Below are 288,358 nucleotides of genomic sequence, written 5' to 3'. Positions count from 1 at the left end.
ATACAATTTTTTTTTTGTTGTTGTTGTTTATAATGGTGTTGGAGCCATTTGGCCTAATTCTTCTGTTCACAGTCAAATGAAACCGTTTACTGGGAAGATAAATCCTCTCCCTCCCTCCCTCTTTGCCTCTGCATTTGCTCGCTTTCTGTGGGTTTTTGGGTTTATTAGAGTTGCCTGCGTCACACAAGCCATCTGTGTCTCTGTCTCGGAGATGGTCACAGCCTGTGCTTCTCTGCAAAACACACACAGGAACATATACAGAACAGATATCACCATAAGTCATTCTTAGGCACCAGATCTATTAAAAAGTGATCTAAACGCATTACATTGAGACATTCTGTTCCCTGTGATGGAGAAACATTTGTGTCAGTAAGTGTGTGGGCTGTAGGTTCTTGGGTTTTTCTTTTAGCAGAAATTTAAACACATATTTTTTTCTTTGGGAATATTTTCATCATAGTCTTTTATGTTGAAACTGAGAACAATAAGACACAAAAATGTAACTAAAAGAGAGTTAAAAGAAACAAAGCTCACTTTCATCTCTTTATTTGTCTTCGTGCTTCCCCCTTATGTCCATACAGAGCTTCTGCAAAGGGAGCAGGCGGAGATGGCTCAGCAGCTGGCTAACCTGCAGACAGATGTGAGGGTGAGCTATGGCAACGATGCACTGATGCCCGACCAGGAGATTGGAGATGGCCAGACCGACCTTTTGCCACAGGAAGACACAGTGGGCATGGGAGGAGTGGGCTTCATCCACCCTGAGAGCTTCAACCAGCCTAACACTGAGAACCAGGGTATTTTCTGATACCCAACACAGACAAAGCATCTGAATACATCAGTGTTGCAGTATTTTGTTACATACACTTAGAACTAAAAAGTAGTCCATGATTTGCAAATGCTTTATCCTTACCTAACTTATCCTTCTGATAGTGCTCTGTGCTACAGTATTATATGAGAATGGCATTTCTCTCTCCCTGTAGTGGAACCAGTGGATTCTGGCCCTAGTCTTGAGAGAGGCATCCCAACACGTCCAGGTTGGCACTGTTGTTCAAAAAGTTCCTCCGATACTGTGATTTCATGTATTTAGAGAGATAAAGCTTAGGGCCTGTTGTTGACTTGATTATGTCCTGCCCTCTGATTGATGGGCCATTAAATCTTTCAAGTACCTTATTTTGACCAATTTTAACTATGAATGCTTTGTGAGGGTGGCTTCCAGGATAAAATAAACAAAAAAGGTTTTGATGTTTGTTCAGTTTATTGTACTGAAAATTGCCAGATTGTTTGAAGGCACAATTTAAAATAGTAGCCATTTCACTATTTGCACACAGCCATCTGCACTTGACCTGCATTAAGTCACCAGCTGTGGTTGTAATGAGATTTATGATCCAGCTGCAGGGTCTATGCATATGGTATATGCTGTGCTAGACGTGCTCTATTCAAGTCACACTGCTACATCCAACATTCTGCTGTCCGTCCTGCTTGAGCAGATCACTTTGATTTCAGTGAGAGAGAAAGTGTGTGTGTGTGTGTGTCTGTGTCTGTGTGTGTGTTTGAGAGAGAGGGAGAACGAAAAAGAGGCTGAGTGTCACCATCCATAATACATAATACTTTTTCTTCCCTTGCCAGTGACTGGAATGAAGATGGAAGCTATTCCTCAGCTGCGGATGGAGACAGAGGACAGACAGGGCACTGAATATGAAGTTCACCACCAGAAACTGGTAAACACACAAGCTGGCCCTATCACAAAGAATGCAGATACACAGATTCATTTAAAATTCACTGATTTTTATATAAATATGCAGATGAAACCGAGAAATAGACACGTGTGCACACACTCAGAAAATATGCATTTACTGATGCATGCAAGTTTGCATCCCCTTCTTGCTCCTTATAGCCCACAAGTACACACACACACACACACACACACACACACACACACACACACACACACACACACACACACACACGCGCGCGCGCGCACGCACATATATATATATATATACACACACACACAACCTCACAGTCATATCTGTGTCTCTAGTTTGTCCTCCTGGTAAACTCCCAAGGTTGTCACCATGGAAACAGGTGTCCATGGAGACTACAGCGATAATGACCAACATTCTTACCTGCTCTTCTCTAAAATCCATTGTCCTTTGATTAGAGATCAGTTTTTTGTTGTTTATACCCGTCAGTGTTACCCTGGTCAGTCACAAGTTATTGTACTGAACATAATAAGTCTCCATCCCAGCTCTGCATTCATTCATTATTCTCATTCTTTAGTGTAATACCAGCACAAAAGCCTCAATCTATCCTTAAATCCAAATCCATGTACGTATTCCTCTCACCTAAAGGCCCTAATCCCTTAATCCCTACATTTTATGACAGATCACATTTCTTGCATTTACTATAAGCAGTCAGTGTGTCAAGCTGCCTCCCCAAATTTTAATTTGATATTTAGTGTAACCCTGGTCAGTGTTCTGCTCAGGATTATTCTGAAGAAGTCCAACCGTCACTGCAGTGTTTGACACGAAGTGTTGAGATTTTAGAATGTATTTTTTGTTTAATTATCTGCAGTTCATTTATTTATTTTAAAGTTTGTTCAAGTTGTTTAGGTTTTAGGCTCATTTCTGCTGGTATCAGCATACATGAATTTATCAGGACTTGTTTTTCCCCCTGCTGAAGAAGCCATTTGCTTCTATTTAATTGTGTATTGTATTAAATGAGCTCCACAGAGCAGCATAATCCATCACAGGTAGATGAAGCCTTAATTTTGGTTTTCAGGACCTTTTTAAAAATTGTGTGATAGCATTTGTGTTGTGTTGGACCTGAGTCATACTGCATAGCTATTACCTTGTTATGCTCTGATTCCTGTAAATCACCTGACAGCCACAGGAATTTCAAGCCTCCACCAGGAAATTATTTCCTGAAGAATACAAATGGCCTTACATTGTTCTTCACACATTGTTTCTTATGTGTTGTCTTTGTTTTCTTGACAGCAGTTATTTTCTAGCTACACTTGACAATGTAATGATTTTATACACAGGAAATGTAAATAGTCACGCACTGCGAAAACGACTTGGGTAAATCAAAACTGGAAACAAACAAAAGTAAATGAGCTGTTGGTAGTAGCAGCTAGAAGAGATTGTTGGCACCCTGAGGGAAGTGACATCAGAACTATTTCTAAACACAGTTAACTTGCTGCATGTTGGGATGCAAACTCAAACAACACTTATTACTCCGCAGTGTCACAAACACACAATGTCACATCATTTTTATGCCCAGAGAAAAGTGCTGAGTAAAATAAAAATTTGCTCATTAAAATTGTCAGATTTGAAATCTTTTGCAGACAGACAGTGTCATAACAGATGTGACAGATTAACTGGACTTGTGTAGACAAATCTGACCCCTGGATTAACTGTCCTCTTTCTGCTCTTGGACTCCAACAGGTCTTCTTTGCAGAGGATGTGGGCTCTAACAAGGGTGCCATCATTGGCCTGATGGTTGGAGGAGTCGTCATAGCAACTGTGATTGTCATAACATTGGTGATGTTGAGGAAGAAGCAGTATACCTCCATCCACCATGGAGTTATAGAGGTGAGAAACAGCTGACTTGTGTGTGTGTTTGTCTGTGTGTGTACATAAGTTGCAGTTACCAGCAGGGGATCTGGTGTGTGAAGGTGTTGGTGTTTTTCAGTATAGTATGGGTCGATTTACTGCATGGGTATATGTAGGAAGTCTGCAGGAAGTGTTTTTTTTTTACAAAATAACAATTTCCTGCTTTACTTTTCTAATTATCCTCATATCCTCAGCCTGGTTACTATATTTTTGTCAATTATCCTTAGTATTAATAATATGTGTGTAAATGTTATACTGCTGTAAGTGTGTAACATTCCCCTCCCCTCTCTGGCTCGCCTCCAGGTGGATGCTGCAGTCACCCCTGAGGAGCGCCACCTGTCTAAGATGCAGCAGAACGGTTACGAGAACCCAACCTACAAGTTCTTTGAGCAGATGCAGAACTGAGGAGCACACTCACACATGAATAAACACACAAACATCTCCTCCCACACATCAAGCACCTCCTCCTCCTCCTTCCCCTCCGAACCCCTCCTACCCCTTCCCTCATCCTCCCCATCTGACTAGTCCCACATCTCCAAAAAAGGCAGTGTGACTTAGACAATTGAGCAACTGAAATAGTCAATAACAAGAATACAATAGCGTCTTTAGCCAGGGTTTTCTTTCATTCTTGCCTGGGCGGACTTTGTGGCCAAATTGGGCTGCACCATGATTGTTCACTTTATGGGAGCAGGACGCTATTTAATTGAAATGAAGGGAGTTTTATATGTTGCCTCACCTGGGCCTGTTAATGTGTAGGAAAAGGCCCCGTCCAGTGCAGCGAAAGTAAACTCACTTGTAGGGGATAAAAGCGTGTTCTCTTCACACTGATTCGGGGCTGAAGTGTAGTCGGGTTTCTTTAGTTGGGAAAAGTTTTAAGGTCTGGACTTGTGTAGACAAATCTGGCCCCTGATCAGTAGGATAAGAAGCGCAGGCAGACTGGGGCCTCATTTACAAAAAAATCACTTGCTCACATACGTATCAATCAATCATTTCAAATTCAGTGCCACGTGTGGACATATTAATTTGTTCTGTCATAGTCTTTGTAATGAAATATAGGTTTAAATCAAGCAACATTATTTTTGTAAATGAAGGCCACCTACTGCATCATTACTCCACTCACAACAGTCTACACTGGAGTCTAAGTAAGCCTCCCCTCTCTCCCCTCCTCCTCCTTCATCCCTCCCTTCATCCACATTTCTTTGCGCATTCTTAGGACAGCTGGGCTGTGTTAAGTCACACAAAGGCTCTAATGGATATCTGAAGATGCTGATGAAAATGACTTTGTTGATGATGGTAGTAATTATGTATTTTGAATGAGCTGTTTTTATTTTAAGGTTTTTCTCTATGGTTTCCAGTTCTGTTTTTCAAAAAAAAAAAAAAAAAAAGAGAAAAAAGTAATCCGATGTAAAGTCCTTTTTTTAAATAATTGCGTGTAATGTTACTGAAGTAATGCTAAAGTCTTAGCTGTTCCTATGTGTAGTGCATGACAATGACAACAGGATTTGGGAAAAACAAAAAACAAGATCTTAACGCTGCTCTCTTCAGATCTCATATAGATTGTCATTCTAGCAAGATTGTACATTTAGTATCTTCTCGTGTTCACGTGACTTCAACCTAATGAAAATATATATATATGAATCTCTAGATGAACAGGCTCTGCTTTGATATCAAAATTACACATTTAAGAGAGATCTGTGATTTTGGAATTACAGGTGTGTAACACTGATAGGCGTGTAGAGTGTTATTTTATTTTATTTTTAACCTTCCTGAACCTACGGGGGGAGCTGGCTTTATATTTGTTGTATATTAATTTCTTTAACTGAATTATTTTATGGCAAATATTGTATGTGTAAGGTCTGAGAAATGACCCCCCCCTCCCCCACCCTTGAATTAATACTTTTGTGTTTGATCCAGGTTCCTATATTTTTTTTTGAAAGGGCATTTTAAGGGGGTTTATGGGGAGTTTGGAAGGAGGGGGAGGGGAAACAGAACAATTTGAGAAATCCAGCATGGTGGATCTGTTTGGATTATCTCTGTGTGTACATGTGTGTGTCATTTATTTCAGTCTGGTGTTAAGCTGTTGCTGTCTCTTTTTTTTTTTTTTTTTTTTTTGCTCGTTCTGCTCATAAAAACAGGTGAAGTGCTGAGGGGAGGAGGAAGAAGGAGGAGAGGTATAGAGGAAATGACTTGCAGTTCCAGATAGATAGCCAGCCAGGCAGGTAGTCTGTATATAATGGATTTTCACTTCCCCCAGCACCTCCCTTCCTCTCCCTTCCACCCTCCTGTCTTCCTTTTCCTTCAGGCATGCTGCTCACCTCTCTGCCATCAACACTCACTTGACTTCTCAGAGGAGGAACACTGTAATCTGTACATAGATGATAGGCGATCACCATCAAGACAGCTGAAGGGCTGAGGGTTTGAAAGCAGGGATCCATTTATAGTTTGAGGTAAATTTTTGGTATTGCAGCCAAGAATCCTCTATTGATCTTCATATAGTCAGCTCATGGTAAACATTTGTCACCATCTCAACATTACTTTGAAAGGAATACAGTGTGAACTCTGACTCTGTTAATAATGGCGAGTTGGATCTGTGAGGATGTGGTGAGTTAAATGTACATTTGGAGGCTGCAGTGGGGTGGGTCCTTGGTTTCCACAGGGTGCTTATTGGTTGCCCAACAGAGGGCGGTAGAGTAGAAGAGAAAACAGGATTTTCTTTCTTTTTTCTGTGGGTTAGATTTTGGTTTACTTTCCACTGTGTAATATTTTGCAGGCCATTTGCATTGACTGGAAAAAGGCTTTCTACACTGTATTCCATAATAAAGTTTTGAATGTATATTTTTGGTATGTATCTTTTTTTCACATTACAGAATTAAAAATATGGTTCCTTCATGCATCCTGTTTTATTCCAATAAATCTGTTTCTGTTTGGTCTTAAAGTAATTATAGACTTTTTCCTTGATGGAAACTCTAAGACAAAAAATGGAAGCTGACAACAGTGTGATGTAAAGGCCTAATCAAAGGGCTGAAACAGATGAACTCAGGTCCTCTAGTAAAGGTTATATACATTTTAATTACACTTAAACCAAGTCCAGAAAGATCACATTCATGTAACAATTATTGCATTGCTTTATCCAAAGACACCTCCACATTATGGAAGCATGTTTTAATGGTGTGTAATTACTGAGAATTTTAGCTGCATTTTACAAAGTTACCATATTTTCTGGTAATAAGAGGAAATGAATATAAGGTAACGTGCCTGGGAACAAAAACAAATTATAACCTGGCTCCTGTTTTAAAAAGCAAACGGTTCTAGCATAATGTTCTGTTTTGCACCGTTGCGCATTTGAAGCAACACTTTGATGACCGCGAACGTCTCCTCCTTAATATCACATTCCCATAATCCACCGCGGTCCTCCACATTTGGATTCTGTGCTGAGTGTCAAATCCAAGGTTAGTAGTGACTTGTAAAAGAGTGTTTTCAAACGTTTAACGTTAACATTGACTTCAGTTATTGTGTGTTTTTATAAATGAATGTCCAGTGAAACGCTAGCAATGCAAAACTGTAGTAAAAGCGTGATTTTTGAAGGCTTTTTCGCGTCCGCCAAAGCTATCTTAGCATTTCAGTATTAGCAGGTTTGTAAGGTGACATTTAACAAGAAGCCAGAATTTAACATCTTGTATAATGTTGTGAGACTAAAAATATAAGTCTATAATTAAATTTAACATTTGGTATCCCATTTGTTTATAGTGCAAGTTAGCACAGTTATTACATATGCGCTGCTGTAAACTAGCAAACCAGTGCTAATGTAGCATCGTGCTAGTTGTTAGCGTCAATCAGCTCCAGCCGTGCAGTACTTCAGTTCAGTGACGGAGCTTTTCAAGGTGAAATATACTTAACAACACATGAAGCATTTATAAACAATTTGTTCAAGTGTAGCTGCTATTTCACATCCTGTTTTTGCCAAACGTAACTGTCGCTCTGATTTTATACATTTGTTCAGGACTGTCTTTCTTGTTTTGTCCATAATACGAGCTACAAGTTATTCTGCACTTTATTTCAGGTGGTGGAATGCAAACAGTACACAGTCAAACTGTGTAGCTGAGAATACCTTCCGATATTTTATAAATTGTTTTTGATTAAGCTGCTCAAAAAAAACAACAACAGTGTTGGGCAGATTAAGTTATTCATTTCCGCTCCACTTTTGTATAATCAACCTCATACAGAAGCAGAACCATGCTGTCTTTATCAAATTTAACAACCTAACTTGGTTCTTTTTGTTCCTCAGATGGCACTTCACCGGTTATTTCAGCTGTCCTCTATGCTGCGCTCCACTGTGAGCCTGACACTGCGGAGGAACATCGGAATCTCTGCTATCCTCTTCAACCGGGCCAAGGAGCTCGACCCAATCCAGAAACTGTTTTTGGACAAGATCCGTGACTACAACGTCAAGAGCAAGTCAGTTGATTGTACACAACTTCTCTCATAGTTGCATGAAAAATGTCTAAACATGATGCTCAGATTACCTATCCAAAGTTCAGATAGATTCACCAAGTAGACTTGAACCAATGAAATAATAGGTTGACAATTGGAGAAAGTTATTTTTCATAAAATAGTGTCCTTTATTTGAGTTGTATTCAATGGCCATCTCCTTTGCTAAATGCCGCCAAGCTCACCTGTATTTCTGCATTTGCAGTATTGTATTGTATTTTATGGATCGAACAATTTGATGCCTTCGCTTTCTCAGGACTTCTGGTGGTATTGTGGACGGAGGACCTGCTTACCAGAAGAACCTTTCTGAGGAGGTAGCCAAACTACAGAGGCTATATGGTGGTGGAGACTTTACTAAGTTCCCCGACTTCAAATTCTCAGGTTTTTGGGTCTTATTTTTATTTTTTTTACATTGTCTACTGACTCGAGTGTATATTTTTTTGCAAGGTATTGTCAGTTAAAAAGGCAAATGTTTTAAACTGCTACATTCACTATCTCATTAATTTGTGAAAGACTGTAATCTCTTTTTAAAGTCTTTCCCTGGAGTTTAAATCTAATAAGTAAAGGTTTGAACACTCACCTTGGCTTACTAGTGTACATAGGAGTTTTAAAGGACAAATTAACTCAGTGCAACTATTCATCGTTTTAATCCACACTGATTTGCGCAGATGCCTGAAAGATTCATAGTCATTTATGGCATAGAGAAATAATTTTTTTTTTAAATGGCTATTAGTTGTGCCTATTGTGGTATGACTTTTTAAATGACAATTTATTTATTTATTTTTTAACTTTCACCTGAAATAAGTTTTCCCTGATCAGTATGTAGTTCTTTGCCACAGGAATGATTCATTGTGACATGAGGCTTTATGCACTATTTATAGATACAAATAAATAGAAATGGTGACAGTTATCAAAGTAAATTATTGTCCTTTTTAAATTTGTTCAAGAGACCTATATTTTTGAGCTTCATGGTATTTTGACGAAGCTATAACTAAAGTGTTCCTGTATATTCCTGTAGTAATATTGTCTGGTACTATAGCTACAGTTTGTTTCGTTTCACACACAGCATCTACATCTAATGATTTATTTTTTTCTTTGTTTACAGAGCCCAAGCTTGATGAAGGGGCCAAGTGAATGCTGTCCATGCCCATGTATATCTTCTACATCTCACAAATATGTTGTATTTAATAAAAAGGATGGATTGAAGAATGATGTGTGATTAGCTCTATCAGTTTAAAACATTGAGCAGAAACAAATATTCAGATGTGCACCATCATTTGATGTCTTTATTAAATGTGTAACATTATACATTTCATATCTGAAGGAATCATTTGATCAAGCATTTTATTGTCTAATAATTCTGACAAATCTGTTCTGTAGACTTAGTCTTTACAGTTAATACTGGTTCTGAAAATCACAATTAACAGCCCACAGTGGATTGGTTCAGACCTTTCATGCAAACCATGTGTTGGTAGATTTGTTTTAATATTAGACTGAAATACATAAGCAAATACAAGATGAACTATGCCAAAACGGTATCAGTTTCTTCCCTATCTGGCACTCGGCATCTTATGAGACTGAATTTCTTTTGGTACTTTGCTACCAGTTTTTTTTTTCTGCTTGGCTTTGCGTTGTGCCCCACTTGTAGGTTGTCTGCTAAAGACCTCCATGTAATTAGATGGTTGTAATGTCTGTAGGTGTGTGAATATGCTGCATTATGTTCTAGATATTTTCACAATGGGCTGAATTATGGAAAATGTTGCATTGATTTGCCTCATTTTCTGCTCAGGTTCTTCGATGTGTGAGTAATTTATGTTTTAAGGCATTTAAGGTTTTTATGATTAGATTTGCATTTCTATTTTTTTAAATCAGTTAAAATTTTCTTCTTTTAGCTCAATACACAAGTGTGTGACATCAGAGAAGGTGAGTGTTTATGTGCAGATAGAAAAGAGTTTCTGGTATAAGGCAATAATTACTAAAGTGGTCACAAAAAACCCCAATCAAGCTGATTTAATGTGATTTGCTTAGTTATTTTAATGAGATTAACGTGACCATCAGCAGGGAGAGTGTTGGAAGCCACATCCGTTTCAGATGCAGTGTTGGGGATCTCACCATAACAAAGCTACTCTAGTGAGAAATCTAGTGTGGTTAAGTAAAATGACGGCAGAAAGATGCCTCTTGATTTGAATTTGTTAAAAAATAAAGTGCAAATTGTTTGCATGTTAAAAAGCCAACTTCTCACTGTTTGAGGATATCTAAGGAATATCAGCTTTAATGTACAGTGTAAATCACTGCAATGTGTACCTTTGTAGAAACTTATTGAAAACAAATGTTACAGCCTTTATTTTCCTTTTTAAGGCTCAGCTGACAATTCAAGCTTCCCAGAATACTGCTTAGAACTAAAATCTGCTTACTTTTGTGGTCTAAAATAGTTTCACTTATTAAGGTCACAAAAGTTTCTAAAATGTAATAACTTATCTGTAAAAATAACTACAATTTGTAGTAGCTTGCAGATAACTACCACAACTTCCCAACACCTACTGTATATGAGGTGGAAGAACTTCTAAAGTGGTAATTTCAGTCTATAATTACTGTTACAGGTCCAGAACTCACAATTGTATTTAAATAAAATACTTTAAAAGTAATGGTGTAGATTGTACCCTGTAATAGATAACTGATTAATGAAATTAGTACAACATTTATCTCCATTGTAGATTACATCAAACTGGGTATTAGCCACTACTGTGTAAATTGATCATAATACCACAGTATAGTTTTGAATAGAAAAACTTTACTTATACACCATTCAAATAAAACAATCCATTCAGTCTAACACCAGACACACCATGTTGATATACATTGATAAACAGTGGCACAAAATATAAAGACAGAAAAAGTAAGGCAAGTTTTTTACAAAAAACTGTGATCCATAGATAAATATGACAGACAAATTAAAAAGGCACAAGTTATATATTTATAGAAAAAGACCATGCAGGCACATTAGGATGGAATGGGGTTGGTCTCAATCTGGAGTGGCTTCCTGTTCTCTAACTGGCCAAATCAGGTTTCATGTTGTTACTAAGATGGTCAAGCTTTATTGTGGCCCACTGTGGCCCTTACAAAGCCTGAGCCCCAGTGTCACAGAAGACAAAAATTGGCTGAGGTAAACTGTATTCATGTTTGACTATGTTGAAAACAATTTAAATGCTTTCTCTATGGCTTTATAGGAGAAATCCCTTGTGAATATATCTTTAAGCAGAAAAAAAACACTCAGTCTTTGGTATAAAAAAACAAAACAATAAGGTAGTTAAAATGATTGGCCTGCAGAGGGAAGACAAGTGTAGAAAGATTTTAGTCCCTGGTTTAGTGAAAAGATCAACTGGAGTATCAACATGTGACCACCAGGGGGGAGCAGAGTGCCACACAACCGACTTAGTCCCACACCAGCAGAAAACATTGATAAATGTGAAACCACACAGCAAGAGAGAGTAAGACACCTTGCAAATCTGCTGGACACAATCCATCCAAAGGAGTGGTACAGGAGGAAGATTGCTAATAGCATGTAATGGAAGATCAAGAGCTCATTTAGAGTCCAGGGGGAGGGGAAAAAAAACAGAATCCAGTGTTGGCACCTTTTTCATGAGAGAAGTATTGTCAAAGGAAGGCCAGCTTCTCAGAGCATGAATGACTGGGTATGTCTGAAATCCTGGGGCTGAGGGAGACAGAAAAAAAATGTGAAATAAAAACATTTTTTGCACTACTTTCATTAGGTTAAGTGTGCACTAAACCGGTCACTACAAAAGGTCAAACATGGAAGGGAGATGCAGGGAAGAAGAAGCCAAAAAAAAAAAAAAAAAACTTACTTCTTGGGGTGGAGGGATGTAGTTGACATTGGACCTGAAAGACATAGGCATGGTAAGAACATTGGACACTCTGACACAGTCACTGAGAAGAGAAGAAAGTCGAGGCAGACAGCTGTATCCTGAGTCATATCTTGCCCTGCATAAATAATGCACATCATACATGGCAAACCTCCCAAGGGGTAAAAAGGAAAGTCTGACTCTGAACTTTTGACTGAGCTGGACTGAGCAGTGTGTATGGAAAGTGTAGTTCAGTGTTTGAGACACATGGTTTAATAAACCTGACAGTCATCGTTCTTAATTTGAACACAAAATGAATCCGTATCTACAGAAGCAAAAAGTGCTCAACCTTATATGAAACTTAAAAACACCAGTAAATGTTCCCACTACTGAATATGTAAAGAAATAGTGTAATATCTAGAGAAACACTCAAGGCCACCATCCTGTCAGGCAGTCAGACGTCTCACTCAAAAGATTGTTTGGCAGATGTTCATTCTCACTTTGTCAGTTTGTGCAGGTTAAATAAACCTGGACTGAGCCAATCAAATCTGCTCATCAAACTTAATTACATAAATGCACTGTATTCATGTAATTACATAAATACACTGTATTTATAGCAGTGAAATATTTTAATCTGAAAACCATATTAAATTTGACATTTGTAAAAAACAAATGTGCACAAAACTGTTCATATGTGTAAGGCAAAGTGCCCAACGTCAAAGAAAACAATTTTGAAATTCAGACACTAAAGTTCAATTTAAAAATGTAAACACTGAACTACCATGAGCTACTGAGCCTAATGGATTAAGACCTTTACTTTATTCAATGAATCCAAATCCTAATCAGTGAAAACTAATAGCTAGATTAAAACTTTCTGAAGGGCACCTTTAACCTCAGGCGAAGCTGTATTAGTTGAATCAACATCTGGAGCCAAAAGTGACTACACAGTCAGAAAGCGAGCAGCAGCCTTTCAAACCCGCCCTGAGTGTGTTTTTAATGTAGAGATTGTTACTCATTCTTTGCTAGACACAACTTTTGCTGACTAGAGCTGAACACATTCAGTATGTGTCATGAAACTGTTTTTTTTATCGCTGCGTCATCAAGTTCACATATTGATCTTCTGATGCTGTGGTCACTTGATGCCCGATTGTGCTTTGGATTCAACTGATAGTTCCCCTCAGTGTTTGTGTCATTCACTGCCCCTTTAGAAACCATCACTACAGCTATGGTTTGATGCTAATAAAGTCCCTCTTTGCTTAGAATAACTGATTTCATACTTTAATATAGTACTGATCATAATTATTAGAATTTTAGCCTCACTGTGGAGCAAACAAAATTCCATAAAGCAAGGCATGTTTTCAGACCATCACTTTTTTATAGTTCAAAATCAATTAGAAATTTTGTTTGAACTTCAATAATGTTGGAATCGACGCAAAACTCACAGATGGAAGTAAAGATTAAACAATAACCTTACTTATTGGTAAAATTCAGATCTAACGCCCTAAAGTAAATGGCTATTCGAAAAAACAAGACAAGCTATAAATTAAAACTAATGTAAATATTTAAACTTCAGATAGAAAATAAAGCTTTTTTTTTTAAATGCTAAAGATTTTCTCATTGCACCAACTAAATGAAGTTCACAGAGAGGAAGTAAAAATCAGAAATTGTTTTGGAAGTTAGCTATGTAAGTGCAGTGGTCTTTTAGTTAATATTTAATAAGCACGGCTGTTTTTGTTCATATATGTTAAATATGTTTGCTTAATGTAAAGAATGGAGAGGGAACGACCTCTTTGTCCAAAGGTTTAAAAAAATAAAATAAAAAAATTCACCACATACCTTAAACTCACTAATGCCCTCCATCTTGTTATGTTTAATCTATGCAACTGCATGGGTCGTGGCCGTGCAGGACAGTAGGTCATGCATACACTGATCAGGCATAACATTAGGACCACGTGTGCAATCCAATACAGTGGTCCTGTCATAAGCTTTATTCTGGAGTCACCTCATTCATTTTAAATAGGGTGGCCAAAACATTAGAACCCCTTCTTATAATGCACTCCAATACAACTCCACTACTCACTTTGACCTCAATAATAAACAAACAGTAGAATTATCACCGGACAGTTTCAATCTGACAAATCATAACCTTGTAAAAGTAGAATTCATGTCAGAAGCACTGTATTGGATTGCATTAAATTGCACAGGTGGTCATAATGTTATACCTGTTCGGTGTATCCCTCTCCCTAACTATCCCTAATGTTGTAGAGTGGTTACACTGGACAAATGCTTTCAGCTGCACAAGATTCTCATTATTTTGGCTTTTAATTGCTTCCTTATCTGTCTGTGCCGTGGGCCTAAGCGTTAACTCACGTGTCCTCTGTTCTGTGCAGGGTTTGGCTGCTGATGTGGGCTGCACCGTGACACTGGGAGATCCAAAATGACCTGTAAGGGCCAGTGTGTTGGTAAGCAAGTGGAGGGGTCATTTTGGACTCTCACTGCACACCATGCTTTTATGGAGTGGGGGAATATTAGTAAGAAATATGAAATCAGTCAATTTTATTGATTAATTTAACTTGCTCCTTTTGGTTCTAGTTTGTAAAGTACAATTAAACATCCGGTATTAAACATATTTTAACATAAAGCAAGGAAGAAGTATGTCTTTGCAGGGGGGTTTTAAAATGGGAAAAGCAGAGGGAAGTTTAATACCATTTTTATATAGTACATGTTCTCCCAAAACTAGAATCTTAAGAAGCAAGTTGAACTTGTAGGTTATTTCTGTAGTTAGTTTGCACAGAAAAACAGGTTTATCATTGTAATGCTACTTTTGTAAATATATTCATTTGATAACTGGGTTTCTGTTAGCAAATGGTCCAGATTCAGGCCTTCACACTTATGTATAGAAGGTGTTGCGCATTTTTTCTCCAACTGAATGCACAAGAACATTTGACAGGTTTAATGTGAGAACGTTTGGTTCACACAGTTCGACAACTAGGTTGCAAGTGGTGAAATGAACACAGCTGGCTGAAGAACAGTTTAAGTTAATTCTTAGCTAACGTTGCAGCTCAGCCACTGTCAACAGTTTTGCCTTACTTATAGACAAACTGGTTCATTGTATAGTCCGTTGATTTACCACTGGCTGTGCTGGCCTGGAATAATACACTATTATTCAGATCGAGTAATACAAACCTATTGGACAGCAGCTGAGCTGGGAGCGTGTCAATTCCAATGGTTTCATCTTTTGTCACAGATCATTTACAAAAGATTAGCACACAGACTCAAAAGGGTTGAAGGCATAGTTGTAAAGTTGTTTACAACAGCAAGTCTTAATATTCAGACTATACAGATGCTACAAACTGTTGCTTGTTTGTCGGTGCCATAGATCCCTGTTGTTGTCCAAAAACTATTAACACATCAGCCTGACACACCCGGCCACTGATGATCCACATATTTTTGAAGTTGAGTGCGTCATACTGTAGAAGACTGACATGTGTTTAATAGTTTTTGGACAACAATGGAGGTCTATGGCATCAGTAGAAAACATTCAACATTGCCTTTCTTGTCTGTGATTATGGACAATACAAAATGTTGAAGACCAAATCAACATTACAGCAGAAGTTTAGGGCTGATTAAAATGAGCAACAGTGGTGTAGAGACATGCAGTCAGGGTTCAGCCAACACATGCAGGAATCCAATGTGTTAATTCTGTGTCGTGTTATACTGAGCAATAAAACAGAACTGATGAAACTGATTTGACCCTTTTTTTCTAAAAGGCAGAGCTCTGTTGCTACTCTGTTAGCTTGTCCCTATTATTGGTGCATCAGAAATCATGTCACATTGTCTTGGACTCTTTGTGAAGAGTCCTGTTCTATATTTAGGAAGTTGACACTGACAGCTCCAGTTAGATCAGCGAGATAAGCATCAGACTTTAACCTAGACAAAGAATCTTCGCATCAGCTTGAAGGAGCGCTCTGCACAATGACTTTCCCCTAAATGCTGAGCAGTAACAAGCCAGTAATCAAATAACAAAGTCAAGCGAGTTAGGCCACTCACATGAGGACATGCAATTTATGTCTCAAGGGTTTCTGGCTCAGTCAGGCATCAAAACATCCACTCTCGTGTGTTTGCAGGACAAGGACTGTAATGCCACCATCTCATTCTTCAATCAATAAATCCTTTCAAATTACAAATCCGGTTTAATTGCCTGCAATTCACTCTACTGCCAATATTTCCGTCCTTGCTGATTAACAGTACTTATTTCATAATTACTGTGTTCTCTAATTATTTCTCCTACTTTATCTGCATTTTGAGATCATCTGCCTGGAAGAAGCTATCAAAAAACAGGTTTTTACATCTGTTCCCATCAATCACTGGTTGAGTTAAAACACAGCTGTCATTCTTTACAGTCCTGACTCAGCACATACAGTACACACAGTTTGAGTGCAACAACACCCCCCCACCCCTCCAAATCTTCAGTGTGTAAGACATTAGCCTGCGTTCACTCACATCAATGTTAATGCAATCACATAGCTCTTACCTTCCTCTGTGCCCTGCTGATGGATGAGTCAGAAGACATGGAAGAGAAAACAGAGTGTGCGTCACTTTTTTTGAAAGATCGTAAAAACATCTTGCAGATGAAGTGGTTATAAATGAAGACAAACTTACGACTGAAGAAGCCATTGCGATGTAAAAAGAGGCCCCCACAGCCACAGACTACAATGAGCAGTAAGACCACCACCGACGCTACCACTATTGCTTTAATGTTGACGTCCTCTGAAAATGGGAGGGAGAGAAATGGAAAAAGAGACTGAGTTATGATTCATTTCGTATATCAAGCTGTAAATATTCAATAAACACTCCAAATAATGGCAACCGTAAAGTCTCCAAGCATCAACGTAAGCAGGAAGGCCATATTTGATGCAATTCAGTCTAATGTGTTTTCCTGCACTCTGGTGAATTTCCTATAATTTATTAAGTGCTCAAAATGGTTGCTTACATTAACTTAGAGTACATTATATAATTTATTAGCAGGCTGAAGACGTTTTCGTAAATAAAAGGATCACTACGTAAAGTGTCACTCTTGATGTCAGCTTGAAAAGGTGTTTCACATTTTAGATGCAGAGTGGAAGATGTTTAGTGGGTATTTCCTCCCCACCGCATCCCATGATTTTCTCCACTTTTGAAAGGTGTGGGGAAAGAGACAGGAAGTGTAGAAACACCCTTACCTATGTTCAAGTGCTTGCCCTCACACATCTTGGGGCTTCCCACCCCATTCTTTGCCTGGCAGGTGTACCGTCCAGCGTCCTCTTTGGCTACTGCTATGAATTCCTGCAGAAAAAATGACCGTTTTAGAAAGACAACACTTAGAATAGTGTGGGTTAAAGTCTTTGAACCATACTCAGAAACACTACCTACTGTCAAACCAAAAAACTAAACTCAAGAGAAGCTGTCTTTGTTTCTTTAAATAGCATGTTTCTGCAAGGAAGCCAAGTCAGATATTTTCCATGTAACACTCCATTCTGCCCTTATCTCACACACTCACTCACCAGTATTCCTGTCTGAAAGTTGATTTTGTAGGTAGCGTTGGCATGTTGAGGCTGTCCGATTAGCTGGTTGTTCTTGAACCATGAGTATGTTGCAGGTGGTATGCTCTGCTGCTCCCTACAGCGGAGCTGCACCAAAGAACCCGTCACTGCGGAACTGGGGATGTCACAGGACGGCGTGTGGGGGGGCACTGAGGGTGAGGACAAGAAATGAATCAGGGAAAAGCTAATTTACTTTAATCTTTCAGCAGGGTTTTTTTTTGTTGTTGTTGTTGTACCGAGCACTTTGAGGGTCACGTTGGTCTCGCCCAGGTTCACTGAGTCATTAGGTGCACTGATTTCGCAACGGTACTCCCCAGCGTCCTCCTGAGTCACCCTGCGCAGTGTCACTGTGGCCCCTTCAATGGTCGCTCGGCCCTCAAAAGGACCTGAAAGAAAGAACAAAAGGTCAAAAGGAAGATCACAAAGAGGAAATGTCTTCCCTGGCTGAAGGCTAAAGCCACAGTGCATACAATGTTACGTGATGAATGCTTTTATTGTCTGAGGAAAAGACCAGTGCAACCTAGTGCACTCAGTGTAAAATTCTCTGGCAAGCTTTTGTCTAAAATTTACCTTACTGCTGACATCATGTAACAATTAAAACTGCTGTGTACAGAGGATCTTTTCCGCATCCAGCAATTGTAACTGATATAAACCACTGATAATGAGAAACAGTTGTATCTTATTATGAAGCAGCTGTAGAATGTGCAGTGACTAAGACACCATCAACTGGTTACAACAAGTCACCTTTCCAAGAAAAGAAGAGTAAATTAGCGCAGAGTGGGTTTGTATCAGACATTGTAAAGGCAGTAACATAAGTAAGTGTCAGGTACATTTCAGAGCCTTCACATATTTGAGAAATTTGTCCTGCTAACTGCATCATTTATAAAAGAGACTGCCTGGATGAAAGCTGTTAAATGATTTATTATTTATTTTACCCATTAAATTTACAAACTAAACCGCAGAGGCCAATGATCAAGGACAAGAGACACAGCAGGTTTTATGCCTTGACACCACTGACACTGCTAAACTCTTACACTTGAACCACCATCCTGTCTCAACATATGTGGATGGTGGTTTTTTTCTCACCCTGTGTGGCCAACACCTTCCAGCTGGCAATTCAAGCTGATTAAAATAAATGCCTTGTTTGGAAGCAAAGGGATAAAGAGCGACAGGCTGCTTTCTCACCTCTGAAGTGTCCTTCAAAGTACACAAAGGACACATCTTTGCCTTTCTTCTTCCATTCGATGCGTGGGTTCTGGTCTTTCTCGGTCCGGAACATGCAGGACAGCACTGCATCTAAAAAGCAGTGATCAGTGAGATATTTATAGAAGTGAACAGTGAAGACTTCAGACATTTTTTACTGCTTGGTCTATTTATAGCTTTATTGTTTGTTCTGTCAGACACACGGTAAGGAAGTGACTCGAAAATGAGATGAGGCAGCCCAGAGATGAGCGGCACATTACCTGAGAATTCGTGCACCTCCACCTTGTGAGAGTTGGTCGATACAGTAACAAGGGCACAGGGGGAACCTGGCAGTGGTGGAAAAGAAAAGGGCAGGGAGAGTGGGAGATTAAAGGGGGGGGGAAAGGGGGGGGAGAGAAAGCAGGTTAGAACACAACATTGCTTGTCATCTATTAGGGGTCAAGGTGAATTGGGTAAAGTGGTCAATTTCTCGCCAACTGCAAGAGGAGTATGCTTAATGTCCATCTCTGTTGCTCTACTGTCTGAGTCAAACAGCAGTTTCCAGCGGGCTGAGACTTTCTCCAGGAGATCTGAAGTAAGGGCAGGATTATGTCATCCTTCACTTTAATCCTGCAGGGTTAAGGAGCTGCCCGCCATATGTTTGTTTAAGCGCAGGTTAGCACAACGCCAACAAGCATCCCACCAGCAGCTTGTCCAGATTAACCTGATGTATAAGGGGCAATTGCACGAAGTTTACGGCACACTGTCCGGGTTGGTTTCCTCCACTGTCTGTCATTGGTTCCCTGCATACAAACAGGAAGGGGAAGCAGCAGCTGCCTTTCCTTTGCACTGATTGGTTTAGGACGTAGATTAGGAGATAGGTGCCTTGTTGTTAACGGCGGGTTAAATATGGGTGAAGGTTACCCGAAAGAGGAAAACGCACACACCAAAAGCAGAGCACATTCTCAACATGAAAGCCCAACATCTCCCTAAAGGGTGTGAGTTAAGAAAATTAGAAAGTTTTAGACTGAGGGCCATGCATTTTTGAAATTACATAATAAATGTTGAATGGACCTCAGGGAATCTTACTCAGAACATTAAGGGCTATGAAAAACGTCTAATTTGGCGTAATGAAGAGGGTCACCTTCGCATAATCTTAAAAGCAAAAAGCTCACTACATTAACTTGCTCCAGCACACACACACACACACACACACACACACACACACACACACACACACACACACACACACACACACTTCCTGTCATTGTCTCTGCATGTTACAACACATGCATACAGATTAAGAAACTAAACTTAAAAACACATTCTTTGAAATTGCAGTCAGCTCTACAGTTTCCAGTTTATCAGTAACTTCCTGCATAGCCCTATTGTCACTGGATGACAAGCTGAGACAAAGGGCAGGAAGTGTGGAAAAGAACAGGAAGGTGCCTATGTTACATAGAAAAAGGGCACAGTGACTATATGCATACCCCAGAGAGTGTCTCACTCTTATTTCCATGACAACAGATATTTTTAATTTGGCTTTCAAATAAAAGGAACAGCCTATACAATAATAATGTCATCTGCCAAATGCAGCATAAAACATACTCAAGTTCTTTTTTTAGAAAGCTTTTCCGGAAGTTGGCTCAATTTACACCAGTCTCACACGGTCAAACTTTGAACTAAGTGAATTAAAACTGCACACTCTCCCTCCAGACGCTCGCTCGTCCCCACGCCTCGCCCCGTGTTGACTTGCAGCAGTGTAACAGGATTATCGTCATAGCCTTGGCTTGCGTACCTCCCTCTGAGAAGCATCGTCTTACTGAGGGATGAACAAGACGAGGGAGGGAGATACAATGAGATTAAAAAGGGACGAGAATCAGCGACAAAGGAGAGATGAGCGGGACTAAGAATAGAATCCAAATGAAGAGGAGTGGAAGAGAGTGAGGCGGACGGAGGGCTGGGTGAAGGGGGGGGACAAGAGACCTGCAGAAGCATGAATAAAAGAGAGAGTGGGATTGAAGGCGAGGGAGATCTTCACAGACAGTAGGGCTGTGAATAGGAGAACCTCTTGTCACATAGAGTGAGACCAGGCCTGCCACCACCTTGAAGGGTGTCTCTTTGAGAAAAAGGAAACGTAACAGGGCTGACATGTCCACATATTATTGCTGCACTGACTCACACACGCACAAAAATGAGCAAGGGGTTCTCTATGTGTGTAGTCCCGCTGCCCCTGCTTCACTGTGTGTTCAACTACTATGAACACTGTCAGCTGCAGTGGCCTCAATTAACTACAAAGGCGTCCAGTCCGACAACGAACACATGGCCTGTTCCATCCTTTCACAACCGCATGGCGGGTAATGTTTACACCGTGTAGCTTTCTAAGTGCCCAAAATGTCAACGAGAGATGTTCTTCATGTTCAGAGACAAACGTCTAGTAGCATGCAAAGCTCGGCCCATGGGCCACTGGATGTCACTTCAGTGCTGTCCCTCTCTTGTTGCTCACACATCGCTGACAATGCAGCTAACAGCTGTTAGCACCAAATTAAATATGGAAGACATCCAATGTAAAATGCAATGCTACAAGATGTATGCTCTAAGGCTGGATAATGGCTTTCCACTGACACACACAAACGTCACGGTGGGCCAGGGCACAGAAATGTGTTGTGGAGAAATGGAGGAGCCGACAGGAACATGCCACAAACCTCAACAACTGTGTGGACCTGAATGTCAAACAAGTTGGCCAATTCGTCTAAAGAACGGTGAGCAGTTGGTAAAAGAACGGCCAAGTCATTAAAGAAGCAACTTTTGAAAGCACTTTGAGGACCTCAAGGGTAATTTAACCTTTAACTTATCCTCCAGACTAAATAGACGAAACAGACATAGGAAAAAGCCTAGATATTTACCAAATGCAGAATATGAACACAAATGAGCAAATAGTTCACTGGTTTGCACTAAAATTAAAAAGTACAACTAATTTCGTAACACAGAGCTATTTTAGCTTGTGTTACCTTCTGGCCAGTTGATTTAGTGCAATTGCTGCCGTGACAATGAGCCAGATCTGGCCTGTGTGTGGCTGCCAGATTTAATTAAACAAGATTTGGACCAGTGTTGGGAAAAAAAACTTAAGACTCTTCCGTTAACCATCAGGACTGTGTCCAGCTTTCTTGCCAGATCTGGGCTTTGGTTGAACCTGGCACTTATAAGTACCAAGTTAAATTTAAATGTAATTTATATACAGTGAGCTACTTAAATAGCCGTCCAAACAGCCTAATCGGGTTGTATACAGTTACACTAAATTTACCAGATTTAGAAAATTTCTCTTAATGTCTGTCAGAAAAATGACATTGCTTTAAAAAAAAAAAAAAAATTGGCACCAGACATGGCCACCTAACTATGATCAAAGAAATGCATCTGCACAGGGCCTTTTGTGCCTCAGACAAATAGAAAACCCAACAAATGCATCAACACAGACCAAACACACACACACAAACACAACTTGTGTGTGGTATTAACAACCAAACAGACAATTTCAATTCAGATGCACAGCCACCCTCTTGTCGGAGTAAAAATAGAAAGATGGCAGGCACGCTCCTTGGCACGCAGCTTTTACTCTCATTACGTGGTCCGTACAGAGTGTTAGAGAGACTGGGATGGGTGTTGCCGGGGCTGTGCCGAGGTCAAAATCACAGTGCAGTAATAATTAAAGGCACTTATTCAAATTAACAAGGAACGAATGAAAGAGGAAGAAAGATGGAGGAATAGGAAACGTCCTTTCTGGAAGTATATAGATAACGTGAATGTGGACAGCCCACACGTTTCAAGGCTGTGGGGGTACAGAGATAAACAGGGCGAGGACAGAGTGTGTGTGTGTGTGTGTGTCCTCCGAACAAAGCCTCTGTGTGCGAGTACAACTCTGTGAGCAACAGCTGTCTCAGTCAGACACTGTGTGTGTGTGTGTGTGTGTGTGTGTGTGTGTGTGTGTGTGTGTGTGTGTGTGTGTGTGTGTGTGTGTAAGTGAGAGAGAGAACAATTTCAGGATGGGGGATGTTTGTTCTCGTCCCACAGAGTCCCACCCAAAAATTCCTGTCCTTTTAAACACTATAAAGTCTACAGACATGTAGCAGAACACATTTGATTTTGCTCTGCTAAACTGTTGATATTGATCAGCAAACCATGAGTGATTTCTGTCAGTCCACAGCAGGACTGAATACACACAAACACACACACCCTCTGAACGTGTGACCTGGTGGCCTGACAGGGGGCAAAATGTGGGCAACAGTAAAATCAACATCACTTTCACTACCTCATCTGATGACACTTAAACTTTCCTTAGACGACAATCACAAAGTCTGATTCTTTTGTCCTTTGTGGTTTGTGTTTCTGTTGTGGTCCTCACCCTTCAGACTCCTGATAAAGTCCCCTCTATAAAAACATTTTGTCACGATGAGAAACAGTTTGAAGTTTCTGGTGCCAATCCAACTGCTGACCTCACCAATCTGCCAAAACGGGTGACCACCTGCTACCACAGTGCTGCCTACACCCTTAGGTGGCACCCTGCCAACTACAACTTCAGGGCCAAACTTTTAGGAACCCAGACTGGGTGAACTGTCACCACAAGAGAGGGGCTTTAAACTGCACAACAAAAACAAGACCTGAAAGACTCATTTTTATTCTTAATTTAATAAGTCTTTGATTCTATTATGAAACATTCTAATGCTCATTTGTTTTGTGATTAGTTTTTTTTTTAGAATCCGTTGAGGGGCGGAAAATAAAATTAAAGACAAATTCACACAACGTAAATAGTTTTCTGACAATTAAGTTAATCTTCACTTTGAAAGGAGTTAAGATTTTAAGTCTACGGTCCGAAACAAATTACTTGTTACTAGAGAACTGATCCCTGGAAATCCAGGGACTGTTACTGCAAAAAGAAATTAAAAGTAATGTGAGCAGTTAAAAGACGTAAAAGCTGCTATCCGGTCTTCTATAATGTACATAGAACATGTTTGTTCTTCTGAATGAATACTTTCCATTTTCCACTTACATTGCATCAGTAAAATAACAATAGGAAGATACAGCGACGTCCCCTCCATTATCGTCCACAACTCTGGCTGAGTCTCGTCTTCCCTGGACGTAGCGAGGAGGCAGATCCTCAGCTTTCTTCTTACACTTCTTCCCAACTGTCCAATTATTCATCCAGCTTCCAGGGAATAAAGTGTTCTCTGCTGTAAAGCGACCGGACCTGCACGGCGCGGAGCTGCTGGCAGGCGAGCTGATGAGCCGGACGGTCCTCCGGGACCGATCGGTTACAGACACCGGTGTGTTACACCTGTGAAGTCTGGCGGGGAACGGCGTGTTTTAGTTACAATCAAAGAAGCGGACTAGGATGCTCTCTCCTCGCGTGTTGTGCGGTTTCGGCGCTGGCTGAGATGGAGGTGTACTGTAGATGGAGGTGGAGGGAGGGCGGAGTGAGCTTTCAAACGAACAGAGCGGCGGAGCGCCGAGAGCGCAGCGCCGTGTCCAGGACGCGCACTGCACTGCCAAGTGGACACAACGGGAGTCAACTGAGTTTGGCAACAAGGTGTGGCAGTATACCTTCCACAGTGGGACCCAGTTTAACCTCAAGTTTTTGTTTTTTTAAATACTTGAAGGCGGATTATGCCTCTTATTTAAAGGTCAAGTAAATCCATTAATAAACAGTGTAGGCTTTAAAAAAAGAATTTCACCCAAACAGGCCTCTAACATCCAAAACAACATCCTGCCCCCACTAAATTTCCAACTCCTAGGTCTTTAAAAGAGGATGAAGCTGAAAATGTAAGATGCTTAAAACAACAATTTTTCAAAGTGCAGCTTGGAAGTATTAAAGGCTTGTGTGACCAGGGCCACAATGAGAAAAGTTGTTTTTAGTACCTGATCCGTCTCAGTAACACTAACTATTTTGTAAGGTATCATATAAAAATGAGATGCTCCTGGTCAATTAGCAAAGTAATTATTAAATCCTGCACAGAACTAGTCAACATTTTACTGCTTTCTGATGGTTCTTCAAGGATTTTTAAAAAAGGAAAGTGGGTCACCCTGTTGGCCCTGTGGTGTGAAATGTCTTCAGCATAAAATGGAGAACAGAAATAGAAATTCATTTCTGTGATGCATTATTCCAGAGTGGTTTAGTAGCAATTCAAATTTAACAATGTTTGAGCAGCAGCGTCACAGGCGCAGCAGTCATTCCTAAACATCTCTTTAGCAGGAACCAATCTAAACTTCCTTGGTTCTGCTGGTGTGAGTGAGTTTGAGGCATATGTCCTTGGGTGTGTCTCACACACTGTCAGTGTGTGCTGGTGTGGGGGTGGTAGTGGAGGGTAGCAGGATGCTTGAGCAACAGCTGCACAGTGACCAACTTTTCTGGCCTGGGGGTTTGCTCAGTTTTCAATCATCTGCTGATGGTGACTGATACAAATGACTGATTAAATGCATGAAAAATGCAAATACATTTCAGGATAATCTGAAGAGAAAGGGCCTAATTTTTATTTTTTATTTTTGCAGTCTGATGCTACCTTTCATCACTGTTCATGTTTGTAGAAAGACAGAGGGGCTCTAATGTCAAAAGGAGATCTGTAGAATACAAATGGGGTTGAGGTGAAAAGGGTTGAGGGTCTGTGGGAGCTGCTCAGTTGTCTTTTTGGTGGTTATTAAACGTTAGCAGCTGTCTGTAACCACCTGTAAGATACATTCACTGTAACAATACCAACTATTGGTAATATTTCCTTATTATGCTTTACTGGTCTCTAACGCTTTATAATAAGGTTATACAAATAGTTTAACATCTTGAGAAATGCAATCATTTGGCTTCTTGCTGTGAGTCGGATGACAAGATGTTTACCACTCTAACCTGGGTATTTACTTAGCAAAGAAATAGGAGGTAAACAGCTAACTTGACAGAGAAAAAAAATAACCAAGGGCACCTCTAATGCTCAATAATTAACATGATATATTGAATTTGAAGGGAAACAAATGTAAAACTTCCAATTGTACAATTTAAGGATATATATATATATATATATATATATATATATATATATATATATATATATATATATATATATATATATATATATATATATATATATATATATATATATATATATATATATACATACACACACACACACTTGTCTAATTCATTATCAGATACTTACTATTAATCTTATTTTACAGATAGTTTGGTCTATAAAATGTCAACACTAACATTTCAAGGCAATATCTTCAAATGTATTGATTTGCACAACTAAGAGACCAAAATGCAAAGACATTCCCCTTCCTGTTAAGTCAAAGAACATCCTCACAACTCCAAAAACTATAAACTGACATTGTTTTGGCATTTTGCCTAAAAAGATAAATAAAATTAACTGATCAACCCCCCCAGCTGACTTATTTAGGCCAAAGTCAGCACTTTTCTACTATATAAGCAGAACATTACAGAACAAAGCACAGACACAGATCCACGTTTCTTATAAATCTCCATTAAGTGATTCATAAATAATAATCAGCAATGGAAATTATTAATTAAAAGCTTTTATAAAAGGCAACTTATTCATACAAACTAATTGACATTGTATAGTTGCAAGGAGATGCGGTCGGATGTGGTCATTCTATCAGAAACCAGGAGTGTTACAAGAATTGTGAGCAAGAGACTGGCTCATGAATCCCATCATCAGGCTTGCTCACACTTGCCTCTGAACACACTCCTGAGGATTGAGAGCCACCTGTTCGACAACAGCAGCTGCACTGCTTTCGACCTTCAGCCATCATACAGAACACACACACTCCACTTTTGTTGTTAAGCAAATTGCTGAGACACACACAGCTGCATTTCCATTTTCACTCTTCTTAGGGGTGTGTAGGAGTGATACACGACTGTTAAAACATGTTCAAAATACATGAGTGTGTGTGTTGTGTTTTGGATGATGATGATACCACAAGTTCCAAAGAATTTGTAATGATTCCCAGAAGAAAGAGAGAAATGAAAGTGATTTGTCACATATTTTTGCACATTTATTGAACAAATAGTACTGATACAGGTGTGTGTGTGTGTGTGTGTGTGTGTGTGTGTGTGTTTTGAAGGTTACAAAGTGTTGTTACTGGCTGGTCAAGGTAAAGATGTACAAGTAGGTGAGGGTGGAGTCACTTCTTCATGTCTTGGCATTTCCACCTGTACAAAAAAAAAATAAATAAAAGCCATATATTAATGTGTTTACTGATATTTTTTCCTCTATAATTTATTTCCGTTGAACATTTGATAAAGTAGAAATAGCCTAAAAACAAATCTTTAAAACACTTCCACAGAGAGGGGGTGTGGGGCCGTGATGTGCCCTACAGGGGAAAATATGGGACAGTCTGTTTGCAGCGTGGGTGGTTGTGTTTTGAGCGCCAGCTGGAGGCAAACGAGGGACATGCTTCCCTATGGCCTGTGGCGGGCTCACAATGCACCCACCCACGCCTCGCTGCTTTTATTAACCTGATTCTGGTGAGTTCATCAGTGGCTCAAACAGGAGGTGGACAAAACAACATCACAAAATATTAGAACATCACATTCTTAAAAATATAAAATGGAATCAAGAGGTCTCAAAACAACATACGACTGAACAGCTATGCATTAGACTAAAAAGTGTATTTTTTGTCGGGCACCCACAAAGACTGGTAAACATGACAGAGTTTGGGGAAGTAACGGTGTTTCAATGTTTTAAACACCCTTTGTCTCAAGTCTCTAATAAGTTTAGAGAACCAAGGCAAACTGTAAAATCATACCCATTTACAGAGTGATTGCCTGGTTTTTCCTTTGACTTCCGCAGTACACACTCTATGTAGTTTAGCACATTGCTCATTCACTTGTAATGACTGAACCTCTACAGTAACAAATAAAATGGTTTAGACTGTTTCTTGATATTAGAACAGTTTTAAAAACCTTTGTTAAATTATCTGCTCACACAGGATTAGCTCGCTGATGTCCTCCTTTTGCACACAATGGACCAATAAAATACTTACCCATAATAATATGGGTAAGTGTCAAGTTTTACATTATCGTTGCCCACTCGCCCTGTCAGTCTTTACCGCTTACATGTTAAAGTAGGTCTGGAGTCCATTAATACTGCTCTGTGGAATGAGGGCTGAGGAGCAATAACTGAGGATACATGAGATTATCCTTCATGCAAATCTTTAAGATGAAGACTTTAATTATCATCTGTGCTTTTAATGAAATTATGCCAAATGTACAAGACCCTAAATGTAAATAAACTGGAAACTCACTTAATGTTTAATAGTTCTTAAATGAAATACAGCAATCTGTGTTTTAAATTGAAGTCTTGTCCTTATTTAGTGTTGACTGTGCATCTTGGGGGCTCTCATAGGTTTGGAAGTTTTTCCACATAAAAAGGAGAGTGGGAGATTTATCTGCAAACACTGAATGTGACAAGACAAGCCAGCTTGTTGTGGGTTTATAGAAAAAAAATTAAGACATTCATGTGAATTTAAATGATCTTTCCCCATCACTGTGAGCTGCTTTGCATGCTTGGCTTGCCTACAATTTAGTGTAAATACTGCAGTATAAATGGTTCCTTACTGCTTAGTGGTAATGATGTTTTCTTAACACATGGGATAAGAAGGAGAAGCTGCCCTCTATGCACATCACATGCACACAAAAACAGCAAACAGTGGGAATAATGCTTACTTGTAAAAATGCCATATAGATGTAATTTAAATATCTTCACTTTTAATGTTGGTCCAATACTGACAATTATGCTTTTGTCTTTAATCAAGTGCCATTTAAATTCCCTTGACAACCAAATTTCAAAATAAAATGTAGGCCACAGAGCGCAGTATGTCATCAGTTGCCAATCAAGTGCGTCTATTAATGACTACATCTTTTTTCTTCATTACGCAATCACTGATGCACAGAGAATGCCAAAAAGGCCACAGCAAAATACATATTTTGCCTAGATGGTTCCATCCAAAATTAACTCATAGCCTAGATAGAATTTTTGTTTCTCTTTCAGTGTCTGAGTCAAACTAGGATATGCTCAAATACACAGTAGATTCAACTTGCATCAATCTGAGTGTCACAATGTGCAAAATCTAGAACAGGAGCCTTGTACCTGAAACATTTTAAAAATACTCTTTTTCTCTTTAGTGAGCAATTCTTTGATGTTGAGCTCAGAAAACAGCAGTTTGTCTTTCATGAGGAGGATAAGAGCTGTTTTTTTTTCCTGAATACTGCAGCCCACACTTCTTCTTCTTTCTCTGATTTAGCCATACATTAAAAGCAAAGCAATAAAAATAAAAACTCTTGCCATTTTGTGAAATCTGAAATGGCTGCATCCAGGTAACAGGGTCAGCAAATGTGGAACAGGTAGTAATTTGGACAACTTTTCACCACCTAAAACAGACCAATGCCCCAAAAACCTAATAGCCCCCCCCTTCTGTGACTTGGCCTCAGTGCTTCATCTTTGAAGTCAGTGCTGTTGGATGAGAGCGTGAGGCAGAAAGTGGAGATATTTGTTGTTCTTACCAGTTTCTCTGCCCGCTGTCTCAGTTTCCTCCAGACTGTGTGGTGAGCCTGCCGAGAGAAGAAACCGTGACTTGCATGTAGAAACCAGTAAAATATACTTACTTCACCACGTTACTCTGTTAGATTATACACAACATGCTTAGATATAGGACAACTAAATTATTTGTTTAATTTTTAAACCCAGATGAAAAAACTACCACACACACATTTTCTTTCTGGTGTTATTACACACACGAACTTTCGGGTTGCCATCAGTGATTTTATGTCATATTTCAGTGTTCATACCTGCAGCTGCAAAGGAAGGGAGAGGCCCTGTGCACGGCGATGAAGGCCCCAGGCTCCCTGCCCCAGGATGTGGACGGCTGTGACCTCGTACTGGGAGCACAAACCTGTTCTGGCCACCAGAGGGCCCCCACTCAGCAGCACATGGTCACCACACCTTCAAAAAAAGTTAAGTTAGTACATGAAGATGTCCACTTGTGTGAGCATATATAAATGTAACATGAAACTGCCAAAAAACAAATCAGGATTTTAAAAAAGTCTCTATGATAGGTCACCTGTAAAGCATCACTGTGCCTTTGGGATTTTGTGCAGCCTTCTGTTCCACTTCTTCCTGTTTACACCTGAAGGAAACAAAAAGAAACAACACTTAGGTTTAGAATATACTAGGAAGAGAAAAACAAAATGTTGATAAATAACTGACAGAAATATAAAGTAAGAAAAAGAACTACATTAAAAAGTGATGAAACGAGCAATGAAAATGTATCACTGAGCAAGATGAGGAGTCAAGTAACCTGCTGTGTGAGAAGATCTCCAGTGCCACAGAAGGGGCAACCTCCAAAGGTTCCCAAATCAGGTCCTGTTGCACCAGCTGCTGGGCCCCTCGGGTTAAAGAACGCAATGACTCCTGGGGAGAAAAACAGCCATGCTGTTTTACAAAGCCAACTCAAACACTGCCACAGGATCAGATACAGATATGATCTGCACCAACAAAGATCAAGTTTATTCCACTCTATTCTGCTACATTTATCAAGAACAAGTTGTCCTGGCCAAAGCTTTCGTTGATAAAGGAGAAACTACACTTTTTTCAAGTCACGCTTGAAGTCTTAACATTTAATATTAGACATTCAATATCACTCAACAGCAAAATAAACCAGAGATGCAATGGCTTTCTGCTGAACGTTACTCTTAAAAGGTAAAATGAATCTGACAATCTGCATCTAACAATAATAGACATGACTGCAGATGCTGACTGAGTTTTGCAACACACACACACACACCGCAGATGGAGTCCACGAATCCAGCTGAGGGTCAAGCACCACATCACAGCAGAAGGCTCCTGTAGTGACTGCATGGAAATACATTAAATTTAAACAATTTAACAGAACACAACTGACACCTAGGACTTGTCAGAGTACAACACTTACATTTTAATAATAGCAATGAAACTCAATAAATAAAAGGCAACAGTAAGCATATAGCTATGTCTAAGCTGTAAAAAGGTAAACAGAGCACACTATCTATGGCCTTTAGTTCTGTATAAAAAAAGTCAGAGGTACCTGGCACCTCTGGTGTAGAGAGCAGCTCCACAGTAAAGTCGTCTTTGAAGGCACTTTCCAGCACCTGACCCAGAAGGGCAGAACATGAACGCCAATAAGCCTGCGAGAATAAGACAACACAATTTCACTTTTTTTTGTCCACATAGACTAATCTTGATTATATCCACTGATTGACTTTATATTTCTATTTGCAAAGAGAGACAAGAGCAAATCATTTACATGTGAAATGAGCACAAATGGGCTCAAAGGAAGTATTTAATAGATTTGTGTGTAAGACATAAGGAGCACTGCAGAGCTCCCTTGTGTGTTTCCACCCACACATCATTTCATGACAACATATCAGACATAAGAACTGGGAACTGGCAGAATAAAGTGTGATCTTACAAGTCTTTCCAAAAATCCTCAATTATATAAAATCTGCATAAATGTGCTTTTGATTATTATGGGCGACCTTTTGTGACTTGGTCAATGACAAGAAAATAATTTTATGTGTCTCTGGCAATGTAACCAAAGTCGCTATCAAAATTGATTCATAGGTAATATGTTTGTCATACCCAATCTGATTATGATAATGGTTCAAGCTAAGGCTAGTTACCAATGATACACAACATTATTAACAGTTGTCAGAAATGTATAACACTAAACCTAACAACAGATCAATAAATTATAAAACGCACATTTAAATGACACATGAGAGGGTCAATACCACCATGAAATCACCATGGGCAACTGAAAGTGAAGTCACCTTCCAAAAACTATTATTTTATATTCTCTCACTTTAACTGACAGATGGAAAATCAACATGCTAAGAGGTTACTCAGTTTCTGCAGCAGATGAAATACTGTATACAAGCTTTACCTTAGTTTAATTAAATGTTTTGCATATGGTATCTTAATAGGATAACCTTGGTCATTTTTATAATTTAATTGTATCATCTACAATTACCATACAGATGCGTAAGCCAACACTGAATCTTTTCTACTCACATTTGATTAGCCTTGCTCCTACTGAAAATCCTCAAATATATTGTCCACACTCTTTGGAATCTCTTTATTCCACCTTAAATACTGAGCATCCGCAGTTCACCAGCCAAAATACAATGAAGTGCCTAGCATATGGTGGGACATCTAGTAAGTAAAAGGGGCAGTTTTGTAAAAGGAGAGATCTATGGCAGCAACAGATAAGTGCCCAGACTGCAGGCTGACAACCAACAAAAGTGAGAAGAGTCAGTGTTGGCTTAAGTACGGTAATTGTGAACAATACAAGTGATTTAGAAAATAACCAAAATGATCCTTAAACACCTTTTTGCACCTTATCATACACGATTGTATACTGGACAACCAAAGAGCACTGACATTCACCTCCTTTAAAGGAGTTGAATGTCAGTGCTCTTTGGTTATACAATTGTCTATTATACAAAGTTATACAAACAATTTGGTATACAATAAAAAAAACTATAGCTTTTTCAAAACTTTCTATTAGTAAAACCAAGCACACCATAAAATAACATTTCCCTACAGTAAATTATCATCATACAATCTGTAAAAGCAGCAACATGTATTGATGTAGCATGTTGAATAGACTCATAATTATGCATCTCTCAAATTCCTTCATACTGGTTCCTAACTCTCTAGAATCTGAAGAAACAAATGTTAACATCAACCAGAATTAAACAAGAGGTTGAGTAGTGAAATTAGGAATACGTATTACATTACATAGCAATTTTACCTGGTTCACCCTTGTTGGATCACTGTCTTTAAACGTGAGGAGACTAAGTGTGCAGGAATGGGTGAGGGGCTGATGGAGAGGCCACAGTTCCCCATCCACCAAGGCCAGAGCTGAGTTGGCCACATGATAGTCTGTCAGGTCTGAAAAGGGTGAAAAAGAGGAGTTCATCAAAGTGCAAAATAAGTATTTATAGTTTCAGTAAAACACTATTCTACATAATGTATTAATACATGCAAGTAAGAATCAGATCTTATCAGCAGACCTGGTGTTAGAAATGGATACGGCAAGTACCGTCAAATCAGTATAAGGTTCAGAGAGTAATCGCAACTCTCCCTTTCACTCACGTCTCGCACAGCTCAGTGGAGTGGACATCCCTCTGTTCATGATGAGCAGGGTACCATCCAGCCCAGGACCTTGTATGGACACTTCAATCTTCTCAATGCGAGGGTATAGAGCTCTCTGCCGGGCCAGCTCTCTGGAGAAGATGGCATTGCGATGGCTGCGGACCTTGGCAGCTGATGTGCGCACAGCCGCTGCAGCAGATGCAAAATCTGAGAAGGATTCAATCAGAAGAATACAATAAAATTAAGAAGAAGTAAAAGGACAGTAGGAGTCTTACCTACCTAAACTTTACCTATTAGTGTGGAGTCAAAAGAAACTCACTCATTTGACACCAATCTAATTCAATAAAGTAAGCTAAATAAATGAAAAACCACTTTGTGTAATGCAAGAGTTCACCTGCATAACAATTACATATTCAGTGATCATTGAAACAACACGTCTCTAAAACAGTTTGAACAAAAGCTTAGCCATACCTTCACAAAGTGAGAATTTCTTTTTTCTAAATTGGATTGGATTGAATGGATGCTAGATTTACCTGAGTGTAGATTTTTATTAAATATCTCATTCGTTACAGTACACGCTCTGTTATCATTTACTGGCTTACTTGAAAGGGACCATCATGTTAAAGTCTTTATAGACTGTCACACATGAGCAGTCACGTCAAAGGTTAAGGCTTGGAGCCAACCAATGTCATTGTAATTGAGCCTATAACCCAGAATTTATATAACAGTTAAAAGACATCTTACAACTTGAACAAACATCTACAATACTTGTGATGGATTAAATCTTTAGCAAACCTTTTCCACGGCGGACATGTTAACATGGCTCAGCTGCAACATCACAGGTGCATTTCATAACAATAATTAAGGAATAATACTTCTGGTATTAAGTATGCATATATATATATATATATATATATATATATATATATATATATATATGTGTGTGTGTGTGTGTGTGTGCGCTAGTTCACCGTAAGAGCACATATAACAGTTGCTGAGTAAACAGGGATTTTAGACATTATTCAAACTTGTGTATATACGGCTCACAACATGTCATTACAACCTAAGTAGCTAAGGTTAGCTCTAAAAAAAATGTTACCCGGTAGTTAACAGTTACTTACGGCGTTTAAGAACTTGACACAAGGTCCTGGTCGCCATTTTAACGAATATTTCTACAGTTACAATTAAAAAACACACTCAAGTGGATACAGAAAGACAAATAAATAAACGTCTGTTACAAACGCCAAGGACTGAAGGACGCCATGCCTACTTCGTGTGTAACGTACATGTAGGTCCGGGCAGAAACTACAGTTAGCTTCTGTAGTGTTCCACGTGACCTACAAAATAGACTGAGGTTCTAGTTCCCAACAGCAGGCGTCGCTATTGGACGTAATTTCATTTTGGCGCATTTATATGTAATCCCGAACAAAAATACAGTTCTGTGTAGAGGTAAAATAAATCATTATCTGCACCAGCACTATTTTCATGAAGTGAGTTCCATACAACATCATGTAAATCTAAATAATAACATTATTTCAATATTTTCTTGTACTATGGCCGCCCTTCTGCAGTGTATCAATGAGTTACCTCAGTGTATCATCCATAGTTGTTGAAAGATTGTTGCTCTTATGCTGATCTTGGCTCCAAAGTCTCACATGTCCCTAATTTCATCTTTTAATGGACTGTAATGGCACTAAGAATTTGATGAATGCATGTTGGATTTTTCAGGACAAAAATCAGCACTAAGTGTTGGCACTAATGGCAGAAGCAGAAGCGACAGTAAGCTGGGCCAGGAAACACAGCCACAGGACCAAAACATAATGATATAATAAATCATCTCGCCACAGGCTGCAGTTGCAGCCAGATAGCTGCTAAATAGCTAAAGTGAGAAGCTGTTTTCAGAATGAGTGCAAAACTGACCTCTGAAGGTAAAGTGAAAGGCCAGAGATGACTCCAAAGTTGTTAATGACATTGCTTTTACAAAAAACTTCATCGGCAATAAAAAGCAAGTACACATTTGTGCATAAAGATTTATTTTTTTGTTGAAAATAAGTGTTTCTGACATTGAACCACTAACAGATGTGATTTATGATAAATTAACTACACACTGAGGCTGATGTTCATTTCATACAATGTAACAAGGCATTTGTATTGTCTGTAAGGTGTAAAGACAAGTGTTTGTACATTTTAATGACTGAATGACTGATCGAATAATTGATCGATGCTGTCTCTTTTGGTGAGATGGATTGTACTCAGTGTCAGTGTGACAGTACAACTTCATGCACACATCATCCACAGTATGTCAACATTTATGTTCTTATGAATACATTTACCCACTTTATAGACATTCGTTCATATGTTCATTCATTTATAGTTACATAGGCCTGTTGTATTATGAACTTCCAGTGTGGCTCCTTCACAGTGGTGTTGCTTGACATCCCTTCAGATACTTGGTGACTGGTCTTGCTCTGAAAACATCATAAAAGTGCACAAAGAAATACACAAGCAGAAGAAAACAGGCCCAATAAAACAGCTGAGCACACTGCCATCTCTGCTTGCACCTATGGCTGGTTTGCCAGAGGCATTTAGCACTATGATCCTCTTTGTCGATGGCTTTTAAGTTGGTTTTGGCATCTTGCTGCTTTTGGGAAGCCCCCAAAAATTCCATCTTGTTAATCAAGAGGATGATGATAGATACAGGAGGTCAAGTGTTGTTTTCATCTTTCAAGGGAAAATCCACCCTGTGTCCGAGGAGCAATAAACCTTGAATTTTAATTTCCCTTAATCTGCTTAGTCTACGTCTGCTACATGATTTTCTAAATTTATTTGAATGTCTCTAAACTAGAGCACCAGCCTGAACCACTAGATTCAGAAGGCAGGTAGAAAGAGTGAAAGCAAGAGTGGATTTTTTACTCTAAACCCCTCTATCCTCAGTATATATTGAATTAATTTGCATTCTAATTTCTCTTCTTGTCCCATCCATCACTCCACTAGAAGACTGATTGGCTGCTACTGTATGCTGCAGGCAGGGCAACAGGCCTCCCTCCGGTCTGGCAGAGGGCAGAAGTCCATCTGCCTGACAATCTCAGCAAAAAGCTCATCCACCATGGTCTTACTCTTGGCCGACGTCTCCATAAAGGGGCAGCCCCAGTCCTCAGCCAGTGCCTGGCCCTCACTGGGAGACACTTCCCTCTCCTCCTCCAGGTCCACTTTGTTACCCACCAGCACCACTGGCACCTGTTGATACCTTTAAATAAGAGAGGACAGGATCATTGTAATAGTACACATCCAGAAATTCACTGACTTCTCCCCTGCTGAGTGTGTTTTGTCACATAGTGAGACTACAGGAGGCCTAAGGGAGAAATGAGAGGGAAAAACTAAGCAAGAGCCTGTGTGTGTGTACATGTGTGTGTGTGTGTGCGTGTTTGTGTGCATATTGTTGGCCTACATACTGTATTTGTTAGATGCTGAAACAATAAGAAATTTGAACAATGCACAATGACGAGAGAGGAGAGGGATAAATACAGCAACCTTCAGTTCCAGCATCCCAGGAGGGCTCCATCACGCCTCCCATGTCTTAGATCAGTGGGTGGACCCGTTAGAAAACTGTCATCTCCCCCAAACGATTCCTGTCTTTTTTGAAAGCTGTAATTCTCTATTTATTCCTGGATATATGATACATGTTTTAGCATGGAAGTTGTACATTTGCAATCCTTAACTGTGCACTTTGCATCATTTCCATCATGTGGCAAGCAAGTCTTAACGGATCAAAAGCTTTCTTCGCATGTGGCTGTTGATCCCAGTCCTCTTCCCTCTGAGTCATCAATACAAGGAAACCAGGTTGGGCAGAGTAATGGAATGGGTTATTGAATAATTGAATAAAGCTAATGTGCTGCTCTCACATGTAGGGGCATGAACATGGGTATCATACTTTGGAAACAACTGTTTTCTACATAAAATCAGTTGTTGTGTGACATTAACTCTACAGCATATTAATTATCACAAGAATAGTGCAGTGAAAACCCATGGTATGCTACATGTCTACCTACACACAGTTAGTGTTTAGGTTAGTAACTGGCCGGTGACCACAGAGGTGACGTTTTTTGGGAACTACAGAGTGAAAGAATAAATAATGTACTAGATCAAATCAGGTGACCTTAAACATGACTTCAAATAAACGCAAATCCTGCCAAATGACTGCTTGATGTGAAAAAAGGCAGATATTTGCTAACTTATCAATCTAAAAATGAATAAATAGACAGCGTTTAGATCACAGCCTGCTTCCACTGTTTCCAAATTGGAAAAAAAAGTTAACTTTGTCGCTTTCAAAATGTCTCGTATTGAGCACAATCCCACAGTCATAATACAATGATAAAACCAACACTAAATCTTCTCTACTCACCTCTTGTTGCTTGTTAGTCTGCAGCCTAGATTTAATGACTGTATGGTAATTTAGGTTATTATTATGAATATATTAGGTTATTATTTTGAATATATTGACCAGCATCAGTCAGGTTTTAAAATCCTGTTTCCAGAAGAATGAAGGCAGTGGAGTATAGTCACATGGTTTTTGAGTGAGTTGACAAATTTGGTGTCCACATACTTTTATTTATGTGTATATTTGTGCTTTGGTTGTAATGGCCCTTTAAAAAAATGTAACACTAACACAATAGTATACAAAGGTTGTTACACTACAGTATTAGTAGTATATCTAACAATGACACTACAGTAAATCCAGATTCCACTTTGTTCAAGTCCAACATATTTCATTTCATTTGAATGCCCTTCATGTTTTCGCTGATTAAATAATTACAGCATGTCAGTTACAGAGGGTATATTTTCTCACAACAGGTAATGGCACAGAGCACCTAATAGCCTCCACCATCAGTCATCCCTAAGTGCATTCCGAGCCCGGCTTATTGATTTGGTGGTGCTATTGAGAAATGGGCTCTTATCTACAAATTGGTGGCCTGTTTCCATACTGCTTAGAAGAGGGGGAGAGCTGAGGCGTGGAAAGGAGTTGGCAAATGTCTCGGGTCAGAGTTGGAGGAGATGAGTGCAGGTAGCAGAGAGGTGGAGAAATGAGCACAGAGAAGGTCTAAGAGCTGTTTTGTCACCGATCAAAACACTGTGGCCTTTAAGTTTTCAAGGTGCTGCTCATTGTTTCAGCTTGACCTCTGACCCCTCTCTGAGGAAATGCTTCCCAGAAAGTGCAAATTATAGCACAATACATTACCAATATCTGTTCTAATTGGTCAATAAGTGTGTTTTAGACTCTCAAGCAGGGAAAAATTGCTCACAAAGGCTCAAATGCTAATGACTTACCCAGTGGCATTTTCAGCCACATCCACTGGACTTTACAGTACACACACACATATACACACAAACAGCAGCTGAGCTCAGCAGGAGCAGCATCTCACATGGCTTGTGTGTTTGGAAAGCTGGAGTCTAAAGGGTGTGAAGTGAACAGGGGCAGCAACGTGCAGACAAAAACAATCTGACAGCCTTGCAGGAGAAACTCTGTCTCTATATATATATCTCCAAAGACACAGGGAGAGCCAGCTTTCTCTAGGGTGGGGTGGAGTAGGTGTGGAGTTTGCAGATAAGGATTGTTTGTCGCAGCATCAATCTACCACTCCCCCCCCACCAAATGAGGAGAAACTAAAACTGCTCTAAACCGCATGAAGAAAATTTGCCCCATGGGATTAATAGGCGGATATCATGTAATATCGCAGAATATGTCAGTCAGTTTGTAATTTGGAGTACATCACAGTATTCAATAAATATCCCTACCTAGAGTATAGTATAATGTTCAACTATGTGCACACTATGGTGACCGACTGAAATGTTCACTTGATTTTTTATTTTCTGACACTTTATACGTCTATTTTACTCCATCTCAGAGCCAAATGTTGTGATTTTCACTCAGTGTTAATGTAATGTACACATTCAACTTTTTTAATGTCCTTAGAATGAACAAACAACGCTCCATCTCAGCCAGCTACATTATTAAAATGCAGTTCACATGGTAATGTGTCAGAAAGCCAGACTGACAGAGACCACATTTGTCTTAATTTGTTTTAATTTTAAAATTGTAAAGCTACACATGCCAACCTTTTATGGTACAAAAAGATACAAAAAAATCAACATGTGTAATAAGTTGTTGCTCATTCTGACAAACCGACAGCAAATAACCACCTTTAAGATGTGTCCCTTTAGCCTCTTTCAGCTCCATGTTTTGGTTTTATGGTCTACAACTTTGAGTCTTTGGTTGAGTCTACAAGCTCTCATAAGCTTCACTCTCTGCAACAGCAAACATTATTATACACCAAAATTGAACAAATTAGCCAGTTAGGTGATTAATATTTTTTCTGAAAATTGACAGAAAGCAAAAATAAAAATCTTATATATTAAATGTCAGCATTATTATCGATCCAGCACAAGAGTAGATAGTCATGCATCATGGGAATTAATGACATTTTTGGAAATAAATGTGTCTTGAATATGCATTTTATTTGCTTGTCATTTCCAAAATGCAGTGGGGGAGATGTTGTGTTGCATTTATGGAACAGTCAACAACAGGATATCCAAATCCCTATTAATTTCTCAAATAAAGCTGTTAAAAACTCTTTCAGAATGACACACCGAGATACTGACAAAGATCATGTGCTCAGCTGCAAATTGGTAGGCACCGTTTTTTTATTTTTAACCAGCAGGAGCTATTGATGATGTGCAAAAGCCACATGTTAAAAATGCTGCTCCCTCATTATGTGAGTGGAATCTTTTGCAGATGTAGATTTGTGAGCACACAAAACCTGGTTGCTGCCATTTGACTCTGCGGGGTGTTAATCCAGCTTCTGGGAAACAAATTCCACCCACACACAGAGAATCAGGGTGTATAACTTATAAAAGATGGACTCTGCATTTTCCACATAGCCTCAAGGTACAACAGCCTTATTAAAGCTACCTGCTGTGTTAAACAGCCACAGTGATCTCACTTACACGATTCCACAATCCCCACAGTTCCAACAAACACACAATACAAAAGAACAGTCAGGGAACTACAAAATGAAGCCCTCCAAGCCTGCAGCTGCCTTTTTGCTTTCTGCATCTGCTGTTAATTAGCAGTTGCAGTGGGCACACTGACAGTCGGCCTAAAACATGTATCTGTGTTTGGAGGCGACAGAACAATCCTAGAACCTATAGTGCCTACATTGTCTTTACTTCCCACAGGGTGTTCCTGCTGAAGAACAAGGTTTCTACAGTTGTTTCTGCAGCGCCTTGGCATCCTGGCTACATGAAAGAGGCAAGAAACGAAAGAAAAACACCAAACCGCAAACATTCCTGTGATAAACAGACAAAGAGAGGGGCTGCACAGCAGATGGAGAAGGTCTTCAGAGGCTTTTTTGTAATGATGAAACTCCAAGCTTCATATCCATCCTGAATGCTCCACAACAAATAGCATCTCTTTTTAATTTCAGTTCTCATGCAAACAGGAAGAACAGCAGTTAGCACACAAGTCCTCATTAGTTTTATTAATTCCCACTGCTCAGTGCAGTTAAATGAAGAGAATAGTCAGTGTGAGGAATAAAGAGGTGAGTGCTGATTTTCCTTCTTCTGTCATCATTTTACCCCCCACTACTGTACATGGAAAGATTTGACAGACAAGTGCAATTTAGGTTTAATTTCACTATTCAGTCTGTTGTGTTCATGTCAGAAAAACCTCTGACAGCTGTTTTATCTCATCCTAACCAATCAGTAGCCAGAACCATATTTATCCCACTAAAGTTATTTTCAAACTGCAGCAGTTCCTACAAAATCCAGCCCCTTCAGTTGTCTGTACTCTTTCAACTTCCTGTTATACTAAAACATGTACTTACTCATGTATCTGATTCATCAAATGTTCCCTTAGGATCTGAAATCTAAATGGGATAATCATGTGGGAAATCCCAGATACAGATGAAAGCCAAGTGCTTTTTCCCAAGGGCTGGTAAGATGATTAACAATACAGGATATAAGAAAAAAAATCTCTTTTTTTATGTCACTATTGAGACTGCAAAATGTTGGGAATGATTTTGCACAGTTTATATAAGATTGGACTGAACACATATGTTTTCAGATATTTGCTGAACAGCTATAAGTCATTTCTGTACATGATTAATGATGGAGTATGAGGAGAACAATTCCACAAGTATAGTGAAGTAATATCTTAAGTCCAAGCACTTTACACATACCAACGATGAGCACTTTGGTCTTGATTCTCGTTAGCTCACATTTTAAAGCAAGCTGGCTGCTTTAACAAGACTCTCTTTCCTGATGATAAACACTAAAAGCCTGAGGTCAGGAAGTTGTTTTCTACCGACACCAAAGTGCCCTCTGGGTAACATAGTTTTGGTCTCTCCACCCTATTCTCACTCAGCGACGCGTGATGTTCACCTCATGCTATTAGACACAGCATCAGTGCAGCGTAAAGTGCTTTGAACGCGCTGCCAGAACTGTAAACCTTTACGTGCATGTAAGCTAATTAGATTTGAGCATGCTTCCACCCAGATGTTGTTCTCACTGACTGCAGCTGAGATGGTGCACGGTGCAGATACTCACTTCTAAGAGCATTTTGAGCGAGGCTCACCCTATTGACCAATCACAGAACAGCAAGGATTTTCGCTTGATTGGTGAGTTTTGTAGCTTGTTATTTATTGTAATCTGATAACTAGGACTAACTGAAGGGCTGTGCAGAGTGTAAAGAGTAAAGTAAAGCAGTATCAGGGCAGAGAGGACTGAATGTGAGTCTCATGTTAAGGTTAAATGCTGTGAAGTTAAATTAAATAAACCAAGATACTATAAGAGCTTAGATTACCAGATGTGGCAATGCATCTCAGATTGTGTTACAGAGTAACACAAAAGTAATGTAACAGTAATGAATGTAGTGCACTAATTCATACAAAGATTAATAAATGTAAATAAGTAGGCATTACTTTAAAAAAGTAATGTGTAATTCATTACTTTTTTAAAGAAACAACCACCACTGATTTGAACAGTGAACTTTGCAGATGTATGCTATCTTAACTGCTTGACTCTGAGACCCTTGTGGGATTTTTCTTTTCTTCTTTTCAGCTCTGTGATTGGAGATTCAATCCAACATGAGACATGATTAAGTGTGATTAAGATATCCATCTTCTCATATATCTCAGCAAGAAAGTGAGGAGCATATTTAAAATGGTGAACTAAGCTCTGTACATACTCATTCATCTGCATCACCACTTACAACATAGTAACATATGATCTCAGTTCTTCCCCCACCAAGAGCCCTGCATAAGCATTCAGGGTTATAGGATTCCTTAATGGAGCCCTGATGTCTTCTTGGCTTCCAACCCAACACAATCCTGTTAATTTCTGATGAGTGAGCACACACTGTATCTCTGGGTGGTGTTTGCTGCTGGCTCAGCAGGGGTTTGGGAGGAGGGAGGTTGATTTCATGGAGAAAGTGGCTGATTGTTTTGGTGGGTTCATTAAAACTCAACAACCCATAAATGTAGTCTGCTTGTGTTTAAATGACCAACTGGGCCTATTCTTACCATACTCAAGTAACCTCATATTTATATTAAATGCATGCGGCTTTGTGTATTTATTCTTTTTACATAAAGAGTGAAAATACAATTTGTAATAACAATATAACCCTAAGAGTACTGTTTGATAATGTACAGCAATAGCAAAACAGGGGCAATTTAAGACAAAATTTCCAAACAACAATTTCACTTTAATAGGAATCAGAGAATTAAGCCAAAGTGTCAATTTACCACTGAAGTAAAAGGGATGAATGGAGATGAAGAATCACCTAAAGGCAACTGAAGGAGCAGCCAAAGCATGAATGGTAAATTGAGCTGGAACTGTCATGAAAGATGAAAGAAAAGAGTGCCACTTGAAGTGTGTATCATTTAAGGGAAAGTTGGGTTTGAAATGTGGCCACTGAAGCAGTTAGAGTGAGTTATGTTTAAACAGTGGACATTTAGGGAGTTAGAAGAGTTAATCTGTTCCCTTTATTTATGGTACTGTAAATACTTGTCCTTTATTATTGCAAATGAAACAAACAAATTATTGAAAATGAGCAATTTTGTTCATCTAATACATCTTTTTTAATATTATTTCTCCATGTTTCCATTAAAGATGGAGTCTGTTGTGTGACAAGGCTGACTCATTCATCCCTCTAGAGTTCACAAAGCAAGAAATTTGAGAGTTGTCCAATGAATGAGTGAGAGAGGTTATTGTTGTGCGGTTGCGTGGACAATAGAAAACAGCAAGGATAAACTCACTGAGCACTGATTCAATTTACACAAATTCAACACATTTTTTCATGATCATTTCTCAACAATTTATTTCTCTTATATGCTCAAAATGTCGCATTACACGCTGACATACGAGACACAAATGCTGTAAAATGCTCCAACCAATTTTTAATCCCCCCAATGGCAGAGTTTGTCCAATAGTCCAAAGACATTTGGTTTATGAATATATACATTATTAAGAGAAAAGAAGCCAGCCTCACATTTGGGAAGCAAATGCTTTAGTGTTGTGTTTCTTATTTGCATTTAAGGTTATTTGGCTTATTTACTGTTTTGCACATGCAGAAAGAATCCCTCCTTCAAAGCCAGAGCACTGTGAAATAAAAGTGTAAATTATTAATGATATACACTTGAGGACAGGGGTGGCCGGTTGGGTGTAGGCATCTGGTTTGGGTGGCGGCTGGCTAGAAGAGGAACAGCACAGTTTTATCTATTATTATATTATTAATTTCAGAGGAGTTCCCTCATGTGCTCGCTCCTGCTGTGCACCATCAGCTGTGACGCTCTCCTGCTTCCTCTCAGCCTGTGACGTCTGTGCTACAGGAGCATTCAGTTCACTCCAGGGAGGGAGGGGAAAAGCAATGCACCAAACTATGGGGCCAACCATTTTACTTTGAAAGCCAAAGTCCTGTGCAACCACGGTACTATCTATTCTACAGCACTAATTCAGTACTTTGTTTATCTGGTTGTGAAAAATACTGCAGGACCAGCAAAACCATTTTGTGGTCCCATGTCTCAAGATAGTTACCCCTGTTTACTCTTCACTGTAGTGGCTGGAGACAAATACTATACTGTAGTGACCAGTGATGGCAACTGAAATGTCAGTGTTCATGCGCTACACTTTATAATGACTGCATTTAGTATTTTTAAGTATTTTATCCCTTTATTTTGGAAAACAAAGGAAATAGATGGGTAGACAAGAGGGATGAGATGCAACAAGTTTCACAAGCTGGAAACATATTATTTCAACTGTTTATTCCTTGAATTACAACTTTACAATCTCTAATCATATGTGAAGGATAAATTACTGACATACCACATATTTCATCAAAGGTGATTTAGTATGAAGCAAATTTACCTTTTCATTTGTGTGACCTCATCAGATTTCTTTATGTATAATCTATTCAAGCCTTCATAAAAGTAAGCTTTTGTCAACTCAAGCCCAAAAAGGATTCTTCTTGTGCAGCCTGCAGCCTCACAGTCAGTGTTATCTTACAAAATAGCAAAAACAGCAACATAGGCCAAAAAAGGCAAGATCACTGCTTTTCTTCCACTCTCTAGTTCTCTCTATTCCAGCTATCAGATGAGCTCAGTGGATTTGCTGAGTAATAGACTTAATTGATCAAAGCCACCCAGAGTTAGTCATGTGGCAGAGAATAAAGAGCATGAAGCCCAGTGAGAGTTCAGTGGGTTGATGTGTGACAGGTGAGCTGCAGCTGGGCTCCTCATGAAGAACACATGAGGTGGCTGCAGCATCTCACAAAACACTGGAGAAGAGCAAGAAATGATGGAGGTGTGAAGTGATCATCGGGCCTGTAGTGTCTGTAAGATAATACCACTGTGGTGCTTCAAAAGTATGCTTCACTTTGAATTTATAATTTCAGTGACTCTTGAGTGGTTCCAGGGGGGACCTCAGTGAGACCAATAAGAGATGAAAGAGACTGTTTTACCAAACATTATTTGGAATGACTGCGTAATGTTGCCTTCAGGTGTAACTGCCGCATGTGTTGCTCTCAGACACAAATGGATGGTTTAGACAATAAAGGGACAGTATCTCACCGTTTGACCCGGATGATCTGGTCTCTCATGGGTTTGATGTCCTGAAAACTTTGCTGGTTCACCAGACTGTAGACCAGGATGAAGCCTTGGCCGTTCCTGATGTACAGATCCCTCATTGAAGCGAACTGCTCGGTGCCGGCTGTGTCCAGGATCTCCAGCACAGACGGAGAGGAGTCCACCTCGATCTCCTTCCTGTAGAAATCTTCAATGGTCGGATCGTACTTCTCTATAAATGTCCCGGTGACAAACTGGACCGTCAACGCGGACTTCCCCACCCCGCCACTGCCCAGCACCACGACCTTATACTCTCTCATGGCGCTCCTGTGGACCTAAATCCGGCATGCAGAGAAGACAGTGTCCAGCAGCGGGTACGGGAAACGCATCCCTACACGATGGAGCCAGAAATCGGTAAAAGAGATGCTCTTGCAGCTGCAGAGATGATGCAGGAGCATTTAGCCACAGCCTCTACTGAAATATTCCCACGCTATCTCGAAGGGACACCATTCCAGAGGCATCCATAATGCAATAAGGCGTCGGTGCTACATAGGCTATTATTAGCAACAACTACACGACACATCTTTTTGTGTGCCGACAACACACAAGGCTAGCACCGCATTTCTACTGTAGACGTAAGGGCAAAGAGCCTATTTATGCTGGGAATCCACGCCTCTGGAGTCGGTGCATCCAACGCATGTTGGCGTTTCCTGAAATATATGGGGGGTGATTAGTGCCACAGGAGGACAACGGGAGCACAGGCATTAGTATGGAGATGGCATGAATGTGGGGTAAAAAAAACATAAAACCATCTTCATTTATTACCTCAACTATCTACAAGAGCATTTTAGTCAATAATAAAAGTGTTAAATAGTGTAGACACCAGATTAATTAGTAAACTAATAATAAAGGTTGCTACCTGTAAATTACAAGTTGAAACACATACAAATTAAACAACACAATTGTCTGTGGATGCTGCGCTTTGCAGGACAACATTGTTCATCTGCAATGGTTAACATTTGGTTGGGATAATAAGACAACTTGGTTACAGGAAGATCGTGTTTGAGTTAGAATAATGGCTTGGTTAGGGTTAGTGAGTGATGTGCATTTGTGCACTATTTCCATAATAGACACAGAGGTAATGACTTCCACTTCCTGCTATGGAAAGTGCTTATTTCAGATGTCTCATGATTGTAGGGTTAGTGATTTGGGAATGTTGATCTTCCAACCCCGCAAATGTTTTACTACAATTACCTGCTTGTAATTTGTAAGCTTTATCCTTTCAGGATATTCCTCAGTATTTCTAGCTCCTATATGAACATAAATAAGAAACTAGAGCTGCTACTAAATTGTTAAGATGATAGTGTTTAAAATAGGAACATGAATAAAAAATGCATTGTGGAAGCAGTTATAAGCAACATGACTTTTCCCATCTATCCACTACTGTGTACAGGGTCTTACAGTTTCATGTAAAGTTATTAGAGTTTAGGTCTGTGGTATTAATGGTCTGTCATATATTTTTTGAAACTTACTTCAATGCAGAAAGAAGAAATGACATAAAGGTTTGTTCGAGTTCCAAATATACATAATGGATCCTTCCATAATATTGCAATTAATTGTTTTTTTTCTAAGCCCATATAACATGAATAAGAGACTAAGGCAGAAGATTCCTTTGATTTTCTTTATTTCTTTCTTTCAATAGGTTTTACACTATCTTGCTTGAACCAAAGAAACACCTGACTAATAGAAACATAAAATAGCACAAAATATATGCAAAAAATGAATACATTTAAAATGATTACATTGAAACTATAAATCCTTTGAGGGTCTTCTTATCAATTTCTGTCTTTACTTTGTTGGTAGGGTACACTGCAACAATGATGGCACAGACAGCCACAGCTCCTAACCTGGAGCCTCCAATGTAGTGCCCTCTGCTGGCTACAGCTCTGAAGTACAAAGTCCAAACAGGTCCACTGTAAGGCAATGGGACAAAAACAACTCACTGCAGATTTGGGAGACCAGAAGTTAAGATCAGTGACCGTTCCCTCTGTTGCAGTCACCTCTTTTGGCTTTGTGATGCGTGCATTAAAATCGAAATAAAATGAGTTTACATGTAAAGATATTTATTTGAAATGAAACTGAGAAGGGGTTTCAGAAGAGACACGTTCAAGTCTCGAAAAAATTTAAAAAAGAGCTCTGAAAACATAAAACCTTAAGCACGATGGACTCAAGATAAGGCAAAGTGTTTGGATAAGCTGAGTCTGCTCAGTTGACCAACTGCTCAGAAAGTGCTTACATTTTTCTTTTTACCATCAGTTAATCATTGCCAACACATTTAATAAAAAAACAAAAAACAAAACAAAAAACATAACATCTGAAGAGTCCATACACGAGCGTGATGTTGGTCACGAAATTAGTTGTGTATAGACAATATTTTTTTGTTTTGTTTTCACTAGAAACATTCAGTACATTATCGTTTCGTAAGCAAAGATGTTTTTCATGTTTTTCCATGCAACATGTTTAATTAAAGTTATTTACCAGTAGTATCTGCTTTTGATTGATAAACAGATTTATTGGACTAACAGAGTGCTGAAACCTTTAAAAGGAAATGAAAAACAGATCACATCTTTAAATATATAAATATGAAAAGTGCAACCTTTAACTCTAGTGATACATATGCCTCGAATAAAATGTCTCCATGTGGAACCTAAAGGTCCTTTGACAGGGGAAGAGTTGTACATCTGAACTTATTAATTTATAGATGATCTTGTACTTATATATTTATATATTCATTTATTTATATAATCTATGTAACATTGATGACTTGAATTCTATTTAGTGTTACACTCACAGCACTATAGAGGCTGTTATTTGCTAATGAAAATATTAGGTCATTGTCATAATCTCAGTGAAGAATAGGAAATGTTCATATCTTCTTAACAATCTACCTTGTGTAGTGTTCTAGCAAAAAGGAACAAAAATCAACTTAACAATGTCATTTACAAAAATACCGAACTTTAGTAATTGCAACATTTGGTTGCCACAGCAACAACTTAATATTGTTATGAAATACTATTATACTAGATTGAAAAGTACATCTTTTTTGAAATTTTCTTCTCTTTTTTTGGTAAAATGTCATCTATACAATAAACATTTTTTCCCAACAACACAAGCAACTCTATGACTATGCTCATTACTGCAACATTGTGATCCTTTTATCATGAGAAGGCAAGAAAGATCCAGAAACTTTCTACTGATGGGTTGACTTTTAAAACCCAACCCTCAGACGTGTGCGGCTTCTCATTCAACCTGACAGGTTAGACCTTGAATTGACCAACCGTGCAGAATGTAGCACAGCTCAATAAATTACATTCATTTCAAAATAGAATAGTTTACAACATTGTTTTTCGACTAAAATTTGACCAAGAATAACATAAGATAAATTACAACAAAATAGAAATTTTACCACCTTCCACAAAGATTACATACAATCTGAATGCATGTGAAGATAATGTGAATAAAATTAAATAGTGAAACCAGAATGAAGCACTCTTGTTCCAAAGGTATGATTGTGTGGATTGTCAATGTTAATCAAGCACCATGGAATTACATTAGAATTTTTGAAAAATGAAAAGATTTAGTATCTTGGGTTAAAACAAACCATGTATGTAAAATGCAAACATGTTGGTCTACAATAGTAACAAAAGTAAAACAATGTTCTACAACATTGGCTAAAAAAACAACCAACCAACGAACAAATGAGTGTTCCAGGAAGTGGAGGTGGGTTTAGAGGGAATTTAAACATACCTTGATAATAGACACAACACAAATTTTAAATAACTTTGAATACATTTCTAGAACCATGAATATAAACTCTCAAAATAAGAGACACTACGTACATTACACAGTTTACAATACATTTTTTTCTCACTCACGTTCCTCATGTAAACTACGCAAACCATGGTAAGAAACAATGGTACACCATGAAAGTCACCAAACATTCTACAAAGCTATTTTTCATTTGTTGTTTCTTGTCTGTTTTTTTTTTTTTAAAGTCACTTGTGATGTTGATGAACTGTTACTGGAAAAGTGGTTCCAGTTGCCACTTGCAAAAAATTTATGTCTTTCCCGAAAAGTCCATGGAGCTTCTGACAGCCAGTGTCTTGTGTCTGTGACTTCTAGTGATACACACTGGATGCATGTGTTGTTGATGAGCATTTTTAGGCACTTCTACAGTTTTCTAAAATGGAACAGGATTATCAGTGATAGTAGGGTTGGACAGGACAACCGACGGTCACAGATAGCCCTCCAGTCGAAGTTCAAGTCATCTATTTGCTTGACGAGCGTCGTCAAATGCACCGTTTTTTTTTTTTGTTTGTTTGTTTGTTTGTTTAGTTTTAGCACTTAAATCCCCCACCCACCCACCCCGGGAAAATTCTCCTACCAGGCCTGATGTTGTCATTACCTGCTAGACCTCGCTTCAAGTCCCAGTCTGCCGGCAGACCATCAGTCAGGTATGAACATGCACGCATGCGCACACACACACACACACACACACACACACACACACACACACACACATACACACACGGCTCGGTATGTCTGGAACAAACCCTCAAGCTTTGTTAAGCCCTTGGCACAGACCCGAACTTTTAGGCTTTTCGGTAATGGCCACAACTACCTTCTGTCAACACTGGGAACTGTCTTCCCCTGTCCCAACTGCATGCAAAAATCCGTGCACAAACCATCCCTCCACTCCTCCCAAACAAAGAACAGAACCCAGCATCAAAACACATAAAGGGTGCTTTCAGAGCAGCTTTCGCAATGGCAAATGATACTAAATTACAAAAAAATTCATTAGGTTATTAAAATGTGGCTTTGCTTTCTGGCAGGTTGATTCCACCGACCTCTTTCAAGCCGCAACTTTGGCAAGCTGTTTCCAGAGATGAAAAATTGGCAGGGGGAAGAGGGATCAGCCTTATCATGGCATTTTAACAGCATCTGGGGCAGTTGAGGGTCACAGAGGAACCCTCACAGGGACAGTGTCACATTAAGAAAACATGAGCCCCAATGACATTCAACGTTGTTGAAGAGAAAAAAGCAAAGACCACGAGACAGGAACCCTCTTGAAAGCGCCAGGTGCGTTGGTGTGGTTGTGCATGAATTTGCTGTGACTCTTTTTTTCCCACTTCAACATTAAGCACTATATTTCTCATATAGTGCAAATCAAGCATCTTTGTTTTCACTAACCAAAGGGATGAACATTGTGCAGCGGTTTTTCAGAATAGAAATGAAAGAGGGGGGTTTCCACAGTACTTTGGGAGAACAATTGTTAAATGACCTCTATAGTGTGTCTGCTATGTATGTAATATTATACATAAGAATATTTTTCGACTTTTTCATGTTAATCATTTTTTTCTAGCAATACATACAGTATATATTTTTTTGTGTGTGTTACACCGGCACTGCAGTTCTTACGGTTAAATTGAAGTGTTACACTCTTAGCATGCAGGTTGCTGGACCTCTATAGGAGAGGCAAGATAGTATTTACACAGAGGGTGTTTTGGGTTTCCTAGTGCAGCTTCATGACACTCCATTCCCTTCCTAACGCTTACTTCAGGATAATCTAGAGAAGAGAGACAGAGAGAGAGAGATAGAAACAAGAAATGGAAGAAGAGCAAACAAGAAGAGACAAAGTTAGTTAACCTGTAAGAGAAACTCGCATTAATTTACCCACAGCCCATTGTGGTCACAAGTGTATGCAATGTAGTAATATATTGGATGGATACAAAATCCACATTGCAATAGTGAAATTTAACCTTGATTTTGAAGGATTAGCATACAAGAATACACATTAGAAACATAAGTAGATAAGTATTCCGCTAGTTTAGTTTGCTTGGTTTTGCCCTAAAATCTGGGTCAAACAGTATTTGCCATTTTTCCTGCATTCTGAACAATGGCCAAATATTTGCAATCATTTTTGCAACTTTTTAAACCAATTCAACCCCCCCACCCACTTTATGATGTTTTATGCAGAAAAGACTAAAAATCTTAATTAAATGCAAACAGCATTTGACCCAAGACTGGTAACCTTTCTGTGTGTATTCTCCCTCTTGAAGATAAAGACTAATCCATTGCACAACAAAGTGAGAGAAAGAAAAGAAGAACAACAAAAGAGAGAGAGTCTGTCTACAGAGGGAAAGACAGGCAGATGAGATGCTAGCTGCCATCATATGTTGCCACTGGCTGCAAGCCAATGTAGAACAAAGCCGCATGGTGCTTGTAAAGAGACAATTGACAGCCAACAGAGGACAGAAGCCACTGGTCACATTACGCGTCACTGAAGGTCATTACAGGTGAGAGTGTGTGATGTGCACAGGATAAGAAGCCTTGCTCTAGAGTACACTATGGAAATATTACAGGGTGCCAGATGGGTGGGATCAACCACATAGAATGGTACACTTCACTCGTATGGTCTTACAGCTGTGTAAAAACAAATGCCAAGAACTGTCTATTTTTGATTTGTTGCAGTGATAAGAGCAGCATGTTTCAGCCCAGAACAAGTCATGAGTAAAGTAGATGGCAGATGATAAAGTGACTAGATAAATAATTAAATGTGATAGTGTGTGTGTGTTACAGAAGTTAGTACTGCTCTATCTTTTTATTACACCTTAATATCAGAATATTAGTCTAATTGCACTGGATCTCAGTGACCTAGTGTGTTAATTTAAATAACTGTGAAAAGAATAATCGCATGTTCTCCACAAAGGGAGGTGACAGCATTAAGACATGGTCCTCCAGCTCGAGCTATAAAGACCTCTAATTCTACTTTAACATTTTTACATCAGGCAGAATGATCACATACTATACAACTGGTCAAGAATGTAATGTCCTTCCATAAGTTGACAGTAGAGGGCGCTGTAAGTCCATCTCCATCAAAAGCAGTGACGTTACCAGAGACCCCAGCACATGGTCAATATGAGCTGGAACATGGAATAATGTGATTGGTTAAAAGCTGGTCATGTCACAGTGACAGTGGTCATGCGTTGACCAGGCTCTGAACCCGTCAACATGTCAGAAACATTCTGTCCTTCAACAGGTGTGTATCACCCCCCAGTTACATAATTTTATCAAAAAACAAAGGTGCCTTCCACTCTGGGTTTTTGGCTTAAAATTCAACAAATGTTTATTTGGGATTTGCACCTTAGAGTTCAGATCTGAGGAGGTGTTTTTGTTTGTTTTTTTGTTTGTTTCATAAAAATGGCGATGTTTGCACCATGCACCCTTAAATTTCAATTTTAAAAAAGAACAAAATCCTAGTCTGCTTATATTTTCCAAAAAATATTACTGGGGTGGCTGTAGTATAGCTGTGTTAAATGTGTCCTACCTGGAGGAATGTGTATGCAGGTTGGGGGGGAAAGAGTGAAAGAGGGGGACAGACAGAGACAGACAGCAAAGGCTGACGTCAGTGTTTCTCCAGCTCCTTGTCCCACATGCATCTTTAAAGAGCAGCTCTGCTTCCTGTTGCTACTGCTGCTGCATGCCAATTACAGGAAGAGACGGTGACTCACAGGAAGTGCACACGTTGTTGGCCTATAAGTGCAACAAAGCACAAGGTACTGGGCTGGGCCTTGGTTAATGATCGGCACTGGGCTCTTGGGGAAATTATAAATTTTAGTATTTCTTTGATTAATTCTAATATTTTTTTTGAAAAAACTGAAAGCTTCTATTCCCATTTTCTTCAGTGTTAAAAAACTCAATCTCTAGCTAATTTCTGTGGGCAAAAGAGAAGAAATGCCAAAAGTGGAAGGAGATGATGGTCCCTAATGTTACTAGTTGTCAGTAATAACAATAAGAATATATTATATTTATTTACACTTTAAAAAGATACTCCTCATTTAAGCACATGCCCTGATGTGTATCGTTTTCTATTTGTTGACATAATTGTGTACCAGATACATTTCTACCTGTTGAACACATCTCATCTGTGTGTCCTGAAGGCACCTCAGTGCAGAATTACCAGTAAATGATTTCCAGCTGTGTGAGGCCAGAATGCCAGCATTGTGCTGAAATTTCCAGGTTTAAAATGGGGCACACATGCGTCACTCTGGCATTCAAATCTGGCCCTGAGTCCCGGGCTCCTGCTGACATGCAGAAAGAGGAGAGCTACTGATCAGAGGCCATTTTTAGACAGCTTCTGTGATCATCTTTTCTCTGTGTGTGTGCCTTTCTCTCCCTGACAACCATGGCCTGTAACACATATTCTACACATAATTTATTCTCCCTTTGATCCTACAACTAGAAAAAGGTAAAGCGGTGAAACTGGGAAAAGTAGAAATGGGGAAAAGATCCCACATCACAGCTATTCATAAGCAGCTGAAAGGTCTGCAGAAACTGCTTGAATGTGTTGGCTAAAATGTGTGTGTGTTTGCATAGCACACAAGCTGTACAGATGATGCCCCTACTGCAGATGGAGAGGATTGTTCGACAACAACGAGAGAAGTGGAAAATAAAACTTAAAACAGAACATGCAAAACAAAACAAGGAAGTAGTGCACACAACACAACTACTACTTTGCAAATGTGGGAGCTCTGAAGAAGTGCTGATTTGAGCACGTAAAAGGCTGTACACAACATTTTATGAGAAATGCAATATACTTGACTGGCACTGGTTTGCTAGGGTAGCCCCTTCCTGGAAAACACCCACTCAAAGCTTTTTATGCCAGTGTAAGTTTATTCAGTGCAGGCAGATGGATAGATGGGGAGGCGCTCAGCCGCAGGTATTGCAGCTCACTATTAGATGGCAGCACTTATTCAGAGCTTTGGGGACTGATGAAAGAAAGCTTTAAAAGGAGCAAACCTGATTGGCTGGTGCTGTTGCTGCGTAGGGGACACTTGTGGCAGGAGTTGTTGCTGCAGAGACAGTAGCAGGCGTAGCACTGTACATCATTGGGACTTTGTTTTGAGGTTGGGAAAGGGGAGGTGGGGGGAGGGCAGAGGGAGGAGGAGGAATGAGGGAGGAGGTGGCAGCAATGGACAGGTAGGTGGAGCATTATGGTAACCATGGCAACAGTTGCGGTGTGTGGGTGTGTGCGTCGACGGTGTCAGTTGTTGTTGTTGTTGATGGTGGTGATGGCAGATGTTACAAAGAGCCAGCAAGCCATCGTTAGGGTTACACCGGAAGATGGCATGCAACCATTCACAATGCAAAGCAAGGAGGACAGAAAGAAAGAAAGACAGAAAGAAAAAGGCAGCATGGGAGAAAAAAAAAACAAGAGGAGAAAAGCTGATTACAATCACAAATAAGGAAATTTATATGGAAAATCAGTTTGCTGTTTTTCCCAGAGAAGTTAAGGGGCACAGGACACCAACTGCAGTGAATCAATGACAGTTTGGCAGCAGGGATGGGAATTTAGTTTTTTTAATTCATGTGGGTTGACAAGCTGAACAGCAGGAAGAAGCCAAAATCCCAGGCAGCTACTTCATCTGGCATGCCAAACATTTAGATTTTTGTAATATTACATAAAATAATAATTATTCTCAGTCACCACTTAACCAGTGTACAACCAACTGGTTAGCCACAGGGCTGTTTAGCGATTCCCATCCCTTTTTTCGCAACATAAAATGCTCCACTTATATAGAATTTCTCTGGGAAACTGATTTAAATTTCCTGATCAACACAGCACAGCAAACAGACAGTAGCTATCTACTGCTAAGGAACAGATCATTCTACACTTTTCCACACTGACATTTTAATAATAAACAGTCATTAGCAAGAAAGTCAGCAGGGAAACAAGAACTGAAAGTCACAACTCTTCAGGTGATACAAAAAGTGTGTTTCATAGCATTTTGTGGCCTAAAGGAATAGACAGGTAAATAATAAATGTCCTACAGCACCTTTTTAAAAGTTTCATCACTGCCACAGGATATGATGCAGTGAAGCGATGACCTTTTGCCTCACCTGCAAGAGCTGCAGATATTGCCCACTCATCCCACTTCAACCCACCAACTCCCCACATACATAAAACACTGCGTGTGAGAGAGCAAAGGAAAGGTGAGGACCTACCAAGACTGCTAGCAGGAGTCATGCACAAGACTGACCCTGTTGTGTTCATGCAGAAAAAGACAGAGAGAAAGAGACAGAAAGAGAGAGAGAGAGGAGGCAGGGAGAGAGGATGAAATAAATGGGTTAATTGAGAGGGAGGAGAACAACAAGGTTAGACAAGACAAAAATGCTTCACTCAGCTCAGATGCTACTGATATAGTGGTGCTGCCAGCCAGTAAAGAATGCAGTAAACAATAGCAAGCAAAGAAACTTCCTTCATTGGTTATGGTATTAGTAAAAGAAAAAAAAATATGTACAGCTCCAGCTTAATTAAACATAAAGCAAACTTATGTAAGATAAGAAACTGCAGCCAGGTCTAGAATGTTGCAAAGCTGGACTTTATTGGCTACCCAACCCATCTCAAATTCAGCAATTACTTAAAAAAAAAAAAAGGTTTGCAAACAAGATTGTGACCCTACTTCCCACACACAGATCTGGGGGGGTCTCACAACACAGGGAATCAAAATGAGCAGATAGAAAGAAGAATGATGGGTAGGAGTGTCATGAGTGTGGTTACAGGCTACTTTTTTTTAACTTTATTAGCTGCAGTTAACTTGTTTAGTGGCTGACTCAAGGGGGCTTGAGTCACTGATTCTTTGTGAGGACTGTACAGAGAAAGTGTTTTGTTTAGGGTGGAATGTGAGCACAAACCTGAATTAATTTGGAGAGATATTCTTTGTTAAAATGTGATGTTTTTCCCTCAATATTTATCTCTGCCAAGAGAGACAAACTTAACCACCTGAGCTTGTTTTGGTCTTTTGTGTGCTTGAGCGTTGGAGTGACAGGTGTATCATACTCAGGTGGTAATATCCACCTGGCAGCAACGTGTTTTCACCAAAAGGCACGACATCAAAGTTTGATCTCAAATTGCTAGAATGATAGCACGCTAACGTGGCACAGCTCTTAATATGTTTACTATTTGGTCTTTTCATTTAAAGTAATTTAATAGTAATAATAATAAAGTAATAATTTTGAACTAAGTAGATGTAACAGATCATAAGCAAATCTCTTTGTTACTTGTATGTGTGCTGTGTATACTGATTGGTAGTTCTTACCTGTGGGAAAAAAAGCAGGTTGCTGGAGCTGTGCGTTGGCCAGCGCCTGCTGGTAGTGCAAAACACTGGGGTTGAACAGGGAGCTTGCTCCGTTGCTCTTCTCAAGTGCTTGTCTCTTTGGTAGGGGTTGGAGGACACCGTGGGGGAATGCCTAGCCACAAAAAACACACAGACAATAGAAGCACAGCAGATTTAACCTGTATACATTGGCAAATCAACACTGCCATTTTCTAAGTCCTGTCTATGCACAGCAAAACAAGGCAAAAATGGAAACTTGCTGTAAATATCACAAGGACAATGAGAAACTACATGATAGCAAGGCAATCATTAACACATTAAAGAAAATAGTGAGATACAGTAACTGGTATTATTTTAACATTACGCTGGAGTTATTCATTGAGTAAATGAATAAGTAAAGTCTGGAATTACCACTGTTGATCATAAATAATACATATTTGTACTTATGTGTTTTAAAGGGTTTCACAAAAACAAAAGAGCCAACTTAAACTTTGTGAGTGGCTACAGTACAATTAAAGAAGCTACATGCAAAGCAAAAGGTGAAAGGTCAAAGTACCAGGTCTACAGTTGCCTCGAGGGGTCGCTTCATTGCTTTGGCAGTCGACTGAGTCTTTAATTAGCAGGCAGCGAGCACATGATGGCAGTGGGCCAATGGGATTCAAGCGTATTAACATACAGGTAACAGCAAGCAGAGGTGCGTCATGGGGGACAGCATTGCATTGTGGATAGGTGAGAAGGAAAAAAACAAAAATAATCTGAATGCAAGTATACCACATACAAAACAATAGGCATGCACATAAACAAAAAACTGTTTTGTTTACTTTAAAGAAACATTGCTACTTTTGAATTAGTACAAAAGTAAAAAAAAAGCATCTACCTTGAACTTTGGTTAAAAGGCAATATCCTATGATGTACTTCAATACTACCAGTAAAAGAAATTGTAGTAATTTCAACTTTTTCTAAACAAGTACATCAATGTTTTAATAGCTACGCAAGAACAATATGCAGTAGACTAAATACAACTGGTTCAGACTAAATACTGGGCTGAAACTTAGTGTGAGATCTGAACAGAGGTTTTCTACTGATTTTTAAAAAAGGATAATATAGTCCTAAACACACATTGTACTTTATCTGACCATGTGACGTGTGTTTGGACCTGATGTCTAAAACACCCACAAAGTGAGTGAACTCTGATTAAAAGCTCGTCAAATAATTTTCCTCTGCCTTCACAACATGCAGCAAGAACTGGAAATGTTCATGTAGGGAGATTTTAAACTACAGATAAATACTATCAATGTTGAAGAGAGGTAAGGTGCAATCCTAGCAACAAAAAATTCAACAATCACATCCTTTTCTGCAGTGTTGTCAATTCACATCTAGTGCTTGAAATAGAAGTCAAATTAAATCTGCATCATAAGGGCATGTGGCTTGTTAGTGTGCGATAGATAATGTGAGGCAAAGTTATAGTTCATAGTATATAGGTTTAGTTCAATCACAGAATGTGGAGCTCTGTTTATTTTTACTTTTCTCTTAAATAAAACCAGGTATCTTAACATCTAGAAGCAGTTCAGTCACAAATGGTTGCAAATTTATTATCAGTTTGGAGCAAACCTAACAAGGTAAAAATGATATACACACTTTAATTCATATATTGCTTTAATTGTTTTAAAAGTGACCTTCAATTTGAAGTCACTTCTGATAGATAAAAAAAATAAAAAATAAAAGATGACGTGGATGTGATGAGCACAGCACTTAAGGGGTCCATGCACAAGCCTCTTGCTTCATGTATGTGGATTTTCTAACAGTATCTACGGTATATAAATATCAGAGCGACAATGCATTACTGATGCACTGTGGCATTAACAGACTTCAACAATGTGGTTAGTTCAAATGAAAGATGGGTCTATTAAAGTGACGTTAAAAGCAAAGGTGATTGCATTTGACTTGCAATGAGGAAGAAGATTATAGCATGGCAAGCAACATATAATGTGGCACAGTAAAACAACATAATCTTTATAACAGGATCTTCTTACTGTAACTGTATCAGTTAATGTGTTATCGTATCTACAGGACACTTTAGCCTATTTGCTTTAGATTTTAAAAAAGTGAGTTATGGATAATGATATTATCTATTTACAGGAGTCCAACAATACAGGTTTTATGGGTCTCTGCTTCAATAAAAGTGCTTCAGCTTAGGGCTAAAAGAAAATTGAATTTAAGGTGCTGACTAAACAACTGATTTTCCTAAGGTTAACCCCACTCACCTCTAGTCCAGCTTGTAACTGCTCATGGTAAATTGGGAATTGGGTCATAAAGTTGATAAACTAGGGCATATGAGGAGACTCAGGAACAGTGTAAAACATACGACCGTAAGGTAAATACATTAACCACCTAAATTAAATGTTGCTGTTTGACAAACCATTGTATCATATACATTTTTGAAAACAGTGTTGACGGGCCAACCTCAGGGGTCTTAGGCTCTCTTTTATTTATACACATTTTAATTCCTTGTTTCCTACTTCCATGCAGCTGCTACTCTGTGTGCAAACAAAACTAAACTGCACACATGGTTGCTTTATCATTTGCACTGACTTATGGAGGAAGGACAGGGAGAGCAAGAAGCAGTGGAGCCAGCCAATGACAGAGGTATGTGTAACGCATAAAGCATGCCCATGCCATGGAGGAAACAGGTCAGTCAGCACACTGGCGCAGTACAAGGTGTACAAGTGAAGCAGCCAAAGGACCATTCAAAAGAAACCACTCAGAGCCTGGAGGATGGGTGGGGCACAGCCAAAAACACACTGCCAACCATTTCTCACTGTCTGTCTGCCTGCATTTCCATCTGTCTACGTTTTAGCTTCTTCCTGGGCCTGTTAAGGGATTTTTCCAACTAAAGGAAAAGGAGGGTAAACCCCTCATCCATGACGCTACCTCCTCATCCAACCCTGATTCAATTTGCACTGATCTGCAGAGAGCTGCACTTATCATTGAGAGCAGGGGTGGGTAGGATGAGGGGTGAGCCAGCGCACTCTGTATGAACCAAGGGCACTGGAAAATAAAAGTGGACTGCAGTGAGATTGGACAGATTGTTCTTGCAGCATTATACTGATGCTTTAGGTCTCACTAAGCCCTGCTTATTGTATACAATGGCCTCACTTTGGGATGACTATTGTTAGTGAATTGTACACTGGAGTCCTCTAGAATAAACCAGCAGAGGTGGGGATGTTTTATACAGTAATAAAGCAGTGCTCCACATTTTATGTTACTGTGGGTGTCATCATCAACAGCATGTGTTAACATATTGAGTACCCCAAGATAATTTGTGTTGATGTCTATGTATTTTAACTGGTACAAAGGTGCTATAAGATCACTAAAACTAGTAATTACAAAACACAGATCTTAGTATTACAGTGTACCATAGTAGAGTTACTGTACATATTTCAGATCAAACAACAATCTCTCTGCAACTATAAACCAACGAGCTCTCAGAAGGTTCAAGTTATATAGGTGGTACTAAATGTCTATATTTTACAACTTCTCGCTCTGTAAGTACTCTAAATAAGTAGAAACCTTGCTAGATTTGTTTAGTTACTACAAGGACAAGAGTGTGTATGTGTTTTGTTTTCTGCTCTACCACTGTGGCGCTGTGCTCTCACCATAGCTGCAGCTGTGGCGGCAGCTTGCGCAGCCACAGCTGTCTGGCTGGCCTGATGTTGGGCGGCTTTAATCTTGGCCTGCAGGTGGGCCGGGGGGTGGAAGTACTTGCACTTCTCGCGGGAACAGCGACTCTTGATGTAGTCCATACAAACGGTGACCGTGTTGTCGCTGGTGTCAATCATGGGGCTGTCGCTTGGATGAGCAAAGCGGCAGTCAGTCTCACCACGAGCGCAGTTCCCCCGCTGGAACTCGCGGCAAACCTGGTAGCAGTAGAGTCAAGTAGACGGACAAATAGATCCATGGGCACACATATGTGGACAGACACATAGATATATGCACGCAAAATGGAAAAAAAAACAAGAAATACACAAAGACATAAAAAGAGACAAAAATGGTGAGTGCTTGGGCATTCAGTACATGAATTTATCTAGTCTCAGTCTTGTTCTATTTATTTCCTGTCATCTTTGTTCCACATTATCAATGTAGTAGAACAGTAATGAAAATAGGAATCAAAAATCTTGATCAAACTATATTTCATTATTTGATTTGAGATTTTGTACACATATTTAACGCACGGCTTAAGGCCTTTTGACACCAAGTCAGATATTTTGGTAAAAACCGTTTAAGGATAAAAATATAAAAGATTAAGTCTAGATTGATTTATATATCTTAAAAGGTCATGCCAGTTTGCTTTATCCAATGATTAAATAAAAATTTCACTAATAGATAAATTACATAAAATCAAGGATAATCTGCAAAACACTGCATCTACATTTTGGTAAATTATCAATCTCTGTTTATTCTTAATCTACTCTCCTAAAACGCAACTTAATTCTATAATTCGGCATTTCATTAAAAATAATACATATAATGGTATACAAGTGCATCCACAGCGCACTGTAGAATGATGTATATTTCAAGATTTCACTTCACACTACTGAAAATATTTTCTAGAAAAAAAGACTAATGATACATGTTCACTTGCTTAAATTGGGGTTTTAATTTTCAAACAGACTATAGATAACTTTAGAAGTCAGTTTGAAAGGCCTTAACATAAAGACTGAAATGTGTGTCAAACAAACACATGGTGGAATCACTGAACCAGTCAGCATTCAACTGTTCAGAGGCCTAGGTGTAATGACTGGGGGATATGATAGTACATACATACAGAAGCACACATACGTACACATTTCCATAAATTCAAATGCAACACTCAAGCACACTGACATACAGTAACGTACACGTGCACACACACATGCTGACTTTGTGTGGGAGTGTGTGTGTCTCAGAGGGATACTGTTTCATTAGAGCCAACTTCACTCAGTTGCTAAGTGATAGCACTGGCATAGAAAAACACATACAGGCACAAACCTACGCATCACCTCCAGGTCTTAGGGAGATTATTGTTTATCTTTAAAAATGTAGTGGAAAAAAACTCCCCCTTGTGCACTCTTTTCAAAATCACCAAGCTATTCTCAATCAGAGCTGTTTACTGGGGGCAGATTGGGATAGTTAAAGTAGCTGTCCCAGTCTAACTGTGACTGTCAAGCAAGAACTAGTATGTGCTCAGCAAATTCTAATTTAAAATCTCACAATTATTTTTGCATCATGTTTCTGATAGAAGCTTTAATTATTTCTGTAAGGGATAATCCAACAAGACGTCCGTTGACTTATACTCAAGGGCAATGCAGACATAAAGAGCTATTTGGTAAGGATCCTGTTTCCTTCTCTATTCTGAAAATACAATGAGGTTAGCATGCAATTGGCATGATATGAGTTTCTTTATGTACAGTAAAAATGTTTCAGGTGATGATGGAAATCACGCTTTTTATGACCTCAACTGCTAATTTGGGCTTATTCCAAGGCAGCAATGAAGTAATTATTCTTATTCTATACTTGCTTATAACAGAACCCCAAATGTTTAACCAAACATTGCTAAACTTTTCATGTCATTGTCTAAAGTAATTTATACAACAAATAGTTACAGTCAAAAATATAATTTAAAATTTAAAGATGTGAGAAAAAAAGATCCATATAGCAGTATTTTATTTGTTGCTAACCCACCTACTGTAGTTACCAAGGAGATATTTGGTATATAATGTACTTCAATAATACATTATACACATTTATATAATATTATATAAAAAACATAAATAATAAACATAATAAAGTTGTCTTGTAAATGAGTAATACTATTTATCACAATAAATCTATTGCATATTTCAAATGCATAATCACAGTGAGATGTGGGCATAAATATACTTCACAACCTGAACAAGCACATTGGCATGATTAGCTGCCATGCTTGACTGACAAAGAGGGAATGTTGTGATTGGGTGGGTCACCTCCAGTTTGTCGGTACGAAGCAGTTTCTGGCTGGAGGAAGATCCAGTCGTCACGGAGACAGGTGGGCTTCCGGGGACAATAACCGAAGTGGTGGGCAGGATGTCTGTGGGCACCAGGCCCATGCTGTGGGACATAGGAGTCAGGTAGGGTGTGTAGCTCAAACCTGTGGTGGAGCCCAGGCCCTGGCTGACTTGAAATGTCTGCTGTAAACAGAAATTAAAGGTAGTTTACCGAGATTTATTTTAACACCTGATTCAATGTTGCCATAACTGGTCTTTAACATATTCTATTATTTTTCTTTAGTTATTTAGGTTATTTTTTATTCCTGGATGGTAAAGAGGGTGGAGACAAGAAGAAATTGTCACAAATGGGCCCAAATGTAAAATAATGGATGTGACGACAGTGTAAAGTGGGTAGAGGGTATAGGAACGGAAAAGGGAAAAAAAGAAGGGAAAAAAAGAAACCAGAGACAAAAAAAACCCAGAGTGCACAGCTGTGCAGAGTGGTGGGTGAGAAAGATGAGCAGAGAGGTGGGGAGAGAGGGTGACAGAGAAAGTCGAGGGTATTAAGAGAAATGGGTTTGGGAGACAAAATGGAAAGAGAGGGAAGTGGGGGTAGAAACAAGAGTTTTTTTAACCTCTATGTATCCTAGGAAGATTTTGCTGAGCATGCATGTTCTTTTCCAGCTTACTGCCTTACACTGATGCAGTTAAACACATTCACACCTGGCAGCTGCCCAGTGCAACTGCAGTCTACCGCTGACTGCCGAGCTACACCTAGAACACTAAGGGAGATTTTAGCTTTGCTCAAGGGCATCTTGACAATAACCATGAGTGAAAATTCATGATCTTCTTAGCCTGCATCAGGCGATTTAATCCAAGAACAGGGTGATTGGAGAGGATGGATAACAGAAAAGTCTCCATTAGAGCCGGTATGAATGTAACAGACATCTCATATATCCTCAGTGAATCGTGCCCTGCTTATTGATGAAAGCTTGTGCCAAGACCATGAGACTAAAAGAAATTATTATGCTATTAATTTAATTTCAGTCAAACTTTTTACACTGTAGTGCAACAAGCTTTCTACACTGTAGTGCAACAACATTACTATTTTCATAGTGACTCATGCTGCACTGCCTGTTGGCACTGCAGCAAGGCCAGGACTAACCATAGGCTGCATCGTGGTGCCAGGGATCATGAACTGCATCTGTTGAGCCAACATGGCGGCTGCTGTCTTCTGCTGGATCAGGTTATTTCGCCCGTTGATCTCCAGCTGGGTCTTCAGGTGAGCAGGTGGGTGAAGGTATTTGCAGTTCTCTCGCGTGCAACGGCCCTGAGTGATGAACATAAGGGAGGGGGGGAAAAAGAGAAACAAAATAGATCATTAATGGCCTTGTCTAAAAATTTTGAGTCTCTAAACAACACAGAAAAATGAAAAACAGCTATTTTTTATAATAAACCTGACTATGAACAGGTTGTTTGTCTGCGTAAGGATGAGGCAGATACGTGGGCACTGATTTCAACAGACTCCAAAACATCAAGTGCTTGAAGGCAGCATAATATTTATACTTAGACTGTATCAAACATAGAATTATGAGAGCTAGGCATTGAGGAATGCTTGTTCTTATCCTGTGAGGGTTGCAGATAGCTCTCATTAGAAATATTGTTATGAATGATGATTACCAGTTTCTTGCTAGCTTGTTAACTCTGGAAGGTCTTGGTCCTGCCTGCTCCATGGACACATTGACACACTCCTGTATTCAGTGCAGATATGGAAATTAGGATGGCAATAGGCTAGGGCACTAGGTCTAAATCCATCTATCTAGCCATCACAAAAAAAATCTCTGTAGGTTTTTGATTGATGTGTCATCCAGTAGTCTTTGTGGAAATGCAAATGCCAGCTTGGTTGGGTCAGGCTTACACACACCCTGGTGGATGACGGCAATTACACTGTCAACCCGGAGGCTAATGGCAAACACAATAATCCAATATGGATCCTCACTGAAATGTTTACTGTGAGGAGAGTGGATGGAAGAGAGGAGAGCTGTCAGGAGGGAGCGACAAAGTAAAGGGTAGACAAGACTAGTGGAAAAAGAGACTGTAGGGAAGATGGAAAGATGAGGAGAGGAGCGGAAAAAATGTGGGCAGGAGGTGGAAAAAATGTGGGCAGAGTAAAGTAATATAGATTAGTACTTAATATAAAGGGAAGACAATGCCAGAAAAACAAGAATACAGGACGGGAAGACACAAAATACCTTGGGTGACATCTTTGTGAGGACAGAAAAAAATGAAGCTGAATTAGAACCAATGTACCACAAGGAGGGTCTAAACTTTGGCCTGATTAGCAGTGTCGTGGAGTCTTATCTCCAATTTAATAATTCCACTCAACCCAACCGGTCATGGCAAATGGCTGCTCACCCTGAGCCTGGTTCTGCAGGAGGTTTCTTCCATTAAAAGGAGTTTTTCCTCTCCACTGTTGCCTAGGGCTTACTCAAGGGGGAATTTTTGGGTTCTCTCTATACATCTTTATAGTCTTGACTTTATTCTGTAAAGTGCCTTGAGATTACTTTGTTGTGAATTTGCTCTTTATATATAAAGTTGCATTGAATTGAAAAGTTGAATTTACTCTTTTAAGAAAATATGACAGCTCTGCCTAGTTTTCATACTATCGCTGACTTTATTTACTCAGTCCAAACATATCAAGTCTTATATCAAAAAAACTGAATGTGTATATGTCACATGTATTTACCAGTCTAGTGGGTCCAGTGACCTGTATTATATTTGACAGGTATACTGATTTGAGATACTGGCAATGAAGAGTCAAGCAGAGCTTGAGGATATATTAAAAATATATAAATATCCTGTCATTTTTTTTACCAAACAACTTGTTAATAAAAAGGAAGCAGTCAGTGACTTTGCCTTCTGCTATATACTCCCTGCTGATCTTAAATGTGCCTGACTGTTTTCTTTCATACCACATAACCTGGTGTTACTGATAACCTTAATATTGGCTGTATTCACTTTAGGTGGGTTATGCTATACAATTCATCTTTCCTTGCCCTACCTTGTACAATAGCACCTTATTACATGGAAAAGCCCAAACTATTATTAATTATTAAGTTCAAATGTGTTTCAATATATTGGAGGAGCAGACAAAAAGTCATCCCTAAGATGATTAATAAATAAATTATTCTTATTTTGTCAATATCACCAGCTGAGCCAAAGCCCTGGAAGCAGTGGGAAAGGAAATCAAGGAAATATATTATTCTTATACTATTCTTAGAGAAGCACATAACTGGAACACATCCCAAGGGTCATGATGCAAATGAACAAATGCATGATGAAATGGATTATTTCTGTTACACAAAGGCTTGAAAGACCAGAGTGTCATTGACTGAGCTACAGGGAAGTGAAGTACTTACTCAACATGTCCAAATCTATGTAGCCACACCAAGAGCTTTGCTACAAGAGGTGGGCAGGCAAACAGAAAAGCAGAGCTAAAGGTATAAGCCTGGCTTTTTGTGTAAATAACCAATAATCTTCAAGTCTCATCAAATAAAAAAACTAATAACACCTGACTATCCTGGCATCAAACACACTGCTGGAATTTTTGCTTGTCTGGAATTGAAGTTCTGACACAAAAGATATTGAGTTGAGAAATATTACAAATATTCTCTGTAATTGTTGTTTTAGCATTAGTAAACACAGAAAGACATGAATTAGGCTGTTTTTCTTTTAAGATGTGCACAACGACCTGGAACAGCTCGGAACCTGGAACAGCTATACCAGCTATACCACCTGACCACCTCATCATGATACAGCAAGCCACTGATCTCCCCTCTTTTATAGATCACAAAATGCCTGCCAACATATGCCAAAGTCATGTGCAGTAAATCACACACTAACATCAGGTATCACCTAAAACACCAGCACAGGCAAGCGTAACTGGTGCACACATAACACATACATTCAGGTTCATTGCTGCCCATAGCAGATGAATATTGTCAGAACCAAACTCCACAACAAAAAACTAATTGGAGCTTTACACGTCGCCACCGACAGTGTCTCTTGTGTGTCGCGTCCATGAGAGAGAATGCGTAGGCAGGTGTAACCGCATGTGTGTGCGTGAGAAACTGTATGGGCGGGTGTGAGTGTGTTTGTGTGTGTTTGTGTGTGTGTGTGCGTGTGCGTGTGTGTGAGAGAGAGCGAGAGTGTGACAGAGGGAGCTGGTGCTGAAGCTGAGCTCTGGACGGCATCCCAAACTAAGTCTGCAGGGAAGCACAGCTTCACCATTGTGCCCCACAGAGATCACAGACACAAGCAAACACACAAATAAAGAAGGGTGCACATGGCAACACATACACATCACCAGCCCTATTCGCTCACTTTGTCAGTTATGGGATTTATTTAGCTCATTGAATATATAGCCTTTTTGCAAATTCCCATCACCGTTTAAAAGACGAAAGGAGTGGTGGTGAAACTACTTTTTAGAGTGTTTCATATTATGCCATTGCGTTTGCTTTAAGTGCAGGACTTGGATTCATAAAACTGTCTCCTTTCACTCTTTGAGGATTTTTGTATAAGGACCCAAGTGAGAAGACAGCGAGAGGAGGTATGATGGCAACTGGGATTTATTGCAATGATGTGGAAAGGTACAGAAACAACAGAAAGTCACTCCTAAAATGGAGGACAGACAGAGCACACTACAGAGAACCCACAAACTGCACAAAAAAAAATTAATAAGGACATTAGCGCTAAGACTAGCGCTAAGAAAACAGATATAATATAGAGTTGGGGAACCTAGATAATGGTAAATGCAGGTGTGAGGGGTGCACACATACGAGGGCCAAATCAGAACTGACAACAAACAGTAAACCAAAAATGTGCAAGAGTAGAGAGGGATCAGAAGTAGGAATAACAAAGAACCAAACGGTGTGAATATACAGATGCCAGTAGGCAGGAATAATATGATATAAACAGATATATACGGATAATATAAACACGGATGAACAGATAACCGAACTTCGAATAACCAAACAATCCAATACTTAACAGAGACCAACAGACAGAGATAAACAAAGACAAAGCCTCAGAGCAAAAAGTGAGAATCCACAAAGAGAGGTCAGGCAGAGTAGAGCAGGCCGGAGTCCAAACTGGAAAACACAGTGTCCAGGAGCATATGGAATGCAAAGAGACAATCTGGCAGGGGACTGTGGGGATTAAATAAGCAAGGGAACAGGTGAAAACAGGGTTGATGATGAGTGGTGAAGTAGCTGAAATTACTAGACAGGAAGTAGAACAGATGGATTACAAAATAAATCCTGGGAAACAGGAAGCAGGGCTATGGAAAACAGGGTGAGAGGGGAAACGAGTGAAGGGCAGAGAATAATGGGAATAAAGGAAGAGACAGAGAAGGAGGGCAGAGAGGGGGATTGCAGGTATTAGAATCCACAAAGGGCAGGGTTTGTGATTGGGTAATACTCACCTTCACCTTCCGTGAAAAGAAGGCCAAAAGGTCAAGGTGAGTAGAGTCCAGTGTCAGATCCATGACACTGTCCAACTTTGTTCGAGAGCGCTATCGTAATGATGAATTTATGAGCTATCACATCATTGTGCCTGGTCTTTGTGTAAATTTTTATTTGTCTTCGGGCAGAAATCTATTTTTTGCACTAAAAAATTAAAAGAAGTCAAAGTCAGTTATATATAATTAAATTTTTGCCGGTAACATGAATTAATTTGGCAACATGGACTCACTTTTAACATGCAGAAATTACCGAAGTTACATTCTGTACTTATTCAGAGTCCTTTTTAATAGCTTGGACCTCTTTAAGTCACCATGCCCAACAATAAAGAGGATAGAATAGGCTATAAATATGACATACTGTACATCTACATGGCTGAGATCATTAGGGGATGTTAAAACAGCACACAATAGAAGAGCTCAGTTCATTTAGAATAATTTTAGTTGAATTCAGTGTGAAAATATGAGATCAGGTAGTCCAAGGCTATATTCTGGGTTAATCCTACCCTGGAAAAGATGTCCTGGCATTGACAGCTGTCAACAAGTAATATTTCTGAAAAAAAGTCAATCGCCCCACGCACACATAAAATGATGCATTTATTAAACTAATGGAGGTGTTCATTTATTGGTACTGCACAGCAGTTAAAAAGCTTTCACCCACGTCATGTCCTTCTGATTAGCTCTAAGTAAGGGTGAAAATCTAACATCTGCTTAATGACAGAAGTAATTTTTGCTTTATTAAAACACGGTAATGGCAAATGCAAGAGCTCCATAGTGATGGCTATACATACAAATTACAGTACATTTGGAGCGTGCGATTATAAATCACATTCAGGGTCCAGGCTGCAGTTTGAGATACCACACTTGGGATTCAAAGCACATAAGATGAGGTAAGCTTTGTTGGAATGCAGCACTGCATCACGTATCAAAGATGAGTGCTTATGGCTCATGGTTTAAGCAGTGAGGTGGTCCACTGACACGATGACGATGCTTCTAAAAAGTAGCATGTGTGGCTGATGACAATGCTGTCCTATTCTCTGGTTTCAGACCTTTATCTTTTTGAGAGGGTGGCAGACAAATGCAAACACACAAAAACACCCACACAGAAAGACACACACACTGAGTGAGTGCACTGTGCCTTCTGTCTAAGCCACCCACTAGGAGCAGAGCAGAAATCCATTCATTGTGGGCACTGCCTGCAAGCAGCCATCTATGAAAAGGATCTTTGAAGGTACCAAGGCACCTCTGTGATTCACACGCCAGCTGCCAGTGTGTAGCCATAGCTACACTGTCACAGCACCAGCTCCTCTACCTCCTTGTCTCCCTCCTTTTCCCCCGTTCCCCTTTTTGTTCCCGTGTGTGTGGCAGTGTGGGTGCATGTGTGTTTGTCTGTGTGTATAAGCATGCCCGGAGCTGCTGCGGCGGACACACCTGACCTCAATCGCCTACCTTGATGACAGCTGCTCATATACCGGTCTCCTGCACTCCACAAGTCGCCAGATCATCTCAGTAAACCTCACAGTAGCAGAGAACTCTAGCTTTTGAAACTGATTCGCTTTGAACCAAACTTGTTCCTAATCGTCTTGTCTCCCTATTCCAGAATCTCCAGCCACCCTACTTCACTCCACTCGTCTATCTGGTTCCTCGTCTCTCTTCCCCCCCGGCATCGGCCCGCCTCCCCCCGGCAACTCTCTGCTCCATCGCTCCCCCTGCATCAGGATTCCAAGCCCCTCCAGCCACTCACTTGTCTCTCCCCCCATGGAATTTCCCTAACTCCTGTAATCCTCTCCTGTGCAGTGCCTTAAACTGCCTTGGTACGATTTCAACTGCTCTGTTCTGTCTCTTACTCTGGGTCCATTTAAAACTACTACACTCTGGAAGTGTGAAAGAACAATCTGGCCATTCAAATGGACCCAGGGGAGTGAACCACTTGTAACGAGTGATCACTAGTCAGGGCACACTACTGGGCAACCTAGTGCCCCCTGAAGCCCCAGCAGAGCCAAGGGTTTGAATAGGCCTCTCCTCTTCTGATGCAGGCGAGGGAGTGCATCTACTGCAGCTCAGCCAGACACTTCATAGCTGAGTGTCCCCTTTGGCCAAAAATATGAGCTCGTGGGGAAAATTCTTGTAACAATTTCTGTGTACTCGCAGCCCTATTTCCCGTTCACCACCCATCGTCTGAAAACAGTGCGCCAAAAACTGACTTGTCTCTCATTCCACCAGTTTACCATGACATAGCTGATTGGAGAGGGAGAAGTAAGGGTGGACCCTGAAAAGTGCTGTCATAGAGTGGCCCAGACCGGAGACAAGAAAACAATTACAGCACTTCCTAGGCTTTGCCAATTTCTACCGTTGATTTATCAAAAACTACAGCACTGTTGCCACAGTTGTAACATCCCGTGTCACTGGACCCTGCAAGCAGAGGGCCCTGTCCCACCTGAAGAAGATGTTCACCTCCCCACCGATCCTGTGTCAGCCTGACACCTCTTGTCAGATAATTGTCTAGGTGGACATTGCAGAGGTCGGTGTGGGCCCAGTCCTCTCCCAACACAGCCAATCTGACCAAAAGCTGTGACCTTGCACCTTCTTCTACCGTTGGAGACTCGGTGGGCGATTGCGAGCTGCGGCCGGTGAAACTGGCACTGGAGGAATGGCGTCATTGGTTAGAGTGGGTGTTGCAACCTTTTATTGTTTGGACTGATCACAGGAACCTAGCCCACATAAAGTAAGTTAGAAACCTCAACTCCTGCCGAGCCTGATTGTCCCTCTTTTTTGACCAATTCACGTTTTCCCTCATCTATGGCCCTGGATCTAGGAACCTCAAGCCTGATGCCCGGTCCCGTCTCCATGCCCGGAAACTTCTTCCAATGACCCAGAGCACATTCTCTGATGGGAACCCTCACGTGGGAGATTGAAAATGGTGCGCACAGCCCAGCAGAGGGAACCTGTGTGCGTGTCTGTGTTTGTCTGTGTGTATAAACATACCTGAAGCTGCTCCTGCGGCAGTCACACCTGAACTCAATTACCTACCTTGATGACAGCTGCTCATATACCATTCTCCTGCACTCCACAAGTCGCCAGATTGTCTCAGTAAACCTCACAGTAGCAGAGAACTCTAGCTTATGAAAATGAATTGCATTGAACCAAACTTGTTCCCAACCATCTTGTCTTGTTCCAGAATCTCTGTCCGCCCTGCTTCACTCCCCTCATCTGTCCAACTCCTTTTCTCCTCAGCTCTCTTCCAACCAGGCATCGGCCGCCTCCATCGCCACCACCACCGCCCCACTGCATTGGCCCCTACAGCCACTCACCTGTCTCTCCCCCTGTGGACATTCTCTCACTTCAGTACTCCTCTCCTGCATTACTTCACAATATACTGCCTTTGTAGCATCTCATCTGCTCTGATCGGTCTCTTACTATGGGTTCACTTAAAACTACTACACTCTGGAAGTGTGACATACACAATGATATTATACCTTTCAGGGTTGCTCACATGACAACCTCTTGTTGTATGCTGCACCAGTGTCCTTGTGTTTATGAAATGTTATGATCCATGCTTTGGGAGCCAGTAATAACTGCTTTGATTCAGATTGGATAATTACTGTATGTTCTTGCACCGTTGTGAAAAACAAAACAACAATGAAGGAGAGATCAAGGATAAATTATGGGTAGTGTTCACTTGACAGATTCTCTGTCCAAGAGCTTGCAAACAGAGACATTACTGCTGGCACATTCTTTAAATCTTCATGGACAACGGCAACAAGATTCCACTAACTGTTTCAATACAGTAGTAGCGTTATTAAAATGTGTTCCACATTAGGGCTGATCCAGGGGGAAGGGGATAAAGGCAGCTAATTTCATAAACAGATTAGGATTACACTCATTTAACACAATGAGACTCTTTCAGTTGGTTTTAGTATTTGTAATTATGGCTGATTAATTACTACCGGTAATACATTCTGGCAGAAAAAGTCAATGGTGCAAATGTTTCTGTAAGTATTGACACTGTCCAGAGGCTTTTATTTTGGCATGTAGGTATCTTGTTGTTAGCCGCTAACATGAATTTTACGTTTTTAAGCTGCTTTTTGTCAATTTGGATGATAACAGCTGATTAGCCCAATTTTATTCTATTTGTCACTAGTTTTCCACATTCATAGACTAAAGAATGAATGTGTTAACTGAAAAAATGATGTACAAATTCTACCATTAATAATAAAAATATTTGCTTTGTGCAGCACAAAACCTTTTATCCTTGTTGTCAAGAATGGCATGTAAAGTTACATTTTTTTAGCATTCTACCAAACATTCTCCAAAGTCAGACAGGAGAACACAATGCTCAGTTAAAAAACCTTCAGCAAAGGGAGACAGAAAGAAAAAACAAGACAAACACTTGCCACAGTAAAGACACAGGCATGAGAACACAAAACACCCAATTCAGCCAAACAAAGTGACAGAATGCTGAAGAGAGTACAGCATTTCTCTTGCCCAACTGCAACACTCCATGACACAAAAAGGAGAGGCCGGGCTAAACACTTCAATGAAAACCCTTCTGACAAAATTCTTCACTTTAATATTCTTGTTGTTTAGTGTCTGTTTTAGATGTCTTTCCACTGTGAACCGTCAGCGTGGCAACCAGACACAGATGGGGAGAGGACTATGAGTCAGCTGTACTTTGAGTCCCTGATTCGGTGCAAATGTTAATTTACTACCCCCCACCACACACACACACAGCTGTGATAAATCCCTTACAGCAATTAGGTATGACTGAAAGGAATACCAAAAGCAGTTTTTCCTGTAATTTCTACAGAAAGTACTACTGCAGTTGCAACAAGACAACAACATCCTTGCAACAACACCCTGGAACATTCTCATACTGGGTATGAGAAACACAATAACCCCCAGAATATAATACATTTACAGGAAACACTGGCCCAAATGGTTTATGTATGACTGGCATTATCATCCCCTGCCTGAGCTTTACCCTGCTATCTTCATCAGTGGTAGCAACCCTTTCCCCCATCCCCCCCTCTGCTTCATCAGCCAGGCTGATTGGTCAGAATGATGACTGTTGTGTGTCTGTGGGTGGCACTGACACAGAGGACCGCTCTTCTACCCCCGCGGCAGAATAGTGCTTCAGCTGTGGGCCCCTCCGTTCAACCACTGTAACATTTGCATTTTGTCCTCAATGGGTGCTCTATCCTCTGGCCTGCTGGAGATAGGCTGCCCATAGGCTGCTGCCAACAGAAAAGCTGTAAATGTCGTAAAGGCGTAAATGGCGACTGAAAACTTGTTTTAAAATTACTCCATTGTGGTTCCTATCGAACTTAATAGGCAAATGCACTAACTTGCCTATTAAGTGCTGGTGCTTATCCAAGATGTAGACATTGCACAGCCATTCCAACATACAGTCATGGCCAAAAATATCGGCCTATCAAAAAATACAACCTTTCTATCAGAAAATTGTTCCAATTGCAAATGTTTTGGTGTTCATGTGCTTTTGGTGTTCATTGTTTGTGTTTGCAATGGAACAACACAAAAAATCAGAGAAAAAAACTCTAATCTGATACAATTCCATGCCGAAGCCAAAAAATGCACTGGACAAAATTATTGGCATTTGGTAGCACCCCCTTTGGAAAATTTTTTTTAAAATCATTCACGTTCTATAACCATGAATGATTTTCTACTGGAATTTTGAACCACTCTTCTTTTGCAAACTGCTCCAGGTCATTCAGATTTGAAGGATGCCTTCTCCCAACTGCTCTTTTGAGATCTCTCCACAGGTGTTCTAAGGGATTCAGATCTGGACTCATTGCTGGCCAATGTCTCCAGCGCTTTGTTTGTAACCATTTCTGGTGCTTTTTGAAGTGTGTTTCAGGTCATTGTCCTGCTGGAAAACCCATGACCTCTGGTGGACACGCAGCTTTCTGACATTGGCCACTATGCTGCGCCCCAAAATTCTTTGGTAATCATCAGATTTCATGATACCATTCACGCAGTCAAGGCATCCAGTGCCAGAAGCAGCTAAGCAACCCCAAAACATCTTTGAACCTCCACAATGTTTAACTGTAGGGACTATGCTCTTTTCTTTGAAGGCCTCATTTCTTTTTCTGTAAACAGTGCCATGATGTCCTTTACAAAATAGCTCTACTTTTGTCTCTGTCTGTCCACAGCACGTTCTCCCAGAAGGATTGTAGTATTGTCACATAAGTTTTGGCAAACTCCAGTCTTGCTTTTTTTTTTTTTTTGCCTTTGTGTCAGCAGTTGTGTCCTCCTGCGTCTCCTACCATTTTATTCAGATGGCGACGGACAGTGTTCTACTGTTGTACCCTGTGTCTGCACATCAGGTGGATCAGCCTTCATTGTAATTTTTGCTCTTCCGTTCATGTCCATTTTAACTGGTTGCAGGTGTGATTGCTATATTGCCCACACCTGTTACTTGCCACAGGTGTGTCTAAATACAAATTACAGGAGCATCGCATGCTTGAAAAGCAATTATTTCTTACAATTTTAACAAAGTTCCAATAGTTTTGTCCAGACCATTTTTGAGTTCTGAGTGAATTTTTATCAAGTTTTTATCAACGTTTCTTCTCTGTTTTTTTGTATTGTTCCAGTGCAAACAAAAACAATAAGGACACGAATACCAATACATTTGCAATTGGAACAATTTTCTGAGAGAAGGGTTGCATTTTCTGACAGAATTGCACGGGTGCCGATATTTTTGGCCATGACTGTATATACTGTATCAACACTTCAGGGCAGCAGTGGCTCAGTTGGTAGAGTGGCCATCTCCCAACCATAGGGTTGGAGGTTCGTGCCCCGACCACATGTCGAAGTGTCCCTGGGAAAGACACTGATCCCCCAACAGCCCATCCTCATCCCCAACCACGCTGTGCTGTTCCCAAGCCCAGTAAAAGTTGGGGAGGGTTGCGTGAGGAATGGCATCTGGCGTAAAAACTGTGCCAAATCAACATCCAGAGAAATGATTCGCTGTGGCAGCCCTGAACTCATGGGATAAGCCGAAAGGAAAAAAACAAAACAAAACAAAAAAAACAAAAAACAACACATCAACACTTCAGTACAAGACACGATATTGATATATTACATAGTGTCAAATCTGGGAAATGTATGGACACCCATTACTTTATTATGTCTCCTTTCCTTCAGCAGCAGAGAGAAGCTAAGTATGCTCTACATATCTGAGCACTCATGATGTCTTTCAGATGCCTGCACAGCATTTAATTACGTGATCAATGGCAATGTGACTGGCAATATAAGCAGAGAGAAACCAGGATGCCAATGAGGGAGGAGGGTCACAGGGAAAACAGCTACACCAATGGAGAGTCAGCACTAAACAGACAGGTACTTGTGATGGTTGAATGTATCATTAAGGCTTTGGAGACACTGGAACCATAAAGGGCAAAAGAATAGCAACGGTTTCAATATGTGTTGCTTATAAAAATTATGCGTATTTCAGTAATTAACACAGCTCTAATATCCAATTAACAGTGAAATACCCACTTCATGTCTCATTTGTAGTGCTGGAACACTTTTTTACAAAGCAGTTACAGAGAAACTGTGACAAAGTCTTCTTACGCTGTTATCCTACTGTCCTTCTCACTGAGTGAGGTAGGCAGCTGTGAGAAATTGACACTAATTTTTCTGACATGAAGCCTGTGATAGTATGTGTAATCCCCTTAGAGCACAGCCGCAGAACCTGTTGAATCCCCACTGACCAGCAAAGATGGATGTGGGTTGGACAGGCACTCACACTTTCTGCTAATCTATCAATGTGACCTCACGTCTTTGTATTCTTAGTGTACTGCCTTGACCTCATAGTGTGACATTTATATCTTTCCAAAATTTTAGATAATTATCATAGTTTAGCAATATGCATGCTTTATCAATGTCTTGGGTATTTTGTTTACAGCATTTGAAGTTATTAATATCCAAATGAGAGCATATTTGCCACCAACACCTACTAGAAATGATCCTGGAATTGCCTGTGAGTTATGCCTTGTATCTGAATTTCTCACAGGCGAAATATAAAGACTGGCTTTCCTTTTTTCTTCCTTTTTCTCTTTTCTTTCACTATTTATAAAGACTGCCTTTTTGTTTATAATATGTCTTTTTTTTTCTCCTTCCTCAGTTTGCTAAGATAGGGTTTCTTTTCTAAGGGCACTAACAGGTGGTTATGGGTCAGTCTGTAACAGGTCACAAGGAAACCATTTGGTGAAAGCCCCCAGCTATGAGATGCCAACAGAACAGGTACTCCGGTGCTCAGGAGACAGGAAAAAGGTAGACTCAGTGATCCAAGCACCTAGTCAAGTAGTGAGGCACTGGATGCACATGGACAGGGCTTCTCTTCATCCTCAAACATGGTCCCTCTTAAGGATCCTGTTTTGGTTTTGTGCTTTAATGGCCTAATGGATCTGTTTAAAGTGGGTGAGGCTCCATGACACCAGGAAACACTGAAAACCCATTATAAAATGATAGCTAAAGGCTTTTTGCTTTCATTTGAGAACAGGAATCAATGCTAGCATGAACAATGGGTAAGACCAAGTCATTTCAATGTAAAATTGTTGAGGTGCAACTACCAGCTTCTCTTCAGATCTGTTTATTTACCGATCTGGTATATTTGCACTTGCTATTCGACTAAACTATATTTAAAGACAATGGAAGTGAGTATAAACAATAAAATACCCTTATTGCAAAAAACAGAGACCAAATAATATGGAAACAAGCATCTAATTCCTTTTTTAAAATATAATAGGCACACACATATACAGACACACATAAGACTCTGTTGCCTTCATCAGTAATTAAGTGTCTTTGTTTCACCAGCTGTAATCCCACAGATGGAGGAGTAGTACTGCTGTTGCTGACACGCCTGAGATTACCCAAGGAGAGAGAGAGAGAGAGGAAGAGAGCTAGGAAAATATACACATAGACAGGGAGAGAAGAATAAAGGTGAGATAAGAAAAAAATTTAATTTTAAAATCTTTCTTGTTTGTCCTGGGATATTTGGATCACAGCAATCTGTCTCCCACGCCTTCACGTACCATGTGTAATAAAGGCTGTGTCTTTGCTGTTTTTGTGTCCACACCCTTTGGTGTGAATGTGTCCATTCATATATCATGTCAGTTTAACATTTCATCAGTCTTTCCTTTGGCTCACATTGTTTCCTTGAAAGTCAGTACGATGACATTTTGGAATAGCTGAATCTGTATGAAATAGAAAATCACATGCTAGTGTTGTCAATATGCAGCACTGGACTGCAGCTATAGTCATCAGTTATCTGATAATTAAAACAGTACTATTCTAACACTAAGGCTATGGTGTTGGCAGTTATACTGAATACATGGCTGATTGTATGTGGAAGAAGAGAAAAAAGGAGAGAACTTGATGTTAGGAGATTTAATAATAAGTCCAATACAAACAATAAAGGAGAACCTAAATGTCTACAAGGTATAGACAATCTTATTTTAATAGTTGTGATATATACTTTATAAAATTTTGTTTTGTAAAAAATTTTAACAAAAGACCTTCTGTGTAGTTTTGCAGTAAAAAATTGATAAAGGCTAATTATGATTCAGATTATCAGCATACAGGCAACAAATTTCTATGATGTGTGCATTTTGTTGTTGTAACTGTTGTTTGGCAAAATGATGGGCAGTAGCACTATAAGGAGGCACCTGCAGAGTCCAGGTGCTAATCCAGTTGGAGGCTAGAGCCCAGCTTCAGTTAATCTGATCATCTGTGATCTGCTGAGACATGAAACCCACCCTCCAGAGCTCCTCTAATCTGTACTTCCACACACACACACACACACACACATCCACAAACACAACAAACATGCATCCACAGAAATGTGTAGGGGAACACAGATATGTATTTCAATGGTATACACTCATATTAGCATGCTCTCACTCACTGAGGCTACTTCTTCATGTTCCCACACAGAGACACTACTAGAGCTCAAAAGAAAGGCTTAGCTATGACAGTGCTACCTCTCAGGCTGTTGCTATGGGAGATACAGCTATAAGACTGGGGCATTACACTTCTTTTGCTTAGATCAACTAGCCAATAAGTAAAAGACTACATAGGAATAGGAATATGGTGTTAACCATGCCACATCACCAAGAGCAAACAGCAGAAAGCCAGTAGCCCTAATTTCAGTTTCCTGTGTTTGCATTTATTCACAGATACCTCAATTTCAATTATTCTGTGGAGATCAAAGTTGCCACCACTCAGCTGCACACTAAAAATAACACAAATTCACCACAGATGCTGCTGAGAGAAATTAAACAAAAAATTAATAAATATTTTAAAAAAGCAAGCCTACATCTTCTTTACCTGCTCTGACATTATCGACCGCATGTCAGAGTGTGTAGAGGAGTTGTGTAAATCCATAAAACAGATAAAGGAGGATAATGAGATGGAAGGAAGAGAACAGATCTATTCATCAAAGCCTCTTTCTAACACAGTCAGCAGATAGGCCAGAAATGTTTCATGGCTGCTTACTCTCCAGTTTGGGGATTAAAGCTTTGGTTGCTGACAACTAACTATAGAGAAATTAAATTTCCAAGCACATTAGTATAGAATTAAAAAACACTACTGAATTCAGATGAATTACAGACAGATCAAATGCAAAACTATGGTGTTGATGTCACAATAAACATGCTGGTTTCTGGCATTTTAGCTCTTCATGTTGAAAATATTTGTTTATAACTGGGAAATCACAAATTCACTAATGTCTACAACATTTTCCAACAGAGGCTGTTGCAATTTCAATTTTGCTTTAAGTAACCAAATGGAAATAAAGTGCATACTCTGGATCAGCATGTTGTTTGTTGGTTATGATGATGAGGCCTCTGAGGATGCTCTCTCTGTGGGCTGAGAACAATCTAAGCCCAAATGGAGATGATGAAAGCAGCCCTCATAAAGCTGAGAACTATGAGACAGAAAGGGCTGAACATGCTTATACTTGGTTAAAGTATTAAGTGCCCTTTGGTCAAAGGGATGGGATCAATAAACCAGGGCACAGAGACTTAAACAGTCTTTGAGCTGCAGGGAGTGTTTTATCTTAAAATTGTTGGACGCAGGTAAACATATTGATCACACTTTTCCCTCATGTCATCACCCTGCTCTTTTCCTGTTTTCTCTGAGGTGAGCCATGGCTCTGTGGAGTGATTTAGTCAAAAAGAATGTGAGGCACAGATACAACCCAGGCAGAGCTATAGAAATGCAAACTGAATGGGCTCAGAGAGCACTTTTCAGAGGCAACATCTGTTTGTTTATCAACCATGAAATGCCTTTTTTTCTAAAAGGAAAGCAGGAATAAATAGCTACTAGTACTGTTTTCCTGAACCATGCAATCACCTGATGGTCTTACCAATGCAAATGTTTTCATGTTGGCAGCAGCAAATGTGGTGCCAATATTTGCCCCCCACTGGTAGCACTTCTCTTCTTCCTCTCCCTTCTTCTTTCCTTCACCCACCATGGGTTCACACTACTCTGTGGCAATGCGTGCTGCCAATTAGTGTCCTGCACCTGTCGCTGTGGGGTCACGGGTGCAGGCATCTGCTGGGTGTGAAATTGGCCATCTCCATGAACTCTGCATGGACCCCGTGTTGGCCCAAACACACACACATAAACGTATGGAGGCACAGATACCCTGCTATGACCTAAATTTACAATGTAAATAAAACTTCCATCTTGCAATGTGTATAAATAAATCTCTACTGGGCTTGTTTTGGGAGTAAAGATATTTGAAAGCAAAACCTATATAAATGGTCTGCACTTGTATAGCACTTTTCTACCTATTGGCACTCAAAGCACTTTACAGTGCTTCTTATTCACCCATTCACACTCCCAATCACACACACACTCATACACCAATGTGGGAGCCAACACTCAAGGACGCTTTGACAGGTGACTGGAGGAGATGGGGATTGAACCAACAACTGTGAGATTGGTGGACAATTGCTCTACTTTCCTGCGCAACAGTCGCCCATATCTGAATTAGCATGTATATATATATATAAGAAAATATTAACTATAATTTTTTACTTTACAGTTGTAAGCACTTTCAATCACTAATATGAAAGCAATTTAAGGGTCCCAGAATCTTATTAAGCATTCTGTTCATCAGCCCAAATTTGAGCAACTACACTAGAGCCACCAAGACTGATGTCTGGAAGGGAAAGTTAGATTGGCCTTGAACACACTGTCTATTTTAACAACCTGGCACTGGCAAAGTAGTGTTTTAGGTAATCAACAAGCACTAGGGCAAAAAAAGGCAAACCTATACTGTATTAGCGGAGGGCTTAAGCATTTAAAGTTAGCATGCAGGAAGGAAGGCACAGCCTTTTCACTGTTTTTTGAGAAGTATGGTGGTCTCCCTTCAGCTTATCAGTATCTGCAACACAGTGGACTGCCAAGGGAGCATTTCACAAAAAACTATGACCGGTTCCAGTTTTTATGCGCAGTCCATCACTGCCGCTGGTCAAGCCCGAATAGGATATGAGTCAGAACACTTCTAGAAGAAAGAAAGAGTTTGCACAGCTCACACTCTATTGTCACTTTCACATGCTTTTATGAGGCAAAACCATGTCAGTCACCACCAATGGAGCTTACAGTTCTGACTTTAATAGTTGAATAATTTTGATAGTGACATGTAGGCTCTGACATTATAAGCATTGACATGTCTTCACATGGGATTGGGATGTCATGCTAAGCCTGGTTAACAGGAGCCCGTTTGACACAGACCAATAGTCATTTAGACAAAAATGTGGAGGGAACTCATTCTAGTGTAGGGCCCCTAAAGATTGCATTTCTGTTGCCTCATTAGATGGAGCCAATTAAAAAGATCTCTGTCTCATTATAAAAGCTGGCCTCTGGGAGACTGCTGGGCCTGTCTGTCTTACTGTTTGTAGCTCCCTAGGTATGTGTGTGTTTGTGTGTGAGCTGGGGTGGGCAGAGTGGGAATTGTGGGGTGTCTTGAGCTCTGTGCCTTTGTACATTTGTACAGTTCATAATCAGAGGATAATTAAAAGAGACTTTTGGGGGGTGGGGGGCAATGAACACATTTCCTGAGCAACAATTTCTTTCAATGTTTAAAATAGGCCACAGCGTATGCCATGTGCTTCACTATGGTAGCAAATCAAGAAACATACCGTGTAGTGGTTGAAATTTCTGGCCTTTACAGGAAGAAATACAGCAAGATGATGATTTTCCAAATCGGATATACATTGTAAATGAAATCATGTAACATGGGATTTGACTGAATAAAAAAAATAAATAAATGCTGCTCTTAGAAATTAGATTAGGATAACATGAGTCTATCTGCTGAGTGACAAAACTACATAATTAATGAAACCTACACTAAGTCAAGCACACAGCGAAATGGTTGCCTGACTTTCTATAGATCTGCCTTCAGCGGTGCTGCAGAGATGCTCACAACAGCAATGACTTCTGCAGTAGTAAGGGAGCGGGAGTCCAGCTGGCTTTTAAATCATCAAATGTGGGGATGGCATTGATTCTGCAGTGCTGATTTAAGTTGCTGTTTTTTCTTCTTCTTCTTTCTCTTTTTTAGAGAGAGATAAATGCACATAATCTACTACTTCATCAGCACTGTGGGCAGGAAAGAGAGATGGAAAAAAAGAGGATGACTCAGATGTGGTGGGTGGATTGAGACCAGGTGAGACACTGGTACAGCAGATGGGCAGATTTTCAATGCTCAGTTTCTCCATCATGTTGCAGGCGGCTCACTGGGCAACAAACACCTACTATTAAATCGGACACTAAACACCAGTGGTGTCATACATTTTCTGTTTATTAAATACATAAAAAATATAATGAAGTTTATGTTAAAAAAGATACAATCTCGAACCTCTTTAAATTATATAACAAAGCCTGAGTAGTAAAAAGAGTCAGCAGGCTGCCCTACATACAACAAGATACATATATAGTGTAATTTTCTTTTTATTATATTATTGATGTATTTCCCAATTAAAGTCCTTTTCAACTGCAGCTTAACATGGACACTCAAGCTTGTAGCTTAATAAAGATGTCTTTCTGATGTCTGGAATATTCTAACTTTAGACAAAAAGATGCCTTCACATTTAACTTATCTTTTAATCTGGCTGCCCACATAGCAAAACTGTTAACCAAACTTCTTCCTGCAATTCTAAGATCAGTTACCAAATTGGACTTTTTAACACTAAAAAACAGCAGCACCAAAAGTTGTCCCGAGTGAATAAAAGACTAGTGATTATACACAATCTCTGTAATCACTAATTGGGAAAATTAGGAAGTAAGAAACCGACTTTATAGAGTTAAAAATGCAGTATTACGTGAGCACTGTGTTTTACAGTGTTTTGTCATATCTGAATATTAGCATCGGGTTTACAATTGGTTTTGTCCACTTCTGCAGCAAAACCCAGAGGGGGAGAGTCAAATGTGGGGATCACTGTCAGTCTCTCTCTCTCTCTCTCTCTCTCTCTCTCTCTCTAACACAGACACACACACGTACACACACACAGATGTGGGTCAGAGCAGTGGCCCATTTAAAATGCCAACATGTGCCCTACTGTTAAGTCTTCTCTGATGAGCAAAAGCACAGTCCATTACAGTAAGTCTGCAGTAAAATCAACAATGAGCTAATGAATATTTAAGTTAATACATTTATACAAAATGACAACACTAACGTACAAATATATCACATAACATATAAACAACAATCATTTCTAGAGATGTGTTTAAATCAATAGTGCACCACCACACCACATACACAATCATAATATAATACATGACCTGTCAATTTGATAAAACATGTAATATGAAAATTAAAGTTTAAAAAAAGCAGGAAAAGGAGCCCCAACAGGGAACTGCACTGTAAAGCACAACTTTTATGGCTGGTATCATACATGACCAATGACCCTTTCAATACATATAATTGACTGACTAACTGGGCCAGGATTATGAGACCTCAACAGTGAGTTGACCTGACTTCCTCCTTCTCACTTATCTCTTCATGTCCTTGGAATTTTTTAAAATGAACAAGATTGGGGTTGTGGTTGTGTAGGGAGTAAAGTCCTGGATCAAATGAAATTTGTTAGGGTTTGAAATAGGAAGACAGCAAGTGTGTGTGCATCTTTTTTAAGAAAGCCTGTTAAAGGAACAGTAGTGAAGGGGGATATCCGAGGGGCACATAAAAGCATGCCGCATCCACCGCAGCCGTACATTAGGCCCAAGTCAGTCCCTCACTGTGTTTGTGTGAATGACCCTGGGGAAACACCAACTCCTGCTACGCTACATTCCCCTCCACATGTTTGGTTTACTAGGGGTGTGGCCCATTTTGAGAGGATTACACTGAGGAATGCAGCTGAGCCCATCTTTTAAAACAAGAGAGGAGAGGGGGCTGAGGCCATGGGCATTAAGTTCGTGTTCACTGAAGCTTTGTAAAAATCCAAAAAGAAAAAGAAATGCAAATGCAATAAGCTGAGAGGGAGGAGGTCACAGTTAAGACAGAGGATTTGCTGAACTTATATGCAGCCTTTGGTTACGGTTAGTGTTTTACATTTCACAGTCTGGTTTCTATCTGGACATTTGTCTCTGGAGTATCAGATTCACTCAAGGTTGCTGGCACTTTGCCACTGATTGCTAATTCAATTTTGGATAATTGGCTTCAAAATGTTGCACTGACTTGCTGCTTGGCTAGACCTGTCACCTGCAGACAGGGAAGCCCTCTTTCTCCCACCCTTATGACTTTACTTCTCTAGTTGAATCACTTGTTTTCCCACATTTCATTATTCTTTTTCCCACTTAAATGTTGTTCCCTCGCTTCTTTATTTACCAGGATCATTCATCCCACGCCCCCAAAAACACTTACGCTCTCTTGAAGCTGAGTCCGGATTAAGATGTTCTTACCAAGTGAGAACACCTTAGAGGGAAACCAGGGCACCGCACCCCCAGGGGGAATGTAGTGCAAGTCTGTGATACAAATGAGAAAACACTCCAGACACCTGAAAATAGCCTCTATTGTTTTTCCTGCTACACCACTTTTCTTTTTGACAATTTGACGAAATACGATGCCAGGATACACCAGATGATCCCCCCATCTGTCTATTAAAGCTCAGTCAGGTGTGGAGGTCACCTGGTATAATCTCACCAGGGAAGAAAATCAAAACCGGCAATGTTATGAATTACATGATTTTCTCTTTAAAACACTGAAAACCTTCTGTTTTCATAAAAGATACATTGACATATGTGTGTTAAAAAACTAGTATATATGTATAAAATACATTTTCTGCAGTGCAGTAAAAATTTAGATTTTATTTATTTAAAAGAAAGCTTTTTCTGCTTTCTTCACAATTTGCCTACATTATGTCATATTTGTAAAATGACAGACAACCATAAACGTAAATTAAGGCAAGTGGTCTGGAAATGAACATTGTTTTGCTGCAGAAGCAAGAAATACAGCCCAGTCAGCCTAAAGCACAAAGTACGCAAAAAAACTTATAGCAAATGGCTTCAACCACTATACATCATCTGTCAAACTGACAGAGATGTAGATGCTGTCTGTATTGAGTTTATTGTAAGTTCAAAATAATCAGCAGAAGCTGCAAAAAATAATGGTTAATGCTGAGCTATACATATGCCTTCAAAGACCTAGAACTGTGTTTATTGATCAAACTTGCTCTGCAAGCATTACCAAAAGGTAGTATCTTTTGTTTATTTAACTACACATTTTAACCTTTTGTCTCTGTAGTGATAAGCTGTGGTTGGCACACTGTTTGAACAACAGCAACTTCCAGGCTATTGAGACATTTAAATGCAATATAGTGCCTGGCAGCTGTTTAGTCCACAAATTCAAAAGATAAAGTAAATTAATAAATTAAATCTACAGGAAAATATATACCAACACAACAGAACTGCACTCTGCAAGAATAATGGAAATCTAACATGGCTCATTAAAAAAAAAAGTTCCCAACTAATTATGAATACAGTTTTAGTTAGACAGCGATGAAGCAGCTTGTCCCATTTTGAGAGATGACAAATTTAGCATAGGAAGACTATTTCTAAAACCTACAGTTTAGAGACATGGGGACAAAAATAATCTTTTAGACACTGCACTGTAGATGTGCTGAGCGCAATGTTGTGGAGTCAGGATGCTGCAAGCTTTACGATTGAGAAAGCAATTGCAAACTGAGCTGGAATGATTCCTCACTGTCATTCATCCTGCGAAACACATTCTAACAGAAAATGAAAAAAAAAAGGTATTTTGGTCACTGTTATTGTCCAAAGTCATTCCTCCAAAAGCTTGTCCCAGTGACCAAAGTTGGCTCCACAAACCTCCAATACAACCAGCCATGTCAGAGCCACGTGTCTGCCTACTGTTGACTTAAACCGTCAGAAATTCAAAAGGCCTAGTTGTTCTTGAAGTCACATCAACATGAGTGGCCAGCCTACAATAACAGCATGCGCACGCATTCGCACATATATACTCACAGACTCTCACACACACACATGAGCAATAACTGAATTATGCTCTTAAATGTACTTTATAACCTGAAATATACTGTATGAGTTACTTATCTCTTCTTCACTTACTCTCACAGGTAATAACAGCAGCCTTTCTGTGTAGTCTCTCTGCATTGTGTTTAAAATTAATAACACCTTTTTAAGCTGCACAGCAGAAGATGATTGCCAAGAGCCAGACACCTGTAATTTACATAATATAAACTAAAAGATTTTTCTCTGTGCATCCCAAACAGTCAATAAATCATAGGTTAAAAATTATGTCACACATGATTATATGGCCCAGCTTACATGATTAGATGTTGGTGTGAAAAGACAAAAATACATTATTTCATTTTGGCTAAGGCCAGCAAAGTTTGAGATTTGGGAGTTCAACAATGTTTCACTATAATCACAAGAGTATATTACCAACTCAGTCTAAAAACAAAAAGAATAGTCATACTCTCCACTTACTTAGCATGCTTACCTACCACTGCCTGACAAATGCAACAACAGAGTTACACCCCCTACTCTACTCCTATCCCGAGCCTTACTTTTCACATGTTTATTAAAAGGACCCTTCTGATCATTGGCCAATTCAGGGCTGGCAGCACACAACTCTGGCATGATCACCTTATTAGATGAGAAGACCCTGGAAGACGATAGGGGCGTAATGGGGTGGAAATCAGCCTGCCATGGAGCGAAAAACATTTCCTAATGAATAATAAAGCATTCATTCTCTTAGCTGTCACGATTAAAGTCTTTGTGAAGGGGGGGGTGTGGAGTTAAAAGTACAGAGAATCCTGTATTCTCATTTTGTCAGAGTAAAAAACAGAAAGAGAAACAGAGAGAGAGAGAGAGAGAGAGAGAGAGAGAGAGAGAGAGAGAGAGAGAGTGGGAGAGATTGGGGTAATGAGAGAAAAAGACTAAGTTTCAATTACAGCTACCTCTGTACACACTTATGTATGCATTAGGCTGTAGCTCAGTTGGCAAGGCAGTTGTCCATGGACCACAGGGTCGGTGGTTCGATCCCGGCTATATGTCGAAGTGTATCTGGCCTAGACACTGAACCCCTAACACCCCATTCCCCTCCCCAGCTGTGCAGTGCTGGTCCAACCCCAATGTTTTTGTATGACATACAGATAAGTAGGATAAAACTTCCACACAAGAGCAAAATTGTCAAGTACTGTCTAGCTATCATGACACTTGTATCGAGGCTAAACTGGGTCTCTAGCTTAGAGAAATCTGTAGCTCAAATATATTAAGCCAATTGATGTTGTCATGTTGATGCCCGGGGAGATAAGATTCTTTTTAAATGCTCCAAAATACTTTCAAAATACCTTCTTTCAGATAAGGAAGACTGCCCTTTCAGCAATCATGGTCAAGAGTCCCTTGAAGAGACATGCTGAATTTAATGAGAACAGTTGAACAGACCTATAGCCCCCAGCATGAAATCTGGCAACCGTTTTATCTTGCTGTAATTTTTAAGATAGCAACTAATGATAGGAGTAATGATATAAAGGCTTTTGGTAAAATAATGAAAGATTCCTCAGAGTGAAAAGTCTATCTCATGCTATCAGAGAACAGAGGTTACATGATAGGTAAATTAAAGATCTTCTAAGCAATGCAGCAGCCTTCTTGTATGCCCACTGCTGGTATTGGTTTATCCTTCATCCTGGACATTAAGACACTGAACTGTCCCTACTATCAAAAACATCCAAATGAAAGGTGGCACCAGTATGAAGTTTAGTGCTTTGAAGATTTAGTTTCTTAAGTTAAACACAACTGGTTGTAGTTTTTTAGGAACACTATAATCATGTTATTTAATGAGCACCCACGTCAGGTCTTCCATCACATGATGCAACAACAAATTAACCCGAACTGGAGTCAGCTGTTTGCTCATTAAACCATAAAATAACAGCTCACAAAATCTGGCAGCTGGGAAGGAATGTTACTCTATAGCTGACTAAAAGCAATAACTCAGCAAGCCTTACTATTCTTACTCTTAGCCAAAAAAAAAAAGAGCTGAAAGCACCATAAACACAGCTTTTCTTCACAATGTCAACTTGAGCAACTTGTAATGAAAACGCCTTTTACAAACTCTGGAAAGCTTGCCATGTGCTTCAGGAAAGATAGAGTCAAAATGCAGCGTTGTCATCAGCAAATCACCACTTTTACAATATGGCCAAATGTGTCATCACAAAGAACGGTTTTTTTCATCATGGGAAAATGGTTTTTGTCATTGACCTTGTAAAAACCTTGAAAAAAACTTAATAAACACTTCCCCACATGCTGCACTGGTGTACATGTGATATGTGGTTACAGTGCATACTTAAAAAAGACAAAGTCCTTATAGTTCCAGTGTCCTGCTCTAGTTTCTTTGGCTATTCATCATTGTCACTGCTGTTTCTTTTGTTTTTTTGTAATCGGTCTAAAATAATAGGCTGCTCTTAGATGCAGTCATCTTATTTGCAGCATATACTGTAGAGGATTGTTTAAAGCGATCTTGTTATAATTGGCGAGTCTTTCAAAATCTTAAGCTAATTTAAGATATTTTACCACTATGAAAAAGTAAAAACTGTTCAATAATAAGTACGTATTGAATACAACAAGAATACCACTGACATATCTTCTGTTAACATGGACCAATTGAAGAAATACATTCTTCAAACTGGGCTGTAAGGCTTCTTATCAAATCAAGTCAATAACATTTGGATCCATCTAAAAAGTGAGATTCAAAGAGTGACCACATTTTAAAGGTACCTATAACTCTTCTTAGATCACTGATAATTAAAAAATAATAACTTCTAACATTTTTTTGTCATTTGTTGGGTGTGTGTGTTCCAGCTGACATACACACAGGAATAGAAACTTGCTGATCCGATGCATGACAAGTACAGATGATGGACAAGGCATAGTAATGTTAGAATAACTTAACATATGAAAACCAAACACACACATATACACACACACACACACACAATTATGGTAACAGTAAACGTGACAACATACCTCTCTGGCCTTTAGCTTTGTAGGTCAGCAGGCCTGACATGCATGCAAATTTGAGCAGACAACCTACACCCACACTACTAACATAAAAGATGCAATATTTTATGTCAGATTCCGTACTAGTAATACAGAAATGTAATGCAAATACTGATGTTTAAATGCATTTGTTTAAAAAGAACCAGTAGGAGCCAGTAGGAGCATGGAAAAATAATGCTGCGCTACTTGTATGATTGGAATTTATTAAAAAAGTCTAAATTAGGTGTATATTTTGTAATTAATCTCTATTTAATCTTGAATTGAGGACAGACCACAATAATAACATGCTAATGGAACAAAGCACTAATTTAAAAAAAATATCCTTACCTTTAACGAGTCAAAACAGGCAATCACCCTCCCATTTTCCACCTGGCAGCTTTTGGGTGGGTGGGCAAATTTGCATTCCTCATCACTGCGTGAACAAGTTCCTCTCTGAAATTGTCGGCACACTTCCAGGGTCAGCCATTTTGTGTCCCGTATCGAGGCAATGTTTAGAGCCATGTCAGCAGCACTGGCTGTGGAGTTGGGTTGGTGTAGAGCCACTAAGTTGAAGGAGGAAGCTATCCTCTGAGGAGCTGTTTCAGAGTCTACCAGTACAAACTGAGCACAACTAAAGCTGAACTAAAGCTAATGGAACATATAGCTCAAAATGATATGCTTCAGTCAGTGGGTCAGGTTTGTCCTTGTGGACACACAAGCGGAGGTAATGAACTGGCAAAGCCTCTGTGACCAGATCATGGGACTGGAGTGCTGTCAAAATGTCTTTTAATAAAGCAGATACTTGTTCATCAATACATTTCAGGTGCAAACCTCTGATAAGGCAGAGGGGGCATGCTCAAAAACAAAGTCTACTGGTTTTACCAATGTCTCCAAAATGACCTTTGTATGAATGATGATATCTGTGCAACAGTGGATTTTGGGGAGCAACACTGGTGTGACAGCACAGTTTAGGACAACACGTTCTATTGTTTAAGTCTTCAGTGACTCCTTCTTGAGCTTTGTCACCTTGGCCAGCAGTGCTGTGGGTCCACGTCTTTAACCAGAATTTCTTCAAACTTCGCAAAGATAAAGACAAACCAATGGGCAAAAGGGTGTTTTCTGAGCTATATCCTGTCACGACTGCAGAGGAAAAATTGGGATACTTTCAGGAATACCCAGGGATCTTCAAGTAGGGGCGTTGTCTCACAAGGCACTTTCTGTCCGTGATCTGAAATGGAGATGATAAAAAAAAGAGAGACATGAAACAGAGTGAGGCTGCATTCAAAGTGAGAAACTGGCTTGGTAAATATAGCAATTTACCAAACTTCAGCAGGTGTTAACACAGTTTGCATGCCAATTTAAATTTGATTGTATACTGCCCTCGAGGAGTGCTTGGCTAGAAGGACACAGGGCTGACTAACCAGAGAAATGGCAGTTCTGAGGTTTTTCAGAAGCCACTTGAGTTTAAGTTTAGCAATCACTACTGTGTGACAATATACAGGGTGACTACAAGCCCTCTGGCTCTCTAACATATTGCATACAAAGCAGTGGATGGCAAAAGCCTCTGTGCCATGAGACAGTGGACAAGAGCATCAAGTCAGATCAGAGATCAAAAAAGCCCCAGGGTCCAGCCCACCTTGTAGAGCCATGCACAGCGGGCTGGTGCAGCCAATAGAAAACCGCGCAACACAGCACTATTCCAGGCAGCCATCCAAAAGCCAGAGAGAGACCGAGACAGATGCATATGCCAGTGCCAGACATGATTATGACGCTGCCCTGTGTCCTGCAATATTCACTGGTGTCCCACTGTCCAAATTAGATACCGGCTCATTGGCAGCAGGCTGTCAATTTACATCAATGGGCAGAATGTGTGTATGTGCGCTTAGTATGTTCTGTAAAAGCACTGGTCTCTGTGTCAGGTTGTTGTCTAGTAAAAAAGGGGGAGACAACTGGTGGAGCAACAATCTGAGGATGTGACCTTTAGCTTAATCGTACAAAATCCAATACTAAGCTACTGCAAAGGAGCTCTTTTCTTGCACATCTGGAATTGTTTTTTCTGGTAAATGGGGGAGGGAAAAGGGGTTTAAGGACACCAAACTGAGGGAGGAAAAAGAGAACAGTTGTAATTTACTCATTGCTGCTGTGTTTTAAACATATACATCTATGAAAAACAAGCTACACCAGGAGTAAACACTAAAAAAAAGGTTACATGTGAGAACCATATATTGAACAACATCTAAAGGCATTTGACACGCTCCACTTGGTGTTAACGGAGGCAAGTTGAGACTTGTGCTTGAAACACCTATGATCCTGTGAAGGGAAGATCAAATCCCATTACAGATTCCTTTTAAAACTAGAAAACCTTGGAAACTTGACACAGGTGTAATGTTGTTCAGGCTAAGGGCATTATTTTTGTCCTGCTATCCTGTCAAGCTAAATATCATCCTTCCTTATGGTCTGTTAGTTTAACTTGGACTGTTTAATTAAAGCCCAATGAATTTTGTTTGTAGTTTAATTCTAAGCACTTTATAGGTAAAGGAACAATTTGAGAAACAGGATAAGGATTAAAGCATGTACTCAAAATGATAAATGCCCACATTCCTTCAAATTGTTTTTTTTTGTGTGTGTTGAGGTAAACTTTCCTTAAATAACGGGTAACAAAAAAATGCTTCTCCTTGAAATTACCTAGCAACACTATACTGTCCCAAGCCTATTAATCAAGGCCATTGTCTAGCTAATCATATTGTCCCACATTAGTGCTGATGATGTGAAACGAGATGAGAAGCTTCCTAGCCTGATCATACTGATGCCTGCGCCACTTTCTGAGGCAGGATTTAATTTCACACCATCTCCCTAGGGAGAAAGTCAATTGGTGCAGAAGAGACAGTCAGGTAAGAATCATGACAAATCTGACCTTTAACAATTAATCCCTTCTTATTTTTAGAAGCCATAAGAAGTCTGTGATCAAGCTAACCTACATTGTCAGAATGTGTGAAGGGCCGATGGCTCCAAAGTGATGTAGTCAGTTGTGCAAAAATAGTTTGGGAACACAGCCATTGGTCTTTTTTTTTAAGTCATTTTACAAATTTACAGAAATTTGTAAATAAAGTAAAGAATGTAAAGAAATTTACAGTATTGAAAGCTTTGATCATTTTAAGTAGCCTGCCAGTGTAGATAAGTGTTAGTTGAGGTCGTCTAAAAACCTCATAGAGTGACTCAACAGGCAACATCCCAACAATGTTTGTTATGGAAGATATTCAAAGCAAATATTGAAGGCTAAAGATCAGATGGACCCTCATGTGGGTGATGATATGATAAAAATCATGTAGGAACATGACCGCATGTCTGTTTGCAAACTGTATAGATGACTATACATATACCATATGCTGCTAGACAAATCTGACAGAAATACATTAGAAGTTTCAGGTAAGAAACAAAAGTGGGCCATGGCAGTAGATTCAAAAGCTAAATGGTTTATAAACAAATACAAATAGAAATAAAGTTACAGCCTGATCACTTAAAGTTTGTTGCATGTTTGTTGTTTATCAAACTCATTAAATACATACATTACGTGCATTTGTCAAACAACTGTAAGATGTTAGCTCCTTAGCAAAGACAACTGAGCCCATTTACAATTTAGAAGCATGCCCCAACCCCTGCTGGAAGACAAACTGCCATCCTGGGGAGAAAAGTGTTACCTCTGTTACCTCTAATATAATTTTATCCCAACAGCATGATACACTCAAACACACAGTGGAAGAAATTTGCTCTGCAATTATGACTGCTTTGCAAAACTCCAACTGAGGTTAGAGGCAGTGCATAGTTTCTGCGTGTCCTTAGATGGCATAGCTGGAGTTAGGCTAGCTTAGCTTCTGCTGGTGCAGTACAACTACATGCAACCTGGCTTAATTTACAGTAAGCTTTGCAGTTGTGCTTCGAGTACAATGCTACTGATATAAAAGGACAGATAGACAGATGGTAGGCAGGTAGGAAGGGACCAAACATGCCCAATATTTGACCTGAGAGATTAGCTGTCCCGCACGCCCTCATCACTAAACCAAAATCTATTTCTGCAGTTTTGAGTCCTTCATGAGAAAAAATGTGACGATTAGCTAAACAAAATACAGCCTGAGTGAAGGACTACAAATATAGTACTGTGGTGTCCTGAGCGTGTCCTGAGGTGTCCTGAGCATGTGGATATTTCACAACTAAATCTTCAATCATCATATTATCTTTTTTGCTTATGGTTAGATCAAAAAAGGACTGCATTTTAAATAAAGCCTGAAGAGCCAAATCCAGCACATAAGTGTATATCTCATTTAACTTTAATTCCCACATTCCTGCAAGAAACCTTTGTCCCTTCTATGTCTTTAGTACAAACAATGGACATACAGGATGACCAGATAAAGAAGGGATGTGAAAAAAAGCACCACAGAGCTAGACTTTAGGAAATAATGACACTTATTAAGGCCAGCTGGCAGGGGCATTATCATGGTCAGTCTCCTTAACTAAATGAGAGTCAGCAGGACTGGAGGCGTCTCGAGTGAAAGTCATTGGCTTGACCTCTGAATACCACGTATGTAACCCATTAGTCTGGTATCTGTGCAGTCTGGCTGTGCAGTGCAGTTTATCTCAGCTGCTTGTATTTGTTCAGCAGAGATGATAAGCTACCTGGTTTCCACTGGTCATAAGCCCTGTGACAATGTTTATTTTGCTTACTGCATCTGCCAGTTGTTGCTAGCAATATGAAGTAGAAATGCAAATGACTACGACAGAAGAACCCATAACCAGGGTACCTGAGTTGCTGTATTTCCATTTATTACCATTTTATGCAGGCAAACCACAGTCGGATGGTCATTTGCATGGGTAAGAGGAACAAGTGGTCAATGTTTTTCAGGGTTGTGGAGAGAGGGCCTCATTGTAGAGTTGAAATAGGAAAATGTTCAGTTTCCAGTGAGTAATGGAAAATAAGTAAGCCTTATAATGCAGGTTTTATCAAACTATCCTCCATCACAAACCTAACCTGTCTATAGGTGTGACAACAACAGCTTGTTCGCTTGCAAAATGTTGCTTTGCATCTTCCACAGAGCATCAGAGTGGGGCTATACTCTGCTGGTTAATTCGTATTTAATACGATGGACGCTATGATGCATATGCAATTAGCGATAAGGACGGCTGAGTGAGCTTAGCAGAGGCTATACCAGGACTTAGCTAATGTTCAGAGGCAACAGAGGAAGTATATAGTCAGCAGATAGGTGTGCCCCCTATTATAATAGCCTTAAATAAACCTCGGTGACCTGAATGCCCAAGCTCATGACATGAGACTAGACTTTCCTCGCCAGACTGTATCACATTACCATAGGAGGAACTTTTTCTATAATTTGCATATTTTTATGAACGCTTGACAGGAAACAGGGAGTTTCAGTATCTTTGATTGATATTAACCCCTGTACAGAATAAACGCACTTGTTTTCCTATGCAAGTGCTCTTGTCTACTGCCTGCTAAGCTACAAAACTCAGACGAGTCATGAGCTAATTACAGTACAGTTTTCAGAGGTGAATAGTGGTGTTCAGATAAACACAATGATTAACCCAAGCTTGCTGAATGTCTGAGGAGAACATTTTAGAAGAACTGTCCCTACTGTAACTGTTATGATATGTATGTTCCGCTGACACTTTAGAATGTATATCCTATAATCAGGAATAGAAAATACCAGATGCTAGATTAGATTAAAAGTGATGTGAATTTAGACATTAAGTATAACATTTTAATTGAATGGAATGAATAAAATCTTAAGCCTTCAAATAAAAGCACTTGAGAACACAAGAGCTGAATGATTCAGCAAACTCACCCTCATGCTACAGAGCAAACCCAGACATCTTCTTTAATACAGAAGATGACTGAAAAACCTATCAACCACTAAATCCTTTTAATACCATCTTGAGGTACAATTTGCATTAGAGTCAATTTCAGAGAAGGGGGATTTTTGGTTGTCAGGGCTTTGCAGTAAGGTTTCTGGCGCATGTCAAAGACTTGTTCTATTCTTTCCTTAACAGGAAGGGCTGAACTGATGTTCCTTTTTAGAAAACACCCACTTCCCCTTGATCCACAGCCAGACGTGTGACACCATACTGGCCGTTTCCATCCAGGCAATGGTGTCTACTGCATGACTATGCCAGGCTCAGAGTCTAGCACAAAGCTAAATCTAGTCAGACAGCGGAAAGCTAAGGAAACCATAACAATGCACGATCTAACTCAAAAGGTTAATTATGATGTGGTCCTAACAGAACTGTGCAGTTCTAGCTTATTCAGGCCATCAGCTGTGTGTGTCGGGAAACCTGACAAACACCATGCCATGCTCAGCCCTTGTTATATACGAATATTTGCACACCAAATGTTACAAGGAAAAAGTTTGTGACAACAACACAAAGAAGGCAGTGACAGGGCAGATGCCACAGAAGTTTTTCTTCAGAGAGGGAAAAACTTTGTCCATGTGACAAAAAGAGCTTATTAGATCAACTGCTGTGTTAATGCCTGTACCCTAGAAGCTGACAGAGAAAGTCCATTACAGTGTGGGAGTCTGCACCATGGAGTGTGTGGATGCAAGCCCTCCACAACTCCTGCGTATTTATCCCACTCTAACTATATGTTCTTCCTTTCCTTCCTTCGTTTTTAGCCAGACACTTGCCCTCGCACTGATAAAATATTCACTCATCTCCCTCCCCTCCCTGACTGGTATGCAGCACACTGCAGTAAATCTACAAAAAAAAAAGTTTTTTTTAAATGAAAAGACAAAACAGCCAATATGACGGTTCTTTCCCACCTCATTTCAAAGAGTCCTGTAGCTCTGCGTTATGCATGTCTGTCTGCTGATTCGAACGGAGGAGGCACCCGGTGCTACTGTAACGCTGAGCTACAGCACAGCTCTCCCTTCAGCCTCAGCGACTGGAGTTAATGACCATGTGAACTGTTGTCATTCCTCACGAGCTGCCGAGTGCTGCAGCCAGAGGTCCGTGCCTAGACAGGGATTTTCTTTCTATGTTTCTCTCTCTCTCTCTCTTTCAGCCACGGAGCAAGCAAGCGCGGCAGGCAGGAAGCAGAAGAGTGTCTACTCCAACTATCTGGCTGAAACATTTCCAGCCAGCCCTCCCCACACACATCTAAAACCAGCCCCTTCCTGCCCACCAGCCTGTAGCCCTGCCCCTTAACAACTTCAGCCAATAGAAAGACAGCTATTCTGTATCAAAGCTCTCTATTGGAACAGTGTGGACTAAATGATGGGGCGAAAACTGCGCTTACAGTGACATTCTCTGAATACTGATCTTAAAGGGTATTTCCCCAATTTCATGCCCCATTAAACTAGCTTCTACTATATTTTTTGGACCATCCTCTTCCTGGTCATCTTGATTATATTTACATTCAACTGAAAACCTAATTAAATGGTTACTAAAAGGAAACAAGCTCAAAAAAATTAAGTTTACATATATTTGTTAACAATAAAGGAATAATCAAAGAGCTGCAGTCACAGATCAGCCCTGTCCTTGTCTATGTTTTTTATCCCATTGAGCCCCATCCCCCAGAAAACAAGAGCACTGCACCTCCATTCTCCTCTACCTCACCTCAGCATCCATCCACTAAACTCATCTCATCCACCATCCAGACATCCCAATCGTCCCTTCTCTACCATTTATTTTCTTCCCACAATTTCTTAATATCCCTCATGTTTTATCTGTATTGCTGTGAGCGATCATTAAAGATCTATTTCAATCTATGTCATTCCTTAGTTTACTGAAGTGAAAAACTGCACAGTAGTGAACATTTCAGTTATTGCACCAGAATCAGTAAAAAGACTAGCTGTGTCTGGGATTTCGAAGTCTTGGTCCTCCCCCACCCATTCCCTCTCCTCTCCACTCAGCTGATGACATGCCGTTTGGATCATATGAGCCGTGAAACTGGAGCGTCACAGAACTGATGAGTCAGAGATCCAGCTTCATGACTTTTCGATCCAGATTCAATAGAACAGCTGTACTGTCTGTCTCTCTATGTCTGTGGCTATCTCTCTTTATCGCTCTCTCTCTCTCTATCTCTCTCTCTTGTTGCCTCTATCTCATACAAAGGCTGTGAATGATTCTGCAGCCTGGTTGTTTCGTTGACATCAATGAGGCTAAACATGCTTTACAGTTCCATGACAAACACACCTATTTACTGTTTATTTATGCTTTGGTAATCTGATGATTCACAGGCAAAAGATTTTCCAAATGTTGTGGATCATCTTTCCTGTATTAAAACTGCCAACCTCATCAAATGACAATGTCGTCATCTTAGGCATCCGGTCACTTGTAAAGAAATGACACAGACAGCCATAGACAACATGACAGCCATTACATTAAGCATGATCAAGCAGGTTGGCGACACTGGCCTTTGTCAAAAGCAAATGTGTCAGTATTACAGGTTGGCCTGCTTCATTACTGTGAAGGGGTGAAGCGTATTATTCTCTTTTACCTTTAACCAACTTCTCAATAACAACATTACAAATTAACTGTCAATAAGTTTATGACAGCCTGCTTGTAGCTAATTTCCACCAGTGGACCACAGATAGCCTACCTCCTAAATACATTTGTTGACAGGAAAACAAACAAAAGCCTGGCAGACAAACAAGCTGAGCGACTTCCTTCCCACATGATATCCCCTCCCCTCCTATTATCCCTGTCTTGTATGACCCCGGACAGCTTGGCTCACTCACACACAACCAGGTTTAGTATTCTGCGGCCTGGCTTCACCTTTAAACATAAAGGGAGAAACTTGAAAAAATTTACATTAGATTGTAACATTACAGCCTGCAGTGAAGATTATTGTATTAAAGCTATGTTTGCTCCCCAGCACAGACTGTTTTGTCTATTCTGTGTTATTTAGACAGGATAGTTTAACATATCCAAGGAAAAAAGGATTCAGAAATGGGGCACTGAAGACAGATCAATGAAAAGGCAGCTGTCTTTTTCTATTATTAGCAGTAATCAAATATGAAGCGGCACAGGGTTGTGTTTCCTTCCGCTTGAAACCTATTCTGGTAAGCCTCTCACACACTATGTCCACACGATGACTGAGAATAAACAAACAGCTCATCAATTAGTACATAGACAACCATTAACCAGTGTGTTGTGCAGCAAGTCCAAGGTTGTGCACTGAGATTGTTTGCAAAAAGATAAAATAAAGGCCATGCAGTTAATCACATTCTATTTACTGTAGAATAATCTGATGCTAAATTATAAAAATCTCTCCAACTCATACAAATCTATTTATAATAGTGACAGAGTGCTGTGGATTTTTTTTAAGCAAATGAATCTAACAATCCATTAATCAAAGTGTTATTACAGTTTGTGTCGAAGGACAATGTAAAAACCTAAGTTAAGTCTTAGTCTAACGTATTGTCAAAGAGAAACCTATTTATTCTGAGACTCAATGAGATCGCGATTGTGACTTTAATCTAAAGGGTTGGGGAACAGTTACTTTAGCGTTATCCAAAAAATTTCGTCATTGCCCACTTCGCTAATAGCAAACATCATGTCAAACAAATAATTTCAGTGAACTGTGCAGGAGAGACACACAGGCACCGCGACATCGTAATGCATCACGTTACTGATCGTATCTGTTTTAAGAAGCTGCTTTTACTTGTTTTCATTAGCTCAGTGTGCAGTGATTAGGAGCTAGCATAGCACACCACCAATCAGCGAATAATATTTGAGAGAGTGAAATAGCAAGGTTTAGTATATTTTAGCCTCCTCTCCTTTCTAAAGAGCTGCTTTGTTTCCTTACGCCGTAACAAGTGTTTAAAAAAATGCCGAAGTCAAAGGGTGCTAGCTGCTAAGCTAACTACCTGCAGCTTACCTGATGACGAACCTGTCACATCCAGCTGCACTTCAGCCGCCACACCGCTTCTCGAGAGCGCTGTTTCGTATAGAGTGGGACCCACGGTTCGGAGCAGGACGGCAAAAAATTGGGACTAGGACTACTCACTATTTCTTTCCAGGAGCAGGGTTCCGCTTTCGAAAAATATTTAAGGTATAGCTGAAGTAAGGTTAGACTATCTACACGCTTGTTGGCTAACTACTTCTAAGCTGGGGTAGGAAGCAACAAGCGATTTTGACAGTTCGAGGAAATGTTGAGTGAGGGGGTAGTACTAAGGTATAAACATTAATAGCGTCTTTATTATTAACATTTTAAGCTAATATGAGATGAAAGTAAGCGATAAATGGTTTGGAAATAATGATTTGATGGCACACGTCGTTCAGTTTTAAAACAACAATATACTTGTATTTGATAAACAACACATATCTCACCCTAAAGTTATTGTGGTACAGTCCAGAGAAATTAACAGTACAGGGAGGGGGTTGCTTGTTACCTAGGAAACTACAGTGAATCTCCCTGGGGGAAAGATGTGTCCACTGATATATGAAGTGTCTGCCTCGCTGTCTGTTTGTCTGTCAAAGTAGTCTCACATCGACAAGATGAAAACATTAATGATATTGGACAAAACCTACTGCAGTCTATTTTGTAAGATACTTTATTAACAACTCTAAAAATTAACACTAATCATATGCAGAAATATTGAAAATGTATGTATGTATTTTTATTAGTTTAATCTAATGGAATTGATTCAGGATTGATTTTATTGCTTTCCCCATCTAAATCACCTATTATTGGTTACAAATTATCTGTCTTAATTTTTATAATCATCATAATATAGATTGCATGGTAGGGTATTGGCTAATGTATGGACTCTCATAAATCTATCAAAAAAAGTTCCAATTGAGAAAAAATGAGTACAAAGGTATTCCATCTGATATTTCACCCGATCACAGTCTCTAAATTAGCACATCACCACCACTTGATGCTTTGCAGAGCAGCATGCACATCCCCAGCATTTTGCAGCCTAATTGCATACAGCTGGCTGACACAGAGGCCCGTTGTCAGCAAGGAGCACAACGAGTCAACAAGGAACAAGTCACAAATATCCCCGGAATGAGCAGAGAGGCACAAATTTAGCCCCACTGACTGCTGCCCACGCCATGTGCTGCCTATTGAGCGCATGAACAATGAACATAGCCATCACAGGCTGCTCTGTCAGGGCCAAGGCCTGCTTCAGTGGAATGCTACTGGGAATGAAGGCATCGCAGTTTGTTAGCAGGCCTGTGGCAGTTTCAGGGATGGAGATGTTATTAGTCTGCGATGGTTTGATGTTAACTTATCAAGCACAACAGTTTCATAAGGCACATCAATGTATGGGTTCCATTTAATATTGATCATGTTGAAATTCAAAGCTAGAGAATTAACCTGAGGTCAGACTGGTGAAGGAAACTGCTGGCATATGTTACTGTAATTCAATTACCTTGTGTCAGCCTCAGTCATTGCCTAATTCATCATCATGTGACATTTGATACAAACCATAGTGATGACAAGTTTAGATTCACTAAGCACAATCACAGGCAGACCAACTGTCTTAAAGAGATATTACTCTTTATCTTTTCAGTTTTCAACCTTTATCCTTGATTGTTAACACCTAAACATATATACAAAGCTTTACCTATCCCACCTTGGAAATTCCAAACTACATATCAATCCCAGCATATACACAACCCATGAAACTTCCCAGATTAATCCAAAAACTGGCTGATGGACAACTGCATTGAGGAGGTCTGATCTGCATTGCAATACTGAGAATGCAACAGGCCTGTCCCACTTCCGAAAAACAAACAGTTCAGTAAGGATGATATTCACTAATGTTAGCTCTGCCTTCATCATGATCATTCAACCACAACAGCTCACTAAAAACCTGAGCTAGCTAGGCCTGAACATCTTGGACATGGACCTACAGCAAGCTTTCCATAAACCTAGCAAAAAGGAGACATGATCCACTTGAGAAAGATACATAATAAGGACCCGTCCTCCTCCTCCACAAAGTGATGCTGCTCTCCAATCTGTGAGCAACAAAACTTAAACTTAAACTTGAGGCCTTTCCTCTGAATATAGCAAGCTCCAGCATGCCGCAAAACAGTATTTTTTAGATATAAGTGATTATGAAAAAGTGCTCACACAGGTCAAACTCACCCCCCCAACACCAAGGGCCTAATGTATTGATTCAAATGCAGAGGAGGCATTTGTAAAAATGCTGCTGCTGCTGGCATACTTCTCCAAAACCACCCACACGCTTCCAAACAAACACACAAGTACACGACGCACTCACAAAGACATGCTGCTTTAAAAATATAAATTTAACAAGACAGTTTCTTTATTTGACTTATTTGAAATGAGGTTTTGAGGAAGAAAAAATGAAGTAGGCGTAGGGTTGAAACATTTGTGATATTTTTTTTATTCGAGACAAAGTAAGTTAGAAAGAAGATGGAGCTTTGAGTATGATCTGCATATTGGATCTTATTTAAAAAGTTTATATGGAAACAAGCAGCATTGTCTTAAAGGCAAACAAATGGTTTTTAATGTGCATAGTCAGTGCTTTCATAACAAGTCTTAAAATGTGGTGATTTGCATTTAAAATAAATAGAATCGTCTCACCTCTAGGGCAAAGTTGTTTTTTTAACGTGAAAAGGAAACTTTAATATTGATGGAGTGATGTGTATGTGAGATCCTTAAATGCACATTCAAGCACAAAATGCATTTCAAACATACCGGAAACACACGGGCAAAGCAAAAAACAAACAACCAAAGCAGATGTATGTGTATATGTTGTGCTCATTAATGAGCTTCGACCTAACATTCGTTGCAATACGCCAGTCTGTGGAATGGACCTTGGGATCAGCTGAGTGGGCGTCAGGCAGAAAAACAGCCACGTTATCTAAAGAACACCACTGTTTCTTTGAAACACAGAAAGGAGGTATCAGAGTGGGCAACAACATGCCTCCGCAGACAGAAGACAGTAAACAGACACTCAAATTAACAAATGCACAACACATACTCTTGAGCCCCTTTTTTACACACACATTAACACACACTCATACACATATACACACTGTTGGCAAAACTCCCACATCAAGGGCAGTATTGATCTTAGAAATCTCTGTATACTAAATGAGAACACACCTGATTATGAAAGCTTTTAACCAAAATGCTTTATGCAGCGCAGGTTTAATGGAAAGAGCTTACAGCTGACACAAAGCTCACTAGAGAGAGTGTGTAAGCATGTGCATGTGTGTGTGTGTACATGCACTTTCTCTGCAGTTCAGTCAATTTGATTGATTGCAGGGAGATCACCTGGGCATTTTACTCCCACCATGACTTTGATGAGCATTTTACTAATCACAAAGCCTAAGTAATGAAGGACTGAAGATGGTCCCACTGTCATTAAACAAACTGATCCCCAAATGTGTGGGCACTGCAAAATCCTCAGAGAATCCATTTTGAGGCAGATTCATTTGTCCACTGATAGGACACTAGTTATGCATTCTCATGAATCATCCTCTGCAGCCATTTGTTCATCCATTTCTTCAGAATCCATTTTAGCGTAAAGGAACTATAAACCACACTAAACCACATAAGTCTGTTCAAAAGAAACGTCTGTTTCAGTGCTATGGTGCATCTGTTCAATAATTTAGTTGTTGTTCAGATATAACTGCACTGTTTTTAAAGGTAGTGTGCGCTGGGTTTCAGTTGCCTGCTGCAGCCAAAATGCACTGACAGAACAGTGAGAGTGAACCAAAATAAGGAAGTTGCAGTAAAGTTGGGGAGAACTGCAGAATTGGATTTTCTCTGCAAGTTTGTTATTTGACCCAGTGGTATTGTAAAACTTTTTGTTGTTTTGTTTGCTTTTAAGTACAACCCCAATTAAAGAAAAGTTGGGATGATGTGTAAAACGTAAATAAAAACAGAATGCAATGATTTACATTAACAACATATCAGATGTTGAAACTGAGACATTTTCCCATTTCATGGAAAATATTAGCTCCAGAAATTACCTTCTTTGAAAACAGTTCGCTGTACAATCCACAAATTGTTAAAGCTGTATCATGCAAAGAAGAAGCCATATATGAACATGATTCAGAAACGCTGCTGTGTTCTCTGGGCCAAACCTGATTTAAAAAAGGTTTAAGGCAAAGTAGAAAACTGTTCTGTGGTCAGATGAGAGTCTGGGTGCTGAACAGTCCAGACCTTTCACCAACAGAAAACATTTGGCAGATCATATGACAAAAAAATCAGACAACAAAGCCCCAGGACTGTTGCACAGCTAAAATCCTGCATCATACAAGAATAGGACAACATTCCTTTATCAAACTCCAGCAACTGGTCTCACTTCAAAGATGTTTACAGACAGTTGTTAAAAGAGGAGGGGGTGCTACACAATGGTAAACATCGCCCTGTCCCAACTATCTTGAGATGTGTAATGGTAAAATTTCTCAGTTACAACATCTGATATGTTGTTTATGTTCTATTGTGAATAAAATATGGGTTGATGAGATTTGCAAATTATTGCATTCTGTTTTGATTTACTTTTTATGCATCCTCCCTAATTTTTTAAACTTGGGGTTGTATTTGATTTTTTAATTTTGGAATTTTTGTGTCTATTTTTGATCATTTTATGTTATTTTGTGTCACCATCTATATAGTTTCATGTAGTTGTTTATCATTTGTAAGTTGTTAATATGAAGCTGGGAATATGAACAGAAATGTAGTAAGCTTGTTCAGTAATCCCTCCTTGGCTGATATTGTGTGAATTTTATAATCAAATATAGTGCACATGTTAGTTTCTCAGAAATATGTGTTCCAATGTGCAAAAACAGACTCTGTATTTTATGCCTTATACTTTCAATATTGTAGTTTTTAACCTGTTGGATGCAAGTGTGAGAAATTAAATATAATCTTGAGTTCACCATTATTAATAAGTGTTTTGCAATTTTTAGATCTCAATCCATAACACAGTAAATTAAATAATTACTAGTGGTATTTCAGAAAAGAAAACATACTGGCAGTAATTGTGAACGCTGAAAAACTTTGGAAATGTCAGAGAAATGGCATATTACCATGACAACCCAGCTATTGTCTTGTCAAAGTTGCAACACGTACACTGGTTCAGCAGCAATGAAACCAGGCCCTGACTGTTGTTCCTTTTCTGAAATAATCATTGCAATAAATCTTCTATTTTCTATGGGGCCATTAAATTGAATTGACTTGTTCCCTGAAATTGCACAACCAAAAATCAATGTGGCATCATCAGCTTCCTCCACTATAGCCCAAAGTGCTTCCAAATACAGTAGAGGAATTTAGATTATTCATGAGCTACAGGTTCACACAAGGACAGCAGCTCAGCCAGACTCTTTAATGGCTGAACCTCCCTTCATCACAGCCAAGCCTGCCCTGTGATCCTGACAAGGCAGTCACTTAGCCCAAAGGATTGAGACTCCTTTGAAATATTCAATAATGCATTAAGGATCAGAGAGAAGTCAGCTAATTGTGTTCACAGACACACACACACACACTCACACACACACACACACACACAAACACTATCTTTCTGTTTACACACAGTGAAGTTAGAGGTAGTAATTAGCTATTTTGCACTGACAAGCTGTAATGATGGTGGGATTTTTGTGAATGAAAAATAAATAACAAAACGAGTGTTTGAGTTTTCATCCATGCCATGATCCTGTGTTATTCTAAGTTGTTGTCTCGCAGTGTCTTTTTCAAGGCTGATGGCTGTAATACTCAGACTACAAAAGGTTGTGTGTATGTTTTTCCCTCGGTGGAAGAGAAAATAATGACCTATCTCAAGGCAACCCATCAGCTTGAAATATTGATGCTTCTGCTGCAAGGCTGCTGGATGGTGGAGGAGGTAACAAGGACTTCCTCATGGAAGAGCATGTGGCCCCTTCCATTAGCAAAGAGGTGCTGACCTCCCACACTGTTTAACAAACTATGGACGTCCTTGTCTGTAGGTCACTGCATGATTCTGTCTGGTAGCCTGCTTGGATATTCTTTTCGTTTAGGCTGTTGACTTTCAGGGGTCGCCACAGCGAATCATGTGTTTCCATCTAACCCTGTCCTCTGCATCCTTTTCTCTCACACCACCTAACTTCATGTCTTGTCTCCATAAATATCCTCTTTGGTCTTCCTTTAGACCTCCTGCCTGGCAACTCTAACCTCAGCATCCTTCTACTGATATATTCACAGTCTCTCTTCTGAACATGTCCAAACCACGTGCCTCTCTGACTTTAACTCCAAAACATCTAACATGAGCTGTCCCTCTGATGTACTCATACCTGATCCTGTCCATCCTCATCACTTCCAAAAAGAACCTCAACATCTTTGCTACCTCCAGCTCTGCCTCGTGCCTTTTCTTCAGTGCCACTGTCTCTAAGCCGAACAACATCGCTGGTCTCATCACCGTCTTGAACACCTTTCCTTTCATTCTCGCTGATACTCTTTTATCACACAACACACCTGACACTTTTCTCCACCCGTTCCAACCTGCTTGCACTCGCCTGTTCACCTCTTTTCCACACTCTCCGTTGCTCTGAGCCGTTGACCCTAATTAAAGTCCTGGACCTTCTTCACCTCTGCTCCCTGTAACCTCACTATTCCACCTGCGTCCCTCTCATTGACCCAGATGTATTCTGTCTCGCTGCAGCTAACCTTCATTCATCTGTTTTCCAGAGCAGACCTCCACCTCTCTAGATTTTCCTCCACCTGCTCCCTGATCTCGCTACAGATTGCAATGTCATCTGCAAACATAATAGTCCATGGCGATTCCTTTCTAACCTCATCTGTCAGCCTGTCCATCACCAGAGCAAACAAGAAGGGGCTCAGAGCTGATCCTTGATGCAGACCCACCTCCACCTTGAACTCCTCTGTCACACCTACAGCACACCTCACCAAGGTCTTACAGCTCTCATACATGTCCTGCACCACACTAACATACTTCTCTGCCACTACACACTTCCTCATACAATACCACAGCTCCTCTCTCGGCAATGTGTCATACGCTTTCTCTAAATCTACGAAGTCACAATACAACTCCCTATGACCTTTTCTGTGCTTCTCCATCAGCATCCTCAAAGCAAATACTGCATCTGTTGTTCTCTTTCTAGGCATGAAACCATATTGCTGCTCACAAATGCTCACCTCTGCCCTTAGCCCAGCTTCCACTACTCTTCCTACAACTTCACTGTATAGCTCATCAGTTTTATTCCTCTGTAGTTATCACAGCTCTGCACATCTCCCTTGTTCTTAAAAATTGGCACCAGTACACTTCTCCTCCAGTCCTCAGGCATCATCTCACTCTCCAAGATTTTGTTAAACAAACTAGTCAGAAACTCTACTGCCACCTCTCCTAGACACTTCCATACCTCCACAGGTATGTCATCAGGACCAACTGCCTTTCCACACTTCATCCTCTTAAACTTCCTCCTCACTTCACACTTACTAATCTTTGCTACTTCCTGCTCCACACCAGTCACCTCTTCTACTCTGTGTTCCCTTTCATTTTCCTCATTCATCAACTCTTCAAAGTACCTCTTCCATCTTCCCATCACACTCCTGACACCTGTCAATACATTCCCATCCTTATTTTTTATCACCCTAACCTGCTGCACATCCTTTCCATCTATATCTCTCTGCCTCGATAAGCAGTACAAATCCACCTCTCCCTCCTTACTGTCCAACCTAGCATACAAGTCTTCATATGCGCTTTGTTTGGCCTTTGCCACCTCTACCTTCACCTTCCGATGCATCTCCCCCTACTCCTGTCTACTCTTTTCAGTCCTCTCAGTGATGACTTCTTCATAGCTAACCTCTTTCCCTGTACTGTATAGTGTATACAAGGAACTACTATCTGAACTTCCTCTTTCCACCACTAAGTCTCCTTATCCACTTTCCCGATGACACAAAGTATCCTCCAGCCTGTCTCCCTGATCACATTAGTGGTAGCCTGCTTGGATATGGAAGTTAAATGTGACTAAAGTTAATAGTTTTTAACTGTCAATATACAGGCCAAATATGAAGTGAGGTGTTGTTCAAAAGACTGGAAAATTTCATTAGCTGTTATCTGAAATTCAAAATCTGAATATTTCTACTACTACAAATGCTTTATTGCTCACACATGTTGAGAGTTTGTTTGAATCACCTGTCAGGGTTTATCACAGGGTTTGCTCTGATGATGCACTGACATCAGAGCCAATGACATCAGAGGGCAGAAATGAGATGTGCGATACTATTTAATTTCCAGTTTTGTCATATTCTCTGCTTACTGTGAACGTATTCGCTTTTATAAATAAAATGTATTTATAAATGTCTAAATTTATTAATGTACGTTATACTAACTGCCTCATTAGGCAGTAGTGCAGGTGTTGTGTATAATAAATGAATGTAAGCTATGATGAGTGTTAGAGGTGCAGACAGCAACACATTTCCAAAAAATTAGGGAATCAAAAAGTGATTGCCCCACATAAAACCTGCTACCTGATGGTCTGGAGCCCAGGGGCAGACTGCTTTGTCCGGCTGATGATTCAGCTTTAACTATTATGGTGAGAAAGTAGAAAAGCCAGAAGTGACAATTAAATCCTGATTTGTCTAGTTTCACTTCTATGCATGGAACTGTAAACTGCAGTGTGTCTCAGATTCACTGTAAATAACATTTTTTACAAAGCAATTCAGTGATTGAAGTGACACTCCACTCTTATATCCTGAAATTCACATCTTCTCACTCTGTTTTCTTTGCTTCATGCAGCTCAGTGGATCAAACACGCAGTTAAACATTCATTCTCCTGCTAAGGGAATTGCATGCACCATATTTTATCTGTAATTATCGATTTCTAAGTGGCCTTGCAAGCATCATCGGTCAGAAGCTCCTTCAAGTACGCCAATTATTACATTACTGTAACCATGGTGATTTATTTGCTGTGTGATTTGCAGTGGAAATGTATTTATGGATGAGAGTGGGTGGAGATGAGCAAGCATGTTTGTGTGTGAGTGGTGTGCCAGGGGCTAAATCAATTAAATGCCTTGCCAACATAAGTTAAAGTAGTTGAAGTACGGTTAAATATGGCCTGCCTACGCTCAATATTCAATATGCTGCAATTATATGATTGCTATTTTCAGATGTATTTATTGGGAAGTAATGCTTCAGTGTGTTCTTTTCGCCAATAAAAGCTGCTCTGTGTATTCAGATATAGACAAGTAGGCAGGTATTAATATGCTCTGACTTTTTAGTCAGATAAAGTATCTGTTTTTATTCAGTTTAATATTCTGCACGGCACAGAAGCTGTCTTCTTCTTTGATGGGATGACTGCTCCATCTAGAGGCAGTGGCTGGTGGAATAGACACCTTGCCAAAGCACACACAACTGCCTTAAACAAATGAGAACAAGCATAAATTCATGTTTTCACAGCTAACAAGTAAAACTTATATTTACTCCAGTAACTTTAGAGATACCAAGTAAGAGTTTTTTCCATTATACTGCCATAAGTCATCCCATCCTTGAAGAAGCTGCTTCACTACCTTTCAACCTTTTGCAGGACCAAAGCAAAAATACCTGACTAGTGAAACCAGCAAGCAGTTTAATCAAAAATTCTATTTTTTCACAGAAAGTACCTTTCTCAATTTTACACTCGAACAAATTAAAAATAACATGCTTTGAAGACTATACACACCATATGTCTCTATAGACATATGGTCTAGAATTTATATTCTATTCATATTACAACTGACAGGATGTTGAGTGGTTCTTTAAATTGAGTGTTATGTGTTGTGCAGACTGTGAATCTCAGGCAATTTTGAGATTTCTGATTTTGGACTATTCACACTTAATCTAAATGGTAAATACCATATAGCATTTTTATCCAAACTGCTTTATGCTGCAATGTTGCTTCTCATTTGCCCATTCACACACACTCACACACTGATGGCCGTGGCTACCATGAAAGGTGCTCAACTGACCCACAGGGAGCAACTTGGGGTTCAGTGTCTTCCCCAAGGACACATTGACAAGTAGCCAGGAGGGAACCACTGACCCTTTGGTCCATGGACATCTGCCTTACCAAGCTACAGCCACACCTAAAGAAAATACATACAGTCCTTTTAGTCAAGAGGCTAAATGGAAGCAACAGAGACCAAGAAATCCAAACTTTTAGTCTCTAGCATGCCCCCAATTCCAACAAGAATGCATTCTTCAATTCCCATAATGCAACTCAGTAGCATAATTTGTAATACTAACAACATCATAAAGGGTAACATTTGAAACAGGAGAACTCCTTCTACAGGAGAAAATATTATTGCTAGCGGAAGCATACTGAACCTCCTGTCCTATTAAGAGGCTTTCCTATAATCTGAATCTTAATTTTAATTGTCTTTTTAAAAACACTCTCCAGCAAACACTCTGTTGTTTAAATGAAGCTGGCAGGTTCACATGCTTTCCATATGTCCAAGCTTAACAAAAAACAGTTTTAATAAATTAGTATTAGTATTTTGATAAACAGAAGTGTAGGACTTCTGTTTATTAAAATACAAAACCCTTAATGGCTGACACATGCCATGTGTGAGTTCTACCATAAACTGCCACCTGAGTGCAGCATAGTGTAGGGAATGATTTCCATCTCCCCCAGTTACATTGGGAAAAAATCTAAAAGTAATATATTGGACTGTACTCTAATATGATATGATTAGTTATTTGAACCATTTTGACAGGTAACACTATGGTGATATTAATAGCTCTATATCAATAACCTATATTTTATAAAAGCCATAGAAACCAATTTCTCTACGTGGGGACATTAATGTGTTTTGATGCTTTAATTCCAATAATTATCATTAAATGTGCACAGGTAAAAACTATTTCCATATTGGGACTACTGCACATGATATGACAAGTTAAAAAACAGTGAAATGGAATAAATATTAGTTTTTAGGTTGCACTTTCCATAAGAGCAAATGAAACAAAGTTTTCTGTCTTATAGCACAGACTTTCTGATGACATCCACTGTCAACAAAATGTAGAATTAATATAAAGGTGTTGTCATTTATAAAAGCATACATGCTCAGCAAATGTGTTTTGACCATTATCTCAAAGAAACCCCCCTGTCTGTTACATTGAACATGCCCGATAACCCATGTGGATGCCCCTTTATGTAGTCTATAGATATTTGTTGGCTGCAGGTGGCAATATTGTTCCGCAATAAGTCCGCACAATATGCTTTGGAACCACCCTTTTTAGAGCTTTTTTTGGTGTGTGTGTGTGTGTGTGTGTGTGTGTGTGTGGGGGGGGGGGGGTTCTTTTCTTTGTTCTTTTGATAAATTGGAAAACCTTTATAAAAGAGACTTTATGGAGGAACATTTAATGAAAGGCTAATAGTGATTATTCCTGAGAAATTGGTCTTGGTGTGTAGACTGGAAATCATGTCAGTGGAATAGCAGTTATTATGTAGGATGTAGGACATTAAAAACACAGCAAAATGTATGATGGTGCATTTCTAAGTCTGAAACTGGGTTTCAAATCAAACTAGCCCCCCCCCCCCCCCCCCCCCCCCCCCCCATTCACAGCAGCTACAGGTGTCAAAACAGACAAAAGCACATGGATATGACATAATGAATGAAGCTGTGTAGAGAAACGTAATGGCAAATATATATCTCACAAACAGGTTTAAGGGCTGACAATGTGGAAATCCTATTTTCTTTCTTCCTTACCTGGACATTTCTGCAGCGGTGTGGGTTTATTAACTGCTGAAGGATACAGACCCAGCACCAGAGATAAGCAGGAAAGAGGATCATGTATGGATTGTGTGGGGAGGACAAATACGTCTCACGCACATCGAGGGGAACGACTCTCCGTAGACTGAAAACCAGGTGGATGGATTGGAGAAGAAAACACAGGATCCTGTCTCTGTATGAGGCATAGTCAAACCAAAATAGAGGTGCTGACAGCTTCCTCCATCCAGACCCGGTGGGAGCGCTTATCCAGTTTTGCGTTGTGAGATAAGAAGCGGATTTATTTATTCAGGTTGATAGCTCTGGCACACTTTGAATTATAAAGGAGTGTGTTTGTGTGTGCTGTGTGTTCATCCACTTTCTGCATGCCTGTCAGGATTAAAGGTCACGGTCTACGGAACGAATATGTGTATATTAGAATCCATAAATGAGAGTTGTGAGTTTCTTAATTTTCCTTATCCCTTTGTCTGCAGCCTTGTTCCTCTTCTATGCACCTGAGAGTTGTGATCAAACGTTGTTCAGCACATTCCCATTAAAGCTTGTGAAAAACAGCAGACAAAAAAAAAGTCTACATCAAACATGAAGGCCAGAATATTTTCATCCATTGTCTACCGAAAAATCCCACATCTAAAGCAGGAATAGGCGGAAGGAGGGCTTTTGTTGTGGTTATCCTCCTGGTGGTTTAAAGGAAGGTGTTGTGTTCTCTATGGGATGGACCTGATGTTATTTCAGTCCAAAAAAGACATCTGGTCTGCAGTAAGTCATATCCGTGTTAACTTCCCTGGTGCAGATGCTTCGCAGCATGGTGATTTATTTGTCTCGTATGGTGGGTGTTTGGGCCGGAGAGGTTCTCCATGGTGCTGTTGGCACAGCTGATGAGAAGCCACGGGAGCACAGGCCTCCAAGAAACACTTTATTTTCATATTGGGAGCTATTGCATTTGGCTCGTGTGACACATCTACATATGGTTAAGAAGGATGAAGTTTTGGATCATAACTTAGGAGAAGGGGAACTGAGACTTTAAGAGAAGGATGCAGTGAATAAATCCCTCCTGAGCTCTTTCTATTTTGGAATCTTTAACTCTGAAAGGTCGTCCAGAGGTAGAACTTGACTGAATCGTGACATCCTAAGTGTCTTTTTGAATCACGTTCTACATTAGGCACAAGTGTATATTAGTGTTCTTGGTCCAGTTTCACGCAAACTGCAAATGCATCAAATGTAACACAAATGCTTTCTGAGTCAGTGAAATAACATTTTTATTTAAGAAAAGTTTAACTCATCACAATATGCTTAATAACTGGCCATTATAATTCAATTAATAACTAATTGAATTATAATGGCCAACTCTACTAGATGGATGGCTGTTACCAACACTTTCTTGATTCATTCTCTGTCATTAGTGAGTTAACTCAACAATCTTGCTGTCCGCCTCAAAAAAAAGAAAAAAAAAGAAGGAAGCTGGGAGCGGAACAAAAGTATGTGTCTGTCAGCTCCATAGGTGGCCACATGAGACCCTCAGAACATGGATGAAAAACAAATCGCAAAATAGCAATAACTGGAAAACAGTTGAGATCAGAGGGAGCCGTACAGCCCCCATCAGGGATGTTTGGGGCTGCAGTATCAGGGAGGGAGACGAGTGTAATGGAGGAGGTGGGGGTGAAGGTGGGGCTCTGTAGGTCATACCACTGCTTTCCTCTGTCGTCCTCTGGGAGGGACCCCAGTGTCTCTTACAACAGGAAAAGACTGAAGGTCAAAGCACAGACCTATGTTCTTCCTGCCTGTGTGACAGACGCCTGTCGCTCTTCCTACTGTCTCTGCCTGAAAACATACATTCACACCTCATCATGGAGAATGAAAGAAGCAAGTAGACAGATGCATTACAAGTTAATTGATATAAAAAGATTAAACTGTACCTTTTTGGATTTTTGATACTTTGACCGAGGTAGAGGTAGTCGTAGCTATAGGGCAAAAGTAAAGGAACATATAAAAAATAAATAGGAAGTATAAAAAATAAATAATGGGCTATTAAACAGCAACTTTCTGTGTTATAAATTTCACTTAAGACCAAGACTTAATTTCCAAATTTTACTTGAAAATGAAATAATAACACAACAGTTTGTAATATTACCATTATGACTTTTGCATCAGTCAATCAGTAACTGTTTCGAGCTACAGATTTGATGGGTTTTTCAAAGATGTCTCTGCATGAGACAGAAACAGAGATGGACAAATGAGTCAATGTTCTACAGGGCTACAGGAACTTATTTGACTGATGACCAGCAGAGGTTGGTTGCAGACACATTTACAGTCCCATAGTCACCCTCACTCCTCAGTCTATTATCTCGCCCCCATAATACCCTCAGCAGTATAACATCATAGACACTTCCTCTCAGTGAAAGACACACATGGATGAGATAAACTGCAAACCCACTCCAAAGCAAAGCCTCTTTTACCTTCTGCAGCCAAACAATTCAAACATCTATTTTAGCAGATAAGGTCTCACAGACAGACAGCCCCACTCCTGAAACCTCAGAGACACACACTCGTCCCTTTGTGCCACGATTAAGAAGACCGCTGGATGCATGTAATCAGCATATTATTGATAGTCTTAATGAGAAAGGGTCTGAGTCACTGAAGCCATTAGGTGGAATAAAAGAGGCTTAATTGTTTTGTGTGTGCGGGTGTGTGTGAGTATGAGTGTGTTTTATAGTGCACACATGTGCCTGGGCTAGGACTGAGCTAATTAAAAGCACTTTGTTCGTTAGCAACTTTTTTCTCTCTTAATTAAGAGGGTTAATTATGAGCCTGGACAGAGGCTGAGTGCATGTTGGTGTGCATGTACACTCTCCAAAGCAGCCCCACATGTATGTAGTCTGTATCAGAGGTGTATGACACAATGAGTATTCATGGCTGGAATTAAGCAGCATTTGATGTTCATTTAAATTCAAAGGAGTGAATATTTTAACTCAGTATCTCTAGTAAATGATAGAGTTGTCTGACTTGAATATTAAAGACTCAGAGTTATAACACACCTCTATCTCCTTGATAATTGTCTCCTATGTGTCTTTGGTTCAAAAAAAAAAGCAAATAAATTCACTTTTCACTCTTTTCTTGCGTCAACGTGAAATCCACTTGTTGTGGTTTCTTGTCAAACCCAACAGGTCTGGTGTTAACACCAGTGTCTGTCATCATGAGTGGACATTTGCAGCATACCAATAGTTTGGAACAGTATTCCCCAGCACGCTACATCTCCAGCAATAATATTGTTATGGCTGCCAGACATGAGAGGACTCCTCCTGACTGCCACTGGACACACACCATTACTTTTGATGGCGTCTGTGTGTGTGTATACATCAGAGTAAAAGCACATTTGTACTCAGCATGATTGTGTGTGTATGTGCGCACACCAGTGCCCTCAGGGGCAAATTGGGGAAAATGGCTGAATCAGGGCTCCCTGCCATTTTGTTTGTCAACTTGGGCCCATGCCACCATAACCGTTAGACATCTGTGGGCAAGCGAACATCTCCAGCTTGGTGATGATGATGATGATCCTCTGTGGCCATAACAAGACATTAACACCTCTTACACTCTGTTGATTCCTCTTCAAGCTGGAGGCAAGTTTTGTATGAAAAAACAAAAAAACATTTGTCTTTACAGGTTGCATTTGCAGGTTTGGATGTACTGTAAGAAGAAAATAAACAAATTCCTCCCTAGTGAAAAGGTTTGCTGCAAAGTTTAGCAACTGTGCAGCAAACCTTTTCAATGCATAAGCAGGGATGAAGGCGTAAAATACTGGCACCCTGCGGAGATGATTCACTTTTTAAACTTACCTGTGGAAACACTGACATGACCCCCTTTTTATTCCTCAATGTGAACAAATAACACATCCTTACTTATGCCATTCACTTTTGTGTTTATGGTGATAAAACACTCTGTACACCTCCCGTCCAAAGACTATTTGCAACTAGCTCATTAACACGGTGGAGCATTAAGCAAGTGACGAACCACACATTTCCCCAGGGGTTGGTGGAGAGCAAAACAGAGCTAAATGGAGAGTGAATAATGGACTTTTATTCATCACATTGCCATAAACACACCACTAATGAATGCTAATGTTGTCTGCTGGATGTGTAAATAGGTAAATGTTTATAATTGTGTTGACCAGTGTGTATGGGATAGGAGGAGGACAGAACTAATACTGCAAAACCATTTGGACAGCACCTAGTGGCCAATAACTTTTTGCTCCTTTCACTCTCTCCCCTTATCTGAAAATCACAATATCCACACATCCTCAGTCATTCTTTTCAGGAAGAGGCTTGCGGGTGTGTGTGTCTATCACTGTGCCGAGCGCGTGTGCTTGTCGCCGACATGCGTCCTGCTGGTGCATCATTAGGTATGGCTTTTTATTAGCCTCTAGTGAGTTGGAGATGGGGGGTGGGTTTCAGCATTGCTCCAGCAGTAAACTAGTGCAGCCGTCAGCCCTGCACACAGGAACAAACACCCCATTAAACCAAGGCCTCCACATATTACTGTAATAAAAGCCCCCGCTCTTGCCTTTATGGGCTTTTTAATTACGTCTATTCGTCTTCCCGGGCTTGTGAGCAACAGTTCATGATGAGCACCATTTCACGAATACTCCACCACTGGCAGAAAGCTGGAGGGGGTGAATTAAAGGGAAGAGGCGAAAATGGCCTTAAGCTAAAATATGACTATTGTTACTCAGATGGTGTGCTACCTTGTGCTGCCAATGGCTCTGTTATTCAAGGTTTTTTCTTTGTTTTTTTTTTTGGTTTTTTAAGAGCTTGCTTTGTTTTACATGTGGATTAGTATAAAGATGGAAACATCTCATGCTGCTGAAGGGAATTCTACAGCAGCTTGGTAATGGTGTGTATTAAATTATCTCCCAGAGATCAGGGCAATGGCTGGACTAGCTGCAGGCTCCCAAAAAATTGACTGTAGAAATCATCTATGAATGTATTCAACAAAAAGGCCAACACTGCAGGTTATTTCATACTTTGTACGCTCTTGTGTTTATACAGTACTTTTATATTCACACTCATATGGGTAGCCACCCCAGCTGGCCTCAGATTTAAAATATTCTAGACACACCTCTTTGCAAATCATATTGACAAAGGCAGTTTTCCAACATCAAACCTCCAAAGCAGGCAGTGTTAAAAGCATGTAGAGTGATAGAGCAGTATTCAGACCCTTAGGGTGTGCACTGAATACATTTTATTGGCAGGTCAGTTACTGCAAGGTTGGATGCTACAGCTTAACCCGAGCAAGCAAACACTTGGGCACATTAATTGTGCAGAGGCACCTGAGCAATAGACTATAGATGCCAGCAAATAGAACCATTTCCTGCAAAGAAACAATGTAATTATAAGGAAAATGTCTGCAGAATTTGCATGGATGCATGTTTGAGGGGGTATATTCCAGTTTTTACTAGATAATTAAAACCAACAAAAACTAAACAAAGCTTTTTAGTTCTACTTTACAGAAAATGAAGCCTGGTTGTAAATACTTTTGTCTTAAAACCAGGTACACACAGAGTGTCCAATGGGTTTGTGTTGTAGTCTGGTGCTAATGACGGCACACATGATAGCAAGCATCACAGCCAGCACTGCAACTCCTCCACACAGCAGGGTTATCGATGGATGGGAGGCTGAGGATGAGCAGAAGTTCCATTAGTTGCAGCATTTAGCATTAGGAATTAAGAGAGAAAGGTGTGAAAGATGCTAGTGAGGTCTTACCAGCTTGAATCACTACATGTGTCTGAAGCATAGACGCCGGCTCTTGAGGAATTTCGGACAGCTTTGTCAGCCACGGGTTGTTCTCCAGTAAAATGGGGCCCAGAGATGCCGTCTCCTCCCACTGCAGAGCTGGAGAAAGACCTTCAAGTTCAATTCAGGTAGAATGATAGAAAGAAAAGAAATCTAGTGTATTTAGGCAGCTGAGTCAACCATTCACTATACGGCTGATTGGTTAGACAATTAAAGGGATTAACTCAAAATCAATCCTCTAAAGATGCATAAACAGCGTTTGTGCCAAATGAAGGCAAATAAGCCTGTCGAAACATGGGTGGGACCTCTGCTTCTCCATTAGCCTGTGACTGAATATATTTCACTCTAGATGAAGGCCACTTAGGCATGACCTCTTAACAATTCTAATAATAACAAATCATTTGTGACAGCTTTTTGATAATTATACTAGAAATGACTGTAAATGCTTTTTGTGTTGGCATCAAATGTTCAGGATTCATCCTCGGGTGTAATGTAGTGTTGCTTTTTAAACTGTACCAACATCTGCTGGAAGGCTTCTTTTCAGTCTCTGCTCACTGCAGCTGGTCTCACAGCAGCTACACACCTTATTGTCTCCGCCTGATGCCACCCATCTGTCCGGAGCCCAAAATATATTCTGTTAGTGAGCCTGAGCAGAGGGTTTATTTTAAAAAAATGTTTAAGTAAAACACAGAAAATCACATTAAAATTTCACGCTTTCCTATCGGTTCCCATTCTTTTTGTGGTTACTGACCTGTTGGCTTCATTTAGGAAAGAACACGCTTTGTGTTGCGAGCTGATGGGAACTGAGACTGTTGTTGCTTTTAAAAAACATGTGATATAGAGCTGTGAAGGTAAAGGTTAACATTTAATATTCTATGGTGCTCACTGTTAGAGAACATTAATTTCTTTACTCAGAAAGAATTTCAAATAAACACGTAAAGCTTATGAGGATGTTAAAGCCTTCAAAGCATCACTTACCAATGTATGCATCATGTGTCAACTTAGCACACACACACTATAAGAGATTAACTCAACACTAGAGTAAAAAGAAAGGGTTCAACACCTTAGATGCTGTAAAAACAGTGCTGAAACAGAAGTTAAACAAAAATGGCAGAGTAGTCAAATGTCAGGCTAAATGATACATGGTCAGTAGTTTTTATAAACACTGATCATTTATTTGTACCGGGTAAACACATCTTGCACTAGCTGTACTTACTGAATTCCTGGGATCTTGGTGGAACTTGAAGGCTTTCAGCTGGAATTGAAGTTTATCCTCCTGGCTCCTCTGCATGAAGTAAGACTTTGCTCCTGTCAGCTTAGCATTGGTTAAACACCTTAAATGGCATAAAAATTTTTTTTTAAAAAGCAGCACATGACTTGTAGTCATAAACACAGAAAGCCTTTACAGGACAGTAAATGTTCCGACTAATTGAAGTATGATGTGCAACTGCATTTTTCGAACATGAATCTTGATTATTATGACTGCCCGACTCCTTCAGACACTTGAATGTTTACACTTAGTGGCTGTTTCTGGCTCGATCGTGCACGACCACACCTCAGCATCTCACCCGTGGCTCCTGATGATGGCGTATCTGGGTTGAGAGTAAGGGTTGGGACTCTCAGTGGAAACACAGCTGTCTGCATACACCCTCATTGGCACATGGTGACCGTGGCGGACGGACACCTCAACATGCATCATGTCACTCAGGTTGTAGACACTGGAAGCTCTCGGCGACTTCCAGTCCTCTAATCCAATACAAAAAGGAGAATGGAAGTGGAAAAGTAAAGCTGGGGCCATCAATCTGATTAGGTGAAACCTGAATAATGCCTGTGGGGGAGAGTGGGTCAGTGCAGCAGCAGAAAACATGTACTTTTATAATAAAAGCAGAGTCCTTTAAAGGATGGCAACAACTGAAACACAGATGTATGCTCCTCCTTTAACCTGCATATGAAACATAGATTAGGTGCCTGCAAAAACTAGGAGAAAACTTTCTTAATTTCCTCCCAATTTCATACAGTCAACGCACATTTTACAGTAAGTAAATCACAAGACATGAAGCAAGGGTCTGCGAGGCCAACATTTTAGATGATGCAGGCACTCTCTGCAGTGTGTAGTCTAAAATTAATTAGAAAGCATAATCAGCTGCTTATTGATCGCTTAATTGTGCCAGTGACCATGTTGGGTCAGCTGCAGCCTGTGAGGCATGCAATTTCAGCTCATCACCATGCATCAAAAGTTTCACTCCGGTTTATCAAGGCCCTGTTTAGCATCTCTAACAGTTATGGCAAAGCCTACAAGGCCTTGAGTGATTGCAATTATGTCAGTCGCCGGGGAAATTAGCCAAACCGTCTGCAGCAAATCAAAGTTTTTTTTTCTCCGATTTCCCCATTTATCTAACTCTGACATGTCCCCACCTGTCATGAGATGTAGTGAAAAGTGCAGCTGCTGTTGTGCGGACACGTTGGAGGCGAATGGCTTCCAGGTAGGCGTCATGGCATTGCTGCTCACATGCTGTCTCCTGTGAGGACAATTACGGAGAGGATGGGCATTTCACTAAAGAGGGGCTCATTGAAGAATGAGAACATCACTTTTAAGCCACAGAAGACAGAAAAAGTAGAAGTAAAGCATATTTGACTCTCATAACTGTAGAGATGAAGGTCTATATAAATATTCTCAAATGCATTTAAAAGTCACTTATATATATGCGGGATATATTAAGACTTTAATGCCTTATAAGGCCATATTGTGGCAATCCTGTGCTTATCCTGAGTTATCTGTGCTAACAGCGGAGCTAGAGCAGGTCTTGGGAGGCTAAAAAAATAAAATAAAATACCAAATAATGAGGCTTCACCTTTGATAGTGGCATTCAATTAACACCTCAGCAGGGTTGGTCTTTAAAATAAAGGTGTTGCCAATGGGTCTTGGGAAGTACATCAGAGAAAAGGTGTAAATGAGCACATCTTCGGTCATCTAAAGAGAGCACAAAACTGTTACAGCAACTTTAAACACGCAGAGTGGTTGCACTGTAAAGGAAGCAGAAAGCCACACACCGACATTGTGCTGCCGCAGCCATGCAACTCTGCCTGGAATTGAAGGATGTTGTCAGCAACGTGTAGTGCAGTGCATCCTCCTAAGGTCAGATCACCTGGATGGATGAACTGACCATTTCCTAGGAACAGAGGGGACAAGGCAATGTTTAAAAAATAAATAAATAAATAAATAAATAAACGCAATTACCTGAGGCCATTTCCTGCCCCAGTCAATGACGCTTACAGTAAGTGGAGGTTCAAGCACAGGACAGGTTTCCGAATGCGAAGCTGCAAAGTCAGCATTTAAGTAATATAACTGCCCCTTTTCGGAGTGAAGAAATAAGAGGAAACATAATATTGATCACAGTGTCCACGCTCTGTGCCATTTGCAGTAATCAGCATTAAGTGTCCCATCTCAACTGCTCCATTCAATTTTTCAATTCAGATCTCTAACCGGACCGTTTCTTTTTGAGACATCACAGCAGAAGGCATGTTAAATGGACTTTCGCCGGTGCCAGTGCAGACAGAAAACACAGCTGATCAATTCAAACAAGCCATTACTGTACCTAAGAAGTTCTGCTTGACCTGCATGGTGACCTCTCCTTCGCCGCAGTGCACTACCACGCTGTCAGCAGACACAGGCACCCGCTCCTCAAACTTCACCACCACCTACAGTACACCATGATTCAAAGTCATTTACGCCAACCCTATGTATTGTGAACAGATCTAAAAGGCTGCTAAAGCTTAAAACATTTAAACTGACTTTGATTTCTGCTCCACAGGTGAGGTCAAGTCTGAAATTTGACCTGGCAACAGCTCTGGAGCAAGGACAGCTTCCCTTGACTCTACCTGGTCTGAGGTCAGTTCTCTGGTCTGGGATCCCTGCAGGCTTTGAAAAGTTGGCTCCACCGCAGGCTGGAGCAGTTTTTGTTTGCTGAGAGCTGGGTTCCTGAGCTGATTGCTCCTGAGCTGGTAGGTGACAGGAGAGTGGCCCAGATCTCTCCGCTGGTCTGCTGTCTGTGGTGATGTTAACACCTGTAAGCTTGTTTTTACATGTGGAAGTTGGTTCATAATCTCATTGTTGCTAATGTTAAACTGGTTTTGTGTGGCAACACAAAGAATTCCACATAAGAAGAGAAGTACAGCCCCTAACAAAAACCCCTCTCTGAACCCCATGACAACTTTCCACATAAAGCAAAAGTTTTTGGCATTATAAAACAGGAGTGCTGCTTTTGTCTTGTGCCCAAAACTAAAATGTGGGTGCTCAGTCTCCACCTTCTGCTAATGGCTTGATTGGATTCCAGCCTGGACCTCTCTGAAGCGTTAATTTCCTCTCTTCCTCTTCACTAAAAGAAGTGCAGATTAGATGAAGGGGCTTTGGCTGTGTGCTCTAAAGGACAAATGTAAAGCATGTTTAGTCAGCTTGAGCACTGCCCCAATGCCAAAGACTCATTTCATAAATAAAATAATTGTATTTAAATACACATCTTGTGTGGGAAATGAAGACAGCAAAAATCCTGTGCATTTCTGAAAGGTTTCAAAGGCAAACACTGCCGTCTGCCAAATCTCCACTTGTCTTGATGTTAATGAACAAAGGCTTTTATAAACAGAAACAAGCCTGACCCCTAACAGTGATTGGCTTTTACTGCCCTTGTGAGGCTAATCAATCAACACTCTCAGGGAGTTTGAATTCCAGTGCTTTTTTTTTTTTGCTTTGCACTGCTTGGTTTCAAGATGATGCGGTCAACAGTCTACAGAGTTGATCGTAAACCTTAAGATTTATGATCGTCTTCTGTGAGACTTCACAAATTTCACCACCATCACATGTATGTATGTACTGTATGTCGGTGTGTGACATGTGAAAGGAAGCAAGAGGTGTGTCTTGAACCTGTGCCACAGATATGTTATTCACACATATGGGTGGGAACATACTGTCATCAATCATCTGCTAGTGAGACATTCAGTAATGAGAGCACAGTGGTCTGTTTAACCTCTGAACTCTTTATTTTCCTACAAAAAAATGCCACTTAGGTTTCAGTATAGATTTTAGAAAAATAGTCTACTATATTACACAGTGTATATGCTTGTTTTGGCCCCAAAATGATGGCGCAGTACTATATTATCGTATCATTTTACTGCTTACACTTGGTTGGCATATGAATTCTAAGCTGGAGTAAGAATCTATTTTTCATACTGGTAACAAATTGCAAATAACATACAAAGACAAAAAAAAAAGTGTGCTAGACAGAATTAGTGATGTTGTCCCACAATGTGCTTTATGCGTCCAGCCAGAACAGAGACACATTCATGCAATTCATACTATCACATAAAAAAATCACTGTGTGCATGTGTACATCCAGAAACAAACTTAAACAGTAATCAGTATAATGTTCTGAAACACCTGGGAATTGCCTTGAAATTCACTACGCATGTTTGTGGTTATTGGGGAACATGTTACCCAGCTCCCAGCCCAGCAGTTTTTATAGTTGTGAACCAGAATGGAGCTCTGTGGTACATGCATCTTACATTATACTCAGCTTTAGATACACAGACAGTACTTGTTAGTAAAACTGGCTGATTATTGGTTTACATTTTTAAAGAGACATGTTGACCATAAAGAATATCAAATGTTGGCAGACTTATTCTCTACAAACTAAACTTCTTTTGTTTAAATTGAATATGGATATTATGGTGATTTTCCCCTTGAACTCAGTTTGCATTGAAATAATTTGTGCAGACCTATAAAATAAATACCACATCACATACAACCATCCTTGTGGATCTTTTCCTGTAAAATATATGAATAAAAACCATAATGAGATTTCATTGTTAGAACCTCCTGTTCCCAAGGCTAAATGAGTTTAAATGGCTTCTCCTTGATATAGACACACTCATCCAGGCTGACCTGCAGGAATACATTATAGTTCTTCCTCTTTGTCTGTCAGGATCTCCCTGCAGACTCCCCGCCAGAAAGGCTGCTATTGTCAGGAACTGGCTTTTATCTTTTGCTGATCTGCAGCTAAACAAAGAGAGGTGTGTGTGTGTGTGTGTGTGTGTGTGTATTTTTTCATGGGGATTGGAGTGAAATCAGTCCATCCTTACCAGTCACGCCCCCTTTGGTCCTGATCTCTAACTTGGTTAGTGGCCTCTAATTCGGCCCCTAGAGGGCCCTAATGTGTCCCCCATGAGGGGTTTCTGAAAGGGGCCTGGCAGCTTCTACTACTGCACATAACATACACACACTTCCACCGCTCCCATCAGCTTCTGTTTCCAATAATCCAAGGCTAAGATGATGCAGGTAGGTGCAGCGGGCCGACCCTCTGTTTAGACAATGAACATACGCACACATCCTCACACACATATACATTTCCCTTTTCTACCAGATGGAAAATTGTCAACCAGGACGGCACCCTGACGATACAGATGCTCAGTGACAGTAACACACAAACAGACACACACGACTAAACACACACCCGTCTCTCGTCAGGTTTTGCTGACAGCACAAAGTCATGGAAACAGCTTGATTTGGCCCGCACTGCTCTGCACCATACGGATTACAGTTATGGAGGCTCATTAAAAACATGTAGTGGGAGACGGATTAGTTATAGCGTGCTGTTGTGGTGGGCGAGCAGCGTTCAAGATCTATGCATTTTGTCAGTGTTCACCAGGCAGTGAATAGATTTGCGTGGGCTGGGGAGATATTTCTGAGGGATTTTTTTCCAACATGTACTGGCATGTGTTTTTAGATGCTGGCATCAGTTATGGTGCTACTGCTTAAAACTATCTTGGTATGTTGGCACTTTTTAAAACGGAACAAATATTTGGATTTGCAAGGAGGCTGAAGCTGAAGATGAAATATTGGACTCGCAATAAGTGAAAACGAGGAAACAAAGTGTGAAAGTGAGAAGAGTGAGTAACCCAGCATGTATGAGGGGAAGGGAGGATGAAGAGAAAACAAGGAAGGGAAAGAAATAAAAACATGGTCAGGGTCATTGAACCTCAGGGTGAGGGATGACAGACAGCAGCCCGGTTGGTGCTCGACCCATCCCGGTGGGAGCAGCATGAAATAACAGCACGCTGGGCTCTGATTCATGGCCCATCAGTGACCATTTCCAACACGCTGCCACACTGGCACACACACTCTCTGGAACATGCACATAGGCATTAACATGCACATAGGCATCAACCTGAATACAAAGGAAACACACACACACGCAGAGAGCTAATAGACTGTTATTAAAGACATGCATCACACCATGTCACCTACTGACCAAACACACCAATGGGATAATGATCTCCCTGCGCTGCACTAACAGCTAATATATCATTTAGCAAAAAGCCACAGTGACATGGTGAGGCAGCACTGACACAGTCCTATTCCGGACTTTTGACACGAGTGCCGCCTCAAAAAATCATACTCCACTCAGGGATGACCTTTTTTTTTATCACAAGATCCATGACATTTCTCATGAAGGGATTGTTGATTCGCTCAATGGTCCTTTGGTATAAAGGTCTCAGACGCTAGTTGATTGACAGGTGTCATGGCCCCATGTAGAGGAACAATGCAGCAGCAGCAGAATCAGGAGCTGACCTTTAGCCTCCAGCCCGCTCTACATCATGGACTCCAAAGTTCTCTCAGAGGAGCTACTTTTTATTTTTATGTTATCTGATCCGATTTGTGTGTGGTGGAACAACTAATCTGTTGATATTTAACAGTTTGTTGTGAATCCTTTTTAATGTTTTTTTTTTAATTGTATAATGTGCAAAGGCTCAGGTTTATTCAAAGCTACTTTATGAACAAACTGTGATTCATACTTTTATTCATACTTTTTACACTTGGATTATGAACATCTATTGTGCTATAAATTAAAACTAAATGCAGATGAACTTAACCCAAATAAACACATGTGGCAGATTTTGGACCAACATGCACCACCATCCTTTTATTTGTCATTTGTCTGTAACTAAACCATCTTGTTACCACTGAGCAGCTACATGTGGGTAAAATGTGGTTAGAAGTTTGATCACTTTTCATTACATACTGTAACTACCTTAAAGCTGCTACACAATTTCATAAACAATCCAACCTAATTTATTAATGCTGTCAGTGCATCGTTTTTCCTGGTTATAGAAATGCTAAAGAAAACTTACCCCTCCACTAAAAATTCAGTTTTATTTTTTTGCACAGCCACAGGAAGCCTTTGTGAGGAGTGTAAATTATTATTTCTTGTTTGAAAGCACAAAATAAGAAAAATAGGGAGAAAAAAAACCCAAAACAGACACAAAAAAATCCAAAAGAGACAAATAATGACTATAAATAGCTACAAAATGACCACAAGGAAAAAAACACACAATTATTATTCTAAAGAAACTAAAGACAAACAAAAACAGACACATAATGATCCCAGGAGACCAAGAAGAAGCAACAAAACAAAATATTTTACCTGTCTGTGTCCAGGGTCACATTTTTACATAATCAAGCCTGACTGCACAAGTTGTTAGCATAAACAGGCCGAACAGCAACTGTGATTTAGCACAGCCTGAAAACAGCTTTAAGAGAGGTAAACGCTTTTTATGTCTAATCATATTTTTGGATGAGTGCTTCTTTAAAACAAGATCCATACCACTGTGATGCCTTCTCAAATGATAATCTATAAAAGAGTAAGTGCTTGCATTGCATAATGGAAGTCCTCATACATATTAACTTCTTCAGACTGGAGCTTCTCACTTAAACCAAATGCCTGCTGTTGAACAACATGTTTGAATTATTATTCCTATATGACCTGTAGGTTCCTCACTTGTAAATGCAGGAGGTGACAGGAAACAAATGATTGGAGCACATTAACATACCATATGGTGAATGCTTTTAACCAGAGTGCTTCATGGTGCCACATGGTCGTGGGTGGTCCCATTGGGGATCAAACAGTGTTAACAGTGTTAGTGCCATGCTCTGCTCATGACCTCATCAATGTGGTTTTATTCCAATGTTTATCTCCTCACAGAGCATTCAAAATGATTGCTGTGACTCCGGCTGCTTTTGTACAAAGGGACATAAATGGTGTGTTTCTTTGTGTGAATGAGCATAAAAACTTTTCCTTTCCTTACATGGGCATTAAATGTGTGCTTTGCAGCCACACACACACACTCACACACACACACGCTTAAAAATCCTGTTGCCCCTCTTCTCTGTCTCCTGAAACTCTTCTCAGCTATGCTGCAATTCAAGCCTTTTGTTTAATAAACAATTTGTCAGTGATGTATCGAACGCCAACTCTAATTTGATTGTCTGTGAAATGTGTATGGAGGTGGCTGCTGGCTCTCCCTCTCTCTAACTGCCTTTCTCTTCTTCTCTCTCTCCTTTACTGTCTGCAGAACCAACACTGATATTCTGCCCTTTCTCTTCCCTGCAGGTGTGTGTGTCTGTGTGCTTGTGTTCTTTCCATGTGGCACTTGTGTGTTATGTGCATTTGTGTGCCCATGTACGGAGGGATGAGGATGGAAGAGCAATCCTTAAGGCTTTGCAATTACATCTAAACGACATAATCAGACATGATGGATGGCTGTTGCCTTTCCCACAATGTCTAGACCTCAGCTCCACCAGTGCAACAAGGTTACAGCAGAATGGGAAATGATGAAAGATTTAATAGTTTTGTTCTGCTTTGCTGTGACCTAACTTCCCTTTTCTCCTTCTGAAGTCCCCCTCTGGTGACCTCCTCGATATTTTCATCACAGAGAAATTGCCTAGTTTGTTGCTTAAAATGGGTTGAATAACTTAATTTTGCATTCTTCATAAGTCTTCATTTAACAACAAATCAGCTTTAGAAGGGAAATTGACTGTCTTGTTTTTCATTGTTTGTGGTTTAATCATCTTCCCTCGTTCTTTTCTTTTCCCTTCCTGTGTTGCAAACACATAAAATATTTACCAGGCTAATCTGGCGATCAAAAGCTTAAAAAAAAAAGTGATTCTGGGATAAAGTGACCCATTACATTTCTTATTTTAAAGTCCTGATTTAGTTTTTGTCAATAGGTGGCACTATGGGAGCAAGAGTTCAGCATGAAGCACACTGAGGCTATAGCAGCTTTGAGAAGAACAAACCACAAGTACACAACCCAGTAAGTGCAGGGTGGCCAGCCCACTGCAAAAGGTGAGTTGTTGCGGTTCTTGGAGTTTGGTTCTTGCTTATTTACTGCTCTGCGGATCAGAGCCAGACAGTACAACATCTTAGCAAGTAAAAGCCTCGAAGATACCCACATGATCGATTTAGCATCTGAGGTAAAATGTTAAATGGACAGAATAATTGGAAGATTTAACAGTTTCGAGGTCATTGTGTGTAATTGTTGGACAGTTGCATCCTCTGCTTTAATTGAAATGTGATTACAACACATAGGCCAACATTCATCTGTGAGGATAGATTCACACACACAACCTGTCTGTGCTCCAAACGAGTTAAATGGTGAATAAAAACAGGAGTTGTACCTCCTGTGTGTGTGTGTGTGTGTAAAGCTGTGGTTTGGAAGGTAGCAGGTAAATGTTTGTTTGTCAGACATGGATGAGGTCAGTCAGGAGCTGTCGCCACTCACGCTGTCACCAGTGAAGAAGACAGGATGGGGAGATTTGTTGGAAAAGCAACAACCCCGCTCTTGCGCCTCCTTTGTTGCTGTCAAATGAATCCTTGATTGCACTTGTTCATCTCGCCACTGTGACATCACCAATCTGACGGAAGCACCCAGCTTTCCCACGGGGGCCTCGTTACCCACAATCCCAACGACGATGTTGTCAGCCATTTCTCTCGCTCTCTCCGCCTCTCTCTGCATCCCTCTTTCTTCTGTCTTTCCGCTTTGCTGCTCAGGAAAGAGAAGCTGTCGCTCGGGAGCATCACACAGATGTTCAGCAAGACAAAAAAAGACAACTCAAAAATAGACACGGTCCCTGGTAGAAGTACAAATTTCATGTTCTGGGTATAAGGCTGTTGTTGTCACCGCTGACAAGAAGAGAAGAGATGGAAGAGTGTCTCACCAGAGTTTAACTCTCTGATCAACAGGCCCCTTGTGCAGCTGAGCTCACCTCACAGCACTTGAAGCAAGCTGTGACCCAGCCTCTGACACCTGCAATGAATACTTCCCCCCTGCAGGTGGTCCATGTTCAGAACAGTCTCTTGATCAGATGTATATGTTTCCAGACACGACTGCCATCTGCTTGATTTACCCATCACAGGCATGGGAAAGATTTAGATGGAAACAGTAAATAGGCCTCATATGATTGTTAGTACATTTCTGTCGCTCCTCGCACAACAAAGGCCGTGCAAAGAAGAAGGTGTCCTCAGGCAAATGTAGTCCACATGTTCAAAAGGACACATTTCACACAGTTACGTCTCTTCCTCCTGCTGTTTGACCAGCTATTTCATGTGTTTATCTTAAAGGTTACCTTAACATTCAGAATCCAGCCACTCCCCCCTCTCCCCCAACCTCTGAAGCTGCCTCTGCAGCTAGCCATTAAAATGCACAACACCCACGCCAATATGATCATTGAAAACACGGCAGAAACAAACGACTTTGTGAAATAGCCGCTGGCGGAGAAATCATTCGTGCCCTAATGTCAGCAGCTCGCAGTTCTGACAGTGAAAAACAGAGCAGAGAAGAAAAGTAGTTTCACCCCCCCACAACCACCCCCCTTACTCTGCCTGTGACATTCGGAGAGATATTTACCTTGTAAAGATCTTGACATTTTGCTGTGCGCTCTATTAACATCCTGAAATATGAATAAGAGCAGAGAGAGTGCAGAGAGGACCCTGCAGAGCTTTTGTTAACTGCTATTGATTGATACTGAGGAGGAAGGAAGGAAGAAGCAGGAGCTATGGGAGGGCCACGGGGAGCCACTCTTTACTGATCATCTGTTAACCTTGTCAAAAGAGCTTTTCTGCTACCTCACACTGGCTGGGGGCATACTCCATGGTCATCACAGAGTCTCTGATTTCCTTATCAAAGTAAGAACCCAGCCTAAAGCATAACTCATATGTTAGGCCCATGATGTTGGACAGCTGAATCAATATTTGGAGGCAACAACCAGCAGGAGAAGTGATGTTACCGCTGTGACAGGAGCAACTAAGTAAAATCTTTGAAAAAAACTGGAAGAAATGTTGATGGTTTTCTCATCTGTACAGGTCGACCATGTTAAAGATAGTCTGTACAGATCCTTTAAACACAGGCTCATTAATGCAGTAACAAAGAGCGACTTCTTATGCGTAGAAGAACTTTATATTGACACCATCTGACTTGTTATGCAATTATCCCCCGTGTGTGTTCTTATCAGCAGCCGTTTTATGTTGCAGTGATTTGACATACACTTTGATTACAGGCTTTCACTGTAAATCTGTCTTCAAAGGAAACCAAATGGCCTTTTCATGGAACAACATTTTGATGTGAATTCAGCTAAATTGAATTGGCCAGAAGCCACTGAGACAGGCAACAGTTTCTGATGGCATCATGAGGTCAAACCAGGACCTGACAGACCTTTGTGTGACTATAACATCAATACTACAAATGCAAAGCAAAGACAAATCTGTGGAATATTAACTAAAAATAACACAACACTGACTTTGTAACATCATACTAAAATTACAAAGTGGCCAATCCTGTCAGTAAGGTTGGTACAGATACACATGATAAGACTAAATTGTAAATGAAAAGCAAAATCAATTCTTACACCCTATTGCTGGTAAATAAATAAATAAATAAAACATACAATTTCAACTAAATTGCCTACACAAATAGGATCAAACATATATAAAGAAGGAAAAAATAAATTAAATTGCACAACTGCCATCTAAAACCTGACTTTTCTTTCCTTCCCCTGCTGTGTCCTCATTTACATAATAAGAAATCAGCCCAGCAATGACGTGATGTTTTGTTTTGTTTTTTTTTATCATCAGAACATTTGCACAAGCTGATTGTGCATTATTATTATTTCAGGGGTAGGATTAAGTTTGCATTCCTAAACAGTGAAATGGCATTGAGGGGGATACAAAGTTAACCCTAAACCTGACATATTAATGCACATTCAGTTGGTACAGATGTTTTATCATCAGAAGTAAAAAAGTTAAAGGAGTGTGCAAAACATTTATAGTAACAGGATGAAAATCTCACCTCACAGAGGTGGACCAAATTGAACGACTAATCCAAAAATGAACCAGGCTGAGTGAACTACAGACTAAGCATACTACAACAGAACTACACATAAAGGTAGGCAATGAGCCAAATTATATAATCTAAACATTAAATAATCTAAACATGAACTAAGACCAGAACTAAGAATAAACCTACACCAGTGTGAGACAAACTAAGAGGCTAACACACTACAATAATTTAAACAAAAACTAAATAGGAAGGCAGGGGGAAAGAAATCAGACACTACACATTAAGATACTGTAAGGATGATGAAAAAGAAACAAACTAGGGCAACGGCACAGACAGGGAATAGTGAAAAGTAACGAGCAATGGAATAATCTAAGTTTAAGAAAAAGGGGATGAGGGATTGCTGGGATCAGAACAGGAGATCCAGGTTGGCAGGTTCTAAATACAGACAGGAAGTAGGACTGAGGGACTACAAAACAAAAGTGGGGAAACTGGAAGCAGGGATAGGGAAACAGGGAGAGAGAGGGAACAAGAGTGCGGGCAAGAGAGTGAAGGAGAATGGAGGGCAGAGACTCATGGGAAGAAAAAAGAGACAAAGGAGGAGAGGCGGAGAGAGAGAGTGCAGGTCTAGGAACAGAAAGAGGGTAGAGTGCATGTGGGTAGACTGGTGCAAGGAGTGCTAAACAGTGAAGGGGGGCAGAGTCCAGGGTCAGGTCTATGACAGAGATAGACTGGCAACCTGTCCAGGGTGTACTCTGCCTCTCACCCAATGACAGCTGGGATAGGCTCCAACCCCCCACGAGCCTGAACAGGATAAGTGGTTAAAATAATGGATGGATGAATGGATGCAACTGTATACATTCAAAGTAATGTCAATGAATTGTAGTTCATTTGGGAGCATTTCATAGCATGAAACTTTACCAGTTAGAGTACTGTGCAGTTAGAGGTGTTTTTGTGTTCCTGTGCCGCTCATACCTAAATCCCCATCCTATTAGTACTAAGCACAAGCTGAGAATGGAGGTTACTAATCCATATCAAACTAATGTCATTAATTCTGCAAGGATTTGGTTGCAAAGCATCATACTGGAGAGTAAAAAAAACTGCACTTACCACGATGCAAACATGACTAAAACACAAAAAAACCAACAAGGTAATTTTACCTGGACCCATGAAGCCTTAATGACTTGTTTAAAACTGAGATTGAAGACATGGAACTGACTGAACCAACTAACAAAAGCTAATTTAATATAATTTACAGCATAAAATCTAAACATTTAGACTCTTCGACTGCAAGCACAGACCTGAATATACAAAGTTTTGTGGCTTCAATACACACTATTACAATACTGGGGTGATAGTTGGTGTTATGCTGTTATTCACACTTTAACAGAGCAGATCCCTGCTGATGTGAGTGCAGAGGTTGAACTAAGAGCCACTGCTGTCCAAGTGGAAGAGCTTTCCATGATTGCTGTGATCACAAAGAACCACGGGGGCTTTAAAATTAGCGCATACATTACTGCATTTTATTCAAAACCTCCAGGAGCTCAAGATGAGCGAATACATTAATATATTTTATTTTTAATGACATGTCATTTGTTGTTCAGAGTGGCTCCGGCTAATTTCTCCTTCCATGATACTAAAAAGCAGTTTAAGGTAATTACAAGAGATTGTTTTTAATGGAAGATAAATGGCTTACTCCAGGCTGCTACTAAATCAATACTATACTACAGTTAGAAACAGTACTGGATCATTTGCTGAAATTACTACCATAGATTGGTTGCTATCAGTCATTTTAATTTCATTTTAAATGATGATAAGGAGTGACGGAAAACTGACTGAGACATTTCTTTGTTTCACTGTATAGTGCTTTCTTCTGAGTTATATTAGAGAGGAGCTGCACGAAAACACAGGAAATTTCGCCCCTGAAGCAACACTGAATAAACCCAAGTAATGAGTGAGCTCCACTTTGGCTTTATTTACTGTAATGCAAAAGGACGATAGTACTTGTTTTTCCTGTTTTCTTTAAAGGTTTGTCGAGTTTGATATGTTGTACTGCAGCTCAAAATGTCTAAAACTGCCTTAATGAACAGATGAGTCGGCTCAGTGGAACAATTTCTGCATCACGCATAATCTGTGAAAAGTTCTACAATATTGGCTAAAAACTGTGAGAGTGGGATAAGGTCAAACACTCGAGTCAAACGCTGTGCTAATGAGCTTGAATCGTGCCATTGACAACCCACACGCTGTTGACTCCCAAGCACATATTGATTTTTTTTGGCTCGGACAAACTGTTCCTCCTCTGCCCACTCGGCGACCTTCCACGCTCATCCCTTTCTTGCTCCTTCTCTTATCTCTTAATGTTTTCGCTGACCTTTCTCTCTCTCTGTTTTAATTCCAAACTTTTGCAAACATGAAAGGGTTTTTGATTTCTTGAGTTGAGTTCTGACTGCCTGGACTTTAGAGAAGATATCAGATAGCAACAACAACAACAACAAAAAAAAAAAACAGAGCTGCAGTGTGCTCAGTCTAGAATCACCGGGAGGGCAGCTGGTCATACAGCTCTGCTGCAGTAATCAAGCAGGGCACTGACTTTTCCACACTTTGAACTCCGACCTCCAATGAAATGTATACTAATAGAGGGAATATGTGTCCTTTTGTCCTCTAGTTGACATTTATAGTACCTAAAATACCTTCCACTCTAGCTTGCTAATAACCCCTAGACCTAAACTTAGTTATAACTCATTTGAGAGCCTTACTCCAAGCCTTTCACACCCAAACTGGAAAACTCAGAAACCACTTCTATTTGTTATTGTGTACCATCCTCCAGTCCCTTATTCAGAGGTTATCCCAAAACGTAAATAAACCCACTCACTGTTTTAGTCACACTCTAGACCTTGTCCTTACATATGACATTGAAACTGATAATTTAATAGTATTTCCTCGTAAATTCTTTTTTGTCTGACCATTTTCTAATAACATTTGAATTTACAATAATGGACTATACAGCACTTAGTAAAAAATTCCACTACAGCAGATGTTTATCTGAAAATGCTGTTAACAAATTTAAAGAAATTATTTCTTCATCATTTTCACCACCATGTGTCAATACTCTGGTGAGTAGCCATCTTACTACTGTACAAGTTGATTATCTAGTCGACGATTCTGCAGCCTCACTGCGTATGATACCAGATAGTGTTGCCCCTCTAAAAAAAGAAAGCAGTGAATCAGAGGAGCCGACCTCCATGGTACAATTCACAAATGTGCAGCTTAAAGCAGGCGTCATGAAAGTTAGAAAGGAAGTAGTGTTCCACTAATTTAGAAGAGTCCTGGTTAAAAACAGTTTAATAATGTATAAAAAAGCCCTTCATCATGCCAGAACAGCATTTTTTTTTCTTTTTCCTTTTCCTTATCCCATGATTTCAGGTGCCATAGTGGATCATTGTCCGTATGTTGATTTGGAAGAGTTTTTACGCCGGATGCCTTTCCTGACGCAACCCTCCCCAATTCCTACCAGGCTTGGACCGGCACTGCACTCCTGGGGATGAGAATTGGCTGTTGGGGGTGTCAGTGACACTCAAGAGACACTTGGGATTGAACCACTGAACCTGTGGTCTGTGGACGACTGCCTTTACCGATTGAGCCACAGCCCCCAGAACAGTATATTAATCAGCACTAATAGAGGACAACAAGAACGACTCTCTCTACAGCACTGTAGTCAGCCTGACTAAGAGCCATAGATCTGTTGAGCCTAGTATCCCCTTAACTCTGACCAGCAATGACTTCATAACTATTTATGAATAAAATTGTAGCCATTAGGGAAACAATTCACCAGATACTTGCTACAAATACTACAGATGTATTTTCATTCAACAGTGCTAGAATCATCAATAAGGCCCCAATCCCTCTTAAGCTTTTTACCCATAGATCTCTCTGAGCTAACTTCAACTATTGCTCCTTCAACGCTAACAACATGTTTTTTAGACCCTGTCCCCAAAAATTGCTTAAAGCTATTCTACCTTTAATAGACAAGTTCATATTAGGTTTGATTAACCTATCTTTAGAAACTGGCTATGTACCAAAGGCCTGTAAAGTTGCTGTCATCAAACCACTACTTAAAAGACCTTGGCTTGATCCAGGTTATTTTAGCCAACTATAGACATATACCAAATCTCCCTTTTATTTCTAAAATCCTTGAAAAAGTAGTTGCAAAGCAATTATGTGACCAGCTGTACAGGAATAATTTGTAAGAAGACTTTTAGTCAGGATTTAGAGTTCATCATAGTACAGAAACTACACTAGTGAAAGTCCCCAATGACCTTCTCTTGGCTTCCGATAATGGACTTGTTTCCACACCCGTCCTATTAGACCTTAGTGCTGGATTTGACGCCATTGACCACAACATTTTATTACAAAGACTGGAACATGGATTTGGGATTAAAGGAACTGCACTGCATTGTTTTGAATCTTATCGGTCAGACAGATTCCAATTTGTTCATGTTAATGATTCATCTTTTTTATGCACAAAAGTCAAAGTTGTTGAGTTTGACAGACCTTTGCATTAGGACCAATACTTTTCAAACCCGTATATGTCACTTTTAGGCAAAATTATTAGGAAACATTCCATAAACTCCCAATGCTATGCAGATGATACCCAGCTCTATTTCTATCTGTGAAACCAGAAGATACTAAAAAATTAGTCAAACATCAAGCATGTCTAAAAGACATAAAGGCCTGGATGTCCTACAGTTACCTAGTTCTAAATTCAGACAAAACTGAAATTATTCTATTTGAGCCTAAAAACTTGAGGAATATACTGTCTAACAATATAGTTACTTTAGATGGCATAACTTTAGCCTCCAGTGCTGTGGTGAGGAACCTTGGAGTTATTTTTGACCAGGATTTTTTGTTTACCTCACATATAAGATAAATCTCTAGAACAGCCTTCTTCCACCTATGGAACATTGCTAAAATTAGGAGCATCCTGTCTCAAAGTGATGCCAAAAAACTAGTCCATGCATTTGTTACTTCTAGGTTGGACTAGAAGTACTTACTTTTCCTTCCTTACTTACTTACTTACTTACTTACTTAATTTTTCTTCCTTTTGTGGTGTCTTAATAACTCTCTGAAAAGCCTTCAATTAATCCAAAATGCTGTTGCAAGAGTGTTGACTTTATTTGGCAAGAGAAATCATATTTCTCCTTCATTAGCTTCTCTCCATTGCCATCCCATAAAAATCTAGAATAGAATTCAAAACCCTCCTCCTTACATACAAAGCTCTTAATGGTCAAGCTCCACCATATTTAAAAGATCTCATAGTACTGTATCGCCCGATTAGACCTCTTCGGTCTCAGAATACAGGCCTACTTGTGGTTTCCAGAGTTTGCAAAAGTAGAATGGGAGGCAGAACCTTTAGCTATCAAGCCCCTCTTCTTTGGAACCAGCTTCCAATCCAGATTTGGGGGGCAGGCACCATCTCGATTTTTTTAGACTAGGCTTAAAACCTTCCTCTTTGATAAAGCTTATAGTTAAAACTGCTCAGTCAACCTGAACTAGCTCCTACTTAAGATGATATAGGTTGGGGGACTCCCGCAAGTACAATGAGCTCTTCTCCTCTTTTTCTCTATACATTTATTTGTCACCACTAAATGCTATTAATGCAGTGTCTTCTCTCTCCATTAGTTGTGCTTCTCCCCCTCTGTCTCCCTCTCTCTGTCCCTTTCTGCAGGTGTCCTTGGCTTTGGAGCTGTGTGTTTCCAGTGTGCAGCTACTCATCCAACCAACCTATTTAATGTTTTGATGTTGCTTTTTGTTGCTCTTTTATTTTCTTTGTCTCTCCACTTTCCACTCACCCCAACTGGTCAAGGCAGATGGCCGCCCAGGCCAAGCTTGGTTCTGTTGGAGATTTCTTCCGTTAAAGGGAGTTTTTCCTCTCCTCTGTTGCCCAGGGCTTGCTCAAAGGGGAATTGTTGGGTTGCGTCTACATACTTGTATAGTCTGGACTTTATTATGTAAAGTGTGTTGAGATGACTCTTTTGTGAAATGGCGCTAAATAAATAAAGTTGAATTGAATTGAATTGTATTATATATATATACTGCAAAAAGGCAGGCTGACTTCAATGCATATACAGACCAGTCTCTTTAATATGTGTGTCCCACTTGGCAGCATGGATGTGGGTTCAAGTGACTCATGCTAAAGTCTTTGTAATATATATATCAAAAGCCTCTCATATTTTTAGTAAAGATCTTTAGTTAAATAATTGTAAACTTAAACTTAAGAATGCTGTGGTCCAATCTGAAATCTATAAATCTTCTATTGCTCACGAAAACCTTTAATAACAGCTCTGATCCACACACAAGACTGAGTAGGTATTTTCCTTTATATTTTTTGTTTTACGCACAAAGGTATTCTATGTGAACATGTTTACCAAAAAACAAATAAATGAATGCAGCTTTGCCCTTTACTTTTTAAAGCTAGAAACATGGTGGCCATGGGTGACTAACTGTTAAGTAATGTGTTTTAATTTCTTTATATCCATTAGTTTATGCCTCCATATCTTTTCCTGACAAACTAACACTCTTCCAATAATTCTAAGTGACTTGTCCATTTAAATACAGTACATTGTCAATAGCATATGAAGTTGTTATCATATTACTTTGCCAACACACCAGTTTCTTGACAACAGGCCTTGTGGGTGTGTGTTTATGTTTATGTGTGTGTATAGTGTTACTATGACAGCCAGATTTACAGGCCATTGGTGTGTTTAATGGAGCCAAAGCAATGATCGTTCATCCAATCCTTAGTTCCCTGACACACACACAGACACACACACTCACACACACACACACACACACACAACATCCATGTGATGCAAGAAGGTGGTCACACATATACCCCAATGTCTACCCACACACTCGCACACACAAATCCTGCTTTATATGGGATAATCCAATGACAGCCAATTTGCTGCAGGGATATACTTTTTTATTTCATTCTTTATTTATCCATCGCTTTTGCTTTTACAAGGCAATTTGTTGGGTCGCCAGCTGCAGGAGATGGAAGTATTAACCTAGACTTCCATTACCATGGCCCCCCCTCCCTCACTACTCTGCTGCCCCATCCCCTGCATCCTCTCCCCTGCTCATCCGTTTCAGATTAATCCAGCCCCTCAAAAAAAAGGGGGTCCAGTGTAATCATGAAAGTGTCACATTTCAGCTGAGGGAAGAGAAAACAGTGGCTACAGGGTCACTCCAAAATTTTACACTTTTCACTTTTAGTTCTGGTCTTTTTTTTCTTCCACTCACCCACACGCTCTCCATTGCTTTCCGTCCTTACCCCTACCTCACTCCTTTTTTTGACTTATTTATTTCAATCTGCATCAGTCCAGTTTTTGCTCTTTTTACCCGTCTTTCTCTTGATTTTGCCCTCCTTTTCTGTCATCTCTCTCCCCTTCCTCTCCAGTCTCGTTATGCCTCCACCTCCTCTCCCCCTCTCTCTGACAGTGGTTCAATAAGCAGTGCCTCCAGAGTGGTCTTGCTCAGTCAGTGGCCAATTACCCAGTCACACTGCCTGTCCACTGGGACGGACAGGATTAGCAGGCTCTGTCGTCTGACCAGACACACGCTCGCATACACACAAATAGTCCACACACATACACTCATGCTCCTGTCACTTAGACATGGACAGACAACCTGTGGGTTCTTTTTTGTTCATGGTTTAGCAAAAAAAAAAAAAAAAAAGCTCCACTTTAACCATCTCTTTCTCCAACGAGCAATTTGACAGGCCAGTGAAGAGAGGCAAGAAAAGGCTAAGGAGAGAAGCCAGTGTATGCATAAAAACACACACAGTAAAGCTCCATTGGCGCAGTGGGCAGTGTGTGATGTGGTAACCAGTAGAGCAACACTGAGGGATCAGACCTCTCCTGTACTAGGGCATTTGCTTAAGGGCAACTAGCTCAGGGCAACTTGGACTTGCAACATTATGACCACAGCAATGCAGGTACTGAAAACAGCAACAGGAACCTGGTGTCACCCACTTCTACTTCCCCCAAGGCTCAGCTTCTTCCTTTTTGTGTGGATTTCACTTCTGCTCAGACCTTTCATATGTGAGATGTGAGTTTTACATTTTCAGGGACATTGTGTTGCTTTGCGACTGCACAGTACAATGTTTGCATCCTCTTATGATTTTTCACCTGTATAAAAATAATATATATCTATATCTCTATATCTATCTATCTATCTATCTATCTATCTATCTATCTATATCTATATATCTATCTATCTATATCTATCTATCTATCTATCTATCTATCTTATATATATACATATATATAAAAGTAACATAATAAGTAAAATAAAAGTGCAAAAGTTTGAATCTCCCTGAATGGGTCAATGTGAAGAAATACTGTAAATTACTGGTTATAAAAGTGCAATATAAGCAAACCATGTACAAAACAACCCATCCATCCATTATCTGTAGTCTATCAAAGCTGTCATTGGATGAGAGGTGGCGTCCACCCTGGACAGGTCTCCAGTCTACCTCAGGACCAACACAGAGAAACATATACAGAAAGATAACCAGACCACCCAACACGCACATTCGTACTTACGGGCAATTTGGGCTTAACATTTGACCTAACATGTATGTGTCACGATCTGGCCCTCAGTTCCACTTCCTGCCTTGCACTTTTATTTTGTAGCCCTTTTTCCAATTTCCTGTTCCCAGTTCGTACTTCCAGCTTCACCACTCATCATCATCCACATCCACAGTTCCCCTGCCTTTTAAAACGAAGCTCTCCCCTTTGTTCCCCATCAGATCGTTGTGTTGTTTCATCTGGCTTTTCTGTGTCTTGTAGTTTACCTGTCTCATGGTTTTTAAGCTCCTGACTCTGTTTATGCGCACTGGTTCTGGTATCAACACTCCAATGTTAGTTTAGACTAACCTGTTTAATCCATATTTACTTTTACCCTTGTTTAGTCCCTTAGTAATGTCCAAGTTAATTTCTTGTCTATAGTATTATTTTGACCTTCATAAATTGTGGCAGTGTTGTTTTGTTACGTGTTGATATCCTGTCTTCTGTTACTAGTAGTCGGTTTACCACGTCGGCTCATGTAGTCAGTTTGTGTTTTTGTATTCTTTGCTGTTTAGCCTGGTCTATTTAGTTTGTTATTCCTTCCTTCTAGTTGCATTTTTAAAATAAAATTACTTGTATTTCGCGTCTCTCTTACTGTAGCTTTTGAGTCCAAATACAGAACACTGACAGCATGTTTTTGGACTGTGGGAGGAAACCGGAGGAAACCCACCCAAGCACATACAATGCAAAAAATATACTCCAAACAGAGAGGCCACAGCCAGATGGAATTCAACCTGAACTGGGGACCTTCTAGCTGTGAGGCAGCAGCGCTATCCACTCCACCACCGTGCTGCCCGATGCATAAATTAGTTGGTTTTTTTTGGTTTTTTGGGGGGGACAATGTGTAAACAGTTAATCTTATACTGTTGTAATTAACACAAACACATTAATACAAACAAGCACTTGCATTTTGGTTTTATAGAAACATCATTTTCTCGAAAAAGGTTGAAAAGTTGACAGCACTCTCCCATGTTCAAGATCAACATTTCATTGACCCATCTATTCAATATGTTGTTGTTTTTTACACAGTGGGCCTTAAATTTTATTACCACACATTTTTAGCCAACTAGCTTGGAGTTTGTCAGATGAATTGGTGCCAGTTCTCATAAAATAAGTGTTGCAGTAACGCTGGGAAAACAAAAAGCTCCCAATTAGGAGAACTAACAATCACACGAGAATCTAGACTTGTTAATGTAGTCTTAATTAGAGTGTAGTGGCCCAGTAAACAGTAGACACAGTAGACACTAAAGGTAAATATAACTTTTTTGGTCATTTGATTTCCTCCTTAATTAAAAACTACACAATTCCTGTTCTGTACAAAACTCTGTATCTCGGTTTCCCTAATAGTCTTTGCTCATGTTGGTGATACTGTTTAGTATCACCAACAAGCCCATTCTTCATCACAGATACAATCACTGTCCTGTTCCCAGCAGGAGCAGGAGCTTTAGCCTAGCCTCACACATTATTCATGCACCTAAACCTTCCCAAAAATAACACTTGTGTGATTATTGTAATGTTTTGTTTTCAGCAGAGAAGAATTGCCAGCTTGGCTGTGGCTTAACCTCTTTCCATAGAGATCCACCGGTGGGTCCTTTGTTTGAGCATATGGTGCACAGCCAAGCTTTGTCCAAACCCAGTGAACCTTATTTTAAATTCTATTCAAAATTGTGAAGTTTCCAAAGATACCAAACATGTCAGGCTGAATTACATTGAAAAGGTTGCACGATGATCCACATTGCACGATGATACAAAGCACGTACAGAGTTTGTTTTTCTAACTTCGAAGGGAAACTGATGACTGTTTTCACTCTAGATTCAAAAGCCCATCAAGTTCATCCAGACTCTGCTGAGAAGGTTTTGGCACTGGAAACATGGCTGCTGACTTCTTGGCTCCCTGAGGTCAAAGCCAGAGCCAGATTTATTCTGTCTGGGCATAGGAGTCTGCTGTGGTTCAACCTGTTCTTTAAATATCAGCACAGAGTTACTGTGAGTGATGAGAGGCTATCATCTATAAAATTTCAATTCTAATATTTTGATTTACACTCACATGCCCATTTTCTCTCCTTTTACTGTCTACCCTGCCCTCCCATCCCTCAGTCATCTATAGACCTTCCAGGATTTTTTTCTTTTTTCCTCTCTCAGACTGTTCAATATCCCAGTGGGAAATGAGGCTAGAAATTATCTGAGGAAGGAGCTGGATTCCTTCGTCTGTTTCTAAAATCCCTCCACAGGCCGCTTTCAATTCACGTCCAGGGCCAGCTTATTCAGCCACTTCAAAGACACTGGAGACTGGGTGTTACATAAGGGCTCCGGTGACCACTGATGCGTTGACTACATGAGTGGAAACTGAGAGGAATGGCCTCTAATCTCAGCCCTGCAGAGAGAGGCTTTCAAGTAAGACCTGGCGCTTTCCCTCTCTGGTTAGGGGGAAGGGTTTCCAGCAGGTAAGTGGCACCCCACCTTTTGTCACCCCAAGGATCCTATTGAGAGGTCTTACAAATCCCTGTAGTTCAGTTAACCCTGGTAAAGACATTGTGTGTGTGTGCATGTGTGCGTGTGTGTGCGTGTATGTGTGCCTGTGTGTGTGTGTGTGTGTGTGTGTGTGTGTGTGTGTGTGTGTGTGTGTGTGTGTGTGTGTGTGTGTGTGTGTGTGTACGTGTGCGTATGCGTGTGTATCTGAAGCAAGATTTGGTGAATTTCAGGTGAATTTCACTCTTAGCTCAGGCTTGTTTTCTTTAGATTCCAAGAACATGATGGATTTGTTTTAAGTAAAAAGCATTTTATAAAAGTGAGGGTCTCTATTGTTTGAATTTCATTTTCAATTTATCTTTTGAATCAAATGAATAATCAAGTAAATTGCACCTATTTCAGGTGTACACAATGGCAGAAGGATATTAAGCAGACAGAAAGATGGGATCAATATTACAGTAAATATTTCTATTATTATGGGCTTAAAGTGGACTTTAATGGGAGCCCTCACTTTTAAATCACTCTGTCAGTGAGTGGAAAAGGCACAACAGACATATCTGACAACCTCTCATCTATAATCCGTTTATTGCTCACAAGGAAAAAAAAGTTGTGCTGCTTACAGCAGTGAATGGCTGCCAAACAGCCTCAAAATTACTATCATTCCCTACCTCTCTTCCAGAAAAGCTCTTTTTGATATTGACTGAATCAAAGAGGCGTCTCTGAGTAATTAGGTAAATTATGGCTCAACAGAATTGTAGACTTGGTTGAGAAACTACGCCGTATGGATTCCTCTCTAATTACAAAGGAGAGCTGGACAGAAATAGAGCTTCCTTTCATCCTCAACCTTGGTGTAGTCTAGATGAAGCAGCTGTAAGCCTGGACTTAGCCCCGCGATCGACCTGTGAGCCGAGAGACAGGGCCAAGAGTTTATTTCCATGCTCGGGCTGCTTTGCTCCATCCATATTTATGGCATTTCCTTGGGAAAGTCAAGTGTGGATTTAGTGAGATGGGAAAAAGGAGATACAAGACATTATATTATTGAATTGATGGGGATGCATGTGTGGGAAATTGATAGTAACATGTGGCCTTGACTATAGGAATAGAAGCAGGGCTGTAAAATCATTTTATTTATTAGGTATTTAAATTTTATTTCCAAACATGAAACTCTAAATGCTGCAAAACAACACTGAAGAACAAGACAAGACAAGCTTTTTAAATGCTTTTTTTTCCTATTCTTATTCATTTTATTTACATTTAGCAACACAGAGCTGATCATTCTGTAAAGATATAAAAAAAAACATTTATTAAGCACAAGCTCACTTTCTAATTGATCCAATATGTTCATTTTAAGATTAACTTCTGCTCTATTAAATAGGGTTAACAGTGTATGGGCTTCTTTGATATTAAATAATACTCTCCTCTTCCAAAAAAGCAGGGCGCCAATCAAACAGTACAGTCTCCATAGCAACAGTTCTCCCAAATCAAACGGTGGAGCAGCTAGCCATGTAGCTGCAGCTGGGTGGTGTCTGTCAAAACCACACAGTTATTACCTGTCCCCCGTCCTTTTGTATCACAGGCAATCACAGTCTATTCACAGCCTGCAGAAAGCGGTGCGCCTTCCTTCACCCAGAAAGTGATCGAGCCTGGATTTTGAAAGAAACCCAGCGTGACATTTTCCCTAAGACAAGTTCAGACCACTTTCTCCTCCTTCCACCGCCTCCTTGTCATTGATCGGGGCTCCTTTCACCACATCGAGCGCCTCCCCGCTAAAGAATCAGGTCCAGGCTGGTCAAGTGAATAACACCCTCTGTCTCGCAATCATGCTCTGCAGACTGCAGTCTACTCTGTAGTGGCGAGAGAGACACCCTCATCACCACAATTTTCACTTATGGAGAAAGATTCAAATTGGGGGCATTTAGGTTAAAATGACTTCCATTGCTCCTTACTGTGCGACGTGAAGGGATACAAAAGTAATTTTTCCATTCCCTAATCCTCCAACTTCAATCTAAAGCACATGGAGGTGCAAAATTTCCAATAGCTGTGTAACAGGGTGATGGAGTTCAATTTTTATGACAAAGACGTTTTTCTCACTGTTTCATTTAGGTCTTGTTGAACTGCTCTTCTCCCGGACACCTACCCCCATTTTTCAGTCACAAGTTGAGCCAGCCATCACTCGGCATGATGAGAACATCTTGCAGTTTTTCCTTCAACCCAATTCTGCATGCAAATCAAAGTTGGATCAATCTGTGATTGTCTGATGAACTAATTATGCAGTAATTGTTATGGTCTAGACCACAGCTCTTTGTGTCTTTCCAGGGCTGATTGAGAATGATAATTGGGTTTTTTTGATTGGCACAGGGGCAATTTTGATCTCTCCTTTCTTTTTTGCCCCCTGCACATGTACACACACCCTCCTTACTTCTCACACACACTCTCCTCCCAGCTAGCCCACCCTCTATTCATCCTCTAGTTGAATGCCTGAGAAATCCATCTCGCAAGCTGAGCTATAATCTGGGATGGAAACCTTTAAACAGGTTAGGGTTAAGTGATGAGGCAGAACTGCTATGCATTTGCAATTTGTGAATTTGCATAACTTAATTGAGTTGATTTGGTCAGTGGGTTGTCATTTGTTCCCCCATCACTGCTGGCACACACATGCAGAGAAGAGACATGATGACGACCTCATCACAGCATTATCTACGCCCACAAAAGAAAAGAAGTCAACATCCACACATAGACATACACAAGCAAAACACAGCAGCTGTGAGTGTCTGTGATTTGTTTTTCCTCCTTTCTCCTCTGTTGAGTTATTCTCACTATGTTCTTCTCAAAACAAGCCCAGTCATAATCACCGTTACCCAGCATTCTCCCAATTTGAGAGAGGTCACATAACAGCACCAGAAGTCAGCTGTGTTCTTTTGTAGCCGGGTCAGTCGAAACAAATGTGTGACCCCGTTGGAAAGGTAATGATATCCCACAATAAGGTGGTGTTATTATAGTAAAGCCTTTATCAACCTTTTGACTCTTTGACCTTTGACCACTGAGATCAGCCTCTCCAGGTTGTTTATTTTCCACTAGTGTCGCTGACCAAAAAAAGAGGCCTCTCTTAACAGGGTAAGTGGACTGATTTAAAGTTCACCCAAATTACACAAATCACATATTTTCTCCATTATCTTGTGTTATATAGTCATGCAGACAATTTCTGATTGTGAGAGAGTGGCCTCTAATATTTGTATGACCACCTTGATGGACTTTTTGTTTTTGTGCTACAAAGTAATTAGATTTTGAAAAAAAAAAAAAAGCAGTGTTCGTTGGAAGTACTTTTTCAGCGAGTATATTATTATTCATTAGATTTAGTATGAATGCTGATTCATATCCATGAATTAGCTTTAAAAACAAAATCCTGACTCCTTATGGTTCTGTAAAGGCCATTTGTTTGGACAGAAGATTTTGAAGCTATGAACAGAAACATACTGCCAGCTTTAAACCAGCTGCTTTCAGACCACCCACTGTAACTTACATATTAACTGCACATTTTTAACATGCCCTCATGGTCTTTTTGAACAAAACGCAGGATTATTAACCTGACAATATTTTTACATTACATGTACTTTTCAATTTAGGTGCGGCTTTTCGTTAAAGAAAAAGCCCCTCTAAACATCAGCAAAAAAAGCCTTTGCAGTGGACATATTAAAGACTCAGATTAGACATCGATTGATCAAAAACTGTCTACACAGGTCTGACACCAGGCAATTTGAGTGAACTGCCCATTTACAAGCAAATCTTTCATTACAAAAGGAAGTGGAAGTAACCACTGACAATATAGTGATGCCTAAATAGAAAAGCACTTCTGCTTCAACTACCACACTGAATAAATGGAGAAGAAATATTCATATGGCAGAGTAGCGTAGATCATCAGTATGTCAGTCACATTGAATAGAATGACATTGATGGGACATTTGCGAGCTGCAGACAGACAAAAAGGAGCCATTTTAAAGCCATTAAACTATTTAGATATGTAGCCTCACCATGCTCCTGCCTTCCCGGTGCTCTCTCTCATGTCTCACTCAGGCCCCCTCCCCACTTCACCTTTCCCAACCATTGCCCCTACCTTGTTTGCTTTTGTTGCAAATGTAGCCCCATAATTGTCCAAATCAATGTTAAGCAGTCTATCTCTCTCTCTTGCTATGATTAGGCGGAAAATGAGGTTATGCGACAGTTGCCATGGTTTCAAGGCAGCAGATTTCTAAAAAAGATCTCCCGCGAAGCCAGAGACTCACACGGTATAATGAACTTAAATTAAAACGTTTGTCTCACTGTAGATTTTAATTACCCAGCCACTGTTTCTGACAGAAGAAACGAGGAAGAAAAGGAGAAGAAAACATAGACAGAACAAGAGAGGGGGTGACAGAACGGGTGGGAAACAGGATTTATGTGCCAGAGTGCTAATTTGATCCATTAAGGCATGAGTGTGTATGTGTGTGAGAGAGAGAGAGTAAGTGTGTGATGTGCTACCTGCCTAGTGAATATAAAGTCTCATTCTCACCTATCAAGTAGCATGGCGCAAAGGGCGAGAGTCACGTCTTACTAAACTGCAGGCTTCAGCTCTTGGAAATCTAATTAGTTTAATTAGGTGTATGCAACAGTCAAAGATAGAATGACTTCTCCCTTGTGACTTTCTCACAGAGAAAAGTGAGAAAATATGTTTCTTCCGTGAAAAGTGTGTGAAAATATGAACAGATGCGTTGATGTAATCGACAAATCCACACCTTACCTCTTATTGCAATTGCCTGTGGGTTGATTTCTTCCTTTCTAACCCATTCTTATGAGCTTTTATGCTGCTAATGATATAATAACTTCTTCCTGGTTTCTTGCCAATAGAGCTTCTCCAACAGTAAATTATTAACAGATAAACTGGCTCATCCGGTTGCATAGGAAGCTACATTGACTTCAACCACAGATTTCCTGGAGCGTTTGATCAAAGAAAAGGAGACATTTCTTCCTCAAGTACAGTATCTGCATGGCATTTATCAACCGAGGGTTATGTCCACAAACAGAGGGTTATGTCAGCAAACACACCAGCAGTTGTGCTGTAACACAGATGTTTCAGATATGGGAATTACTTGTGCAGATGAACGTGTATAACATGCAAAGTATGTGGTATCTGTTTTAGCTGGCGCTTTTATTTTGAAACACTTGTCATGCCAAACCATGTACAACAATGAGGGTTCATGGTCTGGAAGCATTAAAAAGTATATGAGCTACAATGCACATTTTGTTGGGTTCCTATCTTTCTATAGAGTTTTCAATCATTTTACTATTGTAACACTAACTGGGCTCCACAAAATAAAAACCAGATTGGCCTTTTACAATTGTCTGACTTTATCTCAAACTTCTCCTTCAAATAAAACCTTCTCATGTGAAAATACCACATGGGAAGGTTTTATAGGAAATCAGCCACAAACCTTTTAAAGCACCTTGTTTAACCTGATGGATGGCAGATCTCTCCAGTCACTCAAGTAAACTGACGAGTGCAGAGTTTGAACTGGCACAGAGTTTTGATTTTGACAATGAGGTCTGAATTCTAGGTCACGTGTCCAATATACAAAGGTTTCAAGATACTTCAGACCACAGCTATATTTCACTTATTGTAAGGACACTATGTGAATTATAGGCCTTGTATTTATGTCATTATCTTTAAATTCTGTTGCAGTGTTTGAACAGTACAATAAATACTTAATATTTAGCATTACACTTTTCAGCTAGTAGCTAGTTAATATTTTCAACCTTTGGACTTGCATGCTTATGTTATCTAACTTTGAAATACAGTAAACTGTACAGTGAGTTTATCATGATGGCCTATACGATTGAAGAACATTTCCTCTTCCAGTACATTTACAATGCTGCATACTTCTCTTTATTTTGTACCTCCAGTGTCTTTAAAAAACTCAAAAAGGAAGTAGACTGCCAGTAGTCCTTAACAAATATCCTCTTCTGTATGCTGTAGGAATGTGACAAGCGCCAGAGTACAATATGTATATAACTGTGTGTCCACAGATCATGGTGCCTGATGAAGGCTTTGAAAAACTGTGATTATTCTAAACAACAATTCAAGCAACTTTAGCAACGCTTACAGGCGAGCATCTTTAGGTACTGTGTTGGAGCCTTTCACGAGTTGCATACAAAAGAAATGTGATTTTGCAGCATGAATATAATACCAGAGGTCTGAAATGAAACCTTCATACTGAATGAAACTCATACTTTGTGACTGTGAGCAGCATCTCTCCTGCCTCCCTTCCTGCACAACCACACACAAACACCCACACAGAAAGCGAGAGCAGGTTTTTATGAGTAATCCTTGCTACTGATTCAGGCCCTGTAATTGTAAGCAGCGCAGCAGGAAGTGAAGCAAGTCTCAGCTATTGACCGGCTTCAGTCTCACACTGAGCTAAAACACAGGGGTGGTGGCACTGCCGCTGAGAACATGTCAATTTTGCTCTTTAGAAAAGGGGCACTGCTTGAAGACTGAAAGCAAATCAACACGGCTATCGACCCAGACAACCCAACCCTGTAAATTGCACTCAGAGAGATGAACAAAACAACAAAAACCATCACAGGGCTTTTATTGATGGCCAACACTTTGGCTAGCACGCCTCACTTCCAGACGAGGATAAGATTGAAAAGACTCAAAAGAAAAGCTTGATAGACCGTTCAAACACTTGCAACAGCGTTTTAGCTCAAAGACGATTGTAAACCCAAGCTTTTAAAATTCTAGTGGATAGCAACAAAATCTGCAAATCTCCTGCTCTTGCGTCTCCTATTGCTCAACACTACTACACGTAAGGAGCATGGCTTTCTATTAATAAAGTGACATCACAGAGTCAACAAATGACAGCAAACGCTGCTGAGGAGCTTGTTGTCAAACCCGTCTGCTCAGGTCAGCCAGCAGCTCCTTTCTTCCCAATGTTGGGAATAGATCAAATCAAACTCTCATTGCCTGCATTTCTGACATGCACATCTTATCATTGTGTTCTTTCACTTGTTACGGTGAGACATATTGGGGCCTCTGTCATGTCTAGTCCAAATGACATCACTACTGTGTCACTCTTACCTAAACAGAAACTGTGCAGTCAGGTAGTCACCTTGAACCAACAGAAAAGCTTTTCTATACGCAGTAAATCACACATGTGATAACTTGTGAAAGGTGCAATTCAAGTATTTTGAATAAAATGGCTTATTTAATGCACATCAGTGAAAGAATATTCTAAAGTCAAGGTTTACTTCCTGTGTCTGTGATCATCAGAACTAAATTCAAATTCAAATCCAAAGCCTGTATATTAAGTGGGACAGCAGCCATAAGGTCACTTCTGACATACTGTACATACAGATGTTGTTATGACAGACATGACTGAAGAAGTTCTTGTGATGGGGTGAAAAGCTCTTGAAAATGTATGTTAACCTTGAGTTGTACCTCTGTGCTAAATATTAAAAATATCCACGCTATGTTTGGTATTGTTCTTTGCAATCAGGAATGAAATTTAGAGAATGCTGTACTGCATTAGGAGAAATCTCAAAATGAAGAAATGCACTATGGAATTTAAACAATTTGCATTTAAAAAGCTGTAAACGATGTGTGTGTGAAAATACAAAACAGGTCTTATGGATCATGACACAAAAAGAAATATAGAAAGAAAAAATGTAAAACATTTAAATTATGTATGTGTGTTTGTGTGTGTGTGTGTGTGTGTATGTGTGTGCATGTGCATGATGGCCTGCATCACCTCTAGTTTGATTCTGTCTGGGGACTGCTGCTGTGTTGTCTGGCTCTGTCTCTACTGTCATTATCCAATAAAGTCCCCAAAACTGTCTAATCTTATAAAATGTGCACTAGTGCATTAAAAAAGATAAGAAAAAAAGTGATTGCAATCAGAGCACATCAGAGCACCAAATACATGCATTCCTTTAACAATCAGGACTCAACAATAACATCCCAAATATTTTGTCAGACACCTGCTGTTATATGTAACAAAAAAAGTTTATTAGTATTAATTTACATGATTCCTGGGTAATGAAGTTATCAGAAAGTTCACAATTTCAGCCAAGTGTAAAAAGTTCAGTTTATGTATCCTCTTCCAGATTACCCACTAACACCAGGCTCCACCAGTCTCCCGCAATAAAAATATAAAATAGAAACAATTGCTGATTGAATATGAGCACAGACAAGTGCTGGCAACAACACATCCTCTCCATCTCTCTATTTGCCTTCTGTCCTCAGACGTTGCTCTCGCTCACCTCCTCTGCACACACCTTATTTATCTGAGTTGAGAGGAGTGACAAGAAGCAAAGGGCAAAAGAGGTTGTCAGCCCTTCACGGGTCCCTTCTGTACATTTGTGATGAACTGAATGAATAGTGGCAGTGGAAATAATTGCTTGTTTCAGTTATGAATCCATCTGCTGTGGTGGCTTTCTGATTTGACTGTAGGAGAGGGTGTGGGTGTGTGCGCGGGGTTCCCAAGAGTAACACCAAACAGTGTGTGAGAATAAGGCATGGGAGCATGTCAGTGGCCATTAATATCCAGAAAGGCAATTTCACAACACACCTAATGACAAAAAAATGAAAGACAATAACAGTTCGGTAATGGGTATGTGTGACGTGTGTGCAAGTAAATGTGATGTGTTTGTAAAGGGATTACAGGAGGGTGGGAGTTATGTTACTATAATTCTCTGTGTATGCACATGTACAGTATATGTTAACTAATGGTTTATCCTATCGTATATAGTATAGTATAGTGTTTAGACACAAGTGGTAGCATATTTTATGAAACAGTAGGACTGTAAGATTTTAATATAAATTATAAATGTGATTTTCCAGTCCAGGCAGATAAGATCCTATGATCTATTCAGTTTACCACAAGTTAATCTGATATTCCAAATATGCAAAATTGTCCAATCATACATTTTAGAATGTTTTCATAAATGATGGTCAGCGTGTGTAACAAAACAAAGTCCTATAAGATGACAAACAAAGACACACACACATACACAAAACGAAACATTTCAATTAAATTTAACGTGTACAGGTTGAGGACAACAACAAAAGTTGTAAAAAGAGCTGAACTGCAAGGTTATTGTTACCAATTTTGACAAAACAGTGCATGTTTTTTTCCTTTGGTTTCTCTTTATGCTTTTATTTTGCATGCACCTGCTTTTTATTAAATTTAAAAAACTTAACAGATTCAGCAGGTATATTAAAACATAACAAATACATTTTATGCCTAAAATAATTAATTTAAAAAAATGTGCTGTGCTGGAACTTTTGTAGCATCAACATAAACTATTAATAATATCAGACCTGACAGTTTTGAATATGAGTAAACAGTGGGGTAATAAACTAGCTTAAAAAGCAATTATTAGTGTGGCGGAGAGTCAGTGGGAATGTAATTTCCTGGAGTGCCAGAGTCACTGGGATTTCTTCCGGGTTTCTCTCTCGGTTTGTTTTGTTTGGGTGTATCAGCGAACAGCTCATCATGACAGAAACTCTTACTCCGCGTTCCTAATTGCTGTTTTGCTTCACTTTATGCGACGGTTCGGCTGGAAAATAATGTCTGCTGCGGTTCTATGTAAATGTTTCTGTCGTTAAAGTTTGATAAGTAACTTCACCGTGATTTCAGGGACTCGAGACACCTGTTGCGCCAGTTTCGATAGACAGGTGCCACTTTCTTCAGACGGGAAGCAGTTCTGGTTCGAGACACTATCGAAACTTGGATTTATTTATTACATTAAAAACACTTTCAAAGTTAAAGTAAGTATGAAAGTCACAGTAACTTTCGGGGACACCTCAGTGGTTGTTCCCTGTAAAGCTGGATGGACCGTCCGGGATTTAATCGACCAAGCCACGCGCAGGTATCGCAGGATTTTGGAAAAGGTAAACAGTCTTTAAAAACTCTTAACGCTAGCTAGTGTTGTTCTTTCGACTTTTTCCTTCGGTAGTTTTCATCTTTAAAGTGCTCAAATAATGTTGTCTCCTTCCACTTATTTTAAAAATCTTGTAAGAACCATCTCCCCTAAGTGACATCTGGGTCACGTGACGTGTCTAATTCAGCTAGGTGCTAACGTTAATAATGTTACAGCTAGCTACTAGCATAAATAACACTAGGAATGTTCTGTTATTTGCTTAGACATAATTACTTTGTGACTAACACGAAGTAGAGTTTTGGTTATGAAACATATTCATATTTTAGTGTGCCATTCATTAGAATTAGACCTGTATTTATGGCTTTTTTTTGTTGCTGGTTTAGGCAATTAGCCTTACACTTTTTAATTATTTCAACAGATTATTCCCCAACTGTGGCAAAATGATGCATTTCAGTTTGTAAAATGTGACCTCTTTTAGGTGAAGCATCACTATATTAAATGTATGGTGCATATTAAACATTTAAATCCTTTCAATCCGCTATGGTTTTGTTTTATTGTGGCTCACCAGCCACAATAGCCACAATTACATTTTGTATTGGAAAATAAACATTTCATCTTTTAGTGTATGTGGTACACATTTTATTTGCTGGAAGAGAGAGGGACTTGATGCTTTATAATTGCACTATACTGTAAGCAATCCATCAAAGAAGATGATCAATTTGCATCAGAAGACACAATTTAGCACAAAAATCCATTTTATATAATGACTATGGGGTGTAGCTAACGTAGAACATCTGTATGGTCTGGATTTATACCTGTTGTGGTGATTGTTGATACTTATTCTGGGAATGTAAGTTAAGAGACACAGCCGTCCTCACAATCTATCCGCTGACATGCACGGAACATACCAGACAAATTACTAATGGTGTAATAAGACTTAAGAAATCGCTGCTCTAGATTGTTTTTTTTTCCCTGTGACGTGTGATTTTAAAAATGTCTTAGTGATAGTTTCTACATTAACATAAATATATGAACCTCCAGCTTTCTCCTTTCCAATGGTGCAATCACTTGAACATTAATCATTCTGTCGAACTGACCTTTTATTAATCAGCAGCTATATATGTGCATGCTGTCCTAACGTGATAGTGTGCTGATGTGTTTTGTTTTTGTCTCTGTGAGGACGTGAGTGGCACTGACTGCGGTCTCAGCTGTCTACCTGTATAATAGCTCCCTGTTTAAGCCCTGGTATCTCAATGGGCAGGTGGAACTTTACTATTTGATGTCCTCAATGTGGCTGCATTTAGGGATGTGCGTGGTGGACAGAGGCTTTGTCCTGTGAGTGACTGGGGATTAGGACTGGTGACAGACCCTGGTCTTATCGGTTGGCTGGTACCCCTCACAGCCTGCCTACATACACCATTCCGCGAGAGACTGGCTTGGGGAAGGGGATGCGAGAGACCACTGATGCGGGGATGGAAGGACAGATTGGGTGGCTGGATGGCTAGATGGATTGCTTCCACTCAGTGAAAGGCCACAGATGAGCTCATCTTGCTTGGTGACCCCTGAGCTGTGTCGTCCTTGCTTCACTGATAGCCACAGCCATGCCCACTTTGCCCAGCAGTGCCTGTTGATTCTCAGTACGACACACTGTGCTGCACAAGCTGAAGTAGGCTAAAAGTGAGTGTGTGATTAGAATGCACCCAGGCCTTGATTGCTGTTCACAGAGCATGTTAATTAGGAGCTTTCGCTAGACACTGAGTCAGCAGTTGCTTGCCTCCTCTTAATAGAGGCAGATAACCAAGACAGTCCTGCTTTCTAAGTGCCAAAATAGACCAAATGGATGTGACCAAATGAGCTGGCTGCTCCTGCCAGCAGTATCCACTTAGCACCCACATTAACCACACATCTCTCTACTCATCAGCCTGACTGCTGACAGCAGGGACAGTGTCAAAAACCTGGGCTTATGGTCATGTGCAGGGTGAACAGGATTCCCCACAGTCTCACTGCAGAAACCTTCTTAATTAGTTTATTTAATGTGGTCTCAGCTGGAACTCTGTACATGTTTGGCTGCTTTTATTTCCTCTGTTAAGAAAACAGCTGCATGCATAAAGTTACTCCTAATTATACAGTGTGATCTGTAAAAACAAGTGTACGTGTGATCATGGTGGTGATAAAAAATTCTCGGATATAGTTTCCACACATTATTTGCTTAAAGTTTTGATGGCATGTGATGAAAAAAGTAGAGCATTGTGGGAGTTGTGTAAAGATTTTCACCTAAGGTGTTAAGATTTATAATTTATAGAAAAGCAAACATCTTAACTTACATTCATCTGGTATTTAAATAATTACTTACGTTTGCATAAATCTTACCTGTTTACAGGTATTTTCAGTTACAGTACATATTATGTGAATGCTAAAATGCTAAACATTATGAACCTAATCAGAAATTCCGCAAATTTTACCAGTCATACAACTACAATGAAGTATAAAGTCACCTGCTGACTAAGAGCTGTCTTTTTGGAAAACTACTGTATATTAACCCTAATGGTCAGGGGACCAGCATGTATACTACAAGTGTTGTGTGTTCTCAGGGGAAACTGCCATGTACTGTACCTGTCTTTGTCTGTCTCATGGTTTGTCTGCAGTTTCAGTTCAGATTACAGCCCCTATATGACTCTGTGCTGACACCTCAGAGTACACTAAATGAGCTAAAAGTACTTTGCCCTCCATGTACATAGGAGTTGTCCAGTTTGTCAAAGTTCAGCTATGCTGAAGGGAGTCTTACATTTCTTATTTCTCTTTTCAATTGTTACTTGTCCCCCAATTCAAATGACTGTTTAGCTACAGCACACCATGCTAAAGGCAGAGGTTGTGGAATGTTTAGCTGAAGGGAACTTCAAGACAGGAAATATCTACATTTGGTGATATTAAAAAGCAGATGTGGTCGTGTATCACTTCTCAGTTACAAACAAAGAAATCAAAATGCCACTATATCTGCATTTACTGTGTGCTGCTGTGAACCTTTTATCATCAGATTAATGTCTAAGCAGAACATAAACAATCAAGATAGTTAATCACAGATACTGGTTTTAATATTTTTTTTCCCAGTTTTCAAAAGTTCCTCATCTTTGAAAATATGCAACATTGAATCATCAAGTATTATACTGTGCATTATTAAAGAAAAACATCATAAAATAATAAATAGATAAAGTACTTTGTCTCTTCAATAACTTTGTGTTTCCATTTCCAAACATTCAGTAACCTAATTCAAAGATGAGTATTGGGTGATATATTCAGTGGCATCATGTAGTCAGAGCTCTTTTAGTTCTGGAGTCTTTTTAATTGTTTCTTTGTGATTTAGGCTCTGTCATTTGTCTTTGGCAATGGCAAAAGGGAATTTTATCAATTTATTTTAAATTGATTTTAAATCTACAGCATATTGTTTATTAAAAAATACTGCAGAAAACATTATGCATTAATGAGTTATCAGGCACTTATTACTGTTCATAAGCCATTTAATGAGTTATAGATGTAACAACACTTAATAACGTTGTACAAATGCATAATATTTTGTCAACTATTTATAGTTTTATATATCCTGAATTGGCAGTTTCATCATTGGAGTTTATGTCTTTTACAGTAACTTAACTTTTTATGTCCTGATACTTACTACAATACCTTATCTCAGGATTTCCTCCAATACCTGTTCTTTCTATTTCCTAAATGTAAAGTCTCTATACCTCAGTATGTGGAACATATTGCGATCATTTGTATTTTGGATAACATAAGGCCAGTGGTTTCTGAGGCACTAAAAACAGTCAGCAGCCTCCCTAACTGATTTGACAGTAAGTGACTGTGGAAAGTGAATTTTATAATTTGAACAGGAAAACTATTAATGTTGATCTGTCATGTCATGGCTGATTCTTAGTGTCAAATATTGGATCATTGCATCCCTATTTAATATATTTCTGTTGTGTTGAGGAGTATTTTTGGCCCTTTACAGTAGAATGCAGGTGTCTGGTAAGATTAACCTGACTTCTTGTCTGACTGTCATCAGACAAAAAGCACCCCACAATTTTTCTTTCTCTCCCCACACTCACCGTGGGATCTGACTTGAAGACAGCTCTGCACCGACTCGTTCATTAAAGAATTTTTTTTTTGTGTCATGGCTAAATCCACACCATCCTACTGCCGCTGTGTAATTACACATTCTTCTGGGGATCAAAGTGTGAAATAGCACCACTGCCACAACTATCGCAACCTCTGTGAATTTAGATTCACTAATCGCCCCAGCTATTCAATGTTCTGGAGTATTGCCGTGTTTGCTCAGGGGAGGCTGGCCTGTTGGGGGTGGTTAGGGGAAGACAAAGGAGAGATATCTAAAATGGTGAGGGACTTAATAGTCCAATTTGCAGAGAACTCACTCTTTAAACTGTCACGGTAATTCTCCTCTGCTGTTGAATGACTGACTCACAACTCCTTTTGGTTTTTTTTATTCAATGTCAAGAGTTCAGGATATAAAGGACAATTACCAGGGACTGAGAATGAGCAGCATCACAGCAGTTTTTTACTTTTCTCTTCCTTCTTATGGATTATGTTTCCTCTGAAGTTCCATACATTCATCCCTTTCCATTGCCAGAAAGTGTGTTCCCTAGGCCTTTGTGAATTCTGTCTGAAGAAAAAAACAAAGGTTTGCCAGGTGTCCGTAAGCATGGCCTTCATTGGTGAAGCTAATTAACACTTGGGCATTGTTGTGCTCTAAGCCACTGATGTGAATTAAACCTTTGCACCCAAAATCACACTTATGCTTATTATTTCATCAAGGTGTGTGTCTTAATGCTTGCGATATGGTGTCGTCACACACACACACACACACCCTCCCTCTCTCTCGCACACAAACAGTGAGTAAGAGGCAAAAAATGCCAGCAGTTTCTCAGGTTAGACCAGATTTTCTGGCATTGCTGCTACAACTGCCCATCCCACATTTCCTGCTCTGTGGTGAACATTTAAAGTCTCAACAAATTCTTAAAGAACACACTATTACTTTAAAGATCAACGGCTTTTCCCTTCAATGGTGGCCATAGTGGAAAGTGTTCGCATGTTGATTTGGCATGTGTTTTTAGATGCCCTTCCTGCCGCAACCTTCCCGGCAGCAAAGTGGCCCTTGGTGACAGGGTGGGGCCAGGGTTCGAACCCGTGGCCTTCTGCATCCCAACCCAATGGTCTACAACTGAGCCACCAGTCCCCCGAACACACTGTTACTTCATGTTATATTTCTGGTTTTAATCCTCTACAATTTCATACTTAATCTAATGAAATACCTGTCTGAGAACCGTTTCACGAGAGATGAGTTCACGAGTCAAGTCTTGTAACCTGAAGACTCAGTTTATTACTCAGAATACCTGTGATTTTTTTTTTTTTAATGACAATGCCTACCCAATTTAAGATCAAATAACGTTACAAGCAGAACTTGAGATTCTGGGAACACAATTTAATACCAGGTGTGAAAGCATATGCTTGTGATCAGATGTCATTATCAAGATAGTAGGAATTTTCTGGTCAGAACTTTTTCATAGTTTTCAAAATTGTATGTTGAGGTACCTCCTTGTGTTGTGACTCCACTAAAACTGAAAATGATAATAGTTCTTAAAATGCCAATTTGAGTTTTCCAGTTAATACTGAAGGTACTCTCCATGAATCACATAAGTGTAGGTTGGTGTTGGTTGTACGAATGTTAAATATAACAGACTTTTCTCAGCAAGGTGTGTGGTAAAGCTCTCAAAGTTGAAATATGGTATGTGTAACTGCCCCTTTTGGATATTACAATGGTATTTAGTAAAAAACAACATTATAGGAATATTGAAATGCAAACTGAATGTTAGCCAGCTTATGTCACCTCAGTGTCCCTAGTTGCGCTGAAAATGCAAGGACCAACAAGTCTAAATGTATGTGCAGTAGTTTTTGAGGGAGCTTCCCAGTGGATAGTTTCTAGAACTGCTTGGTCTGAAAACAGTAAAGGTTTCTACCTTAGTATGCCCATACTAGGTGGAAATGACTAGTTAAACGTCCAACTCAACTTGACAAGATAAAATACATTTATTTTGTTAATATTTTTCTTATGATGCACTGTAATTGGGTTTAAAGTCTAAGTGTTGTCCTTTTGATGAGATAGTCTTGAGTGCCGTTTTGCAACAACCCTGTTGCACTGTGTGATAGCTGCAGTGTATTTGTATGCTACTTGTACTGTAGTTGCTGCTCTACTCTATGTCTTACAGCTCAGGCATTGATATTACAGGCTATTCTACAAGCCTGTCTTTATTTCTGTGACTGAAATCCTAGGCTCTCCACAACATCTGTTTTATGAGGATGGACTTGGCCCATTGTGAAAGTCAGACCACCTCCTTTTTTTTTTTGTGCCCCACACATTTGGATGCAGTGGAGCAAGAAGGACCCCATTCACAGTGGGGGCTCAGTGATACAGCAGAAGCTGTTTGCTGTGTCTCTGCCAAACTCATCACAGCCTCTAAGGCTTATAGCCTATAGCTGTTAATTTAGCTGCTAATTTAGTCTTGTGTTGCTCTGGACAGATTGCTTATTGAAATGGGCAGTTCATAATGGGGCATTTTCTCCATCTCACATGGTTAGAAACAATAGTGCCTGTCAAAGATTTTCTTATAGGAATTCCTTTTAAAGGAAATTGGGCTAAAAACAGTAAACATTTAAAGGATCCAGACAGTTAGATTGACCTTTTTTGTCCCCTTTCTGTCAAAGCATAGCATCAACACTATGTTTCACTATATGAATACCAAGTCACAAAAACGGGAAGATACTATTGTTCCTGTCCTTCTCTATTGGGTTTGTTGATTAAACAACACACGGATTTCAGATTGCAGTCAGTCAGAACTGTTGTATTTCCTGCTCTGTGGGTGTGTTCACTTTGACCTCTGTCTTCATCATGGCAGTGAACATGGCCTGGAATGTGCCCACCACCACTCCTCCCAGAGCAGCAAAACTGGAAAAGTTCCTATGCTCCCATTCTTCTGTACAAACTGTACTTTATCAAACCCAGTGTTGTACAGTCACAGTGTAATGTCATTGAGGTCATTTTTTGGTACTGTACCTGCAAAAAAGACAGGGAAACCTGCTGTTCTTTAAGGATATATCCACTGATTGTTTTATTGTGTCAAATATGTTGCTGTAAATACACAGTGGCATTATACGGAAATGAAGTGAGAAACCCTAAATAAGTATGGTAAAAAGTTTATATTTCAGTTCAATATAACAAAAATATTCTTGTTAACATTGGGAAATACAGATCCTTTAAATCTGTCCTTTTATGTAAAAATATGGATATGTATTTGATATATCAAATATATCTAATCAGAGTACATATAAAATAATTTTTAATCACACCATTTGCAACTTTGCCATTATGATGTATATTGCAAACATTACAAACATTAATTGGACAGAAGCTTCACCGTAGCAATAGCCCCTTACAGTTGACTATAGGCAACCATGAATTTCATGTATTTGCAATAATCCATTCGTGTGTTTTGTGTCTCACTTGTGATTGTTGTATCAACACTCGTGAAACTCCTGCTTAGATATTATTGGTTTTTGCCTCATTTTAATTGTGCAGGATTCTGCTTTTCTTTTAATCATTACTGTACCCCTAATAGAAATGGAATGTGTATCTTTTTGCTAACTGGTGACCTTTGTGTCCAGCATGGGGAGAGTGAGGTGAGGACCCACCACTTGGAGTACGCTGAAGGAGGGATTCTTGACATGGATGACCTGCTAAGCGATCTAGTTGAAGACCGAGATAAGGTAGGATGAGTCAGTTGTGTGCTTTGCGGTTACTTCTGTTTTCTTTGATTCAAACCAGTATGTAAAAGTTTACTCAGATTTTTCTTTTGTGTTAACAAGTGTCCTTGTTCTCACCTACTCAACATCTCATAGACAGTAGTAACTCATGTTAGACAGATTAGCATTACAAAAAAAGCTGTGATGCTGATGGTTCCATATATGCTTTGTAAGTCTATAAACTTAATTTTCTACCTTCTCTCCCCAACCCCTCCTTCCCTATGGTTCTTTAGAAAGTGAAGGAGTAATGTAGCAGTGGTGACGTTGCTGTGTGATTTAGCTGTCATGTTCATTTGTACTGAGACAAATGAAAGGACACTATTTCAGATGTGCAGAGTGAAATTCTGATGTAACTTCCCAGGAGACGCTTTGGGAGTTGAAGTTTTTCTGCATTTAATGCACATACAGACAGTGTCCCAATTTCTGTTAAGAGCAAGCTTCATTCCTGTTCCTAATTTTCCAAAATGCAATCCTAAGATGTGCTAATAAACTGCAGAGAATCCATATTCATAAGTCCTGGGCCCAGATGAATGATGAATTACCAACACTTAGTCAGCAAGAAGGCCAAATGAAATGGAAATGGAATATTTGGCCAATCCTGCACCACACAATAACAGTTGGTGTTTTAAGCTGCATGAACAATGGAGTGTGTGTGTGTGTATTTGTGTGGGTGGGGGTGGGGGTATTTGTGCATGCATGGTGCCAAGTGCATATAGGACTCCAACTTTGGCAAAATACTCTTTGTGAAAAACGGGACAGAACTAAATAATAGATGTGTAAACTCAGTGTGAATATTTAATAGAGGGGAAAAATTTTTTTTCCAATCATAGAGAACAGAGGCTTCATTTTCCGGGATGATGGGATTGTAATCATAAGATCTGCATTTTATTTGTGCAGAAGAGCATGAGTCATAGATTTTAATGAGTCATTCTCCAACCTAAACCTTATTTCTCTTCTTAAAGTAATAATGAGGTGTCATAGATCAAATCCTGCTCTGGCATTTGATCACATTTGTTAACAAGTTAACCTGAAGTCGGCTCTCTTTTTTGCGTAGCCGTGGTGCTTTTTTGTGATTATGGGCTCTGCTGAGCACACGATTTACCAGAACCTGCACCGTGCAGAAATCGTCCTATTTACCTTTGTTTCGCAACTCTCTCAGCTTTCACCTAATTCTCCAAACGCCCTCCCTGCTTTCATCTCGCTTCTCATTTTATCCTTTTGTTTTTGCTGCTGATGAAAAGATAGCAGACAGAATAGGACGAGCATGCGTGATCCTTATAACATGCCAGTCATTCTACTTATCTCTGGGCTTCCAAACAGTGTCGGCTCTCACAGATTAATGAGCTGTGCCTGGCATTCTTGATTAGTCTGACTTCCTTTTGTTTGTCTACGTTTTTATTACTTCGCTGCAGCCGACAGATTCTATCTTTAGTGCTTTTCTTTTTTGTTCTGTTATTGTGGCCGACGCTGATTCATCATCAATCATACAGGAGTGGTCCCATTGTGCAAGCACTCAACTGCACAGCATGGGCTCTATGTTAGCTGAGGATGCTAATAAGAGATAATGGTTAGCTATTTGTACGCCTAGTGGTTAGCTTAGCCATGAGTCCAGACCTCTTTATCTGGGCCAACCCCTGACTATTGTCCAGCACACACTCTCTCTGTCACTCTCTCTCGCTCACTCTCTCTTAGACACACACACGCACACACACACACACGCGCGCGCGCGCACGCGCACACACACGCGTAAACACACAAACAGACATACTCTATCCCTGCTGTCTGCACTACACCACAGGCAAGCATCTAGCATAGAATGTTAGCATTAGCATGTACTGAAGGATCGCCACTGGTGGTTGATGAGGGTGGGGATTAGTGAGCGGCTGTGATTTGATTACAGTTCTGCCTCCTGCATCGGTCACACACACACACACACACACACACACACACACACACACACACACACACACACACACACACACACCCACCCCCACCCCAACACGACACGACAGCATTCATACATCCTCATTCATTAGCCCCCCATCTCAAGACACCGGTCACCAGTTTCCTCATGAATATTAATATCAATCTGATGAATGTGGAGAAGGCCATGGAGTGTTGACTTGGGTGCGACCACATATACATGGTCACAATCATAGATACAAAAGAGGACAATATAAAGAAACCACTGCAAGTCACGGTGCAGTCAGTCATACTCTATGAAGCTCTTCTTTTTTGTTAAATGCGTGTATGTGTGTGCGTGTGCCCTGCAGCCCTCAGATTACAGTTGGAGTCATTGACCTGTCAGATAGCCTGCTACTTTGGTAATGGGGAAGAGAAGTGGGAGTTACAACAGTGTTTCAATCTCTTCCTCTTTTGTGTGAATGTTTTGGTTCATTGCAGTTTACAGACTAGTTAACCTGCTTTCTTCTCTTCCTCCTGCGTTTTTCTGTGTCCTTCCTAGTCATGTAGTTGGTCACTGATGTGAGCTTTTATGTGACCTTAGACATTGATGGGAGATGATATTCATCCGAAGACGATACAAATTTGTCAGTTATTTATAGCTGTTTTACCTTTTAGTTTTTATTCCCTTTTCGCCTCTCCTATTTTCCGCATCTTGGAACCACTTCTCAATCTCTTCACTCATGCACTTTTGAAAAGCTCAGTTATTAACTTATGTATTGATTTACCTCTACCGTAACTGTCATTCTATTCCATTCACAGTACTTTTAGATCCTACATTAGCTTCAGCCATTACTTCCATACGTCTCCAAAGTGCACAGGCTCTGTCACTCAAGTTGGCGTGTGTCAACATGACATCAGCATACAAGCTATACACCACTTTTGAATGGGTAGGGCCTCCCATATACATACCCACAATAGAATGTAAAATGTGAGAATGAAAAATGAATACTTTCCAAAGCAGCTATATTTATACACACCATATACTGCTTTCCCCCTGTAGAACTCAGAAAAGTGTATGTAGTACAGAATACTCCTGGACAGCCCAAAAATGAAACTTTAGGATGCTGCCTGATGAAGGCCTTTTCTCTTTATTCCATTCTTTAGCGACTTGCAGTTAAAATTTCAATATTTAATGTATGAGTGTCCTCTCTTGTCATGCCGATCTCCTCCGGAATGGTAATTAAACTCAGGGAGCATAACGTTTCTCATAAGTGGACTGTCACTCGTCATTCCATGTGTGTGACCACATGTACACTGTATTCCACATGGACATAGTTTTTATGGGGAGCAAAAACACATAAGAAATTCAGCCTTCCGTCCAATGCAACCAAATGAGAAATCTCATTTCATGGGAAATTTAATTTAAAAAAAAAAAGGGGAGGGTGGGTGATTTGCCTCTATCTCTTTTAATTAGCCCGTTTTAATCACTGCGTCTACAAGGCATCCATGGACCTGTGGTGCAGTCTCTGATTGCCGGAATGTAAATAGTAAAGGTACGTGTCCCAGCTGAACTCCCTCTGAAATGTCAACTGCTTGGTTATTAGGCCATATCCCATCATCCATCTCTTCTGCCTTCAGTGGTGGAAAAAGTGATAGAAACATGAACTGCTCAAATGGAAATATGTTATGATATTTAACGTAGGTCTGTGGTCATGAGCATCTTTTCTATACTTTAAAGAGACAAAAGCTTCCCTTGAGTAATGATCACAACACCATCAGATTAGATGCTATGATTAGTGAGAAACCCAAGCAACGTTTGTATGTATAGTTTTTCCCATTTCAGATACTTAAGCTTGTAATTTTTTACAGGCACCCTAACTAATCTTCTTGCATGGTCATCATTTTTCTGAGACACCTGCATTGTATTCCTTCTGTTTTTTAATGATAGATTTACTGTTTTCCAGGTATTCATATTCACTAATAAAGGGGGCCTGCTGGCTCAGTGGTAGAGCATTGAGTTGGGATGCAGAAGGCCACAGTTTCAAATCCCACCCCACCAGGTGTGGCCTCACCCAGCCACAAAGGGTGACCCTGGTGCTCGTCCCGAGCACAGACAAAGTGGGAGGGTTGCGGCAGGAAGTGCTTTCAGCGTAAAAAATCATGCCAAATCAATGCTGGAAAGCTAAAAGCCGTTCACTAGTAACAGGACCTTCCAGATACAGATTCATTTATACTGCTGTGTTTTGAACACATTCACTGCACTCAGGTAATCTCTATTGTCTGCACCAATTAGCTGCACCAGTTATGATTTATTCATATTTATTTGTGTTATTTTAATGGGGGTTGAATATGTAGGAATTATAACATCAATCTGTGTCTACATTGCTCAATTTAAGTTATGCTGCCATAAAGTTCTATAGCATTGACATTTTAATGACAGGTTGATATCTTGCTATTATTGCATACACTGGAAAAAGTCTGGTGCACTCACAAGCACATAGACGATGTGATACACGTTCATGTCGACAGCTGAGAGCAAATGCATGCAAGCCAAACTACTGGTAGGTGGTGGCAATATGCCAAGAAAAAAGTAATAGTGCAGCAGCAAAAGTCAGGAAAGAGGAAATGTATCTTTTATAATCTTAATATTCTTAGTTTTAGCATTTAGCATTAGTTTATAAAACTATCAAGAACTGAAAGCTGGTATAAGATGTCTGCACAGGTTTGCTATAGTTATCTATGATTGTACTTTTCTTGATTTAAGGTAAAGTATCAGAATAATGAAAAAATAATTTGCAACAAACTCTTTATTTTTATTATTACATTTTTGAGTATTACATTTTTGATTTGACAAGTTACTTGATTCACTGTGGGGACAGCATTTTGCCTGCATGCTCAATACATGAATTAAAATCATTCCAGTGTACCTAGCATGTCATTTATTTCATTTAAATTTACTGACTAAATGTGGAGATAGAATGACAAGATTTGAGGAATTCTGGTCTTAAGGTCCAGAACGCACAATAAAATCCAATAATGCTGCTGTAGTTTTTGCTTCCACAGCTTCAGGAGAACTCTCTTGTAAGTCATCAGGTGATTGGCTGCAGTAATTTATTACGTGCATGTCAGATGTCAGTCCCTTTGACAAGCAATAATAAAGCATTACTTAAAACGTACTAACACAGAAAAAGTTTAGTGAATGGGATGTGATTGCGAGGCACATACGTGCTGATTAGCCTTTGACGCTCCGTGACATCTCGTTCCCTCACCTCTTTTCCCCTTGTTCACTTTCATGGCGAACTTCATTTGATTGGCATCTCAATAGTCACATATCTTTGCTCACTGTCTGAATGGCCAGTGATGAGCTGGAGCATGAGGTTCAAGTGCACTGATTAGAAAATGTCACACGCATGCCAGACTAATCATAATCTAAACCCTTTTTACATTGTAATCACCATCCACACATACCCTACCTGCGAATATAGAGTGTGTCCAACACCATGTCTGTCTAACACATTTGAATATTAATTAGAAATCCTGCATAGATTCTGAACAGGACCATACTATAAAATTAATCAGCTGTACAGTATTCTACCTGTTATCAGCTTAATTGATTTTATACGTACTTTTTTTTTTTCAAAAAGGTTGTCATAAGTGTTTAAGCCTGGAGCACTTTTGATTGTTAGAAACTATATTTATTTTTTAAAACCTAGTGCCCAAATTGCAAGAGTTGACTCAATATACTGCAATATGAACTCTAGTGACTTTCATACATTGGTCTAGTTCAGAGAACACATTCTTCTACTTGATGTCAATGGTCTTGCATCCAATTCTACTGCATTTTCTCTTTTGTCTCTATGTACAAAGTATTGTTTCATAGCAAATACAGAACTTGACCTTGGTGTCAGCATGCACAAATCATCCAATGTTAGATGCTGCTGCTGTACATAATTTTTTTTGTCTTCCTCACAATCAAATCAAGCTGGTGGGAGACCGTGGTGAGTTGGATTGCCATTGTGTTTTATTTCAGTTGCACATCACATAGTCCTAAGCAGCTTTCACACATGCACTTAAATTCTGAAATTCTCCTGACATTGTACGGAGGGGGTGTAAGTCTGAATGCAGATGTCCAAGTGAGATGCTTTTTTAGATGCATGGTTAAGATGCACTATCACTGTCTTCCAATTTTTCTATCATGATGTGCCTCCTGTGCGTGCTGACCACGTACATTCCTTGAGGATGCTTCTGACTTGGATGATCTCCCGCTGTGTGTTACATGTGTGAAACACAACTCGGGACAGTGTGTGAGGCTGACTGTGAAACAGGCTTTAGTTTTCTTTTTAATTTTTCAAAATAGGTACACACTTGGAAAAGTGGGGAAACTTGCAGTCAACTTGCAATCACTTGAGAGTGGTTGTATGGTTTTGTCCCACCCCTAAATAGCATAGGCTTAAAAAAATAAATAAAAATTACACTACTACTTACACAGATGTTGACTAAGGAAGATGCATTTTTGTTGCTATATTTATTATGGTTTTTAATGAACCTCAGTGATACATCCTGTAAATTTGAATATATTAAACATACAGTATATTAAATCAAGTTAGATTATCTGTGTCAGACTGTTGCCTGCAAATCAGATCAGATATCCGGATGGGATTCGGTCACTTGAGCTGATTGGATCATATCTCATCAGTCTCGACCTTGATTCAAACCCCCCGCCTCATGATCTGAGCACCACAACAGTTCTTGATCTGATTATATTCAATTAGCAATACCCCCTACTCTCACACACACACACACACACACACACACACACACACACACACACACACACACACACACACACACACACACACACACGCAAGAACACACAGACCAAGCCTCTGTGATTGTAATTATGATGAGAGAACTCAAGGAAAGCTTAAGGAGAAATAATTCTTGCTCTGCCTATCTGCTTTTCATTTAACTGCATGCATGTTGAGTTTTCTCACAAAGTTACTTAGTCTTAGAATCTTAATTCTTTCAGATGAAATATTACTCTACCTTTTGACTTTGAATGATGGCACCTCTCCAAAATGATTTGTCAGTTCACTGAAGCAAAAGCTAGGATTCAGTGAGGACAAGGCCTGTTTCTGTTTCCTTTGTGTAGGTTTGTGTGTGACTTATAGATGCTATGCTCAGTCATCGCACCATCAGATCTTGTCCTTTTGTGCCTCTCCTTCTGTTATTCACACAGTCTCTGCGTTGCCCCCTGTGTCACCATTACACCACCCATTTGCTCCTAATGGAGCGTGACGGTCAGGCAGTAACCTGACCTGTCTGCTAAAGTCTGGCAGAAGGATCCTAGATACCTGGCTGAGCTGAAGGGAGAGGAGCACTGCACCCCATTTGATCACTTTTCTAGTTAGACATGTACATGATCAGTGTGGCAAAAAGGATGAGACATGAGGATATGGAGAATGTGGTCACTGTGTGTAATTATGTGCATAATGCAGTACAGTAGCTGCTTTCACACTGAAACACTAAAATTGACTTGAAGTATGCATTTTTGTATGAAAACACACTTATTTTCGGTTAAAAGCTGCAGCTTGTGTAGTGTTTGCTGTCAGAATTAGCATTATGAGTTAACGGTGCTTTTTGGCACAGCAGCCTGCCGAAGCACTAATCACATAGAGCTAATGATCTATTATAGATCAACATGTTTACAGGAAATCTACTTTCTGACCTAATCAGGCACATGCCATCTGCTTTCCTAGATGACATTGGCCCCTGACTCGTGTATATGTGTTTGTTGTCTGAGGATGCGTGAACATGTGGTGTGGTTTTCCCATTGCACACTAAGCCTCTGCTCACTCTGTTAATAACTCAAATCAACAGAAAGTCACACTCTCCAGCCTGTGAGTTTGCGTATATGTGTACTTTTACCACGACTGGAGGATAAATGCTGGTAATACTGAATCCAGCTCATTTAGGTTAAATATTTAATGATATCGGGGCCAATTACACAGCTAGAGCCACATCTGTGTCCATCGTGTTGCAAACAGACTTTCATGCAAAAACACAACACTCATGCTATTATTGTTCTTCATTTTTCCTGCCTCTCATCCTCACTATCTAACTGATTGCCCTAATGAATGGAGCTTGGTGGATGGTAATGTGTCTGAATAGACCTCTTGAATTATTAGCCAGCCTACATCTCACATAGGAGGGTGTATGGAAAAGAGGGGTGATTGTTTCAAGTAGTGTTTGTATTTGAAATGAATCTGGTATGTACTTTTAGAAAAGAAAAATGATAAGTAATTATGTAAAGTAGCCAGTTAAGTAACAAAAAAGATAGAGATTACATAGAGATTAATTGTTGGGTTTTAAAAATCATAAAATGAAGGGCTTCCCTGCAACTTTGCAAATCATCAGTCAAGGAGATGCTAAACCCTAACTCATATTTTCAGTAAAACAAGATTTCCTGTACAAAACGATAAAACATAACAACATGGCAGGCAAGGCAACTACAAAGTTTGCTTCAAAACTGACTGCCATCCATTGTGACGGCTGCAGAAAGCTATTTCACTTTATTTCTTTGACTGTGCTGAAATAGGATGTTTTTACTTCACATTTTATTGAAACATACTATATGTCTTTTTCAAGTAGATGCTAACTATGTAGTGGCAGTTGCAGCCATCTTACATTAATATAGGCTATGTGGATTCATAGCGTTACCCGGTGTGGTTTGTTTGGAAGTTTTGCAGGGACAAAAATACTGCTATTTCCCTTCTAGGCTTTGATGTTGAGTCTATAACAATTTAATAAGAGAACACACATTTGTGAATGTAAGAAAAAAAATGCAGGTGGGGCTTTTTGTTCCTCCCCAACACCTTCAGGCTGCAAGTGATTCTGGCTCTCCATGGCAACAGCAAGTACTGAATGTCAGTAATGTATAGGTTTGTATATCAGCATGCTTGACTGTGGCATAAACCAGAAACTTTACCACTAAAAATGTAATCAAAGCTGAGAAATAGCACTTTTAGGTCATGGAAGCACTCTGACTAGAACATCTTAGGAAAGAATTTATGCCATGGCCACAGTTGAGAACAGTGTTTTTTTTTTTTTTACATAATGAATTTTGAGTTTTACATAATGAAAAGTACAGATATTCTCTTTTAATAATCCTAAACATAATTTCAAAGCTTCTGTTGGAGCAGAGGGGAAGGCGACAGGGTGAAAGAAAGAGTTGACATATAGTATGCAAGTCTAATGTCGAGGGAGGGCAGATGGAGAGAAAAGTAGGAGGTAGAGAGGGGACAGCCTGTGGAGGAGAGAGCCACAGGTGAGAGGGCGACAGCCTCACAGCTCTGAGTTAATCACTTCTTCTATTTTTCTGTCGGATCCCAAGAGGGAGCAGAGGAGGAGAGTGGGAGGGTGGAAGGGAGAAGGTGGAGGGGAGGTTGGAGGGAGCAGCTGGCCTTGTGTTGGCCATAGGGAAAAGAAAGCTGATTATTAGGCTCTAACTCGGACTTTTGGGAAGGGGGCTGTAGCATGTGCGTTTTCGTTTTGTGGGAAATGTGTGTCTGAGCATGTGTTTGCACGTATTTATGAGAAAGGGTTTTGACTTTCTGTGCGTTAGGCGGGTGCACATTCCCCAACCGGCTAGTGAGTGAAAGTCTAAATGGGTGTGTGGGTGTGTGTGTGTGTGTGTGTGTGTGTGTGTGTGTGTGTGTATATGTCAGGTCCACAGATGTGGAACAGCACCAGCGTAACCACCAATGTTGTGTTTGTTTAGTGGGAATGATGAATGAGCCAGTTTGATATTTGTGTTGCTGGGTCTGAGAAATACGAGGCCTGGATCTGTCCTGTCACCCACATCCCTCTCTGATTCACTCTAGCCTTCCCTCTTTCCCTCACCTCCCTTCCTTTTTTCATCCTTCTCCTTCTCCCTCTCCCTCCTCCTCTCTTCTGGCCTCTCAGGCATGTGTGATATATGAAGAGTTTACTCTCTCCCTTTATGAGTGTGCATAAATAATAATGCGCCCTGTCACTGCACATAGCCAGCATAGCAATATCTCAGCTGGTGGCTTGCTTAGTGTATGTATGTGTGTGCGTTTGGAGTTTGTATACTCTCAGTGGACACATATGTGCTCCATCACTGTGGCCAATGTGACAGATGTGATTGTTTGTGGACGGAGAGAAAGGGAGAATGATAACTCAACCAGTGCTGTAAAGAATCATTTTAGCTGTTTGGCAGTGTGCCTGAACCAAAACCTTTCAGTGCAGATGTAATTTCTGGATTATAATAATGTCAGAATTTTTCATTTTGTCTAATACATTTCATTCTTCAGCTGTTGCATGTAGCTCAGAAGTTTTTGTGATTATACTTCTTCCCCTTTTTCCCCCCTTTTTCAAGTTTGTTGGAAGCTATATGTGATCTGGCTCACTAAATTTGCATGAATGTAAATGCTTAGACTGCTGCATCAACAGACTAGTGTTTAGCTCAGTGTGTCAGAAGCATCAAAGAGATGTTATGTTGAATTTGGAAATACCAGCTGCTATTTGGAACTACTGGCGTCTGTTAAACTGCACAAAGACAGAGACATTTAGAGGGTTCAAATAGCATTGTCTCTGTATATGATTCATTATTTTTAAGGAGTCACTTACTACAGCCTTAAAAATATAGATTGTTCTGCTCTTTGTGTGTTTCAGCTCATAAGTGGAACAGTGTTCCTCCACCTTTGTGTCTTTGTGACTTCTTTTCTAATCTTACACACTGCCACATTTGAGTGTGTGTGTGTGTGTGTGTGTGTGTGTGTGTGTGTGTGTGTGGGAACAGAGCCAGGTAATCCCCCACATCTGGTAGTGTGCTGTATAGATTCAGACTGGAATAGAATACGGATTAGCCCTGCTCTCACTGGTAATACAACCAATTTTCTACTTGTTTAAATAACACAGGCCAAACATTCCTCTCATGGCCTCTACAGTGCCCTGGAGATGTGTCTGTGTGTATGCTTGTGTTGGTAGAGTATATATTCTTTAACATTGATTAGTTTTTTGCTCAGGCTTGAGTGCTTCAGTATTTTTGTGCAGTATTTCCATTACGTTTAGTTTGTAGCATGTGAATGTTGAATACTCTAGGAGCATCTATGTGTGTTGTGAGATGTCCTTAATTAAAGGAAGAATAATTTTAAATAATGCAAAACAACTGTACTTTGATTTATTTACTTGCATCTATATTTACTGTCAGCAATGTTATGTCAAATTCAAGTATACCCAAGCAGCAAGAGTGCAATTATCCTAACTACTCTACAACATTAAAACATTGACTGTCCAGTGTCTTGTGTTTCCTTTTTTTTTTTTTGGTAAACAACTTCATCCACTCAGACTTCTAACCTATGGAGAGTTTGTCATTTTTAAAAATTATTTTAAAGACTGCCAAATTTGACACTAGTATCAATGTTAATAAACCTATGAGATGACTACAAGTAGGTAGCCTACTGAACCAAAATGATTGAGCACAATAATGGCTGATGAATAACCAATGCCATTCTCAAACTGAATGGATTTTCCAGAGGGCACGTGCAAAAAAGTATATATTTTTCACTATGAAACAGACATTTACAAGGCTTTTGAAAGGAGGCTGCAAACTAATACAAAAAAAACTAGATTTTTGGTCTTTGAGTATCCCGCATTATAAGGACCTGCTAGTCAATTTAAAAAGACTGATTACTTGTCTCCCTTTTGCTTTCAGCTATATTTCTATATATTTCTCACATGATATTATGTCTGCTCAGTCAGGTTGAAATATGTTACTTCACCCCTCTGTACCTGTGCACTGTCAACATTCATCGCGCTTAACAACTGTGAAGAAGCCTCTTCTCTAGACATCATGTCTGCTCTTTATTGAACAGCATCTAAATCACATACAAAGGATTTCTGCTACTGGCTGCCAACACTCAACTTTCCAACATCTTCACAGCTCATCCACTTGAAAGTCAGTGAATCAAAAATGTCACATTTTGGAGCCATATTGAGAAAGTTTGTTTTTGTGCTCTTTTTTTGTCAGTTAAAAACAAACAGTTTGAATCCTTTGGATATGGTGCAATCTGAAATGCACACACCTAGTCAGATAGTCAGGTAACACAGACATCCATTTCCTGCAGTCAAGTGAAGACACTGAGAATAGGCTTTTTTTCTGTGATTCACATTTTAGGCCTTCAAAAAGCACATCTGAAATACTCTAAAAAGTTAAAATACTTTAAAATCCCATACTAGTACTCTATAGTGCATCAGTACTATATACATATGTGTGTATGTGTGAGATGACGGGTTACTATACCACTGTCAGGATCACTGCATGCTCCTGAATTATGCATCTCTCATTCAAAGAAAGAATGAAGAATAGCATAAGAGGGAGAAAACGAAAAGGGGCAGTTGTAAGATAAATGACAACAGCACAAAAGCATCTCAGTAGACCCCCCCCCCCCCCCCCCCACACACACACACACACACACACACACACACACACACACACACACACACACACACACACACACACACACACTTATTTCATCCGCTGTTACTAATCAACCCATTTTTCTTCTTCTCTTTCATTGCTGTCTAGCACTGCGCTGTGTGTGTGTGTGTGTGTGTGTGTGTGTGTGTGTCTTGCGTATGCTTATGTAAGGAGGCTTGATTGGTACCCGCATGCAGTAGTATTTGACTAAAGCAAGGTGGCACTGTTCATCCTCTGACTATGAAAAGAATGTGTCTGACATTGTGTCCATACTTGTTTTTTTTTTTTTCGTATTTTTAAATAATTATAATATACAGTGTGTATAAACATCCATGATTGCATTATATAAAGTGTGTGTGTATGTCTGCGTCATTGGTTATTGTACCATCCTTTCTCTCCCGCATGCTCCATACAAAATATGCTGCATTTGGCTAATTAATTCTTAGCAAGTACATCAATTATTAAAAACAGTCAACTGTTCCTTCTGTGAGTTGCAACATGTAAACAACGTCTGCTGTTTACAACAGCTGGGATAATTTCATATCCTGAACATTAAAAATTCAGAAATCATAACCATTGTCCATGTAAACTCTGTTTCTGATTGGCCGTTGTCTCTACTAGTAGCTTGTGTGAGAGCAATTTCAGTAATCAAAAAATTATGTAGGTTTATTGATCACAATGAAGAAATTCATTTTTCTTTTGCAAAATAAAGAACTTACTCAACGTATTTGATTCATAACTTAAATCAAATGAATAACGTCATCAGCTAATCAAAATAATTTGTTAATGTAACAGAGGATGTGTTCAGGTTAGTGCACACTTGCCTTTCTTATCAAACTGATTAAAATAAGTCTGACTTTGCCAACTGTGGGTTTAATATTTTACCCCATTTTTAACTCTGTCCATACTGCCATCCTCTCACTGATATTGATAAAACAACTCTTCACCTCTTCCTATATACAAGTAGTGGCCCACAGAATGTAAAAGATGAGAAAAACATTTTATACTTTATCACACAAACCTCTCTTCGGATGATTTCTGTTTCATTAAGTGTTACGCTTCAAAACATTCCTTAGTTTTGTCTTCAGTCATAAACAAGTACAAACACCAAGACTGTTTCTGTCCAAAATTTGGCTTAATTGACTGTGGTCTCAGAAAACCTACTGTATTAGCTCATATTTAATTTGGTCTTGCAATCTGGAAAAAAAATACTCTCAGATCTGGTACAACATACAGAATATCAGTTTTATTAAAGTTAGCTAGTTCATGTTTAGAACTTTGAAACTCCTTTTCCATCTTATCCCAATAGCCCATTGGGATAAGATGGGAAAGGAAGAGGGGGTTAGTGGTAGTGACTCATATAGATCATTTGGATCCAAATCACAACTGACTTATGCTTTGTACAGTCCCTATATGTCCCAAGCCCCTTTCAGACATACACTGAAATTCTAAGTTTATTAAGATATTATTTAGTGGGGCTATATGTGAAAATGCCTGAGTCTGAGACAGTTAGCCCGGACAGCCAACCTCCTAGTATGGATAAGTCCAGATAATATCCAATTGAGCGCATGTGTGATCTCATCAGGTTATTATCTGGAGAATTCACTGCAAGTGAATGGGTGTTGTGATGACATCAATATCCTGTGATTGCTGCAATAGCCACCAAATACAGTACAAACACCTGACGATAAAGACACTCATTTGTAGGACTGTAGGAAACTACCTGTAGTCCTTCGCACATGTCTGTTTTGTCATTCTTCACCGCATGCAGCCATAGAGATGGACTATGCATTATATTGTATCACAGGATAACTTGTTCCTATTTAAATATTTATAATGTTTATATTTTCTTTCTGTTCATTATGTGTGTCAGCATTGTAAATAAATTGCCAGATATCTTGGAGAAGTTGCTCTGACTGTTACACTGAGCAGTATGTCCACAATTACCAATGCTACATATGTGGCCCACTGACGCTAACAGTCAGAACTTGACAAATGTAAAGCTCTCAGCCATTTGTATTTGGCATAGATACTCTATCTGTGTGTGTGTGTGTGTGTGTGTGTGTGTGTGTGTGTGTGTGTGTGTGTGTGTGTGTGTGTTTGGTAGTGTTATGGAAATGAGACAAAGGGGTCACATTATTCAGCAGTAGTTGACATGCAGGCTCCCCAGGTCCATATCAATATCCCCCAATGGATGCAACAGGGAAAATAAGGTGATTTGTTTGCAAGAATACTAATCACAGTCAGGAGGGTGAGAGAGAAACGTGTGTTGAGTAAACACACTGTGAAACACTGAAGGTGTTGTTTTTCATCCTGGGGCACAGGGTCCTCCAAAAGATCACGTTGTATTTGATAGGCTGAAATTTTAACCCCTGCTTACTTTTGGGAAAAAAGCTTTTCTCAACCTTCTTGCTATTTAACCCCATTAAGGATGTTTTTTCATATAGGAGCAGTTAGCTCAAGTATAATTGGTATATAAATGCCCCAAACCAGCTTCTCGAATGGCACATGGAGCTAAATCATCATGGCAGACTTATCTTATAATAATAAAGGGTTGGTTCACCGAAATGTAACAAAAATATGTTTCTAATTTGACACATCTATAACAATTTAAAATGGTTGTTCTCTGAACTAAATATTTTATGAGAATATTGTATAATATCAGTGACTGCAACAATTCATAAAAACCTGATCAGATTCAGCTTTGGAGGGGTTAATTAAGTTAAAGGTTATGGTTAGGCAATGCAAAGGCCTCATCTTGAAATGCGGCGCTATTTTCTAGTCTTAGCTTGTTCCCTACGAAGTAATACATGATTCATTTTGTAGATATTTTGTGTTTGATTGAGTGATGAGTGGAAGCAGCAGGGCGGCCTTCATCAGCTTCACTCCCTGCCTGTGTCAGCCATAAAGAATAAACTCCAGGAAAAGCAAATCATTATCGCCTCTCTGCACATTAAAAGAAGTTGTTGTTGCTAAAAACGAACAAATTGTTTTTGTGGGTGGCTCGGCGCTGTGTCTTCACACGCACTCATCGGGCACACATACATGCGCGCACATCATATTATGCTCCGAGACTTCTTTGATTGATGCTGTCAGCGAGTTTAGAGAAAGAGATAGAAGTTTGGGAGGAAGGGAGATAAGGAGAGAGAGAGAGGCTGATAAAGAAAGAAAGAGCTCGAGGACCATCCATCAAGCGGTGCAATCAGATTGTTTTCGTGGTGTTCGTTCTTTTCTCTTTCTTCTCTGCATCTGCCAACTCCTCAATTCCTCATCTTTTCTTTCACAAAGACATGCATGCGTACACAAATGTTGTAGACGAATCTCCTTGGCATGGCGTCACCCAGGTGTCATGAGAATATTGAATCACAGGAAGTTGAGGTGAGAGGCAGCATCATAGCTTGATGAATGATGCATATCGCGCCACCTCCTCTGTGCTTATTGTTTACACACATATATACACATACACACGCCCGTGCGCTGATCCTATGCGCTCCTTTGTTGTTAATTGACGTCTTTCACTCGTCTGTTGTTTCATTTCCATCCCTCGTTCCACTGCGGTTATTGCTTTTCATTAAGTGGTCATTTCCTTCACCAGCTTTGTCTAATGAGAGCATCACACCGCCACGCACCCATTTATGAAACCACCTAGCCACACAGCCTCTCAGTCACCACACACAAAGACACACACTCATTCCTCTTTGCTCTATTTGCCATCATGTCCCTGTCTCAATTAGGCCTGTTTGTCGTCCCCCTACCCTCCATCCCCTGTTCATTTGGCTGCCGCCACAACTTCCTACCGTCTCATTTAGGTAGCCGTGTCATTGTGTTTGACAGCTTCTCATTCTTGTGTCAGATCTCATTTGACTGCTAATTTCATACATACACACCTCGCCTGGCCTTGCCGCACGTGTTAACTCCTCTCAACCCGCCATCTGCCGAGTTGTCCATGCTACTCAGATGTTCTCCTTTGTTTGGGAGAAAAGAGAGAACTTTTTTTTGGTCACAAAAGTGGCGTTATGCACTGTAAGATGTTTGGATCTGTAAATGCAGCTCCATTTGCTCTCTTTACACACTTGCACACATCTGCACACTTGGCAGAATGAAGCAAGTTGCATCCACACTGTTGGCAAGATAAATCCCCTAAAAACCTTGCAGTGATCATAGCACAGTGAGGCTTTATAAGCTGGCTGAGTGTGTGTTTGTATGTTTCCAACTTGTTCAAATGCCAGAAATCAGATTGTTTAGAGTGTCAAACTTCCTTATCTTAAATTTTAGCCCCTTAAGCTTAACATTTTAGAATATTTAAAACACTGTTTTGATTCTGCGTGTGTGTGTGTGTGTCTGTATTCCAGCTGGTGGCTGTGTTTGACAAAGTCCATCATGAGAAGACGAAGAGTCCCAGTCAGAGCATGTCCAATGGCTATTCCAGTTCCGTCCCCAGCCCTGAACCGTTCCACTACTACCCCCATCTACATTACCCGGAACCAAACAATGGAGAGATTGAAGTGAACGAGGCCAGCCTCAAAGCAAGTATGTCATCTGCTGTCACAATCTTGTTTTGATTTTTAGTTTATTTCATAACCTTTATAGATTTCAAATAATTGGAACTCCTTGTTGTAGGAAGTGAAGTCTTCTGTGATTAACAATTTTTCATTTTAAATGTAAGAGTTTTAGAGAAGGTCTCCAGGTCCTGGAGAGCTAATTCAATTCTCAATCAACACTTGAACATTTTTTACACACATGACAAAGTTTATTGAGGTGAGACAGCAAGGAGGTGTGCGTCTGCATAGGTGTGTGACAGTATGTGAGAAAGGGAGTCTGAAAATACGTTTATGGCACAGCTGTAAGCTGAACCTACTGGGTTTAAAAAAAAAAAAAGACTAGCTTGTAACTTGATGGCGTGTGAAAACAGATGCGGTGTTGACGCAGCGTTCTCTCCTCATTTCATGTCATCTCCCCTTGTTTGTTCTTGTTTATTCACATTGCTCATGAACAGACTACAGCTACCAAGGCAGCATTTCTGAATGTTTTTAATATACAGTATGCTGACTATTAAGATTAAATTGCTAGCGCAGTGCGGTAAATACTAGTTTTAGATATTTAGTGTGTTTAATTTTTATTTATGTTTTATTTGTAATTTTGGTCACTGTTTTTTTTCCCGTATTTCTTGTCGTCTGTATCTGTTTTTGAACCTCTTTTAGATAGTTTGCCTGTTTTCATATTTTATCCATTTTTGTTTACAATTTTGCAGTTGAAATATGCCCTTTGGGGTCATTTTGTGTCTTTTAGATGGGCTCTGTTGAAATCCCTCTTCAGTTGCACCATTTAAATGTCTGAGAACGGGTCAGCTACAGTACAAACATGTGTCGCTTCTGTCTTGCCACAATTTTAATATTTCTTATATTTTGTAGAGGAAGGCTCTTGTAGCCTGCAAAGGATGAATATGAATTAATTAGAGCCATGTTACTCCTTCATTTAGTCATCATCTTGTCTCTGTTCTTCATACTGACAAAATGCGTCCTTCTGTGCATCATTAAGGTGATGGATATGCACCAATTCTGCTTCGGAAATACTAAATATAATGAAAAATTAATACTTGTGGCTTATACACACAAACTTTATAACCACACACGCTGATTCTGAGCTTCCTATTTATACATTTCACCAGTTTTGAGGTACTACCCAACAAGTTACACTACGCCATGTATTTGTATGTTTATACACGATGTAGTGCTGTACAGACAATCGGCCTTTTTCTGATGGTGAGACAGCTTAGCTATACCGGTGCAATAAGACTCAACAACAAGCAGGCAGGAGGGAAAGAAAAGAGTAATGTCTAATTCAGTAAAGGTTTAGGATAATTTCAGAATGATGTCAGGAGAGGGAGAGCATTCATCCTGCTGTGTGCTTCTCTCATCTACTAGTTTTCTCAACCTTCTTACACTTCCTTTTTCTTTAAAGTCCATCTCTTCCTGTTTTATGTTTGCCTTTATGCCTTTTATGTTTTGCATTTATATCTTTTGTATTGAGCTGTTGCTCTGAATAAGAGCAACATTAGCTAAGTGCAGAAGCAAAAAAGCTTACAACTGCAAAGTTAAGCAGTTTTTTTAAACAAGTGTGTTTGGAATCATGCCACAGTGACTGAATAGATGTAAGAAATATTCCCCTATCCTTAAAATTACTATGTTTTTTTAAATAAAGCTTTCAGTAATAAATATGTTTGTCTTCTTGCACTGAATTCCTGCAGAGTAACTGTGTAAGAAAGCATAAGTGAGAATGACAGCTTGACAAATGTGCAGCTGATTAAAATATGGCTTTTACATAAAAAAAAGAAATGTTTTTTTTACAGCTAGAAAATGGAGTGAACAAGTTAATGGTTCATGGTACATCTCCAGAGGAAAACATCAGAAGACAAGTCAATCAGAAGCCTAAGGAAGCCTCTAGGGAATACAGTCTGCTCAGGCTATAGATACTTTTTTCCTTTTTTAGTATAGATGATTTTTGTTTCTGCATGTCCATATTTTCATTGCATTGCCTTGCATATTTTTTTTCAATGACAAGTGATCATGTGAAAGGTAACGGAAAAGACAGGAAATGAAATGTGCCTGGATAACAAGTGTATAACTAATCACTTGGGCACTGTGGCAGCCCTTTAATTTTCTTCTCTCCATCTGCTGCAGAACCAGTTAGACGCCCCCATACAGCTGCCCTTTGCCATCTCTCTCTTTTGATTCGCTCTTGCCCTGTGCACCATTATTTGTGCCCTGTCGTCTCAAGCCAGTCTTTTTTTTTTTTTTTTTACCTACTTTACTATTCAGCTTCTACCACCTGCCATCCAGCTCACGACATCCGCCCCCAGACCATGACCCATCACCCTCCACCCCCTTCAGATACCTCCTGTATTCCCACCCTCCCATCTTGCTCTCTAACTAGATTAGCACTGTAGCCTGTTAGCATGGCCAGGGTCCAGTCAAGCATGAATGGACTAATTCCAGTCCCCCCCACCCATTCAAACCTATCTTTAACCCAGTGGAGCCTCTTCCTGCCCCCACTCCCATAACTGGTTTGCATCCCTGTTAACCCTGACTAATTTGGTTATGATGTGACCCTGTAATGCCCCACATATAGAAGCAGACTGATGCATTTACGCTGCTTTTGTCATTCAGACACACACACAATATGACAAAAGAACCCTTTAATGCAAGTTAAACAACCAAACACACCCAAAGCTCTCATCTACTGCTCTGATGGTCTAATGGGAGTGTGTTAACTCTCAACTGTGCTGTAAGTATTAAGTATATATGTACTGCTGTATGTAATTTTTGGAGACAGACAATCATTTAGTTTACAGGTTTCAAAGAATTTTAAGTGCAGGAATTTAGAAGTTCGTCATGGAGCTGTATAGAGGGGTTATCGTCTATTGTTTATTGTGTAATAGTAATTGTATATCAGGGGAAAAATTTTGTTTTGATTTTATTATACAGTACAAACTATTTGCATGTATATGCTATGTATGGTGGGCATCTCCCACCAACCTACAAACATATCACGAATGTTGGAAGGCCAAGCTTGCACACTCGAAATGTCTAAGGAAGGATTAATTCTGGAAAAAAAAAAAACATTCACTTTTGTTTGAAAACGGTTGAGCAGCAGAAAGATATGAATCAAACATTTGTGATTTGTAAGTTGTGTCAGAAACCTGGCCCAGCAAAGGGTGGAAACACGAATGGAATTTGTTTAGGCTACTCAAACACAAACAACAGCATCAGATACAAACTTCTTTTATTAAAGTAAAGAATAATGACTTGAAATATAATGTGATAATTATCAATATAGCCTAATATGAAAAAAATTGTGATACTATTATTAAACTTTTTAAATATCACCCAGCCCTTTTTTACATATTACAATTTTTATCTTTAATGATCATTTAACAATTACCTTTTTCTTTATACTAAGCTAATAATTTAACCATTTTAACCCAATTTACTTTAACCCAGTTTTCTTCTCTAATGACCATTTAATTTCTTTAATTGCACTATAACATTAATCTGATTGTTCACAATAATCTTTTTATAGTTTACATATAATCACACTGAATGGCAGCGGACAGGACAAGAAGTAATTCAGTAATCAGTCAGGCATCAAAGTGGTGGTGCCAAGTTCGTCCGCTTGTTTGAACAGGGTGATTGGACTTCACGCTGCCCCAGTGGGATGATTAGACCTGTATTGATCTGCTGTTACACACATAAGAGCACAAGCACACACAGTTTTAGGAAGAGAGTCCTTATCACATCATCCCATGAGCAGCCTGAGCTGGGCTGCTCTATCGATTACCAGAGAAACAAGAATACCTTGGCTTGCAGCAAGAAAACACAGACACCCGCAAATATAAATACACTGTGAAGCAAAGCCCTGTCCATGGTAAACGTTCATTTACTTTACAAACCAAAAGGAATGCTCGGACATGCAATTTATGGGCAAACAAACTGATTAATATGTATACCCAGACCCACATCCAGTACACACACACAGTCACACACAGTCACACACATTCTCACACATACACACAGTCACTCACAGACAGAAACATGATGCATGCTTGTTTTCATCCCGCCCTGGCAGTGAACTAATGTTGCAGCTTTATAGAACTTTCACAGAACTAAAAATGACAGGAAATTCTTAAAATAAACCTCTCTGTTTGCAAAATTGCATAAGCAGCCTAGTTAGGCAGAGGGGCACAGATGGAGATTCAGAGGCAGTTAAACACTGATCTGGCAAAGTTCACAAGGCTTCTTCAGGCCTCTCCAATTACACAACTGCTAAATGAAAAGTAACAGAAGAACATTACTTGGGTGTGTTTGAATATGTTATCATTTATTTTCGGGTCATTGAAATGGTTGCTGAGATGAGTTTGGTGGATGGGTTCTATTTAAAGTTGCAGGGTACCTTGATGTTGTGGCTGCACTGTTATATTACAAAACCTAAAATACATCCCTAGTTGTTCTGATTCCTACTCTTCTCTACCCTTCTAGCAGAAGGCTGCCTCCTAAAGTCAGGAAACCTTATAATACTGAAAAATTAACTGAAAGCTCTGCTTGATTTGCACACAGAGGGCATAAATGATGCTATAGATGCCACTGGTCATGTCTAAACATCTCGTCATAACTTCATTTGGTTTTCATCATTTGATAAAATTCAAAGGCTTTTTTTTAGATCAGAAAGAATTAGTCAGATTGCTTTTAGATTCTAAAATGTATCATTTAAATTAAATGATTTCTTCAATGATGTGTAGTATTTAACTCTGAAATAACTTTATTAGTAATTTTCTAAATTAATTGTATTTTTAACAATGTCCATGCAGACAATAAAACCAACAGTGACTCTCCTCTAATCATGACTGAGTTTTGGCTTGTTTGTCTATACTTTGTGACCTGTGTTGTCCAAAACCAATTAAAAACACATCAGCACACTGTTGCACTCTGTGGTATGATCCTCATAATTTATTACAGCTGTATGAAGCAAGCAATTGCAACTGCACATGTGTGACCAATCTAATAAGTTAACCGCGATTTGGGAGAATTTCTTTGTAACTTCTTCACAACCAAGGTCTTAAGAAACATGTTATTAATTGCAGCTGTGTGTCCGGCTGATTTGTTTTGAATTGATGACATCATCAAAGGTCTATAGCACAGTCAAATAACATAACCCTGCTGCCAAGAAATAGTGGAGACAATGCCCTTTGGGTTTTATTCTCTTTATAAAATTGTTCTAAACATAAATAATTTAGAAAATGAGCAAACGTATCATTTAAGCATCAGAAACAATGTATGGGTTTTGTAAATAACTTAGCAGTGTGTACACTGTCAAGGTACAGTATAGCCTATGCAAATTTTCATTTTAACTAGGTCAGCCACTCCTTCATTAGTAATTGGTGTGACACAATCTTGTTTATGAGTGTCCAATAGGTGGCTAACCTGAGAGACATAGATCAACTGTCTGTCTGATCAATAACCCTGACCCTCACTGATGTAGTTAAACCCTCTAGTGGTCATGAGAGGTCATTGGTCAAATGTGCTGACCCTTAGGTTCCTTCACATGGCTGTGCTGGGCTCCTGAGGCTCTAAGTGGTGGGAGGATTGATGGAGGCGGATTTGACTCTTGGATTAATGGAAGAGGATTTATGGGGTTGACCAGTGGGTAATGGACCCTGACTGTGACCATGGAGTGGCCTTGATCACTTCACAAAGTTGCCTCATTGACATTGTGATGTAGTGTAAGTGTGTATATGTGTGTGGTGTGAAAGTAATGTAGAGCTAATTTTGAAACTCACTTCTGGCCACTTTTGTAATAACCTTACAGTTTCTGACAGCTGTCCTTTAGGGTGTAAGAAAAAACAAAAATTGGCAAGTGTGTACTTTGTTACATTTAAAAAAAAAATTGGTATATACTTGCTGTTTGGTGCTTGTTTTATTTTAAATTCAGGTTCTTTATGGTTTATTGATTTCTACACATACTCTTCTTCTTAACTTGTAAAATATACCACATGGCAGTCTGGAAAATGCCAAAAAGAAAAAATTGTGCGTTGGTTTCCATTAATATAGCACCTCTACAATTCCCATCTTAACAGAAGACCAATTTAACATTGTTGAAAAGTATCCGCAGTGTTTGACCTAGTTTGGATGCAAACAAGATTAATAGATAATCAGACAGAAAAAGCAGAAGCCAGTGACATGCTGCGGCTTTGATTTATTTTTTTTATTCCTTGTGATGCTAGTTCTGAGAATATACCTGTTTCTCTGTTAAATCAAAGCACATGTCATTACTGCATATTATGTTTTCTGTGTAGTTTTTGATAAATATTTCTGCATAAAGTTGGCATTTTTAAATAGAATAGAAAGGAGACCACACACTATTTTCTCAATAAGGAAACAAGATTCAAAAGCTAGAGTGAAAAATAGGTGCAAACCTGAGACTTAATTAAGAGAAAGATTTGAATACCCTCGCAAGTGATTGCGTCAGCATTGTGTCTCTTAACATTAACAGATAGGAAGATGGTGTTAAACACAGACAGTGGAAAAGTGCGATTGTTATTTATGATTATTAAAATAATTAAACAAACCTGAAAACCGATGACCAACCATGTGATTTTGTGTCTCTGAGGCAGAAAACATGTTTATGTGTGCGTCTAAAATGGGTTTCTTTATCAGTCTGCGATCACCAAGTATTACACCGAGATCCCTGCTAGTTCCTTCTTTCCTACTTGTTCTCCTCCTCTGCTCACTCTATTCTGACCACGTTAGACCAGGACCCTGTCACTGACCCTCCAAAGAGAGATTGATTACAGGAAAGCAGAGAATTTTGTTTGCCTTGCCTTTTTGTGTCTGTCACTATCTCGTAGCTCTCCTTTTCTCATTGTGTTTATCTCACTCTCTCCCCTTTTTCTCTCCCCTGTCTTTATTTTCTCCTCTGTTAAGTTTAAACACGCCCCAGTATGGGTTTTTACATCCACAAATACCATCCTGCTCCCTTTGGGGTGGATAATAAAAGCAGGAGTCAGCACAAAGGTCCAAATTAGATTCTTATAAATTGTTTGGTTGTGGATCTAGATCTAGGTATGTTACCTCTGCCTTTCCCAGCTCATTTGAGCTGCAGTCGAAGGGTTGTGGTTAATGTGTGTCTATGTGTTTAAGGGTGGGGAGGCAACAGCTGGTCATGCTGGAAAGTGTACAATGTGTGTTGGGATTTGGGCATATTGTTGGAATTAAGAGGTGGATGGTAGTCCACTCCCTGGGTTTGTGAGTCATCCTAAACTAAATTGTCCTATAAAAAGGTGTGTTTTTCCTCTTATGAAGTAATGTTTATTTTATTCTTTGTTGATGCTTCTTTTTTTTTTCCTTTTCTGTAGAGTTTTCACCTTCAGAGTTAATGTAGTGTGCTCAATCAAGGCTTTCCCATTCCATAACTTTCCTTTACAATATTTAAATAGTTTTAGGTGGCAACAAAGATTATTGATTTAACATTTTTCAGTAGTTTGGTGGTATATCCTTTTGCAGAAAACCCTGGGGGTTCATTCATTCTCTCAGCTTCTTTGATGCTCATTACAACAGGCCACCGTCTTAGTGTAAAATATGCCAGAATATGAAGGAAAACTCCTTTATGTCTCACCTTCTCCACTCTTCTGTGATGATTTTCAAGTTTAGGGTGTGACATTAAATACGAGTTGTTGATAACAGAAAAGAGCGTAATGATGCAAAAGAACAAATGAGTGACATGCACCCCACTCCCCCTCTGTATCTAACTTTATCTTTCTCAATCTAGATACACCTCTATTGGTGAGGAGCAGTAGTGACTCTGCTTTGGCCCCACCCCATGAGAACACAGCCAAACCCCCTCCAAGTAACCATATCAATGGGTCTCCTGAAGTGGTGAGTATGATGCCACAGTGACATTACAACTGGTGTTGGGAAAAAGCTCAAATGTATATTGTCAATTTTAATGCCATTTATTTTTTTATTTGAAAGATGTTTTTCAACATTCTCCAGTCGCTTCAGTTTAAACCAGCTGTTCAAGAGAAGCAAACTGTTTTATCCAAAGCAAAGGACAAAAAAACAATATAGGAAAAATTTTAAAGAAAGTAAATAAATAACAGAGACACAAACACATTTCCATTTTCTGTGTGGCATTTCTTCACTGAAGACAAAGAGTGAAACCCAGTGAATATTCTTCTGTGGTCCAGCTCCATGCCCCAGGCTGCACTTTGAAAGGGTCGGCTTTTCAAATGCACTACTTCTTTACCAAAAAGGCTGTTATGAAGGAGGTTTGCTAAGTTTGCTTCCTCTGCTTGTTTTGTGTGTATGAATAGAACAGAGGCTGTGTGAGGTCACACTGCTCTGTGTGTGTGTGTGTGTGTGTGTGTGTGTGTGTGTGTGTGTGTGTGTGTGTGTGTGTGTGTGTGGAACCTCAGGTAGAGAGACTCCTGTTGTTTACTCCCGCTGTTTTCGCAACAGCAATGACTAAGCAGAGCCCAGTCATCAGCGAGCAGCGAGTAAACAAAATGACAAAGCCCATATTTCGTTTTCGTAACAAGTCAAGCTTTGGATCCATCATACAGCATGACTGGGCAAGAGTGAACAAGCTCATTATAGATGATTTAAAATATACTTAGAGCTGTTTACAAGAATCCCCTTCTCTCAGCTGTCTGACAGACAAAACCCTGGTTCAGGCATCTGCAGCCATCTTAAGCCCAGACATTGCTTGAAGTTCACTGGTAGATGTTGCTATAGTATGTTATTGTCTATTGACAATATTTTAAAGTTATTTCTGCTTCATTATGCAATAGATTGAATAAAAAGCTCAGTGTGCATATGGGGATCTATTACCACAGTGCTTAAACCCAAAAATACACATGTTCAGTTATGCATTAGTGATGTGCAAAAGTTACTGATCATGGACTATCTTAACATTTGAACAGTTTTTGTTCATGTATTTAAAAAGCTGTCATTTGGATTGATTCTGAATAAGTGCATATACAGTAAGCAGCTTCACTGGCAACTCACTAGACTTCTTATCCACATAACACTGATTATATCAGAACACTTTGTTGTCTGGCTGATCTGTCAAGATGCAAGGAACTGCAATGAACTGCAAAAGTGTTTTTGAGGAACACAACAAAAACTTTTAACTCCGGCAAGATAAAAATCGGTGATCTGTTAGTGATAATATTTTTGTTTACTACTACCGAAATCCATAAAGTGAAAAGTCTGTTTGTGGCTCCCCAGTTTATAATTCATTCTTTTTGCACCAGCAAACACAGTAAATCAAAGAATATTCATGGCATTTTGTGTGTGTGTGGGGGGTTGGGGTGAGAGAGACAGAAAAAGGAGAGAAGGCTGTCACAGCTCTTGAGCATATTGAGTCCTGTGCTTGATGGACTTCCGTAGATCAATATGCTATGGCTTCATCCTTACTCATCCACTGTACTTCTCTTCCTCCAGCCCCTCCTTATCTCCACACACTACAAACACACACTCAAGCAACATGTACACACACACACACACAGACATACACATTCTGCTGTCCCTTGTCTTGGAGAAGGTATTGAGTGCTAGATAAATTTTAAAATGTAATTAAGGCTGATACAGTGATAAATATGTGCCCTGCCCCTCAAATTGATTTTCCTGCCTGTTTTGGTGAAGGCCAAACTTCTCCTTAATTTCCATTAACACGTAGTCTGTTTCTCTTCTTTTCTTTCTTTGTGAGAAGAGCTAATGAAACTGGCAAAAAGCTGAGCAGTGCTAAACATTCAGTCGGCCCTTTAATTGATGTAGGCTTCCTGCCATTTTGGAAGCTAATAAATACAACTTTTAATTTTACCCACTAACATTAGTAGCTGATCAATTCTTTTTCTGTTGCTCCCCTCACCTCAGCTTCATCAGTCTGTTTCTTAACCATCATTAAATTTCCTCATACACTCTTTCTCTCCTGCTCCCCCTATCCTGCCTCCCACATTTTTAGCTGATTTTTGGTACCTCGAGGTGCAATGATGCAATATGTGTAACCACAGCAGAAAGTCACACTTTAATATCTTATACTCTGTCCGGTGTTGATGTTTCCCTTAGCCGTGATGTGAAGATCACAATATCGACACCATATCTAGCTAGACTAAATTCTGCTTTTTTCCCTGTCTGTCTGCACAGTTTGAATCTCATGCTAGCAGCTACATGTGTGTACCTGTGTACTCATCCCTTGAGGATTACAGTGCATTTGTTTACCTAAAACTGTATTTTCCAAGAGGTGAAAGTGTGCAAGCATAGCAGCAAGTTGATGTGATGGAGAATGTGGGGATCTGGGAGCACTGGCCAATACACTGAAGCTTTAATCCTGCAATGTGTGTGTGTGTGTGTGTGTGTGTGTGTGTGTGTGTGTGTGTATATATATATATATACACACACACACACACATATATATATATACACACACACACACACACACACACACACACACACACACACACACACACACACACACACACACACACACACACACATACTATATTTCACCATCTAATGTGGAGCAGATGACAACACAGATGAAATACACAAAAGAAACACACCTCATTACTCATCCATCTGACAACAACCACACACACAAATGCACTATAACACACACAAAACACCTCATCTCTCATATGCCTGTCCACTGCCTTGTCACTCACACATTACTTCAGACTGAACCCAAAACAGAGCGGGACAGCCGGTTAGTTTCGCTTAGATAGGTTTTTAGACGGGTTTCTCAAATTATTTGAGCGTTTATTGTGGGACCACAAAGCCTGACACATTTAGATTACTCACTGAGGAAATAAATTACATAAAACAACTACGAACTCTGATTTCTGAGAAGCCTTGACTTCCGCTGCAACTGCATTTGAAACATAAACAAAATTAGATTTTTGGGATTTTTGCCTTCTTTATGATGTATTCAGTTGGGAGGGAAGTGCTGAGAGGAGTTAAAGTGTAAGCCCAAAGAGTAAGCCCTGAACAGTGTTGAAATTGTCACTTAAAGTGTAAGTGATAGAAGCATTTTAAAGTGTCAGCAGATGTGTAGCTGCTGAAAGAAGTTATTGTTGGTTGAGGTGCAGGTTGATGTGTAAGCACATAGCACCCGAGTTTTAGTTCTTTTACCACAACAACACTCTTTTCAGGATTTTAAGCACATAATCAGGCATTTCATCCAAGCTTTCAGTACTTGTCATTTTTCAGTTCGACAGGCGCATTTTGGTCAGTATCAAACTGGTATTAAGGTACTACATGTGATCTTGCTAAGGTTAAGTTTTCATTGTTACGGATACGAACAACAATCCGACAGACATGTAGGGACTGGGATGACACAAATATATCTTAGTGTGTTGAGACCAGTGAGTGGAGCCAGCTGATTGGCTGAGCCCAGCAGGTTTTCCATAGCAGAGAGCTGCTGTTTTTATGTCAACATAAACAGGAGTGCTCTCAATCAGGGATTACATTCACACTGGGCATTATGGCGTAATGCCTTAATTTTAAAGCACTGCAGAAAGGCAGGCTTGTGTGTATGTGTGCACATCCTCACAAAACAAAATACACGCACTCTACTGTCATGAGGCAGCTGTACAAAGCTTTTCATGTTACTGTACCGTGTGTAGTAGTTCAGCTTCACGGTACATGGATGTACAACAACTGCAAGTGTATTTTAGATGTGCTTCCAAAGGCTGTGATTGTACCAGTACCCTACTGTGTGATGAGCATATGTGTATTTACTGTAGAAAGAGAAGCCTGTAGTGTGTGTGTGTGTGTGTGTGTGTGTGTGTGTGTGTGTGTGTGTGTGTGTGTGTGTGTTAGCTAATGTTGTTGCGGGAGGATGCACAGCAACAATGAAGCCTCCAGCTCGTCTTTCTGCCCCCTCACACCCATACGGTCTATTGTGGGGTAATCTCATGCTCCCCAGATAAGTGGGTCACTATCTGTGAAGACAACATATGTGTGTCTTTATTCATAAATTCACCGTATTTTCGTTTGCAGCTCTGCAGAATCGATATGTGGAGATAAAATTTGCAGGAAATATATGCGTGGGGGGCTTGTTTGTGCTATAAGGCACACATTTTATGTGACAGACGATCCACTAGAGAGTTGGGTGTGGTAGTGGTGGTGGGGTTGCTTAGGAGCAAGGTGGGTGTGTGAGTTGTGTAGCCATTAGTACTGGTGACACAATGAAAGTGACAAGGCAGAAGGACCTAATTGTCTTTAGCAATTTGGGGCAATTTCTCCCTCCCAACCCCTTAAGCATGTGTTTGAGCGTCTTGCAGCAGTTTGACGTCTCCTCTTCCCGCATTCTGTCCCTCTTCGGTTTTATACATTTGCCCTGTGGTTGTTGATTTTGCCAACTTAAAAATAGAGCCTCGCCTGCCACAGGGCAAGGATGAAGGGAGGGGGATGGAGAGGTAGACAGAATACATAGAGTGAAGGAAGGACATTGGTGCGTGGTAGGAGGCGAAGTGTCCAGTGGTGCTACTCTCTTCTGTCTGCAAAGGTGATTGATGGTGGCGTTGAATTGTTTTAATTGGCAGCGGGCTTACAGTTTGTTTAGTGTGTGTAAAGGTAGGAAACTGTTAATTTGTTACTGTAGCTGTTACATTAATGTTGACTGAATCATTTTTCTTTTTTTTTTTTTAACAGGAAAACAAGCATGTACTGAAAGACTCTTTGGACCGACTCAGCACAGAAGACCCCCTTGGCAAGATGATCCAGGTCAACTTCACGTAAGTGTGTAATGACATTCTTGTGGCAGCGCACAGCTCATAGCCTGGTACGTTGCTGTGATGGAGACTGGGATTAATGCTCCAGTCTTTGTTTGACAGCCTCATTTTGTGACTGGAATAAACAGCTTCGTGGTATATGTCCCTTTATGTAGTTATGTGTGGGATAGTCTGTCTTCTCTGTATGGGCTTAAACAGAGGTGAGTTTGGAAGGAGACCTCCTACCCCTTTCAGTCCTGTAGTGTGACACTAGAAGTAGTTTAAAATAAAAAAACAAAAAAAAACAAAAACAAGATTAGAGTCTTGTAAACAAGCCCATCATTCAATAGTGCAGTCGTGAGTTAATGAGTGTAGGTCACTGTCATTCTACATGTGGCACATTTAAAGAAAGTATTATCACCAGACATTAGTTTCAGTTTCCACAGTGAGTAAATGTGGAAACTGAAAAAGTAAATTTTTTCTTAATAAACTTTAGCTTTTGTTAGTTAATGGTTACCCTGATATGAACTAAGTAGGTAGTTTAATTTAAAAAATAATTGACCTGTACAATAGCTGTGTTTGTACTCCGATTATTCTAGTTTATCCTAAATTCAATGAATTGTATATTTGTTTTTTAAGAAAACTGTCACTGAATATTTTTAAGGATACCGGCCACAGCTATGGCCCTGAGACATTATGTTTTTTGTTTGTCTGTCCGTCCATCCTATTCTTGTGAATGTGATATTTCAGCACCTTGAGGGAAACAGCAACTGGACCAGTTAGTTTATGAATAGACCTTAAAGACAGTAAGGTAGTTTTATGACCAAATGGCCTTGGTCATTTTGAAAACAATAGATATAATACACCTATACAGTATTTGAAGCTAAAACGAACTCCCAAGGAAGATGATCACAACTGCTATTTATTGGCTGGGACTGAAACGATTGATTTAGTTGATAAAATGTCGGAAAGGAATGTAAATTGCCCTTCACATCTCAGAACAAATGTCAATTATGGATGTATAAAACCGAGAAATTCGAAAACATTGGCAATAGGGAAGCTGATACAGTGAAGTTTTTTTGTCAACATACCTCTACATCCCTAGTAAAAGTAAAACATATTTGTGTTCTGCAATCAGTTTGTTCTTTAAGTTTAATCAGCACTACCACCTGATCAGCTAAAGCTAGAATTGCTTTTCGTGTGGGTGTGTGCGCGTGTGTGAGTACAGGTGAATGTGTGTATGGTACATGGGCATACACAGACATCTCACCATGGCAATCTCCAACTTTGTTTTTCGGCATGACACTTACAGACCAAGATGAGAGTTTTCTTCATTCCACCAGCATGTCACTCATTCAGTAATGGCAAGGACATAACTTCTTCCGTCACAACCCATCACCGGTCTTGTCCAGTGAGCCTATGACAAGAGTAAAGCTAGTTTAGCGAAATCATGTGTGGCCAGCTGATTTTGCCCATTATGGAGTTGTTCTTTTAAAAATAAATCCACACAGAATCACACGTGCTAAGGAAAAAAACTTGGCTAGAGTAACAGATGGTGATTTTTCAGTGTTTTACAGTACAGTGGTGTCTTGACAGCATTGTGATACAATGGAGACACTGCTCTCACAGATAGTTTGCCATGGTAACAGATGGTTGGCGGTGGAAAAAGGCACGGTGAGTGAGCGAGGTCACATTTTCAGGGAGTCCCGGCCGCGAGTTTGTTAGGCACTAGGCCTCTGTTGATGTAGAGGAAGTCAACCAACAGTGGGAGATCCATCTGTCTCACTCCTCATTGCTCTTTTCATCTGTCCCCCCCCCCGTGGAAAGTGTTTGTTTGTGTTTGTGTCAGTGGGATGCTAAAATGGGTGAGCGGAGTTATTCTGCATATTAGCATGCAGTGCTAACAAGCTATGTTGTCCTCTGATGACCTTGTTTGTGCGGCCGTTTGTTTTTTATATAAATGTAAATGGGCTAAAGCTCTGTGTGTGAGAGAGAGGAAAGTAGACAGAGAGACAGAACATGTGTGTGCAGTTGTTTTTAGTACACACACTGAATACGCAGACATCATTCACAGCCATTCATTTGAACCTGCATGCATGAGTGTGTGTACCCTGGTTTTAATTGTTTACCATTACTAAAAGTAAATTCAAATGGTGTGTGTTCAATTTGTGGGCTGCGCACATGTTTAATTTGATGTAACTGTTCTGTAACAGATGTAAATGTGGTGCATGTGAGTTTATGTTACTTCAGTTTAGAAGAATGTGACTGATGCTGTTTGTGTGCATGCAATGGATGTAGCAATACCAATGAAAATAGGATGTGTGTAATTGAATGTGTGTACAGTATGTGTGTGTGACCCTGGCAGAGGTTAACGAGAGCAGGGTGGCAGTGACAGAGGAGTGTGTTTTAATGATCCCAGCTAGTCCTTGGGCTTGTGTACGTGTAGGAAGTACATAAACCTTGAACTTCACTGCTTTTGTTCTCAGACAAACTGAATTTTTTTAAAAAAAGATGCAGATCCCCCATCTGTTTTGCTTTTCAGCTTTTAAAGAATAGTGGAATAACTCTGGAGGATAACAAACATTTATGTTTTTGGCCTCCACCTGAGATTACTCTCTTTGGATCCTTCTTTATTACCTTCTTGCATGCTTTTGAGACGCTGAATAACAAAAGCCAATGACATTGCTGAGAATTGCTTAAAAGAGATCTAAATGAGGAGCACATTCGGGAGGACATGGAGGGACTTTTTATCAATTTTGTAATGATTGCCATCTTCCATCAGGACTACTGCAGCCCCTTCATCTTCTGAGCCCTTACTTCTGCCCCTAGATCTTTTTATGAACAACAAAAGTAAACCTGATTTCAAGCTCTGCTCTACTAAAAAGTCTTTAGATCCAGTTGCTAACAGTTATTCTCATATTTCTCAAGATTATTTTAAACATGTTTAATATGTATGATGACATCGGCAACAACCAGGGGAGATCTACAGAAACTAGAACTTTCCATTAAGTTATTTTACCTCCACATTACATTTTTTTTTTTTGTAAACAATACTCCTCTTTATTAAATACTAATCGTTGGCGTATTTTTTTTGGCAGAGGAACCTATGAGAATTTATTTTTTTGTGGGATTTTTTAGATGTTACTCTTTTGCTCCTTTCAGACTGTCAAAGACTAGAAATCTGTGACATTTGGTGGAAACAGAGTTTAAGTGTGGACTGTCCAGTCTTCAAAAGTCTTAATTAGTCTTCAGGTTTGTCCCCACTACTATGTGGACCTGCAGTGTCTACCAGTTTCTCTCATCAACATAAGTGTGCAGTGGATTTATTTTGATTTTACTGTCTAAGAACTTATACTAGAAGCACAGTTTACTGCTAGAAGTACTCAAGTGTATGTACTTGCACTGTACTTGTACTCAGTCTTGGAACCACCTTTTTAAAATCAAAACATGAAAACAATTAGTTGGTTTTCCTTGATCTTGGCATTGTCCTTGTAGATGACTCCAGTTAAGTATTAGAAATGCCTAATTTCAATACCTACTAACACATTTTATGGTATACTCATTGCTCATTAATTACATGGACATTACATTGCAATATTTTTACAGACTGAAGCTTAAATGAACTTAACTATTTTTCAATACAAAAGTCAAAAGCAATTTAAGTTTAATTGTCTTCCTCAAATCTATGCCAATATAATTACAGAACAAGCTAGGGATTGACTTAGCAGTGCTACAGTTAATCGTATAGGACACTAAGGCTGGGCAAATTAATTTAATTAATTTGAAATTCTGTTATGAACAATGTGGGGGTAAAAAAGCCTAAATCGAGATTAGTGCTTCCTCTGCTGTCAGTCAGACACCAGCACTAGCAATTCTCTTGAGTTTGGACAGTAATGTCAGCTCTTGTTTCCTTGGAAACGCCTTTGCCAATCAACAAGCTTCTGTAATGGTGGCTGGAGCAACTGAAGATGACAAAATAATGCCAAAGAAAGGTAGTTACATTAGCATACAGATGTACTTTTTACCTAGAGCTGGATGTACAGGCTATATAGATAATTATTATGTTATAATTCATTTCATTATTCTTTATCTAAAGACCTAACCCACGTTTCTGAATTAAATGAGTGGGTTACCGTTTCCTCTGCTGGTTCAGATTTCTGATGCATTTTAGAAATCACAAATGTTTGCCTGAAATCTTATTTGTTGCTGAACAATTTCAACAACTAGTCAACAACAAATTGAAGGTTTGCGTGTTTTTTTTTTACCCCCCCAATAATTAACTCTTTCTTAGACTGCTCTAATGTGCAAGCTTATCTTTCGTTTCCGTTGTGCCTGCTGGCTTATATGAGATGGCCATGTTACAGTGTGCAGATGCAAATTGTCAGTGTCACAATACAACAGTTTTTTTTATCTTTGGAGAAATTACCATGATGTACAACACAATATGGCACAGCTTTGTTTCAACCTACTCATACTACTGCTTAGTCCAAGATGGAAAAGATGATGTTCGTTAAACATACAGAGTCTTCTACCCATCTTGCAAATCCCCTCTCTTTGCAATCCAGTATCAAACACTACAAACTCTTGTTTATCTTTACTGTTATTGTCCTTGTTTACCGGCTGTTAAAAGCCACCATTCACGCCTCTGCAGAGATTATTAGCGAAGCTCATTATTTATCCTTTATATCTGCCCTTCTCTGTCTTTCTCTTTTATCTCTTGCTCTCTTCTTTTGTCCTAAAACTAGATTGGGTGGTTTAGAAGGAGGTAGAGGTTAAAGTAGCCAACTGCATCCTTCAGTTCAGATATTTGGCAGGACTTCCTTTAAGCTAATTTGTAACCCTATCTGTGTAGCCTGGAGGAAAATTCAAATGGATTTGAGCTTGCAAAATATTGCCAAAATATTAGGAGTGTGTGGGCCAAATGTGTGTGTAGACTTTTATTACTATATCTGTTGTTTTCTTTTGTTTGTCTGTACAACACTCACACACCCTGACTTAGTGTGTATTTTGTTGACAGCACAATAACAAGGAGAGTGGAGTTTCCAGGTGACCGGGGGCCCCTGGGGATCCATGTTGTGCCCTATTGCTCTTCTCTCAGTGGACGGTAAGCACATACACCCACACGCATACATTGTGCAAATACAGCTACACACTCTCTTCCACCATATCCGCTTTTATCCAGTTTTTATAGGGGAAGGCAGGTGACAATATTGACTTTTGTTAAAGTTTGGATATGTAATCATATGTGTTTAACTCCATTAATCCTCTCTACCCTGTATGTGCTGCAAGGACCCTGGGTCTTCATATAAAAAGCATTGAGGAAAACAGTCGCTCCAGGAGAGAGAAAATCTTCCAGGAGGACGAATGTATTGTCCAAATCAACGACACACCACTCCATGACAAGACCTTTGCACAGTAAGTATGCTGGAGTGGGGTGAAGTTGCAGAGCGTGTGTTTTTGTGGGTCTGAAAAGAAGCATCTCTGTAAGTCTCATCTTCTGTTCCTAATTTTCTCATCGTTCCAGCATACACACCTATAGCCTCCTGTCCCTGTTCTTTTATGTTTTTTCCATTGTCAACACTGAATAGGGCCATTTAACGGCACCCCACTGTGTTTTCTGTATGGTGTGAATGTTGTGCTGATAGTATACTATTACAGCTGCAGTAGGAGCTTGCTGTAAAGTCTCGCCAATCTGATAAGGACCACCACATCCCAAATCAGCTGAAAGAATCACTCCACTTTTCTTCCAAATTGATGTACAGCTTTATTAAGGACGAGTTCACACTCCTCAATTTCTGCTTTTCAATCGTCATTGTTCACCTCAGCAGTTTTGGTCTCTTTTACTGCATTATGTTTTTGTAGTGTACAACAAACAACACAGACTGAAAATTTGGTTAATCTATTCAGCGGTTCACTCAGATGTCCTCTTGGGAAGTTTTGGGTTACATTTCATCAAAATTTTCCCTAGGTCACAGGAAGTGTTTCGTAAGGCTATGAGTTCCTCGACAGTGCGTCTGGAGGTCCTTCCTTTAGCCAACAAACCACGCTATGAGAAGAGCCTGATAGGACAGCTTTTTACTGGAGACATCAAAGACTACTCTGCAAAAGCAAAGAGTCCAGTGCTAGTCCGCAGTAAAGCTGACTCCGAACCAGAACCCAAGAAAGACACCATGCTGGAAGCAAGACAATCAGGCGACACACGTGTCGAGACCCCAGAGGCATCTGCGATAAACTCAAGGCCAGTAGAGCTCCAGTCTGGCCATGGCTCCTTGAAGAAAATCTCTCCCACACCTCCAGCCAGGACAGCGAGCTCCTCCCCGACACCTAGGAGCCCCTTGCCCAGCAAGAGTCCTGTTCTCAACAGTCTGGCCAATATTACCAACAGGAAGGCAGGCAAGAGGATAAAGATTGACCTGAAGAAAGGTAAAAACCAAAAAAAACTTATCAGATTTAACTTTTTTGTCTGTGATTTTAGGTTAAAGTTATAGGTAGTACTGCAAATTACCAGGAAGACTGCAATATGTAGTTTGGGTGTTTGCCAGTTAAGAATGTTGTAATTAAAACACTATTATTTGCATTCATTATTAGAAATGTGGTATCTAGTGTTTTTTTTTTTTTGCTTGAACTAAAAGTAATAGGCAGCAGCTCAGTTGGTGGAGCAGTTGTCCATGAGCTACAGTCAGTAGTTCGACCCCCTGTCTACAAGTCAAAGTCTCATTGGGCAAGACACTTATCCCCAAAGTTTTCCCTGGTGGATATCTCTGTTTGAATTTACCTTTCTTCTCTTGTTAGTCCCTCATCTTCATAGAAGTGCCTCTTAATATTAATAATGACAGCTTTGAAATATTTATATTTTTTGTCATTGTCATTTATCTCAGTTTTTTGTGGTACTTAAGAGAGCCACCTTTAATCTTATCTAGTCTTTGGATGGGAAAGGTTATGTTTTGTACTACATGTGGAGGGCTTACTTTTTATTCTCCTTTCACTTGTGGAAGTGAAATAAGACTGTTCAAATGCTCTATTTGAGAGCAATTATGCTTGTTTATCATTTTTATCTTCCAGGTGTGCCTTTCTTTAGGGATCGGATTAAAAAGTCCACAATGTTTTATTTTCTACCAGTACATGGATGGAATTTTTTAAATCAGTCATATGCACCAATACATGCAAATCTCTTAACCACAGATAGAAATTGTAGTCCACAGTGAAAGTAACTCCATTGTGACTGTACGTGTCACGATTTCTACTGTTTGGGATAACCAAGCAAATGTCTGGTTATTGTTTTTTTTTTTTTAAGACTTTGACCCAGTCTAAATCAGTCTGCTTTTCCAGCCGCCTTATCACTTATTCCTCTACAACACATCATTGCTGGTGTGCTGATGTGTTGATAGCACAGGAATAGGTTCTTAGGAGTGTGAATAGGCTCTATCCTAGCAACCTGCAGTGTTATGGGGCATTGAAAGGATAGCTGTAATTGGGCTGCAGACACGCACACTCTACAGGTACCCAGAGAAAGGCAGGAAGATACCCAGATGAAATGATAGAAGAAATTGTGTTCCACGCTCTCCAGCTCCAGCTTGAAGCGCTATTCATGCTCTTTTATTGTTAGTCTCTTCCCTGCACGTTTTCATCCCTTCCATTTTCTTCTCCTTTTTCCTCCATCCTTCTTTTGTTTGACACCCCCCCATCTATCCATTTCACCTGATGCAAGATCAGAGCAGTGGATATTATAGGATTTCTAAGACCCTTTCCCTTGGCAACAGGCTTTTCCTCTGTTTGATTGACAGGCAGTGTGGTTTAGGTGCGCTAATGTAGGGCAGGCAGAGGCTTAGCTTTGAGACCAGATAGCATCGCTCACCGACTTTAGTATGCCATTGCGGCTTTGCTCTCACTGTGCACAAACACACACACACGGAGCGTGGCACATTTCACCCATGGCTTGGGGCTTGTGAGGCCGTGAAAAAGGGAGAAGGTGGAGGCAGCTCTGGGGGTATGTGGCCTCAGACACACAAACACTTATAAATGTATACACACAGATAAACACAGGCTCACATACACAAAGAAAATCTTTTTGGAAATCACTTTGACTCCCTAGGGAGGGAGGCTAGAGAAGGAAATAATATCACTAAAGTTCTTCTCCTTTCCTTTTCTTTCTCTCTCTCTCTCTCTCTCTCTCTCTCTCTCTCTCTCTCTCTCTCTCTCTCTCTCTCTCTCTCTCTCTCTCTCTCTCTCTTCTCTCTTCTCTCTTTTCTCTCTCTCTACCCCCCATGAACATCCACAGTTTGGACTGCTCACACGTGAAATTAAACGCAGAGTCTGTCTAATCTGGCTAGAAGAGAAGTCTTCTCTCTGCGGCTCAGAGGCTGAGCCGGGCAACTGACCTCCAGCAAAAAACGGGCAGTTAAATGATAGATAATGTAGAGGACGATGGTACAACCTCAGACTGGGTTCAGTGGGACAGGAGAAAAGTCGGGAGAGAGGGGAAATGAAAGGAGTGACAGAAAGACCAGAGGGGAAAATTCAAATTATAATGAAATTAAAAAGTCAAAAATTCTTAATTAAATCTCATCTGCAGGGGCATTGATGTTCCCTATGCACACTGTAATGTAGACTGCTTTGTTCCCCCAGGTACAGAGGGTCTGGGCTTCACAGTGGTAACCCGGGACTCCTCGACTCTTAGTCCAGGGCCAATCTTGGTGAAGAACATTCTGACCAAAGGTGCAGCAATCAAGGATGGCCGCCTGCAGCCGGGAGACCGCATCCTAGAGGTTAGACAGACCTCATCCTGTTTCTCTCCCACTGAGCAGAAAACAAACAACTCAAAACTGTAGTTGTCACAGGAGCATCATCCTCATTATCATTACCCACAGACACTGGCTCTGTGCCACCCCTGCTGGTTAACCTGAGTAACTGCAAGTTCCCAACCAAATATCTACATACAGTTGCACCTTATTTTATCTAGAATTCAACAGACTTCTAAACATATTGTAAATTCCTTTATCACCTAATATTAAGACTGCAGAAACTACAGCCATAAGTGAAACAATCTTAGCAATCTTCTTAAATTCTAGGTAGGTAGGTGATAGATTTCAACCTCAAACTTAATAAAATGGAAGTGATTGACATTTTTGAGCTAATGTGCAACACTTTTTCTCACCTTGACTCAAACCACTTAAAATAGGAACAATTGTAACTACATGATTAACATCTTAAACCTCTAGGCCATTAAAATAGATCTCACATGTGAACATCTAAACGGACATATCAACATAATTCTGACATATCAATAGCTATGAGAAACAATTTTTTCATTTTGGGTGAACTGACCCTTAAACCTTAGGAGCAGCAGCATGCATGATCCTCTGCTAGTCTAGATCAGTACGTGTTAGTGGAGCATTGCCAGTGGATAATACACTTTGCTTTAATCTACTACTCTGAGTGTCTTTTCTTTTTTTGTGTGTAGGTGAACGGAGTAGACATGACAGGCCATAGCCAGGAGGAACTTGTGGCCATGCTGCGCAGCACCAAGCAGGGAGAGACTGTGTCTGTGGTGGTGGTGCGGCAGGAGGACATCTTCCTGCCTCGGGAACTGGTAGGAGAAAGCAAACAAACAAAAACACAGCATCTATGTCCTCACCCAGCCTGGTGTACCTTCACACAGTGCCCCTTCTCTGTTCTGCTTTGGTCTGTCAGTCCTGCATTTGTGATCACGTTTCTTTTGGACTTGTTTGCTTTTAAACATTTCCTGCGCATTGTGTCACTTTTCCTTTTTCTCTCTCAAAGCAGCAAACCCCTTTATGTTGATGCCCTTTTGCCTGTAAACACCACACACAGACGCACCCACAAACACACTCGGAGCACACTCTGGCCTTTCTGTCCCTCTGTGTTTTGTTGACACAGCGATGCCAGAGGAAGTCGCACAGGCAAGCAAACAGTGGTCCCACAGGAAGTATGTGAACAAGCCCACGCATGTCAATATGCAGCGGGTGTTAAGTGACCGTTTACCAGCAGCAGCTGATGGGGTCACAGGGCAGAGCAGGACTGTGATACAGACCAAGTTTGACTGTTTCTCACAGGGGACATATTATCAATAAATACTGTCTTTTAAACATACACTCAGCCTGGTGGCCCCTCGAAGTCACTTGCTCTCTGTAAATGATCTTTTCGCCCATGCACATTTATTCTCTCCCATCCGTCCTCTGTGGTTATCATCATTATTCCCTTTCCGTTACTTCAAAGAGCTGTGAGAAAGACATCCAGAGCCTTGTAGTATGCATATTCACACCTAGACTTCGCACACACAGACACATGCACACAAACTCCTAAACGCCTAGTCCTTGATAAAAACTTGTGTACAAGTGCACTCTCTCTCACATGCGCACACAGACAAAACACACAATATTTAAACAGCCAAGTTACTGCTTCCGAAAATAGTTTGCCCTCATTAATGGCCCAGCAGTCTTGGCATAACAAGTGCACTTTGAAGAGCCTCTACAGTCTTCATCTAACACTTGCTTGTATTTGTGCATTAGAGAGAGGCTTAAAGAGACTGAGAGAGTCTTCACTCCTGTCTCTATCAAGGCCGTTGAAGTTGTTGTTGCCCCACGAGATCTGGCCCTCATCTCCAGCAAAGTCCTCCACCTCAAAGACATTTTGATGTCCCCCAAGCACACACATTCCCTCCAATATTTACACGTACACACAGAAACACCAGACACGGGCACTGTAGAGGCTTTACATCATTGGATTTAGGTGCACAGACACTCACAAATCAAAGCATTACATAAATGCACAAAAGAAGAAAGCACCTCAGAGGAAAAGTTTATCATAAGTGGCCAAATGAGCTCATAAAAAAAACACAAACACATACTGAACAAATCTAACAAAAGAAAAATAAACTTGATGACTTTTTATGGCCTATTGTAAAACATCCCCACTTTTACGAAATCTACACCTTAATCCAAAATACAACCCTTTTCTTTCTTTGTCCTGCCTTTCTTTTCCCTCGCCTGTTCAAAATGTTTCGACTCCATCTCCCACTCTTCTCATTTAGTAAATTATGTGCAGCAGTAGCAAGGAGTGGTTCGCAATGAGTTTGATGCACAAAAGCTGTAATGATGATGTAGACGCATTAAGACGACGTGGCCATCTGCTTCTTCAGTTGCATGAAAATGTTTGTCTGCATGTCTGACTTAGTGTGGGTCCTCATGAATATTTATTCATGGTTTGTTTAAAGGTTGCAGTATCTTGTAACAGTTTTTATGGATTTTCAGAGCTACGGCCTTACTGCTACAGCTACAGTGTTTATTTATTTATATTTATTTTTGTCCTTTCGGCTTATCCCGTGAGTTCAGGGTCCCCACTGCCAATCGTTTTCCGCACGTTGATTTGACACAATTTTTACGGCAGATGCCCTTCCTGACGTAACTCTCCCAAATTCTACTGGGCTTGGAATGGCACTGCACAGGTGGGGATGGGAATGGGCTGTTAGGGGTTCAGTGTCTTGACCAGAGACAATTCGACATATAGCCGGGACCGGGGATCGAACCACTGACCCTGTGGTCTGTGAATGACTCCCTATATAAATCACAGGAGGTGAAGGAAGGAAGGGCGGTCATCATCCTCCCCCAGTTGTCCCCAACTTAGTTGCTCCCCTGGTGAGTGTAGGCCAGCTTACCCGTGTGTGTGTGTGTGTGTGTGTGTGTGTGTGTGTGTGTGTGTGTGTGTGTGTGTGTGTGTGTGTGTGAGAGAGATTGTGCATGTAAATGGGTGAATGAGAAGCAGTGTAAAGTGTTTTAAATAATATTTAATGCACATTCAGCTAGTGCAATTTTTGTTTTTATAACAAATTAATTTACCATAAATGATTTATCAAGCATGAGTTTGCTTCAACCTTTATTCCATTTCAGTAAGGAAATATAAACAAAGTATCTAAATTGGTCAAGGAGTATATAAAAACTTGCAAAAACTGCAAAAGTTTGCATTTCCATTAATAAGTTGATTACAAAAAACAGAAAAAAATCTTTTTCAATTCAGTTTATTTTTATTTTCAGTTGGACTTATTGAAGAAAAAGGTGGCAACACCCCGTTAATGAATCTTCCTCATTCATCTTTTCACTGGCCTGCAGTCTTTTGTTATGCACATGCGGTGTTGGAGAAGGTGATTAGAAACCTGGTTACACATATACGTGGCAGAGAAATGGATGTTATTTGGGAAAATTCTACGCCAGATCAGGTTTCCCTAATCCCTACCGCGATTTCAGAAACTAGCTGTCCCTTAACCTGGTTACTTGTTAATAATATGTAAATATCAGACATATCACATTTTTCTTCTCTTTCTTTTATGTTTTACTTTAGGTTCGACACATTTCATGTAAAGCCTGTTTAACTTTAAATGGAGGTTTAACCATAAACACTGATCACCTGTGAGGCATTTTTACAGTGTCAAATAAAATAAACGTCAAATATTGGTATTTGAGACTTCCTTTACTGATCACTTTACCAGTCTAGTAGAGTTGCACTGGCATTAGTAAACTTGATAATGTACAGCTGTGCCTTTCCTGAGGGACACCAGGTTAAAAATACAGCTACAGAACAGCAGACCTCGCACTGGTCAGGGTTCGGTGCTTTGCATCAGAGCAGGTACATGGTAACACAGCAGTTTGAACCCAGGCCATGTGGTTAAAAGACTGCTCTTTGTATTTGCCCTGCTGCCAAATGACAAGATTTTTATACTCCATACTTCATATAGTCTTTTTTTATCTCCATTCTACAATAAAGTAGACTTTTAAAGGACTTAGCTGAGCTGCTGATTGATTAGTTTCAATAGCGAGGGTATTGATGTTTCATGAGCAGCGTGTGATTCTGTGAAAGCACTTGGCAGTGCTGGGAGGCACACTGGTCTCTTTCAGTCAAAAGAATAACAACAAAGACTGTGAATTAGCCTCATTATTAGGATACAAAAGGACGCAGATTTTCTACCCCACCTCCTGTTCTCTCACACACTGTCTAAGTAATTAAAAAGTGATAACTTCTAATCACTGTTTCATTCCCGTCAGCATTTCTGGGTCTCCTCTGCTAGGGGCTTTCATTATTTCACGGGGCCTCGTTTTGTTTCAGGGTGGAGATTAGAGAGATGCTTTGAGTTGTGGAGTGTGTGTGTGTGAGTGTGTATGTCTATAGCAGAATTATGGGCTTGCCAAGGACAGGAAAGAGGGGTCATTTTGCACATGGTTGACCCTAAGGTACCAGAAAGCCTAGGCCAGTTCACAGGAACCGGGGTCGTCAGGCAGAAAATGACTTTTGTTGTTACCGTTTTCTCAGCTTGTGCTTTTTGCCTCTTATTTGTATTTTCCAACTGATATCTCCCTTTGTCTTTTTCTTTCTGTCAGTCTTTCCTCAAGCTGGAGCTTTTCTTTCGCTTTTTTATTGTCCTCATCCTCTCTCATCTTCCCTCATCCTCCAGCACATCCCAGAATTATCCCTCAATCAGTCATTTTATTGTCCTTTCTCTTCTCTGTGAGGTAAAGGTGTAAAGCGGCGAAGAGGCAGACATTAAGGCGATTAATTGGCAGCTCCATCGTCGCCGGTAAGAACGGCAAGATCTCATCTTAATTGAATGTCGCTCTCACCGCTAATCCCACCGCTTTGAAACCCCCCATTTGGAAATCCTCAGCGACAAAAGCCTCTGTGTGTAATCGCCATGTATCACCCCCTCCTCCCCGCCCACCCTGGGGTTAGAAAAAGCTCCTTTTTGTTTTCTCATTTGGGTGTTGAAGAGGGTGGTCTTTCTCCTGGCTAAAAGCTTGTTAAAGACCCATTGCTGGGAGCTAACAGCAAAGAGTGTAGGGGATGCAGAGTGGAGCCAAGGTGTCTCAGCCACCCTAGTTATAAAAACACCCCTAAAGGAGAAGCATTAGGTGGGATATTGGAGTTTGTGGGAGCATGTACCTGCCTTTGAACAACTACTGAGATGTAACTGGTTGTGTAAATAGATTAAAATCAACCGCTGCATACAGTAAATAAACATGTTCACTTTGCAAGAATTGACATTTTAATAACTTTCCAGTATCTTGCTTTGCTGAGCCTTCAGAGCTGCTGCGCTCTGATTTGGCCACCTTCACCTTGCCTGTTACTGGAGCTAGATCATAGGTATTTAAAACCTCCCAAGTGTCTCTCATGCAGAAAGTAGCGAGTTCTCTTTGTAATTCCTCTGGCTTTGAGTTACAACACTCTGAAATGCCTTGTTGATAAAAATAGGCCCTGACTGAACATATCATATTACTCTGAAGTGCCAAGAATTGTACTGTGACTTTGGAAGGATGCTTTTTGCTTGGTTTAGATTATCATCATATTAAATGTAAATATATAAAGGCTCTACTTATGTAGCGCTACATGTTGCTTCTCATTCACCCATTTACAACACGCTCACACACCAATGCCAGTGGCTGTCATCCAAGGTGCTCACCTGAGCCACCAGGAGCAGCTTAGGTCTGCAGAGGATTGGTGTGCTTGTTGTAAGAATGTAGATATGTTTTATCTGCTGCATTTTATGTATATTTGACAACAGTCTCCCTCTATTCAAAATGTGTTGTCTCTTCACTGTGATGTTAGACCTTTACTGTGCAAAATAACGCAGACTTTAACAGAAAGGTCTTTTCAGATTGCTGAAGGGGAAAGGTTTCTCTGTGTTCACCTTAAATCTGACTTGGAGATAGACATGAGATAACTATGGCTATTCTGAAAGCCAGTGATGATACAGTATTAAAATATCAACAGCTTTTGGCTTGTCCTTTAAGGGGACAGCGTAACCCCTTCCTGCCTCAACCGTCCCATTTTGTACGGGCTCGGCCCTCGGTGGCTGGGCAGGGCTTAACCCGATGGGGTGGGATTCGATCCCGTGGCTTTCTGCATTCCAGTCCAATGCTCTGAGCCCCCAGGACCCCGATGATACAGTGTATGAGACATCTTTTAATCAGAATTAAGATCAAAATAAAATTTGTATATTCATAGATTCTGTAGTTTTTCCAACAGGGAAGAAGAAATAGATTTCTTTAGTTATTTTAACATTTTCTAACCAGGTAATTAAATGGTAGAAAATATACAAGGGACACATTATTATTCAGTTGTTATTTTGGGATTTAATTGTGTTTACTGTTTTGAAACATGTTATGTTATGATTGCGTTTGATAGTATGAAATATATGATCATTATTTATACTACAATATGTTGAAAATGTAATGGTTAGTAGTTTTTTGTCCTATTGTCATCATTTGACACTGGTATTGCAAGAAAAATGACAAAATGATCCTTCATGTTGGTTTCTTTAAATCCCATCTTGAGATTTCTCTAACCATTACCAAATCATTTTTCATGCTTGATGACAGCGGTTTCTCTGACCGATGAAAGCGATGAATGGGATCACCCTGTCTCCAGGGTCTGTCTGGCTCCATCATGCCCCTAATCATCTTCTATTTTAAATCTAAACCAAAAGCAGTGACTAAATCATGCTTCTCTGATATAGACAACCTTCTGGCTTTTACTTTTACTGGCTTGAGAGCTTTGACTCACACTGTGGAGTTGAGTATCTCTCCTGGCCTGAAGGCTTAAACATGCTGTTGTTTTAATTAAGCACCTAGATGAAGCAGCACCGAGCTGCGCTGACAGAGAGAGAGAGAGAATTTGGCGGCTGGAGGATTAGAGTGAGGTGAATTTTACAAAATTATACTGCTGGACATATTTGACTCACACATCCTTCAACGCCTTGCCACGATGAGAGAAGAAATGTGAACACAGATTCTTACTTCAGTGACGGGCAAGGTGCCTGATGTAAGGCTCCCGCAATTCTGGTATGGGTGCTCAGATCTTAAAAGCCATGACAACTTGTATATCTAGTGTAATGTATATGCATACTCCTACAGAATTTGCTTTGACATTTTTTTTACTTTATGAGTAGAGTTTGAGTGGCTGCAGGCTTCATTTATCCTGAACTGAATGAAGCTCATTCTAAACTATAGCCAGAGGAGCATGGAAAACAAAAGTTGTATGAACACATGCATACACAAAATCTCTTAACCTTCCACCCCCTCCCTTCAAAGAAGAATAAAGCTTGAGGTTGAAGTGGTGTTGAGGCACCTCCTTTCCACAGGCCGTCTTTTCCTTGGGTGACTGAACCTGGCATTTCTTTCCTGCTCTCCATTTTGCCATCATCTAATGACATACATTTTCTGTTTCTGTTTTGTTCCCTTTTTTCCTCCCCTACCCCCTTCTCTCTCCCCCATCTCATTCTTGGACCAGCGCTGCGGTTTCCGCCACCACGGTCATTTTATTCACATTTAATAGCAGTGGGTGAGCAGAGTGGGTGGGTGTGTGGATGGTTGGAAGCGAGATGTAGAGACCTGTAGAAAGTACAGATGGAACGGGAGTCTTGGGAGAAACAGAAACAGAAGGAGGGAGAGAAGAAGTGGATGAGGGAGAGATTTACAGTAGGATTGAAAGATTAGGTTGAAATGTAAAGACTGAGCAGGAGGAATGTGAATGAGAGAAGCGGGTATACCTCAGGGAAGGGTTATTACTTTTAAATGCTCCTCTGTGCCCCCATCCTCTTCCCTCATCCGTCTCCTCTTGTTGCCTCCCCCTTTCTCCCCCACTGTGCTCCAGGAGGAGGTATGAAAAGGTTATTATGTTTCCTTTAGAAATGGCTCGCTCCCCGTCTGCGCCTTTCATCTCCAAATGGAATAACCTCTCTACAGTAGCTTTCTTCTTTTTCGCACTACACCTTCATCTTTCTTTTCAATGTACAGCACCTGCTCCTCTCTTCCTCCTTTCCTTTCTCTTACTATCTTGCATTTTTCCATCTTCTTTGCAGCTGTCTTCTATGCGACTCTTTAATCCGGCTCTCTTCTTCTTGCTTCACCCATTTTTTTGCTGTTTTTTGATGTTGACTATAATCACTGTGGTGTGGAAGCATGCATTATCAGTTGGTGCATTAGGTATGGTGCTCCCACCTGAATCATCAGCGATTATTTACAGCAGTTATTATGCAAAGTAGGTATGAGGTGTATGCATGAGGAGGCTTTTGTAGAATACTATAATAACATTTTAAGAAAAATGCAAACCAAAGGAAAATGCAATGATTTGTTGATCATTTGAACCTGTATTTGATTGTCAGAAGTACAAAACACGAAAAAAATGTCTTGAATTTGATTTCGGCAACTTGTGTCAAGAAATGTTAGGATTGGGGCACATTTACCACTGTGTTACATCACCTCTTCATTTCACAACACTCTGTGTTTAGGAATTGGGAAGACCAAATGCTTCGGTGTTGAAAGAAAACTTTTTACCAATTTTTGCTTAACAGTATGGGGCCTCCTTTGTACTGTTATTTTTACCTCATAATACACATACAGATGTTTTCAGTGGTGACAGGTCTGGACTGCAGGCAGGTCAGTTTAGCAGACTCCTTTACTGTTGAGCCATGCTGTTATAATACAGAATGTGGTTTCGTATTGTTTTGCTGAAATGAAAAAGGCCTTCCCTAAAAGAAATCTGAAAGGCGAATAATTTCTATAAAGAATTTCAAATGTTGGTTTGTCATGCTTCAGTATAGTTTTCTACTTCTCCTTTTAAATGACCATTTTCAATAAGGGCAGCTTCAGAAAGGCAGCTTGCACCATTTCTGGATCTTGTTTATTTATGGTTGTTTCTTTGCATGGTAGAATTTTAATTTGCATTTGTGGATGCAATGAAAAACGTATTACTGGAAATGGTTTCCAGAGGTGTTCCTGGGCTCATGCAATGTCCTCTACAGAATAATGTTTTTTTTTTATGCAATGCTGCCTGCTGCCTGCTGCCTGCAGGGCCAGAAGATCACAATTACTATTTGTTAATTTAGTGTTTTTTAAAACAAATCAATAACCAAAAAACTCTATTTGGACATTTGCACGCTATACTATTTACACATTAACAATAGATTTCAGATGATTTGCAGTAGATTTTTTGTTGTTTATATTTAGATTTTACACAATGTCTCAACTTCACTGGAAATGTGTTTTGTATTAATGTGTAAAATTAAAAGTAAAACATGTTGGTAATGCCTTCTATTTTCTTTTGCATATAGAAAGGTGAAGAATTGAGCAATCGGGTGTTGGAGGATGGCAGGGAACAGCTGATGTACGAGATTCCCCTCAATGAAACGGGTTCAGCAGGCCTAGGGGTCAGCCTGAAGGGCAACAAGTCCAGAGAGACTGGAGAGGATTTAGGTATCTTCATAAAGTCCATCATCCATGGAGGGGCTGCTTACAAGGTATTTAGACAACATCATTTGGGACACATGGGGCTTGCAGGAGCCATTTTTGAAAGCTTTTAGCATCATTCTGACTTCAAACAGATAATCAAGTAATGTATCTAATTGTCGCAGGATATCACAGATTATTACATGATATCACAGGTTATCACCTTCCTGACTTATATTGACCTACAGCACAAACTGTGATTTTCCACATGAAGATTTCTTGTGTAATGAAAGATTATTACATTTAAATAAATTTTAACCATCCACATATACATGCAGCAGCAGAGTAACCTGATTTCTCCTCCACTATGGGCTTATTTTCGAAGCCCAACGCCCATATGTTAATTGTATAGTGACAAAAAATGCTGGTCTCTGAGTTTTTTGTTTGTACATGTGTTTGTGTGTTCATGTTGTAGTAGAGTGACAGCGCAGGGAGAGAAAAAGGGGGACAAGCATGTAGCTGATCCACAACAGGAACTGTGTGAATTTTAAAAAATCCCCAGGGGAAAATGACTTATTCAGACTTTTATGAGGCACTTTGCATTAAATTTTCTGTCTTATTTTAGGCAGACCTTGTTTTAAATGGGGAGGCATTGCCCCATTAATGATCTCTCCTTCCTTCCACCCTCAACTCAGCTGTGTGTTCCCATCCACAGCATTTAGAAACCAAGTTACATATATGGCTTGGTAAAGAAATCGGCGTTCTCCGGCAGAAATCTAGCTGGGGAAACCAGGCTTCACTAATCTCCTACGTTCATTTTGGAAACTTTCACATTTACATCACATTTAAGAAATCAGGTTTCTCTAGAAAGCTAGCTGTAACCTGGTCACTTAAGTCCTTGTTAATGCACTCAATGTAACGCACTTGAGTATGCCACTACCACCCCCTGTGACCTCACTAATACATTCTACACATTGTAGAATAATCACTTTTATGACAGTTTTAACTTAAAATTGAGAATTTATGACCTTGTAACAGTAGAAAAAATGTTTGCTGCTTTATTGGAATTTGCTAGATTGTACAGGTATACTTGAAATGGCCATTGAGTGTATATTTTTTTTGCCTTCAAATACATCTGGTGTAATTGCATCCTGCTTCATTGGAACAATGTCACCATGTTACTAGACTGCAGCATTTAAATTGGTGAACACAGTAAAACCAATATAATGTCAGTATTGTCTGGAATGTAAGGAAATGTAAAACACGGTATAATCAGAATTTTAAAGTCGAAAGCAAAAATCTAAACTATTTTTGAAACATGTCGTTGATGGAAATGGATGTGTGGAACCTTTGAAGATGTGAAAATGTGTTTTGGCTGTGTGTCCCATTCTTATATTATATTTAAAATATTTCTATATAGTACTAAAATGGCTCATCAAAGATTCACCATCACAAAAAATGTTACCACACTTTAAAGAGCTCCTTAAAAATACATCAAACATGAGAAATGGGGGTTTTTGCTGGAACATTTCTAGGCCCTCACTCTTCTCTCTTTCCTTTATTCAGAAGTGTCTATTTCTTCTGACTTGAACTAATCAGGGTTTCAGATTTTATCCTGAGCCAACACTCAAGTGAGCAGCTTAGCAGCAGTGTTGTGGAGACTTTTTGATCTTTTTGTTTTGGTTCTAATTTATCACTTTATTGTATTTATCTAGACTCTTTCCCGTTGTCTCTTGATGTTTCTTGCTCTTTTCCTCTCATCCCTCTTCCTGCGTGCGTCTCCTTTCTCTCTCTCATTTCCTCTCTTTCTCCAAGGCTACAGCCCCTCCCTTAGCTAAGTGTCTCTCAACCTTTGACCCCCAAGTGGCCTCGTCAAATCAGTGCTGCAGCCGTCTTATCTATATCGCTCAGTACTCATTTTAAGTTGTGAGGGCATCAAGAAAAAAAACATCCTTTCAGCACTTTGGAGATTCCTTTACTTGGTCTCAATATCTGCCTCCTCCACCCTTCCACCCCTATATAACACAACTCCTCGTGCCCCTCATTGCTGCTCCCAGAACTGCACGGCACAACGAGGAGGCACAGAGACGAGTGTGGTGTTGAAGATAAACGGCTGGTCTGGGATCAGGGCAGCCAGGCAGCGGCTCCCCGAGGGGCCTTCAGAAGTAGTTTTCTGGCAGCTGCTGATGTGGATAGCACTAAGATCTCTGACGGGCTGTGAAACAGGTTTCTGGGACAACATACCACATAAGAGGAAGGACGAGAGACAGACCCTAGCGAGGGAGCCCATGGAAAGAAGATATTGTGTGAACGAGTACTAAATGGGTGGGAATCTTAAGAGGGAAGAATTGAACTAAGTCGAACAATAGACAGATGGAAGGAGGCAGAATAAGAGGAGAAAGACAAAATTGAAAAGTTGAGACACACAGTAGGAATACAGCTCATAAGGGGAGGCGTGTGTGTGTCTGTCTTACTCAGTGTTGATGCATGCTAATGAAAAGCAGCTAAGGGGTCTGATGAGGCTTAGCAGCTCCAGGCCAGTGTGGGGAAGGGAATACGGCTATCTCTTGAGTCCGACTGACACACACACACAATGTAATACACACAATCACACAACAAGAAAAAAAGGGAGGAGATGAGGAAGAGTCATGGAGAGATCTAACCTATTTCCATTAAAGAGTTTTGGCTGCTGTCAAGACCCGAGGCCTCAATGACAGAAAAAACTGTTCTTTGGCTTTATCCCCGATCCTGTCATTTGATCATTTCAAAGAATATGCTAAAGAAAACAAATTAAAATTACATGTAGCGTGCCGCTGCCGCTTACATGGAGAATAGAGAAATGAATTGGGGGAATATCACAGACTGATTTTGGCCTGAACATCAATTTTTGATGATGTCCTTTGATATGATCCAGGCGCCAAATTCTTTGTGTGTGTGTGCTTGTGTGTGCTGTGTGTCATCCAAGCCTGCATTTGAGGTCAGCCCAAATGGTGCCTTTTAAATGAGGTGGGGTTAAAGGTCAATACTGACCATAATGGACCAATCAAAACTGTATAGATACACATACACTGAGAGAGTCTTTAGTGTGTGTGTGTGTGTGTGTGTGTGTGTGTGTGTGTGTGTGTGTGTGTGTGTCATATATACATTTTTTCCTTTTGCATTGGTTTCCTCATTTTATTCTCCGTCTTCCCCACCTTTCCATCTCTGTCGCTCGTCCACTCCCTCCCTCTCTCTCTCTCCAGGGCACTATTCTGCATTGCCTCTCAACAAGAAGCTGCTATTTAAAACACTTAGAAGTGATTTAGTGCCCACAGAGGCTATTCCATTAGCTGCTCTATGTATTTATCATGTCTCTCCTGCTCTCTGCAAATTGCTAACTCTACAATTTTCTGGTCTTACCCGTTCTTCCATGTTATACTCTTTCCTCTACTCTTAGTCTCTCTATTTTTCTTTTGCTCTCATTTTCTCTCTCTCATACATTTCATACTTCCTCCATTTTCTCGTCTTTGAAACTGTTTTTAGTAATTAGTATTGTGTGTCTTATTTTATGTACGTAGATTTGTACTGCCTTTTTTTACCCTAGCATCTTAATATATTTTATTCAGCTAAGGCAGTTATTAGTGAGATGTCAAGTGTCTTTAACATCTACTCTTCTGTGATGGTAGTTGAGATAAAATGAAAAGAAAATGCATCCTGTATTATGAAAGTTTCTTTTCCCAATAATATAAACTGTATATTTTACTGCTAAGTCACCTAATGCAATTTCATTTTAGGTAAGCTGACTTTAAATGATTTGTTTCTTTACTCAAACAGCTGTATCACCTTTTCCCAACAGGACGGTCGGTTGAATGTAAATGACCAGCTGATAGCGGTAAATGGCGAGTCCCTGCTGGGACGCTCCAACTATGATGCCATGGAGACACTGAGGAGCTCCATGTCCTCAGAGGGGAACTCCAGGGGCACCATCCAGCTCGTTGTGCTTAGAGCACCCAGACAGGTACAACCCATACAGTATGATGTGTAACTCACAGTAAATATTGATGGTGTATTATAGAATAAAGGGAGGTTGATACCAAGTGGGGAAAGTATGTAGGAGTAGGTGTGTAGATGTTTCCCATGACCCTAAACAGGATAGGCGGGTAAAATTACGGATAATTTAGAAGAACGCATTAGTATAAGGAATGACATTTTAAGAACGTGGAAGTTGCTCAGGCCTAATTTTAAAGTAATTCAAATGATAGGTACAAGGTGTCAGCACATTTTTACCATTCAAAAGAAATAAACTGTGAGAATAAAAGATAGTTTTTCTTGTTAAAATGTTCAGATTATGCAATGTCAAACCATAAGACACAGTTTATGTAAATCCCAAGTTTTTAAAGTTGTTTATTGCTAAAATCTTGTTTTCTCTCCGAAAACTCTATCAATTTTTTGTGAAAATCAGATATCAGGTAAATGATTCTGCTAAGAAAAAAAGGGTCTCTTTGGTTTAAGAAGTAGCATTACTAGTATTTAAATTAGGTGAAATTGTGTTTGAAAAAGATTTGAAAAGAAAAGAAAGTGTGTCATGTCAGTAACTTTAAAATCCTATAAATGTTACATTTGCTTTGCTATTTACTGCACTTCTTTGCTTTTGAAGCTTTGTTGGATGTGGGTCAACATTTTCAATTTTCAAAAGGAGCTAGGTTGGAAAATTTGGTTAAATAAAACATTTAGGAATCCTTATGCATTATCAAATTCTCTGTGCATCCTGATATGTTAAAAGATTATTCATGAGTAGCTAGCACAGATTTGACTGCAAAATCAATTTCATTTATCATTCCCATTAGGCTAATTTTCTTCCCGCTTATGATCACTTAAGGCTTACAGAAAACACTGTATATATTATTACCAGCCTTCCTACGTGTGGGTCACTAATATGAAATCAGGGTCCAACATAATAAACTCATTCATCTTGAAAAGTAAATTGAGTTAAGTAGTTTTTCTATTCACAATATTCAAAGCCATACCATAGTGAAGATTGTTATTGTGGCTCCTGATACTCACAATATCCACAAAGTTTAAAAAAAAAAGAACCTCAGAATAAAGACTGCCTTTGTGACAGCGACTGTCATGCTGCATACTGTAATTTGTTTAGGTGTCAAGTTGGTGATTTTAACAGTTTTAAGATCAAGTTGACACTTTATCAAGAAGAAACAGGCAACAGCTCAGTTTATTCGATAAGGCATGTTGCTGCAAATAACCAGACTATTTATTTGTAATTTTTTCTGTATATTATACTTTTTGTCTTTTTTCCTTTTATAACAGATGAGCAGTGGCAAAACTGCAGCAAGCTCACCTACAAATCCCTCCATCGCGAATCAAACCAATACCCCAACAGGCTCCAGCAATCAGGTACGAGTGGGTGACACCTGCCACCAACAGCAGCCACCTCTGCCTCGTCACTCCCCCTCCCTCCTCCCTATATCGAGGAGGCGAGTGTCTGAACCGCTGGCTCACAGCCACAGACAGTGTCTCACACACAGGCCAGGGGATACTTACACCAGATACACATATAGGTTTAATCAAAAGGAGAAGTGTAGTGGTTACGCATTTGGTTTCACGCAAAGGGATGGTGAGTATAGTCATGATGAAGGTGGACATACACAAAATCATGTGAACAGTCCAGGTCTGAGACATGTTTTAGGGTTTTTGTCTCACAGCCACACATTGAGCAGCATAAACAAACACTCTGAGGGGAACATAAATAGGGAAAGGTCTGAATATGGATACATACACGAACAAACAGGCAGCCAAATGCCTGTGGAGCAAACCACGATCGATAACACACAATGTCACACATGTGTTGGCGCGCAGGGCAACACCAACATACACAAGTCCAGGCACACACGTAGCCACACAATCGAAGCCATTGACAGTCAAGATGGCTCTCAGAGTAACAGTTACGCTGAAAACATCAGAGCAATGGCAGGGCAGATGTACGGAGATCCATACACACACCGCAGGATACCCAGTCGCAGTCAGAACAGAAACACACATAGATCTGCAGCCATATATTTAGACTCACAGTCACATAACTCCACACACAACTGGGCTCTCACCAGACATCACAATCTCCGGCTCTCTGGTGGACTCTGACACAGTGTGTGTGTGTGTGGGTGTGTGCAAGTGTATATGTTGCAAAAGGGTGCACATAACATTTTGGGCATCAAATTAAGGTTTTTAATTGAGTTCTTTAAAATGGTACAAAGAAAAATGTGTTATTATAAATTTATATAAAAAAGTTATAAATGAAAACGGGCAATTAACCAGAAGAGTCAGGGAAAACCCTGAATTATCTTTTTTAACCATTGACTATATTCATAACATGAATGCTTAATATGATGTTATAGTATGAATGGAATAATAAAGAAAATGTCACTTTTTCCTTTTTTTGTACCAAACCTTTGAGGTGTAAATTCAGGACATTTTTAATGGTTGGGTTGAAACACTTTCCCTTTGACAACACCACTGACTGTAACAGCATCAGCTTTTATCTTTCTTTTAAAAAAATACTCAAAAACTTGATCCAGTACTAAATTCTTCACCTTGTACAACTCTCCTTTCTGTCTTGTTATTTTTAACTCACTGACACTAGCTTTAACTCTGATTATTATTTCTTAGTTTCTCTTTAGATCACTGGGGTTGTCTGTAAACTGTAAAGGCTGAATCTGCACTTTGCTGTTCCTTCTATTTGTGAAAAGTTTTGTAATAACTTTCCCTTTTTTATTTCTGTCTTTCTTAAGGGAATGTACTCTTGCTTTCCTGTCTCACCTGCTTGTTTCTCCTCTGTCAAATAAAGCTAATCTGAAGCCTCCTGCATGCTTGTCTGTGTTTGCTTTTCTGTTGGGTTTTCAGAGGCTGCCTTTCCTTCACTCCCTGTTCATTAGATGATATTTGGGTCCTCATTCCTTCTGTTTAGGCCTTACTGAGTCTTTTCTGCCTTTATCTGTTGTTACTTGCTTCAAGGGATCAAATACGTGTTTCACAAAAGTTAAACAACTGAAAATTCCTACTAGACATATATACACCTTATTCATTCGTAGTATTTTATTTAAATATAAAGATATCAAAATTGTAAGTTATTTGACATGGCAACAGTCACTCATTCATGGCCATATAGGAATACATAATGAAACCTGACGGAGGAGTAAAATCATGCTCCATGTAGCTGTGTCGACATCCTGCCTTTCAGATGTGATAAATGTGTTAAAACAGGCTGAATAGAATGCTTCAACCTTTCCTTATTTTTACCTTTATCTTCTGGGCTATTAGGGAAAAAACTATTCCCATGAAAGTCTTTCCATGCCCCCTCCCAAAAATATCCGCACTTTGCTGTGGCAGTTTTTTCAACCCTTGGTGGTGGACTTATAAAGATATCAAGTGTGACAGACGGTGAAGAAACAGTTTCTCAGTTAAGTCTGTCTATTCAGCTCCATGTTGAACTATGACCGATTTATCACAGCAGTTAAAGCAGATGCTCAGTGATAGTTTGTGTCAGTAATAGATGGACTAAAATGGGAGGGTTGACTGCAGATTGTGGCCCTTGCATCTCATCTAGACCTCTGTTTCGGTTTGTTAGTCATCTAAGCCTGCGGATAAAGACCTGCTTAAAACCCAGTTCAGAGTTCAACATATATCTGGAGAGTCCCACTCAGCTCATCGATAAACAGCCAGTCTGCTGACACTGTGGGGCAGTGTGATAAAACAAGCACTCCTTAAAGCAAAATACCCTGAGCCCCTTAACAAGCTTTCCTCTCACTGCCCTTCAAGGGTTTGCTTTCCATTATGGCCAAATGCCCTTAAAATCCTAAATGTAAAAAAATCCACACATATACTTTTTTAAATGTGTCAGTGTGATATATTTGTTTCTCTGTCAGCTACCTAATGAGGCTTGAAGTTATTACAGTCCGAGGAGTCAAAGATTTTGTACTGTGATGTGTTTGTTAAATTTGTGGACAGCCAGCCATATATTTTTCGAGATATTCCTTTATTGACCCTAGTATGATTCAGGTTGGTAAGCGATCCATAATATGAGTAACTTTCCATTCTAAGAATTAGTTCTAGTCAGGCTTGCAGCATGGCTCTAGGGAGGGGATTATACTGTAGGTAAGTCCAGCACTTTCAGCAGGTTACTTTTTGTTTACTTTGATTATGACCAGCTACCTGCATAACTGATCATCCCTGTGGGCTGATTACCAACAGTAAACATTAATATTAAACATCAGAATAATAACATTGTCAGTCAACATGATGATTTTAGCATTTAGTGTTTTGTCATTTTTTTTGTTTCCTAGAAACTCCAAGAGCTGCTAGCATGATTGAGGAAGCTTTCTTAGTAATTTTGATTGGGAAAGTGTTGTGGTTGTAATTGATCATTGCACCTATGCCCAATATTGCTGTTATTAATGAGAGCCTAAGACCTATACTATGAACAATTTTTTTTGTTCTTCTCAGCAAAAAAGACTGTTTTCTGTAATTGATTTATTTTTTGTCACACACTTCATACCACCTATAAGGAGACCAATGCACACTAAAACCAAACAGATAGGAATTGGTGCTAAAAATCACATCAAAGACCCAAAGCAGCATCATCTTCTTTGTTTGTTCTCTCTCTTTGCTTTTCATCACATGCCGAGTAACATGCAGCTGGGGTGGGTGACACAGTAGGGCAGAGCAGGGCTAAAGCTCTCAGAAGCCTATTGTATGCAGCTGTAGGTTGGGGCTGGCTGGATAGATGGACTCCTCCTGTTTACCTATTGTTGTGGGATTAGGATATCTGACTGCCTGTCTGCTTGGCTGCTTCAAAAAGCCTCAGGCGAGCCGTCATTTTGTGAAGACCGATGGTAGGTTGGGGGGGCTGTGATTTGATTTATGTGTCACTGGCACATACAAAGGAAGTGGCACAACTTTATGTGCAAATGCATACGGCACACATGAGCTCACAGTGATTGACAGCTATGATGTGGTGACATATTAAGATGTATGGTAGCTACTAATGATACCCCTGGGTGTATGGACCCCACCCATTGCTTTGATATAAGGAAGCTTTATGTAAACCTTTCATTACTGTACACTGTGCTTTACCATTATTTTTTTTATCACACTTAAATAAGTGTGTGAGACAGCTGTATCTCCCTTTGACCACAAAAGGTTTTTTTTTTTTTTTAATCTTCGACCATCCCCGATTCCCACCATCACTGCCAGTCACTATCTGGGGGTTGGGTGGGTCTTTTGAAGTGCTGGATGGATGTTCGATAACATGCCTGTCAGTGCGCTCAGGATTATCTTAATTACTATGTTTTCAATTGTGCACAGGAGGAGAATCTGCTTTTATTTGCAGTGGTAAACAGTTCTTAAAAGGAATGCCTAAGGCGTAGCCAAAAATATATATACTGATTTATTTCCCCATCTCCAGCTTTGTGATCAGATTTTAGGATGTTTTAACCAATTATATCATTTTTTGTAATTCAGAATAGGATATTTTCCTCTTTCCTGGCTAAATATTTAGGTTTAACCTTAAACCTGTTAACATTCTCCCTGTCAATTATTAAATTAATTATTATGCTTCCAAATATTAAGTGATGTGTTGAGACGTGATGTGTTGAGACTTTTCAATTATAACTTTGTCACTGTATTCGTGTGCCACTGCACATGTAATCAATATTTGTTCTAAATCTGCTCATATTTCCTCAAAGTTCCTCGCTTTTATCATCATCTGCAATGAATCATAATTGATTGGTGGCCAGTGTGTCCCACAGAATCCATCTATTTTATATGATTACCATTTACATTGTCTCTCTTGATCTCTCTATCTGTTGACAGGAGCATTGGGGCCACGATGCACACCAGAGGCCTTCGGGACCCTCCAGATACCCCAAAACCGAGCCCACCACACACAGTGCAAGTCACGCTCCAGCAGCGACCAACAACAATGTGAACAGCAACTCTGGAAGTGGTGAGCATGCAGCCACAGACATAAACAAATCACACTGTGCACAGTATTTGTCCATTTAAACTGTCAGATAGTCAACATTAGGCTTGGAGTGTTTGTGTACTCTCGTTATCTGCGACTGAGTGAGTACACACTGTTTGTTTGACAGTGTATGTGCTTATATACGTATGTATGTGTGTATGTTTGCAATTGCTACACAGTGTGACATCCAGCTAAGGCTCCTGACATTGTTCTGTTTTTTTTTTTTGCTTTTTTAGGTCACTGTAGCAGCTACCCTAAGCATTATATTGCACTGCATTACAAAACTGTTACAACTTTCCAAATCTCTGTCTCTGTCTTTTCACTGCATATTTATAGTGGGAGAAAGGGAAGTCATTAACTATGTTTTTCTGAACACCATACTCTCTTTTCATGTGCAAAAGATCTGACCTTGGAATCATTACGCTGATGAAATGGATTCTAAGTGGGCCAGATTTGCATAGAGTCTATTGTGCAGCATGCACGATGTTGTGTTAAAAAGGACTAACAAACTGTTTTAAATTCAGTCTCTCTCTCTCTCTCTCTCTCTCTCTCTCTCTCTGTCTCTCTCTGTCTCTCTCTCTCTCTCTCCACCCCCCACCATCCAGGGAGCAGGAGATGCTTTCTTTGCTGATACACTGTCAGCTCTCCATCATACTGGAGTAGCAGTACAGTTACAGTCACTTTGTAGTGGGGGGATTGCACCACTAAGCCTTAACAATGGGGAAATTATGTACTCTCGGGGTTTATAGTTTATGGAAATGTAGGAGGAAGAGTTGCAAAGCAAACTCTTTTTGTATGCAAATTATTTTATTTTAATTTCATTCATTTCATTTTTAGTTTTGTATGTATATTGTGTATAGAGTGTTTGTTTATTCAGTTAACGTGACTTTGATATAGAGCTTATCTTTTCTGAATGTCAAACCTTGTTATTGAGAGTATTGATCCTCCAATGAAGCGGACAGTGTTTTCCATTGTGTCTAATGTCCATGTGCAGTCTATTGTCAGAACTGATAAAAATGAACAGAGCAAACATTTAACAATGGATATCAAAGTGTACACATCGTTTTTATTTAGCTTTCATTACCTTTAGAAACCTTAGTTTTGATATTCTAACCAGTAAATAGTAAAAGTTAAACAAAATCAAAAAAGCTAAATGCTAATGAAAATGAATTATGATGAAAGAAAAGTGTTTTCTTTATTCCCAGTTTTCTCTCATTGTATTCTTTATTTGTTGTGTTATTCTTCAGCACCCCATCACACTGCGAACACTAATGGCAGCTACAGTCACTACAGCAACGAGGATGGGGAGTGGGCAGAAGGCTTCCCCTCGCCGCCCTCCCCTGGCGCTATGGAGGAAATTAATAGACATTTACAACTAACTCCCACAGAGCACAGGTACCCCCCCCCCCGCAATCATAACGCACATAATGTACCATACACTGTGCCATCCATACTCGCACAGGGCCAGAATTATTATATTGTCATGGAACTCTTAATATGGGCCGCTGTGGTTTGAGATAAAGAACACTCATTATGCTAAATATTACAACGCATATATGCATTATTTAGACTATGTGGTCTAATTGCAATAGCCTATTTGCATTATGCAGAAGTAATTATGGTGATAGCATAATAGAGTCAATTCTGTAGGAGTTTGAAGGCTTAGAAAGAGCTATGATACTTCTGTTAGTCTCCTGCTGTACAGTCTGCAGTCACACTGACAACAGCAGCACTCTGCACAGCAAGCGCTCTGTTAGAAGCACTAACTCTATATGAGGCTCTTTATAAATGTATGTAAGATAATGTGCCTGCTGTTATGAGAAATGGTTATGAATTGAAAATTTCAAACACTTCTCTAATGATTGGATTATTTTAGAAATTGTTCATTTAATTTTTTAGAATAGCATGCACTTTTATGAGCTGGTCTCACCTTTCTTGTTCAAAACCATTTGTAAATTGATTTGAATTGATTGTGTTTTATGTTATAAATACGTTTAACCCCCTAAAAGATTTTAATCAACCACTTCCATTGTAAATATAGGAAAAGCAATGAAATTCAATCAGAAAGAGAGATTATGGGACCTTTATATACACAGGTGTGTGTCTTTTCTAAACAAGATCTGGACACATTCCTTGGCCATGACCAAGAATTAAAGTGCTTTTTATAAATGACAGATTTCTGCATCATATTTTTCAAAACTGAAAAAAGTCCTACGACAAGTTTTCACTTTATTTGTTATGGGTTGTTGAGTGTATATTGATAAGCAAAATAGCAGTTTTATTCATTTCAAATAAAATATCATTAGTCGGTCATAACCTGCTGATATCTTAGGGTCTACTGATGAAAATGCTGAATGATTTACATGGATTACCATAAAAATGCCTCTGTCGTTCTGTAAGCGGTCTTATGAATGAGTATGCCTGTAAATTTGGGACGTGTGTACAGCAACTCATATGATCTGAGTCATAATCTGGCATCAATATACGTGTTTCACTGTGAGTCATGGCATCTGGAGTTGAGGAAATTAAATCATCTTTAGTGGATGTATATGTGCGAATTTTAAAAGTTTAGGTGATGAAACCACCTAGACGTTAAGAGCAAATACTGATCAGCTGATTGGTTTAGGGTAATTTTGACTCTTGTTTTGCAGTAACTTTCAGAAGCAACCAGACAACACTGCAGTTTTCTACAGTCAGTTGGTCAATGACAAGGACAACGTACCTCGCAACAGAGCCTCCAAGAGCATGGACCTGTGTGAGTGTAAACATATACACACACCCACAAAAGTCTTTATCAGTGAAAGAAGCTGTTGTTTCATCCCCCGTCACATAGATTTTCCGCATTAAAAACATACAAAACATATGGTTGTCTCAACCATCACAAACGCCAAACATAGGTGTTTTATCATTGGCCCGCACTACACACCATGGGACACAGCCTCAACAGTGACCACATGCCTTTTATCTGTACATTTTCTCTGTTGCCGTATGTAGCCATCTCCTATTATCCCCTGCCTGAGGGGATTTGACCCTCTGAACTCATAAACCCAAGGGTTTTCCAACAGACTGGATGAACACATCTAGTGTGTGTGTGTCCCTCCAATTTGTGTGTGAATGAATCGTTTGAGGTTTCCAGTGTCATAGCTTGGTGTGTGGTGCTGGTGTGGGGGGGTTAAGACGAAGAGGCTTATTTCTTTGTGTTCACCCGAGCTGGCCCCATCCTTCTCCCCTCTTGTTACGTTGACAAAATTGTTTTTCCTTTCTTTACTCCATCTCTGTTTTTATTTCTACTTCTTGGGGTCTCTTTCACAGCTGAAAGCCGATGAGTTCCTTGGTCTTGGTCTCCTCTATCTATCTGTCTTTCTTATCTACCTCTCTGATTTCCAATCCTGGTTCATTAGGTTCAGTGGATTGACTTTCTTCCTGCTGCACACGCCTCTGCCACCCAAGCTGATTGGCTTTCATTATGGACAAGGGTGGCCAGCAAACAATACACACACACACACACACACACACACACACACACACTGCTTTATGTCACTGAGGAACCACTCCAACACCCAAAACTATCTGTTTCCTCTCTCTGGCTTCCACCTCCTTCTCTGGCCATCCTCCATTTCAATCTGTTCTTCCGCTTTTGTGTTATCTCTCTGGTCCTATTCATCCCCTCCCTCTCCAAAGGGCTCAGTCCTGAAACAAGGTTGTTAGCAGAGCTATATGTGTGTGTATGTGAGGGGGTGTGTGTACATGCATAAAGATGGCAGAAGCTCTGAAAACATACAAGACCTCAGATGCTGACCCTGTCTAGACAATTTGTAGTTAAAGAGCCATTTGTTTTTTTTTCCTCTGGAGAGTTTCCCCACAAGTCAGTCTTTACGCTTACACGTATCTGAGCTCTAGCAGCGCCACAGAGTAGGTTAGCTTTTATTAAACACCACTTGACAGAAAGAGGTGAGCTGGTTTTATTGACCTTGAATGCCTTAGCAAATAGTCTGTTGACTCAGAGCTTCCACTCACACACAGAAATCCTCTTGTACATCCTGCCTGTCTGTGCTGAGAGGAAATGTGGAGACACCATCTCTGCATCAGCGTGGAATTTTGGATTAGTTTCAAATAATCTTAGAATGATGAATTAGGTTTTTGTTTGTAACACAAAGTACCAGAAAGGGCTTCTGTCATTATTTGCATTCTCTTGCAGCTATGTCATAAAACACTCTGTCTACCTTTTTCTGACAAGGAGTTTTTGTTTTTCTAAAATAAAATGAGCAATAATGGAGACTAATGCATTTATCAGCAGAAAAAGCCATGGTCTGCTTTGGAAGTGATCGTGTATGGATCAACTTTGTGTTGCTCAAAGTGCTGTAAAACCTCAGTTCTTTTAGGTGACGAGTAGCCCAGACAACTGACCATCATTTTACATTTTGTTGACCCCTAATTATTGCCCAGTGTCTTTCTCACTTAGTGTAATGTTCTGATTGATATGGTAACATGGTTACTGTGGAAATAGCAAATGCACTTTAATATCCTTATTTAGTCGCTCTTTGGTTAGAGGAGCTAGTACTTGTTTACAGTGAAGCCAAAGTCCTCCACCCTATTCTATCACTCCTTTCTGCATGCAGCTACCCTGAGAATCCCTCATGTTTCGGAAAGAAAATTTCACTCAGTATTGGATTGACAGATTCTGCAACTACTGATAAAACCACTATAGAGAGATTATTACTGAATGTATGTGGCTTTGAATTGTATTAAAAAATTCATTTTTTTGCGAGGTCAGGAGGTCAAATTTGGATGTGAAACAGAATCAAATAAAAATAAATCTGACAGGTCCAGCACACCAAACACGGACTCTCTCTCTAGCTAACTACTTTCCTCTCTTTTCTGACTCCGTATATTTCACCAAGCCTCTCAACCTCGATTGATTCTTTTCTCTGTCCGAATCTTCTGTTCTCACCTTTTCTTTTTTCCTGCATTATTAACAAATATATTGTATGCCCAACAATATACAGCAGCACTATGCTTCTGCAGGTTTGTACAAATATACTTACAGTATAAGGTTATCCAGTATTAGAATAAATGTATGTTATAGTTTAAAGCAGCTTAAAATATGGATTTTACATTTTTATCCTTCTGCCATGGCAGGACAATACAGACTTGGCTGCTGGCCATGAAGACATTTATCTTTCCGCCACAGAAAAGGAAGCTTTTCATTATCTTGTAGGGTCATGTGGCCTGGAATAGTTGTTTTTTCCCCAAACTTTGAAAGAATTTAATTTTTATTTTATCTGACACATGCACAAGAAAGATATTTCTGCTTCTTTGTCTTGGTTAGCTACACATGTATCTCTGCTGGATTTTATGAAGCTACCTCTCTGGATTTTCAATTTTATTTATGTTGATTGTGTTTTTTTTTCTTCAAGCCACTGTTTTTCCCAGCACACACCTTATCACACAACATCTGTTGCTTCTTGCTCTCTCGCCCTACTGTTTAACACTTCTTTTGGTCTCCTCACTTTCACCATCACTCCAATAGTCTCCCTTCCTCTCATTTTCCCTCTCCCTCAACAATCTGTCCTTCGGGAAAATTGACCTCATAAAAAATGAAAAGGATTATTTAAGAGAAATAGCAGCGTAATGAAAACCTATTATTGTATCCCATGATGCACAGCCTGTGGTGGCTGCCGCTTGCCAACCGCAATCCTGTTTAGTTAGATTAGGTGGTGGCGGGTAGGCTTTTCTCCTTGTTTTTGTCTTCCTCCCTTTATTATTTCTCATTGTCCCACCTCTGTTTTCATTTTCTCTCAGCCACAATATCTTTCCTCTGGTTTTCTTTTTCTTTTTTTCCCTACTTTTTCATTTCCTTTTTCAGTCTGTCATTTTGTCCCTCACTCGTGCTCCTTTGTGTAATATTTCTGCAGGGAGTCATTTACAGGATATCTTAGCACCAACAGTTACACATATAACCAGTTACAAGGCAGCACAAACCCTTGGAATGGTGCACATTCTGCTTTGTATTTTGGTGTGTGTGGCTTGTAAAAATAATGGTAGTTTGTTTTTCTTTGTATTTTTTTGTGTTATAGTGGCTGATGAGAGCAACTTGGGATCCCTGGTGGGACAGAAGAATGGTGAGTGTTTCATTTGATTAAAATATACTGTATACTGAAAACTTTTCTAGTTTTCTTTCTCTTTCTGCATCACGTTGTGCAACGGTTAATCACCGTTCGCACACAAACGCACAACAAATAACCCTTCTGTGAATCTGTTTCTCTGTTATAAAACATTGTTTTTTTCTCATTCTCGTTTGCCTCTCCCTCCCTCCCCTACCCAGCTGACAAAGTTGAATTGTGAAGCACTTAGTGTCTGGGCTCTTGCTGCTTTATAGCCGTCCAGGTCAGCAGGCTCGCGGTGTTCAATCCTCACCCAGCTGACAGTAGCCATATTGCATTACAATGGCTTCTGCTTCAGTTATTTCTCCACACTCAGTTCCGCCTTGTTTTATTTGAGAAAAGGCTGGTTAAAGGTGAAACATAAAGTCGGGTTCACTATTTTCCTTCAATGAGTGACAAAAACTGTACTGTAGTGCTGTATATCCAGTTCACTGTCAAGAACTAAGGCACTTTACATTTCTGACTACAGGAACAAGCCAGACTAAAGCCCCATTCAGACACAATTGTTATGCAAATGTGATGGCAATTTAACATGTCTGTCTTGTGTCTGAAAAAGCTCCCCGGTCTCTTATATATTAAAGAAATGATGGAAGTCTGACTCAATAAGATGAACAAGTTTTTGTGTGAATTTTGCAGCCGGAAATAAACCCTGTCAGATGAACATAAAGACCACAGTTATACAAGGTAAAAAATCCACACAAGGAAAGATTAAATACATGTTTACAATTGTCACTGTAATTAAGTTATCACTGTATAATCTGTTATGCAGCAAGAGTAAAATAATTTTAAGAAACTATGAAACACAGTGAATAAGCCAATTTATAATGACAAATCAGTTTTGAAAAATGTTCCCTATTGTAGTGTCAGGGGTAGTACAGCCACAGTAATAATCACAAAAATGGACCTTTTCCGTTTTAGCATTAAATAGATCTAATAATATTAAATAATAAAGTTGATGCAAAGTAAGCTCTTAGAATCCATCAGCGATGTAATTTATGAGAGGACAGGGAACACTCTTCTTCCTGGACATCATTGCTGTTTTTAGTGCCCTAAGTGGCAAATACTGTATACACATGACATAGTCCATGCGTGAAAAAAAGCATTAAGTATGTCCTCTACCTGAATTCAGACTTCAAAAACAGATACATCATTAAAGAAACACCATGCATTAAAACCAAATATGTGTAGGAACACTACTGAAATAAAAATGCCTAAGATTTTGAAAAAAGCAAACATAATTTTAGATGACAGCCCCTAGTGTCTTGTTTTCAGCAGGTATCATTTCATTTGAGTGGCGTTATGCATTTAGTGTATTGAGAAATAATAACTATAATAAATAATAAATCTTACTGTTAGGCTACTGTCACCGAACCTCAAGATGAAGATATAAAGGTTTGCCTTCAAAGTAATTGTGGTTGTTACACAGTTCTGCTGTATGAAGATGAACAGTTTGTGCTGAGATGGGAGCTGATAGGGCAGTGAGTCTCCACTGGGTCAGATGTTAAAGCTCCCGCTTTGTTTTTCAGTGGCCACTGCTGAAAGACTTTTTGGTTATTCTCCTGTGCTACTATGATTTACAATGTTGCTGACAGAGAGTGCTTGCTCAGTTGGCCATCTGTAGTTGGGCTAGAGGAGTCGTGATTTTAATTGTTTTGCAGAGGAGATGCATTGCATCTCATTTAGAACACCGTCCGAGTTTCAAAATCACAACAAGGCCTGCGTAAGAAAAAGAAGCAAGCATCACATAAAGAGCATTTCAGTTGTGATGTTGGGCGGCAGGCCCCGGCTTCCTTTCTGCCTCTGAGTCACAAAGTACACCGATCTCTTAAATCCACCTGCAGCAGCCAGCTAAACCTGCTGCCGGTTGAATACAAATGGACCAAGAGCACCACGCTGACCTTAAATCCCCTACACTCAGCATTCCCTCAAGTGGCTTCACCTCCGCCCTCCTCTTCCTCCTAATACCCCCCGCACTCCTCCTCTCTAACGTTCCCACTCTTATTTTCCAAGCATTTCTGATCAGGACCTATAGCCCTTATAATAAATAAAGCGATCAATTTCTCTGCTGCAGGGTGGCTTTCTTTTTACTTTTTATTTTTTTTCCGTCTTTTCCCTCATTGATGTCCTAGCTAATGTGTATTGACAGGGCTTTTGCGTGTTTCAAATTTTTGCTGACGCAGAGCTTCCTGTGCTCCCCCCATCCTAAATGGCCTCAGTGTTTCTTTATGGGCTTTGACATATTTCATTAGGTGGATGGTCTTAAGAGGCCTGCTGGCTTCTTTAATCTGGCTAAAACCCTTTTTCTCTCTGGCTAGAGCCGCTGCAAGGAGCGCTTCACTTCTCTAACTCTCTTTCTTTTTCCTCACTCCATTTTTCTCTCTGTCACTTACCCTTTCTCTCCCCCTCTCTCTTTCGTCTCTCTTGGTTCTCCAGTGTTTGGAGTTTCTATCTGCAATAGAGCTTAGTTTTTTTTCTTCTTTTCGCTTTCATCTTTACTATCGCTTCTCTGTTGATTATTCTCTGTCTCCTGCTCTGTCGCTGGGCTCATCCCTCTTTTTACTACCCTCTCAAGCCCAAACCTTCATGTTTTTTCTTTGCTTTCTTTCCCACCTCCTCACCTCTATCTTATTCTCTCGTTACATTCACTTTTATTCTCTCTCGCAACAGGCTGATCCTCCTTTATTCACTCTCTTTTCCCCTCTCTCTCTTTCTTTATTTTCCTCCCCCCTCCATCCTCTGCAGCTGTATCTGTTCCAGCTTTATGCGATTATGGTGAACATGCTCCACTCTCAGTTTCCTCTCCCAAGTCCAGCATCTCCTCAAGTCTCTGTATATTTAGTGCGTGTGTGTGTGTGTGTGTGTGTGTGTATGTGTGTGGGGACACCCTGCAGACAGCCAAAAGTATAATGGACAGATATCTCCCTATTCATCCCTCTATTTCTCTCCCATCTCTGGCAACAGGCTGCCCTATTACAACACACCTGAGAGCTCATCCAGCTTTTACACGTACACACTAACAGACACAATTTATGCACATACACAAGCATTGACGCTGTACAGAGAATTATACTGCAATACTGCATCTCAGCCCGGTCAGGCCGCCCTGTGATGTTGTTTGCTTTTTGTTGTGTGTATGCTTTTTTTCAGTCTTGTTGCTATCCATCTGTGTGTTTTCTTTTTGACTGGATGTTTAGTGTTTCCTAGCTAAGGGCTGACCCTGCAGCACAGCCACCAGTGCCATGACTCTGTGCACCCATTAGGTCCCTGTAGTTTCATCTTTGTTTAATTTAAAAGCAGTTGGTGTCCTCCTGGCGTCTGGTTCTCTCTCTGTTTGAATGAGTTGTAACTCTGTCCTGGTTTGATTATCTTTATTGGGCTAACTTTTAGTTTAGGACCATGGAAGCTATAATTTGTTGGAGTGCAACCTCAATAGTGTCATGTCCGTCAGCTAAGTAATTGCATTGTTTAGCAGTCACTCGGGTCTACACAGGTAAAACACGATGCAGGTATGTGCAAGTCTGAATTTATGGATACTACTGTTCTCCCTCATTGCACAAGTACGTTTAGCTGCCTCCCATTTACAAATGGCACATGTCCCACTCAACACAGCTCTCTCCAACTCATATCCATACTCTGCCACCCTTTCCAGTAGAGGTAAGCAGCAATTATGAAATGGCCTTTTAAGTCCCCTCCAGTTATTAAAGCTATTCATCAGGTTGAAGGATAAATACATAGAGCCCATATGTCCCCATTGCCTCATACATCTAAACAGCTGAACACAATTACTGCCAGAGCAGTGCCTGCATCCAGCTTTATCCTCTGCCTGTGATATAGCTAAATGCATTAAAATAGTGATGGAGGGATGTTTAATGGTTGCGCGGGTTTTTACTTGAAGTGAACTTTTGATTGGCCATAACAGCAATTGGATTTGCCCTTAGTGGTCATGCAGTTATTTGTGATTTGGTCTAACATAAGGTGCATTTTATTTTTTGAAAACAATTGTTGTGTCCAAACATTTGGAGGAAGGCTGGTGATATTTTCCTTATTGTCGACTGACATCATAAAAGTAAAATTGAATTGATGGTATTAACTGTTTAGCCAATGCTTGATACTGTGTTTTAGTTAGTCATTGACCTCTGCTTTTGTACAGAAGCTGGTAAAATATGTCAGAAAGCCACAGTGTTGCATGTTTTCTTTCATTGCCATCAACTTAATTACATACACTGTGCTTATGCAGTAAATGCTGATGCTTTTAAATGTGCATTAATCTACAGGTAAGAATAGTCCCCAGCAAATGCTCCTGTTTGAATATTTTGAGAGACAGACACTAACACATTATTGTTTCAGGCTTTATTGTCAATGTAATATATTTATAATAATGCAAAGCTTCTCATTAATGGTGTCAGTGGACTCATGTCAATGTATTTTTTTTTTTGCATGTCAGCATGAATTTGGGGTTTACAGTCTATAGTCTGTACATTTAAGGTGAGCACTGAGGATTAATGTCCTGACAGACAATTGTGTGTTCTGTCCATTTCTGTCTGTAGTTAAAATAACATTTACTCACATGGGACTAGGTATATGTATTGTAATATCAGATTAATTAAGTCTCATTTTAAATTAAATATCTTTTATTAAAACAGTGCTATAAAGAAAAGTGCAATTTCATCTCTTGTAACAGCGTATGTAATGCTTCAGTTGAATTAAATTCAGTAGCCTTTATGGAGAAGTTTGACGCTGAAATCAGACTTTCTTTTACAAGTGTGTGGTGTGTATTTGAGTCTGTATGTGTCATGTGTTTTTATAGCAGAGTCCAGACAGGTCAGGGGCTGTTTTAGTAGTGTACAGAACAGCCACTCAGAGTTTTATTGGCCGGTGTTGAGATTGGATAGTAGATTGAAAAGTTTGTGTATGTGTGAGAGAGACTGTATCTTCTCTGCGTGTTGCCATGTGCATATCTGTGAGCACTGTCGCGGTTGCCTTGTATGTATCATTGTCAACATGTGTGTGTCTGTGCTGTCCTCTACCTGATTTAAAGAACTATGTTCCAAAACAACAATCCCCCTTTATATTGGTGGGTTAAGATCCTCTTTGGAAACACAGACACTACCCTTCTCCATAACATAATTGGCAACCCCAGTGGTTTTGATAGATGGGGCACTTTATGGTAACTTTGGCAACTTTTCATTTATTCATTGTGCTGCAGAGCTGCTGACTATAGACCACATTGTAGACCAGTTGACCGTTAGAGGGTTCAGCAGTGTGCTAAGGTTTGTGTGTGTGTGTGTGTGTGTGTGTGTGTGCGTGTGTGTGTGTCCACTTTTTTTTTAAGTTGTGAGTTGAGCATCAGTGTCAATTTTAATTTAAATAGGACAACGTTCTAGTTTAATAGTCTGGCCGTAAATATGTGGATGTGCAATAATTCTGAGTGGTGTATTCAATTTCTACTGCACATAGTGGTAAAGCCTATAGTTTATCCATTTTCGAATTCATCTGTTCTTGTGTTCAATGGGTGAAATAATTAGAAAGTTGTGGACAAACAGTTTTACTCAGAAAGAATAGTTGTACCAAATGTAGGAGAAAACATTTAGGTTTGACTGCAATTATGATTTTTGTTTTCTTAAAGTTACTTTTTTTAAGACCCCCTTGACTTAAAAGTAAAAAATGAGTTGTATCATTATGTCTCAGACACTTTTTAACCAGCATCACAGAGTCATGTTCGACCTCGTGAGGCCTGTCAGCACAGCAGGACCCTGAGGCTACGTTCCAGGCAAAGATTTCACTGCCGTCTCCCAGTACAGATGCGACAGCAGTCAGCCTCTACCTTTACAGAAGTTAAAATATACAGGACCTGTACACATCATGAGATGTGAGAGGTTTAGGCATGTGTGCAGGTGAATTGTAGCATGTGCTTTGCTGTCTTGTTGAGGCATCTTCTGTATACAGGGAAGTGTTGTCTTTTGGGTGGTTGGTATGTCTGCTCCACTAAACCATGCACTATGTACAAAATATAATAGAGGAAACATTGGCTGTTGCAGCTGAATGTTCCAATTCCCTACCTTAACCTTAACCTAAAGTTAAATCTCTTTAGCTGCCTTAACTCCTGAAAAGATGTCAGGGATGCTAGAATGGGTTATCTAGAAAATCCAGATGGCTTTAAAGTTCCTTAATTGAATGTTCCTAATAAAAAGAACCACATTTAATTTTTCAATCAGAGAATACAGTTACACTTTTTACACTTAATGATGACATGTTTTATAACCATGTAACCCTTTAAATTGCTACAACTTGCATATTGTCTTCACTGGAAATATTGTCTCTTGAACCTGGATACCTGGAAAAAAATTCTTCCCGTTTTGCTACTTGTCAAAATTGTATCAATTAAAAAGCATCCAAAGTGAAATTGTGACATTGTTACTTGATCTTGGACAGAGGAGTGTTACAGCTGTGAAGGGCATTGCCCATCATCCTGGCCTGTTTGGCTGTTAGGTTGTTTGTCAAATATGTGCACCAGCTTGAACCAGTGGCAATCAGGCAGACAGGATGCGAGCGGATCCGTGAGAGCATCTGCTGGCACAGTGGGCAGCGATATGTGATAAACGCTGATTTCACCCTCCATTGAATCGAGTTGGCGATGATAGCCACCTCTCCCTCTCTCATCCATCCTATTAAACCTTCATTATTCATTTACCTCCAGCCTCAAACGCCTGACATGCATGGAATGAGTACACTCAAAGCCCTACACACACACAAACACTCCCTCTTGGAAAAAGTGAATTGCGCTCATATTTCTCCTCCTTTTTCATCTAAAGCACTCAAGGACAAACACCGCTATCTTACACGGGCAGTATCATGACATTAATTTACGTTTTTTTTTTTTAACTTGGAACAAAATGTTCCAAATTTGTAGTTAACACACACGTGCACACACACTCAGACACACACTTTCTTTGTGTATAGTGCAGCAGTGCGCTGGCAAGGAGCTTAATTCTATCAGGCTGTGAGCCGGACAGCCGTAATTACATTTGTGACACAAATCCTGCCTCTCAAATTGAGCGTTTTATTCCTGAGCGCTCCCCCCTCTCTATTTATAACCCCTTATTCCCCATAAATCCCACTTCCTCTTAGAAAGTCAATTTAGGACTTAAAAGGCAAAAATGCTCTGCTTACTCTTCCCCTCCTTTGACTCTATCGCAGCTTCAGTTTCACTTCTCCTTTTCCCCACTCTACTTTGGAGCTTTGAAGCCTCTGAAATGCCAAAAAATCTGTCTTAAGTGGTGAGTGCCATGATGCGAGAAAGTCATCCCTACAGGAAAGTTTGACAAAGAACGCTGCTTGCAAGCTGTCTGTAACTTCTTTTAAGACTTCCTGTTTCTTTGTGATACACACCTGGTGTGCAGACTAGTTAGTTTCTGGGCTGAAAATGTACTTTTCCTGCATCATTCTTGGTCATTCGTCAGTCAGTTGCTCCAACAGCCTTGTAGCAGCTGAGCCTTCATAACTTTTTGTTCTTATATCTGCTTTGTATACTTTTTGCTGTTGGTTTTTTTAATTACAGTTGTGTAAATGCTCCAATCTTTCCAGTTTTGATAACCATTTGCCTTGCACTTTCTTTCCCACTTTGTCCTCTATACTTCTGCTGAATTAGCAGTGGCCTTCATGGTTTCCCCCTCCTCAATCCCCCCTTCTTTTCCTCTCTCGAGTTGGAGGCCATACCTTCTATTATGATGGCAGTTCATTTATTCCCCCCCTCTTTTGCTTATGCATGAGCCTGTCACTTCCCATAGTGTTACTCTTCACCTGTCCCTGTACCACTTCACCTCATTCATCGTTTTTTTCCCCCTGCCTTTATGCTTTTCGAATAGGGTTCTGACTTTATGTGAAGCCTTCTTTTCACCCTCTCACATCTCACCTACCCATTCCTGGGTTTTAACCTTTTTGAGCATAACAGTAAAAAGCGATATTCATTAGGAAGACCTTAAAATTTGAGTTCCCACTTCTTTCCTATGATGCGGACTTTAAACTCACAGTTCTGACGTTTCTTCCTAGGTAATTCCAAGTTTAAAATTAGAATGCAAACATTTTTGGTGGCTCAAATTTTCTTACATACTTTAAAGTACAAAAGTTCTAATAAATTGTATTGTAGGCCCAATAAGAAAGAATGGTGTGCTTAAGAAGTGGTAAATCCAATAATAATAACATTTGTGCTGATTAAAAAGTATTTTTTTTCTCATCAAAGCCAATGTTTCATATGTGAAAAGACAACACAGCTTCATCTATACTTGCAGGTCCCAAACACCCATGTCCACCTACTCAGGTGTTTCCATTTATTTTCCCTCGTTAGACTAAGTCTGAGGACTGCGTGGGCGTCTACACACTGTGCTTGATTTGCATCTGACCTTCCAATTAGTTTTGTTGCACTTATTTAGGTCAAAAATGTACTGCTATCGCTCTTATTGGTTGCTGAAGTTTGGTGTCCTCTCATGAATCCAGCACACTTCAACCTGAGCAGAAGTCTAATTAGCCAGAATTGTGAACGAACCTGTGTGGGTGCACAAGGCACATACACAGCATGATACGTTACAAGATGGATAATGGAAAACCAAGTTAAAATTAGTTTTTAAATACAATACTTAAAAAAAAATAAAATTCAACCAATAAGCCATGAGAGGAATATGTGAAAATTTTCTCTCTAATTACACTCAAGCACCTTACAAGCAGGGTGAGAAAAGCAATGACCATAAATTTTAAAGCTGTGTTGTAGGAATGAAAAATTAATACGAGAGCACTGGGCTCAATCTGAGTCTTTGAAACGGTGGAGAGTGCTGGAAAATTTCTCACAGCTTTAAACTACTGATGCAGATGAAAAGGGTTTGTCATACATTTACTTCCTGTTTGAGTTGCCTGTGGACACAATTGACAATGTTACACTGACTTAAGCCTAGGAGATATGGGCAAAAGAAACAAACTTTCCGATTGGGCACACTCATCCCAGCTCATCTAAAATTTGTTGTCCCAGTTACATTTTTGATTAAAGCTTCTGATCTTAGCCATTTTAACATTTAAAGCCTTCTATCTGATTTTTATCTTGTTTATGAGCAAACTTTCCTCCTCCATGAACCAGGCATCTGCCCTCCCTTTTTCCTGTCATCCTCTGTTTAACATACATCCACCTCCTCGCTCACAGGCCCTCCCACTCTCTCTCATTTCTTTTTGCTTCTCAGAGCCCTCAGCTGATGGAGCGCTAGGCCCAACCCTGGGCCTGTGGAAGTCCAGCTCCCTGGAAAGCCTTCAGACAGCTGTGTCAGAGGCTAAGCAGAGTTACACTCAAGACCAGGTGCCCTTTCACCGCCCACGACCGCACGTGGTACGGGGGCGGGGATGCAACCAGAGCTTCCGCATAGCCATAGACAAGTCCTATGATGGTCCTTCAGAAGATGGTAAGATTTCTCATTATTAGCATTTTAAAGTACTAAATATTTAATTATATTTTTATATAGAACTGCTGCTGCATCAAGAAGGAGGAACAAAAACGACGTACTTTTTAATGTTAGACAGTCTCTGTTGCCATAGTATAGGACACTTTCCAGACAATGTCTCCATTTTAAATTAGACACTACACCAGCAATGCACGTCCCTTAGGCTTTATGACACACTGGCACACAGGAAAAGCCAGAGGCCTGCCAAGGGACAGCGCTTAGCCCAAGTACCTTAATGAAATGCTACATGATTTTATCCACTCAGCAATTTAGGAAGAGCAACTTTATATCTTACAGCAGCATAATTTTAAAGCTCTACCTTGTGAACCCACAGACGTGTGTGTGTGCGTGCGTGTGTGTGTTTGATCACTGAGGAAATTACACTGAGTTCATGGTATAAATTGGCTGATGATATTGGAACAGATCTGAACTGTTAAAAATGAGAAACTAAATGTAATTCATGTGGCTGCATTTATAAGTCTACCTTCCAGCTGTGGCACCTACTGCAACCTCTGCCCTCACACCTCTGGTTTTAACAACATTTATCCCCATTCCTCTAACCCCCTAGATGATGACCTGTCAGATCATAGCTCCGGTCATGAAACACCCGCCAGCAGCTCCTCTCGCCAGGATCTAGACGCGGAAGATGGGAAGAAGAAGAAAAAGAAGAAAAATGCATTGAAAAGGAAAGATAAGAAGAGCAAAGGGATAAAGAAAAGTGATTCCATTGAGGATCTGGAGAAGAAGACCAAAAAGAAAGGATTTGGAATCTTAAGGTAGAGAGTGTAATTTATTACTACATCTAAAACATTCAGTAAGGTGTGATTAGTCAGTCAGTAAATAATTCCACAGACTGCCATGCCAGTACCTTGATTATCTAAATTGAAAAGGTCACCTGCTTAACAGGACAAATGTGAGCTAAAACAACAGGTAATGAGACTTGTGTTTCATCACTAAGAAATATGGTAGTTATTTTTTTTTTCTATCTTAGTGTGGCACAGGTTTAGGTTGAGATCGGGTCAGAGTTGTAAAGCTGTGAAGAAGACTAAATATCAGACACATCCCAGTAGAATTTAGGTTTTATGTAAAAATGAAAGAAAACCAGCATTACCCTGCCCTACTTTCCTCTGGTTAAGTTTCAACAAATTACCCACTGTGCACAGCCAGATTATAGGATATTGGAAAATTGGATATGAACACAACCTTCTTGGTAATGGAGGGTTAGCTTTATCTCTCAATCCAAGCAAAGTCCCACAGACACAGTACCAACCCAAAGTGCTTGTCACCCCTTTATCAACGTGTTCCCATCGTGATTGTAGCGCTCCAATCCTGCACCAGCAATTCTTATCTATTGGCAGTGACACGGTGTGGTCAGTGTATCACCGCACTTCCAACACTTGAGATTCAATTAGGCTGCTGTGAGAGATAGCTCAGGCCGAGCGTGGACCTACAGATGGCAGATAAGAATCCAATCGGGCACAATGTCAAGGGCAGTAATGGAAGTGATGTTCACACGGTGAGGCTGGTAGTGGGATGATGTAAGACATACTCAGAGAAGCAGAATTATGTACATACAAGAACACATATCAGGAAGATTATAGTGAATATAATGCAAGTTAACCTAGCATTTAATGTCTGCAATAAAATGCACTCACCTTTGTTTTCTGGCTTCTTGAATTTCTTTTCTTTCATTCTCATTTCTTTCGTTCATGTCCAGTCTGTGAAAGAAAAGCATTTGTAGAATGTTTGCAATGATAAAAGAAATGCACATGTACTACACTTCTGGCACATCTTACTCTATTGCCATCCAAAACAGCAATCAACACATTGCTGTCAGGAGCTTCACGGGAAGCTGCTCCAAAGTGCCAAAGTGTCATTTTATGATTATGATGTACATGTTTTCTTCCTTTTACTCAGAAGAAATCTGATGTCACACCACAGATGATAAGAGGCAGTAAAGGCCAGTTAAGGCAGCAGAGTGTGAGTTTACAGGTGGAATGTGAGACTTTATAACGTGTGTGACAGCTGCACAGCAAGTTCTGTAGACTTTAGTGTACCTGGGAAGAGGCCTTGAAAAATATACTGTAATATTTCTCATAATTAAACTGTTAAGGTTTATTAATAAGTTCTAATGGTGTATATTTTGTAAAACAAAAAAATACCCACATCCATAAAAAAGGAGACCCAATCCACATCTAGTCTGGCAAAGCTGATTTTGAAAATTCTCAGGTACAGGCCATATCTTTATCCAATGCTAAACACCTTTTTTTCCATTTGCAAACTCAGCCTTTTGAATTAGTCACAATAGTCAGAAACACACCAAACCACTCCAGTGTTTATCCAAGCACAGACACCGAGTGCTTTTCTAACTCAACAATAAAACTCAGCATTGTAAAAAGCTTCCTGATTGTTGCACCGTGCACTAGTCTCTCTCTCCCTGGCCTTTATCTGGCCAACTTGATCATTATTGAACTTGAAATATGACTTAATTAGCTGGAGTATTGTGCGGTTCAATCTAATTACAGCTCTCTAAATGTTATTTTACTCCAATGGCAGCATTAGGAAAAGGGCAAATTATAAACATATGACCTCAATTTACCTCTGCAGTGAAAGTGTGCACAGCAGCAGCTAGCACAACAAATGTTGGAAGTCGGCCCTGTCCTGTCCTTTGAGCAGCCGTAAATATTTAGCTTAGCTGTGCCAGTATTTGAAGAGCAGAAGTACACTGCAAACAGCTGGGTATAAGGTGACCTCTGGAAATTACATATTTGTTCTGGGAACAGTTTTTTATTTTTTTTGGTTCTGGCTAAATTAACATACGATACTCTTTATATGACAAGCATCATGTCAGTCAAATGTCAGTATTACTGGTCTGATATAAAAGAAATGTGCCCGTTTATTGAAATTAATTCTATGGTAGCGTCATTGCACCTGCATGACCTGGTTAAAAAAGGGATATTTAAAACTTGAACTGGTTTGTTTTTTATAAAATGCCAAAGGTTCTGATACCAGTATATAAAGGCTGCAAATTCAGCAAATTATTTTAATACATTTTAATGATTTAATAATAATCAGGGTGTTCAAACTTATAGTCAAAATTCTGGCCACACTTGAGAAGTGAAACTGTATCTGATGATTAAAATCACAAAAAGAGATTTTCTACAATTTTGATCAGTTGTGGTTATAACACTATCATCAAATTACCCACCTTTCCTTTTCGTCCAAAAAGCTGTGCGTCTTACGATTTAGAATGCTAATTTCAATCACTTTGTCTGTGCTGTTCTCTCTCTGCCTGCGTTTCGCTTTTTCTGGAGTGAGCTGCCATCAGATGTGCCTTCTCTTCTTTTTCATCACAGGGCTCTCAAAGCTCCATTCACATCTTGTCTCCCTGATTGCTAAATAAGCCAAGACAAATGGCAGTGCCCTTCAGACCTTCCTCAGTAGAGGTTGACTGCCTGTCTTGTCTGTATTCAGCAGACAGCAGTGTCTGTGAGTGTCTTTGCCTGGAACATAGCCTCTGGAACTGCGCCACTGACAGACCACGGAAAGACTAACACTGTAACTCAGGTCGCACTGCTGCTTTCTCTCTCCTTCATGCATCTGCCACATCCACATACTCTTGTACAACAGAGATTAACGCGGTCAATGATTTCTAAGGCATGGATATATTTACATAACACTTTTAGATTTCAGCTAAAATTTTTACCAAAGACACAATTTTATCCGGAAACCAGGACTTATGTTTCCTCTACTTTTTACCCCAGTGATATTTTTACAAGTTTCTTAGCATTAGGAAGTTAATCGTGGCATTAATTCTTGTGTGTACAGCTTATGCTTGAGCCCTATCTTGTTTTTGTGTGAGGATTAGACATATTATGGTCTGATCCAACATGACTTAATCAGGAGGTCAGGGTTTGAAGGATATAGTTTGTGACTCACATTCACTGAATGTGTCATCAAGTCAGCGTCAACTCCCAAGTGAGTTGACATGCAGCTAAATGGTAAAACTGTTTATTTTTACCTTGTTTTTTCATTTCATAGATGCATGTGATTTAATATGCCGCATGTCATTGCTCAACCACCCCACCAGCCCTGCTGGGCACTGACATGTCCCGTCTGTCCTCATGTCCCGTCAGTCACTCAGTCAGGATCAATGTTTAGCTGTCATTATAAGCACACATCCATACTGTGACAGGCCACCAACAGCCCTCCACCAATTTAAAAGGCATGAAAGCCACTGTTTTGATCCACTGTTTACAAATCCACATACAACATAATACATCCTCTCCCCCACTCAAGAAATCCGACAGCAAGCCAATTAGCGCCGTCCGTTCCGCTCTTATCCTATCGCAGAGCAGCAGGATGTGCAGGGTTGAAAGGTAGTCACTGGTGGGCTGTGCTCCTGTAGTGAAACCGGAGGGGCCCACTCCAAGTTGATTTCTGATGGATTACTGCGGTTGGTGTTCACTCCACCTCCTCATTCGCTTTCCTTGAGCTCTTGTTTCCTTACTTTTGAACTGTCAGGATAAGTCTCCTCTCACAAGTCTGGCTTGTTCCTTTCTTCCCACCCTCTATCATGTCCTTTTTCTTTGTGTCCGTTTGAGCTTCTTTCTTCTGTCTTTTTCTTTTTTTTCATTTTGTCTTTGTATTCAGCCTGCTATACTTGAGTGTTTCTTTGACAGTTCATCTCTCTGTCCTTGAACGAGCTATTGATTTAACCAGGCTACATTAAACAAAATGAGCTCTTAAGTCCTGCTTGAATTCACACAAGTTGATGATTTTCTACAATTAACTGTGCTAATACGAGCTCTGTGAGGTCTCAGAGACCTCCGGCCAATTAAACAAGCACAAGACATGTTCGTTGTTCTTGTCTCTGTAAGGTTTCTGTTACTGATGCCCTGATTGGAACTTGTGAAACAGAAACTGGCTAGGTGGTGTTCTGTTTATTCTAAGCAAACCAGAAAAGTAAAACTTAATCATTCTGGTCTGTTCGGGAAATTCTTAGAAAGGCTGTAGCATTAATCACTCTTTTGTTGGTGCTATGAAGACCCTTAAAATGTTACAGGTTGTGGCTCGAAATATATAAAAACACCAATAAAACAAAGAGAGGAAAGGGACAGAAGTATAGATGTAGACAACTATGGCTGTCAACAGTGTTGGTAGGGGTACCAAAATCCCTCTGACATATTTGTGTGGATGTCTCAGCACTGACTCTAAGCTGTGAGGGGGGTAAATTGAAGGTGCATTACTTAATCCCACCGGTGGTTAATGCAATGGAGGTGGATTTTTCCTTCTCATCTGGCATTTAAGGGCCGTTAGCTGCGCCTATGTAAAGTGGAAAGTATTAATGTTAGTGTTCTCCTTTGTAAAATATGCATAAGTCCATACATTTTGCATACAGGACAAAATTCATCTCTCGTGGATGAGCAATATAGCACTCTCTTACTTCATCTCTATTCATCTCTTTATCTTCACATAAATAATGTATGCAAAGCCACAAATCACTTCTTTGTATGAAACGCACCACTGTGGCTTCCTAATCAGGTCTGCTGTAAATGTTTCCTGGAGACAGTAAAGCCCTGCAGACTCTTTCACTTGTACATGCACACTTCGTTCAAAATTTTGGCCAGAGGTTGGAAAAGACAATCATGCAAATATTATCCTTGCACATCTTTCGGAAAACCTTGGTTAGGGAAAACTGGTTGTATCTGCGTGTGAGTGAAGATACAAATACACTGCCTCTGCAGATGTTTGTCACATTTCTCACATTTTTAACAGCAGTTGAACAGGTGTACCTAATAAAGTGGCTGGTTAGTGTGTCTGCCATTACAATTGCTAAAGCAGACCCCCCTCAACCCCCAAATGTACCATAATTCTGAAACTCCAAGCAGCAGATCAATAACTCTTCATAGAGAAACAGTATTCATAAATGACACCTTCATTTTTTCTTTTCATAATTCAAATGTGTGCACAATTTGATCACCACAATACACCCACTGTCCTTAAAAAAAAAAAAGGTTCCAAGTATTTTTGCCATTCCTTAAAATGAGCTTTCCCGCAGCAGAAGCAGCTTGCTGTACTTTCTATTGAGGCACAATTCTAATTTACAACTTTACCATTGAGGCAAACGGACATGGATGCTATCACCATCAGCAGCTGCCAGAAAAACAAATTGACTTTTTTTTTAAAAACTCTAATTCTAGCCTCAATTCACCGTGATGGCCAGCTTTCCTGAAATGATGTGCGAGTTTATTGGTGTTGATGTGAGCTGTCAGTCAAATATCAGAAGAACGTGGAATTGACAGTGAATATGATGAGAAAATCCTCATGCATATATATCAGTTGATAAAGGGGCAGTCGTAACAAGCCTCCGCCTTTCCTCCCTACCCCACCCTCCCTGCTTTATTTCTGTCTCTCATGCCTTCCCCTTGAAATTCCCCCCTTCTCTACTCGCACACGAAGGGCTTTTATGTTGCTTGTCTTTCATGCCGCAGCTACACCTGCCTCTCTTCTTCTCCTGCAACTGCTCCTACTTTATTCACAACTCGGGTGCTGTGCTGTAAGGGGAGGGGTAAGGCAAGGATGCCGACTCACTCTTCAACAGTTTTGAGCGGGAAGAAGCTACACCAGAGCAGTTGGGGATTTAATTGCTTTATTCATAGGCTTTTGAATAACATGTTTACCTCTTCACTTCAAGTTTGGGGGGACATCCATTACTATCAGTTTTTATTTAGCTTAATCTTCCGTACTGATGAACATCCTCTGTTATGTAAGATAATCACTTTGTAATGTTCCCAGCAATCATTTTACCAGAGTAACTGTTTTTCAAATGACAGGAATCCTATTTAGAAATGAAACTCTTCCTTTTGATTTCTACCGGTAAATTCTGTGACTCACCCATTTGAGAAACACGAAACCTATGTTTGTACAGTGAATTATTGCCCATAAGGTAATTATCAAATGAGACAGTGAGCCGAGACTTCCATTTGCGTTGATCAGTTTCACGATCCATCAGTTCCTATTGAGTTCTGACATTTGAATTGACCCGGAGGGACGGACGATTTGGAACGCAGACACATTCGTATCAGCCAGACAACTCAAGCGGCATTTCAACAGCCAAGTGCCCATCACTCACTGGCCAATTAAAGATATTCATACAACCACAGGAAACAGTCACAAACTATTAGCATTTGATCTTAAGTACTCGTGCACACACAAAAGACAGGGCGCCAGGAAGTGATTACACCTCCAATAACGGTTATGTCCTATTCAGTAATTTTCATGTCATGAGTGATGAATGAACTTCCTCTGTCATTTAAGGTCTGCTAACGACACACACATGTGAGGACTCACACACAGTCCAGCGTCTCCTTGCCCCCTTACATAGCTCTCTGTATAACACAGATACAGAGGGTGACCTCTGCTTTCCAGATGGAGTAGGTTAAGTGTTTCTTGTCTAAGGGTGCGTGAAAGTCTTGGAGGAGCCAAGACTTTAACCTTTCCCAGTCTGCCAGTGGATTTCATCTGGAGCCATGGTGACCTAGCCTCCGGCTGGGAAAATGCTTAGAATGTTCAAAAACATCGATAACAAAGTCCTCACATACTTTTAAGCAGTACATATTCCATCACTATGTGGATCAAGATACCATAATGTTTTTTCACTCCCGTCAAATCTTATAATCTTGCAAGCTCCTGAACTATCATCCATTAAAATGCATGCCTGCACCCTCATTTATATACGGATTCTGTATCAAAAGCATTGGTTTGTATAGACCAGAGACAGAGGATTCACCTGTTACTGTTTTTTTCTTTAACTTTATTTACTGTCCACACATAGAGAGACAACACGTGCACCATCGTCCCCACCAGCAGGGTGTAACAATGAGATGTGTAGCCCAGCGGTCTCGTTAAATATTAATGACTTCCCTGACAGAAGTGAGAAGGGAAAGAGAAAAGACAAGACAAATTGCCAGGGGCAACGGATTTTGTGTGGAATTGCTAAAATATGCCACGTTTCAGAATGCAAACAATTAAAGGGAAGCCCATATTTCACCAGATGGCCCCTGGACAGCACAGCAACTCACTCTGTCAAAATAAAAAAAACTCACCTCCTCGTTGTACTTTCTCTCCTGTCTTTGCTCCCTCACCTGTCTTGCCTCTTTCCTTCCCTCGTGTCTTTTTTTCACTTTTATTCACTATTCGCTTGTTTTCCTTTTATTAACATTTCTTGATCTTAATCCCCCACTTTCTCTTTTATTTCACTTCTATTCTGTCTTTCCTCCCTTCATTTTCTGTTATTCTTCCTTCTTTGTCATCAGCACTACATTCTTTGTTTTTCTTCTTTTTTCTCATCCTTTCTCTTCCTCTCCCTTTCCTTCTCCCACTCAGTTGTCATGCCACCCTTTTCCTGTCCCTCTTATGCCTTCTTCCTTTTTCTTCTCTTCATCCTTGTCCCTTCATCTATATCTTTCATCTGACTTAAGTATCAGTACTGTAGACTTTGGCTAGGTGTTGATTAAGAAAAGCATTCATGCCTGCTTTCAGCTCCCCTGAGAACAACCTGCTGTGCAATCTGTCAGCGTCTGTCTTCTCTCCTACGGGTTCATGTAGAAAAAGAAAATGTTCCTTCCATTTTTGACCCTTATATATATTGCACTAGGGTTGTTGACTGCAGGCTAATGGTAGCTTGAGAATGTTCTCAAGCATTTGCTGTGAAACACTTGAAACACATTCTCGCTACATTATTAATATGCTCTAAGTGAAGCTGTTTTAACTACGATTAGTATCGGGTGGATCTTTTTAGCTGCAGTTTTATCTCTCACACTCTCCTTCTTTTTTCATCCTATCACTGCTAATATTAAATTAATGGAAGCTGATTTGAGCCAAATTGCTGGTGTGCGGCACAGAGCATATGGAGAGGAAGTCAGATAAATAGATTTAATTATGCCCAGTGGGGAAAACTCAGGGCCTGCTGGCTGTTTTTATTATCGAACTAAGGTGGGGGATTTCTGCAAAACAGGCCAGAATTGGCTAATGTTGCTGTCAATCAAATACTAGTTTTTGCATCCCAGCATGACCTTGCTGTTGGGTGACAGTCTGCTTGTAGCCTGATCCTCATTTCCGCCAGGAAACACATCAAATTTAAATAGCACTTGTTGTCTATTTTTTGCCATGAATGTTATTCTGTCTATTTGGAGCCTGAAATATTTTCCGACTGGTATCACCGTGAAACAGCGCCGTGCTGCCAGAACAGGAGAAGGAGGCAGTGTTACATCACAGCTCTCTATAGCGTTAAGCTGTCTCTGCCCTCCCATCTCTCTCTCAGGCTGATCCCCGGTTTGTTTCCTTTTCACCCTCCCTCTATCTGTCTCCCTCTTTCCTCTCTTTACTTCAAACTCCACAGAGATATGTGCACTCCTCTCCAAATACATACAGAGCAATCTAATTACAGCGATAACATTTCTGCTTGGCTGATTAACTGTTCTCCCTGTGCCTCTGAACGCAGCAGCATTGCTTCTATATATTCCTAAGCTCCTTATTCCTCCCCACCCGAGCTGCACTTTCATGGGAGCTTTAGCTCATCCATCCATCTCTCCTCTTTTCTCTTCTTTCTTTCCTCTCTGCTATTTTTTATTCTTAGTGTTTCTTTTTATTCTCCATAGTATAGAGACTATTTAGCCAGCTCTCACTTTTGTGTCTGTTCTGTCCTGTTTAGTGAATTCTTTTTTTTTTCTTACTCACTCATTCTTTTCTTTGCTTTTCTCTTTAAAATAATTCTTTTTCTAGTTTTATCTTGACTATACATAAACCGACATTTATTTCAGGTGTTTAATATCCACATTTTGCCTTTGGTTTGTCCATCTGTCCATCCCGTACCTGTAAATGTGATATTTAGAAACAATAATTCTTATAATTATTCCATGCTTTCTCCATGCCTTCTTTGCTAACTTTGTCTTTTCCTGTCTTCAAGGTCGACAGGATGTTAACCAGCTTCTTTGCAGACATGAGCCCTTCATGCTTTGTGTGTTTCACTTCATGTAGTGCTTCAGCTTGTCTGTGGGTGTGTGTGTGTCACCTCAAACACTTTATGGCAAGGTGCTCAGAAGTTTCATCAAGTCTGCCAAAGTGTGAGCCCGCACACATAATGTTCACACACATATGTCAATTAAATACTCGTCCGGAAAACCTGACTTCCTACACATATACACACAGACTTCTACATTGCCAGACACCATTCTCACATGCCTTGTTATGCCCAGCGATAAGCAACCACCCACTGACTCCCTGCAGCACAAGATAGGAAAGCTTATTAAGACTACACACACTCAATTCACACTGCAACACCGTCAGAGCTGTTGTCACAATTGCAGAAAACAAAGCTCCTGTAACGCTGAGAGCGGAAGCAGAGAGATGATTTCCTGAAAGATTTATGGAGAAAAGGCCAAAATTACTTTTTTTTACTCTACAAAGAGAAGATATTAAGTTTTTTTTTTTTTTTTCAGAAATCTGAAGCAGTGTGTTTAGACAATTATGTGTAATAGTTTGTAAAAGTTTGTCCAATAGAGTGAGCTCTTTTGCTCCTTCTGGCACCCTCCTCCTTTCACGAAGGGCTAATTGCACAGGTCAGGTTGGTGACATCACCGCACTGGCTAGCTGTGATCTCCATGTTAGTCATATAGAGCCTCATTAGAGCACAGCTAACTGAGCTCATGCACGTCACCCACCCCCTCCCTCTCTCCTACATTAATGAGTATGACAGTAGCTGTTGCAATTACAGTCAGTCCAGTTTTCTACCAGCCCTCTTGCTTTGCAGTGAGTTTTCCTTTTAAACTGTCTGCCTGCATTTACCCAAAGCAGGGTCCTGATTTTGTAAAGTGCAGTAGTTATCGTCTTCCATATTCAGGCAAATGGATTTGCTATTCAAGAAGTAGATAAGCCCACTTCTTCATATGCAGCTTTCTTCCTATTGAGAATGGATGCTGATACAATAACATATTGTATAATAGCATTTGTTTGTGAATAAACATTTAAAAATTATTCTTTAATAGACAAAGTAACAATATATAATGACAAATACACTAGCAGAAACTCTCATTTTGAGAATTTAATCCAAACTGAATAGTCCCATGTGTGCCTCTCAAGAACCCAGGCCCAACGAGGTGATGCCGGGTGACGGCAGGAGCGGCGGGCTAATGATGACAGTGACACACTAATAATGGTTCCCAGTAACTCTTGTGACAGTGGGGAGTGTATTAAGTGGGACCCCAGAGAAGCCTAACTCATCCAGACCCCCTACTTCCACCTAATGATTGTTTGATGGAGTGGTTGTGTAGGTAGATAATGCTAAGTTAATGAGATGTCCTATTCCATGAGTCTGTTTGCGGTTCCCTACAGAGTTACTATCTGTGTGTGTTTTGCCTGTGTTGATATATATTGCTGCCTACTTAAGTTTGTGTGTGGGTGCTTACCCCAGTTTGCAAGGAATATGTTGGTTTGCTGTGTATCTGTCTGAGTAACTTGCATTCACAGAGCTGTTTGTTATTTGTGTTTATGTGTGTTTGTACATTTGCTTACCTCCACTTGTGCACACAGTACAGTGCAGTTGAGCTGAACCGAACAGGAAATTAACTGTCAGATTTCTGAAAGAGTGACAGAGCAAAAATTGTCTTATGAAGAGACAGAATTAATAAACAAAACAAATAAGTGAGAGACTGTAATAAAAAAAAAGCACCAACAGAAAAAAGGAAAGCAATGTTATCGTTAACAAACAGTTGGCTTGCTACAATGGCAAAAGATGGGAGTTCTGGAGATGAAGAAGGGATAAGATAATAGGAGAGTTGAGGATAATCACCTCCCTCATGGCAGGTACATGTCTCTAATTGGGAGTCCCACCCCCATTCTGTGCGTCCCCCTTTCTTCTTCCCTCAAACAATACAGTGAGAAAAAGAGGCTTTTTTTAATTAATGCAGGTATAATGATGGGTCCAACTGTGGACTTTTGCCCCCTTGGAATGTTGATTAAGGCAGTCTGTGTGTGTGTTTGTGTGTGCGTGTGTGTGTGTGTGTGTGCGCGCGCACACGTGAGTGCGTGAAGAGGTGGGGTGGATCTACCAGGCAGCTCAGCCAGATAAACCTAGAAAAACTAGAATTTGCGGTAATCATATATTTATGGGTAATATAATTATATGTCTTTTATTGCATACTAAGATGAATAGTGCCGATGCTCCTTTTCCCACAATACTGCATTCTATATGGTTATAACTGAGTTAAGTGGTAGTCTGCTTTTACCTGCAACATAACGTGGGAAATCAAAATGGTTCCAAAATAAAAAAAATCTGCAATAGGGAAAAAAAAAAACATGATTTAGTGGCAGCACCCACACTGTTTCTGTGGCAAGTGATTTCTAGGAATTGAGGTGGAAAAACATTCCACCAACTAGGGCTTAGCACCAGTGATATATCCTAAGGAAAGCATAAAAATACAACAAGGATGTTGCATATGACAGATTTAAATTTTCTAAAATGCCTTGAAATCAAGGGGTAAGCTAGGCAGATTTTTTTTAATATATCAAGATTACTTCACCAAGTCAAAGGTAGTACTGCTCAGCCCTGAAAACAGTAAGATGTCCTCTGTGTCACAAAGCAGCTATGTCAAAATATTCCTGATTGTGTCATCAGGGTCACCTTAGTTTGAGCCCACAGGAATGCCTTTCTTAGCCACATTGGCTAAATTAGACACATGCGCAGGTTGAAGTTGGCACTATTCTGGAGTTATAAGAGATCACTTGACTCCTTTTACTGCTATGGATAATAAATTGTTACAACGAGGAATATACTGCGTGTAAAGGCCAAAAAATAATTTTATGTATGACCTTTGACAGGAAATCATTATTACAAACTGAGGTGTGTTGTTTTACAAATGTGGGCATTTGCTATGCTAGTGGAGTTTAGTAGAAATAATGTTTTAGAGAATTTTGGAAAATATAGGATTCATTGATTTTTGAGCTTTTTTTCATATTAGTAACTTAACAGACACCTCAGGATCTGCTCTGATCTTTGTAAAAGAGTAATTTCCCTTTAAATTAAAAGGGCATTTGTGTTAGTACCAGTCATTGCCAGTGTTAAAGTTCTGGGGTGGACTTATTTGAGAAGTTAATGTTATGGAACTGTGGAGAAATGTGGCACAAGTATTGTGTGGTGTAGTAAACTACTTATGTGGGTGTTTGATGAGCATTATACATATACTGTAGCAGCTTACAGTGCAACACTTAGAAGAAAATAGCAAAGAGTGGGATAAACAAGCACACTCTGTATATGAGTACATCTGTAATCAGCCAAGAGTAGTGTAAGTGACAATACGTAGGTAGACCGTGAATTTGTAGGTGCTTAAGTAAATTGTAAGTGTTCTATGTCAAATGTTTGCTTTGGGTCACAACGACTCACAAGTACAGGACATTGAAAAATAAAGTGACTGTTAACTGTATCAAAAACAGATCATGTGGTAGGTGGTCCCTCTGTGCGTCTTCAGAGCACAAGTTCGGCAACACAAATATGTGCCTTACTGCTGGCAACAATAAGCCACACAGGTACAAGTAAAGTGAGCCGATTAGCAAAAAACAACACTAATTGGTCTGCAGCATGGTGCCAGGTCAATGTGGCATCCCTGTCCAGGTTTCACTTCAGCTCCGATGCTGTGCGCTGCTCTTGGCCAGGCCAGCAGGTTACCATTCAGGCCACGTATCGGCCTGTAGCAGTAATGAGAAGTGCTTCGCTGTTAATGAGATAAACACAGACATTAGATTGACTCAGCAGGTGCTTGGAGGAAGGGGGTGAGAGGAAAAAGAAGTAGGCTAGTAGGCAAGACCAAGGAGGGAGGCGGGCATGGTGAGTAAGATGATATGCAGAAGAGATAGAAGAAAATGAAATATTTAGAGAAACGGCCTTTGTTAGTTTCTAATAAAGTATGAATTAGAGCTTTATTACAACTTGAACTTAAGTGCCAAGGATGTTTTCCATTAAAATGAGAGAATAAGTGCTACACAATGATAATGATCATGATAGTCATTATGACAAAGTTGATAAGAGAAGAGCAACACACTGTGGCATAACAGCTATTTTATTGGACAAAATGTTAAAATATTCATGCTTCATATACTGCATGACTACTGTACCCCTTTTTTCATGTGCTCACACAGTCACAGAGACACTTGCACTGTGGATTGCCAGCACCTGCTGTGGCATTATAACCATATCTATCATTAAGCAGTTCTTTTCCAGGCACAGCCACTAATGAACACATAGGCGAACTTGTGTGTGTGTGTGTGTGTGTGTGTGTGTGTGTAATTGTTGAAAAGCCCATTCAAGGTATAGTGTGTTTGGTGTGATAGCCTCTTTCATCAACTCATGCAAGCTCTGTTGCCTGAGCGAAGTTAACTGTTTCAATATAAACATCTCCAAAAGGCCACTATTAAAGAGCAAAACAATCATTTCTTTTTAAATAAAAGTATTTTTGGAAGCCTGCGGTATAATCTGCCTGGGGTTTTAGGATCATTTAGATCAACAGGATGTGGCTGAATAAGCTCACACAATCAGTCACACACAGTCAGTACACACTAGATGTCCCTTATGATGAAATACTTCAGGTCATCCAAAATTTAACCTTTTGTGTCTGTGTGTCTTCCTGTATTTTCCAGGTTTGGTAAGAAGAAAGAAGACAAGAGCAAAGAGGCAGCAAAAGGAACCAAAAACAAACTAGAGGCCCTGAGTGAAGAGGAGCTGGACAGGATTCCTGAAAAGAGAGATGGGTATGAATTAGACCTGACAGAAATATGTCTCTGTGTTGATATTTAAATGTTCAAGGTGTCAACACAGGAAAGAGCTGTAAGAACCAGAAAGTCTACATATTTAAAGAAAACCGGGGAAGTGGTAACCTAAACCTAACCAAGCTTGTGGCCAGAAGGCCGTTGGTTCCATCCCCAGACCTGCAGGGTAGTAATATAGGTGGGGCAAGTTAAAAAAAGAAAGAAGTGCCTCTCTCCTCACTCATCACCACAGTGGTGCCCTTGAGTAAGGTCCTTAACCCATTACAGTGAAGCTGCTCAGACTGGTCTAGTCACTGATCAGACTGTGTCTGTACTGTGCAACTTCCATTTAGGAGTTTATGTAACTGTTTAAATGTTATCAATGTGACCTGAAAAAGAGGAGAAGGCCTCTTGGTGAATCTACCCTGAATAAATAAAAGGTTCTTTTAAAAAATGAAAAAACGTGTTTGTCAGGGTATTAAATTTTGGTGATTGACACCTTACCTGACAAGTTGTGAGTCATCCTAAGGCAGCAACAAGCACCCACCTAGTCTTTAAAAACAAGTGCTCAGTTGAATGCGTTGCACAGCTGTCTGTCATGCCACATGCTGGTAGGTTCAAGACCAGAAAGAGAAAGTATTTTTGTATTTATACTGTTCTCATGTTTAACTGCCTTCTCCCTTCCTTGCTGTCAGCTATGATCCTCGTTACACTGAGATCCACTCCAGCAACATCACCCCTGATTCAGCCTTGCTGCCCGACATGGAAGATGATGACAGCGACCCTAACTATGCTCGCATCAGCAATTTCCGCCAGCCGCCTTCGCCCCAGTCATTTATCAGTCGTACACCCTCCCCATCAGCACAGATAGGACCCAACCTGGCTCGGGCATCCTCCGAGGAGCTGGATAGCCTCTATGCCAAGGTCAACAAGACCAGACCCCCACCTGCTCTACAAACCCAGCATCAGACACAGGCAGACAGGTAAGGGGGGGGGGGCTTTTCAAATACTTGGAAGGATCCAACTGTTTATGTTGCTGTGTTCCTGTGTAGATACAAAGAGGTTGTGTGTGTGTGTGTGTGTGTATGTGGAGTGTGCATACAACCCTGGCTTGACTGGCATGAGTGAGAGAGCATTTCCACATATCTGCATTCATGGCCTCCCAAGCTGTAAAATGCATAAAACATACAGACCACTAACAGTGTAGTAACACGCTGACATATGCGCACATATGCAGTAATGCCACACTTAATATGTGTAACACTTTTGTTTTGGCATAAATTTTAACCTCAACCCTGAAATCTGTAAAAACATGAAAAAAAAAAATTCTCTAATATTTGCAGCATGAATTGGCTTGTATGAATGTATATGCACAAACGTTTTTAACGGCCATGCAAAAAATATAAAGGCATATAGTGATTTTGCCTGTTTTTCCTTCTGTTTAAAATGTTGCAGAGATATTTTATTTAAGATCCAGCTGAGATTAAGACAAAATCACCAGATGTTCTGAAATAAAAGTACTTGAACAGAATAAAAGTTATCATATTTAATATAGTCTTTACCACAGACATCAGGAGAGTTTGTTATGCTACAGGTGATTAGTTGGGCTGAGATCAAGTGACTGAGTCATAACATTATGTTTGGCCAGAAAAACCATCTTGGTTACCTTGAGTGTATGTATGATATCAGCACATTGTGTTTATCTATACTCATGTGACTTAGCTTAGATTCCATTTACTGGCCACTTAATGCAGAAAAGCAGGTTGTTCAAAATGGTTTTCATACTTTTTCTTGGCACTGTACTCTACATATCTTTACTCCTGAAGTTTTTGAAACCTTAGATTTTAACTTGCAGCTACTTTTGTATGTGAGAGAGACAAAGGAGCAAATCTAGAGAGGATTGCAAATTTATCATTTCCCGTAGAAAATAATACAGGCCACATTAAAACTTCCCTAAACTTAAACTCTCTGACAGAAATCACTATTGACTTGCAAATCAAAAACTAAGCCCTAGACACCCAATCTCATCCAGAAAAAGAGAGGATACAGAGAGAGGGAGAAAGAGAGAGCAAGGTTGGACATGGAAAGGAGACAGATGGGAATGGAAAGCAGTGACAGACGGAGGGAGAGAGAGAAATGAGAAAAGAGAAAGAGTTTAGAGAAAGAGAGGAGAGAGACAGAGCCAAAATGGAGGAGAGAAAACATGTTAGATAGGCAGTACAAATTCGAGAGGGAAGAAGTGACAGAGGAGAAGATGCAGACAAAAGAGGAAAAGGGATAATTAGCCACAGTCTAGCAGTCTGACAGATCTGTTAGACCACTTTAGCTCTCATCCACTAGTAGTGGGTACTTCATTACCAGCCTGTTTTCTCCCTCTCCTCCCTCACTGTTTTTTTTTTCACTTGTTCCTTCTCCCTCCCCTTTTTTTCATAATGTATATTAGATAGTCTTTAGTTGTAGAATGATGGATAAGGAGCCTTCTTTGGCTTGATAACTCTCTGTGCAAAAGGGTCTCTAAAGAAAGACAGAAATGTTTAATAATAATGTTGGTGTGTGATCCCACTGTACATGTTGGTTTTATTGTGATGTCTGAGAGAATACCACAAAAAAATACTAGAAAAACCTGCAATTTTCTTATCGTTACCAAATCTCATTGAAAGCTCAAATCTAATGAATAAATGGATTCTTATAAGCACTGACAAAACAATGCAGCATGAAACCATGCTGTGACATCATTTTTAACGCGACAAATGCTGATACAATGGAGGATATCGAATGCAGTTCTTGCTTCTCTGTATGTAGCTGTTTGTGATAGCAAGGAGACATGTATAGTTTCAGAAGAGCCAGAAGACGGCAAGATCAAAGGCATCTTAAAAAGGAGCACTTGGGAAGTACTTTGTAAGAGTTCAGACGAAAAGATGACTGGTTGCTCAAATGCGACGCAGTAGTAGGTAGTAGTCAGTAGTGTGCAGTGTTTTTGTATAACCTTTTGCCATTGCCTCAGATTGATGGGAACCTTTACAGTAGCAATATCAAAAACAGCCCCTGGTACCAGGTACTATTCACAGCTTTTTCCCGATTAGGCAACAAAAAAGGTAAGTACAGTCGAATCCAGTTGAACTAGTACCGTGAAGTGGAACTTTAGACCCTATCATGGCCATTCTGACGTGCTTTAAGCAGTCAATAACAATATGTATTCATCCACAGATGAAAATAGTCCCTGGTGAATGTGCTCCTTTCTCTAGTTCGAGTAATGTTAAATGCTAAAAGCCGCAGTGCCCTTCTAACAAAGATGAAACTATATACCACAGTGGTGACCCATTTTGAAAGATTTACACTATAAGTAAAAACAAATGTTTGGGACTGGGTCCTGAAGTCAGAAGGTTATGACAGACTTTGGCTTTAGCTTATTTTCCTTGTGTCTGTTCAAAGAAAATAGACCAACTTCAGCCTTTCTTTTTTATTCATGTTTGAATCAATTCAGCATTGATTTATGTGTGTGCTATCTGGTGATAGTGTGCTAGTTGTAGACATGAGCAAAAGGCTTTATTACAACTGGCCAACAGTTTATCAAAATGACTGCCAAAACTATAACAAGTATCATTACGGTAACAAGGTCCAACATGGTAAAACATGTATAATTGAAGAGAGTAATATTTTACTCAACTCAGTAGTTGTAATAGTAATGGTTGCTTAAACAATAAGATAAAATCAATGTTGTAATAAATCAAAATATTCCTTTAAATACCATAACCACCTTGGATGATCTCAGATGTATTTCCAGCTGTTTCCATTTATGCTCTACCACCTGCAGCTTGGACGAAGAGTCGTTCACAGTGTCTGTACATCTGTTAAAACACAGCACAGTTAGCCATGTGGTTGGAACCCCCCTGCCTTTCATTTACACAGACACACGCTTGCAGGTCAGAAATAGACACACATAGACACCCACATGTAATATTTCTGCAAGGAAGCCCGCAGTGTAGCCTAGCAACAATGCTGTGTGTGGTCCAGTGAGTTTTATACCACTAAACAAAAATGAAAGGTGTAAGCTTTACTTACTGTGTGACATTCTGTGTCTGTCCATAAGTTGAGGGCATTGTTAATTTCTCCAATTTCAGTGTACTTTATGTTCCAGCAAAGCAACCCTTTATACGTAGCTGTAGCATGCAAGGTTTTATTGTTTCCAAGGGAACAACATATCTGTTTCTTTCATCTTTTCCATTATACTGTTTTAATGATGCTGAGGAAGAAATGTGCTCATTATACAAGTGGGAGATGGTTTGTGTTTGTGAAATCCTTAATGCTAATATGCAGTTATTTAAATGTTATAAAAGGTAGATGTGCACGCCAAACCCTCCGTGCATAGTCTGCATGTTTGCATAGTTTTGCCAACTGAAGCATGCTAGTGGCCCCCCGGCACACAAACACACACACTTCCTGTCAAGGCCTCAACAGTGGACTCACAGTGTTGTCTACCTAATTTACTGTCGGACATTTTCATTAGGGCTTCAATGGCAGGTGTGTACCTTGATGGGCGTCACATTTGATTAGAGCTATGCTAGAGGCTGACCTGTGCAGAAAAAAGGTTAGCTATGCTTGTCAAATTTTATTAGCCAGAAGGCACTCTTTGTAGCTCGAGCAAAAACAGTGAGATGAGATGAAAGAGGAGCGAGGAAAAGAGAGAGGCCAAAGTGGTGAGATGCAAAGAGACTCGTGAGAGGAGTGTTGTAAAATGCACCATTGTGCTAAGAAAAGGAGGAAAAGAGATGAAGGTGAGCTTGTAAGCTAAGACAAGTAAATGACACATCAGTGAGCATGCTGCCAGATTTCTACCAAGGTTCAAGCACTGGCATGACGAATACATGCAACCGAGTTTAGCTGACACTGTGACAAACTCTGATCTTTAAATCACTATAGATAGGCTTGACTAATTGATTTGGTGTATTAGAAAGAAGCTACAAGGTCTTTTGGATGTAGATTTGTTGCTGCCCTTTATGCACATTATTGGTCTTCTTCCCTGGTTACTTTTTCACTTCCTCCATCATGCTGCAGCATAAAAAGCACATTTCTATTCCCTTAAATTTAAAAAAGAAGGAAGGTGTAAAAGAAGTGCAAAGCAGTCATTATGTTAGGAAACTTCACATTAACACAGATGCAGAAATTTAGTTTTTTCAGTATTGCAGACTGAAAACACATCTTCTTGTTTTGTCAAAGAATTTGTTGTCAGGCAGCATCTGCCTGAGGAAGCGCTCAAAGAAGAAGAACATGTTGTTTCCTTGAAAAAAACACATCATTAGTGTAGACTGTTTCTGCCTTTAAGTGTTATTATCTTTAGTAGAGCTCTCATCAATTAGAATGTTTCCTTTTTGCACTAGATCAGCTTCCAGCTTTCCTTTCGTTTATTGTCAGTTACTTGAAGGAAAGTGAGTGTTAGAAGTAATCAGATTTTATTCTTATGGCGGTTCATTTGTCTGTATTGTTGTATTAGATGCTTATTCACAATGTTGGGTGTTATAGTGGTTCCTCAACCTTCTGCCTCAGTAATTTTGCTTTAAAAATCAAAACAGTGAATTCTTTTCTTTCACTTTAGTCAGCTTTACAAGCCCAAACAGGTTAAAATATTAAAGTATTTCAAACTTTTTATGGGTTTCTGCAAGGCTCAAAATAGCTGATAAGTCCAATCAGAGTATAAAGTGGTTAATTTTTTTTATGTTTGTAGGGCGGCAATAGTAAAAATATCTTTGCTTTTCTTTGACTTTGGACTTCCTCTGAGCTTCTGATTCCCAATATTAAACCAAGACAAGGAAGGAAGGAAAAACCTGCCTGCCTAAACCTTTTACCCCAGTGACTTGTTTTTATATCAGCTGGCCACAGCAAGACCAAGTCACCACACCAGCCGGCGGCAGCACACACTTTCTAATTAGTCCGCCCCCACATTGGCTAACACCACAGGATAGTTACTTTTCTTACACAGTTTTTCCCGTTCTCTTTTATATAACAGACGGTTTGTTCTCACTCTGGTTTCCTTGCTTTTTCTTTCACTCTTTTCCAAGTTTCCATCTCTTTCTTTATGGTGCTTTTTGGTCTTGCTCCCATTCTGTCTTTAATGCATCTTAATGCATTCCTGCTTCCTCTTCTCTCACTCATTATCCTACTCCACTTTTTTTCTTTTGGTGTGCCGTCAGATCAGTGTGCATTGTCAGATATTCTGAAATATGGATGAAATATGATTCCTGAAGCAGGAACACATTTGACTTAAGTGGTATCCATCTCTGTGGTTCAGCTAATATAGCAAAATAAGGGTTTATTGATTTTTTGATTACAGTATTTACATGACAGGCACTCAAGCTAATGACCGTATGAGCTTTAAAGATCTCCATACATCACACATGGGAATATTTGTGTTACTAAAATTACAGAGAACTGGTTACCTATGGTGTAATAGTGGTTCATTACAACTTTTGTCTAATTTCTGTGTTTTAGACTAATGTCCGTACTTTCAGAGGCCTGTACTTTTTGAGGTGTTTACACCATAAAAACTATGCTAGCCTTTAAAGTAACCAAATAATTATCTGGCTCAGTTAATTTCTTCTTAGCCTGATACTGGCCTGTGCTGTGGGAGCCACTCATCTTAACCAATTGAAAGTAAAAACTAACACGAGTGTACATACACACCTAAAGTGTTGGTGCTCATGAAAACCTCCTGATATTAACAGGCATTGCAGGCTGTATTTCTGTTTATGTTCAGCTGGCCTGAGACCTGCAGCCTGAAGATCAGCAGCACTTGACTGATGACAACACTGGAGTCTATTTGTCTCTAAACACACACACATATTCATATATACAGTGTAGGATAGAATGTGCAGATGTTAGTGTTTCTATAGATACATACACATTTCGGCATCTTCCCTGCTTCTGTCACCGCCTGCTGATTTATCAACCCATCAAACTGCTACTCAACAAAGCTCAAGTCCCCGCCACATCCACTCACCCACTCTAATGTTTTATCCAGAATCAGCCTCACTCTTCCGCCATTAATATGATAATATTTGTCGTTGTCAGTGATGGAGGCCGCGGCATAATGAGATAATTACAGTGTTGTTTCATTTGGAGAGCGACACGCACGCTCAATCAAAATGGCAGCCCTAATTACTTGCCCAGGGATTGGCTAATGGGCTCGGTAGAAAAGGGTGGCGTGAAAAACTAAATCTCTACTTGGCTTCGTGCGTCTATTCTCTGAAGGTCTGTTTGTGTGTGTTAAGAGAGGCTGGCAGGCTTTGGGGGGGTAAGTAAGAGTAATAAAAATGAAGTAATAGGTGAATAAACAATACAAAGGGATAAGTGTGAATATCTTTACGGCAAGGTTGTCTGCAGGACAACGCTTAGGAGGGAAACAGAGATTAGTATTGATTAGCTGTGTGTTCAAACCATCCAAGAAACTGAGCTCAAGAAGCAATAATTAGCACAGTATGAGGTGTAATACCACCTCAGATATCCATCTTTATAAAACAGAAGCTGGTATTTCATGGCAACACAGAAACTTTTTGAAAGTTCTTTCTTCATGACAGAAAGTCGGGATTGAATAATGTGCCCTGAGCGCCATCAGGGACTCCGCAGTGAGGGGTATACACACACACACACACACACACACACACACACACACACACACACACACACACACACACACACATACATTTGTGTAAAATGATAGCGACACTTTGCATATTAACATACTGGCACAGACGTGTGTATGACTCAGCCTTCTGTCCCCACTGAGTTGGATAGAAGACGGGCTGCATTAAATCAGGGTACGTATACACAGGCACAAGTCGACTTGTGCCTGTCACAGTGTGTCCCACATTCCAAATTACAAGGATTAACTGTTTGCACACTTTTGTACATTCCCGAGGTTGTCTTCACAGTCTCAGTAAGAGTTTTTAATTAAAGGTAGGGTCACAGGAGAGACTTAGACATGTAAGCTATGTACTTCACTAATGAACCTCTGTATCTGCTCCCTCTCTCGCCCGCGCTGTCTTTCTTCATTGTTCAATTTTTGTCAATATCTGCCTGGAGGTCAGATCATTAGAATGTAAGGTACAGGGTCTGTTTGATGGTTTGATGAAGGCTGTGTGGGTATTTACTGTATGTGCCAGGCAGCGGCCTTCCATGTGTTTAGTTGTTGGCATTATTTGAGTATTAGATACACAGCGAAGGTGGAAAGTTTTTCTCCTAGTACTACTTTTTTTTCTTTTGAATATGTTAGACCACATGTATCTCCTGAGGAGGAAATACGAAACGAACAACATATCAATGTCAATATTAGATACTTGTATCCAATGCAGGCAGTAAACACAGATAAACGACAGCGCTATGTCGTACTTTGGTAGCACATCCTGAAGGATTGTGCTCATTCAGGCGCACAATTTGTGTCTGCTGCTTTGTGTGTGTGTGTGCGTGTGTGCATGTGTGCAGCTATAACCCTTGTTTATGTGTGCCTAGGTTTGTACTCTCAGTTATGTGCATCTTATCTCGCACTAAGGTCCAGTGAGCATGATGATGTTTCTCTTTAAGTTTTGTCCCTATTCTGTCCTGAGTTCTTATCTCATTCGAGGCAGTTGCTGGCACTATTTGTCCTTACTTTTTTTGCTGATGTATTCTTCATTTTCACCTTCTGGTCACTTTGCAGAGGTCATGTTCAGCAAGATTATCTGAGTGTTGGTTTGTCAATCTCTCAGTCTGAATTTAATCCAGGCTAGCACCCCACTTGCTCTATGTAACCTTAAAGTGAAAAGGCACATACATCAAATGTTTCTATACTACTTATGCTCCCCTTTTCATTCTTAGTTTTCTCTGTCAGCTGTATAAAGTTCAGTTCAGGTGGTGATGTCTTCTCAGAGGCAGTGCTTTGTGGATATTATCTGTCTGCTTGTCAGTCTTCCTGAACTGTCAAGGACTGTCACCTTGAAGCCAAAGAATAGCTGTACATTTAACAGAGGATGAAGCTGAACACATTGTGTATCACCTGGCTTTTTCTGCACTGTTTCTATTCTTAGCTGTGGTGTAAATTACTCCTTAATGCCTTAAAATGAACAAGTCTCGTCTACATAATTGAATTCATTTTGGAAATGTACACGAAAGACCACCATAACAACCATGTTAGTACTGTATGTACCTAAATGTTTGCTACACTTTTCAGGGATATATTTTGTCTCCCTGCAGTGATCAGCGTGCAGTGCGCAGGGAGTACCCCCATGCCCGAGTTGCTCCAGTCTACGAGGAGCTAGATGCTGCACGACGGCGAGTCCTAGAGAACAACCCACAGCGGGTAGGTGTGCATGTCTGTGCGAGTGTGACGTGGAGTGTTTGTTTCTTATCCTGAGCAACAATAAAAAAATGATGAAATAAAATGTTCTTCAGCAATACATAGAACCATGCTGGACACCAGTTTAAAAGATTGAAAGGGAGAGATTGTGTGTACTTGTCTCCAGAGCACTCCAGTGTTCCCTTGTGCCCAGCTTGTTTTCCCAAGTGATTTTCTCAGGCTATTTTCGGCTTTCTTGTTAACATTTTGAGATGCTGTTTGCCACCAAAGTGGCGCCCGCTCTCCTCCTCATTTAGTGTATGGAGAGATCTATTAAACCAGTGACATTTCCATCCACCCTCTCTGTAAACGCTATACCTTCTTCTCCTCTCCCTCTCTGACATTCTCCACCTCTACCACACTACTTATTTTGGGAAGAGCAGCAGTTGCCTCTCCTAACAAAGCTGCACGGCTAAATGTCCTCAAACCTGTATTGATCCAGCCTGCGGAAACATTTCATTTACCTCCGTACACTGTAGAACAGAGCGTGGAAATCAATAGCCATTTATCAGGCATTTTAAAACAAATTTTTTTTTTTTTTTTTTATTTTTGACATCGCACCCAAGGATGCAGAAAATATCACTTTGATCCAAATCAGAATCACTGAATCTGCCCGCAGCGATTTTGCAGAGACACACTTCCTTACCGCTAGATTTATTTTTCATTAAATGACACAACTGAGCAAAGAGAGAAGCAGAGGCATCTGGGAAATATGAGATGGATTTAGTGACAGCATCGCCAATACCCATCACCTGGCATAACCTACCTCCTGCTGCACTCGCTACCTCACTTATTGTAGTCTCTGTTTATTGAGCAATGAAGTCCTGCAAACCAGTCTTCATTAGGCAGACACACGCCACAGTTTCTTTTCTTGAGACCCAAAGGGCTTCTTCACTCATTACACATCACTGTGCAGCATGTGTTTGTGTCTCAGTTCGACGTGAGTCAGTCGGTACTAAGACTCTGACGTAATTAAAGCGCAGCAAGTGTGAGGCACGACCTCTGATCCGATTTTTATTTTTCTCTCAAGAAAAGACAGCAGTGTCCACGGTAAAAACCAGCAGTGGGTTCCTACCCTGAGGACCTGATAATGAAACACCCCACTCACAATCACATACCCGCACACATACATAGTGAAAATGCGAACAGTGAAACATCCAGGAAGTTATGCTGCAACCAAAACATGGTGATAACAGAATGTTCTGTTGAAGCAGAATTTGGTGGTTGACAAATGACTGAGAAATAATATTTAAAGTGAAACATCTGAATCTAAAGGTGAAGAGAAAAGTATGTAGCAGTTGCTCCAAGAGAAGTTTAATACACAGAATGTTAGTTGATTTGATCAAAATTGTGCACCAAATCTACTTTAACTTCAAGCATCAGGAGGAGTGCTACCAAAAGGAAGCTGGAGGCAGTTCATGAGGAAGACAATCACCTGTGGACAATATGGTATAATATGATATTAAAAATATGATATAATATAAACAACATATAGTTAAAGTGCAACTATAGAATTTTCTGCATCTCTAATGATTATTGTGTCAGTATACAGCACATTGTAATAAAAAAGCATGTTTTCCATAACATTTTCAGAATCTATGTAGAATGTGGTGTGGTTGCAGCAGTAATAACATGGTAACTACTTCAAGGATAGGTTTACAAATTTTTAAGTCTATTTTCAAATAGGTGTCCATATGAACATTGCAAAGGATTTGCTGGTTGCAATATTTAAATCAATGTAATGATTTCATCTTTTCAACATAAGTAATCGGGGGCGTTGTTTTGTGCAAAAGTATGTTTATATGATAGTAATGAGTGACTTCAGTTGTCTGTGTTAGACATATCAGGTTCATATCTTTCATAGTTCAAATGGTTTTAGTACAAATTTCACCCTTCATGCTACTGACCCTCCACAGCACTTTAGCAAGGAAAGACTTCTAGGTAAATACAAAAAAGGCAAGGTCTCTGACTAACCTAGACAGCTTATGTCTAATTATAACTTCAGTTAAACTGTGGGAGGTATTTTTGCACAGAGGGAGGACTGTGGGTTTTGTTTTCCAGCATTTCATTGAGGAGCGTTTATAAGCGATCTCTTAATGGCCATTATGAACAAGAGGAATGATTAAAACAAGCAAATACTGTTTCGAAGATCATATGGCAACCTACTGTAATTATTGTTTTAAGAAAGACATTCAAAAACTCTGCATTTAGTTCCACTAAGCGACTTGGAGAATTGGTACAGTACATAATTATACAGGTTTACTAAAAAGCTAAGTTCCTAATGTCTTATCTTCAAATAATGCTTAGTTCTATTAAAATACATATATTTCCTTTTCTCTCTAACAAAGTAAGCAGAAGCTTTTGGAGGAGTTTGATAGCCAGCTCTACTAATCAAATATAGGTAGACCTGACAAGCTGCACCCTTGATTAAAAAATAACGTCAAATAATTTCTTTCTATTTGTAAAACATAATTTTTAAATGTATGGTCAAGAATGAAGTTAGTCTAGAGGAGTGTATCACGTTCATAAGAACTCACAGCTCCACCCACCTGTTGGTGAGATGACACTGTTAAAAGACACTGTCTTTGGTAAATCTGCAACGTAATGTACTGTAAATAGCAAATGATGTTAAAAAGCACAGAAAAGACTTGCTGACGACAGAGCGAGGCTGCAGCCACATGTACACACACACCCTGTAGAGACGTGACCACCAAAAGAGTAAGTAGAGACGTGAATAGATTTTCTGTCCACAATCTGAGCTTTTATCCTCTCTTTTGTTTATGACAGCTGAGGTTTGTGTATTACCCACATTCTTGTACCACATCAGATGATATGGGCAGAAACACACAAACGACACAATTTTAGTTCACATACACTTAAAGCACAGCTGAAGTAAAGCTCCACAGTCTAAATCATAATTTCAAGAATCACTTTTTTAGTTTTAGCTTTTCAATAAAATAGAAGATAGATAAAAATGTGTCCACCTAATGCTTTAAGCGGACAGATATAAATTCTCCTTCTTATTTAGTATCAGACGAAATGATTGTTTATGTGATGGTTTGTTCCCCTCCACCTTTTTAATTCACTGGATACTTACTTACTTACACACATTTACCTATTTTCTCTCTCCATGTGAAGCGTAAATGCAGACCACTTGAGTGCAGTGCTCACTCCGACTTTGGCCTTGTGTGATCAGCTTTTTAGCTGCTGCCTTCACCACCGTGCCATGCTGCTCTTTTATGCTCAGCCGTGTCTGTAGCCTTGAATGGTTAAAAAGGTTTTCCAAGCTCTCCACACAATGCCAGGAGCACCATTCTCTGCCTGTGAGTGGTTTATTTCTGTTTGAAAGAGGATGTGTGTATGTGTGTCTCCATTTACTCTCCTGAGTGAGAGGATTCTGGGTAACACACTAACCTAAGTTGGCATAAACAAAAGCAAGGATAAAAAGACTGTGGTTACAATATCTATTCATGTCTGTTTATTCTCTCAGTGGCCATCTATCTACATGATCTAAAGGTGGGGTTCTCTGTGTGGGTGTGTGTGGTGAGCCACATTTAAGTGGGTGTGTGTCACTGCCTTTTAGATTGTTGCATTTAAATGTGGTCTTCAAAAAGGACTTGATGTCCCTTCTTCATTTCTTTCATTTAACCCCTCAGCCCCTGTGTCTCTGTCTCCCTATCTGTCTCTAATTTGACCCTTCCACCATGTTCCCTGTCTGTGGATAGGTCATAGTTGTAATTATGACAATCACACAGAGAAAGGGAGACTCTCTCTGTCTTTTTTCTCTATATGCTAATGATAGGCCCTCTGTAATGTCTTGATGGCCAATTAAGGCACAGAAATACATGCATGAGCAGTTTCTTTTTATGGACTTTTTTGCAAGGTTATAATAGTTTTTTCTATTTCCAAATGTGTTCGTAGTATGATTTATAATCTTGGATTTGATAATGTGTAGATTTTAATTATTCAACTAATTCCAACATACAAACTACATTTCCAGTCAGGACATTGTGTAAATGTTAATTATTTATTTACAATTTGGTTTTGTCTTACATTTTTAGGTTGTTTAATTATTTGCCCACAAAGCGTCGAACCTCTCCCCATCCTTTGTACTCTTTACAGTTAAAAATGGGTTTTAAATGATATACTTTTATTTAAATTTTTACATTGTTCCAATGTTTTTGGATATGGGTTTGTAGTTTTACATTTAATTTCAGTAATTGTAATGCCGGATAAAAGTTGTATATTGATCTAATAATAATCTATTGATGATTGACCAACATTCCAAGCTAGATAAGATGCAGAAATGATCAGGGGTTATTTTCTCCGATTTATGTCAATATGTGTAATACCCAAGTGGATCCAAGCATATCCACTGATCATATCATTGCAGTACAACAATGTCCTTTTTGACACCACAGTATAAACTATGAAGTGCGGGAAAAATGCCATGTATAATTTCTCTTTGTGAGAAACAGCTGCTTGTTAATTGCCAGCATCATGCTGTTGCCAGTGTTTGTGTTCCTCCTCACTTAGCTTCTGTTCAGGTTGATCGCATTATGGATGAGATATTATCTTACACTGGGTGTTGTTGCACTGGTCCCTTCTGGGTTGGGTCTCTTTTTTAATTTCATTTTTTATTTTGTTTAATGGCTGTGTGCACTTTGTGCACTTTGATTCAACACAGATCTGTTTGCAAAAGACCTCTGCACCTGAGGGATTCTTGCCTGATTTCACCAATTGTATGTCAGTCATTTTTCTGTTTTGTCTTTTGATAGAGTTTTTGATAAAGAAATTAAGGAAATGAACCTACTATTTAAGTCTTTCACTCATTCCATGTTGACCTTTTTGCCCCCTAGTGGTTATTGCTGCACTTTCCAGTTTTCTGCAGTGCACTGACCAGGATCTCATATTAACCTTGACTCTCTGACACTTTACAGTATGTCTTTGTTTTCTTTGGTCCTGAATGCATGTCTATGTAAATATGCTGTATGTATAATAATAACATGGTCAGCCAAAATAAGCGAAGCCAAAGAACCCCAATAAGGTTGTTACCCAGTGTAACAAAGACACACGAGTCCACAGTGTAGGAGAAACACACACACACACACACACACACACACACACACACACACACACTGACTCATGCCTCTTATCTTCAACTCATTACCCTTTGAATCATAAACAACAGTGGCAGCCCATGTGACACCTTAATGAACACAGAACTCACAGAAAACCACACACACAACTACACACTCAGTCATTACGAAACACACATACACTCACACAAGTCCAGATATGACTTGTCATCCGTTGCGCAGCTGTTTTTTGTACTTGCCTCTAATGTTGTGTGTTCGGACATCCATCACCTTGATGATATTTTAATGTCACATCCTCGGGCTGTCTCAGTCTTTCTCCCTCTCTTACTTTTTTCCTCTCCCTCCCACACGTCGGCCATCACTTCATAAATAAACCCCCACATCATTAAGTAAACACGCACCAGCCTGTCACTGTGATCGATGGCCTACACACACTCACTTTCCCGCACGCATATATGCAGGCAGTGGTAAGCTGTGCGGGGTGCCTCGTGCCCACAGGCAAAAGCCCCCAATGATTTTTGCGCCCACTGTCCTAATGAATGCATACATATTCAACTGTGAACTTGCTCTGAACTAAAACCTTTCCCTAAGCTAAACGGAAAAATATTCTATGTTTCAACCAAAATCAGAAAGTTATTATTAACAGCAGATATCTATATGTGCTGGTAACACACTACAAAATGTGTCCGTAGGCACTCTGTGGTATGATATTAGTGTTTAGTTTTGTTTACTGGTGAGATTTGCTGGCTTCCCCTTTGCCCCAGTGAATGGTGATCACTGCTTTCACCTGACAAGTTCCTACTCTTACCAGACACTTTCCGCTGTGCACAATTCACTCAGTTTCACTTACAGAATACACACTCACACAGAGCACAGGTGTAATGTATCTGCTGGCAGGCTAGTCCTGCTGTGTGCCTACTGTTGGGGAAGCTGCCACAGAAGTGGTGTAGCCCAGCAGAAAGCTGCTTATAAAGACAAGAGGGGGACCAGGGGGAGACAAATGGGAGAGAGGAGTGAAGGAGAGAGGGGATACGAGGAGAATGGGTAACGGGAAAGGGGAGTAAGCCAAGGCACTCGGTCAAACTAACAGAAAGCGAGAGCCAGAGACAGAACCTGTGTGTTTATTATGAGAAAAAGGACAAAAAAGTGAGAACATGACAAAGCAACAGAGCAGAGTCGAAGCAAATAAGACTTAAAGAGGCATCTTAGGGGGAAGATGGAAAGGATGAGAGATAGCACTTCTAACAGGGGGAGCTGGATTGGCACAAGGAGGAGACAGATGGGATGAGGAACTGACAGACACATGGAGGTATTGACATAAGCGACTGAAGGAATGGAGCGGGGGAGGAAGAAAAGAAGTGATGGTTTCAGGTGGTCTCAGTAGTTAAAGAGTCGGAAGCAAGCATCCACCCTGTTGTAGTGCCCTTGAGCTTGAAACAAAGTTTTGACTTAAGGGAGCGAAAGAAAAGGACTTTTCTTAGTAAAATTAACTCTACTTAGAATGCTAAATGGAGTGATCCTTACTCCTCTCTACCACTGCTAAAATCTCTGTCATTAGCTTGTAACTTTAGCTGGCTCAGTTGTTAGTCAGACATATTCACCCACTCACTCAGAGACTTGGAGACTAAAGCTGCATTTCTGATATATTTCCATAATTTTCATTTCTTTCAGTAATAAAATTATTTTTGTAGCACATTAGGCTCCGGGTTTCAGTTTCCATTAATTATTGCAAATTTAATGAAGATCAATTGGAGAAGTACAAGTGTGGGAGGCTGAGATGCTAGTTTGTGCATATGGAGGAAGGTAAGAGAAGGAGAGAGCAGCTGGTCCGGGGGTGTTTCTCTAAAGGAGGCTACACTAATGTTAGTCTAATGTTAGTGTTAATCAGGTTAGCATATGCCCTGTGTGCGTATATGTAGATTTGAGGTTTTGCTGATGCACCTGCACCATTTTAATGAGGCACCAGAGAAAGATGAGTGGCTACCAAACACTCATCATTCACTGTCTCTCTCACTATGTTTTACTTTCTTCTTCTTGCATACACACACACACTCACTCATACTCACTATCCCAATGAGATAAGCCATTTTTGAAGTACTTACCAAGCAGGTTGGATTAAGTACTGCTTTCTGTTTTGTTTTGTTTTTTTAACTCTTCTCAAACTTGCTCTCAAGTCTAGAAATATAGTCATGAGTTTACACACACATACACACGGACTCATCCATGAACCCACTAAAAATACACATGTATGTAGAAACATGAACACAAACCACACACAAACCAACATGCCAATGTATATGAATCCGAACTCAGAAGCATTTTATTACAGACTTTTAAAAGGTAACATACCACAATCACATATACCGTAAAGAAGCAATCCACAATGAACCACAGAAAGACACCATGTACACACAGGCACACACTCTGTCACTATCAAAGGGCTGCAAACCTCAGCTTTGGCCAAATTAAAACTGTTTGCAGAGTTCATTTCTCTGCAGGAGGCTTCAGCCAAAACAATGTTAGCAGCACACACACACACACATAATGTTTTGATCCCATAATTCAGGAATTACAAGAAATAAACTACTCCTGTTGCTGATTTCCTTATAGATCCACTTGAGATCACTCAAACCCATAAAACACAGACTTCTGTCCCGTGTCCAGCTAACTCTGTGCAGCAGTCAAGGCCAGTGCTGATTAAAGGCTGTCTGTTCCAATCTCTGGACTAGGCTGGATTCTATTCTGGCCTGTATAATTACACAGATCCCACCACAACTTAGTGTTTGGATCATCCTGCACACCCCAGAATAACCCTGAACAAGCTACTGTGAGGCTGAGCAGGAGGAAAATCACATAGGAGGATAAATAAGGCAGGAGGTAGAGGTTACAGGAGACATCTTTGTTAATGTGAGGTTTAGGATAAAAAGAAAATCACACTGTCCGTCATTACAAGCCATTCAGTCCAAAGCTCAGACTAACGTTATGTTAAAATATTTGCAAGTTTAGCAATGCAAGTTTCCTTTTTTCTTGCTGTATACCCTATACGCTAATGAATATGGCATTATGTGGAAGGGAGGCTTTGTGAATATTGTAAAACTAATTGATTTGTTGTTTAAACAAGTTATATCACAGAAGCATTCATTACCATTCAGCATGCATCTGAAGTAATTGCTAACAATGCCGTAAAGTAGTGTGGCCCAAAAGGACAGCAGTATGGAAACAATGTGCTTGTGCAGCATTAGCACAGATGAGGTTTTTACTCTGGTAATAAACTGGAACTTTTGTCAGCTCGAAATCAGACAGTGGATTCAAAAGGTGACTCACTGCTGCCAATGAAGAAAGATGTATAGAAACTTCTCAACCCAGTGTTGGAGCACAGGAGCATTTGTCTGTACATTCGTGCACTTCCAAGCAGCTGCCATTTTTTCGGCAACACTGGGGAACTGTAAGAAGGCAGATGGCACGCAGGATTTATATTTACAAATCTTGAGTAGTTTAAACTTTGTCATCACATGAATGGACCAAGAAATCAGTAGCAAGGATGGACTGAGAATTTTCTGTGTGGGTTTTTTTTCCCACATGTTTAAATTGGTTCATTAAAAGAAACTGTAATTGTGGTAACTTACAAGGCCTTGTACGTAAATAAAAAATGCATCACAGTCTTCTACTAGTTAATTTTAGGTGGATCTAAGCTGCTAAGACCTGTTTTCAGCTCGTCTCATGATTATCATATCTGTGTCTCGTGGGTTTTTGTCATGGGTTTATCTTGTTTTCAACCACCAATTTTTTTTTTTAACTCTAGCTTGAATTGTTCTTTTTAGTGCTCGGACTCAATATTGATTCAGACATAAATTTTGATTTGGACTTAAGTGACCTTGACCAAAGCCTTGATATTTTGCATCAACTTGTACACTGTAAAATACATAATTAAAGATCACTGTTTGCTTTCAGTAGAGCCTATGATAATGCCGCTTCCAACCTTGTTCTAATACTGTACCACTAAAAAGTATAGAGACAGAATATGTAAACTAATATATTTTTAAGTTTACCATTTAATTTCCTACATTTTGACCACCAGTGTAGTTTTGCATCATCTGCTCTTTGCCATTGGCTTTCATCTCAGCCTTTGGTTGGCACATACAGTAGCACTCCCCCTTTCACCATAGCTAAAACACGCACATTCAGACACAGGCTGAACTCTTGCTCATACTCTTGGGATACAAAGACACGAGTGAACATCTCATTCCAACAGTGTTTCTACCAGGAGTTTTCACGTACATATATGGCACCTTTCTCCCTAGTTTATCTTTGCAAAGTCACAATGAGCGATTCCATCCACGGACTCCTCCTCCCTGTCCTTGTCTCTCCAGCTCATCCCCGAGGCTCAACACACTCCTATCCCTCTCTCCCCTCTCTTTTGTTTTAAGTCACTTCATTCCAATGCTGCACAACAGTCGGGTGAAGGCTTTTTAATTCTTTTCTTTTACCTGCCTCCTCTCCCTCCTCCCCATCTGGGCCGACAAAGGCCTCCAGGGACTTATTTGGTGTCTGTCTTTATCCCCACAGCTTGTCTCTGGCCTGCGGGCAAACTGCAGAGTGTGATCTGTCTACACGTTGATAGAATCTCCCATTCTCCTCCTCACTTGCGCCCGTTCTCACTTCAAAGCACGTCACCACTCTGTGTTTGGATTTAAAATGAGGAAGTTCAGTAGGATCGGCTGCATGTGTTTCTCTCTGCTGAGGTCACTCTTTACCACCTTTGCCTTTCTTTAAGTAACTAAATTTCTTCCTTAAAAATAATCAGAATCTGTTTTTTACTTAGATTACAGCACTTTCTTCCCTTTTTAAAAAACTTTAAAGCAGAGGTCAAAAATATAATTTACATTTTTGCAGACCTTAGGTATGTGAGTTAATTTATTAGAGAAGTCTTGTGTTGTCTTGAGAGAAAGAAAAGTCTCCGAAACTTTTTTAGTTCTCTGCAAGACAAAGTATTTCAAAAGGTCTAAGTAGCACAAAAGCAAATCGTGAGGAGATGCACTCATGGAAGTAAGAATTTAATCAGCAACAAGAGTGAACCCCCATGTAAAAAAAATCTGGATACTTCTTCAATCCACTGCAGATGAAGTTTGGGTGAACAGACCTTTTAAAACCTTTGTGGCTCACACTGCGGAGGAGTTAGCACAAATCACATCAAAGGATCTGAAGGTCAAACAGATCAACCTCACGACATTTTTCAGCAGGCTGACAGAGAGCACAAGGAGCCGGATTCACGCATCAAAGCCTCTCTCACTGGTGGTGGTGTCGACTCCCACATCCACAAATCTGTGACTGGAATGACCTGCATATCACAACATGAATACATGACTTTACGGAACTGGAGAGGAAGCGGCTGGAAGGTGTGTTTTTATTTATTTTATTTTTTTAAGCGACGTGTGCGTCTCAGCCTCATGCACAAACACACAGTCTGTATGACGAGTGTACAGCTTGGTAAAAAGACACTAAACAAACTATGTCTATTTCTTACTCACACGTCCTGTGACCCACCTTTCAGGGCATCATAACCTGGACAAGGAAGAATGACACACACATGTACACACGCACTCGCAGGGGTATTTGGATGTTATTTCAGTGAACAGTGGGAAGGCAAACAAACCTACGGAGGAGGAAAGGAACAGGGACACAGTTCCAATAAATAAACACCCCATGGCCACTGCCAGGGCCACACACACACACACACACACACACACACACACACACACAAAGTGATAACACACATAGAACCAGTTAAGGATGCCTGTTGCTTACAAATTAGTAGATAAATACACACATGTGCAGGTCTAGTGAAATAGCTGAAGTCACAAATGAAATAAAATTAAAATCCATTAAACTCAATAACAAAACAAGTTTTTCTAGGTAGTACTTTATTTAACATGAAAGCTAATATCCTATTAGGCATCAAAACAACATAAACATACACATGCTTTATGTAAACACCTAAATTAAAAAAAAAGGGACCACCCTATTCGATATTATCCTAAGTGGTGATATAAATTGTCCAGTTGCAAAATGTTTGTGGCTAATAGCTACTAAAATAAATCAAATACCTACTTGGACTGCACAACACATTTTTCCTCTTTGTATGTTTGTCCACTTGGAGCCAATGACATAAAATGTTCATGTAAACATATCCTCAGGGATGCTTTAGAATTTACCTAAACAGTTTGAAAGTTTAATCCGGACCAAATGTATCCAGAGAGATAAAGTAGTCTCTAGTAGTGGAGCCGTAGGAAATGATGGAGGTAAGCAGACGTTTTTTTTTTTTACCCCACTACCTGTTACCCAACCGAACTGTATGTAAATGTAAAAACCCATTCTAAGGTCAAGAGTTGAGGCCTAAACAAACACTAACAATGAAGACAATTACCAGCAGATTGGCCCATTACCAAAATACGCTGCATTCCAGTCTGAGTGTGTGTAACCTTTGGTCCCCGTGTTTGTGTGTGTACACCATCTGCTGCTAACGAGCTCAGAGTGAGCAGGGTCCAGGTGTGGGAGTGTTTAGTGTACACTGGAGGGCAAGTGAGCCTCCTGTTTGAAATATATCCACACACACTTGCGCACACAGCCCCCTAATACGGCATAATCGTGTGTTTCAACAGACTTGACATTACTAGCATGAAAGAGGTGCTTTGACCTTTTTGAGTTTTAGTTGGCTGTTAGTTGGTATGGTACATCAACATGCCATTTCAATAAAACATCAAAGCTGTACAATGTAAAATCACTGAAAAGAGATTGCTAACTATGCATGTTTTGGATTGATCAGTTGTTGTCAGATTATGAACAAATAATTAACTGCATATCAGTGTCATAAAATACTAAAACTACTAAAATATGCTTTTTTTAGTTAAGGGGAAAACCTCTTTTCTAGTAACATGTCTCAACATCAATATATTTAGATAAATGTAGAGAATGGTAAATGGTCTGTACTTATAGCCCTCTTCTACCTATTGGCACTCAAAGCTTTACACTGCTTCTCATTCACCCATTAGCAGACACACTCACACACCGATGGGGGAGCTGCTATGCAGCTGGCCAACGCTCACCGGGAGCAACTAAGTTGGGGTTCAGTGTCTTGCTCAAGAACACTTTGACATGTGACCGGAGGAGCCGGGGATTGAACCGACAACCGCTCTACCGTCCTGCGCCACAGTCACCCTGTGGGAACTGCGAGAACTATGGGATAGACAGGCTTTTTAAAACATAATGGACAAATTGCATGATTTCCCTTGATACCTGATTCTACCAGCTTGTATTCATGGTCTCTCTACAAATGAACTGTGATTACCAAGTAATGCTTTTACTTTTACTAATGGGCGTTTCCCATATTGGTTCCGGTGTTGGAATCTTACACAAATACCTCTTTAGGTTGCGGCTGTGGTTCACACGTGTTCTTTGTCATCTTCTCAGTCAAATTAGGATAATGGCAAGCAAATTGAAACGTTTAAGTTGTGTTGCCGTTCTGGTACATGTTTGTTGCAAATTGCAGTATTAGATCACAGTCTTGCAAGTGTAAAATCCACGTGGGTCCAAGCATGTAGAGTCAGCAGACTTTTACTTTACAACACCCTGGTGCATCTCTGCTTGTTTTCACTTCACCCTTTTGTCTGTATTTCTTCTTCACAGCAATTACCCTTTATCTGGCCATCTCCAGTTAGTTAAGTGCCACCACGAGCATTCTGGAGATAGTGCCTCTGTGAGCCAAAATACTAAACAGTTTTGGTTTCATTTAGATCATTTATATAGTGGAGAAAATATGAATACATGTTGGCAGCATATCATCTTCCATACGGTAAAATTGTCAGTTATCTATATACATACGTACACACAGAATGTATCCTAGATTTAGTTTTTGAATCATTTGAAGACCAGGGTAGTCTTACCTAACTTCAACAACAATGATATCTTTTCTAGCCAAGGGACCATTGTTGCATGCCATGCATGTCTCTCTGTACTATTCTTTCCAATCTTTTGCTAGACTTGCTATTACCTGTCAAAGGCAAAATTCCAGAAAAGTCTAAGTCTAACTCCAAGCCTTATATTCATTTAAGATTCCATCAAACGGAGATGTAGTAACTGGAGGATTTTTACTTCTTTGTATTGAAAACACTTGAAGAATTGTATTTGTGTGCATTTATGTATGGGTGTGGTTTCTCTGTATTTCAGTATTTCAAGTTCATACAGCAACTAGTAACAGCAGCAGTAAGACTCTCTGGCTCCAAACTTCCTGCTATGTTTTGTTTTGCATCCACCCACACACACGCAACATCTTTAACAACGTCTCTGTCAGTTTTCCCTTCTGTGCCAGCTCAATTCTCTCACCCCCTATCTTATCTGTTCCCGCTCATCCCATGGGGGCGTCAGCAAAATCTCATCACAAAGATTTCTGGGGAAGGAGGGGGAGAGAATGGATATTGGGTTCCGCCTCATCGTGCCAGGGCGTAGAGGTGAGGTTGCCAACAGGAGGTGGGCATGGGGTGCCAGGCAGAGGCTCCACACTGAGACACATGCTTAATTAGCATCCAAGATGGATGAAGGGAGGCAGAAAAGAATGGATGGAAGCAAGGAGGAATAGATGGCAATACAGGAGGCTAATTACGCCATTTGAAAAGAGACAGCGGAGGAAAACGGTTGGGAAAAGGCAAATCTGAGCATCTCAGTCACAGGATGAAAGCGCTGCTCAGGCATTGTGTCAAAGCACTTGGACTCTCATTTGAGGAGTATTGTATATATGAGCATCGCAAATTCACAGCAAAGCCAAAAGTGCTCCAAGAAATTCATTTCCTGAGCTCCGGCAATACTTTCTGATGAATGCGACAGCTGTGCTGCTCGAGTTGATTGGTGTGTGTGTGTGTGTTCCAGTGCTTATCATCTGGCACTGTCGAGGCAGAGCTTTCTAATTTGGAAAAATGGAAAACTGACTTTCTGCTCATTCACACTCACACACGCCAACCATTCTGTCAGAGTGTTTGTCAGCTGCAAAGCTGTGACTTTCGCAATGACTCGACACAATTATGCTCTTTATGAGAAGGATTGTTGCGATATGTTTTAGCTCATTTGCTTAAAGAAAGTATTAAAGCGAGTGTGAAGATGTGTTGATTGGAAGGTTTGTGTTTGAGTTGCACACACATGCATACACGCAACTGCAGCAAAAAATCATTAACAAAGTTCAGTTTTACAGTTTTACTACACAGTAATAATGAGAAATGATAATTTCGTGTGTGTGTGTGTGTGTGTGTGTGTGTGTGTGTGTGTGTGTGTCAGCGTCCTAGTGTGCTACTTTGTGCACAAGACATTACCTTTTCCTCTGATAACCACATACCATAAATACACAGCACTGTACATGATCCCATGAAGGTCAGAATATGAGCTTGTGTGGCACATGAGGAATAGGAGAGCGGTATGTCATAGCTCTCCACCCCTGAAGCTGTGAAGAAGAGGCTCTTTGCTCACCGATCGCCTCCTCGGAAGTCTGACTGCTGCGTTTTCACTCCAACCTGGATAAATTTCATGTTGCTCTTTTACCAGTTGCCATGGTGAGACTGAGACTTGTTTCACGTTTTTGTTGTTTGCTTGAGTGTGTGTGTGTGTGTGTGTGTGTGTGTGTGTGTGTGTGTGTGTGCGTGCACCACAGCAGTATTTCAAGGCATATCATCTGGCAGGAAAGCTAACTGTCTAATTTGGGGAAATGGGCCTGAAAAGCATCCATATGACAGACATCCTTAACATATGTGTGTGAGTTAATAAAAGCATCACCCAGAGCGGCTGCAGGCTATTATGATAATATAATCAACGGACAGAGAATTTCACTCATTTTATCTAAACACACATTATCTCCTGTCCTCATCATTCTTTTCCTTTTTTTGTCCATACTCTGTATTATGCCTTCTTCAACACGCATATGCACACAGAAGGTCTTCCACCTGAGTCCCAGCTCCTTGCTGAGACTAATGCCCCCTTTACCTCACATTATGCATCCCTTTGCATAATGCCCCCAACCGAACACAAGCAGCCATCCAAAGATGGAGCATTGACTTCAAGACATCATATTAAACCTGCACACAAAGACACGTGTGCCCTCTGACTACCACAATATTAACACAAATGCACACACAGGCACAAAACTACATTAGTAAAGAGACCAGCACTGCTTTCACTTCCTAGCTCCCATTCACCGACATTAGAGCTCCCTACTATGCTAATGATATCTGGTAATGCAACAGTGGTGCTTTGACTTGCAGAATGAGTTTGAAAATATACGTACATTCAAGGCAGTAGATACAACTTGTCGAAAATGGATTCATGTAGACATTTTATAGTGTGTTTGTTCGTTTTTGCTGGGTTGATATTCGGGATCAAATGTGTGACCGTTTTGTATGTCCATGTGTGCGTCTGTCAAACAACCAATGGTTTGTTTACATACACATGTGCGAGCCACTGATTGTACCTCATGGCTGCTGTTGTGTGTGGGTGGGTGCGTTACGCTACAGGGGAGCATAGTGTGCTCGACCAATGAAATGTCCACTGAGTAAACAGCCTGTGTTTGTATGTGAGAACCCAAAGCCCAGAACCTAGATTACAGATAATGGAAGCCCTCTCCTCTGTCTGCCCCTGCCTCCCTCCTCCTGTGCCTTCAGGGATGGCTTGTCTAAACCCCCTTGCATTGTTGTAACCTAAACCATGTCAACACTTACACAACTACATTTGATACACATCTTTTTCTCTGCAGTTTACCCTTCAATGCAAACTACCTCAGATTTTCACACTAAAATATTAAGGAAAATGGATCTGATGACCTCAAGATCAGCTTCAGTGCTCCTTCATATTTACAAGTCTGGCACTTCACTGGAGGGATTCTTCCACAAAACCTTTACTCATTTGATGTCGTGATGCTGGTGAACCCAGAGCGCTGCGTGTATGCGTGTGTGTTAGTGTGAATGATTGACAGATCAATTCTCTTGTGAAAAGCTATAATTTTTATCATATGACTGATGTATTTGCACAGCCTGTACACACATTCATCAGAGGGGCACAGTACTTACATGTGGCTGCATGTGTTTGTGTTAGCACATGTGGGGCATTCCATGGCTTCTCCCCCATATCTTTTTTGGGCGGGTTGTTGTTTCCATTGGAACCACAAAGCAGATTTCAGTCTTCAAAATAGTGAAATATAACTGAGGTGCCTTGCTCAAGGGTATTTTCACTGTTGAGTGACTGAACAATGGATCTTTTAATCTACACTCTTGTGCTATGTCTCCTCACAGATGGCGCCCAGAGGAGCTGAATCTCGACCTGTATATCGCTACGAAGACTTGGACCCACAGTACCTCACACAGCCCAGGTAAGACCATTATGTGTGTATGTGTGTTTTCTTCCCCAGTGCGGGAAATGAAGGGATCACTTCTTGCCACTCCCTCCCTTTATTTTGTCTCCCCCTCTCTTTCTCTCTTTCCCTCACACACACACAAACACACGCCACAGACTAATCCTCTTTGGAGCTTATAATTAAATCTGGAGTGTTTGCCTTGGGAGTGTCTACTCATCCCAGGAATAGGAGTGATCAGTTCTCCAGAGAGCAGGGCACTGGCAAGAGGATCTTACACACAATAACACACACATATACACAGAGGAAGGTTTGTTCCTATAAAGGCTGCATAACCTCCAGTGTGGGTTTTGTTTGGAGTTGCATGTGCTTCTTTTGTTTGTCTAAACACGCTCTTGTTAAATTAGTTGCATATGTACACACACTCATACCTCATACCACGTGTTTTCCAGTACCACAGCATACATACATGAGTCTAACCAAAGCAGAATACACACTGTCTTGCCCATGTATTTCTGTGTGTATGCACACACTGTGCAAATGCCATTTTTGGGATATTCGTTGCCCAGCAGCTAAGTGGAGCGTGGAGTGGCATGGTGCGAGGAAAGTGAGAGGCAGAGAATGAGGGAATAGAGGGGACACCGGGATGGAGAGGAGGAGAGTGAGAAAAGGAGAACAGTCATTTCATGGGTTATTGCCCCTCCTGATATGACAGGCACCAGGGAGCACAGACATCAGCACTGGCTCAGGAGGGACGAGATACACTCAAAATGTGGGAGAGAGAAAAAGAGAGGAGGCCCATAACCAAGCAGCACAGAGACAGAGAGATTAGTTAACTGTAACTGTGGAAGCAAACCCAAATGGAGACAGACAGGGGGACTCGGGGAGACTTGGATGACCGTTGGCAGCTTAGTCGACACTATTCTTATAAACAGTAGTTGAGAAAATAATTCGTCCATCTACTTATGAAAACTTTTTCTATAATGAAATTGCAGCAAGTCCGGAAAATTGAAAATCTTTCCATGCATTCACACTGGCAGAAATCAAAGTCGCATTCTGCATTTTATTGCTGAACTGATTGGTCAACAATGATTTAGACAATCCATTAATAATTTTAGCAATTTTTCATGCAAAAAGAAGCATTCAGTATTCAGCCCCTCAAATGTGAGGATTTGCTCTTACTGTAATTAAAATATATAATCTCTTTGGATTTGATATTGTGGGTCAGGTAAGATAACAAGAAATGTGAAGATATCACATTTGGTGCTGGGAAAATAATTTTTGCTATACTTGACAAATTGTAGACTAAATGATTAGACATTTAAGTAATTAATCAAGTAAAAATTCAATTTCTGCTTGTAACTTCTAAAATATGCTTTATTTTTTTTCTATATTAGTCTGTGTTAAATCATTGCAAATTAAATATGTCTGGATTTTGCACCATTGATCTGACAAATCACCCAATTTGACGATGTCACCTTGAGCTCTGAGAACTCTTATTTTTCCCTCTGAGGTTTTTTTTTTTTTTTTTTTTTTTTTTTTTTTTTTTTAGACAAAAAGATTAATCAGAAAAATAATCAGTGGTTTAAATGATAATGAACATGATCCGTAATATAGTCCCTCTGCATAGCGAGTACTTTTCCTCTACTTAAACTGTATTTTCCAGTATATTAAACTGGCATCTTCCTGTTTATGCTCAGTGATAGATTAGAAACAAACATGATTGTACGGGATGTCTTCACTATACAGCAATACTTCATAAATACCAGCAATAAGCAGCCACCAAATGTTCTGGCTATGTGGGCGTGAAGATAACAAGTCAAGTTTGGATAATGTTGATTACCTCAAGAAATGTTTCCATTGTTATTTAAGTGTTGTTCATCTCCTCTTTGAAGTATTTTTAGGCCTTAGGAGGCCATAGGATATCTGTTTGAAATGCATATAGTACAGTTAACATGCTTCTGGGGACATTTGCCTCAGCAGAAGAGTAAAAGCTAGAAGTGGCAGATAGAGTTTGAACACTATTCAAACTCATGTGTTTGTGTTCTTGTTTCTGATGTTTCTGTAAAGGTAAATCATGACTCCTCAGTCGCCAAAACCGCTCTAACTCCCCCTTAGCATAAATACAGAGGTGAGAGGAGGAAGGGACGCAAAAATATTCCATGAATGTTTTTTTTTTTTCCATCGAGGTTGAAAAACAGGAGAGAAAGAGAGCAGACACAGCAGTGAATTGAATGCATTTTTCAAAGTAGAGCTGAACTTTGTGCAAAATCCCCCCGGGTGCCGCCATTATTGAAAGCCATTTCCTCTCGAAATGAGTGCGGCTCCACCATTGGCCTGGCACTCATTAGCATACATTTGGCCTGCCTTTGTGTGGAGCCGGCTGGGGCTGCAGCTGGAGGGGCGGGAGTGAAGGAGGTGATTGTGTGTGTGTGTGTGTGTGTGTGTGTGTGTGTGTGTGTGTGTGCGCGTGCATGGATAGTACAGGAGGTGTAGCCTCACAGATGGGAAGAGAGAGACAGAAGAGGAGCTAAAAGTCAGTAGCACAGAGATGAAATCACGGCAGATGGAAGACATTTATATATTTGACTTTCAGTGTTAAGTGTCACTGTGAGCATACACGTTACAGATTTTCATCTTTTATTCTCAAAATTTCAGTCATTTGTAATTTTTTTTTGTTTATTAGTTTTTTTTTCTAGCAGTCAAACCAAAACAGACTAGCAAATCAGAGTTTGCCCTTACGTACTTGTTGTCGTTGTCAAACTGGGAAACATTTGTCATCACGATCCCGCAGCCTAGACTGGGGTTTCATTAAACTGGGACCTGTCTGGCTACGCCTGCCTCTCAAATCAAGAGTTTTTTGGACCTGAGGGAGTGACTGGCAGGACTGGAAAAGGAGTGGACCTAAGCCTAGGACCTGGTGCCGAGGGCTACTGCACGACCGCCAACAAGAGAAGCTGAAGTTTGGAAAAGAGGATTTGGAAAGGGAGCTAGAAGTGGCAGTGCTGAGAGGTTTGCCCCAGGGAAGGTGATAGTGCTACTTTGGCTCTTACCTCCCTCTCCACTGGCCATTAACGCTGGGGTGCAGGTCAGCCTTCGGGATAGGGTCTGTGGTTCAGGACACACACAAATGCACACACACACGCAGCCATATGGAGAATATTAACATCATTACCAATTCAAAGGAGCAGGTCATGGGCTCTGCGACCCAGCCCCAGGTTATCCAATCAGAGCACCCTCTTACGCACTCACCAGAGGTGATTGGATTAGGGGGCTGGGTTGGCGCGGCAACATTGCTGGCCTGATAATTGGCTGATTAATGTGCAGCTGATGGCCACTGAGTAAGAGAGCATGGGGCTCCAACCAGGGGAAACATGCTGGCCTCATGACGATCCTATGAAGGACAAAGGTGTGTGTGTTTGTGCAATTCAAGGTCTTAATAGGTCCATTTGGTTTCTCGACTTAATCGAGACTTAATGGGGGTCCTAAGCTATGCTGCTTCCAAATTTTGTTAGTCTCACTATTTTTCTGGCTGTACGGGTCTAACAGTATGTCTGATGTCTAAGCAAATGTGTAACAGTTCATGCGTCCCAACGTTTTAGATTTGTGATAACAGCTAGCACACACACATTCTTGCATGAATGTTTGCAGTCAATCATTCTAAGAAGCCTCTCAGGTTTGTCAGTTGAGGACTTACCAAACACTCTCTGCTCTCATCTAGCTCTCTCTGCCCCTCCTTAAAAATCCGAGGGCAAATTCTTGATTGTCCTCAGCATGTTGAGTATCCTGTGGGATGGAAGAAAGTGTCCCCTTAAGGACTCTTATCTGACCTTCCTGAGAAATGTACACTCTTAACAACTCTTCCCAGGCCTACAACCACTTGGTTTTCCCTACCACATCTCAGCACATAAACCTTTTTCACCCTGCTTGTGTCTGCTGAGGCCATAATGAGCCACAGTCAGACTGGACACACCTTGCAACACAACACAAAGCAATAAATGCCTCCGCCCAAACTCTGAGTGAAAAAAATCTGCTGATTTGATTAAACAAGAAAAGATGAGAGGAGTTCTAAAAATGAGTACTACTTCCAAAATTCTCATATTTGTTTTGTTTTTTTAAACTTCAGTCTCTGATTTTGTTCCCAGAATTTCACTGCAAACTTGCACAGTTGGATGGACATATTTATTCCAAAGGTCTGTTATCACTTTAGCGCCATAATATTTTTTGGGCGCTGTATTTTGGAGCACTTCATAAATTCGGATGGCTTTTTCAAGGTCAACAGAGAAATCACATTTTCGCTCCAGTCACCCCATCTTTATTAAAACCCACTCCTGCCTCTCACAGCTTCGTAAGTGATCAACTGTTTCCCCACCCGCTGCCGTCCAGCTGTCGAATGACTCACTTTAAACTCTCCCAACTAAGTTAAAGTTATTGTCTGCATCACTCATTTAATTTCTTAGGCCCTGCAGAGCTCACCGTGTTTTTCTTTTTGCTGGTGATGTCTTTCCACCAGCTGGTAATGTCTTTCATAAGTGATTGGTTTAAAGGGTGACGTGTGACCCCTTGGATTACTGTTCAAAAAGCAGCCCAAGAGCATCTTAAACAATGTGTGTATTATTTTGTTTGATTTCCCAAGAGGTGCCATGACCCTTTTCATATTTGTGGGACCTTTATGAAAGAAAAGGGCCCATTTGATGTGCAGAAGCAGCAATGTTTGTCCAGCTAACTGTGTTTGTGCTCAGACACAGTAGAATGTAATGGAATCACCAGTAGGAAATGAAAGGGCTTTAGCCAGCTCTGTCACATGCACAACTGAAGCACCAGTGGCTCTACCTGTTTACAATAAATTTCTGATTTTCTTTCCCCCCCTGATTCCATCAATCCTTTAGTCTAAATTTTTGGGTCGCTCCTGTTTATATCTCTCTTATGTCTCATTGTGCCTCGTCTTGCTCTCTGTCTTCCCCATTCCTCCTCATCCTGCTCTGACAAAGCCTTGCAGGTTTGTATACGTGAAAATGGAATCATTGTTTTATAAATGAAACACGAAATATACACTTTGCGGCTTCAACGTGCCGTGTGAGCTCTGCACAAAATGCAGGAACTGTCATGTTTGAGCCTGCATGACGTTCAGTCTGCTAATACAGATGGACGGTCAGCTCTGTGGAACAGACAGAAACCACTCTGAATTCAAATGTTCTCGTCTTTGCCCAGAAAAGACGTGCAGTGACAAAAGTGCAATGAATCTGAAACACTGAATATGAGTTTTGGAGGACATTGTGTATGTGTTTAGTGAAAAAGTCATCCCATCTGTTTCTGTCATTAAATTTTAATTGACAGTTTTTTCCCAGCACGTCTTGATTACATTATCACTTTGCCTCCCCTCTTTGACCTCTGCCCTGCACTTTAGGGGGCCTAGGAATGGAACGTTTTGTAGTTTTGTTGGACAAATTGTAAAGTCATTCTCAACATCAGCAGCTACTAACTTCCTTCAATTTTATGCAAAATGCTGGAATAAAAAGAAAAGCGATGTGGTCGAATTGATGACAAGCATGACAGTAAAGTGAGAAATGAGTCATGAAATGTACCTCTGAGCATTATGAGAGAGTACTTATTCTTAGTTTACATACAGGCTGTTTGCCGTGGTGCCCTTCATCTCTCCTCACGTTCTCATTTCTAACCCAAAGCTCCCACACTGCACTGCTACCTGCCACTGATACTGTACACATTCCCTGTCGTTGCTCAGTATATAGTAGCACAGAGTGTAAACATGGGCCCATTTAGATGGGGCACGTGTGTCTAGGTGAGAGCCAATTTCCACCGCGCTTGTTGACATAGGCTGGTTTGATTAGCAGAGCTGCCTCTATGGCCAGAGCTAGAGCGGCTAATGGTTTCCTCTGCTGTGGAGCCAGCTGGGCCTGATCTGTGTCTGTAGCACTCAGCTAGCACAGGACCATTAGCACTCTGACTGTTTGTGTGTGTGGGATTTGGACAAGGATGAATTTGGGGAATCTGGGGAATTCATCATACACTAATGTCTATGTCAACTTTCTAAATACAAGGTATTACATCTTTTAAATAAACCAATTTCATAATAATTAATGACAAGAAAATGTTTTAGCTCTAACTACAACTTATCATCTGCCACCAACACACCAAAAACACATAACTTGCAGATGTGCTTACACATCTCTTAGTCTTTGAAATTGTGTCATTATTAAATTAAATGTCTTCTGGGTACGTGTGTGAACATTCACACCAAGGTGTGGGAACAAATAAAGACAAGTACATGCACATCCTTTAACTTTAAACAAAATGCACAGCAGATATGTTAGTGAAATTGAGGCTCCTTTATTTTTATTTATTTTTTATTAATTTATCCACAAAAAACAATCCAAAAAGGGTATAAAGGGTAAAAAGCACATTGGCATTTTGGGGACCTGGATGGTGAGTGAGCTGGGTCTAATAAGGAATTGGAAATGTGGGGTAAGGAGTGGTGCTGGGGGGATGTTACGAATTCCCTCCTTCCGTTTTCTAGGGACAGGTGAAGGATAACAACCCACACCCCAATCCCCCAAGCTACCACTATACACTCAAATTCTTCACTGTCATGAGCCGAGAAGCTGGCCTAAAAGACAGCACACACTCTCACGATCCTAGATGGACACACACAAACATTTTTCTTTCACTGCCGAGTCTGTAATCATATACAGTTTCAATTCACATTCACACACATATAAATATGCATGTCATATTCAGTTTTTTTTTGCACTCGCCACACATACTCACACACTCTCAGAGGGTGGTTAAGAGTGTGGTGTATGGTGCTGATGTTCTTGAAGTGTGAGTCAGATGTATTACACGGCGTGTCATTACAGCTTTCCACTAGCTGGTCCCTGTGGTTCACATCACACCCTGTTCTGCTGCTCTATATAGACCTCAGAGAGATAGACGAACATCTGCGTCTGTCTCTCTGCCCATCTCTACCCAGTCTCCTGTTCTTTACACTGTCTCCATTTTTTTGTAGATTCTTTTTTTAAAATAAAAGTAGAAAGAGGAAAATCAAATTAAATTTAAATTTTTGCTGTATCATTAAATGGTGTATACACAAGCTAAAACAGAAATGTAAGGAAAGAATAAATTTGGATAGAAAGGCATTAGCTAGTGAATAGTTATGTCTTTGGACTTTGTTAAATGCCATCTATAAATTGTCTCATCTCATATCACACCTTCTTTCACTCCTGCTTTATTAATACCAATTCTATTGCCATATCACTAGTATATTATGTAATCACTGAGAAAAATAACAACCAACCAACTGCTAATTAGTTCTTTAAAGTCTTCACATTTTCTATTTATTTATTGTCACTCATTGAAACATCATTTGCGTGTGTTTTTATTTTATTTTTTTATTTTTGTTTTCATTTCTAAAGTGTGCATTAAACTCATTTGACAGCTGAATGAAAACACAACTACTGTCTGCCTGTGTCTTGTTGTCATAAGCTCTTTTCAAACTAGATTAGTGGCACTGGCAGAGCGCCTTTAATTGTCATTACTGACGGCAACCAGCATTTTAATCCAGCAGGAATCTGCCATGTTTGGCATGTTTGTAAGCCACAGCTCTGGATGAAATTTCCACCCTGTCTTCAGGAAATGGTAACTCAAGTGTATTTTAGTGGCAGACAGGTGCAGTAAACTAGATCTCAATTTGATCTTTTACATTTGGGTTAATGCTTGGGGAAAAAACTCCATTGCTGCCCTCCCTCTCTCTCCCTTCCTAAATTAGTCTGTTTTTTTTTTTATTCCTTGTTCTCCTCTTGTCTTTGAATTTCTTTCTCATGCTCTCCCCTCCTGCTCTCCTACCTATAGTGCACAAGCTTTTGATGAAGTTACGTAAGTTAACAAGTAAACAGAGATCTCATTCTGACACTTTAGATATACAAACACAGCCCTGCACTCTTCTCTGGCTGTGCTTTTATTCACTGAGGCATTCAAACACAGTGGATTCAGAAACTAAGACTATACAGTTAAATTAATCTGAAGTCTTTCTGAACACTTTGCCTGTGCAAAATTTAAATGTAATTTATGTGTAATTCTAATGAAGACATTTGACAAGGTTTGGAATATTTCGGGTTAGGAAAAGCACACACACATAGATTAAACATGTTCACTTTCCTTCATCTCTGGCTGGAGCCAGCTGCGTGACCCAGGAATGAGGAACTCTTTGTGGGTCACTGATGCCCATGGAGTCCCTAATCTCCTAGCTGCTTGACTGGACACACAAATACATTCTGTGGTACTGTTGCATTCAGTCATGCTGTTAATTATAACATCTCATAGGAAACTCCTGTAAACGCATTTGAATTCTCAGACAATTTATCTCACATTTCATTTATATTTTTATTTTTTATCCTTTTGAGTTCTCCCGTAAGTTCAGGGTCTTCACAGCAGATCATTGTCGTCTGTTGATTGGCAGAGTTTTTATACCGGATGCCCTTCCTGATGTAACCCTCCCCAATTTTATCGTGGCTGGGGATTTGGCATGTTATCCCAGGGTCATAGGTCATCCAGACTTGTGTCCCTTAGCAATAAAGGCATTTACCCTACTTCATTAAACCCCTAGTCATCCAGAAAATTGAACAAAGAAGTATTTAAGGTTGCTGTCACATATAGTTTGGGGCATTTCATACTAAGGTGCATTTGTCAGTTGTAAATTGACTGAAACTGATGTGTTGATGACTCGATGGCAAACTTGCTGATTATTGACTGAACGATCTAACATAATGCAGTAGATGATTAAAAAGGAAAATACCCATTTAGAAAACTGATGGAGGAAGAGGGGAAGATGAATATTGAAAAGATTGGAAATTGAAGGAAATTGAAGATTGCAAAGAAGGGAACATAAGGAGAACGATGACAGAAAAAAGGAATAGCAAGTGGAGGTTTCCGGTCTTTTCAGGTGGCCCTAAGTTGGGCTGAGGAACCAGGTGTTTCCCCTCCTCTATCCCTTCTTTTTTTTTTTAAATTCTCCTTGGCTCCCCTGGTGGCCTTTACCATTTAATCTGGATTAATGAGGAAGCTGACCTTCATCTCTCTCTCACTCTCCCTTGCTCTTTCCCCCCCTTAACAAACTCACAGTCAGGGAATTTTTTGTTTTCACCCACCCTCCCTTCACATCTGCTACTTCTTTCTCCTCACATCTTTATTTCAGATTTAATCCTTTTCACTCTGATCACTTCCTGCCTCTCAGATTGCACTTTTTTTTTCTTGTCTTGATTTCTTCCCCCGATTTCCTTCCTTATCTCAAGGCTTGGCCATGCATGTGTGTTGTGTGTGGACGCAACTCTGCGTTTTCTGCTCTGCTGACTGACAAGGCCTTGCTGTTCATTCTCAGGACCACCTGTGTATCCTCTCCCACCACTCTGTTTGGGTGGTCAGGCCTCCCGGCCCACAAAAAACACACTCAACTGATATGTAGGACACAAACCTAGTGACATACCCACACCAACACACACACACATAGAAATCCACATTACCACATATTCCCCTGAAAATCCTCATGGGATGTCTGCTTATGCACAAGCACAGACACAGACAGCCAAGCTGTGTGAGACCTAATGTGTGGTGAGTGAGTTGTTCTAATTGGCCAGTCAACAGGTGCTGAGCACAACACAAGGGACTAAACATAGGAGATGCAGGGATATGATGGCAGAACAAGGGAGAGGCTAAGCTCAAGGCTTCTGTGTAATAACTACAGTGGGAGCCATTGTTGAAGGGTGGGAAGTAAATGTCTAAATCTGCTTTGTCGCTTTCTGTTGATTGACAGGACATTAAAGCTATTTGAAGGATAGCCAGTTGGTGCACACTTCAACATTTGTTGTTTAGTTTCTGAGCAGAAGTGCATCAAAAAACACATTTAATAAACCTAAATGTCAGCTTTCTACATTAATCTAATTTCATCACAGTTTTTTCTATTCAAAATCAAGTTTCCAGACTCCCAGTTGTTCTGTTCTTGTCTGTAATATCTATGTTATGCATATATTAGATGTGTAAAATAACATGTTTTCCGATGCATTTTAAATATTAAGGAAATATTAAATATTTAACTCACTGGTTAATTGCTGTTGATTAATGTACATTAGAAACATCTATTAGAAACTAGCAAAAGCAATGTCTGTGGCTTAAGATTTGGAGCAAGTCATCTCATGATATCCTTCATTAGAAAATGGAGACACAATCTATCGTTGCTGTGTGGTGTTTTCTCTGTCTGATAACCTGCCACATGAATTCTGCTTCATACCACTCTTTCATCGTCTCACCGGTAAACTGCAGAAACACACCCACCCCAGCGCAGCCGTGTGTGCATTAGATTTTTAACATTGTACTGCACAGTACTTGGCCAAAACATGCACTTGTAGTGTTTTATGTTAATGGTGGCAGGAAAGCTTGTTTGGATTCAACAGAAGAGTTGCGGATGCTTTAGTTTGTGTGAGGAAAGACTCCCAAAGAATCCCAAAATGCAAATGACCACTTAGTAGTGGTAGTGGTTCCCTGAGAGCAAGGCTGGTGAAGACCTGACTTTAAGATTTACTTACTTGATCTAGCATGACTTGTTTGTCACTCAGTGCTGGAAACAGCACATAAGACGGAAAACATTTGAATGGGCCGGTGAAAGTTGAGCAGCCCTCTGTTTCTTTACTCCCTCTCTACTCTTGTCCCCCTTCTCGCTATCTGTCTCTTTCTCAATCTCGCTCTCCCTCCTTCTGTCTCCCCAAGGCCCGCGTGTCACCTTACTCAGGGGTTTAGCCCTTAATCACCCAGAGCTAGTGGGAGGGAACTGGAGACTTCCAGCTGGCTGCCTCGTTACTGCAGACCCCAGAGACTCACACATACACATTCCTACGCACATGAGCTAAACACTCACACAACCTCATATATGCTTACCAAGGCATTTGCTGTTATCTCTTGGCATCTCTCCATCCATGTCCCGACCACCCCCCACCCCACCCTCAAAAAATCCTCTCCTGCCGAGGCTGTGGCCTTGGCAGCAAACTAAATAACAGGAGGAGGTTCACCATAAGGCAAGGCCAAAGCTTTGACACGTCCTCCACTCCAAACCAGCTTAAACCAGTATTAAAATATTGCCTCCCTCTATTCTCTCAAGCCAACATACATGTGTGTTATTGTGGATGTCTACAGGGCTGCTTTCAGCTCATATCAGCTACAATGTGTAGATGTGCAATATCTACATTGTAACTTTTCTCAACCATCTTTCTCTTTCAGAAGGGATCCATATGATTACCCCACCCACCCAAGACCTATGGCAAGAGAACCACCACTGTATCCCAGCCATTACCAGGACCCTCCGGTTTCCAGCCACCCAGGTCGTTTGCCAGTCCCCCAGCCAGCAAACCAGTCCCAGCAGGCCCCGCGTAACGTGCACTACTATCATTCAGCCCCTCGTGCAGGAAAGCCGCACCAGGCGGCAGTAAGGCAGGATGTCCCTCCTTCCCCCAGCATAGGCCGCAAGGGACGGCAGCACTACGAAGCTGCTGAAGGGCGAGGAGACGGCTACCCCAGCTACACCAGTCCCGACTGCTATGGTTATGACGATGAAAGACAGCCCGGCCCAAGACGCAAGAACCCTGTGATAGGTGCAGTGTAACACGTTGCAAAATTCAGGTGAACTTGAGTCAGTCACACAGATCTTTATGAGACATGGTTTAAGTTGTCATCCAGGCTGCCAGGGTGGATATTTAAGATTTTGTCGTAGTAATTATTCTGATCAGAAACCCTGAAAACGATAGGTTACAAGCTGAGGGGCTAAAACAGGGGGTTGCGGGTACATTGAACAAGCATTAACGTCTCCCGTTTGGGTGTATATACATATAAATACATGTTCACAACTGCCTGTGTATTCATTTACAGTATATATCAACTGATACATATTTTGTAATGTAGAAATTAAGTTAAATTAAGCTCAATTAAATTATTACATAGTTATATAGAGTAAACAGTGCCATATCCTGTATAAAATCAACTGTATTCCAGCTAACTTTAGCGTTAAGGTTGTGCTGACCCGAATTTCTGGACAGTCAAATCAAAGAAAATACAGTAATGCTGGATCACCTTGACCAGCTTGTACCAAGAGAGACATGGGAAGCCGGAGTCGACAAACAGGAAAAGGAAGTGACTCCCTTTAAAGTATGTTCTTGTCCTTCGTGTTTGGTCACTTGGACTTCCTTAACATCCTGGTGTGGCTTTTTTTTTTTTTTTTTTGCCATTTATTTGGATAATGCATTTACTGTATATTTGTTAAACATATATGAGTAGATAATGAGTCTGTGATGTTTTTGTGGTGTTTCCAATAAAGTGTATATGTCTTGATCTGCACAGACTATAAAATTATAAAATGTATGCGTGTGTTTTGACTCCTCATACATGTGCAGTTAAATGAAACATTTTAAACCTATTATTATTAAACTTACTTTACACTGCACTGAAAGCTCATAAATGTGCCAATGATTTAAACATGCTGTCAAAAAAGTGCATGATTTTTTTTTTACAAATATTTTGCATTAAATGTTTTGAAATTCTCTTTCTGCGCACAACCAAATCATTTCACTCTGTTTCTGTTTCGTTTCACTAATTACCCAGACTATGCATATTTCAAATTCTCACTCAAACTACAACACCATGAGTCATCACTTTAAAAATTCATTACAACATTCAGCTTAATTTCTCTGAACACAATCTCCAGATAAATTTGCCCTGTGAGATGACTGATAAGAGTAGCCAGAGTTCTGATAATGACTAAATCATCTTCAAGCAATTAGAAGCAGGGAAATCTCCACTAGAAAATGATTACTGCCCAATTTGCTCTCAGAAATAAAGATGGCACTGATTGGTGAAATTAGACTTGAAATGAGGAATAATTAGGGTGTGGAGAAGGCTTTTTTTCTATCAGTGTTTAATTAGCGTCAAGGCCAACAGGGATGGGGCCTCTATTGATCCTTCTCGTCTCTGCGCTGCTTTGACCCTCTCCTGTCGGTGCTGAAATAAACCTTTCAAACCATGTATCACAGGCAGACAAGCTGGATTTTATTTAAACCAGTTTTAAGCAAATAAACTCCTAGAATGATAACGCACGATAACGCACGCAGTGACCTTAAGCTACTACAGATCAGACACAGGCTAAGTAGGTCAGCATAATAATAATAATTTCTATTTCTAACATATTTCTGTTCATATTGTGCTTTAAAGGCTTCACAAGCCGGAATAGATAAAAGCTGGATAAACAAGAAAAGGAAAAGGGCAGATGTCTGCTGACCATCCTGTGATGACACAATACAGGAAACAGTGCCACATTTCTTACAAACACCTTGAACTAAACAAGCACGTTTAAAGTTACAAAGCTATTTCATCTGAATCACGTAGTTCTAAAATTTTGATCACAGTTCAAATCTTTTGGGTGTGTGTACGTGTTTGTGTCAACTTTCTCTCACCATCACTACATTTAGTACATGACTATAGGTTTGCAAGGATTCAATTTGGCTAATTTATCCATTAGAGAGAAGTATTTCAGAAAAGTAAAAAAAAGTATTAGAACTGCTGTGGTGATTCACTTGGTCAGTCTAAAACCTACTATTTCCTTCTGAAGTCCTTTTTTGAGTTGGCAAAATGTTTTGGATCATTGTCATAAAACCCCTTGAAGTTAGTTTTGATGTTTCTACAAATTTGGAGGCAGAATGTTTCTGTCCACCTCTAAATTCATTCTCCTGCTTCCATCCTGACATATATCAGAGATAAAGATTATTGAGCCTGTATTTCAGAAGTAGCCAGGACACTTTGGCCTTTCGATCACCTTGGTAGAGGTTCACCTTCAGTCCATAAAGCAGTTCCAGACCTTTTGTGGCTCATTTATCTACTTTTTTGCAAATTCAACTTTCACTGCTCATGATGACTTTGTTTGCATCTTGTGATATTGCCTCTGTATTTCTGCTTGTGATTTTTTTAAAAAGGTAGATTATACCTTCCTACCTGCTTTGTAAAGGTTGTTGCTGTTGCCACTGACTGTTTTCTCCACAGCTCTCACAGTGTTTTTATCATCAGTTGTTTTCCTGTGCTGACCCATTCTGTGACAGTTTTGTCTCCTTTTCTCAGTTTCTAAATAGCTGTTACTCTCTCATAGACCCCAAGGCTAAACCTAAGGAGTATTTATTGTTTATCGTCATTCAAATGAACTCTTCACTCTCTTGATTACAATAGCAACAAGTGTGGAACTATTTCCTGTACATCACCATGTCTTCTCTTCAGCTCACTTTCAAAGCAGCTCTCAGCCATTAAGCTGACTTCGCTGGCGATTCACTGCACTTTAAAGAAAAACTATGCAGTAAACAGGCCGCCTCAAGTGCTTGTGGTCAGTTTAGTGCCAAAGACAATAAACAACAGCAGAACAAAACGGCGGAGAATTAATTCCATTTAGCGTCCATTAAACAAACGCTTTGAAATCACTGTCTAGAGAGCTGGGCTGTAACACATATCCTGCTGAAGTCACTCGTCCATTCACAGTATGCATTATCAGTTACAGTGTGTGTGCGTCTCTCATCACCGCCTCTCCTGTATTTGTTGTCATGCAGAGGATCCTTTAATCAATCACATGACACACACTCAGAGAGGATGTGGTCATATCAACTCGCACACTGGTTATGTGAGGAAGTTTTCCTCTACCTCCACATGACTACCAAGGTAGATGTCAATGAAGTGCATACCCTTTCTTAAAGTCAATTTGTCTTTTTATTGAAGCTCCCTCCTTGGATTCTGAAAATTCACTTTAAAAGGGATTTTTTTTTTGCGCGAATTAATTTGACACCTCATAAGCCCACGTTTTTCTTACAGTTCCCGAAAAAAGAAAAGAATGCAGAAGCACACTCTGTTCCCCAGCTGATTGTCATGAACCACAGGGTTGTGGGAGAATTCCCTGGTTATGTTCTCTTAGCATTACCTATTCTGCCGGCGCCCCTGTCGAACACCTTAGCTTGTTAGCATGTGTCAATCAAAAGGCATGCTCTGGGGAGGGCAAAGAGGAGAGCTGAAACAGTTATCTCTCCCACACAGCTCCCAAAAGACAGAGCAGGGAGAGCGAGACAGAGAACGATGGAGACGATGTGTGTGTGAGGGGGGGACTGTTCACCCACGCTGCAGGATGAAGGTTCGGCCGAGCACCCGCAGTGACCTCGGCCTACTCTTCTTCCTCTCTTTCATCCTCTTCATTAAAGGCACATTCCACCGCATTAGCCCAACGTCCTTCTGTCCTTCATCCGCCACCATTCATTTCAATTCAGCACTCGTTAAGGCCTCATGATTCGAGAGTAGTCGGAGCGGCCCAAGCGGAGCTTCTCATTTGATTATACAGTTCATTAGAAAGCCAGCCCGTCCCTTCTCAGAGGTCTGAGACAGGCCAGGGGAATAGCTGGTGGCTAATGTGCAGTTTAAACGGCCTGAATATGGAGATTGGTCGAGTTATGGATTACCATTACCCGTTAGCCTGCCCTTCACCCAACTCATTCTCTTTTCCGTCTGCTGTGTAGCCTTTTGATACAGTATCACTCAAGTTGGAGTGTGCTCTTTCAGCCAGCATGTTTGTTTGATATTGTTCATGAGCTGTGAAATTGAATTTCCACAGTTGGGCTGATATTGGAAATAATTTCATATCCTGTGCAATATTCTTGCTTGGTTTCACCTTGTGCTGTGTTTAAGACATCCATTTTCACTTAATGTCTTTTTCTTCTGTCTTTTTTCTTTTGCCGAGTCGATACAGCAACATTGTTCATTTAGACCATATTTACCCCTAAAAGCAATGTTGGCTTGCTGCTGGCTGCCTCTTGTTCGCCCACACACCTCAGCCAAGCCACCAACCACCACCGTTTACACCAAGTGTCGCCATGGCAACGTGGCCGCTGCTTCTGGCACAGCAGCCCCTTTCTGAGCTGAAGACATCGTTGTGGCTGCAATGAAAGGTTTGTACATCTCAAGATGGAGAAAAGCAGGATTTGTTTCTTGCTGGGTGAGGTCACTGAGCTCTAAAATCCCAAACGCTGTACAGTCCTTTATCAGAAATACAAGTGTTCCTTTATTCTTTGCACCCACCCTGGTATCAAATCGAATATGAGTAGCTGGAATGTCATGTGCATTACAGTCAGCGCTGAATGAGGCATTATTTCAGCATCCCTCATGTAGGTGCATCAGTTAGCATGAATACAAATGTATAGGCTGCACACAGCATTTCGTCCTGTTTTTTGAGGTGCTTTTCAAAAATCTTTGTCATTTCAAATAAAAACATGGATCCATTCAGTGAGTCTTTTCAA

At 40.0% G+C, this 288,358-nt stretch overlaps 8 protein-coding genes across 30 annotated transcripts in view; 3 read left to right on the top strand and 5 right to left on the bottom strand.

The window, feature by feature from the left end:
* Nucleotides 1-6,444, top strand: part of appa (amyloid beta (A4) precursor protein a) — a 30,113-nt gene extending 23,669 nt beyond the window's left edge. For both annotated transcript variants that reach the window (XM_067493066.1, XM_067493067.1), the window contains 5 exons: nucleotides 579-791; nucleotides 978-1,031; nucleotides 1,624-1,715; nucleotides 3,444-3,590; nucleotides 3,915-6,444. In XM_067493066.1, the coding sequence (XP_067349167.1) occupies nucleotides 579-791; nucleotides 978-1,031; nucleotides 1,624-1,715; nucleotides 3,444-3,590; nucleotides 3,915-4,016 (608 nt within the window). In that variant the 3' untranslated portion in view covers nucleotides 4,017-6,444. The remainder of the gene's footprint in view (nucleotides 1-578; nucleotides 792-977; nucleotides 1,032-1,623; nucleotides 1,716-3,443; nucleotides 3,591-3,914) is intronic.
* A 460-nt stretch (nucleotides 6,445-6,904) lies between these two features.
* Nucleotides 6,905-9,311, top strand: atp5pf (ATP synthase peripheral stalk subunit F6). The gene is made up of 4 exons (XM_067493194.1): nucleotides 6,905-7,060; nucleotides 7,897-8,066; nucleotides 8,356-8,480; nucleotides 9,205-9,311. The coding sequence occupies exons 2-4, from the start codon at nucleotides 7,897-7,899 to the stop codon at nucleotides 9,231-9,233; spliced, it is 324 nt and encodes a 107-aa protein (XP_067349295.1). The 5' UTR covers nucleotides 6,905-7,060; the 3' UTR covers nucleotides 9,234-9,311.
* A 1,559-nt stretch (nucleotides 9,312-10,870) lies between these two features.
* jam2a (junctional adhesion molecule 2a) lies at nucleotides 10,871-24,264 on the bottom strand. Of its 5 annotated transcripts, none has more exons than XM_067493189.1 (11): nucleotides 23,768-24,264; nucleotides 19,005-19,070; nucleotides 18,727-18,837; nucleotides 17,778-17,927; nucleotides 17,503-17,690; nucleotides 17,182-17,284; nucleotides 16,622-16,729; nucleotides 16,494-16,509; nucleotides 14,330-14,401; nucleotides 11,963-11,996; nucleotides 10,871-11,811 (listed from the first exon to the last, which is right to left on the bottom strand). In XM_067493189.1, the coding sequence occupies exons 1-11, from the start codon at nucleotides 23,814-23,816 to the stop codon at nucleotides 11,773-11,775; spliced, it is 936 nt and encodes a 311-aa protein (XP_067349290.1). In that variant the 5' UTR covers nucleotides 23,817-24,264; the 3' UTR covers nucleotides 10,871-11,772. The 5 variants fall into 5 exon arrangements, with proteins under 5 accessions (XP_067349290.1, XP_067349291.1, XP_067349294.1 ...); XM_067493190.1 differs by having other exon boundaries at nucleotides 16,494-16,506; XM_067493193.1 differs by lacking the exon at nucleotides 23,768-24,264 and adding an exon at nucleotides 23,030-23,162.
* Nucleotides 24,265-26,276: 2,012 nt separating this feature from the next.
* Nucleotides 26,277-34,217, bottom strand: mrpl39 (mitochondrial ribosomal protein L39). The gene is made up of 10 exons (XM_067492777.1): nucleotides 34,034-34,217; nucleotides 32,913-33,119; nucleotides 32,569-32,708; nucleotides 30,841-30,940; nucleotides 30,562-30,629; nucleotides 30,076-30,188; nucleotides 29,839-29,904; nucleotides 29,567-29,720; nucleotides 29,282-29,329; nucleotides 26,277-26,929 (listed from the first exon to the last, which is right to left on the bottom strand). Exons 1-10 carry the CDS (start codon nucleotides 34,068-34,070, stop codon nucleotides 26,867-26,869), a joined length of 996 nt encoding a protein of 331 aa, XP_067348878.1. The 5' UTR covers nucleotides 34,071-34,217; the 3' UTR covers nucleotides 26,277-26,866.
* A 192-nt stretch (nucleotides 34,218-34,409) lies between these two features.
* On the bottom strand, nucleotides 34,410-45,791 carry LOC137108351 (ras-related protein Rap-2a-like). The gene is made up of 2 exons (XM_067492778.1): nucleotides 45,032-45,791; nucleotides 34,410-36,159 (listed from the first exon to the last, which is right to left on the bottom strand). Exons 1-2 carry the CDS (start codon nucleotides 45,343-45,345, stop codon nucleotides 35,922-35,924), a joined length of 552 nt encoding a protein of 183 aa, XP_067348879.1. The 5' UTR covers nucleotides 45,346-45,791; the 3' UTR covers nucleotides 34,410-35,921.
* Nucleotides 45,792-46,692: 901 nt separating this feature from the next.
* mbnl2 (muscleblind-like splicing regulator 2) lies at nucleotides 46,693-98,399 on the bottom strand. Of its 15 annotated transcripts, none has more exons than XM_067492769.1 (10): nucleotides 98,156-98,397; nucleotides 88,618-89,497; nucleotides 63,373-63,537; nucleotides 62,205-62,408; nucleotides 59,859-60,119; nucleotides 56,759-56,812; nucleotides 56,185-56,335; nucleotides 55,091-55,126; nucleotides 53,885-53,937; nucleotides 46,693-50,651 (listed from the first exon to the last, which is right to left on the bottom strand). In XM_067492769.1, exons 2-10 carry the CDS (start codon nucleotides 88,789-88,791, stop codon nucleotides 50,637-50,639), a joined length of 1,113 nt encoding a protein of 370 aa, XP_067348870.1. In that variant the 5' UTR covers nucleotides 88,792-89,497; nucleotides 98,156-98,397; the 3' UTR covers nucleotides 46,693-50,636. The 15 variants fall into 15 exon arrangements, with proteins under 15 accessions (XP_067348870.1, XP_067348864.1, XP_067348866.1 ...); XM_067492763.1 differs by lacking the exon at nucleotides 53,885-53,937 and having other exon boundaries at nucleotides 46,693-46,998; nucleotides 50,504-50,651; XM_067492765.1 differs by having other exon boundaries at nucleotides 53,885-53,979; nucleotides 98,156-98,396.
* Nucleotides 98,400-115,112: 16,713 nt separating this feature from the next.
* LOC137108663 (zona pellucida sperm-binding protein 3-like) lies at nucleotides 115,113-119,962 on the bottom strand. 2 transcript variants are annotated; one of them, XM_067493523.1, is made up of 11 exons: nucleotides 119,542-119,962; nucleotides 119,349-119,451; nucleotides 118,804-118,922; nucleotides 118,605-118,723; nucleotides 118,168-118,271; nucleotides 117,321-117,498; nucleotides 116,969-117,086; nucleotides 116,504-116,595; nucleotides 116,269-116,363; nucleotides 115,723-115,863; nucleotides 115,113-115,634 (listed from the first exon to the last, which is right to left on the bottom strand). In XM_067493523.1, exons 1-11 carry the CDS (start codon nucleotides 119,956-119,958, stop codon nucleotides 115,501-115,503), a joined length of 1,620 nt encoding a protein of 539 aa, XP_067349624.1. In that variant the 5' UTR covers nucleotides 119,959-119,962; the 3' UTR covers nucleotides 115,113-115,500. The 2 variants fall into 2 exon arrangements, 1 of the variants encoding a protein (XP_067349624.1); XR_010912232.1 differs by lacking the exons at nucleotides 115,113-115,634; nucleotides 116,969-117,086; nucleotides 117,321-117,498; ... (3 more) ...; nucleotides 119,349-119,451; nucleotides 119,542-119,962 and having other exon boundaries at nucleotides 115,723-115,851; nucleotides 116,269-116,911.
* A 29,517-nt stretch (nucleotides 119,963-149,479) lies between these two features.
* On the top strand, nucleotides 149,480-284,587 carry pard3ba (par-3 family cell polarity regulator beta a). 3 transcript variants are annotated; one of them, XM_067493569.1, is made up of 25 exons: nucleotides 149,480-149,936; nucleotides 157,655-157,756; nucleotides 174,554-174,731; nucleotides 182,523-182,629; nucleotides 187,409-187,491; nucleotides 192,485-192,571; nucleotides 192,757-192,882; nucleotides 193,436-193,890; nucleotides 196,093-196,232; nucleotides 196,928-197,056; nucleotides 205,583-205,768; nucleotides 209,533-209,694; nucleotides 211,002-211,088; nucleotides 215,559-215,691; nucleotides 216,957-217,104; nucleotides 218,361-218,464; nucleotides 221,787-221,831; nucleotides 222,510-222,557; nucleotides 231,098-231,313; nucleotides 231,921-232,128; nucleotides 246,044-246,154; nucleotides 246,847-247,134; nucleotides 255,374-255,479; nucleotides 271,936-272,012; nucleotides 283,278-284,587. In XM_067493569.1, exons 1-25 carry the CDS (start codon nucleotides 149,820-149,822, stop codon nucleotides 283,654-283,656), a joined length of 3,822 nt encoding a protein of 1,273 aa, XP_067349670.1. In that variant the 5' UTR covers nucleotides 149,480-149,819; the 3' UTR covers nucleotides 283,657-284,587. The 3 variants fall into 3 exon arrangements, with proteins under 3 accessions (XP_067349670.1, XP_067349669.1, XP_067349671.1); XM_067493568.1 differs by having other exon boundaries at nucleotides 149,481-149,936; nucleotides 283,275-284,587; XM_067493570.1 differs by lacking the exon at nucleotides 222,510-222,557 and having other exon boundaries at nucleotides 149,481-149,936; nucleotides 283,275-284,587.
* The last annotated feature ends 3,771 nt before the right edge of the window (nucleotides 284,588-288,358 follow it).

The sequence above is a fragment of the Channa argus genome, chromosome 23 (assembly GCF_033026475.1).
Source record: "Channa argus isolate prfri chromosome 23, Channa argus male v1.0, whole genome shotgun sequence".
Taxonomy (NCBI): Eukaryota; Metazoa; Chordata; class Actinopteri; order Anabantiformes; family Channidae; genus Channa; species Channa argus.
The sequence above is the reverse complement of the archived record's forward strand: the minus strand, read 5'-3'. Positions and strand labels throughout refer to the sequence as shown.

Coding starts and splice junctions, on each gene's coding strand:
- atp5pf (XM_067493194.1), top strand. CDS start 7,897: ATGGCACTTCACCGGTTATTTCAGCTGTCCTCTATGCTGCGCTCCACT. Junction 8,067..8,355: donor GACTACAACGTCAAGAGCAA/GTCAGTTGATTG, acceptor TCGCTTTCTCAG/GACTTCTGGTGGTATTGTGG. Junction 8,481..9,204: donor CCCCGACTTCAAATTCTCAG/GTTTTTGGGTCT, acceptor CTTTGTTTACAG/AGCCCAAGCTTGATGAAGGG.
- LOC137108351 (XM_067492778.1), bottom strand. CDS start 45,345: ATGAGAGAGTATAAGGTCGTGGTGCTGGGCAGTGGCGGGGTGGGGAAG. Junction 36,160..45,031: donor CAGATCATCCGGGTCAAACG/GTGAGATACTGT, acceptor TCTTATTTAAAG/GTATCAACAGGTGCCAGTGG.
- mrpl39 (XM_067492777.1), bottom strand. CDS start 34,070: ATGGCGACCAGGACCTTGTGTCAAGTTCTTAAACGCC. Junction 30,941..32,568: donor ATCCAACAAGGGTGAACCAG/GTAAAATTGCTA, acceptor TTATTCTCGCAG/GCTTATTGGCGTTCATGTTC. Junction 30,189..30,561: donor ATTCGTGGACTCCATCTGCG/GTGTGTGTGTGT, acceptor TTTTCTCCCCAG/GAGTCATTGCGTTCTTTAAC.
- mbnl2 (XM_067492760.1), bottom strand. CDS start 88,791: ATGGCTCTAAACATTGCCTCGATACGGGACACAAAATGGCTGACCCTG. Junction 62,409..63,372: donor GCACCACGATGCAGCCTATG/GTTAGTCCTGGC, acceptor TTCTGTTTACAG/CAGACATTTCAAGTCAGCCA. Junction 56,336..56,758: donor TCGAGGCAACTGTAGACCTG/GTACTTTGACCT, acceptor TTTTGTGGCTAG/GCATTCCCCCACGGTGTCCT.
- LOC137108663 (XM_067493523.1), bottom strand. CDS start 119,958: ATGGGGTTCAGAGAGGGGTTTTTGTTAGGGGCTGTACTTCTCTTCTTA. Junction 119,452..119,541: donor TGGAGCAGAAATCAAAGTCA/GTTTAAATGTTT, acceptor GGTGTACTGTAG/GTGGTGGTGAAGTTTGAGGA. Junction 115,635..115,722: donor ACATGTAGTGATTCAAGCTG/GTAAGACCTCAC, acceptor GCTCATCCTCAG/CCTCCCATCCATCGATAACC.
- pard3ba (XM_067493568.1), top strand. CDS start 149,820: ATGAAAGTCACAGTAACTTTCGGGGACACCTCAGTGGTTGTTCCCTGT. Junction 149,937..157,654: donor ATCGCAGGATTTTGGAAAAG/GTAAACAGTCTT, acceptor CTTTGTGTCCAG/CATGGGGAGAGTGAGGTGAG. Junction 196,233..196,927: donor CGGGAGACCGCATCCTAGAG/GTTAGACAGACC, acceptor TTTTGTGTGTAG/GTGAACGGAGTAGACATGAC.
- jam2a (XM_067493189.1), bottom strand. CDS start 23,816: ATGGAGGGGACGTCGCTGTATCTTCCTATTGTTATTTTACTGATGCAA. Junction 19,071..23,767: donor TGTTATTTTACTGATGCAAT/GTAAGTGGAAAA, acceptor CACCACTGCCAG/GTTCCCCCTGTGCCCTTGTT. Junction 16,730..17,181: donor GGGCAAGCACTTGAACATAG/GTAAGGGTGTTT, acceptor TCCCATTTTCAG/AGGACGTCAACATTAAAGCA.